Genomic DNA, 263,705 nt, shown 5'->3' with positions numbered 1-263,705 from the left:
CATTTAGTGAATTGACGCAGCATTGCTCGTAGGTCAAGGTCAGCCTCCTGGTGAAAAAGCGGTGGTCACAAACTTTCTATAAATATATAGGCTGGAGGTGGCTGATGGTAAAATGAAAATAATGTGTTATAGCAACCTATTTATAGCTGTCAATCCATTTTCAGTTAAGTTCCAAATTTGAGACGAAACCAGAATGGCCATAATGGACGCAGTTAATTGTAGGGTTTAGTAAATTGCCCCACACTCTGTCGCACTCAGTTCTGACCTTCATTCTCCACAACTGACATGAAATATTCAAATGCAAATTGGCTGGTGAATCACAGCCGCCAAAGCTGCCTTATAAATACCGCCTGGACTCATCCTGCTCTCCTTGCAGGGCTTCCGCAGCCTGCCACAGGTGATCCGAGGAGCTGCAGAGGACGACCAGAGAGCGCAGAAGTTTTTGGGGGGAAAGTATAAAGTCGTAGGATGTCCGTTGTGGGCGCGCAGCCTTTCATCAAACCAATGCAGTCACCAACTACTGTTTCTCCTGGGATTCAAAGGAGACACACGTTGCCCGCGAGCGAGGTCCGGCCGCTCAACACGCAAGATGCCATAAGCGTCTTTGAAATCGAGAGGGAGGGTAAGTTACTCATGCTATCAGTCACCTATTGAAATAGACATAGAGTCTAAAAGTAAAAGTTTTGCTGAGTGGAAATGGCCATTACATCAAGGGATGGCCCAGTGTAAAAACCTATTGGATAGATATTCCCCTTTTTTGCATAGGAATTGTCACCTGTTGAATGTCCTTTTCATTGACTTTTTTAGATCTGTATACCATGGTAAAACCTGCTTAAAAGTAGTGACAAACCAGCTTTGCGCATGGTAATTTCAACCTTTGAGTCTGAGTCTCTCTCTCTCTCTCTCTCTCTCTCTCTCTCTCTCTCTCTCTCTCCCTCCCCAGCCTTTATCTCAGTATCAGGAGAGTGCCCCCTCCACCTGGATGAGGTGCGTCATTTCCTCACACTGTGTCCAGAACTGTCCATGGGCTGGTTTGAGGAGGGCCGGCTGGTGGCATTCATCATCGGCTCTCTGTGGGACCAGGACCGGCTCACCACAGTAAGACACCCTGACGCTGACTCTCCGCGATGCCTTTATCATCCACCATTTTCCTCATCTAATACTGTCTACCTTTGCTCTAGGATGCGCTGACTCTTCACAAGCCCTGCGGCTCCACGGTCCACATCCACGTACTCGCCGTCCATCGCACCTTCAGGCAGCAAGGCAAAGGTCCCATTCTGATGTGGCGCTACCTGCAGTACCTGCGCTGCCTGCCCAACGTGCGCCGGGCTGTGCTGATGTGCGAAGACTTCCTCATCCCCTTCTACCGCAAGTCAGGCTTCAAGGTGCTGGGCCGCTGTGCCATCACCGTGGCCAACCTGACCTTCACGGAGATGTGGTACCCCATCAGCGGCCACGCCTACATGAGGCGCAACAGCGAAGCGATTCGTTTCCCCCAGCATCCCTTGACTTTGCCGACACCAAAGCCTGACGAACACCTCGATGTATGACAGGGTTTCTTTTTTATCATCGAACGAGACGATACATCTGTGCAGCTTATCTTGAATCAAAAAGGAACAAAAAAAATTAGTGTTGTAGTCTTAGTCCATTGTTCACCATTTGGTGAGTATTCAAGGTTCACTGTCAGTTACTTTTTTCCCAATGGCTGCTTCGTCTGGCTCTTCAGACTTTTTCTTCCTCTTATCCTTTGTGACTTCAATCATCAATATAAGAATACCACCACTTTCTCATATTGAAACTTGTGTCTGTCTGTGTGAAATTCTTTTACTGTGAGGTTGTATAATAAGAATGACTATAAGAATGTACTATACTGTAATGTACTGTATCATATGTAATCAAATCCACTTTTGTTAGAGTCTACATTGTGTGTTTCACTCACATGTGAGTGCAAAAGAGTATTGTGCTGACCTGAGGTTAGTTGCATTGATGGAGTATTGTGTTAGACACTTGGATACGTGGGCTGTAAGCTGTCTGCTGCTTAGCACCTTTCTGGGCTTCCCACAACTATGGGCTGACGTCAGTGATCACCAGGCTTTAGCAGCTCAACCGCAGCTCCTCCCGCTCTATTAGGGGGCTTTAGCTATTGTAAACGTCGGAGGATTTAAAAGAGGATCCACTCATCAGTTAGCCAGCGGATCCACTGACCTCACTTAAACCAACATCTATAGGTTTTGGTGAGTTAGAACATAAACAGCTGGGTTTTCAGCCTAATGAAAGTATTGCCATTTTGTGTCAGTTTGTTTCTCTTTGGGGTCCTTTGTCTATTACAGAATCACAACTTCAATAAAATGTTTTATACTGTTTTTTAATCAGATGAAAAACCACTCTGTGCCATTTTTACCAAAAGGTAACATCAGTCAAAATACAAGTCTTGTACAACCATCCAACTGAACTATTTATATCTAATCAAAACATTTCTGCAGATCCCATCCCATGAATACCTGGCCTTTTCATCATCATTACTGAGGCCCCTTAACTTCTCTGGTGTATGTTACTGTGTTTATGCAAATATCTTAAACTCTGAATTGCATTCACTAGAGACATAGGCCAGCAAGCGGGAAGCCTTCCCTCTTGAATGAAGCCTTAATCCATGACACAGTCACCGTCTCAGGTTTAATCCACTAACATGCCAGGGTGAGCAACTCCCACTGCACTGAAGGGCAAACCTGGCACTGAGTGTTCACTTCAAAAATGAGACAGAAGGCCAATCTGGATCAGCACATGGTGAGTAGGGTTCAATTGATATGGGTTGTTGAAATTCAATGCCAATCCTTTTGTATTGAATACGCCAATAGCTAATATTTTGTGCCAATATTCAGTATAAAATTACAAGTCTTCATTGCGTGGCCCAGAAGAAGAAGGCTGTAAAAGCCATCATGGGACACTAAAACTCTCCATTGAAACTCAGATTAATGAAATAGGGTCAGCAGGTCCTGCACCTATTCAATAGAAGGGGAACTCTGGGATACATTACTGAGTTTAAATGAAGAATTAATTTACAAAAACATTTTTGAACAATTAAATGAATAAATAAAATAAGCATAGAAAAGAAAGGCATTGCAGGTTTTACAGACTGTTTTTCTGTAGCTGAGGTCAGAGAGGAACCACCATTATATCAGCAGTGAGCCACATGACTGGTCAAATTATGATATTTAACAAAGGACCATCGGCCTAATAACTCTAATAGCGTATACTGCATTTATTACATCCTAGTTAATTGCTCTTCCACTGGTTCACCCCATGGCTGTGTCCTTTCCCACCTCTTACATATGTTGTAGACCAATGACTGCAGCCATCCTGACAGACACATCCTGGAGTCTGCAGATGATTGTGTCATACTACAGGATGGGAATTTGGGTCATGGACATGTTGTCGATGACTTTGTTCAGTGGTATCACAACCGATTCTTAGAGTTGAATGTAGCCAAAACAAAAGATGTGTGTGGACTTCAGGAAGCAGCCAAAGGGCAGAGTAGGCCTCTTGTAGTGCTGTAAGAACCTAGGCACCATAACTGATAATACGCTGACAGTTGATGACAACATCACTGCTTTTTGGAAGCTGAAGAGGTGTAGAGGGCTCATGACTCTTTTTTTTTTTTACAACTCAATAGTTGCATCAGTTGTCACCTCTTCTATAATTGCATAGTATGGAACCCTTCCTCAGCCAACAGACACAAACTGCAGAATATCATGAAGATGGCTGGCAAGATCATCAGTGTCAAGCTGCAGAAGCTACCTGACATCTCTGACCAGCAGGTTGTCAGCAAAGTCAGAGCTTCACTGGAGTTTCCCCTCCATCCCCTTCATGGGGAATTTGAGTTTCTTCTCTCTGGCAGGAGGTATGGACCGCTGAAGGGCAAGTCTAACAGAGTGAGGAACTCTTCTTTCCTGTGCCAATTACTTAACTCTGGTTAATGTATTTTGTAGGACTTCATCGTTCGTGCTGTTTATTTTAATGCTGTTTTTTGTATGGATGAAGATGTTCTTAATTTCTGACTCTTCTGTCTTGTTTTACATGTTTTTGTGCATTGATGTTGATATGTTTTTATGTTTATATAACAGCTTCACCCATTTTATCAAGGCTCATGATATAGCTGTTTGGTGATGTAACAGGCAAGACAAGCCTCACTGAGTAAGGATCCACTCCCTCTGCTTTAAGTGCAGCTTATGTGGTATTGAAATAATTACAGGGCAGGTGTACTGGAGGCTTTGTCATCCTCATTCAGACAGAGAGAGAGTGAATGAGTGAGTAAGAGACAAATGTTCAAATTGTCAGGGTTTAAAACAAGAGCACTGTGGTCTAGTATTATGGAAATAATCACACAGCAAAACAAAAAGGAGCTGCCAATTACATGACATCACTCATGCAAATGGTCCAATCAGTGCAAATACGCTCCTGTCAGGTTATCCATTTGCAGCATGTGTCTTTGTAGGCACTGTTTCTATGTAGGGGTGTGTGACGCTGTCAAATTCTGGGTTATTTAACAGGTTTTTAGGAAGTCATCATAGCAGAGCACTGTGTGGCAAAACCTTCACTACTTAGGTCACCATTGATAGAAAGTGTACTGATAGAAACATCCCAGAATCTGACCTAAAGGTTGTACACTTTAAGACTTTATTTTATTTTTCTCGCATTGCATGGCTGCAGTTTCGTTGATCTTAACAGGACGATAAGGAATAATAAGGAGTGAGTGACTTTCTTTCCCTTATTATGTACTAGTTTTCTGTGTACTAGTTTATGCACTAATTTTGGGTGTGTCCACTTTCTGCAATTAGTCCTGTTAACATCACTGTCATCAAACAATCCCAGTGGTATGTCAGTGTTGTTCTCTGATATTTACAATTACAATTTACAATGTAGGCATTTAGCAGACGCTCATATCTAGAGCAACTTACAATAAGTGCAACAGTAAAATAAGTGAACATTCCACAAGCATCAACAGGGTAAGTAGCCAGATAAAAGAGTGCCATGAAAACAAAGGTCCTGATATGATATGATATGATATATGATATATGATATGATATGATATATGATATGATATATGATATGATATATGATATGATATATGATATATGATACATGATATGATATGATATGATATGATATGATATGATATGATATGATATGATATGATATATGATATGATATGATATGATATAAAATTATTAGGCCAACAGTACATGCTCCCTGTTGGTTTTATCATTAAAGCATCATGTTAGCCAACTACTTTTACTCGGATGACTCAACCATCAGACGACATCCTTTACCCCCCCTCTAGACATACAAGGGGGCCTCTTCGGCCTCCAGACAGGCTCATGTGCAGTAATCCCACAAAGTCCTTTCAGTAACCAGGTAATCTGCCAGGCAGACATCCCAGCAGAGAGGCTGCATATTCCAATGGGGTCACATGGGGTCTCTCAGACACTCCCAACAACTAGGACCTTTAAACCTTTGCCAGGAAAAAAGGATTTTTAGAGCTTTGCTTACATCTAATGTAAGACATACTATTCATAGTTTGTGTACCCAAGGCAGGCAAAGCAGCTTCCACAGATTGAAATACCGCAAAAATATATGGAAAACTAAAAAACACCAGATAGTTCCTAGGCGTTCTCAGGTCACATATTTATCAGTTAAATTTAAACTGGTGTACCATTTGCTGATGTAATCAACTAGATAAATATGCCTGCTGAGAGGGTCGTGTGTTGTGGAACTACACAGAAGAGAAAATCTAGAGGGTTTCACTCCTAAACAGATTTCAGTCCTCTATGTCTGACTTTGCTTAGGTCCATATCAAGCACAGTCCTCAATCAGACAGGGCCTCTTGTCACATGTGCCCTGATCCCCCAGACCCATGCGTATGTCCTTGTCACCCCTAACGTACCGCATGTTTATGTGAGTCATATATAATCTGTATCCTTAATCCATCATCTCCAAGCATATGACTCACCAGGGTTTACAGGCATTGTATTTTAGACTTCAGCCATTTTGCGTGAGATGCATTTTCCGAAAGGGTTAGAGAAAAACTGTAAAATTGTAACCGCAACATAATCCCAGCCAGGAGTACATGTGATTTTACTCATATCTATGAAAGATGATGGTGATGTTCGCACCTGCAAGATGTGTCCTTTGACACTGTGGAATGATGGTTTCGTGGATTTGCTTGCATGACATGAACTTCAACAACCCTAACCTCAGCATACCTCAGTATAGCCCAAGATGCATTCAGTATCCATTTTATTAGGTACACCTAACTAGTACCATAGGACCCCCTTATACTTCCACAGCAGCCTGGATTCTTCGAGGCATGGATTTAAATTCATTCTGCCAATTTATTTTTTCAATCTTTTATTTTTTCAGTCTATATTAGCATTGGATGTAGTTAAAGGCAATTGATTTACACGCCTATTACACCTTTATTTATTTTCACAACTGAAAGGGGGCAGGATCCAGAATCCCTTATTTGGGTCAGTAAATGATGCCATGCTTGAGAGAACAATTCACTTCAAGCTTTGATGAGTTGTGCATTTTGACATGGCCCTCTGCACATTACTGTTGTAGTGAGCTGTTGCTTACTAGTGGCACACCAGTTAGCTAAGCTTAATATTGTCATCTGACCTGTCAGAGGACAATGAACAATGCTGTGTTTATACCCCATATTAATACTAATGGAACACAGCAGAGGTCAGAATGAACTGAACAGGATATCAGATGCTCATACCCTTTTGTGTGGTACTGTCATCTATAAAGAATGCATTTGTCACTGAATTATTGACATCCAATGGTGTTCTATATAATGAAAACTGTTTTCCTGTGATAAATATTGTGAATACCCCAAATCTCCTTTTGTTTATCTACACATTGATTCACTTCACAAGGTACTAGATACTATATTCTCATGATTAAAAATTCTAACATTTCTAAAAAAATGTGAAAAATGCGCCAAATGTGAAAATTTTAATAACTGATGACAGACAAAAATCAATATAAGGCTTATGTAGTTTAATGAGCACTTATCAAATGGTGTTTATGTTGGATTTAGCTCAAGAATGCTGGAAAACCAATAAACATTCAAAACCATTATCATACAAACATTATCATCCAACGTTTACAGCATTTCCTGAAATAATATTAAAAAAGAACAGATGCACATGTACAGTTTCACCAAAAATGAGAACAATGATGTTCTAAGCATGCTGTAAGCATATGAAAGTACCTTATTTTTTATCAAATATTTTTTATTTCTTGTCATGTATTCATTGCTTATTGTTACCATACACCTAGCACCAGCAGCAGTGGTAAATTAAAGGCTATTTTTTAAACTGCACAGGTTTAGACTTTGCTGTGAGAGGTACTGAACCGATAGTTTGAGTATGATGGGGCATTTGTGGCATCAGTGGAGGATACAGGAAGCAGCAAGAGCCCTGTGCTGATGTCCCTCTTACAGCGATCCATTGCCTGCTTGTATGATATGTTTTCTTTAGTGATGGGGTCCACCAGCTCTTTTTTGTAGGAAGACTCATCTTGCAGGTCTTTAGCTGCTGTGCTGTCAATCACCTTGGTGGCGAGAGCTTCTTGGACACTGAGGCGGCCTACTTTGGTGGGATCCACCAACCCTCCAGTCAGGTACTGTGCTTCCATGTACCTCATGGCACTGTCGTGGGGTATCCAGCCTTTCTCTGCAGCCTGTCCCACTGAGAGACGCTCCTTGGTCACAGGATCCTCCACTCCAGTGAAGGCCTTCTGGGCATTCAGAAGCTTATACATGTGACTTGTGTCAATGAGACCATGCTCAGCTGCCTTGTGAACAGACAGTTTGTCCTTTCTGTTGAGGTCAACAATTCCACCTGTGGCTGACTGTGCCTCCAGGAGCTTTAGAGCTGTGTCGGCATCGATGAGTTTGCGGGTCAGGGCACTTCTCACAGACATGCGGCTTTCAGTGGTGGTGTCAAAAATACCAGAGATGGGGTATAACTCATCACCTACTGAAAGACTCAGGTTGGTCAAACTGCTGCTTCTTTGAGTATTGAGGCTGGGGTAGGAGGACCTTAGTGAAGCTGGCATGGAGTTCAAGGGAGAGGTTGGGGTGGCTTTAATGGGTGATCTTGGGGTTGTGATTGGAGGAAAGTAGGGCTTTTTGGGTTCCCCAGCGACCAGGAGGGCAAATTCAGAGATGGGCATTTTCCCCTCCTTGTAGCGCACAAAGTCATACTGGGTCAAGCGACCATCCTTCAGAGCATCCTTGACAGAGAACTGCTTTCCACTCTTGCGATCCTGCAGAATTGAGGTCTCCCCATCTGGACCCATTGAAGTGATTTCCTCCCAGTCGCACTCCAACTCCTGCAGGTGAATGTACTGGTTGCGGTCAATTAGCCCTTGCAAGTAGGCATCATAGGGAGACATGTCTTTACCGGTCTCTGGATCCAGGATGGTGATCTTAGTGGAGAGGTTTGTCTCCCTGGTGTGAGTTTCAGAGTGGTCCTCTTTCTTCATGTTGTTCTGTAGCTCAATGATGAAGGACTCCTTTTGGTGTATTTTGTCTTTTTCATCCAAGATGCTTTTCTCCAAGCGTTGTACCTCAGACTCCATCTTGAGACTCCTATGTCGGGTCAGCTGATTTCTCTCGCTCATCAATTTAGACTGTTGCTGGAAGGTTAGGCTAATGTTCTGTCTTTCAGACTCTAGCATTTTGAGATCTCTGAGCAAATCTTCCTTCTCTCTCTGCAGAGCATCTCGGTTGCCAGTGATAGTGGTCTCCTCCTGAGAAGTCACAGTCTTAGATGTCTGCAGACGGGTAATTTTAGTGTGGATGTTCTGAATGTTGTCTTCCTGGTCCCGCCTGAGATTTCTCTCTTGCATCACTAGTTCTCTGAAATGGTCCCTCTCAGCCTCCACCGCTGGGTCTTTCTCCACACGAACAACCTCTCTGTAAACAACCTTTTCAATGGACTTCTCCTTTTGCAAAATTTCCAACTTGATCCTCAGGTTGCGGATTTCTCTTTCTAGGCGACTGATATTGGTGCTCTCAGTCTCCATGTTAGAACGTAAATCATCAGTTAGTTTTTCCAACTTGGGGTCCCTCTCCACTTTGAGGATCTCCTCAATGATGATCTTCTCCTCAATGGGTGGTGGGGCACTTTCCAGCTCCAAGATGCGAGATTTGATCTGCCTAAGCTCTATCTCTACTTGAATCTTCTTCTGACGGTCGTCCATCTGTGCCAGAATGTTCTCTTTCTCTTGAACCAGGGTTCTGAGCTGTCTAACCTCTAATTCCAGCTTTCTACGGACTTTAACTTCGTCATCCAGGGTCTTGTTCAACTTATCATGCTCCAGGATCTGTTTGGGGTCCTTCTCAAGACGTACCACTTCCTGCATTAGAATCCTCTCTTCTGGCTTCTGCCTTTCGAGGACAATGTATTTGTGTTGAAGCTCAAAAACAGATTCCTCCACACTGCGCCGTTGCTGAATCTCCTCTCTTACATTTCTCCTAAGTCTGTCTGCCTCTTTCTCCAGCAGAGGGTCATTCTCATATTTGATTATCTCTTTATTTACCAGTTTTGTCTCCACCTTGGATTTTTCAGATTTCCACTCATCTCTCTCTTTACGTAGGCGGAGCAGCAGCTCTAGGGTGGTGTCGTAGTTGAGCTGCAGGCGGGAAACCTGGTTGTTCAGCCTCTGTAATTCCCTGATGACCTCTGGGCTTTTCTCCTCTTTGATCACTTCCTGGGTCACCTCCTTGTACTCGACTTTGGGTTTCTGGGAGCGCAGTGTATTCACATCTGTTGTCACTATGTTGATTTCTTTCTCCAGGTCCGTACGTTTTCGGCCAGAATCTTGCAGCTCTTTCCTCAGCCGTACCAGCTCTACCTCTGTCTCAGGGTCAACTCTGTAAATCTCATTGACGATCTCCTTTATCTCCACTTTAGCCTTGAGCTTACCAACTTCACTGTAACGTAGCTGAAGGGTGGTCAGGTCCTTCTTTAGGATAACATTCTCATCTTTCTCCTCCTCCAAAGATAACCGAAGCTTCTTTGACTCTTCAAGCATTTCTGGATCCTGTTGTACTTTCTTCAGCACCTTGGTGACAACCTTGGGCTGGATGGTGGGAATGGCCCTCTCTAATGTGTTTATTTGGCTCCTTGTGCTAAAAATGTCATCGTTGAGGGACTTACATCGGGATCCTTCCTCTGAAATTTCATTCTGGAATGTGAGGACAGCTTTCAGCATCTCTGGGTCCTTTTCAAGCCTCACCACTTCCTTCTTCACCACCTTCGCCTTGATTTTTGGTTTCTTCTGTGCCAGAACTGTGAGCTCAGTTTTCACATGGACTGCCTCTGAATCTCTTATTTGGAGCTCCTGCCTTATCCTACGCATCTCATCTCTAATCCTGGTGGCTTCTTTGTCAAGCTGGGGGTCTCTCTCGTATTCAGTCAGTACCTTGGTCACCAGTTTGGGTTCAACTCTGGTCAGCTCCGTTTCCAGTTTGATAATCTTCTCATTGATAAGCTCTATCTCGGAACAGGTTCCCGACCTCTTCACAGTCTCATCTCGGATCCTATTCTTCAAGGAATCCAGTTCAACCTCCAGTTTGGGGTCACGGTAGTACTGCACCACTTCCTTCTCCTCTACCCTCTCCACACCTCTCCTACTCTTCAGAGACATAAACCTCTTCCTGAATGTGTCCAGGTCATTTTCAGCATGTGAGCGCCTGGCAATCTCCTCACTTAGTTCTTTCTTCAGACTATCACTCTCCTTCAGGCTCTGCCTCTGGCTCTGTAGCTGCAGCTGCTGATTGACCACTACCTGGCTAACTTTCTCTTCATTCTGCTCAGACATAAAGGGATGGAAGGGAGAGAAGGTAACTTCAGAGGATAACTGGCACTGGTGAAGTATAACCATTTTGATGATTTTATGCATTATCTAAATGCAAATCACTAGAAATTAATTCTTCAGTAATGAAAGAAATGAAGTGTCATTCTTCAACTGATATTATTTCTATTGCATAATATCATACCTTGGCCATGATGTTCTTAGCCATCCCCATCTGGCTGAGTAGCTGGTCATTCTCTGCAGACACCTCAGAGAAAAGGTTCAGAAGATCTCTCTCCTGCAATAGAAGCAGAAGGCAGCACAAACTTAAAAATCAAATCAAGACAGCTGAGTTATAAAATTAAACTAAGGGTGCGATCACACCAAACCATAGTTGAAAAGTATACTTTGTAGAATTTTTGTATTTGTTTAGGTTCACGCTGCCCACTTGCAAGCAAACTAGGCCTTGAAAAGATAAGTCACATGGGCTCACAAGTAGCTTGTTTATGGGACAGTGTTTTGGTAAACTGTCATTCGTGACATTTTGGCAGCCGGAGAGCAAGTCAAACAAATCCAAAACTTTAACAGTGGACTGTAACAGTAACAGTAGTTGGTACAATTATATTCTGACCTCTAACAAACCTACAGTCCTACTACATTACAGTCCACTTGGAAGAGGACCGAGACCCACACTTTCAGGTGGTCTCGGTGCGGTTATTTGATGCCACCCGAGTTCGAATGGCATTGTTCTCACCTGGCCAAACACACTGAACTAAAGGAGTAAATGCTCAATTAATTGTTATCATATGTTCTTAGTTGCTTTAAGGCGGCTTTCACCATACCTTTTTCTGTACAGCATTAGCCATAGTTGAGGTGTGACGTTTCTTGAGCTCTGATTCATCATCATCATCATCATCATTCAGAGTGCCACGATACTTGTTTGACTTAGTCTCATACTCCTGAAAAAATATATACACAAAAATTGAGAGATTCAGCACGGTTTTCTAACAAGGTAATTGGAAGTGAAGTGAATACATCCATTTCAGTTGTAGATGAAATGGCAAATCAAGATAATCATGCTCTCTGAACTCACATTCAGGACATTCTGCAAATCACGGGAAAGATCCTTGACTCGGTCTAAATCATCTGATTTCTTCTTGATGTCCTCCATCACTCTCTAAACAAGGGACATAATTCAGCAAATACATCTAATAAGCCAAAGCAGTATCATATTGCAAAAACAAATTTAGGTTTGTTTGTTGATGCACACTTGCTGAGGTTAATAGGGCATGTAAAGAAATGCTTCCACTCACCTTCTGGGAGTTCTGCTTGGATGTTATCTGGGCCACACCATCAGTGGGTTTGATCTTATTATTTGGCTGATTGACCAAGAAGAAATTCAGTGACTGAATAGCACTCTGGAATCCTTGGTTTTTATTGGATGCCTCTTGGATGAGAGCAGACCTAGAGCAATAGATTAACACTCATCATTATATCGTTTATCATATTATCAAATGAATAAATATTGAGGGCAGAAGAATTACAAACAAAAAGCACATGGGCAAATTTACAATACATTAAAATAATGACATTTACCAATATGTGGAGTTCTCACCTCTCATGGAGTTGATTGTTGACATTAGTGTAACGGTTCTTCAGGTGTTTCACCTCAGTCTCCTGGCGGCGGATGTCAGGACAGTATTCATGGAAGCTCTTCTGCAGGGAGCTGCATGCTTGCTCTGTCAGCTCCAAGTCCCTGCCCAATTTAGTCATCTCATCCTTCTTTGAGGCAACATTCTTACGCATAGCCTGTTTGATGGATTAAGGAGAAAGGAAAGATATAAAGAAAAGGAAAAACAACATGACAGAGGTACTACAATGCTTATGCTGGATCACATTGTAACAGAAATGTTTGACATCTATATTCTACCCCCTCATATGAGTTATTGTTACATCCTTAAATTGTCTAAATGTATTAAATGTGAGTAGTTGCATGGTACAGTACGCCACCTGTAGCTGGTGGCTGCGTGTCTGGAGGGCGTTAGGTGTGTCAGGGATAGCACCATCCTTAGCTAGCTGCTCCTCAAACCCAGAGACAATACCTTCCACGCTCTGGATCTGTTTCTCTAGGAACATGGAGGCTGTAGCCCTAGTAAAGAGGAGAGTTTGTTACCCTCATATATCAAAAAATCCATTAAATATTTTTATGTTTTTCAAGAACCGTCATGAACAAATATGACGCCATGCTGATTCTCATCTTACTTTTTATTGTAAAGCTCAGCAAGGGAGTTGATGTTCTCAAACTTATTGTTGGCAACGCTGAGTTTGACGGGCAGGGTAGAGGCGGTGGGCCCCAGAGGCTTCTTGGCCAGAATGGGCTCCATCTCTCTCTGGACCGCAGCCTTCTCAGCCTCCAGCTTCCTTACAGCCAGAGCAGTTTTCTGGAGGGCACATCACAGAGAGTTACTGATTACAACAGGTTAGCCACTGTTGAACAAGCTGAACACATCATTAAGCACACAAATAAGGTGAAGTCGCATTACTGAAACCATGACCAAGTTATTATTCACCTCATGCTCTTTCAGCCTGTTGGCCAGGTCTTGTGTAGGGTTACGGTGGTCCAGGGGGGCCCTCAGTCGGCCCAGGGTTTCCCGTTCGCTCTGGTCCAGGTCTTTTATGATTTTGTCTAGTTGGCTGCCTAGCACCGCAGCGTTAGGGTCTTCTGGAGCACTTGCTACAGGAGCTGAGGAGGAGAGAAGGCAACAATTATACACAGAAAAATCAGATAAGACCAAGCATAGTCCAACAATGATTCTTTTATGGTGTTTATGTGGGGGGGAAATAAAAATAAAAATAAAAATGTTGATTGATTTTCTCCTCACCTGCTCTCTGTGGGCGAACCACTTCCACACTGGGGCTTTTCAGGGAGGTCATTAGGGCCGACCGACGCCTCTTCAGGTCCGTCAGCTCTCTGTCCAGACTAAACACACAGAGACACTCTGTTTCATCAAAATGCATCAAAGGTGAATTGTCTGTACAGGGTTAGGAGTTGTTTCTTTTGCAACACAGGCTTTATCATATGAATGAAAACATTTGGAAAGAAAACATAGGTGGTAAGTTTGTCTGTCACTCTGTACCTATCCACTTTCTCCAGGGCCTCAGCATCAGGTGGTTGGATCATGAAACAGACCCCAGGGAGGGTCTTGGTCCTCCCGCTGCTGGTCTGAACCTCCCAGTTCTTATTGTCAGAGTTGGACATAAGCCTCAACTTGTCGCCACGGCTCACTGAGTCCTAAAATTGATACGAATCAAACAAACTACAAGCATCTATCTTTATCATCTTTCTATATTTATGGGAGTGAGTCTGTAAATGCGTGAGCAAGAGAGTGAGTGAGTGAGTGAGTCCTGACTGACGGTCTTATTGATTAACTTAACAACGGATCCTTTCCTACCTCTTCATCTGCCCATTCACACAGGGACACGACAGCGGTGGGTTTGGTGGGCGGGATTCGCCGGAGCTTCAGAGGAACAACGGAGCTGCTCAGCTCCTTGAGGTCAGCCAGCCGCTGCTCGTTTCTCTTTACCGCTGGTTCATCTCCCTGACAAAACACAAAAGTAACACAAATTTTCAGTTTCAATTAAATCTCTCCACTAGTTACCAGTTAGATGTAGAACAATCCTCTGGTTGGGTTGAAGGATCAGCCTTATTCAAAACAACTTATCACAATATGTAACATGACAGTGGGTTGATAACTACGTAAAATGTATAGTCATGTATCGGGACTGAGCAAGAATATTTTCTCCAACTTTTCCATACTTTTTGTGCAAAACCTAGAAATTGTCAATTACATTTTCCATACTTTTCAAGACTTTCCAGACCTGCTTATAGGAACCCTGTGAGTAGAAAACATTGTCCTACCTCCAGCGCCATCAGGACCTCAGGGTTGCTCTTGTTGGCCAGAGACTTGGGGTCCAGAGTGGAGTTGAGTCTCCTGAGGGACTCAGACATGGTCTCTGCTTCAAGCTGGAACTGTATTGAACAAACACACGCATAGTTTTTAACAATGAGCCAAACTGAATAAGATATTGCAGCGTCAGAATCAGAAATATTACTATAGTATAGTCAGGGAACCTCTACCTTCTTGTAGTCCTCAATGTTGTCCAGGTGCGTCTCCTGTGCGATACACAGGTTGAGGAAACTTTGCCACTCGCCCTGCACAGCATCTTTGTGAGCCTGACAATGTACAAGTCATATAGAAAAAAGACAGCATGTGAATTCAACTCAACTCAATTCACTTCACTTCACTTCACTTCACTTCACTTCACTTCACTTCAATTCAATTCAATTCAATTCAATTCAATTCAATTCAATTCATTCCACTTCCAACTTATTTAATTGGTTATGTTTACATATTTATCAAAGTATCACAGTTATCATAGCTATGAGAGACGTGTTTCTCATATCTGGTATTATTTACATAGCTGGACATTATATTTGTACCTGAATCGTTAGGCTGCCTGGGTGTTTCGTTTCAATGAGATGATCTCCTTCCTCCTGGAGCTGATTGGTCTCACTTTCATGTGCTAGCAGTCCATTATTTTTGAATTTCTTTGCGGAACCAGCAATAACATGAAAAGGAAAGTGGAAAGCGTAACATAGTATTTAATCTGTATTTAATATCACATACTTCCAACAGCTAAGCAGTTGCTATGCAGTGTACTGGGTACACCAGTTGGGTGGCTAGCTGGTGTAACCGGCTCCAAGAGGATTACGCTTTAAGGCAAGCTGACTAACAACCTTTTAATATTCTTCTTTCAAAAATCTCCCCACCTGGCACTTCCCTCTGATCAGAAGACAATACAATAAGATGTGAAATTAAATCGGCCAATAATGACGTCACCATCTAGGCACATGTATGTGTCTAGATGTCTAGTGTGTGATGTGTCCCGAACAGCTCCTCACCTCATACTCCATGCGCACACTTGGGGGGTCAGTCATGCGGTCACTCCAGTCTCTCTGGAGGATCCTCTCCTGTTGGTCTGACAGGTAGACCAGCTCCTTACTGCAGCTCTGCATGTACTCATACAGAGAGGCCAGGCAGCTGCGCCTCCTCTTGGAGCTCTCCTGCAAAACACACAGGTGTGCATGCAAGATATACACAGATGTAAGCATACATACAAAAGTATGCACCCCCCCCCACACACACACACCCACAAATAGATGCATAGACATCAGGCCAGTCAACGATGAACTATAATTAACTTGGTTGAATTCTCATGCACTGAGAGTACAGACTGTGTACTATGATGCCTTACTTTCATACTTTCAACACATAAAAATAAACTCACCAAAAGTTGTGCATATTTCTCTTTGATGGCAGCATACTGCTCCTAAGAACAAAGAGGACAAAGAAGCATGAAAATGTGCTTAGTCCATTGCCACTTAACAAACCAAAGTGATTGCTGCTGCATCTGTCTAAAGAAAGCAGTTTTGTGGTCCTGCACTACATACTACACAATGCATGTAGTGTGTACTGTTGTGCTGCTACCTGTGAAGTGGAGCTGCTGGGGTCTATTTGGGCATTATAGGCCTCTATCTCCTGGTGCAGGATGTTATGGGCTGCAATCTGCTTCTCCACATCAGACAGGGTAGGGCCATATTCCTCCGCCTTTATCTGTTTCTACAGACATAACACAACAAAAAACAAACATTAAACCCCTGAAGCTTGGTAAGTACAGAGACTTCATGTTGCTTGGCTGCTAAAACCCAAGAATACCACTAAAGTTGTGAGAGCATCAGTGAAAAGCAAACTGTGCCAAAACTTTGGTTTAATCAAACCAAAGCACTAGTGATAGCTATTCCTAGAGGAAGTGTTGTTGCATCAGACTGACCTGTTTTTCATCCAGCAAAGAGGCCCAGCCAATCTTAGGAGTCGGCTCCACCTCCTGGACCTGCTCATACAATTCTCGGTAGGTAGCGCAGTCCTTAGCCCAGCGGTCGTGGAGGTTACTCACACTGAGAACAAGAGAAACCAGAACAGGGAATCAGGGTATGAATTATGGCAGGCAGTGGCTGGTAGAAAGGGTGGAGAGAGGTTAAAAAAAAGAGAAGTAGATATGATTGTTTGTGGTTAGCATGATGGTATTGATGGTATGTGGAGTGTCAGGTGTGTCTGTGTATCTGTGCATGCATGCGTACACTATCAATCAAAAGTTTGGACACACCTGATTGAATGTACTGTGTTTTCCATTCTCTTAAAGCCATTTTGATCTAAAGGCTTATGCTTAAATGCTTGAAATTTGTTTCTTAGACAAATATAAATAGTGAAGGTGATGCCCATGTATGAATTTCTATGAATGAACTCACTCTTTCTCTATCTCGGTGGTCTGTGGGTGCTGCAGCCTCTTGGCCCTGTCCACGTCCAGGAAGAGGTCCTTCAGCAGCCCCTCGGCCTCCGCCAGGTTGTCTGCATTCTGCTTCTGGTGGATCTTTGGCTGCCCCTTCTTCGCATTCTCTGCATCCTGGAATAGACAGGCAATGATTGCTGTTATAAGGAGCATCTATCAGTATGTTTGGTGTTTTTGAAATGACTTTATAGCTTCTATTTTCATAGTAGGAGTACAGTGTATGTGTGTGTGCCTGTGTGTCTGTATGGACTTCTTACCAAAGCCAGCAGCTCCTCTGACTGCAGTATGTTCTTCTCTACCTGGTCTGCATTCTTTTGCATGCGAACAATCAGCATGGCCAGGTCAGTGGCTTGGGTCCTGGGCACAAAGAGAAAGAGAGAAGATCATGGTCAAAAACCTCCTTGCCTAATCTAATTCAGTACAGAACATGGGGCAGAGAAACCTGATTCTTCAAGACTTAATCAGTACGACAAACCTTCGGTAACCAACACCTACCTGAGACCCCCGGAGTGCACAAAGGGAACTAAATTTAGTGCTGGAGATGAATGAAACCCATTGAAAGGATGAACAAAGGAGATTCCTTCACCTGCCCAACACAACTCTGCGCTGGCATGTCAGTCATCTGCAGGTGATAATCGGCACTTCTACAGTCCTGTTTGTCCTCTGGGTGTTTGTTCTGTCAGTCAAGCTCCACTATGATATGAAAGCCAACTATTTATCCAGACACACCCCAGATCAGAAGCCAGGAGACAGATTGTGGGGGAGTGCCCACACCCCCACCCTAGCAGGCAGGAATGCAGTCGGTGTGACACAGACGACTGAAGGTGTCATACCATTCATCTCTTATCGAATGCATGGTGTAATTAATTTCTAGTGGGGCAATGACAGTCGTCAGTCAGGAGGATTAGTATTTGTAGTGCCTCTTCATTGCTCCATGACTCAAATCAGACAAGTTCTTATCTTGCTGCTACATACATACATCCATTCTGCAGTTTGACAAAGTCCAAAATGAGGAAGACATTGCTCACTACTGACAGGGAGAGAGACCATACCACAAAAGGAGCAGTGCTGCATATCTTTCTTGAGAAATACCTGAACTAGCTGAAGTGTTTTATGCCACAACTAACTTGTTTAAATATCATATTGAATGACAAATATCAGAAGCAATCTGACTGCAAAGCACATCATGCATGACAGGCAAACTGTTAACCACACTGTACGCTCAGTTACATTCAGAGTTGATAGATATGAAAGCTAAAGTGTCAATTTATACATTTACATAAACAGACGGAGCTGCAGGGGATCCGGCCCCGCCACTCCCTTAGTCACAATCTCAACCCTTCGGCTCCAAGGCGCACCTGTGTGGGAGCGGTTATGTATGTGTCCCCCTGGGTGACGAGTAATAATAATGAGAGGAATTGAGATAAAGACTTGCTTAGTCGACCTGAGCAGAAAAAGGGTCAATATTGCACAATTCCAGACCTCTTAAGAGGGCCGGCAGCATCGTAATGTATGGGACTTTATGACTCATGACAGCACAAGTCAACCCACTCTTCCACTCAAACATTGTTCTCCCAGCAAAGGTCCTGCACAACCACTAGGTCTACTACATAGCTCTCTACATACTCTCTCTTATATACTTTCTCTGTTGGATTAGAGTGTAAGGGATTAATGTCTATTAAAGCACATTGTTGCCCTATCGACTTAGTCAGAGCACTGGCCTAATGAATGCCGCCAGAAATGGCTTACTGGATCAATAAACTAACATGTCACACCCCTTTGGCAAAGATACAAATAAAAGAGTGTTGTGGTTACAGAAAAGAGTTAGACGAGGTAGACAAGTCATCACTGTATAGCAAAATGAAGTAAAAATGGATTGTGACATTCAATCTGTAAAGATTTCTACTGTTATTATCAGACTACACAAGAGAAAAGACTACGAGACATTTATTATTAGGGCGTGTTCATTCATTTTGCATAGCATCTCCTGTTCTCCTGTGCAGTTTTCACAAAGAATAAATGGAAGACAAATATTTGTATTTAACACATAGAAAGTATTGTTAACAGTCAGATCACCATTCTTTCCATAAGGGTTCGCAGACTTTACCTGCAAGGTTTTGTCCCACCTTGTCCAACCTCTGCTGTATGTTTGAATGACGCGGAAAATAAAACAACTCCGTCCTGTACCAGACATAAATGAGATCACAGTACAAAAATGCCCACATGTGCAGTGAACCAGATTCCGGTCAGCCCTCCAGGGCAAAACAGCATGAGGCAGGACACAGTGAAAGAGAGGAGAAGACAAGGGACAGTAATGTAAGACTTGGAAACATGATACACACACACACACACACACACTCAAGAGACTGGCCAAACTCACTTGCTGATCTTCACAGGACTGTATTCCTTTTTCTTCAACATCCTGGGAGACTGTGCAGGCCTGCTTATGTAATCTAAGTCCCAGTATGAATCTTCCAAATCCTCACTCTCTCTCCTCTCCTTTCCTTCCTCTCACTCCTCGTCTCTATTAGTGTCTCTTCTCAGTTAAGGAGCGTCCACCTGTCTCAGCTCCTCCCAGGCCAGCAGGTGTGTCGTCACTAAAAGCAGCGGAGGAGCAGACCGGGCGGACCTGTTCCACACTCACTGCTCACTGTCACTTTATATGCTCGGCTTATATTTATATGCTTGTTTTTCTTGATGCCTTCATTCCAGCAATTTTACAGGTCTGCTTTAGTAGGAATGTAGTAGGAATGATCAATACCCTAAATGGTCCTTGATATTCCACTCTTAACTCCATAATCATTAGACATTATTGCCTGTATTTAATATAGTTTATCCAAACCATGGAGCTCAACACTTGAAATAAAGTCATGTTTTTCAATTCTCAATGTTTTCTCCCATCTATGTATAAATGCCTTCCTATAGAAAAGGTTTCTGAACCTGATACGGCTAATGCTGTGTTATCAGCTTCATGCAACACAAGACATGGAGGGGCATTATAAAGCAGCCGCTGTAAGTTTCCACATATATGGCGGTGGTGGAATGTAGCAGAACTAGTCACTTGATAGCTGGATTTCAGGGTGTTCATTACGGTGCTCTCTCACATCGCTGTTCATTCAAACGTAACAAGCAGATATCTCATTTTGATTTTTTATAGGTGTAATTATTTGTTGTCAGTGCACGCTTCACTATAATAAAAGCAACATCTGATAATGATTAGTAACAGGAGGGAAAGTGTGAGATCTAAAAAAACAACCCAGTGTCTGGGTTAAAGTAACAGTCGGTTATAGTTAGTGTTAGGTTTGCCTTTGCAAACACATCAGCATATGAAAATACAGTTGTTTTTCAGGTTGAGCGCACACTTCCTTCCACCCAACAAGTAAACACAGAGGAAAGATGACATGGAGTGAGTGCACGATGGTGTGAGACAAAGAACTGCAGGTAGACAATCATCTGTGCTACTGTGACTTACAGCTAAAACAAATGCTTCCCACAAAAAAACATAAAAAAGGAAGAAATAATAGTGAAGAAAGAAAAAGTCTCAAATCAAAGCAACACTTTTTCAGAACAAATTCATTTTGCTTCAGAGATTTGGGCAATGAAGCAAGTCCAAACTTGATGTGTAGCCTACTATTCATTTGTGGCATTTTTTAATTACTCTCCAATCTGTTCAGTGGTTCACCCAAGAGGCCCAGAAGGGCCCAGCAAAGTTTTCCAAGCGAGTATCAGTGGTTATCGGACACACACCCTGTGAAATTACCTCTGTGGCATATGAGGAGTCAAGGTCTAGGGAGAGGAATGCAGACTTCACCTGCTGCCAAAAGAAGGGCTGGGTTTTACGCTGATAACAAAGATAGCATTATAAAAGTATAGTACACATGTTTCTCTAGTGGCTGTATGTGCGTTTGTGTAACCCCAAAACAGAAGTATGAGCTCCAGATAGTAAACTGGGCGGTGGGAGTTTGAGGCACCTGGGTCATTCTGGTATTACCGTCTCACAATGTTAGTCTATGCTTCGCTGGGTAAAAAAAATAGTTCAGCATGCTGCTCCGTCTCATGCTTGCAGTAGGTGTGTCCGACACACACCCAGAACAGTTACTCGTGAGACCAAAAACCTTCATACCTGCGGAGAGAGGGAGGGATTAGGGAGGAGGAGGAAAAAGGTAACAGGAAGCAAGATCACACAGAGGAGTGAATGACAGAGCACTAGAAAGTGACAGCGTGAAAGACACAAGAGGTCAGTGGGGATGACAGAATGTCTCAACTATCTATCAACTACAACATAAACAAATTTAGTTTTTGTACTTGGGTAATCTCACTTGACACAGCAGTACTTAGGTAAATACTATAAATATTTATTTTCTAAGTTACATCTACGAATGCCAACCATTGGCACTGTGCAACTTCTCGCTGTAATTTCAAAGCAAAAGCATCTTAGCTCTGGAGACAGTGTTTGACCTGATGACAAATACTTTTAAAACCTTTGAAAGTACAGGCCTTATGTATGTATAAGGTGTGGGCTAATAGAGGCGTCACATACTTTTGCAATGTCCCATTCACTGGCTACACTATCAAACATAGCCCACCTGTTTAAATTCCACATTGTACAATTCATTTGAGATCGGCATGTTTTGCATTCCAATTATTTACAATTTGTTGCGCACGGTATAAAAGACAGCCAATCTGTTGTATGCTAAACAGAGTCAATTTGTCACTCCACTGTGACACAGAATAAGTGTTTTCTTGCCTATAGAAAAGGTCTATATGACCCTGACATTGTTCATGTTTTTTTTTTGCAAAGGAGGCTGTCAGCAGCAGGGTGAGGCTGTAACAAATCAAGATGAAAAAAGCAATTCTCTGAGTCACTTAAGGAAGAACTCTGCATGGTATTTACACAGCAACGTTCCACACATAGTTGCAGGTCCATGGTTCGGTAAATATGTAGAAAGAAATTTTAACCAGCCGCACCCACAGCACTTTTGAGGACCAGGGACTGTTTATTGACAGCAATAATCTAGAATGGCAGAGCAGGGTCAAAACATTTCTGGTTGTCAATAGGTGCTGATCTGTGACCAGGCTTTTCCCTTTGATGTTAGTGATGGGTAGGGAGACTTAGTGGTTGTAGATCAGCGCTTCTACTGTGAGAAGTTTGATACACATGGGCCCAGATCCCATTAAGCACCTCAACCAATATGATTAGAAAAAAATCATCCAAATGAACACGCTTATCTGAAATACTTGAATGCCACTGCAGGGCCCACAGTCACACATCCATCTTTACCCATGGGCTACCATTGGATAACTGTAAGATGTAAGCCATGTGTTATTCAACAGCTTTTTTTATGCACTGCCACAGGGAACCTGGTTCTCCAAGGCTGAACAGGCACAACTCTCCCTCAAGGTCATTGTCTGTGTTCATCACAGACAACACTGCATACCAATGAGTCTCTACAAAACAGCTAAAAATCATATTATTGAAAACAGTTACATAGTATAACCAGGGAAATATGATTTTAATTTAATCATCAAGCTGTTTATAGTCAAATAATAGTCAATGGAAGCTTTTCAAAACATGTTTTTCGTGAGCTACAACCTGTCATCAAAAGATCAGTAATGTCACTCCACCCATAAAAATCTTGATCCATGCCAGCATGACAGGCAGGAGACTGACAGGGAAAACAAGTTACCAATCCCTTCCAGGGGCTGGAAGACTGTAGGGGAGGAGGGGAGGTTATCTGGATGTCAATTCATTTCCATTTGCTACATGTGTTGTGAAAACAGTGAAATAGTAAGAACCAAAACACTGAAATCATCAGTGCTTCCTACTACACATTCATCTATTTTAATATTGTAATATGATCTGCTAGACACCTGTTCTGACAGAAACAAGATTTGCAGGGCTCACCAGATTTAAACAGTAAGTATCAAATGTTAAAGAGGCAAACATGCTTCAAACATGAGGGAAAGCTGGTGTACTATGGCCAAACACATTCCCATTGATTCAATAGTTTTTAAGTCTGGGAACTCTTTGAAACCCAGGTATCCAGGTAAAACCTGACACCACCTGGCCATATATGGTAGTACAGATTTTTACATTACTTTCTTCTGAAGATGGAAGAAATGTATTAGCTTCTAAGACATCATGTTTCAGAATCAGTGATAGAAGGAATAGAAGTGAAGAAAGGAATATGACAAACTTGTTCCATTTTTTTTTTTTTAAGAGTTTTATTTGAAAGGTCATGCAGTGCACTTCCCAGTTAGGAGCTTAACATCACTTTCAATGATACACGTGAAAAACCAATACATTTGGAATTACCTAGTACAAAAACAACTAAACGTTACTGAGGAATGTAACAAATTAAATAGTAATAGGAAAACAAAAGTGCACCAACACTATTGCTGCACTGCAGACCTCCTTACTCAAGGACTTAGTAGAGGCTGAAGTTTTTAACCCCGTTGTGTAAAAGAAAAAAAAAAAAAAAAAAAAGCAGTACAATTCTGGATCGAGTATAGAACTTAAAACAAGACAAAAAAGCAATAAATTACTTCTTTACTTTAATGTGTGCGTTTACTGGGAGAATTGAGGAGGCATGGGGTAGGGCACCAGGGGCGGAGGATGCTGCTGCGGAGCCTGCGCCTGGGGGAAGGGGAAAGGTGGGTGGCCCGCACCGTTCTGTGCACCACCCTTGCCAGGGCCAAACTGCTGGGCCTGGAAGTTGCTCTGGCCTCCGAAGGATCCTGTCTGGTTGTTACCAAAGTTGGACTGTCCGTTACCATTGTAGCTGCCTCCGTTGAAGCCGTTGCTGCCGCTGTTGCCCCCATAGCCTCCATTCTGGGTATTTGTGCCAAAGACTTTCTTTGGTCCATTGTCAAAACCTCTACTGTTATCCCTGTCCCTAAAATTGCCAAAATCACGCCTACCACCAGAATACCTATCCCGGTGGTCATCTCTATACCCGCCACCTCTGCCTCCCCTTGAACGACCTGGAAAGGAAACAAATAATGTTTTTAAACAAACAATTTATGACAAATTTAAAACATAGAAGAGAAAAAGAGAAAACGGCGTAGCTACAATGTGATGTTACAAAACAAGTTTAACCCATAATTGGTTTGAGATACCTATAACTTCATTGTGGTGAGCCACAATCTTCTCAAAAGAAAGAAAAGACAGCAGCAGAAAAAAAGCAACAAAAAAAAGCGGCTGCAGTTTACACCACAGTTCCTGTATCTCACCAATTGGATTTACCTCCTCTGTCTTCCGCCATTTGGAGGAGCTTGGGGTTGATGGCTTGGTTGGCCTCACGGAGCACGGAGACGAGGTCGCTGGCCTGCCTCATGTTGTTGGGGGTGAAGAAGGTATAGGCTGTGCCGGTCTTTTGGCTACGTGCCGTTCTGCCAATGCGGTGGATATAGTCCTCAGAGTTGTTGGGGTAGTCAAAGTTGATGACAAATTTCACGTCCTCAACATCTGTAAGATTGTGTTGCGGTGTGGCATAAAGGGAGAGGAGGAGAGTGCACAAAGATGCGCACCGGCGCCACCACAACAACCAGATCAAAAACAAAAAGTTAGTACTGCCATGGAATGGGTGCGGCTGGTTAATCCACAAGGCTGCAAAAAATTGCCATTAGACAGAACTCCAGATAAACATTAATCCCGCGGGGAGACTACGGTGGGAAAAGAGAAACGATGCACACTCCATTTGCTTCCAATCCAGTGGGATAAAATAAAAACCCTCCCCTCTTGAACCAGAGCTAAAGCACCCTCAAAAAAAATGGATCAGAAGTCTTACCATTTAGGAGTATGCATTCACTAGTCCATTCCCATTGCAGCACACACCCCACTTACTGTCAAGTGACCCTCAGGTGCTTCTACACAGTAGGGCCACTATGCACAATACTGCCTCCTTGTGCGCCTAAACTAGGACTTTACAGAGTAGATCAAGGTCCCTTTGTCACGCACACTCATGAGAAGCTTACTATTAAGCCCACACTGCAATGTCTCTTGCCAATAAATTGTAGAACCAATTGGAGGGGTGCCTACAAAAGGAGCCAGTCACTCCCTTGCCCCACAATGAAAGACAGTGTATCCCCACTCTCGCCATGGCAAGATATTTCCAGACCCAGTGTTCACTTGATCATAATCTCTCGCTGGCAGGTCTCGACATGACTTTGAAACGCAGGCGAGGGAGGAGTGTGAGCTTGGATTTTGTCCGTGGCCAACTAGCATGTCCCACTGTCACCAAAAGCGCCAGTAGCCATGTCATTACAGAGGTGAAGGCATGATCGATCTGACAAACTGCTCTTCCGACAGAAGTTTAGGAAACTGCGACATTTACGCCACCCATGCTTTGCATTGACTCTACACAAAAGAAAGCACCTTCCACAACTCAAATGACTTGCAGTGCAGTGCCCAAACAGACATGCAAGACAGTAGGAGACAGTGTAGCTGGGCTTTGAGCTGGGATAGATAAGAGCCTGGGTGTGAAGCAGTCCAAACCATTGCCAGAGAACTGACGAGCATATGGGGGAGGAACTGTGGCCAGCCCTCATCTCGACCCCCTTTTTAGGCAGGCCAGCGCGATATGCTGCACTCGGGCCTTGTCACCTCTGTATATCTGCATGACTGGGGGACCCGCGCCTCCCCAGTCCGGACACCTCCAAGAATCCTCCTTCCCCCTCTGGAGACCTGGGCTTGTCATGCCAAGGCCCTGCCATACAGACTGCTCCTTCAGGTACGGGGAGAAACTCAGAAAGAAGCAGAAGAGTTAAAGAAAGCAAATGCACTTTCTTTTTGAAATACAGAAGACTGTAAAACAGATCAGAAAGGATACTAACCTAGACCCCTGGAGGCAACGTCAGTGGCGATGAGGATCGGAGCCTTTCCATACTTGAATTCTAAAAAACACAAAACAGAAGTTAATTGAAACTTGTCCTTCAAGTGGTATAGCTCAAATTAAGTGATGCAAATAAAAAAAAAAAAATTACCATTTAGAACCCAGTCTCTTTCTTGTTGGCTTTTATCTCCATGGATACCCATTGCTGGCCATCTGAGAGATGGAAGGTTTCATTGTTAATTCATTCCAAGTAGCCTCATAACTAAGCAGTTATTACAATAGAACAGTAGTCAAAACAGTAAGTCAGCTGTCAAGTTTCAATACACACCCATCCCTCCTCATCCTCCTGGTAAGGTCATCACACCGCCTCTTTGTCTCTACAAAGATGATGGTCTTGTTCTCCTTTTCACTCATGATTTCCTCAAGTAGGCGGATAAGTCTAAAAGAACAAACAAAACAAATGCCTCAGTAACAAAACTAAAAGTACAATTTATTTCAGGGTCAAGAATTTATGTCCCCAATACTATTGAAGCCACTGTCACATAAAACCTTGCCAGTAATTTCTGCAACAACGCTTCTGGTTAGACAGGCGTAATACTCACTTGTCTTCCTTCTCTCCATCATTGCAGACATCTACTATCTGCAGGATGTTGTGGTTGGCGCTGAGCTGCAGAGCTCCAACATTGATCTGGACATACTCCTTTAGGAAGTCCTCGGCCAACTGACGGACCTCTTTAGGCCAAGTAGCGCTCCACATCAGAGTCTGACGGTCAGGCTGCGGAAATAATAGGATGCAACAATCAGCGACACATTCCCTTTTATGCACCCAGCAATTAAGAATGCCATTTGTAACTTCTGCAAAGAATGCGACAGTACAACTGTCCAATTTTAACAATACGGATAGAAAATTTGCTCAGTCAGTCTAGGAAACACTAGATACTTACTCTGATTTGGTCAACGATTTTCCGGATCTGTGGTTCGAAGCCCATGTCCAGCATTCTGTCGGCCTCATCAAGTACAAGGTAAGTGCACCGACGAAGGTTTGTCTTTCCAGCTTCCAGGAAGTCAATGAGCCTGCCTGGAGTGGCGATGCAGATCTCAACACCTTAAACAGAGGAGACATTGTGAGGGCAAAGCACTTCCACAAAGGGTGATATGGACATGGTAGTCTATGATTAGCGCCGCAGGGATCATTCGTTTCAGGATATGAGAAACAGTTCCCTATGGTCAACACAACTAGGATGTTATGGTCTGAATTTTTGAAGGAGAAAAAAAGTTTTGGGCCAACAAGAGTGACCATACCTCTTTCCAGGTCACGGATCTGGGGTCCCTTGGGTGCTCCTCCGTAGATACAGGTGGACTTAAGGCGAGAAGCTCTGCCATACTCTGCAGCCACCTGCTGCACCTGCTGTGCCAGCTCGCGGGTGGGAGCCAGCACCAAGCACTGCAGAGGAAAAATATGAGGGTAGTCAGTGCATGTCGTAACAACTTGGCACAGTTAACTTCAAGCTTGGGATCAATATTTCTTACTGTGCACCACAAGTGCACTATATAACACTGGAGGCACTGACTACAGATCAAGATAGCTGTCCATGATTTACAGTCCGTGTTGCTAAACAGAAAAACCAGCAAACCACAAAGTCAGTAATCACCATATGGTAAACAACCAATTATGTTCTCACAGCAGTATGTGTTTTTTCTTAGGCAATTTCCATTTGACATTTAAGCAATACTTTGAAATAATGTTCAATAAATTGATCACTAAGATGTACAATGGCATCTCCCAAATGAGTGAATAACCCAATGTTAGGGGGAAGATATTCTTCAAAATATCCATGGTTGTGGCATTTCTAAATGACTTACAATGGGGCCATCTCCGCGTTCCAGGAATGGCTGGTGGTTGATGTGTACGATCGCAGGCAACAGATACTGCAGAGTAAAGAGATATTGAATTACGTTTGCGTGTTAGACAAGCTTGATATTGATCATATAACTGTCAAACGCTGCATTGATCTATGCTTAGTAGGTCAGATTAGTGAAAGGGTGTGAACAATCAATGTGGACAGTGTCAGAGAGAGCATGTGACTTACCGAGAGTGTTTTGCCAGAGCCAGTCTGTGCAATGCCGACCATATCCTTGCCACTCAGAGCTAGAGGCCACCCCTGAGCTTGGATGGGTGTTGGCTCAGTCCAGTTCTGTTTGTTGATCACATCCATCACATAGGCTGAGGGAACAGGGGAAACACAGGTAACTAAAATGCAATTTGGACAAAACTACTATTAAAAAAATTATTCAAACAATCATTTTGAACTTACAAGGGAAGCTGGCCTCATGGAACTTCATGATGGGATTCGGGCATTCTCTCCCCTTTACTGTAACAGTTTTGGTTCTCCTATACTGTTCAACTTCTTGCTGCAAGATAAGAAAACATGAACCGAATGAACTTCTGTCAATTTGCCAGTCCCATGTGCTAGTTGGCAGAGGAGTGGACATAGCTGATTGTGCAACTCCTCAACACGTGCAGTAGGAACACATTCCAGCAGTTACATAACACTTCCACCAAAGCAACAGTGTCTGGGGTAGACCATGTGAGTACATACCGGAGGTCTCCGAGTAACGTCGGGGTGCTGTTGGTAGAAGTTCTTCTCAAACTTTGGTAGTTCGTCAAGGTTCCAGTGCTTCTTGCGCAGCCGCTCACCGGGATTCCCGTACTTTCCACCACCACCTCCTCCTCCGCGACCGCCGCCAAAGCGGGGAGGACCGCCGCCATAACTGTAACATTTTATGTGAACTTGTTATAACAAGTTATGTTAAGATTTACACAAAAAGGTCTGGCCCTTGTCATGAGGTATCGACATTGACCTTAGTTTTTTGGTCGAGAGAAGTCAATTCCTAGCATGATCAACAGATCAATTTATCGGAGGTCACATTTAGACCGTTAAAACATAACCAAATGCACGGAGTAGGCCTACAGCAACAGGAAAAGCTCAACACAACCCATTTTCCACTGCGTCATATTGAGAGATAGCTGCCATATACTTTCCAGCCAGCAGAGGAACAATGGAAACCGGCCGGCATTTTGTATCCGCATTCATACTGCCACATGGCGAAAAGCCGACTAGCCAACTAAGAGCACTACTCCGTGCTGGTGTAATTAACATCACAGCTAAAACTTTACGTGTCCAAAGTATATTATTTTATTTGATAAGTGGAAGAACTAAAGCATGCCAACAGTACCGACAACCAGTATCGGGAATAAGCGTATCTAATGGCGATTAAATTTAACGCTATCCTGAAGCTAACCGCTGGGGCACGAGGCCAGACAAGGCCTTGGGCCAAAGACAACGGTACCGTGCTCCGTTCACCGTCTTGGGTCTCCATGTGGATAAACCAGACCGATAACTGTATCTAAAAGACAGACTGTCTATTGTCGTGTGTTGAACAGTCGCTTACGACCATTTCCAAAAGGCTAAAGCCACAACATTCGACTGGTTCATTTCTTTTCCCCAACCGTTAGAATCTTGTCAGCCATTTCTAGGAGACGACACGAGGGGAAACCTCGTCTAAAACAGATGAGAAAATGCACTTACCCTCTGTCTCTATCCCTGTCTCTGCCACGATCTCTGTCGGAAAATCCGGGCATATTGTAAACAAGTTGTATAAATTAAAAAAGATAAATGTACAACAACGAGGATCGAACGCCGAGTAAAAACCGACCGGCAGTGGTTTTGCTGAAATGCCGGTAATTTAAAAATGAGACCCGGCTTATATGGCAAAAGGAAGTGTACGCCGCAGCACTTCTGGTGTATCCATCCGCCGCTCTATTTTTTCAGCTTCCGCTTCTCGCAGATAGGATTTGTGAGACGATCGGGCGCACCTAGCAGAGTGTCTGTAGACAAACTACACCTTTAACAGTAACTCAGTGTTATGTCGGGGTCCCCCATGGCATATATTTTAATTTAGGGCAACTTTTACAGAGGAAAATTTCTGTCAAACAAAATCTATGTAAATAGATTGATAGTCAAAACAATGACGCGATGACAATTTTGCCGAATAAATAGCTGATACTATATTTTCCATTTTATCTTACAGTTAAAAGGTGACGAATACAGTTAACCTAGGTATTATTTGGTGAGAAAAAAATGTTGGCGGATGTATATGTACGAGACAGAAACTGGTAATCCGGTTACTTCCGATGTTATTACGATAAATGACGTCAATAGAAGAATCAACCCCAAACTCTGGTGGCGATACTTGTAATCTTCCAATCCCACATCACCACTGTACAGACTAGGAAGATACATTTTGATTCTGGGGAATAAATGTACTAGCTCTAGGCCTACTTTTGGTTGACAGTCATGACTTATAACTTTCATAAATCTTTTGAAAGCTCAACTCAGAATTTTTTTTATTGCATATACGGAGTATTACGATAAAAGATTTTATTCCCACTGGGAATATATGCAAGGGCTTCCCAACATTACTTGACAGGTAATCATGTAGATAAAATATCATAATTTAACATTTAAAACTTATGTATTGAATATGTAATATGTATGTCACAGTACAAACAGTTTCATTATTCGATGTGAGTGGACTGATTCATCTACGTTTGATCTTTGATTGTATGTAGGAAGCCGTTTCATGGTTTATTACAAATCCTACCAAATATTATTACAGACCCAATTTTCACGTCTAACACGTCGATCTTTGTGTCAAACCGGCTGCCCATTCCGTCCCAAAAACCTGAGGATCTGACTCAAAACTAAAAATGACAATTGTTGTGATGAAATCTAGCCAGGCAACCTATGGCAACTTGTAGGCTACTTTTGTTTCCGGTTTAGATACATAGAAGCGGGACCCAGTCTGGCTCTCCATCCAGGTTTTAAAAAAAGATGTGCCTTTTAATTTTTGTATAGGAAGATGACTTTTCGGGGTAAGGCAGAACTTTTAGGACCCGATAGACCTCTAAGTGTTACGAGGCGGTTGCGCAGCTCTCCTGAACGACGCATTTGTATACATGTAGTCTAGTAAGATACTTGACACCTTTCTTTCGAAACGCTCTGGTTTTACATTTCGTCTTTGTCTGAGGCGTCCACCCCCTTCCCTGCCCTGCTAAGCCATCTGCTGGACGGTTTAAGGTACAAAGAGCGAGAACACTGTGGGTGGCCGGGCAGATAGCTCGGGACAGGCCAGACTTTCTCATTCAGATGCAAACAACACGTGAATCTGTAACCCCCCACCTGACAATGGCTCTCAACACGGGTGTAACTGATACAGGGTGATACTGATCAGCCTTCATGAACTAAAAGCAACTCTATTACTTCCTTGACCATGTGTAGCAAAACGTTTCCCTTTAGACTGTATATGTTGTTTTGCAATTGCCTTTGATTTGATTGTATTTTTGCACTGTCATATAGTATCATCATTCATCATCATTCATCATTCATCTCTCTTGATATACATTTTTTCTAATCTCAATGACACTACCTGGTTAAGTATAGCTCAAATGTAAGTAATAACAACAATAATGAGGATCGAAAAGCTAGTCTTTTTCTCCATCCCAAAAAATAAAAGAAGATAAGACACATATTTGTACAAGGCCTTACATCGTTAGACAAAGGCAAGTTTAATTAGAACTAATTACACACAAAAATAAAATACTCTTACAAAATGATAGTGTTAACATACATCAAATTGCATCAGTCAGCTATGAGAGATATAGTCCTGCTAGTGGATCATGCTAAAAAAAAAAAAAAGAGGAAAATAAAGAAACCAAGAGCTGCATCTCAACTTTGACTTGTTAATAAAAAGTTCAATTCTTCAATGAGAGGCAGCTATGGGGCAATGCTGAGCGATGTAGTGTAGGAAACAGACAGCAGAGCGATCTGCTTGTGCACAGGACTTGAGGGTAAATGAATATGTTTACATATAAATTTGATCAGTCCATATCTGGTATGCAGGTCACCATCAAATACATATGGAAACCTAGTTCTGTATGTGTGCAATTCCTTTTTTTCATTTTAAGAAAATCTTTTTCTACTTAAGTTAAAGATAAATTACAGGTTGTGTGATCCACATATATGAACAATATCTTATTACTGTACAAAGCACCATCTGAGGACACTTTTCACTTTGCATACACTTCTCTACATAACAAAAGAACAAAATGAACAGTTCATTTTTTTTTTTTTTTAAAGTGTATGCAAACGTTAAGAACAGTCCATGGTCATAGAGATTGCTAGACAGGCAGCATCTTTTGGAAACATTCAAGAATTTTGTTTGAAATCGTAGAAAACACCCCCCACCCCAACCCTTTCTCTAAATAAAAACATTACTGATAGGACTGTGTAGCAGGGTAAAAACAGGAGTTCATCTCATTCATTTCACTGTCAACCAGAAGCCCATATGGAGACATGCAGCAGTTTCATGTTAATTGTCTGCTGCGGGGAACACAATGCAACACTTTGTTTCTTGGCGGTTCCCAAATGACATTACAAACTACACATGACATCTCCTGAGAATGTGGCTAGCTAGTGGTCTAGGTGATACTGTGTTGTGGCCACAAACAGGTATGAGGGTGGGAAGTGTGCTGTGCATTTTAAGCAGTAATAGTGTGTCAAGGAGTAAGGTTGCCAATATCATATAAGACAAATGTGTATGTTATTTAGCACCACATGGCTATAACCATAAGGTAGTCGAGGTTGTTCTTTTCTATGACAATATACAGGCAGCACATACATGGGCTATGTTTGCTCTACATGATGGACTTTGGACTCTTGGATGTTGAACAGAATGCTAGGAAGTAATGGTAAGTTTCATGCTAGTGGCAACAATATAGACCAAGTACAAATGACTGTAAAAAGGACTAATAGACGGGAAACACATCGTACACACGCCACCATATGTAGCTCCAGGATGAAGTCACTAGAATTTAAAGGGTCAGCTTAATATTCATTCATTCAAAACTATTATGGCACTCAGAGGACTTTGTGTGTCTCAGATTATTTGCCCTTAAGACGTACCTCTCCTCATACGGTGTGAGAAAGGCCATGTCAACAATTCAACCACAGCAATCTAAGTGAAATTCAGTCAAGCTTAATTCTGTTTTCACAAATTGTCTTTTTATAATTTAAACAGTAACATTTAACATTTAAAAGCTTTTATTTTATTTTATTTTTTTCTGAAATAATGGAAAAAGGTTTCTGGAATATAAGCAATAAATTATATATATTATATAGAATTTTATTGTTTCTTTTTCCATTTTCCCATTATATAAAAATAACACATTTCAAGCTATTCATTCATTTATTCATTTTCAAACAAAACTAGATGTCAAACTGGTGAAATAGGTTTGTGGGAATGCAGCGCTGGTTGTTGGGCAGCAGCTGAGGAGCCGAGGTCCTGCTGCTGTCTTTGGAGAGGGCTGTAAACAGTAGGGCACTATCTAATTCTGGATACAGTCTCTAGCCTTGCCTTCTGATTTGGATGCAATCCCCATTGTCCAGCCTTGGCTTACTGATAGCCCCAATTTGATCACTGGGAGGCACCAACCAGCCCTCATGCACACTCTGCATCCACAATGAGTGTTTCTGAGCGGTTGTGTCAACCAGCGATAACCCTGTACTCTAGCAAACCAGACTTGTTAATGCGACAATCGTTTCAGAGTGGACTGACTTGACGTTCTGCTCGGTAAGATGGTGCATTGCTACATGGAATACTGTCTATTTTTTAAATGCTAAATTGAACTTACAAAAAAGGGAAGAGCCAGCAATTTTTGCAGGTTCCACAAGTTAGTAAATAGTCCGAGTTATTAGCAGCTGAAAAGATCCTTTTTAATGCTAAAAAAAATAAAAATAAAAATAACGGGGGTGGGGGGTGGGGGGTCTAGGAAATCCCAGACAGTCGGACGACATTTTCTGGTCTTCTCTGCCCACCCTCCCCTGGCCTGGCCTCACGTCCCTGGTAAGTATGGGAGTCACTGGGCGAGGCATCCGGTGATTACCCCCTTCTGAGTGGACTGATTTGTGGGGGGTCTGATCATGGCCAAACTGTTGCTCCTGGTTGTTGCTGACCCCTGCCTGCATCAGTGACTCACTCCACAGCAAAGCCGCATGTCTCCTCGATGGCAGTGAGCAGCTTGTCGTACAGTTTATCGTAGTGCTCATAGGGAGGAATGTCAATCCGATTGAAGCTAGAAAAAGAGAAGGGGGTAACATACATGAATATCAAGGTTTTCCAATGGAAATTTCCTATTGTAAAGCAAACCATAGACTGAAAATGGTGAAACCTTCAATGACTACACTGATGCAAACTGCAGGCCCAAGTAGACATGAACATAAAGATGACATGGTATGATGATATAGCAGGAAATTCAGAAACTCCTTCAGTGGTAAAGTGAAAAACGGATTAAATAAGGTGAAACCTAAAGCATAATACAAGTGCTTTGTCAAGATTCAACATCACTATTCCCCTCTGTCTCTCAAAGGCATGTATTGTGCCCCAGGATTGGAAAGTAGTCTAGTCTAGTATGGACTGCTCACCAGGTGTGGGCTTTGGGCAGGTTGTTGGTGCTGGCATCAATCTGGTGGATGGTAAAGAGCCGTGGGCCTGCAGCACCTGTATAAAAAACAACAGTTACTATAAAGTACAACAGAAGTGCACACACCTGCTCTGTACTGTGAAGCATGGTCAGCATTCAACAGAAGGGGCCAGACATAAAAACTGGGTACACATAAAAATGATAGGTATACATGTTTCCATGCACTTTGAGGTTTACAGGAAGCAGATTTGATTTGAGAATGTGCTTAGCTCTATCTCCACACAGCATCACAACTATGCATCCTGTGTGTGCAGACTTTTTAAGTCAATGAGGTGGTACAAAAATGTGTGCAAAAATGTTGGCTATCATAGTGAAGCCATCTAGACTATATTGCCATTGTAGATCAAGTTGTGTCATTTTTAATGTTTCATTTAAGTTCAGAGGTCATAATATTTATGTTGTTCATTCATCAAGCTTCTAATAGAACTAAACTATCATTTGAGATCCTGTTCTTACACCTGAAGGTGCTAAAAAATATATTTTTTATTGCTTTTACATGGCATTAAACAATTGATGGGTTGACCTACATCTTACAGTAGGTGTTTGTTGTCCAACTATAATCAAGCAATAAATAAGGAAAAGCAGCAAGCAAATGTGAGAGCACTGAAATCACTATCATTATGGTGCATTGTGCTTGTGTGAAATGAAACACCATGACCCTTTTGGCACTTAGAAATGGCATCAGCGACATGTTTACAGATCACACCAAATTTTGTGGCCCTTGCTGTGCTTCCCTCAAAACTGTAAGCACTGTTACTGGTGCCATGACTTCTTGCTGTATGACATATTTTCTATTATTGAAGATAACCCCCTTTTTTTCATGAAATATTCAGATGGCTCTGAGTGCTCCAACAACCAGGCGAAACAGGAATGCAGGGTATTCTTCTCTGGTAATAGCAATAAATTTATTTACCACCAATGCTAAATTAATTAAAGTCATAAGGGCAGCCAAAATTTTAGGACAACAGTTAATTTTAAGGTGATTATGGTTTGTCACATTTGCCCCATGACTACAGGCATGTGCACAGCTATTGGAATCAAAGCAATATTTTACACATCTGGCCCAATGTGTAGTCATTGTGAGTGCATCGAGTTTGTGTATGTTGTTTTTGGGTCCTTTGGCCTCTGGTGATGTTTTGACCAGGGAAGGATGGCTGTGTTATGCAAGGTGTGGAAGGGCGCTGCCTGACTGTCAGACAGGAAGAGCAGTGAATCACGGTGTACTCCACATGCCTAGGTGCTCTGTCTCTGGGCAGGACTGTCTGCCAGCGTGGACCCACTGAACCACTGCACTCAGCTCAGACTCAGGGTTCATCTGAGTCCAGAGAAACCCAGAGACACAGACACTCACAGAGGCAAAGCATCCCATACACACACTCTAGTACAACAAGCAGCACTATCCACACAACCTCCCGATTGTGCCGACAGAGCTGGTGAATGGGGAGGCGAGGAACTGGACAGACTACTCCTCACCTCACCTTCATGCAGTAGAGTCTGATACCCTGTTAGCCTTCTCTACTCTTTCCAACCCCATGACAACGGCAACATTTCAATATGCTGATCCCAGTCCATCCCATGTGAGGCAATTCACACCAAGCCTCATACACGGCAATGTCCCTACCATTCACACCAGACCCTGGACAGTGTTCTTCCTTAATGGGCAATTTTTTCTAATGGGCAGTCACCTTGTGATGTCATCAGAAGCACGTGTTAAACATGGCGCAAAAAATAATGCTCCAGACATTGTTCTGGAGCAACCCTTTTACACTGACAGTTGACCCGTGTATTTCCTGGGTAACAAATACAATGTGAAAAGGGTATTAGTTGACAAATCATACAGCAGGTATTATTACCTTGGAGGGCCTTGAAGCCTTGCAGAGGGACCCTGGAGGAGCCAGTGACAAACTGCAGCAGCCGGGCCCTGCGCTCCTCGTCGTACGACTCCACAGCCTTCCAGAACCATTTGACAATGTTGCTGTCCGGGGTGCAGTGCTTCAGCCGCGTGTTAGACTTCCAGTCGTTGATGTCGATTTTACCCAGGCCACATACAATCAGCTAGAAGTAAAGAAAGGAAGGGGAGGATTTTTTTGGGGGGAGGGTTCATGAAACAATTTTAAAATGTGGAATTTAAATGCACTGGGATGTAATGCAGAATGAGGGAAAATAAAGCAGTCTGACATCTACATGAAATGCAGCAAGTACCTCTAGCTCCTTCTCGTCGAAGGCCTTGAGCAGGTGTTGGGGTATGACCTCATTGAAGCCTTTCTGCAGAGCCAGGAACTGGGCCTCGATGCCCCGCAGGAAACGCCAGTTGACGTAGAGCCGGACGTACTCTTTCTTGGTGTCCTGGGTGACGGGGATGCTCTTACCGTTCGGCTTGAGCTCATGCTGGATGATCTCCCCATAGGCATTGTGCTCCACGCAGAAGGTGTGGTCCAGCACACCTGTGATGTCATTGTCCCTGAAAAGAAATTGGCATTTGGATTTGAAAGGATTACTATTAAAGGGCAACAAGAAGTCACTTTTGAGATATAATACATTTTTACACTACACTACAGCAACTAGGTTCATTGATTAGTTCCTCCTCTCTGGTTGTGCTAACTGGTGAGATCAGCTGGTGTAGTGTTTGCGTGGAATGAAAACCTGCAAACACATGGCTGGATGGCACATGGTTGGAAACCACTGAGGTAAGAAGTATTCAAAGCCCCTGGGGGGCGCTGTCACCATAGTATACAAGTCAGAGGTTTTGATGAGGGCAAAACAATTGATCAGCTGGTAAATAGTGAGATGTATGTTTTATGTTGTGTCGAATTTGCACAATTTTCTTTACCAAGTAAAGAAGGCTACTATTACTAACTTACTAACTTACTTGTAGCTTGTATCGGTGGTGCACAGAAATGGCGAGCATAATGCTGTGTGTGTTATGTTGTGTAGCAAGGACTTTGCACAGCACAGAACCATGAGCTTTGAGACCAGTCACGCCTGCACAGTTTGCATCAAGTCATAAAAAATGCATTGATAGGAACTCACATGGTATAACAGATAATATATATAGCCCTTGCTTTTCTTGGTGTGTAAATCCTCCACTTTCTGATTTCATTCACATGTAAAAGTAAATAAAAGCATTTCTATAAAAAGTTTGATCTTCTACGTACAGGATCCAGACGAGGCTGTTGTGCAGGTCAGGGTCAACAGACTCCATGTCGTCCAGGGTGATGGGTTTACCCAGCAGCTGTTTGTAGAAGGGTAGGGTAAAGCCTCCGTCTATGTAGTGGCCGTGGAACACTGCCATGCCCATGATACGGCCCACAAAGTGGAAGTACGACAAGTGCTCCTAAAGAGGAGAGAGAAACATCTTTAGTTTCTGAATGAACTTTGCTTTTTTGCTGTGTATACATCTGAACTAAATTACCCGCTGCAGGGGCCTCAGTGAGTGAGTGTTTAACTGTGACTTAAGACTCAGTCCTCCTCCAGACTATATTAAACGTCAAGGAATTTATTGCGCTATGCCTCAGATTATTACTCAGAGGTGGACATCAGAATCTAAAACCATTGCAATCATAAAACCGAAATTCCCTTTTGATAGACTGAACCGATCCTACATGATAAAAGCAGTAAATAACTTAACAGTGGAGTCTCAACAGAACAGTTAAACCGTTGCTTCACTCATCTGAGAAGCCTATCCAGGAGAGCATCTCTGCTGGCTTGAGAGCAGTGGTTAAGTGGATGCCGGGCCAAACAAACACAGGGAAGGGTGAAGTTGTGCAAAATAAGAGGAGACGACCTAAGCTGTCTATGTGACCCCTCTGACAGTGAATGCACTGGATGCTCATGGTTGGTTAGTTGGCTGGTTGCGTGACCAGCATGATTGTAACATATGCCTTTTGGTGAATACATTTATGAAAAACCCCTTACAGTCACGAGTGCATACATTTTTTGCATGGCTAGCCCCAGGAGGGAATCAACACCCTAACAGCGGGAGTGTCAATGTCATAAGAGGCCGCTGTCTGTGTGTTGTCAGTAGTGTCTGAAGCCCTGTCTGTGACTCACAGGGTTGACAGCAGAGTCAGGGTTAATCTGCAGTGTGTAGATGTCATCACGGGAGTACTGGAACAGGCCGTAGTACGGGTTCAGCATCTCATGTGACAGCAGATAGAGCCACTCCCTGCACAAAGTACAGAAAGTTCAGCACACAGACGCAGAGGGAAAAACAGCAAATGGTGAGCAAGAAGTGTGCTATGGCAATTCACCACTAGGAGGCAGACCTCAATGTAAAAAGTGATACAGTGTTTACAAAGTCTGATGTGCTCCATGTACTGTGTTCCGCTTTGCTATGGCTTCTTACCTGGCCACTCCTCCATAGTCAAGCCCCTCTTCTCCTCTAAATTTCACCATCAGTCTCTTCCACAAGTCCTTCGGCCTCATCTTCATCACCTGTCGATACGACTCCTGCAACAGAAAAGCACACACACCACGTCAAAGATAATAACAGCATCAGTAGACGGTTGATGACCTCATCTGTTTGGCCTATCTGTTTGTCCCATGGTCTATAAAAGTCCATGCTAGAGAGAGAGAGAAATGTCCTGTAATGTCTATGCGAGCTCAGAGGACGCCGCCAAAGAACATACATTCCTGTGCTCTCAAGTAGAACTGAGTGCCCCAGCTGCTGATGTGCGCCCCCTGCTTACCCATATTAAAGCAACCTGAGTGGGAAGCCCCTTTATCTCCATTGTCAGGGCTTGGAGAGTGGCAAGAGGCTCCCCAAACATTACACAATGTGCTTGGAGGTGCTGTGAGAGAGTGACCAGTACCAGTGCTGCGCTGTGGGAAACATTGACAGTAATGCACAAATCATCAGCTTGAGTATACAACACTTTTACCAAAGGTTGAGGCTGTCCTAAACAGACTGAAGTTAATTACTACGGGACAGGACAAAGTAGTGGAAACTGCTCTGAACCAAGATGTTCTTTACTATAGCGGTTTTCCGACAGATGAGGCAGTTGCAGTGTAGTGTTCCAGCAACAGCAGTCCTTTCCACTTGGTTCTCTGCTGCTGGGCTGAGATCTCTCCACTTCAATCAGTATTCAGCCCACATGCAGACGGCTCGCAGCATCAGGGGGAGGTTCATTTAAAGTGGATTAGGGGCAGTTATAATAAACACAGCCATAAGACTATAATAACACAGCCTCTTCAACAGCCAGGTTCCACTATGCCCTCCAGATACAGTAGACAACTCAGAGGTGCCAAGGGAGAAATGAGAATGTCTTATCTACACCAAAAAGTACACAAAAAGACAGCTCTGACAGTCCACCAGCTAACACTTGCCTATTCAGTCATAATTTAATGCTTCAGCTGGTCTGGAGAAGCTATGAAGTTATGTCTCGCTCAACCTCAAGACCTCCCCGCCCCACTCTCTCACATTGAGATCAGCCAACAAAAATGTCTTCGTTCAGATTAACAGACGTGGCTGTTCCAGCACATTCCACCGCATATTTTACGAGGGTCATGTAGTCTGTTGCAGGTGTTGTTGCTCTGATGAAGGCCCTGCACCTCCTAGATGCAGAAAACTCCCCCACTGAGAAAATGTACTTGAGAAAATCCTTATTTCAAACAAGAGGTCTGCTTTAAATTTTGAACAGATTGCCTTCACACATCATAGAAAACTCTGTGTGTGTGTGTGTGTGTGTGTGTGTGTGCGTGCGTGCGTGCGTGCGTGCGTGCGTGTGCGCGTGAAATAATTCTCACAGCCAAACTGCCATGGGCAATGACCTTTATGGGAGCAGACAAGAAGATGGGAAAATAACTCTTGAACCTTTAGAGAATGTTCAAGAGAACTTGGGTTAGTCTATAAATAACTTGAAAAATTACAAGCAAGCAGCTCCGCAGGTCTGAAAGAATGAGATATTGTGCTGTTTGCTTCACTTGCCGGGCAAGCACTGTCCCGATGTCTGTTGTTTGTAACTGAGGGGAGAACATAGAACTTCTATAGTGTATAGCTCACTGTGCCAAATTGCCAAATGTTTTTTATTTTTTGGGGGGTGGGGTGGGGGGTTATTGTAGTTACTGTGTCATACGCTGATATGTTAATGGATCAGGTGATGTGCAGTGGGGCAAATACAGTGTTGTCATTTTTATTTAGTATATTTTATTAGCTTTATTATACCATTTTGTTATGGATTTTATTTTGTTTCAAGTGCATTGCTGCTGAGACAATTGAATTTCCCTCTGGGATAAATTAAGTACCTATTTACCGCCTGCTACCTATCTTTAATAACTGGCTACCCTTGTGCACCTCTGCGCAGACACAGATCACATTAGGACAAGATTGAGCACGCCTGTCTCAGTCTGTATATTTCCACCCTCACCTCGAAGATCTCCTCGCGGGACACCTCGATGCGGCAGTGGCCGGCCTGGGGCTGCTGTTGGGACAGTTCCTGGCGGAGGATCTTGAGCTTCTGAACAAGGTCCCTCTTGTACTTGGGCACCGTGAGGCACTCTGCCTCCTCTGGGAGCTGACTGGGGGACACCAGAGCCTGCTGGGCCTGATCCTTCAACTGGTTCTGACGGCTGAGGGGCAGACAACAAGAGGAGAAAAAAGGTGAGGGAGGATGGACAGGGAAAAACAGGTGACACAGAGAGAGAGAGAGAGAGAGAGAGAGACAGAGAGAGAGACAGGGACAAATTGGGATGAGAAATAAAAAAGGTGCGTCTTAATGGTGTACCAATAACAAACACAAACAAGCCTACTTGTAGGACAAAAGTAAGCAAGCGCCTGTGCAAAAATAACACAAAGAAAGCCAAGAAACTGAAAGTAAGGCTTTCTGAAAGCAAGAGTTCTTTCTCTGTTCTTTGCTGACTGCAGAGAAGTTGAGGTAAACACACTGAGGTCATCTGGGAAGCACATCAAGTCAAACAGCTGCCTCGGCCCCGCAGAGACAGACAGACATAGGTGGAGGTGGGATTACCGGAGGTAAGACTCACACAATACTCTCACTCACTTACACACACACACACACACACACATACACCCTTCTCTCTCTCTCTCTCTCTCTCTCTCTCTCTCACACACACACACACAAACACAAAACTTTCTCTCTCCTCCTCCCCACCTGGCACAAGCCCCATGGTGGTCTCACACAGAGAGATGGCTCAACTAAAATAGGGCTTTCTACGGGGGAGCAGCAGAATGTGGCCAAGGCAAGAAAGTGTAAATAGATTCTCTGTTGCTTTTGACTCATCATGTACACTTGAGGCAATGTGGGGTCACTGAGGCCGTCCCTCAGAGGCACACTGGGGCATTTTGAAAAGACCAAAAGTTTGGCTTGAGAGAAAGAGAATATTGTAGGCCTTGTCATAGATAAAGTGGGTGTCCTGGTGACTCGGCAGGCTAAGGCACATAACATGTACTTTGAGCATTGTGGGAAGAGCTGCCTTTCAATTCCTCTTTCTCCCAACTTTCCTGTCACTGTCTCTGGCACACTACCAAATAAAGCCAAAATGCCTGAAAATAGACATTAAACAAAACAAAGTATGACAACAAAAAAACTACCTGACTTTTATTTTTATTGGTAAAAACCAAAGAATTTTAAGCGCAGTGTTTTATATAGATTAGATATCAATATCTATAATACAGCAACAAATAAGCGATTAACCACAGTATCAAAAGTGGGGCTGTAAACATTATCTGTGGTTCATGTTGGCAAGTCTTGACTCTGGCACAGACCTCTGGATGGAGAATACGTCTGAACCAGGGGCTGTGTTGGGGAAGAAGCCCTCAGAGGCTGGCACAGTGGGGAGGGGGCACACAACACACACACACAAAATCAAAAGACCCTTTATGGGGCCAGCACTAAAGGATTATTTGCACATTGGCCTTTTGCACTTCAGTGGGGCGTAGCAGGCACGCTCGGCCCTGAGCAGGGTCATAAACACCAGACTCTATAGCCGACCACAGAGGGTGGCGGGAGCATAGACATATCGGTGTGTGTGTATGTATGTTGTACTTACGTATATGTAGGCTATGAGTGTATATTCATAGTATTTGGTTACATGACCACACGGCCATCTTGGTAGGAAAATAACAGGTGATTGTTATAAATTAACAGGTGATTATAATCAAATGAAGGCCACAGCCAATGAGCTGTGTATATGATAAAGCACCATATTGGTAGGAAATGCATGTGACATCATGGGAATACTATGAATTACAGTCTCTAATACTGAGTGATTCTAAGGTTAAAAAATAAATGAATGTTCACACAGTCTGGTTTTATAACCCCGCCAAAAGCACATTAGGAATCCATTTGATCAAACCACTGAGTTTCAGGAAATCGATATTCAAGTTATATCTGGAACCAAAGCAGGCAGCCAATTCACTCCCACACCGACAGAATACAGTCGTCAAAAGTAAATTTAGCTCAAGTTTGGCACTCTCCAGTATCCACCCAATGGCTTGCATTCTTCTCTACCACAATGTGTAGTGAAGGCTTGCTCTAACAAAGTGACTGAATTTGGTTGCTGATCTTTTTGCCTGGTCCCCAGCAGAATCTAGCCTGGCTCCGCAACCACTTCCTGCTATCCCAGAAAGCCACAGGGCCCCATAGGACACTCAAGCCGTCGTCTTGAATCCCTTTATTTCCTGCAGACTAGACTCAGAGGGAGGGGAGGAGAGAGGGAGGGGGGGGCAGGAAGGGCAGCGTCCCGACAGCACCCAAACATCGAAGACAGCTCAGAGGGTGGGGGGTGAGGCACACAGCATCTCTTCCTGCACTTTTACCCATAAATCAAACATTCCTGCATTGTCTCTCTTGCTCTTTCTCTCATAGACATCGCAGGCAAACACGCCACACAGTTCTTTCTTCCCTTTCCAACTCCTTCCTGGTGAGTAGACCTCTGGTGATTGTTACCTGAAGACACTCGATGCAGAGACAGGTCACTAATAAAATCAGCCTTGCTCTTATGCTACAAAACCACCAACTTCTGGGAAATGATACAGAGACTTTCTCATGCAAGAGCACAGAGGGCAGTTCTCCAGCCAGGTCTTAAAGCCAGACAAGGATTTAGTTACCTATTGTACAGTGACCTTGACCAGTCAGGGGGCTTGGATTCAGGAGAAGATTGCAACATCACAGGGGGAGTCTAACCAAAACCGTGCTCTGGCCGCTCAGGCAATGTCTTTAGCAAATAAAAAGGGCAATAAACTAAAGCTTTGACGGACATATATATATCAAACATTTTTGTGGGATGACGGCGCGTGAGGGGTGAAAATTTCTGAAATCCCTGCCTTGATAAAAGGCAGATGTCTTGATGGAAAGCCACGACGACTGATATCTTTTCCAGAGTTTTGTCGCTAGCAAGAAAGTCACTCCAAACCCAGTCCATTTTGCAAGGGTACAGCAGCTTCAGAGCTACTGACTGGTCAGTTAGGCTAGACACTGCAAGAGAAAAGGGAAAATGCCATCTAATACAGCGGTAATGGAATCAGAATGGATCAGGCCAGGCTGGACTTAAACCATAACCATCCACAATTTATAAAGCTGTTAGTTCACAAATCTGAGGCCAAGGTCCTTGAGCCATTGACAAACCGGGACTTAGCACGCTCTACAGCCCAGATCCAACACCTTGCAATGTGTGTTAGATTAACACACACACACACACACACTAAGGGATCCCATAGGTTCATCTATGTCAAGGGTTTCTCACTTCAGAATAAAACGCATAATAAAAGTATGTGATTGGACTTCATGCAAATAGTTTATTTTATTGTAAATTGTTTGTCAAACAGCTATAGACAGAAACAAACTTGTGTAACATGACTATTCCTCTGAAATGAATGAAAAAAAACACCCACTTCCTGGCTTTGATGTGAACTAATTATCTTACCTAACATATTTATAGAACAGAAATTCGATGCACAAGATTTTCACACATCTGGGCATAATTGTGCTTAGGACAAAATTCCTACATTAAAAATGTATGTGGCGTGCCAGGCTAGGTTTTTATAAGACTTTTGAGAGGGCCGCAGATGAAAAAAAGCAAAACGAATACAAAATCCCAAACACGTTCTTTGATCTGTCAGAACAGGAAAAAAAGAAACCTGATCTCTCCATCGATGCATTCCGTCTCCCTCTGCACGGAGGAGGAATGAGGTCAGACGGAGGAGGCCCACCAAGGCACCCGTACTCTGCTCCACCTTCACAGAGCAAGGACCTATGGGTAATTCTGTGGCTATCGCAACATGGAATGTGTTTGAACAGCTGCGTGAGGGAAGAAATTCGAAAACACGTGCATCCACGCACGCAGGCACGCACCGAGCGCAGAGGCATGCACCAACACACATGCACTTGTGTGGGTGCACACACACACACACACAGTTCATTCATTGACTTGGGCATCAAATTTATGCGCCGTTTCCTGGACGTAAGACGCTCCTCAGCCACAGACACAGCAGCCTTGGTTTCCACTCTGCTATCTGATGTCTGGCCAAAGCCAGCTTTGTGACGGATTGTGTGCTAAAACTTCTTCATGATCAAAACCTCTGTGGGGCTGAGGAATTCAAATTTGTGTGTGCGGAGCGGAGACTGTGGGGGAGTGCGCACGGCTGTGTGTGTGTGTGTGTGTCTGTGTGTGTGTGTGGGTGCTCAGCAGAAGGGCTGCTCAGAGTGCTGAACGTCTACAGGTGGTGAACACACCTTGGCACAGGACCCCACTGTAAAACATTCACTGAGGGGGAGGCGGAGTGAATAAGTCTGTGTATGTCTGCGAGTGTGTGTGGGGGTGTGTGTGTGTGCGTGTGTGTGTTCCTGTCTGTGTACAATGAGGACTACTGGCATGGAAAAAAGCCTTACCTGACATTCTGACTTTCGATGCCTCCTCGAGAACCATTGGGGCTTGGACTACAGGCAAAAAACAGAGAAAAGGAAGACAGGAAGACAGAAAATGAGTCGGTTACAGACACACAGCAGTCTGATAATATGCCTTCATTTCTTTGCTTCACTGTCTAATTTATGTCACTGTTAGTTGAGTTTTTCTAGCTCGAGGGTAAGGAGGGACTCACTTGAGGACTAGATGCAGGTTGGCGGAGAGGCGCGGGTCTGTGAACTGCGTGGTTCGATTGTTGTGGTCCACAAAGTAGACCCTGCCGGTGGCAGTGTTCCGGATCTCCCAACCAGGGGGCAGCGGACCCAGCTCCTCACAGTTCACATTACTCAGATCTCTGACAAGTGCAAGAGAAATGCACACAACATACATTAAACTATAGCAGATACTGTGGTGCACAAGAATGTGGGAAAAAATGGCAGATGCAAAGGAAGGAGAGAGAGGGAGAGAGAGAGAGAACACATCAAATTCTAGGTATAAAACATACCAAAGCACTGACTAACTGGGCTCAGGCGGACAGCAAAGATTCCGAGATGTCTGAGAAATCACTTTTATTCTATTTTTCTTCTTCCTCCCATCTAAATTATTTACTGCTGCCCTGCAACCCCGTTCAGCTGGACTCCATGGAGACGAGAAGGTTCAGAAATTACAGCAGCCTCACTATGCTGGCGCTGACTTATCTGTTTTGCAGGGTCAAAGCCAAAAGGGACCAGAGCCTCAAGAGCGATGAGAGCTTGGCAGCTCAGCCATCTGCTAACGCTAGCACTGTCTGAAGAGCACTCAGTAAGGTGTGGCGTGAGCAATAAGCTAGTATCAAAAGCAATAAAAATACCATCCATCATGCATACTGATAGAAAGCAAGAGAGCAGTGGCCAGGTATTATGATATCAGTCATGTTTTATTGATTGTGTCTGGAGTGCACTGAAGCACGTGTGTGTCTGTGTGCAAATGCGTGTGTATGCGTGTGTGCGTGCGTTCCTGGGAGTGTGGTAATCAATAGGACACACATGCCTGAGTGAGCAGGGCCCAAGAGCCTCTGGTTTGACTGATTGAGACCTGTGTGTTGATGGGGTGAGGTCTGTCAGTGCTCGTGCCAGAGGACTCTGGATACCGAATCGCTCTCAGAGCCCCGTGACATGGGTCTTCTCATAGCATGTCAGCCTAGTAATCAGCTGCAGGTTTACTGCAGACTACAAGGGGATCAGGCCCAAGAACCGGCCATGACACAAGCTATGGGTTATGTCAGTAAAGTGGTGCTCTTCCACCAAACTGGGCAGTTGGTAAAGAAGGTCAGAAGGCTATCGGAGTACACTCATCTACTTTACCTGCTTATTCCTTTTCAGGGTCACAGGAAGCCTATCCCAGCATATATTGGGCAGAAGGCACGGAACCACTCTGGGCAGGTTGCTAGTCCATCACAGGGCTAACACAGATAGACACTAACATCTATGGGAAATTTAGAGTCTACAATCCATCTGACTTGTACTGCTTTGGAATGTGGGAGGAAGCTGGAGCACCCAGAGGAAACCCACGCAAACTCCGCACAGAAAGGGCCAGGGCTGGGAATCAAACTGGGTCCTACTTGCTGTGAAGTGACAGTGCGAACTGCAGAGCCACTGTGCGAGTTTCTGGACCTTTATTTAGCATGTCACTGTTTTGGAGGTTTCAGAACCCACACTGGTTGCTCTGGTCAATTTCTGGGTGCAGTGTTCTTTTTATTTTTTGGCATTTTTCACCTTTATTAGACAGTTAAAATTGGAGAGAGACAGCAAAGCTTGGGAGACGATTTGAACCCAGGACATCGCGGTTACATGGTATGCGCCTTTGACCAGCACACCCCAGGAGTGTTCAAATGTTTGTGACGGTAATGGTAATTTCAAGCTAACTGGCTAACCTTGCAATCAAGATTGCCATCACTTGACAATGGTGAAAATAAGGTTTTTCAGACCACCATTTGTCACAGCCCTTACATGTGTGCCGAAGAGATAATTAGCCTAAAGCTGTAGTTGACAATAAGAAGACACTTATCTTCTCACGGTCACAACTGTCATCTGAACAGTTAAAAATTGCCTCTGATACTTTTGCGTTTCATTTTAATAGAACTGGAATGCTCAAACTCTGGAACTCAAATTGCATTTACAAACACACCCATTGTTAAAAAATTACAGATAATATCAGAACGACAAACCATAAGTAGGACTTCTGCTTTGAAGCAGTAGCTACATTTTAGTCTACATCATAGCTTATCACACTATCTGCAATAGCCTTATCTTTTTGAGCGACACTTCATCCTCAGCTGCAGGATATTATTTCCTGTCCCTGATGTGACATGGTCTCAGTATGAGCACAGTGAGACCCAGTGTGGACACCCTAATTCCTAATTTCAATTTTTTGATATGTGGTTCAGATATTTGATGTTTTATATTGTATTTGGACAGAAGTGTTCTGTTGGCGGAGATTGACAGAGGATAGCAATGCAAGGCGAGAGGAGAGAAATACATGTTGTGTTGTACACATGAGTTCTCAGATCCCTGGTGCAGTACCTGGGGACTCTGGGGTCGTGCCACGTGCTGACACCTGTCTGGGTATGGAGAAAGTACACTTGGCCTTGCTGCGTGGTTCGCTGCTCTGTAAGACAGAAAAAGAGACATAAGTGGGTTAAGCATGTTAGGATTTGGAGACACTTGGTTACACAATGGCGTGAACAATTTTAAAGGCGTGAAGTAGTGCATTTTACATCAATCTACACATGGAGTATACGTCAAATACACAAGGTGATGTGTTGAAAATATACGGAAAATGGAATTCGGTTTGATTCATGTGCCGTGTATAGACAGAGCGTGCTTCTAATCTGTCTGCGTAACAGAGATCACACAGATGGAGATAAAAGGACTGCTTGAGTCAGTGGAGATCCCAAAGGCAGCCAGAAAGAGGCAGAGGGAAGGAGGGGGAGGGGGCACTGGAGAGGAAGGGAGAGGATAGGAGAGATGGGGTTGTCTGACTTTGGAGTCGGTGAGCTCATTCATCACAGCTTGACAGAGATATTTCCATGGAGCTGCCTGCCAGAGAGCTCTTCTCTGGCATCCCTTTGGACCTACCGCCCTGCTCTAACATGCGTGTACATAACTCTACCCCCCCACCCCCACCCCACCCCCACCACCAGTTGAGCGCACGCCATACATTCGACACACGGGGGTGACATCTCTTGGCTACTCTGTGCTCACACCAGAGGGATCAGACCTGCTGACAGGGTTTATAGGAACTGCCCAAGAATTAAGGAAGTAAGGACAGAGAGACGGAGAGAGAGAGAGAGACGGAGGCAGGGAGGCAGAGAGAGAGAGAGACAGTCAGAGAAAGAGAGACACAGAGTCAGAGTGAGACAGAGAGAGGGAGAGGGAGAGACAGAGAGAGAAACAGTGAGAGAGAGAGACAGTGAGAGAGAGAGAGAGAGAGAGAGAGAGAGAGAGAGAGAGAGAGAGAGAGAGAGAGAGAGAGAGAGAGAGAGAGAGAGAGAGAGAGAGTTGGAGACAGGCGCAGCGCAGCTAGGAGCCTCCTAATCTGAAGGACCAAGGGCACAACTATGATATGCTTCTGTGGCCCAGGCTCCGAAATCCTCCAGAAGATTTTACTGTGAGGATAAACAAAACTCCCTCAGGCTGTGTGGGGGATTGAAGCTTGTGTGTGTGTGTGTGTGTGTGTCTTCGCGTTTACATGAATGCGTCTGATTGTTTGACTGTGTGCAGAGAGGGAGAACAGGGGCTGAGTGAATGGCTGCCGCCAGCCTTTAACTGCTAGATCAATTCAATTAGACTGTCTAAAATGGAGCCAGTATTTCAGGCTCCTTATGTGGCGCTGCAGTGTCATCAGCGCTGCACTGGACTGAATGAGGACACAGATTAGCTGGGTTATTGAGCCCAGTGTTGAGCAGGGAGGAGGGCAGAGGAGAGGCAATTAACACAGCGGCAATACAATGATGACACGTCTCAAAGAGGAAGAGAGAGACAGCCATCACAGGGGGAAAGACACAGCATACTCTGGTGTGATCAGAATATTAAGTGCTTATCCATCAGCCATGACTACTGGTGGTTCGGCCTGCTGGTTAGAAAGCTGGAGTGACTATATTAGTTCAGCTTGTTTCCGTTTTTTTTTTTTTTTGTAGGTGTGGGGGAGTAAATTTGTTCTGAAACTGAGGTTCACTCCTGAGTGCATTCCATGATCAGTAGGTGTGGCAGTTTAAGAATGGCTATTATTTGGCAATATATATCATGATACATGGACAATTGTGTGTTATTGCAATTGTAGTTATTTTGGTGGGCTGTGCAATAAGGCTAGATGAGGAATTTCCATTGAGTTTATATTGTTCCAGCTGCACGGTGCTACTGCAAAATGTATGTATAAGGCATCACTCTACTAGTCTATTCAAAGAAGTTGTACACATTCAAGCGTTCATGTGTGTCCCTATATACATGATGTGCCCACTCTCTGGGGACTGGCTTCCCACTAACCATATCCCTCAGGCAGGTCCGGGGGCGTGTGCAGGTGGGTTCTGCTCATGTAGTTGCGGTGCCTCTGGGAACGGACCCGTCTCTCCTGGGCTCGCTGGTCGCTGGGCGGAATCGCTGTGGTGGGCGTGGCCCCGTTGGTGCTGATGGGCGTGTTCTCATCCACAATGCAGCTGAGAGGCCGGCCAGGGCTGGAGTACTCTGATGCAGGTCTGAGGGGGACAGAGGGAGGAGAGGAGGCAAGGATGAATAGAAGGAGGGTGATGTGGTATATGAGTGAAGAGTAGGGATCAGAGACAGAGGAAGGGAGGGAGGGAGAGAAGGGAATAGGTAAATGAGTAGAATGGAGAAAGCTAGTCATCTATACAATCACAAATAGCAGCCAATCAATAGGCATTGTTTAGAAAATTTTTATGTGTTAACTAGGAAATCCATACCAGCCAGTACGTGAACAGACAAGCACAAACTACTGAGTAGTTTGAGAGGTGGTCCGAGGTCAGACTTAGTAATAATAGGGCAATAGGAAAGCAACTGATAAAGACAGCAAGGAAAGAAGTATACATGCAAGAGAGAGAGAGCGAGAGACAGACAGAGAGAGGGAGAGGGAGAGGGAGAGGAAGAGATGCCTCTGTCGCCTCCCTTATCAGCTCTGTGACTCTCCTGGCTCTTCCACATCGCTACAACAATACTGTCTGGACCAGCTGACACCAGCGACTCTTTTCAGGAGCCCACTCTGGTTTAACATTGGCCAGAGTCTCTAGTCTGGGGGCAATGAGGTCGCAAATGAGGTCTTCCATAGGCCTGCTGCTGTTTGATTTGAGAGGTCTGGGTTTAAGTTTCTGTGGGCTGCAGTGTGTACTCACCTGGTAGGCCTCTCCCACTGTGTGGTGCGTGTGATGTGGTTCAAGTACTGGATTCGGCCAGACGCGGTCCTCCTCTCCTCCCAGCTGGCAGCAGAAACACACACAGACACAGCAGTGAGCGGACATGGTTAGGCAGCCGCAGAACCATCTAGTAGTGTTCTGTCTCGCTGCTCTGTCTGACCACATGCAAATATCATATTCCGTGTATCTTTACCCCCGCGCTCGAGGGCAGCAGTCATTGTTTAGGATTTGTAATCTCCTCTAAAAAGCTCCTTCTGAGATGATAGGAGATTTCCCCTCGACTGACTCACCCATCTGGAAGATCATTGTCAAACAGCCGACTGCAGTCCACCACGGGGCCTCCCGTGCCTATCCGGTCCCTAGACTGCAGGCTCACTGGATCGACACATGGCAGACAGATGCACACACACAAGGATTACTAGACAGCAGATTACACTCCAGGCACAGATATTATATCGAAGCACAAAATTGAGCTATATAGCTTTATGAGTAACAGGAATAGGGCTACATTTTATCAGTGGGATACTGGAAGGTCAGGTTACTTGAAGGGGCTGTGTGGTGCATGTTATCCTCCCCCTGAAATTTCTCCTTCTGAGGGGCTTGTCTGGTATTATGAGGTCTGACCCTTAAGTCCTGCTTTTTTACATTAGGACTGTGATACAACTTTTGGACAATGCTGATGGGCAACACTGCCCAGGGGCTGCCTTGACATTGTGAAAATAGCATGATATGAACATAGCAATAATACCTGAGAGGGAAGTGTCGGCTTCACCTGGTACCGATTGCTAGTCATTGTATATTAAATACTTTAACATGCCTCTCACTTTGTTGGCTTTTGCTGGAGTGTTGCCCATCTACACTGCCACCAAATTGCCCAGCATACCAGCCCTTGAATATTCAATATATAGTCAATGAATGACATTCACAACATACTGTACATCTGTCCTCATGGTGGAATACAAAGCAGTGGGTCTAGTTCCAGTAATGTGATTTTTAAGGATTTCAGGTTCTTGTAATTATAACCTCCATTTAATTCCAAATAAAAAAAGATGACAATTTTTCTGTGTTTTGGTGCCACTAATCACATCCCTGTAGTTTAGTTTTCTTTGGGGAAAAGGTTTGACACCCCTCTGTACTCACCCACTATCTGGCCTCTGACTGTGTCACTGTCATTGGGACTCAGCTTGTTCAAGTCGAGTCTCTGGTCTGTTGAGGAGAGAGCAGAGAGACAGGGAAGTGAAGAGAGTATAAGCAAAAGACGAAAACAAGTGGGAGAGAGAGAACAGTGTGATACAAACAGGAAATGAGAAGGGAGATGAAAGCGACAGAGTGGAAGAGAGAGACAGAGAGAGAGAGAGAGGAGAGAGGATTTATCGCCGTCAGAGAGACACATGTAAACTAGCATGTGTTGAGATACATTTTTTCCCTCCTTGGACAAGTCCCATTGCTCTGTATCATTTACATCACCCACAGTCAATTCCTCTCTCTCCCTCCCCGGCTCTGTCTCTCATTCTTTCTCTCTCTCTCCGTCTGTAGACCACGACTGGGCTATGCCTTGGAACAGATGGTCTGGTCTGTGGAACAGCCACGGGCCGTAAAAAACTCACTGAGCATCGGTACAGAGCAGGCTGCAGTTCAACTGCAGAGGTCAAACATTTGACAAATTTCAGTACAAAGCCTGCACTATTCCGCTCAGTCTTAACATGGACATGAACTTCTGCCAAAGTCTGGAAACTCTTTGTCTAAAGTTCTTAACCAAGTCTGGGGAGTTTGAGAGTGAGAGAGAGAGAGATCAGGCGGAAAGGAAAAAAAAAAAAAGGAGGACAAAAAAATGTCAGGAATACCAAGTTGCCTGCAGACATGAGAAATGCCACTATCTGTTCTCTGTTGTCTGGGTGTCATGCAGATCAGCTCAGGATGTCTGTCTAGACTAAACAGGGACCAAAACAGGCAACGGTCAAACCGTTACAAGGCTGGCCGGAGGTTAGCAGCCACAGAGAAAACAGAAAACACACAAGACAGAAAAAACACGCACACATGAACAGAGAAGCACACCCGCACTTGGAGATGTAGAGTACATACATTTAAATAAGCGTGCAGTCATACACAAACACAGACACAAACACTCCACAATTATACACAAATGTTAGTCAACCCAATGCCCTCTCTAAGGCCTGTGGAGGGGACAAAACTGCAATGGCTGCTAAATGCACAAAAAACAAAAGAATGACAAACACATACTAAGGGAGAGAAACCACAACAGAGGAACACAACAAATCTATGCTTACACTTAAATAGCTGTACAATTATGCATGTCTGCGTGAAATGACCGGTTGTCTAGATCGGCAGACGGAGATAGAGGGAGGTTAGTCACTGTGGCATTTTGTGTGAGAGAGAGTGTGTGTGTGTGTGTGTGTGTAAGTGAGTGTGTGTGTGTGTGTGTGTGTGTGTGCATGCTGCCAATCTATGAAGGAGACTGAGGGGAAAGGAAGGGGTGAGGAGGAGGCCGGGAGAGAAAGGAAATGCAGAGGCAAACCACTCACAGCTGTGGCACAGGGTTCAGGTTTCCTGTGTCGCTCCAGGAAAACAACAGTGTCAGGGGCTTCTAGGAAAAGCGGTGGGATTCTTTCCCTTTTCTGTCTACAAGACCGCAGGCCCAAAGAGCGGGTACCAACTCGCCATACGAGCAAGTCACTCCAGGACCCTTTGTTGAAGCTGCAACTGTCTGGCACTGGCTTTCACTAGGAGCCATTTACTAAAGCCTCCATCTCATTTATCCTGTTAGCTTCTGACATGAGACATTTTTACTGTAATTGCAGGGTGATGTTGATTGGCTCTTCCTGTTCTGGCAGGGGCACAATGTTGACCCCTCTCACACCCCGGCCTGGGCTCTGTCAGGCCGAGTGAGGGAGACAGGACGCTCAAGGGAACGGCTCTATGTTGTGTCACTTAGTTTTGACAGCAGCGCCGTGTTATTAGCTTCTGGTTCTTATCACAACGCAGGTATAAGGAAGCCTTGGTGAATAAGGCCTCACCCTACCACTAGTGACCAGACAGAAGAGCTCACCAAGTGCTTTGAGACCACAATAAGTACCCATTACATTGGCACATAAAAATGCCATTGCACACATACACATACACAGTGAGCGCATTTACATGCACACTAATAACCAAGTAACTAGGAATAATCAGGTTATGGCAATAATTTGACCGATGCGTTTACATGCATTCTAGTAATGCAGTAATGGGGAAAACCCGGTTTGCATGATTCAGTCACAGCTGGATTCCTCTCCTTAAGGAAGTGACGTATAACTCAAACTACCTGATGGTTGTTTTGGAATTTGAACATGGTGGGGCACATAGCTTATTTTCATATAATCAGGTTTCTGTGTCTCATTACTTTGCACTACTTACGGTTGCAAAACATTTAACAAACACTCTCCTTCAGTCCAAAAGTAAATGTTGCTGGTTGCCATGCTGTTAGATGTTTACCACTTCCGGAGATGCTGTTCCGGTTAGGTTTGCGCTCATGCACAGATGTGAAAAACCAAAGGAAATCAGACTAAGGGTATACATGCGCCGAATAATTCTAAAGATTGGGCAAAAACCTAGCTGTGTCAATCAGGTTTCTCATAATGTGATAATGGCCCATGCTGTCTACATGACCACTTGAATAATTGGGGAATTGCCTTAGTCGGACTATGATGGGTTTATTAGTGTGCATGTAAACGTGTTCATCGAGTCACACTGACACTTACAGCCTGTGTCTTTGAGGCGGTTGATGGCGTTGGACAAAAGGCGGACACAGCCCAGGAACCCGGCCCCTTGCTTCTTGTGGATCTTCTTGTGGTTCCACACACTGATGGTGATGGAATCTGATTTGCCGATGTATCTGTGAGGAGACGAGAGAGGAAGGAGACATCAGTCATAACCAATAATGATAGCCTCCATCATAACACAATGAGAATCATTGTGCGATTGCTTTTAATGGAGTTTGCACAGAGTCTGCATTGCAGTTTCAGTTTTTGCTCTAACTCCCGCTGTGAAACGTTATTGCTTTTTGGAAGGATTATAAAAGCTGAAATTAACTTATGAAACTAAACTAATCTTAGTTGTTGGAAACTTTGAGAGAACTGAGCGTATTGGTAATGACAACACCTCTTTCACTGTTACTGTGTTGGCAAGAGTTACTATGAGTCTCAGTCAGGATGTTCCCTGCATTGCAGGGGAGCCACACATCCGTCAGAGAGGCTACCACCAAGTCCCCACAAGGACACAGCAGGGACAAGGGGGCGGAAGAGGAAGAGGAAGGTGGCTGAGAGGGATTTTCCAGCCAGCGTCTGTGAATGTGCGACTCTGACCCTGAGTGTCTGAGTATGAGACAGAGCACCACAGGCAGACTCTGATCCTGTGAATCATTTATAATCTTCATGGCAGCCCTCCCCACATATCACCACCAGAGAGATAGAGGTGGGGGGTGGGGGGATTTGGAAAGGAGAGATATGGGGGGTAGAAAAAGAAGACATGGAGTTTTAGTTAGTCATGAGGTATGTCGACATGACCACCAACACTACGACCTTAATGCAATTATGGAAAGTGTGACAGCCAGTTAAAGAAATATTTGGGTTTTGAATTTTGGTTATCTTTTCCTGGAACCTGTCACGATAAACATGATATACATTTGTCCTACAAAATATCTCTAAAATGGCTTGATGGCTAGCTTGTAGCTCCTTGGCTTTAATGTTTGCCAACATCACATTTTAGGGAAACCTAAGGACAACAATATTTTTTTCCGAATATGTGACAAGTATCTGGTGAAAAATGACCAACTTTAATGCAAAATGCAAAAGGTATCCCTTTTGCATAAAAGGCACAATCAGAGTATTCATACTGTGAAATGTCGAGGGCTGTCATATTAGTCACATCATTTGAGGGATATTTGCACTAAAGTACACTGTAATCTGAGTAAGTCTGTCCATCTGAAATTTTGGAAAATTTCAACTTTCAATTGCCAAACATACTGTAAGCATATGTGTAACACTACATTGATTACTATCTTCACAGCTCTCTAATCTCTGTAATTGGAGAAGCTGGGGATAAGTTACATGAAGGGAGCAACAGAAGCACCATGGGATATGACTGCACTTATGACTGGCATCATATAATGGGAGGTGGCAACTGACATATTCAAATTAATAATCACAGTATGAAAATTTAGATAAAAACGGGCATATTAAAGGAACATTCTGTTTCCCGCTATGCAAGTAAACAACTTAATCAAATTACTCTCATAATTAGAGTAAGGACAATACTTAGATTACTGTGTGAATGCAGACAGCCAAAAAATGTGAGATGGGAATGAGAGATGGCTAGGTAAAACAGACCGATAGGAGACATATAAAGACAATAGATGAGCCTTTATATGATTTCCTGACTGCCTGTATCAGTCTCCTACAGTACATTCTCTCTCCTCTCCTTTCTCCTTTCCTTCCTGCTTGTCTGTCAGGCGAGCCCAGGGTGTGTTAAACTCACACCATGTGAACCTGTTGTGGCACATCTGCTCGGGTGGGCTGCCTCCTTCAGTCTAAAACTAATCATCCATACAGTTCGCAGAACTGCATCCCACTGTAATTATCATGCTGCTTACCAAAAGGGATATGAAACAATGGGGCTGTGAGTAAGACGTCTGGACATTTTGAGTCAATGCCAAATGCCTGTCTGGGGTGCGATCTGAGAGAGCTGCTATGAGTGCTGCTATGTCAGACAGACGTGAGGGGAGGAAAGTATTGCAATCAAACCCCAGTCATCTGGATCCCTCTCCATGTAATAAAATTCATTAGTCTGGGTAAGATTTTTAATAGCAGTCAAAGGCAATAACACACACACGCAAAACAGACAATGGGAAAATTTCATGAAAAGGGGAAAGCAGCAGAATCATAGACTCAGATGTGCTTTTTAAACATACCCTAAAATCTGACAGATTGTATTCATACATGAGGCATCCTTGACTCAGTTTGTCAGTAGCTTTCTCCCTCACCAAACTGAAGCCTACAACGTATGATCAAAGTAAAAGAAAAACCTTACATTACACCAACATTAAGCTTCAGCACAAGGAAGGATTGTGGTGATTTTGTTCTGGTGTGGGGTGCATTTGCTGGCATAGAATCAATCCAAACATCCCAGAGAGACTCAAAAGTGTAATCATTACACATGTAAAAACTGTTACATAACATGTTGTTCTCATAACATGACATTTCTTTTTTAAATGAAAGCGGTTTCAAACAGCATGATACGATTTACCAATACACAGCATCTGATGCAGCCATCAATTGTGCTGTTTAACTAGAGTCACACAGAAATTCAGCTTGGATGTTACAGGAAAGCAGGTGGATGAGCGCAAGTATTGAGTTTATCAACTGGGCACCACCCATCGCCGATATCTGAAGGACTTCTAATAACCAAATCTGTGATTGAAAACACTGCATCACCATCATCACAACGATGAAAGACCTCTATATGCTCTCAAATCAAAATCATTATGTTAAGTGACATTTAGCATGTCCCTGTCCTCTAGCAGGTGAGCAGACCAATGATGGGATGTCTGATGTCTTTATCGTTATGTTTACGTTTCCTTAATTGCAGCCATACCCTGTAGTTCTTAGTGCCTGTCTGCTTCATAAACTGGGAGCAGGTTGCCAGCTAGACTGTGTCTGCTGTCCTTGGCATGCCGGCAACAATGCAACAATGCTGAGAGGTCAGAGTTCATGGGACAGTCTACTGGCTTGAACTGACCACTGAAACCATGGCCCTGAGCAGACACACACACACACACACACACACACAAACAGGATTTCTACACCCTCACATGAGCACATACAACAAATGGAAACAAAGAGTCACTGCCAGCAGGCTTTAACGCAGTTGGCTGTATTCTGAACACCAGGTGTTACAGGCCCGATTTAATAAGTGTGAGCCAGCCAGCCAGCTAGCTAGGCTGCTCTCAGTCAATTAAGACTTCTCTCCTCTCCAACACGCCACCTGAGAGTCCTTCTGCTGGCCAGGGGAGTAAACACTGACACACAGTGAAGGGGGCACAGGGATGTTTAACTCATCACTGGCATAGACTCATGCAGTTTCCACATAAAGTCCAGTCAGCTAGGATTGCTGGCTCTTGGGACAGATTAGAGCAGGGAAGCTCCAGTGAGACACAGGCCCATGTTCTCCTATTCATCAACCTGAGTCCACTCTACTCCTGCTCTGTCTCTGAGGTATGCCTGAGTGCGTGTGTCTGTTTCCCTCTTGTCAAACGTGACATGAGCAGCTAATTAAACAGCCATGTAGGGAGAGGGTCCCGTATCCTGAGCAACCAAACAAACGGAGACATGTGCTTCCTCTTGCTGTTGGCTACGCATGACGGTTGGATAAACACCGGGCAAATACTGGAAACTTTCACTCTCACTTTTTCACTCGTGCTTTCTTTCCCTCTCTCTATTTTTTTTTCCAGGTTACTTTCACAGGACAAGCCATCTGTGGGAAAGGCAATAAGGGTACAACAAGACATGCACGTGTTTCAGTCAATGGGGGAAAATACTATTGGAAATGCCCCTCCTTCTCTGTGCTTTAAATGCTGTTCCAAGGAACATTTTTAGACTGTGTTTGCTGGCTCTGTAATATTATGTAATTTTGGGTGTCTAGATAAGTGAGAGGCCAGATGTAAACAAGGGTTACTGTTCAGGCCCTTTTAATGGCAAACTCTGACACTTTTCAGTGTGCTCACTTAGCAAAGTTAAATAAAGAAAGAATTAAAGATCGCAAAGACCTTATAATAGCCCAGGCAGGGCACAGAGCAGATAGATGCGGTGTTACAAGCTGCTGTTAGTACTGGGCTAAAGACTTTGAGTAGGTGGGAGGTATTCTCATGAACCAAGAATGAATTTAGTATTTTGTCTGTCAAACAGATGTCAGAAGTGATTGTGTGAGAGGGGTCGTAAAAATGTTCCGGCAGATGAAGGGACTCACAGGTCGTAGTGTTGATTCCACTTGGGGTCGAGTGTGTTCCTCACAGTGTCTGTAGAGTGGCATTGTCCTGAACCGTCCACAACCACCTTGGCAAAGGGATCAGGGAGGCCTGCAGAGAGAGAAGAAGACAGAGCAATAAAACCACACTCAGTTTTAGCCAAACCAACCAAGGCAAAACACAGAACTGCACTTTGATTAATAACAGTTTGAAAGGCCACGAATGACAACATTTGATAGCAGTGTCAGCTTGAGCTTTCTGTGTGACAGGTGGAGATGAGTACAACTGACCCTGATGCCCTGGTCTCTTTAACACTTAACTGGGTTTCCACTACTGGACCAAGCTAGAGTAGCCATAGCTTACTCATGTATTTCATTATATTTTCCCCAAACTTTTAGCATCTTGTTTCCAATAGAGATGCTATGGCTTTAGATAACCAAAGAGTGCATTTAATCATTTGTTAGCAACGTGTTAAATTGGGCCTGGCTTTAGACAGCCCTGATTGGCCCTGCTGTGGAAACGCAGCACCTGATAGGTGGGACCCGTCGGGTAACATTTACCCGGCTGCATATGATGTAAATGTGGTAGAAGAAGGCACGCTAATTGGCACTAACAGAGCAGCATGTGCACTACACAGACACATGAGCACCATACGGATTGTGTGCACAAACAAGGACACACTCAGATGCCTTCTTCTATGGCTTTGGTGCCGCTCTACACCCACTCAATAACTGAATGTTTGCTCAGCTCCTGAGCGCTGGAATGGGAGGAATGGACACCACAGAAACCACCTGAGTGAGCGGAAGACCTCTACATGCTCACTCACCATGACAGCCTGACCCAAACACACCAAAACACTCACAACACTATAGACACCTACCTACGAGTTCCTAGGTCTCTTGAGTTAAAAATGGACTGTCTAGCTTATGCTAAGTAATTATGGAAAAGTTGGCTATGTTTTTTAATGTACAGCCACATACGTCTGGTTGAAGACATTTTTCTTCAAAGAAGAATAGGGAAGCCTCAAGCAAAGGCCTTTAGTTCTCAACTGTCATTACGTTGTAACTGTCATTAAGTGTGACCAGTAATAACAATGTACCAACATTCACTCAACAACATTCATATGACTTCAGTGTGTCTTTTGTGTCATACCCAATGTGCTATTCTCCAAGGGATAGAATTAATGTTATTATAGATTGGTCAGGAATTAAATTGGAATAATTTGTAGTGGACCACATGTATAACGTTTCATGGTGATGGTTATGGTTATGAAAACAATACTCTCCTACCTCCCCAAGGACACATGTGGTAACCCATCCACATCTGTTGCCATGGCTAAATAAGTAGGTTCTAGTGTGTTGTTGAAGGGTAGCAGCAGCTCACAGCGGGCACTTTCTTATCAGCCCAAAACTGGCCCACATTTCTCATCTCTCACGGGGGTCTTCTTATCTCACAGTGCATACTTCAAAGACCCACAAACCAAAAACTGAAACTTATAGCCATTTAGCAAAGTAAACACAGTGCCAAAAGCAATATGGGTTTATCATAGACAGTTTTCATTGGGATTTACTTACGGAAGAAGTCCTTCTTCACCAGGTTTTTGGCGCAGAGGACTGTGAAAGAGAGAAAGAAGAGGGCAAGCGTTAGCTTAAAATCACACACAAAAAACTTGCAAACATCAGGCTTCTACAGTAACATTTTTGCGAAGGAGCAACATGTGCTCTAAAATTTTTAATTTAGCAGCATTGGAATAAAATTTAGGAGTATGATCTGTGAAAATAACTTACAATCTGTAACGCTAATCCATCTCAAATTGCTTGTGTACTCCTTTTTCACTTTCCTCGGAAGCATTAATTTATTTTAGGAGCATATGCTAGCAAAATGGTAGCAATGTAAGTTTAAAATTACTTGTCTGGTCCAGGATTCATGTGGGAAAATACTGTGCAGAGAACATGATGGAACTCTACAATTCAGGCATGAGTCACAAACAGACCAACTTTTGATACAGATTACACAATCCGTCTCGTCCCACAGATTGGATTGCATTTATACAGCATGACATGACCACACTGTTTGCCACGACATACCATCAATTACAGCAGTAGTAGCTATTCCTTGGCTGTAGGCTTACAAGCTAGATAGTGCACTGTTAGATCAGCATGTTCTTTTGGCAAGTGACTGGCATTCTTCAACAACTCAATGTCACTTACAAGCCTTACAGCAATACACAATTGTTGTATCATTAGAATAGAAAAACGAAATTATAATTGCTGAAGGAGGGGATGAATTCTATCCATCTGTCCACCCTCCACACCCTCCCCTCACTCCCACCCCACACCAGCCAGCCTGCAGCAGAGCAGTTGATCCTACAGATCCCCTCTGAGAGCCATGGAGGCGGTTGCTGAGGTGATGAGGCAGAGCCACTTACACCCTCCTCCTCTACTGCTGCCTGTCTGTCTGTGTGGATGGATGAGGAAGCTCAGTCACCACCTGGGTGTCTGGAGTTACAGTTACAGCCAGTGAGTCAGGCACATGGAAATACAGTCTCGGCTTAGCTTCTTTCTGTGGTAAAGTCCTCTGTGAAACAGCCACTAATTGGGGTGAATTCTGAATGCCCTATTTCACTGGTTTGGTTTGAATTTATTAAAACGCTGCATTTTCAGCTCTCTTGGTGCTAACTGGTTATCACGGCAAAGAGGCCTATTTTCCTTTACTTGTAATAAACTTATGTGCCTCCTTGGAAGTTTAATTCCACTCATTTGGTCCTGCAGTAATTCAAATCATTCTCAAAGAAATCAGATTAGATAACTTCAGACTATGCAAATCCAGGAAAGGAGTATTTATTGGCAAAAGCCAATTTGGTCCATCTTATAACTAGACCATTTTGGTCTAGCAGCTAGTCTGGGTTTATTCCCATTATCTGTATTATCTGTATAACTGGACCAGTAATTTTGAGCCATGAAGGTAACCACTATCTCACTAGTTCGTCTTAATAAATTCTTCAACTATCCACAATTCTACCCCCTATTTATACTAGCCCCAGTTTCAATCAAATAATAGCGATCTGGTCTACAGACGACAGCTGCAGTGTGACAGGCATCATGCCGCCATGTGAGCCCATTTCACACCTTTCATGGGCGAAATCTGCCTCATGTCTAGCGGGCCCCGGGGCGGGTTGTATGTGCCTTTTCTCCCTCACTCTATGGGGGCTAGCCTGCATAATGCTCTCACGTGCAGGTGAGAGTGCTCAGACTTTACTTTGCTAACACAAATAGACAAAGGCACACCCATAGTGGCAGACTGCAGCTTAAGCCATTCAATCTGCAGCCGCTGCCTATTCATCTGCCCCTCCATCCCATGCCACACACACTCAGACACACACACCACACAAAATATTACCAGGCTCCTGACTCAATTTAGGTCTGAGCTGAAACAATGCTGCCCACTAGGAACGGGAGGGAAGCGGACGCACCATCTAAGTGCTGTGTCAACAAAATTAAACACACAAATCACCAGCCGCAGTGTGGAACGTACCAACATCTACATATGCATGGTGTTTACAGATACACAAGGCGCACACATAGAGGGTCGAGGGTTTAATGAGAAGAACACCATTAAAAGACGGAGGGAGGAGTGAAAACAGACGACTAAACTGGATCTAAACCCTCTTGGGGGGCGGAGAACATGCTCGACAGACGAGGAAGAATTTCTTTCCGCAAACATCCCTGGGAATGTGTTACGTTCCAGTGAAACCCACCTCATTTCTCAAACATCTGGTATGCATCTCTTTCAGTCGCTCTCTTCCTCAACACACACACACACACACACACACACACACACACACAGACACACACACACACACACACACACCCCCGAGAGACTGTTCAACACCTCGCTCCCCACTCCAACTCCAGTGATCTAATTAATTATTAACAGGCACAGAGAATAGTGTAGGCCTGTGTGTGTGTGTGTGTGCGTGCGCGCTAGGAGGCTTTAAAGCAGGCTAAGGAAGGTGGAGAGTGGTGGAGTAAGGGAACAGGTGACAGCGTTCTTTGTGTTCCCACAATGCTTTATGCCCCCCTGCCAGTGACTTTATTTATATGGCAAGGAGGTGGTCTCTTTTATATCGAACAGTGCTGGCTGTGGGACGTAAAACGTGACAAAAAGCTTGATGTTGTTTCCAGAGAATGAAAGAATCCATCAAGGACTATGTTCCCCAATCTGGAAGTCACAATGCAATAAACCCACATGAGGTGAACAGCTAACTGCTCACTGTATAACTGGGCAATATGACTCTATAGTATGGTAAGGCAGTGGCAAAATCTACAGCCGTATTCCAGAATGGGATGAAGACATGACAATAAAGACGAAACGAGACCCACAGCAGGATATGGCGAGCGTCTGTCTGTCTGACTGAGGTACAGAGAGGACATGGCGAGCACAATGGCAAAACCAAGCAAAGCCTATATAATAACCCTCTGGACTGAGTGAGCAGACCCTCCAGTGAGTACGTACACAGACCTCAACTAGCCACACAGCAGGAAGGCAACACTACAATTATACCTATATAGGCTCCATATGAAAACATACAAGGGGCCGAATTACAGCCGAAAACAGAAAACGGAGACAAAACCGCTGGAATGGTAGAGGCGGGGAGACAATGGCAGCGCAGAAGCCAATTAGGAGTCTGAGACCACAGAGCATGGAGGAGGAGAGCGCAAGGGCAGCAATCAGAACGCAGTGGAATCCAACCATCAGACTGCAGTCCTCATTACACACTGACAGAACTATCAGACAGACAACAGCCTGCTGCTGATCTCTCAAGCTAAACATAAACAGTGATTATAAAACTTGATGGTGACGTACACAGACTTCTAAAGTGGCCTTTATTTTGCAGATGTCTGATTCCATGTGGACAACCGTAAGCCAGTTTATTTTACTAATATTGTGGTTTTACGATTTACAGAAAAAAAAAACCCAATCTGCGGTCCAGTCATTTCCACTCCACCAGTCAAAAAAAAAAAAAAATCAGTTGCTGAGATGACCAGACTGGCCAGACAATGCGAGAGCCAACAAACAGCAGGAACAGGAACTTGGTGGTCTGAAAGGCCCCACGTTAGGTCCCAGCAGGCTTACCCTTCTCATGGACAGACATGTAGATGCAAGCGCACAAGCACACACACACACATACATACACACACCAGCCTGAAAGGAACTTGCCAGACGACAGTCTCACACTCACAGCTATGTGACCGCCCATGAGGCCGCGTGAGTGGAGCAGAGGTGAATTCATCCTTCAAAAAGAAATGATTTATTTGGGGGGTTAGATATGTCGTTCTGTGGTACGCTGTAGACAAACTTTTAAAAATTGTTCACCTGCCTCCTGGTAAACACATGGTGCATTGCTGCCAGTGCCAAGTCACACCACCTTTTCACATCAATAAGAGCCTGTCCATTCAGCTACATGGAAGAAGGGTCCTTCTTTTCTTGAACTACGGCAGTTTCCCAGTGACTGGACAAAATGTGAAATTGCCCAAGTCATACATCAAAAAAGAAAAAAATAAGGATCAATAGTTGAACTGAGCGAGCCACTACTTTTAGTCAGACTAACGGCTTCAATGAGAATCTCAGTGAAGTCTCTCTCTCTCTCTCTCTCTCTGATAGAGTGATTCAGTGCTTGATACTGATGAATTTTTGAGAACCCAAGGAGTTCTCAGATCTCTAACATGAAGGGTGGGCTGGGTTTATGGGACGCTTGATTTGTGTTGTCATGTTACCCTCTGTGACTGGGTTGGCCTCATTTAGGTTTGGCGGAGCTTCTCCGGGGTTTTTGCTTCCTGCATTCTGACTAACCTCTTGGCTCTCCCGTGTGCATAAATCTGAATTTCTAACACACCTCCAGCTTTCAGAAGTCTCCCTAATGATGTTGCTTTAATTTTAACCATGACGCTCCAAATTTACCAAGCAGCTTCTAAAAAAGAGAGGAGTAGAGAGAGGGGCTCTGAATGTAGGGCAGGCAGGGGGGGTGGAAGCTGTAGGGGAGCAAACAAAGAAATAAGAAGCTTAATGATTGCTGATCCAATGATGAGAAAACTACAGGCAGTGGCACAAAAATATTTCTATGCCACCATATTAAGTTCATGACTGGGTAATAGCCACAGTGCGTTTGGCTAGACCTACAAACTTCATCACAGAACCACAGGAACTTTGAAGCTCTTGCAGAGATATATCATCAGCGGCTAAATGATCTAACATACAGAAAGTGCCATTAAATTTTCTTCCCAACGCGACAGCTTTGTATAATGACATTAAGTCAAGTGGCTGTGCCTATTCACTCGCCAGCACACAGAATTTCCCAAAATTTATGCTGTTATGGGAACAGGGGTCCTGATGACAGGAGCCTTCCCCAAGAAAAGGAAGCGGGCGAGCTTGCACCTACAGGGCAGCATTGTAAATCTGTTTTTTTATTGGTCACCCTGGACGTGCTTTCTCATGCTCGCACACTGACAAATATATGCGCTCTCTCTCCTGGTATACACAAATGGAAGAGGGAGGCACATACATAACCACACACACACACACGCAAGCCCACAACGTGATGGACACACATACACACGGCCCTAAAACAAGAAATCCTGGGAAAAGTAGAAATGTAAAACCCCTTATTTCAGACGCCAGCTAAAATCACATCATTTCTTTTCCATGTCTGCGTTAAACAAAATGCTGTTTTCAGGGAGTGGCAATTTTTAGCGCAACCAAATGATGTAGCTGGTTGCCAAAATGAATAAGGGGTGAGGGGGTTAGATAGGAGAACTGGAGAGCCCAGCGGCAGAACTGAGGACCTAGCCTCTATAAAAAGAACGTCTGAGTGACGAACTGAACGGAATCCACTTCTTCATTATTCCTGTACAGGGGGAAAATATCACCCTGTGCCCATGATAAACATGCCATTAAAACCACTGCGGCACAAACTCATTTTCCAAACATTTCTCACTTTGCCTCTCCCTCGGCCCGTCCACAGACCCCGCGCCCCTCCTTTAGAGAGACGGTCGCATACTTTCTCTCTCATTCCCGCTCTCAAAAACACATACACAGACACACACACACTCCGGAAAAACATCACATAACCCCTCTGCATCTCAGCTCATCTAAAATCCTCTGTCGTCATAGCGACGGCAAGTATCGAGGCAAAGCCGAGAGAAGGGTCCCTCTGTGTCGCCTGTGTTTCTCATTCCGGTCGCACTGCCTCCCTGACTGCCTCGCACAGCCAAGGACTGCAGCGCTGACTGATGGCGGTGAGGAGGGGGAGGGGAGAGAGAGACGGAGAGACCAAGACACGGAGAGGATGAGCACTACTGAGTATGGACATTTAAAATGACAATAAACAAAGGGACGGAACTGACTGACATACACAGTCAAAAGAGAGGCATCTTTTCATTTACAGCCAAAGTTTACACCAGTATGGACTTTTGACAGGGTTGATGGTTAGGCCGCAGCGGCATACAGTTTTTCAGTGGCTGCTGCCTCGTACCAGGCAGCACATACAACGCCCTAACATCAGCCACACACTCAGGTATCTGTGCGTGTCAGTGAGTAACGACATGTGCAACAGATGTACATTACAGCTCCGACCATCCGTCTTTCCATCACCAGCTTGTCCACACAACATTTTCAGAGGGGAGGGGGGCAGGGATCACATGCAACTCCCTCCCTCTGATAAATGACCAAAACCTTTTAGGCTGAAGGCCCACTTCACTTACTGAGCACTGTTAAATGGACCATAGGAGACGGGTGAGGAATCAGAAGATGTGATGGTAGGCAGACATGCTCGCCCACACACCTAAGGTTTAAGACACATCGAAGCATTTTCATTTTAATATCCTGTTAAAAAGATGCAGCATTGCCCAACATCCACCTACAGCTTCACTCATTATCACTGGCAGGAACAAGCACATGGCAAATCCTCAATGACTAAGCTGAAACATAACCCGATGGCTCACATAAGGAGCAGGGGAGTCGTGTGTGTGCTCTCGGCGGCTGCTTGGCTGACTGCAGCTTATTAGTCACATAATGGCTTTCCACATTACAGCCCAAACAGGACCACTTCCCCCAGGACAAGCAGGGAGAGCTAAACAAACACCGCACACAACTGATTATCAGCTCGGATTAGCTTAGCTCCCTCTTCTGCCAGCCTCTCTCTTAATAAAAATCAATTCCTCTGAGTGGCAACGACAGCTCCAGGCAGGCAGAGACAGAGGCCTTGGGGTAAAGTTAAAGTTCCACCTGTGGGGAGAGGATGGGCTGACTTTCTCACAGGCTGGCACACAAAGAGCCCCACTGTGCAGGCGAATCAATGAACCCCACCAGACGCAAGCCAAACACCTGGGGAGGGAGCGGTCACGTGACACGCCTGGGGGGGAAGGGGAGGGGGGCGACATCACTACGGTAGCAATCACTGGCCAAGACAAAATGGAAGAACGGCACTTCAGCTGGATCCTGCTTTTTCCCTTGTGAACAGACACATACAGATACTTTTAACAGTCACGCTCTCACACAATACCACAAAGAAGCATGGGAAAAGACAAGAACACTGTGGGGAAAAGAGGTTCACACCGCCTCTAGTCTGCTGCTCTGCGGTTAACCATTACACTGGAGCCCATGAGGAGGAGGAAGTGGGGGTGTGGGAACAGAGAAAACTGCCCGGTAAAACTCCACCATTCCCATCCCATCCAAAGTCAAAACTCTGTCTCGAAATGAAGCCTAACAAAAGGAAGAGGTGGGGGGTATTTCAAAATATCAGCCTTTCTTTTGGTTCCGTGGAATCGTAACTGTGTGTGAACCTAAACAATTCTCTTCAGGCCCACTGGCTCAGGTTGACCCCACTCTGAACCTCCCTTCCTGTCCACCTGGCTCTCCAGTCCGGCGCACTGACCCAATCCCACCAGACAGTCTGACACATCTTCAGGGAACGGCGCTCTCCCGCCTCCTCCCCACCCCCCCCCCACCCTTTCCCCTGCCCGCCTGTCTGACTGGCCCTGTTTTGACTCCAGGCCCAGGACCGCGCGCTCTCATTCGCAGCATTGTTCTTCTGTAAACAAAAGGCTTCCTTTTCCCCTTTCTACTCCTCCCTACTCTCTGTGGGACATAAAACCTAAAGGAAGGGAGACAAATACAGAGAGCGAGAGAGAGAGAGAGAGAGAGAGAGAGAGAGAGAGAGAGAGAGAAGGGTGGGTTGACTGACAAGTGCTGATGGTGGACCAGTTCTTTATCTGTCCTCTTGCTAATCTCTGAGCCATCTTCCTTAAGGCTTGATCAATCTCATAGGACAGGCCAACTCCCAGTCTGTTGGCTCTTGAACACTGCCTCTATAAACCCTCTCATCGGGGGAGCATCAGAGGAGGCTTATCTTAGCTGAAGCTTCCACTTTCACTATAGCAGCCTCACATAGGAACAGTGACATGCTGGCTTTCAGTCAGGCATAGGAAGGAAATGACGACACAGTTAATTGGGAATTAGTCCAACATCATTTTGAATTGAACCAGTGGATGTTCAGGATATTTATCATTTCATCCCTTCCAGATTTTCCTCTAACATCTCACACTGTCCTAGATTGGAGGAACAAGCGTTGGCGGTATGAAACTGAAAATGGTTGAAATCCAGACAAACTGAAAATGATCGATCAATGATTCCATATCCGTTTCCTTGTTCTGATTCATGTACGCTGGAGTGTACGCAAGTGAATGTGCAACGAAAAAGCCTCATCATCACTCCAACGCTGATGCCAGGCAGAAAAAGCCCTGCTTTATGGGACAGCCCAGCGCATTTGCTGCAGGGGCAACCGGACTACCCTTTCCCTGAGTGCACTCAGCTCTGCCCTGTTCCTGACAAAAGTGGGTTACTTTTTAAAGGCCTGGCCACACTACTTAACTGTAGCCCTTGACTGTAGTCAGGCAGAATAGCGTGGGGAAGCAGGGTAGAATTTCAGCGACTCATTCCAACTCCTCATAGGGTGCAGGCTAACTGGAAATGTGGTTAGGGCAAATTGACTTGTAGGCATTGGGAACTATCCCAGCTTTGGCAGGTTTTTATATCTTAGCAAATCCACTTATGTAAATATGCAAATCTGATAAGACTTCTTCTGGTCACATAACACAGATATTAGGAGTCACTGGTAGCCGAGCAATCTGGGAACGACAAACTGCCAGGAAAATCTTCTAATGCCTGTAAACAGACCTGCAATTTCCAAGATTTAGAAAATTAGAATGGAAAAAAGTAACAAAATCTCCCCTTGCATCATTTTATACTGAAAGGAAAACAGAAAGGAACACTTAAAAAAATGAGGGGAAAAAGACCTTGATCCTCACTTTCCAAGTTTCAAAAAATTATAGAGGCACTCAAAGACATGCTCCATCTCCATCTCCCACATGTTCTGTGTGAGGAGGGGAAAGAAGAATCTTGTCAACAACTGGGGATTGGAGAGGAAACCAGCAGTGAAATGTATTAAGAAACTCATAGTCCCTGTGACGTGCATTAAATACCGCAAAGTAAATACAGACAAGTCGGATTCCCAGGACTCCCGTTACACACTTGAGGAAAGGACGTCGGGGGACATCTGTTGCATACAATCACTGTGACCAGAACCGTAAAGACACTGCACAATCAGGGGATAGAGAAAGACGGAAGAGACATAATATATCCCCCACAGGTTCTCTTCGTAAAAGGATACAAGGGCCAAATGTCAGCCATGACTAAGAGAAGCCATACATCATCATACATCACACTCAGCACCTGCACGGAGAAGTGATGAGAGATCTCCTGAACACACTCTGAGGAACCAGAAACCTGTTCAGCCAGGTGGTATTCTGTGTGGATGAGGTACTTTGGTTAGAGAATGATACAGCATCAAATATGTGTGATTCCCATACAATGCTAATATTTAACAGCCAGTCAAGTAAATTCTTGTTTTGGATTAATTTTGGGTGTGCCGGCAAATTGAATGGAGAGACAGGACTGGGTAGGATAGAGGACAGAAGATAATCAGATGGGAGCATAATAGTCAGCTGATGTTGCAATGCCATTGGCATATACTAGATTGAGACTTTAATGTCTGAAAAATCAGAGTTACTGGGCTCATTAATGAAACGTCAATAACAAGTCGTCAATAGCCACCCTCCTGATGCCGCCAAATAAACTGACAACCTGTGGGAAACACTGCAGTCAATAATGTTGCAATCCTGAAAGAGCAGGACCAATATTGTTCTCTAACCAAACCAGCCTTCTAATGAAGACAAAAGGGACAGACACAAAGATGCACAATTGTAACAATTGAGCTAAATAAGGCAGCTGAAGAGCTTATCTTCCATTGCAAAAACCTGTATGACTGCACAGGGGGAACACAACACACACATACACACGTGAAAGGAAAGAGGCTGGCGACATTCTTAGTGTGAGAACATTTCATCCATCTCACGTCACCTTTTCCCTCCATGATACAGCCTACTGTAATTGCATAATAAAGGAGTCCACCCCGGCTATTTTCGGCACCAAATAGAGGGAACCCATGCCACAACGGCAATTTTTAGTGGCATTTCTGTTACCCCTGCATAGTACATCACTCTCTCTTTCCACTCTGTGTGATACAACGTGCCCAATGGAGAGTCATCCAGGCGAGTAAAGTCTTCCACAGCACCATCACCGCTGCCACTAAGTGAGAAGTCAAAACAGTGAGCAGAGCACAGCTCAGGCTTCTGCAAGCTTGCACCGCTGTTGGCTGGGACCTGAGCTGTTTTGAGTGGCTGCATGGCTCTCTAAGCTCCTTGGCTCCTCTGCACTCTCTGATGTAATGGAGGAGAGCAGAGGAGAGGCCTGGGCTGAGCTGCAGAGGAGAGGGTGGATAGTACCAACCTGTTTAACAGAAGTTGAGGACCGCCACTGCCCAGCCTGGAGCTGTGCTGCTGTGTTAATCGCCAGAAATACTGCTTCGCTTTTCCCCCTCGTTTTTTCCCCCTTCCTGGGGAGTTTTGGTTTCTTAGAATGATTTCACAACTTCATCTGAGAGCAGTGTTACATCATTACCACCCGGCCATATTTTTCCTTTTTATTGCCTGCCTTGCCAATCGATGTGTTGGGCTGACTAGACCCTCAGCTGCTTCTAAGGATTAGGATAGTAATCAGATCATAATCATAAAAGTTGTCCAGCTATCTATTAATGTCCTGAGAATATAAGAGCAAAATGTGGAGGATTGAGGCACATTTAGTTCTAGGCTGGGCATATAATGACTAGAGGACCTACAGGTTATCCACATTAACACCACCAAAGAGACTGATCTATCCATTGAATACACACTCACAGGTAGACATATCCACACATGTATCTGTTTTAAAGCTATGCATTCTTGTGGGTGGTGTTCATCACCAGTAATTGTCAACATGACCTAGTCCTGATGTCTCACTGAGATGCAATGGTGGTCCCATGATTAAAAACCATGAGCAAATGCTGCTGTGTGCAGGTGCTTGCCATAAACAGCTTTTACTAGGTGCTGGAAGTCATGTTTAAAGTGGGTGACACGTGTCTACAGGCCATGTGTCATGTCTGTCCCAAATTTAGCCAAGCTTCAATGAAATCATCCCTTAAGACTTCTGTTGAAAGGGTTATTTTTAAGAATGTAGTTGGCCAAATCCTATCAAACCTGTGGAGTGTGACGAGTGCTGTATTAACATGTATTTGGCAGCCTTTCAAAAGTCAAAAGTATAACTTAAGACAAGCTCCCAGTTTCACTCCACAGTTTAGACACCTGTAGAAACCCTATGAGTCAGCTTGTGGCAATCATCACCATTAGCCAAAACCTCAGTACAGTAAATAAGCAGATCAAAGTCTTTCCCCCATAATAAAAGGGTAAGCCTTTACTGCAAGAGTAAACATTAGGCTACATCCTTGAACATTCTCAACATGACTGGCTGGAGTTTCTGTAGCATCTGCTGGAGAGCCGAAACACATGAATCATCAGGCAATTGCAGCAATTCCTCACTTGGCACAGACTCCCAGTCCTGGATGCGGAGGGCAGTTTCATAATGATTTTCCTGCTCAGCAAACCACCACTCTTATCAACCAGACACTTAGCCTACACATCACCAGGGCCAATCTCAAGAGAGACCAACAAAAGACAATGGAGGGTGGCTACCTATGGACCTACATATTTAGGATTCTTCTCCATCGAGGGCCAGAGCATTGGGGAGAAAAGAGCCAGTGTTGAAATATCACCATTTGCTTCTCTGTTCATATGCAGTCAAGAGTTTTTTTTTTTACTACACAGGAATCCTTTGGTGTATTTGTTCAACTTCAGCAGAGATGCCATTTGAAATGTGATCCGGTGTGAATATAAACATCTCTCTTCTGATCCTGTCTCCTCAGAGGACTGAAGGGGCTCAAACGTCAGGCTGAGGCACGGACAGACGCCTACAGTCAGCTGCTGGCGTCTTGCGGCTTTCACACCAAACTCCCACCCCCCACCCAATAACACTGGAGACTTAAGAGACCCCCATCTGCTTGAGGTTAGCGAGAGCTACAGGGTTAATCGTATCAACCCGTGTCCATCCAGGTTTACAGCAGAGCCAGCACATCGAAGAATTAATCTCAGGTTACCCCCCTGCATCAGACAGCCTGGGCCGGAACGTTCTGGCTATCCCCCCCTCCACCTCTGTTTCTAGGAAAACCGAAACAACTCTGCATGTGGATATCTACCAGAGCTAATAAGACTTTGTGCAAACACGCTGAGCTGTCTCACCTGGGCATACTGCTGGCTGCGTGAAAGAAAACAATAATCACAGACATCCCTACAAACAAAAGAAGGGGGAAATGTGCTTAATGCTGCGGCTGCGATCACATATCAAAAGTGGAATGTGACAGGAGATGCCTAGCCTCGCACCGCCGACTGTTCCCATTCCCTCAACCGCAGCACCTTGTAGGCCTCTAGCAGAGTGGAACAATGTCCAGGGTAATGACAGGACAGTGGGGTTCTGTTGTGTACAAGCTAGGGATGTAAACAATTATCCGGGGACTCTGCTAGCTTTTTGAAATTTAAAACTCAGATAATGCAAACGAATAGCGAATTTCCATAAAAGTATAATTCCTGTGAAAATTTTGTATGTTAAAACTATGTAAAGTACCAAAAAGTGTTGTTACACCTCCTGAAGACACGAGGGTGATACTAAAACAAAAAGGAGTAATCGGATACTATTCGGTTAGAAAATGAGTACCTAAATTACTCGTTATTTACATCCCTAGTAGCAGCACTCCACTGTTGCCTGGGGGTGGGGTGTGACAGTGGCTCACCCCACTGATGTCTTTCTGAACCACATAGAGGCCAGAGGTGGTGTGAGACAGCACACGGACAAGCACTTGAACGTGAGACGGTGAGGCTCTCTGGAACAGATCTGATGATTCCTAAACAGCCAGAGATAACTTTAGATATACATTGCAGAAAATAATAATGAATAACGTGATACTTTATTGATCCCCATAGTGAGTCTCTTTTCGCTTTCTGCCCTCCACAAGGGGAAGTCAGAGCACAATGTCAGCTACAGGACAGCGCCTAAGCCGCCCATGGAGCTGGTGGAGATTCGGTGTCTCACTCAAGGACACTTCAGCAGTGCAGATGCTTGCCGGCATGCAGGCTTAAAACTGTGCCCTCTGGTTGAAGGGCAGTCTCCCTCTCTCACCGTGCCACCCTACTGCAAAAAAACTGAAGATGCCAATGAGACAAGACACACTGAAACATTTCTGATGTCAAGTCTACTTTTCGCCAGTATAGACTGTCGGAAGACAACCAAGGGCATCTGAAGTCAAATGCAGTTCCAGACTGACATTGGATATGCATGCATAGCCGCCTCCGATAAAAAAAATACCCCCAAGTGGAGTTTCTAACTTCAAAGGGAGCACTAGCTAGGAAAATGGGCGAGAAATAGAGGGGATAGGGAGGTGGGAGGGACAGAATGGAGAACGGTCAGGCAGGGAATGATAGTAGAAGAGCCTGCGGACACGAGCCAGATTAGTTCTCACTGGAGCTCCCCCCCTCACCGCTAATCCAATTCTGACCCATTAACCACCACAGCCAGGTTAACAGATCAGGCCTTTGAAGAAAGCCTTTCCCCAGCCACCCAGGAGGATTAGCACTTCTCCAAGGCAGAAGAGACACTCTCACTCTCTACACTCATTGTCTTTGACAGTACTACCGAGGCACACGACCAGCACACGCTCGCACTGAGGCACAGCGTAAACAGGTCCTGAATCCAGATGTACAAAGTCATATGACTCATTCTGACTGAACACTCCAAACTAATTGGAATTCTCTGTGAATCGCAATAAATCAAGGCGTTGAGCGTATTGACTGCATCAATTACAAAAATGGAAATAAGTGAGGATGCTTTCTTGGTGTGGGTGGAGGGACAATCTTCCTCGTCTGTCAGGAGGATGAAAAGAGGGAGCAATGATATGTCATAACAGAAACACGTGTGTGTGAGTGTATTAAAAAAAATCAGCCTGAGGATGAATTGCAGCTCAATACAGCTGATGTCTATAGAATACCACACAGGCTTGCGACTAGTGCTGCAGATGTTCTGGCGACTGCAGCTCATTCTCAGCATCCGTTTACCATTGGAGGCCCTCTCTGTGTACAGATAAAAATACCACGTCATGTGGGCTCAGCGGGCAAAGGCACATGCCATGTGCTTGCAATGTCATCAGTTCAAATCAAATTCATCCCAGCTGTCTCTTCTTTCCTCCCTCTCTCTCTCCATTGAACGCCATCTAATAAGAAGGGAGGCAATTACACAAATATTATAAAACTGATGTAAAATAAAGCACCAAAGAGACAACAGACACTGAGGGACAGGTGTAAACAGAGAAGGGGGTGTGCAACTTTCTCTTTCCTTTCAGTTTCCAAATGAAACAGGGTGTGTTAGGACACAGGAAAATCTGTCCATAGTGAATTTTAAGAAGCAGTCCTTCTGATGTGTCTGATACTCTGCTCAGCAGGAAGAGCCAATCTCCCAAAACCACACACGCCGCCCACTAATCAAACACATGGCACGCTGTTATAATACAGTAACAGGATAGAGCTTGTAAGCCGCCCAGCAATATAAGCAACACACACAAGACGCCTACAGTCCTGCTGAGTAACATGACTACAATTCTTCACTTTATTATTACAGGGGAACCTCAAAGGGAGGATTCTAGACCGCTCTGCTCCCCACCTGTCAGGGGTGACGTTTGGACAAGTGTTTGGGTCTGGGGAGCGCTTCCTCTACGATGCTGCCCACTCTCTCCCCCTGCTACATCTGGTCTCCTCCGGGCCGTTGCTGGCGGCGGTTGAGGGCAGGGCAACCGCAGAAGGCTTTGTCCTTAGTGAAGAGCAGCTGAACCAACAGGAAAGCCAGCCCCAGCCAGTCAATTAATTGATGGAACAATTTCAAATTATTGGAGGGCCCTCGGCAGGGGGAAGGAAAATGTTTACAAATGACGTGCAATAATTGCTCATTATGTTCCTTTTTAATTCTCCCCCACCCTCTCTCTTTTTTTCTGTTCCGTCTCTGCTCTTATTTTGTTTTCCTTCGCTTCTTGCTAAGGCTAAAGCAGAATGTGGAAATGTTTGCTCAAAATGCATGTCTGTGATGGGGCAGTAGAATCAACAGTTCCCCACATGTAGCTAATCACTGTGTATTTACAATGTATCCTGTCTGAACACCCAGATGAACCCAAATCACTTCCATACAGCCACTCTGTAAAAATGGCTCTGACTGAGACCACATGAATGTACCATGCGCCTGCTCAGACCACATTAAAACCCTCTCTTGATCATCAGGTCCTGTGCCTCCACAGCCCCATCTGTGCCCAGCTGTGGGGGTTTCTTCCATTATCCGACATCCAAAGACCCCCATCTGTAGACTAAAGACAGAACCAGCAGCAATGAAAAAAGACGGCTCATGCTAAAAAGAAGAGACCTACACCAGTCAATCGAAGCTGTACAGTGGGCCAATGTGTAACCCTAGGCCCTTTGTTATGTCTTTAAAATAAGTCTGCTTCATTCTCCAACAGCATCTGTGTCCATTCAACAGTCCATCATCTTACAAGGGAGGAGAGGAGGGTAAATTAGCAACCATTTCATCAAAAATAACAGTGCTGACACTTCAGTGTGTAGAACCTGCTGCAGCACTGTCAAATCCCTGTCCATTTGCAATGGCAGCTGATCCCGATTAAGAGGAAAGAAAGACACAAGACTGGGAATAGAGAGAGTGCATCAGACAGAAAGAGAAACAGAGAACCAAAAGGCAGCTCAGTTAGTAAGGGTGGGAGTGAAATATGCTTTGGACTTGGTCTGAGGGGGAAGAAGCTTACAGTCGGAAAGAACAGGAGTGACTCAGAGAGGAAGAGGTGGGAATGCGAATGGAGAGTTCTAGGGAATCCCACTGAGATAGCTCTCTTCTCTAGTCTGCACAGGGCCAAAGAATGCAGATGAGCAAACCATATGCTTAAGTCACAAGTAAACTTCTAGCTAAGACAAAGTGGCAAAAGTGGAGACGATCAGGGAGTCGAACAAACATTGGTTCAAATATTACTAACACTTTTCTGTGCAGAAGATTTGTTTGAATGGCAAAGACGTCACACATCAATGACTCTCACAGATTTATACGAGTCTGATTCCACTTGTATGTTACAGACAGCTGAGGGCTCACAGTTTGTGTCAAAATGGAGGGATACATTCTCCTTTCTGCAGAGTCTTTGTTCCAGTCATTTTAGAGGGCACACAGTGATTTGGCTTTCAGCTGTGTGTCAACACATTTACGGTTGCTTGGAAAGTGGTGCAAAACTATGCCATGAGCTATGTCTGCAACAAAATTTAAGACTGATCAGACAAAGCAATGAGCCATGGCTTAATGATGTAATTTATGACTCAGTGGATCATGCGTGTTATGCCATTAGCTGTGTTTGTGTGTCACATAATTTAGGAGTGATCAGCTGTAGAGTATAATGGAAACCTGTCCTGTGTAGTCAAGGGGCAATTCTCACCCCAAGTGTTAGTTTTAGCAGCTTGCTTGCCATATTTTTCCAGTTTAATAGCTGGCAAACATCTGCAACATCTGGTTCAAATGGACAGGGGGGTTGTCAGCAAGGAGAGACGCCTAAAGCACAAACAGCTACAGGACTGTTTGAATGTAGCAACCGTAGCAACTCATCATTCAGAGCCTACCTGAAAAACACATCGACAGCTATGTGTCAAAAATCAACGAGACTACAGATGACAACAAGCTGCTACAATGTCACAATGACACTCTCTGGGCCCATTACTCTCTATGCAGCAATCTAATAGGTCTAGTATACACAGCTGTGCAGTGCTAAACAAAGAAACACATAATGACAGTGTGCGGTGAATGCTTTCCTAAAAGTGAGCACTTGGGCTTTACCACCAGACGACTGCCTTCCTATAGAACTTCCTCTCCTGTTTGAGCTCTGCTTTCCACTGCTCTCCAGGCTGGAGAACGGGAAAAGGGGGAAAAGGGAAAGGGGACGCAGTAAGCTCAGTTATGGGCCAGGACAGAGCATATGGATGACATGGCACAATATTACATAACTCTGAAAGAAACCTTCCCCAGGGAGACGACAGCCAGAGGGATTAAAAAAAAACTTAAACTTGGCTGACAGACAGACATACGGAAAATAGAGAGGCAAACATGAAATAGATCAAGTCATTAACTGAGCAAATGCAAATTCTGTGGAAAGTCATAAATATCTCTAGCTTTCCAACAGGGATGATGTTTGGTCTGGAGGCCTGTACTGTGTCACTCTCCCTGCATCAAGAGCAGAGGAGGTCCGTGAGATCCTTCTCTCGCCATTTTTCACAGTGGACTCACATTCTTAGCATTCCTCCAGGAGATCACTGCAGTCCATCTCAACCTGGAATGACAGACTAATTCACAGTCTAATGGACTAATCTAGACTTCAACATGACCCCCCACCCCCAATCCCGAAAAAAAAGAGAAAGCCGAAAAGAGATGAATTCAAGTATCTATCAATACAGTACATCTGAATCTGAGCTGCAAGGTGTTGCTGGGGTACTTCATCAAATGATGAATGAAGTAACTAAGTAAGACTGACTGGTTGGAAATTTCATGTGGTGCTGGAAATTACTAATCTGCTGCAGTGCTACTGTTACAGGGTTTGAGGAATATCCCTGTAACTTGTTTGTTTTATATATAGCAAGCTGGTGAATAGAAATCAAACTGTCACAACAACTGAAGAGTTTCATTCAATTTTTTTTCCAAAAATTGGTGGGTATCTCATTTTGGTATGAAACTCTTCAAATTTTCTTGTTATGTGGCGAGCCCAGGATGATTTACGGCAACTGTTATAAATGGCTGTAAGAGCTAGATATCCTTGCTATCTTGCATCTCCACCTCATCAAATCAAGTCAGTCTCCAGTCAGTCCTGACAGGAGCCATGCCCCGCTCCCATGTTCTCTCCACTTATTCCTATCAGAAACAGTACTAGCTTCAATATTTAATTTGGCTCTTCCTGATAGAATAGACAGGCCTGGAATTTGCTTCAGCCCTGATCCTGGAGGTACATCAAACAGGGCAGCTGTCATCCCCCTCTCCCAGTCAAAACAATGTGCTCTCATGTAAACCTTTTTGCTGTTTGTGTTGAAATAGTACAAACCAAACAAGGGCAGTTGAGAGGGAGAGGGAGGGAGGGGGGGAGAGGGGGAGAGAGAGAGAGAGAGAGAGAGAGAGAGAGAGAGAGAGAGAGAGATGTGACCATATACCATCACAGCTGCAGTACTGTTCTGAAACTGAGTTTTACTTTGCAACAAATGAGTCTGTCTAATAAGCCCTAACTTTAGAGCTTGTAGTGTGGATCATACTGTAAATGTATGAAACAGTCATTGGGAAAGGCAAACTCTGAACACAGAGCAGAACTGCTCTTAACAGAATGCTGTGATACTGCAGCTGATGTATTTTAACAAGTATAACAAAGCAAGAGGCAGCTGCCTGTCAGTAGGCTGTTATGAGACACTTCACTGTTCAGTGGCAGTTGCAGCCTCTTGTGACCTGTGGAGCTGCCTGCCATCTCAACTGAGGCTTGCTCTGGCATAAAGAGTTGATTATAGCCAACAAGCAGGCTGTCTAGGCTAACGATAGCTAGCCAACTTTATCTGAGCCTGTCTCGCTGTCTGTCAACATGATAGTGTGATAGTTGGGTAGCATGCTTGGATTTAAATTAGTTAAATCTCTACAGTTTTGCAGAATGGGTTAATTAAAAAGATCTAACGTTATATCATTCCAAATATTGATTTCCTCAAGCGACAACTAACTCAATGGTTAATGCAGAGGAACACAATAAACAGCTATCCCGGGACCCGTGTTGTTCCTGCCAGCTAGCAGCAGTAATGCTGGTGGTTACTGGCGACAATCGCAAGGCTCAGACTATTTCCAAGAACAATGATATTCCAAATTTCACGTTGTTTACAGGGGATGCCAGATTAGCGTTTCAATATCAACGGTATTAAAACAATAAACCCATTTCAAATATCTGAAATGCATAGTAACCAGTAACGAAAACGTGAAAATCATAGGAGAAAGAACCGGCGGTTAGCCAACTCCATGGCCCATGGGAACTATTCATTTCCAGCAAATATACCGAGCCTGCTTAGCTAGTGTGTGTGGAAATATATTTGGGGATTTAAAAGCATAGCTACCTGTTAAACGCAGCTTTACCGGACCATTCCGCCGAACTCCTTGGTTAGACATCTCCTCTTGGTTCCAGCCTTGACTACACGTAATAAAAATATCTCATTAACTGTAAAAATAACAAGGTTTATCAACCTCTTCGCCAGTTTTAGACAATAATGGAGTCAAGGCATTGTGGCCCGGATGTGGACTGAACTGCCATAACGATCGCTCACAAATGCAAAGAAGCTCGAGTATAGCGGTGTTGCAAAGTGCATTTAATAGAAACGGCTTCCCCCTAACAGATCGTATAGCTGCTCCCGAGTCAAGGCGCTGTAACACGGGGTTTGTCTTCACATCTTCGGAGAGAGCTTCTGCCTCAGACTGAGTCCTCCTCTCCGCTCGTCGAGAGTTGAACTGTTGAGCCCTCCAGTGCAGATCCCACTTCAGGGAGGCTGGTAGGGAGCTGACCAGTGACGACAACACACTTTGGGGGAGTGAAACATTTCTCTACCATGTGGCACCTAAATGTAAAGCCAGTGTGATTCACAAACTGGGCTCCAGGTCCCAGGGTGTCCTTGAGACGGCTCTATGGAGTCCCCGGCAAAAAATAATTAGTTTAGTTTCATTCTCGAAATAAGCACAATTATAGCACATGTCTATGAGGCAGGGGCGTAACTAGGATTTATGGATGCACAAGGGGCCCCCTTCTACTTTCCTCTCATCCCCACATCACTATTCTTCCATTTATGGCAAAAATCTATGTCTGCGCATCAACAACTCAAACACACCTCCACACACTAGTTTACTGAACAATTATCAGACACATCCCTAATTGAAATGATGGCTTTTGGGCACTACTCTGAAAGCGCAAATCAGCTGTCATAACCTTACCTTTGCCAGTTCAAAATCTGTCTAGAGAGGACAGTTTTGTTTCCGTCTGCACAGCAAGACCCCGGCTTAATTTCATTCCTGCTTGATCCAGTTTGCTTCAGATAATCATATTGAAGTTTTGTAGATTCCAACCCAACCAGAGTAGTGTGAGATGAAGAATGAAATATAAATATACACTTGAGGACCACAAAATACATTTTAGTTCAGACACTTTAGTGGGCCTGTGGAGTCAGTACTCCTACTCCCCCCCTCCACAACCACAGTGCCCCAGATCAGAGGTTTCACTCTCCCCACTGTTATATCCCTGCACACATGAGACAAAAACCTTCTGAAATGAGGGTCCCTGAGACAAAACCTTTATCAAATGAGGGGGTCTGTGGTCTAAAAGCATATCCATCTGGAGGTCCTTGACATTAAATGCTTGGAGACCCTTCTACTACTCTACATTTAAATAGAAAGGATTAGACAATTGTATTCTTTCACAAGTCTACAAATGGATTTCAATAGGTCTACGCTGACAAATTATAAGGCTAGCTAACAATATAGCAACCTGATTGTTCTTATACTTTGTTTGTTAAACCATTTGGATCACCATCAAGCAGAAAAGCAAATCAGTGATATTGAATGAATTAACAATCTGTTGGTACTAATGCTCAATTTAAGAAAGACCTTACAAATCAAAACACACCGAAGGTCTTAGGACTTTATTTACAATCCTGTTAAAAACAGTATGTACATTACATACAAAAGAGAAGAGGTCTACAATCACATGAACAAGGGACAGACAGTGGCAGTGAGTGTACAGTACAGGTCAAAGAGAGAAGAGGTATCTAGAAGTTGAAAGTGCTCTGGTTTTCGCTGATCTGGAATGCAAAGCCATCAGCGCTCGCTTCTGGGGCCACACACTGGACTTCCTCATCCTAAAAACAACCAAAACAATGATCAATCATTTGCTATAATTTGAAACATCAATTTTATTAAATATCTAAAGAAAAATAAACTTTATAAACTTGTCAATAAATGTCATACTCGTAACAGAAATGTTAACACTTACCTCTCCAGAGAAATATTTCTCAATCAGGTTGAGGGAGGCTTTGTAGACCAGCTCATTCTCATGGGACTGCAGAGCCTCGATCCTGTCCAGTCCACCGCATTCTTCAATCATTAGGCACAGCTTGTCTGATTCCCCAATCTTATCCCCAGCCTGATGGGCAAACCAACACGTGTGAATATTTGCACAAACATCTTGCCAACTCCAGGAATAAATACGTCGGCTTGTCAGATCTCACAAAAATGTGATGAGGACTCCCCTCTCAAGGCAGGTGTAATAAATAACTGGACGGAACCTGTCTGTTTGCCACGACGATGTACTCACCAGGAAGATATTGGTAATGGCATCCAAGATGACGAGGATAGTTTTGCTGTCCTTAGTGGAGAGCAGATTGAGAAGAGGCTCCAGCACGTTAGCCTGAACAAGGTACACCACCTGCTCAACAGTGCCCCCACTGGTGAAGTTGGTAATGGCCCACACAGCCTCTTTCTGAGTTTTGTAGTCACCCTGCAGAGAAAATAGAGGAGAGGCCACGTTGAGTTAAGTGATTTCTGCAGTTAAGGGTGCCTGCCATAGTAGTAGTGGTTATACTGTATTTGACCTAAAGTGGAATCTAGGGGTGCAACCAACAATTACTTTTATTATCGACTAATCTTACAGATGATATTTATAATTAATCAAATAATCATTTAGTCAATGAAATGTCAAATATAATGACAAATGCCCATCACAAGTTACCAGAGCCCAAAGTGGTCATAAAGACAGCTCCTGTAGTCTGACAGCAGCCAAAACCCTATTTTATAATTATATGTAATAGAGAAAAGCAAGCAAATGTTGGCTGTAAATGTTTGGCATTTTTAATTGATAAGTGACTAAAACAGTTAATTGATTATCAAAATTATAAAAAGTATAAATCAATTAATTTTCTGTCAACCAACTAATGACTTAAATAATCTACTCGTTTTAGCACTAGTGGAATCATGGAAATGTCTCAGGTATGTATAACTATGTTTTAAAAATCAGTCTGATAATAGTGAACCACTTTGTTCCCAACTGATTAAATCCAATCAGTAAAAACCTACTCGTCTGAGCACTTCGACCAGGTGCTGGACCAGGCCTGCGTTGATGACCTCCTGGATTTGGGAGTCCCGGCCCGCGGTGATGTTGGACAGAGTCCAGGACGCCTCCTTCTGAATGTTGGCCTTGTGGTGGCGCAGCAGCGGCGGGAACATGGCCAGGACCCCGGCGTCCAGTACCGCCTGAGTCTGCTCATCTGTACCAGTCACAATGTTGCCGATGGCACGCAGTGAGGGGGTCTGAGGGGGAGGGGGGGGGGGGGCACAGGGGTTAATTCACAACCTGCGAGTGAGATGCAGATGAATTGCCTCAAGGAGGGACATGGTGCTGGTGCCACACCTTATGACTCACTCAAGAAGACTAACAGAATTGAATACCATCTTACAATTTACATGCGGGGAGCACAACAGGAAAAACACAGGGCAAAACAAGACTTCATACGTACCACGACTGACAGCTCCCCAGAGCCCAGCAGCTGCACCAGGCGTGGCACCAAGCCGGTCTGGACCACACTCTCAATGCGCTCATTGGAGCCGTCCGTCAGGTAGGACACGGCCCAACAGGTGTCAGCCAGCACCTCCTTGTCCTCGTGATGCAGGAGGCGGATGAGGGAGGGCAGGATCTGCTGCACCGCCGTCATAGGAGGGGAGGGGTTCTTGTTGCGGCAGAGGTTTGACAGTGTCCAGGTGACATTTCTCAGGTAGCCAGACTGCAAAAAACAAAACAATCAAGAGAAGAGGCTGGGATCAGTTTGACTGAAGCAGCAATGGGTTGAGTTAGGGCGCTCCCTAGTGGAGAACAAGGGGAATGCAGTTTAAATGACAGCACATGGAGAGCAATTTGACCTCATTTCAAGAAAAAAAATGTTTCAGACAATAGATGGATGAATACAGAACAATTCTGGAAAAAAACAAACAAAAAAACAACAACAACTGAAATTGTGATGCATTACAGCAGTTATGCTGCTTTCATTTTCAAAACTAGTGGAGCAGGGTTCATTATAAAGATTTACACACACTACTTACAGTAAACACAGACAAGTCTGGGACCGCCAGCAGACTGAGCAGAGGGGCCACAGCTCCATGCTTGATGACACGGTCTCGAAGGGGCGATCCATCACCTGGACACGCAAAAAGAAAAAAAGTTGAGTGAACTTTGCTTGTGACCGAGCAGTCATGACCATAGCAAAAAAGGCAAAAGCCATATGAAAACATTTCCTCAACAATTACCAGCAATGTTTCCTAGGGCCCAGACAGCTTGCTCGCTGATGTGCGGGTGGGGGGATGTGACCAGGCTGATGAAAGCAGGAATGGCTCCGCCCTCCACCACAGCAGCTGTCTGATCAGACGTCCCAGAGGCAATATTGGTCAGAGCCCAGGCGGCCTCAAACTGGATGGGAGGGGAGTCGACCAGCCCCAGGAAGGCGACAAACTTAGGGATCAGGCCGGCGCTGATGATGTGGTCGATGGGAGGATGCCTCTCACGTGACAGCAGCTTCCTGCATTCATGGAAAAACAGAAAAGGAATGAGTCATCATAGCAGTATTTAGTTGTTAGATTGTGCAGTACGGCTCAATGTGCAGGAATGCCCAACCACATTTGTAAGAATTCTTTATTATTACCGTGCAGCTTGAGTAGCCTGGAGCTGTGAATCAAGGTTATTGCTGTTCACTCCAGTGAGAATCTCCTCAACTGTCCACTGCCTGGTGGCCTGCAAATTGTCACACACAACCAGCAATGCATTAGAATTGATATTTTATAAGTAGCATTTAATTCACATGGCAGGACATTGATCAAATAGGGTTAACCTTTCCTGAAGTTCAGTAATAGCTCACAGGCCTACCTGACTATTTTGGCACTTCTCTTGAAGAGGAGAAGTGGCCTCGTCAGGAAAAGCAGACACATTTCTCCTTTTGAAGATCTGGTCGTCTTTCTTTGCCTTGCGCAGCTCCACGTTCACTTCCACTCTCCTGCGTCGAAGCTCCTGCATTCATTTCAAGTGCCAAGACGACAATTTAAACGACTAGTTAAATTAGAAAACATTTGTGAATTCCTGTCGCTGAATGGAAGTTGTACGCGTTACTCACATTGGCATCTTTGCCCTTGTTCTTGAACCTGTTCAGACGTGCGGCGTTTTCAGACATTTCCAAGTGATTGGGATGCTCGATAAACAGTGGAAAATGAAAATTTGCTCCTGCAAACAAAGTAAAAAAAAGTCAGCCAAAAGCTTTGAGCTCCCTCGCTACCTATAGCATGACAAACTCCGCACATCAAACAGACCGCTTGATATGTAATAAAAAAACATATTATTGCTAATCCTGGTTAGATATTATGCAACCAACAAACAGAAACAATCGGGAAATGGTAAATTACAAAAGAAAAGAACATTACATTTCATTAGAATAGCAGAAATAGTTGACACGCGCTTACCTCGCTCTCGCGCAGAGATTGTGGTGTCTGAAAATGTTGCACAGACCTTTAAATTTCTGCAACAAAGCCTCCTGATTGGGCTGTTCGAGTAAAAGCATCCAGCGGCTTCCACTCATTGGGCTGTTTCAAAAAATCACAGGGCGCACAGGAAGTGTTGTCAGGCCACGAACTATCGCGAGATCTTAACACCGGAAAAAGGCGCTACGTGGGCACTGATTCTGGATCAGTGTGTTGTTTTTCCACTGGTTGCAATTGAGCTTTTGGAAGAGGCGAACTGATCCTATTACAGCATTACGGCAATACTGTGACGACAGCTCTTCTTTGTATCGGGTTCGTAACTCATTCAAAGGTTACATCCGAGTTTCACATAAACAATGACATTTTCATCTACTACCCTAACACAAACCATACACGCTAAATAGATTACAAGAAACAATGTCAACAAGTTTAATAAAGATACTCTTCTTCGTCTTTGTGCATGTCAGTGTCAAATTGAGGATGCAATTCATTCCACTGCTACAAATAAAGTACAGAGGAAGAAATCAGTCTTTTCCATTTATTATGTTTCATATACATCAATATTTCTTCAGCTGTAATACAAAAAAAGAAAAAGAAAACAAGTCAAAATCTGACAAATTTTTACAAACAGGGCATGATAACCTTCAAATGCACATTGTGTTTTATCCTTCTCAGTCACTACTGCAGAGCAAACCATTTATAATAGCTTATTACTTTCAGTAGGCTATGAAAGCTTAACCAGACAGACTACTGATGTCCAGACATTTAGTATGACATAATGTCTTCCATGCCAATTCAGACAAAACAAGGACTGGAAAGGGGAGGAAAAGGGTGTTTCACTGTGAAATCTGATTTCAGACACAAAAACTTTGATACATTACGCTCAGTAAAACTCAGCCAACGTATGTCGGTATTCAAATTCTTATTTCTCATTGGACATGATGACCATGATGATGGCCTAAGGGCTTTTCAACAGGCAAAGAAAAAAAAAATTAAAAAAAATTGAAGATTCAGATCATAAACAAAGTTAATGGAAATGTGAGAGCTCCTTAAGAGTCTTTTCTCCGAGGTAAACTTTCTTCTGAAATGCCTTAGTTATTCACACTCCTCTTTACAGTCCCACTGTCACAACAGGCCCCAGAGGTCCCTTAGGTTAGAGCTGGGCAGAGGGCCGCTGGGCCTCACAGTTCTGCGGAAGTAGTGCTGCCGGCTGCACTGACAGTCAGAGGAGCGGTTCCAAAACGGGACGAGGCAGAGTCCGTCACAGACTTATTGTTCAGAAAAGCCATATTCCTGGCGAGTGCATTTTGTTTGAGCAATGTGCGACGCTTTCTAAGAGGCTGCAGAGGACTGTAGCTTGTTGTTATGAGACCTACGGAATGCGGAGAGAGGGGAAAGTTGAGAAGCCTTCACATTTATTTTATTGTTACAGGTCATAACAGCAGTGATCGAACAGCACAGTGACAAAAACACGGATGCAAAGGGGTCAGCAGAGGATCCTGCAGCCATGTTGGTGTAATTTACCGGGAATGCCTTTATTACTGAAGAGATCTTTCATGACTACAAACTGAGGTTATTTTGTGAAGTGAGGAATGGGGTGGGGTTTAGGTCCACTGAAAATTCCTCACTTCCACAGACACATTTCCTTGAACTGTAGACTTGTATCCATAAAATAATGCTTTATAAAAAGGACTTCAGTTTCACAATGATTTAAAACATCCAAATAATCAAACATTTAGCGCATTAGATATCTCTTACTATCACTGTACATTATTAAAATTATGTCCATTCAAGAGAACCGCCTGAACAGCCGCCTAAAGAAAAGCCAAGGGGAAGTAACACATAAAACCTTTGATAAATATCTCATGATAAAATATGCAGCTTTATATATCTGGTAGAGGACAACATATCCAATCCAACTCAGAAGTACATCAGAAAAATAAATACAAATTAAGAACTAAAATGCATTTAACATCCCACTGAAACAGCTTAGCTGCTGCAATGGAACAGTTTGACTTGGTGAAATGATCAAAAGGAAAAAAAAAAAAGAAAAAAAAAAAAAAAGCATATCCCTTGATTACTTTACCAACGCATGTCAACATGGCTGCCACTTTGTGATCATCACTGAATTTCAAATTGACTGCATTTACATGGTTTGTTTTTTGAAAGCACATTTGGTGTGTTGTGTGTGTGTGTGTTATTTATTCTTAAATAATCAGACATTTTGGCTGTTTATGAAACAGCAGGTTTCCATTTTTACTACTAGAGACCCCGGCATCCAGCTCAGACTCCAGCTAGATTGGCCGACTTAAGAATCTGACAATCTGTAAGAAAGAGAGAATGGGATGGCATAAATCAAAAGGCATGCAGCAAAAGTGAACAGACACAAATGCAAGGTGATGCATGACACGGATGTAAGCAGGCACAAACTGCCAAGTTATGACATTGGAAAAATGTCTTAACATTTTGTCAGCTCTGTGGGTTTTAGTAAGGCTACACAACCTTAAAACCACAGGCAGGTCTGACAGATAAAAGCCGAGACTAGTCTACAACTAAAGCACATTCTGCAGCAAAATACCACGACCACATACACACTACTGCTACGGACATGCTGCGTAACGTAAAAAGTTAATGATAGATATAAATGCAAAACTGAGGAAAAAAATACACTGACATGTGACAGAATGTTTCAATCAGCCATCAAAGTCTTACAGCGGATAAAGAGAAAAGTGAGAAAGAGGAGAGAGAAACTTGGGGGGGGGGGGGGACCTGGAGGGTCTGCAGTCACAGGAGCCCCGCACCTTACCTGCTCGCTTTGAAACCTTTAAGCTTCTGCACAAAGAAGCCCTCCAGAACCTCGGCACACTGGAAGAAGGGCGAGTCGTTGGGGTTGTAATAGCGGCAGTTGTCGAAGATTTTGGTCACGTCGGCCACAAACTCTGTGAGCTTCTGGTAATGTCGCTTCTGCAATCGGCTGTCCATTGTGGAAAAGTCTACCAGGGATACAGAAATATGTATGAGACGCAGTTATTTTTCTAAAGTATGCACATAACATTTTCTCTGTTGCAAAGTCTAATGGATCAAACAGTATGGAAAGGGAAATTGTTTTTCCACATTTTATAGATGAGCATTATCGGATGTACAAAATAATCTATCATATAGTTCACTTTGTCAAATGTTGCTTACATCACAAAATCAAAAACTGAAGCATTAACAGTGCCCCATCTTTCACTTGTTTCACACCATTGAAACCATTATATACTAATAGCTGGAATTATGCTATTTAACCCCCCTCCCTCCCGCCCCTTTCCCCTTTTCCTCAAGCAAGGTCTGAAAAGCTTAACCAGTCCTTCGTTCTCCATGGCTGATGTAGAGGGAGTGGGAGTGATCATCCGCAATCTGCTCTTACCCATTGGCTCCTTGATCACACGGTAATAATCAGGAGCATCGTTGGGATCCACTGGTTCAAGGAAAGGCCATGCCATTTTGTGAGACTGTTGAAATTACAAGAAATAGTTAGGCAAAGAATCGTAAAAATGAATAAGTGAAAGAGGGTGTAAATAATGTGCTTATGTGGAAATTCAGTATCATCTTAAAAATAAAATCTTACAAGACAAAATTTACTTCATAAAACACGTTTATAGACTAACTTAAGTGATGGTTTTGATTTCACCCATTTTTTTTTGTGTTGTTTCTTACGTTTTTATTTTTCACTGCTTTTCTTTTTAATGTTTAGTGAATTTTATACCTTTAATATATTTTACTGCTCCCTGTTTTTCTGCCTTTTTACAAAGCACTCTGCTTTAAGACAAGCACTATATAAAGTTCATGATTATTATTACTGTGTGAGCAATGAGACTGCAACAGCAGACGATTCCATACCTGTAACGAACGTAATATTCTTTTCAACCCCTCGTAGTCTTTGTCAGTGAGCGGCGTGAGGACTGTCATGGCGTCTTCTGTCGACTGGCACTGTGGGCACACGTACACGTCTATGTGATTGGCCTCACTCTGCAGGATGCCCACACAGCGCCCGTGGTACCAATTCTGGCAGCGGTCGCAGCCAATGTAAAACCTGGGGGTGAGAATTGGGCACAGAGTGAATAAACAGTCTGGTGAGTGCACTGAAAACCCAAATTACTTACTTAGGAAGCCTAGTGTATTCTAAGTTTTTTTAAATTATGTAATGTGTGAGGAGCCGTACTGTGATTCGTCGTATGGCGTGCGGCAGATGCAGTACAGCTCCTCGTTGCTTCCTCCCTCCTGGCCACGTTTACAGTCGTTACACACAAAGTCCTCCAACTTCTTGGCCTCCTTCTCGGTGATGCCGACACACGCGCCGTGGAACCAGTTGGAGCACAGGTCGCAGCCTATGTAGAACCTGAGAGAAAAAGACCATTTTAGTTTGTTGTCTCGCTGAAATCGAGATGATGCGGTTATCACTCGTTGTGTGCTTCACAGTGTAGTCGAGTGTACTGAAATACACCTACTTTGACTCGTCGTAGGGTGTTTTGCAGATGCAGTACAGTTTGGTGTCCTTCTTGTGATCTTTTGAGGTAGTAGAGATAGTCTTCTTCTTCTTGTGTTTTGAAGAGGTGGGATCTCCATCTCTGTCCCTGTCCCTATCTCTGTCCTTCTCTTTGTCCCTGTCCCGATGTCTGTCCCGCTCTCGGTCTCTCTCTCGATCTCGGTCTTTATCTCGGTCTCTATATCTGTCCCTATCCCTGTCCCTGTCCCTGTCCCTGTCCCGTTTCTTGTCCTTGTCACGATGCCTGTCCCGATCTCTGTTTCTATCTTTGTCTCGCTCCTCTTCCCTCTTGCGTTTGTGGGACGAGGAGGGTGAGGTCACTGTGTGGGCGGAGTGGGAGGAATGGGTAGAGTGAGAAGAATGGGAGGAGTGGGAGGACTGGGAGGAGTGGGAGGCTGCCTTGGCGGCGGCTGCAGCGGCGGCTGCCTGGGCAATAGCAGCTCGGGCCTTCTCCTTTTCTTTCTGGAGCCTGGCTATGTCTCGCCTCAGCTCTTCCTGAGAGGGAAACAAACACACACACACACACCAAATGAGTAACACTGAGAAACAACTCTCATATAATACAATAAAATAGTGAAGATGTGGGAGAGAGAATAGGGGACAGAAAAATGCAATTATGTCGCATCAACTACAACGTATGGTATTCCCTTGGCATGTATATTAGACTGCATTCCAAAAGCGGTGTCTGATACAGAATAGTTCATATGGACATGTGCACCTACTCTATATCCATATCCATATCTATATCCATATGCTGACCTGTACTTGCAGCTGCAGCTCTTTGTCCAGCAGGGCCCTCTTCTTCAGGATCTCGGCCTTGAGCTGCTCCTTGTGCTTGTAGAGCAGTGCAGTCAGCTTGGTGGCGTTCTGCTTGGAGCGCTTCTGCTCCACCACCTCCTCCTTCTTCCTCTTCTTAGCTGCCTGCTTCTCGTCCTTCTCAATCTTGTCCAGGATGTACTTCATCACCTGGTTGCACACGATCATCCTGGCCAGAGGACAGCAGAAGGTTAGATTAGTCATAGAACTACTATCAGCGTTTCCTGTAGAACTGTTTGTACATGTGAGTGGCGGAGGTAATTTTGGTTCAGTAGGTGCAGCAAAGATAATATAAAAGAAACACTGCTGCCACCTACGGCAAGTATAATAAAGCTCAATAGTTCTGTGATTACAAAGACCCAAACCTCTGGTTCTCCTCTCGCTCAGCTGCAGCCAAGGTCTTCCTTTGTTTCAGCTGTTCTGCTGTAGCATTCTGTTTCACTGTAGTCTGATAACAAAAAAAACCCATTTCAGTTGATGTGGATGTTCTTCAACCGCTTTTAAATGACACTAATCATCACAGACAGAGGTATGGTAATTTATCAATTATCATGAGTTGCTCTTTTTGAGTCCCACCTGTTTTTGGATGCCATCCCCAGGGCTAGTGGCCTGCAGGTTCTGCTCTTTCTGCTCCCTTTTGGCTTCCTGCTGCTGTTTCTTCTTCTTCGGTTGTTGTTGTTGTTGTTGTTGTTGTTGTTGTTGCTGCTGCTGCTGCTGCTGTTGCTGCTGCTGCTGCTGCTGTTGTTGTTGTTGTTGTTGTTGTTGTTGTTGCTGATGTTGTTGTTGTTGTTGTTGTTGTTGTTGCTGCTGCTGCTGCTGTTGCTGTTGGTCCCGGAGCTGCTGCATCCTCTGGAGCTGCTCCTGGACGCTCGCTGGCGCCTGTATGGCCACCATGTTCTGGATCTGGTGGGTCTGTACCTGGCCCCCTGGCTGCTGGATCTGAATAGGCAGCTGCAGCTTGATCTGCTGGGGAACTGTACCACCCTGCTGTGCCTGTGCCTGGATCTGGGCTTGGATCTGGGCTGCAACGTGGGGCGGGAGGGCTGAGAGCAGCTGGACTGGTTGTTGGAGGCCCGGAACGGTGATCAGCTGATGCCTGATTGGAGACTGGACCTGAATCTGAGGCTGGCCTTGAAGTTGAGATTGATTCTGAGGCTGGAACTGGACTTGGAGTTTGGCTTGGACTTGGGGTTGGGCCTGGACCTGAAGCTGTTGCTGGACCTGCGTCTGTTGCTGGAATTGAACTTGAACCTGGGGCTGGGTTTGGACTTGAGTTTGAACCTTTGACTGAGCATGGACCTGGGGTTGCTGCTGGGCCTGAGGCTGTGGGTGAATCTGGCTCTGTTGCTGGAACTGAACTTGAACCTGGGGATGAAGTTGGGTTTGGATCTGTGGCTGGGGCTGGGGCTGAGTTTGGGCCTGAGACTGAACCTGAGGCTGTGCTTGAACCTGGGGTTGAGGTTGGACCTGGGGCTGTTGCTGAGCCTGAGGCTGGGTTTGCGCCTGTGGTTGAAACTGAACTTGTACGTGTGGGTGGTATTGAGGTTGTACTCTTGATTGGAGTTGGGCCTGGACCTGGGGCTGGGGCAGGGTTTGGTTTTGAGTTTGGGCTTGGGACTGAAACTGCACCTGAGGTTGAATTTGAGCAAGGGGTTGAACTTGGGCTTGGGGCGGTTGCTGAGTTTGTGGCTGAATTTGTGCCCGTGGCTGAAATTGGACTCGGACCTGGGGGTGGATTTGGGCTTGTGCTTGGCCCTGGAGATGGGCTTGGGGTTGAATGTGTGGCATTTGTTGGGCATGACCATGGGGCTGGACCTGTATCTGTGCACAGATTTGGGCTTGAGGCTGGGGTTGAAGTTGAGTGTGGGCCTGGGGCTGCAGTTGAGGCTGGGTGGGTCTTACTGTGGTAACAACAGAAGATACAGGTACAGCCTTCATATGAACCTGCATTGGTGAGACTGGCATTTGAGACACCTGCTGCATGGATACAGCAGCAGTGTGCTGGACTTGTGCTTGAGGTTGAGGGGGAAGAGTAAGGGGTGAATGTGTGGAGACTGATACAGAGGCAAGGGCAGGGGCAGAGGCAGGTAGAGTGGCAAGAGAGGATAGAGGGGCCAGGGCGGGGGGCTGAACAGGAGCTGCAGCCTGTTGGGCTGGCTGGACTGGAGCCTGGGCTTGAGACAAGGCAGGAGTCCAAACATGAGGCTGAGCTGCTCTCTGCGCTGTCAGAGCTACAAGAGGAGTGAGAAATAGAAAGAAGAGAGGAATTATTAAAATTACATTTGAAACAAGTCAAATTGCAATTACAGTACAATAGTTACAGGACTATTGCACTTATAGAACAAATCAGTAAAACAGGGTCATAGTAGTGGTGTGTGTGTGGTGTTTGGGGGCGTTCTTACCTGGCACTGAAGGTGTTGTAGAGGTGGCTGTGACTGGTGTGACAGCGGCATTGGCCATTGTGGCATGGACAGGGACAGGCGATGTGGCTTGGATTTGGACCAGAGCTTTGGCTGGGGAAGGGACAGCAAATTGGGTGGAGGCAGCAGCTATAACAGGAGCAGAGACTGGAGCAAGAGCAGGGGCAGGTGTAGGAACAGATACAGGGCCAGAGACTGGCATTTGGGCCAGGTGTGTAGTGGCTGCTGTGGCAACAACTTGGGCAGGAGCTGTGACTGGGGCTGGAGCTGCAACTTGCATTTGGACATGGGTTGAGGTTAGGGCAGCGGTAGGGGCAAAGGCATGTGTTTGGGCCTGGTTTGGGGGTGCAACTTGTCCTGGGAAAGGTACAGATGTCACAGCTTGGGTTTGTGCAGGGGCTGAGGCGAAGATTTGTGTTTGAGTCATGGTTGGGGCTGCAACTTGTGTTGGGGCAGGCACAGGGGCTATTTGGGTTTGCACAGGGACGGAGGCTGGGGCAGAAACTTGCATTTGGGTCGAGGCCTGGGCTGCTGGGACAGGCAGAGGGGCTGCGACCTGGGTTTGGGCTAGGGCCGAGGCAGTCGTCTGGACTTGTGCAGGGGCTCTGACTTGGGCTGGTGTTGACACAGGGATTTGAGTGGTCTGGGGTGATATGGGTTTTGCGGTGGTAGTAGTGGTGGGTGCTGAGGTTGAGGCTGACGAGGCCGGGGGCATGGGAGTGAAGAGGAAACGCTGGACCTGGCCATTGGGCATGGCTGCCTGCATGAGCTGCTGACCGGGGCCAGGGATGACTGTTACCCCCTGCGGAATGATTTGCAGCTGGCCTTGGGTCTGGCCTTGGCCCTGGATCACCACTGTCAGACCTGGGTTCCCTCCCTGGAGGGTCGCAGACAGAAGAAATCACACCTTCAGCTACTATTACGCAGACACTTTGTTACACTGGAGGTGCAAATATGTTTGTTTATACAGGAGGAAGGGGAAAGAGACGAGACAAGGGGGGGGGGGGGCATAAAGGATGTTCTCCTCACCTGAGCACCCTGCGTTAGCTGTGTGAGCTGGGCCATAGTGAGTTTGACTTGGCCCTGCTGAGGTCTGCTGGTCTGGGAGGCGGGCGGAGGGGCGGCGGGGGACTGTCCAGGTGCCGGGGTGGCTGCACGGGGCGACGGGGCAGCACCTACTACTCTCTGGCCTGCAGTGGTCTGCACAGGACTAGCACCAGACACAGCTGTGGATACAGGCTGGCCACGGCCCATCTGGGTCAAAGCCTGCTGAGGCTGGCCTGGAGGGGGTGGAGGAGGGAGCGAGAACGGCAGAAAGACATGGAAGAACTTAATAAGGCAGCACAGATCAAAACAAGACAGGCAAACAGCAATCAAATAGTTACTGAAGCACATTTCAAATCAAAACCAAATGAACAGTCAAGAATTATCAACTTAGTGTGAAAAAAAAACAAGTGCACATAACATGATCAGCTCATACACAAAAAAGGCTGGAGAGAGAGAATAGAGAGAAATCTATTGATGGACAGAATACCTTGTTGAGCCACCACTGGACTTCTGACCATTGTTGTGCCCACAGTGGCACCCTGGGTAGGTGACTGGATCATAGTCATGCCCGGCCGTATCTGGCCTCCTGCCGTGATGCCCTGGGACAGAGAACCAGCAATCAGATAAGTGAAAATACTACATAGAGATATACTCCCTCACAATAAAAACTAACCAATTAGCCACTGGTTAAGCTTAATATTTTCCCTACCTTGAAGTAAAAAGTGAGGAGAGGGTGAAAGACAAGGAACACAAAGTAAAGAGGCTGACAGTGAAAGGGTTTGAATCTCTACCTGTTGCTGAGTGGTTGAGGCAGAGGTGGTGGCTCTGAGGTTCATGTTGCCAGTGGTGGGATGTAATGTGCTGTATGTTCGTAGATTAGCAGGAGGGCCAGAGGGGAAAATGCCCAGGACTTTCTGCTGGACCACACCTTTTGAGGAGAGCAAATGAATGAGGAGAGCAGCGAACACACCTTGGGCACATGCAGTGATAGAGATCACTGCATTTTTTACAAAAGCTGAAAAGCCTTTGGGTCAGGGACAAAGGAATTTGAAAATCAATTCAAAAAGGCATTTTCACTTTCGAAAAGTTTTTGTACTCAGTACTTGGTAACAGTAGTTTAAAGACAACTCAGAGAATCAAAGTGGTCAAAACAGCTGCTGGAATAAAAATGAACAAAATGACTACGAATCTAATGTGGGCAAAGTAGTCTCTTCTTCCTACTAATTTCCCTTAAAAAAAGAAAAAAGAAAAAAAAAAAACATCAAGGGGCATCATCCATGCACAGTGTATCGCTACTTTATCTCAAGGCAGATTTCTGCATCTCACATGACAGTCCTTGGTCTTCCTCACATTGCTCCAAGGAGCAATTAAGCGCGAACCAACCGAAACGGACGACGACTCTCTTGCTCCCTACCTCCTTGCGTGTTGGGCATGTTGAGCGTGACAATCTTGCTGTTAGCAGGCAGCGGAAGTTTGGCGGTGAGGACTTGGCCAGCCACGGTCACTGGGCCGCCAGCGATCTGGAAGGTTTGCCCTGAGGTGGTGACGTTGCTAGCCATGGTGGCCACCGAGCCCGTGGAGGCTGCAAGACACACCATGCCACCTGCAGTCACGCATACCCAAAGGGCCACCACAACAGCCAGTCTATAGCTGTGGTGTCCACTGGAAGGTTTGGGTCAACAAAGGGGCTGTTGTATTGAAAATCTGGGAGTGGTAATTTATCATGTGATTTAAACTCACAGAAGCTCCCGTGTATTCCTCTAGGATCCAAAGCACTAAAAAAATTGAAAACCTGGTTCACAGGAATGGGAGTGGACACCACGAGCCACAAAGTCGTTTTGGCAAACTGGTCACATTTACCAATATAGGCAACTGACACAAAAAAAATGAAAGGTTGTGGAAAAAAGTCATGCCAGTGATTGACCTTTTACAAAATCTTATATGACGACCAAGAAACGATGAAGAAAAAAAAAGAAAAATGGGAAACAAAAAAAATGGTTCTAACCACAAACTCCTTTGTTTGTGTCTGCCTGTCTAACAGAATATGAAGGATGAAAACCCACGTAACTCACTGGAAAAAAACACTCAATACATGATTTCAGATGGACTTGAGATGAATTTCAAATCCTCCTTGTCATCCATCTGCTTACCTGAGCTGTTGCTGGTCTGACCCTGCTTGACCCAGGAAGCAAAAGACTGTTGGAAGTTCTTGTCCTGCTGGAAGGAAACTGGTGAGCCCAGTTTAGAGGCCAGGACCATCTTGGTTCCAGATGTGACCTGGCCTGTCTTCTGGCCCATGGAGGCTGGGGTGGTGGGGGTGCTGGTGGGGCTGGTGGTGGTGGTGGAGGAAGTGGTGGTGGTCACACCCGTCTTCTGCTGCTCAAGGCGTTTCTAAAACAAAAGGTTACAGTCCCAAAGGGTTTAGACAGAGGTATGCTAGGGTAACAATCAGCCTGTAGTATTACACTATAGCTAGTGGAATCCATCAATGGGCTAAATTAAGTTGGAAGATGCAATTAAATTACACTGTGTAATATATGATCTAAAGATTTGTCTTTGTTTTTGTGCTTATGGTCCCCAAAGCATTGAGCACACAACTAGAAAATGTTTTGAAATTAGAAAAGGAAAATGGGGCAACATACAATATAACACAGCAAAAATAACAAACAACACGCACTTGAGCCATAATCACCAGATATACTAATGAGGCCATTAATTAAGCTAATTAATGCATTTCTATGTCAACACACTGGTCTTCACATAACACATGGGTGGTATTAATATAAACACCATATCTAAAGAATGAATCAGTTATTGTAGTTTCAAGAAGAACTTGTGGAACTGTAAGGTGCGCTAGATAAAGGTGTCGCCCACATGCCATGTTATTTTTTGGCAGCAGGTTGGCCAACCTGCTGGTTAAAGAAGCCATTCTTTAATTGGAAAGCCACAGGTTTGATCTCCACAAGAGGCAATGTGTCTATGTATCAACTGTTGAAGTTTCCTTGAGCAAGACAATAAACCTCTACCTGCTCATTGTAATTGCTCTGGATAAAGCATCAGCTAAATGCCTAAAATACTAAATGTACAGTGCTGTGCAAAAGTTTTAAGCACATGTAAAAAAAAATATGTCAAGCGATGATGATTTCAAAAATAATGAAATATTTTTAAATATCAAAAAATTTACTATAAAGAGCAGTCTACTGACACTATTGCACAAAACAAATAAGTAAACATCTAAGAGAAAATTTATATAAAAAATCTAGGGTGCCTTTTGCACAGTACTGTAAATGTAAAATGTGCAATGTTCCTACCTGCTGAGCAGCCTGTCTGGCCTGTTTTAGCTGAGCCTCCAGGTGGGCCTTGACATCCTCTGCCGTCTTCAGACTACTGCCAATCTTAGAGGGATCTGCGCCCTGGGATTTTTCCCTCTCCACCCTGCAACACAAAGGGAAAAGGTGGTAAACTGTAGCATCCACGCACATACCATGACCCCTCAGCCCCCAAAATAGAAAAGAGACAGAAAAGCCCTCATGACATTTAGTATAAGCAGATAAAGGGGAAAAAAGATCACCAGTAGGAATTCAGTGTTCCATAAAACAGTGTTGTTATGGAGCCCAGGCCAGAGGTTTGTTGTGTCTTTCTCACCTTTCTGCAAAGGCCCTAATCTCCCAAAGCTCCAGCTCCTCCTCAGCCACCCACGTCTCCATGGCAATAGGTCCAGTCAGCTTGGCTGGCTCCTGCTTCTTGGGCCTCAAGGCACTGGAGCGCAGGCCTTTCCTCTGGGGAGTGGGGGTCTCTACTCAAGGAGAGGGAGGAAACAAAATGAGAGAGGAACAAAATGTTCATCACTAAAAAAAATGCCGCAGCAAGTCCTCAGGCCAGGGTCCTTGGTCATTCTTCAAATGTTTTCTTTTTTTTCTTGCATCGTTATTCTATGAACTTTTATCTTTTACCTTTGGGAGTGTCTCTGTTGCCGAGGGGACAGATGATCTTCCTGATGCAGTATTCTGAGCGTATGCCATAAGGCCCCACGTCTCTTCGTTTGATGATCTCTGTTGTAGTGATGTCCGTGTCTGTGGTTTCTGTGGCAAGAATCAAACATTATATCAGTAAAATGGTTTAAAATAGTAATTGTCTGACACTTTGTAGTCATATTACTACTAGCATCCATGGCTGACATTGCAAGCATATTTGATTAGTAATCCAATTTGCAGCCATTTCTGTCTTTATCTTATGAACTGAGCTCGTATATCTGTCAGCAATATGTAATAATAACTAGATCTGTGTAGCACTTTTCTTAACATCTTACGAATTGCTGTAAGATAAGAGGAACAATCATACAAAAGAATCAATAGCTTGTTAAGGCCAAGTGAAAGCAAAAGCAAAATTCAGTCTATTGTACTCCCAACAGACAGATTCATGAAGCTATGGTGGCATAATGAGAGCAATAACAAGCTGTTAAATGCGAGTTTGTCATATAGATAGGAGACAGAGTTTGCTTATCATATTTCCTCTGACAGTTTGCTCTAGTTTTGGGGACCTGAATGCAAATGCTCAATCACCTTTTCTCTTCAATATTTACATTGGACCAGTCAAAAGCTTCATCTTGATCTGATCTAAGACTACGCTTCAATGTAGGGAGATAAAAGCTCTGTAATGTTAACCTGGTGCTGAGACAATTATCACTTTAAAAATAATCAGTATATTAAAAACAGTTTTGAATTGAACTGGAAACCAATTAAGAAAGCACCTTCAGACACTGGCATACAGAGAAGTAGAGTCAAAAGCAAGGGAACGGACAACAAAGGGGAAGAGGAAGAGTTCGGCATTATCTCACCTTTCCGAGTGGTCCCTACAGCAGCAGAGGGCTTGACAGCCATGTCGTCCCACCTCAGGCAGGCCCACAGCAGTCTCAGCATCAGGCTGACCCCTGCCAGTGACCTCACAGTCTGGAGACGGTACCTGAAGGCGACACAGAAGTCAGTGACCAGAACCAGTGCAACGAGTGTGTTTACATGCACATGGTATTCAAGGGAATCATCCATGTACAAATTAAAGGCGTCTTCAGGATATGCAATTAATAAGCTGTTTCTATGTATTTTTAAACACTGGTAACAGATACTGCTGTGTACATGAACCAAAACAAAATTGCCTTGTAAACAGAACAGTGGCAAAGGACATCAGACAGCAACTACCATCAGTAATGGGATATGGTGTTTGCATGCCTCAGTATCCTGGCTAACATCGGTATATCCATCATATTTCATTGAAAGAAGAGCTGGCTATTGTATATGCAATTTACAAGTACCAACTCTTAAACATAATATGTAAGCATCCCAAATAATGGATATAATAAAGGGATATTAATGCATAAAAAGGCCTACTAGGGTAAATATGTTACGAACCTCCATGTGATCCCAAAGGTGGGCCTGGGTGAGGGGTAGGGCCATATGTCCAGGGCTGGCTTGGCGTTGTAGTTGAAGATGGGCACTTCTCTGATGGCTGCTCTTCTCGCCAGCCTCTTCAGGTCATCATTGGGAAGGACAAAGATGCTCTTCTTGCTGCTCTTGGTAACAAACTTGCGGTAGGACGGCAGGGCCGTGCCTGAGCGTGCCTTCTTGGATTTGGAGAACCTGAGCAGGCTGACCCGGTCCCTGGTGGAATACTCTTTACTAACTGTCATGGAGCTAGACATCGCTGAACCGGAGGGGCCCGTCTTGGTGTCTGTAACCGCTGCTGTGATGCCGCTTTTGGTCCCCTGGGAGACGACTGCCCCGGGGGCCGGGGAGCTGAGCTGGGTGGCCGTGGTTTTGGTGGTAGTGTTGGTGGAGACTGCACTGCTTTCTACTGGAGACGTCACAGAAGGCTTAACACTGCTGCTGGATTCCTCAGATGTCTGCGCCACTGTGGTACTAGTAGTGGTGGTGATGGTCCCTTGGGTGACAGCCTTCTGGCCTTCACTACTGCAATTGTCTGTACTGTTGTGGCTCAGGCTAGAAGGGGATGAGGATGGAAGCTTACTGGCCACCATCTCTTCATTGTCCATGGGCACTTCTTGGTTCTTATTTGTTACCATAGCGACACCTAACGAAGAGTCTCCCTTCTCTGCCAGATGGTTCTCTAATTTTGGGACCTTCAAGGGAGGTGGATGATCTATGCTGGACACATCATTCTGGGACAGGCTCCCATTCATCAGAGATTTGACAGGCTCTTTCTGAGGCACAGCTTTGATCTCACCTTGGACTCGATTGGCCAGGTCCGAGTTGACGTTTGAGTCTACAGGAGCAGTGACCACAGCTTTCCCATTCACCTGCACTGGACTGGTTTTGCTTTGGTCCAACTCCATGCTCTCTGTGCCTTTCTGTCCACTGCCTTGCTCAGTTTCCTCATACCCACGCTTCTTAGCATTCTCTCCCGCTCGAGCCACCTCTGGTTTGGGAGGTTTTTCTGTACTTACTATTGCCTCTGATATACAGTCGTTACTGTTGAGCTCAGTGCCTGCTTGGGACGCTCCGTTCACCTCTTTATAGGCTAAGGTCTCCCCACCGTTCCCCTGCACAGCATTTGCCTCTGTCCGTATGCTGTGGTTGGGCCCCGTGGATTCTGTGGAGTCTAATTTGACATCCAATTTGTCTGTCTCAGTCTTTGTCTCTGTCTGCTCTTGGTCAAAGTCAAGCTTTTTAACCACCAGGTCTTTCAGTTGTGGGCCTGCCTGCCTCTCTTCTACTTTAGCACATGGGGTCACTGCAGGCTCCTGTTTGGCTGCTGCGGAGCCCTCAGTCTTGACCCCGGCAGTAGGTTTTGCCATTTTGGACTGCAGGGCCGCCAGTTTCAGCCGCTCCAGCCTCTGCTTCTCCTCCAAGGTGAATTGTTTGACCCGGCGCTCCAACAGCCCATCCAGTTTGGAGGGCTTTACCTTCTTCTTATAAGCTGTGCGCAGCTGGAAGCCCTCACTGACGTTCACAACATCATAGTTGAAGGGTTTCGATGCCAAGTTCTCCTTCTTGGGTTCTTCAACTCCCTGCATGGGTTCTTCCTTCACAGGCTGGCCAGCAGGCGAGGAAGGGCTTCTCTCGTCAACATTATCTAAGACGGAGAGAGTCAGAGGAGTCAGTGGATGACAGGAGCAAAAACGATGACACTTTTAAGAGCAGTTTCTTGGAAGCATAGATTTGTCTTTTTAGTCTTTCTTTCTTTAGACAATTAGTTGGGGTTTAAGTGTGACTGGAAATGGATATGCATTCACAAACAAGCAAAGCAAACAAAATCCAAAGATAAAGAGTGTAATTACAAGAGAAATATAATTTAATTTCAATCATCTACCTTTCTCTTCACTGGAAGAAGCAGTTTCTGGGTGGGGATCAACCTCCATTTTTTCATCAGTCTTCTCTTCCGTATTGTTTTCCTCCTCCTTCTTCATGATTCTTTCCTTCTCTTTTGCAGTCGGCCCCTCCTCTGAGGAAGTGCTCTGAGATGACACATTGCCGGATACTTGCTCCTCGTCCTTATCCACAGTGCTTTGAGTCGTCTGCTTCTCAGTTTCCATCAATTCTTTATGCTTATTTGTGCTAGCCCCTGCATTTTCCTTATTCATTTTAGCTGCTGTGAAGACAGTGAATAAATCAGTAACCATAATATGAGCCCAAACTGCCAGCAGCAAGAGTATAAAGCGAGGAAAACAAAACCAATAACAGTGGAAAACTATGACAGCTCAGCCCTTACCCTCCAGTTCTTTGCGGTAGTTTACATTTGTGTTCCCTGGTAGCTTCGGAACAAAACGTGGCACATGGGTCTTACTGACCCAGCTCCAGCCTCCATACCCAGTCACTCTGTACTCCTCTCCCTTCTGCTTCCACACCTAAATAGATAGAAATAGGAAATAATGAAGCCTTCAGATGAAGAACCACAAAAGTCCACTGAACACCCCCCTCAAGTCAATACAGATATTATTATTACTACTACTATTACTTTCATAGGACAGAATGCGCTGTTATGCGTTCCCAACAGAGCTCAGCAAGACTTTTGACTTTAAGTCAAAAACAATTCAACTTTAAGTAAGAGCACCATGCTTCAAATGGGTTTTAAATACTTAGCAACAACATGAACAGCACCTTAAGCAACTGTTAAGGCTACTAGCTAAAAAAAACAAAAAAACAAAAATGGCACCCAGTGGACAGGAGCTCAATCATGATTTTTTTTCTGAAGCTGTGATGTTGTTCTCTGTATGGAATTCTCTACTGGATTTCGAAGCTTTGATCTATTTGTGCTATATCAGTATGCATGATGTCAAACCCACTCTACGGTCACAGGAGGAGCTGGATGAAAGATGAAAGGTCCTGTTGTCTTACCTGGTGTTTGATGGGGATGGTGTACTTCACCCAGGTGGCCTGCAGCAGTGTCTCCTCATCCTCCAGTTTTTTCTCTCGCTTTTTCACCTTCTCTTTCTCCTCCCGCTCCATGGAGGTCATGCGATGTAGCCTAAAGAAAAAGAAAGAAAAAACAACAAAACAAAGGTATTAAAAAGGAAACTAATAATAATAATAATTTAGGATCAAATCAGCAAAGAAGTGACTTGTTTGGTCAGCTACACTCCACTCCAGCCATTGTGTTGTGTGGGCTACTCTGTGCACACTGAAAACCACAGCAATGTTATCTTTTTAAAGCAGAGGTGATCAACAGGCTGAGGTTATCACTGGTGCAGTGAGGCAGATCATAATTAGCTGAGTCAAGCCTCCAAAGCACAATTTCTGTCAATGTTATGGAAAGCAAACTATGTGCTAATGTGTTAAATTGTATTGGTACCCAACAGCTGCTCATAAAATATGTCCCATTGCCAAACACTCCCTGCAGCTGGTTTCGTTCCCCTATTACCTTGTGTGTCCAAGAGAATCCTTCCATACAGGCAGCATGACCACCGGTTTGATGGCACACTCCAGGATGGCCAGGGCCAAGGCAAATTCCCTGGCTTTGCTGCACATCTGGACTGCTTTGTTCCAGTTGGACCTAGGAAAACGCACAGACATACAAATCAATATGCAACACAGCGGCTGTCTCTTTCTTCCATAGCGCTTCGCCACATTTGAAAACGTTAACGCCGAGTCAAAACACTTCCAAGAGGCAAATAGTGCCTCAAGAATCCTCACATTGTGTATTGAACCTGGAGTATTTAAAGTCTGCATCACAATGACTTCAGTTTTCATCGACTGGCCTACAACTAGAGGGCCCACGTTCATCCCCAATTTCGGCAATCGTCCGCCCTGCTGAAGCATTCTTGAGCAGTGAAAAGTGAATTTCCCTACTGGCATTACAGCAAGAATTGCATCACTGCCTTTTTATTGAAGAGTTTGCTCTGAGCCATACCTGTGCGAGGCCCAGTTAGGGTGCATAAATGGTGCGGGGACGTTGGTCTCCAGCTGGATGATGGTGAGACGCAGGGTGGAGACGGTCAGGACCCTCGAGCCGTGGATAGAGCCGTTCCATTTAAACTCGGAGGCAGTGGTCAGGCTGAACTTGTGGGAGAGGTGGCGTCTCTTGTCGTGGTCCTCACGGTGCTGATGCTTGTTGAGGGCCAGGACGTTGGTACTGTACTGGTTGTGGTAGACTCGGTATTTACCCTCCTGGCCGAGTTTGAACAGGTTGTTCGAATTGGTCTTCATTGTAAGGTCCTTTCTGACAAAGCTGGGACGGGAGGCGTCACCATCAGAGCGTGTGGGAGACGACTGAAGCATGAAGGGAGAAGTAAAGTTATTCAACTGAACTGTCAGAAATAGGAGTCAGAGTTGGATTTTCAAGGGGATTCTCTTCCTAGTGCTTCGATTAATTTTAACCAGAATTCTGTCCATTCGAATTACAATTCTAATTCTACTGGAAGGCCACATTTTTTGTTCTGGTCTGCAACCCCAACAGACACACAGGCACCCCTCACCTCCTTGCTGCTTCTGGGTGTTGGATTATTAGACTCCTGCTGCTGTCCTGCTGCTGTCGGTCTGTCACTCTTGACCCTCTCGTTATACTCATCTGCCAGTCACAAAACAGATGACAATATCAGCACAGCAAATTCAACGTTGACTCAAACAGAGATACAGAGAGACAATCAAACATCTTATTTTTCTTCAGCTCCTTCATTTGCTTTCTGAGCACTAAGCAGCCTGTCTGATGTTTACCTGTCCCATCCTGGCTGGTGAAAGAGGACTGGGAGGACCTGTCGGCCAGGTCAGGCTCCTCCAGTTTCCTGAGGCTCCCAGATCCAGACACCTGGCTGCTGCCGCTGCTCACCTCTGGCCGAGGTGACTGCTGCTGCTGACCTTGGGTCTGGGTCTGGGTCTGGTCAGGGGGCTTCTCCTCACTGCTACACTCTGCTTTCACATCCTTATCTAAAAAAGTACATGGGTAAAACCAAGCATTGGGGGGTGCAGGAATGAAAAGATGTGTCATTAACACTGGCAACAGGCTCTGGGTAAAGATATCAGCTGTTTGAATAACAAAACGTAGGAATCTCACATGATAGTGACACAGAGAAGATGAATGACAAAAATCCAACTACTGCAATTATGCAATTCTGAAAATACTCTGGCCAGATCCTACTGCCCGAATCACCTGCTCCTTGATGATAATGCACAATTAGCATATTACACCAACAAACAGCTTAATCTGTAAATATGTTTAATGGACGAATAAGCAGTTCAGCGGTCCAGGCAGCCTGATAAAACTACACCCCTCCAGCCAGGAAAGGCTATACAATTTGAACACAAGCTGTGCACTTGCTGCAATGCCAAATTAAGACACCAGCTCTGCCTTTGAGTTGTTACGGGAGAGAATCCTGCATATATATGCAGCTCTTTGTAGTCGAGGTAGCAGGTGGGGCTTCCAGGCAGAGAGCCCTTTGTCTGAGCAACAGGAACCCAGCCCAATTTCACATAAATTGGAATGAGAATAAGGAGCTGGTTGTGACAGACTTAGCGTGGTCGTTGCTGCCAGGGACGCTAGCCACCGTAGTGCCAAAAGCAAGCTTTTAAAGAGCATGAGCACAAGAGACAATGCATAACACAAGATAAGAAATTAATGCAACAAAAATGAATGGCGCATTTAACTACCAAAGCAGGTGCTGAGTGCAACAGTTTTAGCACTATGCTTACAGTAGGTCAAGACAAGATGAATGGCACAGAAATGGCTTGCAACAGCTTAAGGTGTCATTGGAACAATTCAATGAGAGAAGAAAATATCTTCTCATTATCTTCTCACTATCCAATTAGATGTGTGCTGAAGATAATGGAGAGATGCTGTAAAAGGTAATATGCAAAGAAACAGGCTAATTGTGGGCACTCTAGTATTGCATGAGGAGCAAGAGCTTAAGTGTTTTTGTAGAGCTAAGCAAAGAAAGGAGGCACTTTTATACAAATTAATTCAGTTTAATGGCCACTGCTAAGAGGAGTTTTGTCTTGTGTCTGTGAAGAGGCTACAAAGTTACACTTGTTATTTATGTCCAAGGGACAAGCAGAAAGACCCACAAAGAGCTCTTTCACAGCACTTGTCACCCATGTAGGCCTATAGAATTAGAAGTGGTTGGAGTAAGGTCAACTGAGGAAGCATTATTCTCAAGAGAAAGTGCAATTACAGGAAATGGATCATCAAAAGGACAGACACAAACAGTGGCCTGCTTAAAGCCAGGTTAAACAAAATGGGGAAACAACAATTTTACACTGATCATCGGCCAGCCAACACAACAAACGCAAACTGGGCAAACAAATGCAAACAGAGACTGACGACAGCCGTGACTAGCATGGCAATGTATGCGCAAAACCACACTGATCCGTCAGAAAACAGACAGAATTTTTGATGAATAGATTTCTGTCCGTTGTGTTGTTTTGGAAAGCGAACGTGTTGGGCGTGGCAGAAGTAGAGTAAGAAGAGAACATAGATGCCAAGAAGGCTTTGTTCATAGTGGTGCTAAGAAGCAATGGACTACAGTATAAATTCAATTTAAAAAAAACGACTTGGCAAACCTACAATCCTCCGTACGTTATGCCAAGCTTTTCTTAATTTTATCTTTGTTCTTGTAATCCTTTGATGATGAGTCGTATAACAACAGGATGGTGTACACTGCATTAATTATAGCCTCCTTATAGGTCTCAGTGTTCATTGCTATTTTTCCCAAAACAAACTGAGGAACGCTTCCTCAATTCTAATTAGCTAAATGGATGGTGACTCTGTCCGGTTATAAAAAGTTCAACTCGATGGAACTTTCTTCTCCGTCAAAATGGATGGAAAGCTGACGGAGACAGACGTATCATCAGCCCTGTCCAGACAATGGACCGCTTTCATTGATAATTAGGTATATGAACAAACACAACGGATCAGTGTGGTCGTCCTCCTACACATTAAAAGGTAAATGTGCTGTGCTGTGAGGGCAGGGTGCGGTTTGAGGCGACCAATGGTTACAAGCAGACAGATGAGGGGGGTGTGATGTGGAGGATGAGTAGAACGGCTAGAGATGCTGCTGATAGCTGGACACCAGAGTGGAGTTGTCGGACTCTTCGGTGTACCTGTTCTGTCCTGCTTCGCCTCTACAGGGGACTCCCCGCTCGCCTGGCTCCCAGAGGGGGCAGGCTGGGTTCCCTCATTAGGTTCAAGGGATTCCGTTTTAGAGACGGCCGAGTCCTGGGTGGCTGAACCAGGCTTAGGATCGGACATGCCGCCCTCCTCTCCAGTAGGGGGAACTTTGGCTGCTGTGGCATGACATACAATCACACAGGGTGTACAGCACCGTCGGAGTCACAATCATTTGTCTTGAAGGATATTGCCGCAGAGACATATCGACATAAAGACATAGCTGACAGTTTCATAGTATGGTATGAGGACAGGACTTCACATGACCTTCACTTTGCTCAAGTGGGAAAACTGCACCTACTGTTATCAATACTGCTGGGGCTTAATGTTTAAGAGTTAAGTTAGGGATAGTGGCATGTGAGAGAGAATTAGAGAGAGAGAAAGAGGGCTAGACAGATAAACAGTTGTTAAAGCGGCCGGTCCACTTTTACCTTGTGAACTAGTATCTTCCTTAGCCTCTGTCTCTTTGTGTTCTCCATTGTCTAGCTGTGAGGCGAGCTCAGCGGGGCCCTCCACTGTCTTGGCAGGGCCAGTTTCTGCTTCCTGCTTTGACTTCTCCACCTCCTCCCCTCGCCTCTTCGCTTCCTGTGCCTCCTGCCTAACCTTCACACGCTCCATGATCTCTTCTACAGATACAAGAAACACAAAAAAATGTTCCGTTAAAAAATAAAAAGCAACAATTACATAACCATGCAACACAGCGGGACTTGGGAGTAGATGACCAACATCTAGTCAAAAAACAAATCTGAATGCGCTGTTCAGAGATGAAGATACATCCGCACCTAGCAACTGCTTTTCCCAAGTGTTAATGAATTGGTCATGAGCCTGAGACCGTGAAAACTTTTGAAAGCATTTTCTCTGTGGACAAGTGATTGAGTTCAAAAACAACATCACAAGGAATGTTTGAGTCACAATAGTAATATTGTACCAACAGGGTTCATATTGCATCATTAGAGACGGCAAAAAACATGAAATTATTGTAAACCAACCACCATCCCGTCCCATATGAAAATCACCCTCTCTCGCACAACAAAATATTTGAAAAAAGAATTCTAAACAAGCAACTGGAGCATAACATAGCCCCACATCTGATAAAATGCTGCCAAGAACTTTTTGGCGCCAGGTTAACCCTTGACTGGTTAATATGCCATGTTATTGACAAATTAAGAAATATAATAGAGAACTTTGTATTCAGCGCTAAAAGCAAATGAACTTGAATTTAGACACTACACAAAATAGTTACGGTCATATATAAGCTACAATCTGAATCTATAACCTAGAAATGAAAAGCCAGAAATGAAGCAAAAAGGTATCCCAAACTACAGAGAGCCAGGAGAGGGCGGATTTTCTTTTCTCCAATGGCCAGTTCTCCGGAGAGCACATGTTCCATAGCTACAGTTTTCACTGGGAGAGAAGCAGCCGTGTCCCCCAGCAGCTCAAATGAACAAAGCAAGGTGTAGGCAGCACTGCACCGCAGCAGCAGTGGGCTTTTAAGAGATGAAAAAATACCAGCATAACCCATAAATCACTTTAGACGGGTAAAGGCAACAGAAAAGATAAAAAGCACTGCAATGGCTTTAGAAAGAATCTACTCTTCCTTTTTGGACGGCAGGATACCTATCCAAACTGCCCCTTTTTGAGGGGATGCTATCGACATTCCCCTCCACTAAAACACAGCAGTTCGCTGACAAGTACATACACAGGAAAACTGTTACAAATAGAGACAGATATGGGAGCCTGTCAACCAGAAACGGATATCGCTGGCATAATAACCACAAAGTCTTCTAACCACTCTGACTCCTTGGAGGAAAGTAGAAAAAAACATAACAAAAAACGGTTGCATGTTGTCTGAGAGAACATGAAGAGAGAAGAAGAGGCAGCATCTGACATTTCTGTGTCAACTGTCATGATAGCAGTGCATTACTGCCTGAGGGGAGTAACACTGCTATCTGGAGCTTGGATAGACTGTACCGGAATGTAACCCCCCAGGACATGCGCGCACACACACACACACACACACACACACAGCTCGAGTCACACATGCCCCGATCATTAACTGTCAGATCAATGGCGATAACCCATTCCCCACGTCACCTTGAAAACATACAGCAGCTCACATGAACTACAGAGTGCATCCCACTAACAAGTACCTGCTCTGTTCTCCAGACTAGGACTATTCCAAGTACCTGATTAAAATGAACAGCAGATCAGTAGATGCTGCTAACAATTATCATTCACCCTGAGTTGGGGCTAACACATGTGAGAAATCTCCCTTTTGGGATGTGAAGAGTAGAAAACATCTGTACCGTTGACAGCAGTGAGGTAGGCCTTATTGTTTCCACAGGCTTTGTTGGTAAGGTCTTCTGTGACGTCCATGTGAGTCTGCACCTCCTCCCTCATCTCCTCCAGCGTGGCATAGAGGTCCATCTCCCAGTACTCCTTATCCAGGGACTCTATGAGCTCCCCCAGCTGCACCTTGGTGCTGTAGTACCAGATCTTTTTCTTCTCGTGATCCCCATCCTCCTCACTGCCGTGTGAGAAAGGGAAAGGTAACAGATTAATTATCGTAATCTGTCACTGCATGCAACATCACAGTATTTACTTCTTCCTCCTCGCTGGAAGTAGATCAAATAATTACTCTACGGGTTACCACATAAAACAATAATTAAAATAAAGATATCACTGTCCAAAACGTCATAAAATTTTGACAATATAAACGCTTACATCACACTAATTTTCGGACTTATCGTTTTAATTATTGCGCAAAGTAACATGTTGCTTTTCAAGCCCCACTCAAAATTATATTATTTGGCCCTGAATGAAAAAGTCCACCAGATACAAATACTGTGAAGGAGGAGGCAGCATGATTTGAAAAAAGAAAAACAGCAACCTTAAGTCTCAGGAGGCTAGAAGTACCACGATAGCACAGGCTGGAAGCTGGAAGCAGGAAGGGGTTTCAATCTCACTAAGGGTGCAGTTACCGTTTATAGCACCCTCACTGTGCTCACTGGAGCATCATAAACTGCTCCTTCTGGGACTCTGTTGAGATGCTTGTGCAGGGTGGGGGGAAATGAGCTTTGCTTAAGCAAAAATGTCAAGGCACAGAATTCAATTTCAAAAGCAAGCTAATGATTTATATAAAATGATACTAGCTACTTGAGTGGCACAATTAATCAGATTGACCATAAAAAAGAGCATCAAGGACAGGTTGAACTGCGAGTCTAGTAGACTACAAATCTACTTCAAGCCTTTCATTGATATTCTGCAGATTCTTTGGTAATTAAGTGTGTTTGGCCAGTAAATACGTTTCAAGGACAAAAAAACATAAAAGGCTCCCACAAAACTAAAATTTATCCTTCAAATGAATTCAGCCTCTTATTTGTAAAGGGTGTCCTCAAACCCAATATGACAGTCAGAGTTGGGGGGGGCAATATTTAGGAAAAGCATCACTGTCAAGATAGCTACTATAATCTATAGACAAACACAAATGAATGAATGCATGGAAGCATAGTCCATTCTATACACCAACCAATGTTAAAGGTTACTTATGGTTTCACATTTTATGAAACTGTTCTCAGCTGGCTGCATTTGTATGTGTTTTGCCATTTGTCCAAATTCAGGCTGTTGTGCAAGGCATATGTATTTCATATTTTGGATAAGTGTACTTTTGCTTTCAAAGTTACAAACCTTAATTGAGACTATGATGTTACATAAGGCTATTATTTAATAGCTGCATGGGTGAACTGGTAATAGATGTGACTCAAACTCAAACAATTTGTCAACCCTATTCTAGTTCTATACTGCAAGTGGGGATACTTTCAGGCAGAAGCCTTGTTCTAGACTAAAGCCTACTGCCTTACGCTATTTTGTTTCAATAGTACTGACTTAAACCCACTGTAACGGTTTCAGCATACAAAAGGGTTGGCACAGAACAGTGGGTAATTCTAAAGGAATGGGTAGAGGGGCAGTAAGGGTCATAACTTACACAATAATCCTTCTGTTGAGGAACCAGTATTTCCTCTGGTGGCGGTCATATCCGATGGGCTCCTGGCGGATGTAGGGCCTGTTCTTCTGCATCTCTGTCACACAGTCTGTGACGCCGGGCACCTTGTGTGCCACGCAGATCTCACACTGCCACTCATCCTCCGGCACTTCCGCCAGCGGTGGTTTCACGCACTCCAGGTGGTACACGGCTGAGCAGGTCTCACAGCACAGCAGGTCGCCCAGGCGATGGCAGACACGGCAGTGGTCGTCATACTGCACCACCCCCTCGGACATCAGCTCCTCGCGGGCGATGTTGGTGGTGAGAAACTGGTCCACCAAGAACTGGAGCACCTTGATCTTACCCCCCAGCGGGCCGTAGGGGTACTCATCCAGCTCCTGGTACGACAGGACGTGCTGGTACTCCCGGTCGCTCTCACAGTACGCCCGCACCACCTCGGGCCACGTCATGCCGTCAATGAAGTATAGAGTGGAGTTGACGCTGTCCTTGAGGTCAGCGGGGCCGAAGGTGGTGTTGGAGGAGTCTTCCTCGCGCAGGATGGCCTTCAGCAGGGCGATGTGGGTCTCCGCTATCAAAGTGCACTGCTCCTGGCCTACCAGTGCTGCGCAGAAGTCCTCAAAGCGGAACGGGGAGAGCCGCAGCACCGTGCTGAAGTTGCGCAGCACCTCGTAGATGGAGCTGACATTGAGAAGCTCCTCGCTGGGCACCAGCAGATCCTCAGAGGCCTCGGGAAGCTCAAGACGAGGAATCTCCTTCTCCTCCAGAATAGGAGAGCGAGGTCGAGGAACCCGTAGTTTTCTCTTCCCTGTTAGATAGAGAATGAAATCAGTGACTCATGACTAGGTAAGTGTCATCCATAACTGAAATGCTTATTAATGTCCCTATCAATCCAGATGAATATACTCTGCATAATTGCCAAATATTACACTTTTAACAGACTTATTTTACATTGTATGTGGACAGTGTGTCAGGACCAATGACATTCAAAGAGCCAAAATATTTCATTTTTTCGCCACATAATGTGAAAGTCATGCCTTGTAAAGTCGGGTTTCAAACTAGTAGCAAACTTCTAAGTTTGCCACCTCATGTGGGCGGCTCAACACATGGCCAGTCTATTATTGGCTAAATGTGACTGCATCCTCCTCCTGCAGCTAGGAAAGCATCAGCCGTCCAGCTGCATAACCACGTAAACATTAGTCAGTCCCAATTAACTAACCTCTCTTGCTGAGTATTGCACCTTATAGAATATAACTGTCTTTACTGTTGAAAAATTTGGGCATGATGGATTAGACGGTTGGGTTAAAAGACAACATTAAAGTGCCAAAATGACAGGTATGCTAGCTAGTTAGCCATATGCTCTCTTCTCTTTCACGGAAGTGTAGTTTGATACATTAATAGTCAGCTTCACTTAATAATTACAATGTATGATGAATGTCACCTACCAAGACACTATAAATAGGTGACGTTAATCTGTTACCTAACATTTTTCAATCTTCGCCTTCGGGATGACAGAAGACAGCATGAGCTAACGTTACTTGCTAACGTTGGCTAGCTAGCTAACGTTAGCAGTTAGCTTTTTGACTTTTATGCCATTGAGTAATGTTACACGCCAGGTGCATTGCGAGGTGCGAGTAATTATGTAAATCAAATCCCCGTAAGAAATGTAACTATTCTCCATTAGATCCCCACTGACAGACGCTGATGCCAACATGGCAATGCTACATGAGTTCAATCCACCTGCAATAGCATATAATGAGTGGACTGCGGCCTGTGTTCATACAGTGTGCATTCTCCATTTTGAACAATACAGCCTCCTGCACTGTTCAAAAATAATAATCAACAGCAGCAGCATTTCGGGATGGATCTCACAACCACTGCAGTGTGTGATAAGATGCTCTAACCACCACCTGGCCGTGGTGTTTATTTACCCGGAGTGCTGGCGTGTGTGCTCTGACTCCGAAAGCTGCTCTCTGTACAGTAGCTGGCATCATCCTCCTCCTCGTCCAGCACATCATCCAGGCAGTCCGAGTCCTCTTTGAGGCCCTCATCCTCTTCGGACACAGGTTCCTCCTCTACAAACTCGTCCTCCTCCGATCTCAAACTGACAGCATCGTCTTCTTCGTCGCTCTCATGGTCGTCGTACACCACCGCTTTGGAGACAGGCGTCCGCCTTCCTCCTCGACCTCCTCTGCCTCCACCGCCACCTCTGCCTCTTCCCCTGCCCCGAGCTGACGTGCCAGGTCCCCCCTTTCTTTTCCCCCTGACCGACTTGGTGGTTTCCCTTTTGGGGCTCTCGATATCCTCGTCCCCGCTGTCCCTCGCCCTGGGCTTCACATTCCTCCTGGGTCTTAAACCACGGGCCGGTGCTGGGGACGGTTCTTCAGATGGTAGCGGTTTGGGCGGCCTGCCCCTTCTCCCTCTCATGATAGGCAAAATCTATTATTTTCAATCTCAATTTTTGCGTTTATTTAGCCTTCACGGATGCGAGCGAAAGCGGTACCCCGAGAAAGGTGGACCGGCGGGGATTCAGAAGATGCAGCGCCCCGCGAAGCCCCGGTGTCGGTTTGGGTGTGAAAGCTCAAAACGTTAGCCCGGCGTCCCGTTTGGGTTCGCACAGAGCCGCCATTTTTCTTCTTCTCTGCCTCTGACTGAACAAACAGGAGGCCCTTACTGGAGGAGTCACGTGGTCACAATTCTTCCAGCTCAGTGGCAACAATGACTGAGACGACAATTACTTTCAATTAGTTTCGTGTAAGTCACATTGTTGCCATATTTTTCATATACGAGTTAGTGTTGGATTACATAATATTAGGTGAAACGCTAATGAGCCCTGTGGAGAAATTGGGTCTTTGCAGTAGCAGCTACAGCAACAGCAGAGAGGAGGATATAGAGAAGAATAGAACAACTACAGAGTATTGAAAAGTATACAATGATTACAAAAAAAATAAAAAAATATTGAAAATAATACATAATACAGCGTCTTCGCTGGCAGGTGTACAGGTTAGAAGCAGATGTGCAAGTGTGCATCGTTAGCTGCTCACATTACCAGGTTTACAGATGGAGGACCGTCAATACAGTAGTGTGTGTGCGTGTGTGTGTACGCGCGTGCGTTAGTATTAAATTAGCCAGGATGATTATTAAGAGAGTTTCTCTTAAGTAACTGTGAAATTGATTGCTACCAGAATAATCACCAATTATTTTGTTGCTACAATGATAGTTAAGTCAGTTGTGATTTTCCGTAGCTTACTGCGGTAGCTGGTTGTTGTGTGCAGAAATGTGTTGGTGTATAAGAAGTGTGGTACAACATGACCTCCAGTCGGTGACCACCATAAGTCAACAAGCACCAACATGAAAAAAATAATAATTATAATTTCAGAAAATCATTCATTTCAGCATTTTCCCCTTAAAACATCATCTCCTCATATATCCTAATTTACGTCAGCTTGATACTATTTACCATAATTTATACTATCAATTTACATCATAAATATTTAAATCAGGCTAAAAGTGGGTAAACTCCTCTGCAAATAAAAAGATCTGAACTGAGTTCAGGTGGGTTTCCCTCCACTACGTCCCTGGCTGGTTAATTGCAGCTGCCATGACAGTTGTTGCCACCATGCAGTACGGAGCCGCACACATGCTTGTTATAACATGTTTATTAATTTAAATATATAATTTCCGTGCATTGACAGTGGATATGATCTTAGTGATATTCGGTTTTGAAGAGTGTAAATGTATAGTTGTCGTGGCCGAGTGGTTAAGGCGATGGACTAGAAATCCATTGGGGTCTCCCCGCGCAGGTTCGAATCCTGCCGACAACGAGACTTCCTTTTAGCCCGGCAGCAGCTGGCAGCTCGCGGTGCTGAGCAGGAAACACGTCGAGGAACTGTCGAGGTGCTGCAGATGTCGACATTTGACCGCACAACACCATGTGCATCTGAAAAGGTACGTCTAGAGATCATTCAGATGGTAAGGACTACGACTGTGCTGGTTTAAAAACGATAAAACAGCGCCTCCCTCTGCTGATGTCATATAACAATAGCAATAACATCTTTTTTAGTCCAGCAAACAAATCAAGGTTATAGTTCAATGAAATTAAAGAGTAGGTCAATTTGCAGCCGATTGGAGACTGACTTTGTAGGATGTTTGATCTTACATCCAAAGGTGTTTCTTTTCTTCGCAGTGGTAAACAGGATGAACCTGAAAATGTGTCCACAGAGATTAGGTCTCCCGTTCAGTGTCAACAACAGAATAAATAACATAAATGTTGTCTTAGAGTGGGCTTTATATCAGGGCTACATGTATTATCATACACGAGTTGAAATTCTCAGGAAGTTGAAACACTATATTTGGTTGATTGTACCGTAGATACAAGAGAGTCTGAAACATTATCAGCCGTGCTACTATCTATTTGGTAGGTAGCCATTTGCCTCCAGTGGGTGGCGGTAATATACCATACATGACCAGACAGAGCCAGAGCGCCTGGGTCACAGGACGCCAAAGCAGCTCGTGTAGACTTGGATGTAACTGAACATGTTGGGGATGGAGGAGCCCCACTTCACACTGAGGCCCTTATACATTTACAATGAGGCAGAAGCCCTGCTCCTCTTGACTCTACATGCTGGACCAACTTCCCCAGTTCACACTAAAGGTCAAGGGTCACTCACTGACAAAAAGTATGATTTCTAACATTGTATGAATTGATAATTGTGATAATTTTGGCTCTATCTCTTTACAGCAACTTGTGCTAGAGAGTGAACTGACTCAACACCAATATGTTAAGTAAATGAAGGTATAGGCTCTTCTCCCATATGCCACATCGCTGCTGTACCTGTGAACATAAAGAGTTTTGTTATGCTTGCTAGGTATTTATGAGACATTTGGCAGTGGCACAGTAATAGAACACCATTCAGAGATCCCGCCGCCTGATAAGTAACAGGATGGCTGCGGTACAAAGAAGCACTTCTGGTTTGCACTTCACGGAATATTTGCATTTAGTGTAGCCGAAGTTCAATAGTGACTTCATTCCTACTAGGATATCATGACAGAATATGCTAAATAATTCCAATGGTTAAGCTCTGGAAAGCTTTGACGAGCCTTGACGATGAACTTTGGATAGCAGATTGCCACCTAACGTGACCCTAAATCTTGGGTCTCTGTGTTTCCCAGTGGGGAGTGGAGAGGAAAATCAAACTTTGCATGTTAGATAATTGCATGAACTCACATGGGTGAGTAACTTGGGTGATATGATAACTGTGTATCACATATCAGCGCCTGTACAGGGCCTATAGATTGTTTCCATGAAGTCATGCTTTATACTCAGTGGTGGAAGAAGTACTGAGATCTTTTACTTAAGTAAAAGTAGCAATACAACAATGTAAAGATACTCCATTACAAGGAAAAGTACTGCATTCAAAATCTTACTTAAGTAAAAGTACATAAGTATTGGCAGCAAAATGTACTTAGAGTGTCAAAGTAAATGTACTCATTATGCAAACTGTCCCCATTTAGAGAATTATATTTTTCATAAATTATTGGAATATTAAAACTGATTTATTGACATACATGTACATGTAAGCAGCATTTTAAAGTTGTCAGCATGAAGCTAATCTTAACTAAATCTTATCTAAATGTAGCTATACTTTTGGGTAGTCTAATCTATAACAATGCTATTTTATAGTTATTTTATAAAGATGATCAAATGTTTTAAATAGAAAATATTAATCTGAAAAGTAACTAGTAACTATAGCTGTGAAATAAATGTAATGGAATAAAAAGTACAATATTTCCCTATAAAATGTAGTGGAGTATAAGTACAAAGTAGCATAAAATGGAAATACTCAAGGAAAGTACAAGTACCTCAAAATTGTACTCAAGTACAGTACTTGAGTAAATGTACTTAGTTACTTTCCACCACTGTTTATACTACTACATGAGGGAGTGAAATCCTCCACAGGTTAAACTCCTTCCTAGTGAACTGCTGCCCATCCATATCATATCATTAGCAGCAATAAACAGGCAGAAATAGATCCAGAGTTCAAACTAAGGAAAGGAGTCAATAGTGTTTGTTGTTTTAGTCTCCAGCTGGAGACAGATTGTGTCACAGATTATGTCCCATGATATAGAACAGAGGGCAAGGCCTTCACTTCACATTTTAATATCTACATTCTACTGGGGCTTTGAGCAGTGTTCAATAAATCTCAGTGTGTGCGCCGCAAATCTCTTTTTCTCTTCTCCAAGCACACAATTACTGTTTCATGTACAGCCTGTACTGCCCCAAAAGAGATTGCATTTCTTAAACCTTCCAAAGCCTGTCTTCTTTCTGATTTACCACAAATGCCATTCACGAACAAACACGTGAATGCATGTGTGTGTGTGTGTGTGTGTGTGACTGCACTATAGACATAATATAATTATGATAGAGGGACTCGCACAAACAGGTCACCAGTTCACACGCTGATAATAATCTTCTCTGCACTTGCAAACCCTAAAAGCTTCTTAAAGTGTGTGGAGCGCTGGGTTTTCAGAGCCATCCTGACTCTGTTGTCAAGCGCTCTGGTGGCACCATATGGCGAATGGCCCAGTCAAACCTGAAAGGGAAAAAACTGTGGCATAGTCTGTGCTTAGGCTTTGGACTTTGTAAAGGCTTCCAAGAATTATGGCAGACTGATTATGGGTATTCATCATTTTTTTAAATGACTGCCAGTGCCACCAGTGCTCAAAGGTGGCCATTGTGCAAATATCTCACTGGGTTACATTGCTGTTAAATGTCAGAAAGAGGATGAAAAGAGGCACTGGGGCAGGCTGATATCTTCTAAAACTACAATAGATTCCTTATGATAGGACTAGGGAGAGGACAGAGGCATTGATTGAACAGCGTCTGCTTAAGGCAGCCTGTGACAAAGACAAAGGCAGAGGGGAGCCAGATTGCAGAGAAGCGCTTAAGTGCTGCACAGGAAACGAACTCAGTATCTGGAGCAGACGGTGCACCAGACCATGGATAATGCAATGTTAAGTTTCTCACTGGGCTGCAGCAGCGGCAGCAAACCGCTGCATGCACACGACCCCGGGGCGCCGCCTCCAGACGTGAAGTGATCAGCTTCCTCTTCACCGCTCCTTCAGATCAGCTGAAGCCTGCAAACCGCTGGCACCTCCAGTCAGGGTCTTTCAACGTGCTTCGTCTTCAAGCGAGGCCCGATGTGTTGTGTCGGGGCAAAGATGCTCTATACACCTAAACCGTCTCTGGTCGGGGTTTACGTCAAACCATAGTCTGACTCACTGCCATGCGCTTAAGTGCTGCAGTCCCTATAAATCACACTCTGTCAAAGGTTGAAGATGTATAGGCTGCAGCATGTAGCCCCCCTGGACATCTTTAGATCAGAGATGAGATGATTTAATGTCTGTTTGAAAACATAAAGCAAGACACAGGAAATTGGCAAGATCACTTAAGATGTCAAACAGGATGAACCCCTTAACTCCCATTCTTGTTAGAAACACCAATGACAGACCGCACAGAATGATTTTCTCATTTTTTAATAATTGCATTTTATTAATTGAAAACAAAACAAAAAACAAATGCAAATAAAAAAAAGAGCAAAAACAAAAAAACAGTATCATTAGGTAAGAGAAGGCGAGAGACACTTAAATAAGAAGAGTTCCATGTTGGTAAGGGCAAAGGTGAAAGAGGGTTGATGTAGAAGGAGGAGGGGGGGGCGGGGGGCGTTGTTTGATGGGACAGGTTGGATTATGTACACTGTTTCTCACTGCAGGACTGGCGCGCCCCGTGAAGGGAGGGGGCTCAAAGCAGCAGGTCGGAGACACTGAAACACCAGAGAGAAAGGCACTATCCAGAGAGAACAAGAAAACAAAACCAGAAACACAAACACGGTAAACAAACACACACACCGGACCAGACCAGAAATCAAAATGTTTAACAAAAAAAAAAGTGCTTGACCACACGCCACATTGGACAAAAAAAAACAACAACAAAACAAAAAAAACTTTTACATCATATAAGCTGATCTCTCAACTTTTAGCATAAAAGACAATCTCTCATTTTTTTTCTGAACTGTTAATCTGTGCCAGCATCAGGGCCGCACTGGTGATTACACAATGTGATTATCGAAACTCCGCCTCTTTGCTACGTGCAGGTATAGCAAGGAGGAGAGCGTTATGCGTGCATGTACTGAATGTTCTGAATATGCATGTTAATTACCTGTACGCATTCTCATATATCTCTCTCTTCACAAATGAATATTTGACACCATTACTAACTCAGCATGTCTTGGAAATCCCTTGCGTGGTTGTGTAGTTCAGTTCTCCGACCTTGCTTCCCTCATGGTAATGTCTGTGGACTCAGTCAGCTACATTCACTGCCCAAGAGTAAAATGGCTGCAATAAATACATTGGCGTGGAAAAGGTGGCTGACCTTTTACGGGGCTTCGTAACACAACAGCTCTTGCAGCATACATGGCTCTACTTGCTGGTCGACATTTAGCTTCCTGACAGGATTGGTTTCTTTTCAGAGAGCAAACTGACTTTCCTTGCGTTACAGACAAGAGAAATCTTTTCAAATGGAATTTATGACGCCTTAAATATCATGCTATATTATCTGAGGGCCCTCAGATAAATTCAGAAAAAAAAAAAAAATCATACTGACAATTCAGCACATTCTAGAGCTACTAGGTCTTATCCAGACTAACAAAAAATTGAACATAATTTACAAATGAAAAAAAAAAAAAAATACAATTTGTGATGAGAGGTAAAACAGACAAACACATACAAATATATAATATATATTCTTAAAAAATGGATTCTCTCTATAGTTGATTTATTTATACAGCCCGGGGCTGATGTACAATGCTCACGTGCCAATGATCTTGGACATGGAAACTTATTGTAGATGGCATCAGTTTTTTTTTCTCTCTTCTTTTTATATTTTTACTTCTATTTTTTTTTTCTTTAAAACAGAGTTAGGATTTATCGGTAGGTATTTCATTTAGGTGATTAAAACAACATGCGGCAAAGGAAAAAAGAAACATAAAAGAAACGGCAGAATGTTAAGAAGTAAAAGAGAGGACAGAAGCAGCTGTGGGAGTTTCTAGCGGTAGAATCATTCAGTTATCTTCACGGTTGGTGCACTACGCTTAGTTTCTCTGCATTTATATTTCCCTCAATGACAGTTCAATCCTGACCGAGGTATTCACTGGGGAGGTGAACGTTCTCAGTACAAGTAAAAGTTGATTTTGCTCAGCTGCCACCCACACAGCGACGCCTCCGACAGCACTACTCCTTTTTTTTCCTCTCTCTTTTAGCGGTTTGCGTTCTTCCTGTCTGCTCCTCTTATCGTGGGATGGCGGGAGAGGGGTGAGTGGGTGGTTGGGGGTTGGATGGGGCTTGATGAGATCAGGGACGATGGTGATGATGGTGGTGGTGGTGGTGATGGTGGTTGTTGTTGTTGTTGTTGTTGTTGTTTACATGGTCTGACTGTTTACATGTTCCGGTTGACAGGTGTGACGTAATTGCGGGGGAACATGCCCGTTTGGCCGTGGCAGCCTCCTTTCCACCAGTTGGGGTCAGAGTTGTCCAGGACTTGGATGAAGTCGCCGCGTCGGAAACCCAGCTCTCCTTCCTCCTGGGGGTCAAAGTCAAAGAGCGCCTGCACATATGTGGGATGCTGTGCAAACAGAGAGAGGGAGAGAGAGAAAGAGAATCCAAGAGAGGTGAGGGGGGTTATAATGTCAAAAGAACAAATAATGTATATGTCTGAAACACAATGATATTGATTTCTGAATCAACTGTGACCTTGCTGAACTCAGCCCATGTAATGTCCTGGGGTTAAGCAGGCAGAAAAATGATTCATTAATTCAGTGGCTAACTGTCAAATGTCAGCAGAGATTCTCCACTGAAAATTCTCCATAGTCTGACTCTCAGAGACTCAATCAGCATAATAGATGTGTCTAGAGATATTTCTGCTGACTATATTACTATGTTTATGTGTGTTAAAGCTGATATATAGTATGCCTTTTTCACTTCTACAGCATTTTGGAGTTGACTGTCAGTGGGTTTTCCCAGTTTCCATCTAGACTCAAGGCAAGCGTCTATGTGACCATTCCTGGTTTGTGTTGCAGTAAGGACTGCTAGTTATATCCCCAAATTAAGAGACTGTAAAATGCTGGTGCACCTCCAAACAGTTTGCATACACAGCAATACAACTAGGTTTTTTGAATACATTAACCAGTTACATGCAAATCATTCCTTGTTGGATAATAAACAAGATCAGCATAAATGTTATAAAATGGCATGTTGCTTTCATCCGTTCTGTGATATGGGTCCGCAGGGTGATCTGATGAAATGAGTCAGTTATTTCAGGGGAGGGAGGCCAGTCTGACGGTTCAGAGGGACCAGGAATGACTCTGCAGTCATCTGCTGCACTGTCCTTAGTGGCTAAACCATCATTAACTTCTCTTCAGGATGCCATTGCTTACCTGGGTGACCTGCTCGATGTCACGGAGGAAGATTTGCTGATTGCGGGATACAGAGGTGGAGCGGTGGTAGTCCACTAGCTCGTTCAGAGAGTTAAACTTTACCACCCACAGGAAATACTTTCCAGCCCCGTCACGAAGGACCTTGAAATGCTGGACGTCATTTCCAAACCTGCAGACAGTAACAAAGAGGAGAACTATGAGGAGCTGACCTCCAGAGAGAGATATGGAGAGATAGTGAAATTAGAATGACAATGGACAAGTTTTCCTTTTGATAGCTAAAGATAGTTGCTATGAAAGCGTCAACTCGGCTCACAGATTTAAATAAAAAGGTACAGTGAGACATTAACCACACTTATCAAACGAATTAGTCATGGCTGTGACAGACTGGCAAGCGTATAATCAAATGAATTAGTCACGCTTGTAACAGACAGATAGACTTATTCATTACTAGCTGGCCAAGTGGAATAAGGACAATCCAGACAATTGTTAAGATCAATATCTGGGCAGCAACTTTGCATATGACCTACAGTGACATGCTGTGTCTTTTGGGAAGGTTGGAACGAAGAAAGACACAGATAAGGGGAAATGAACTCTATATGTGTCAGCTAAAAAATTGCATGAGAGGGAAACACAGTTGAAATACGGGAATACAGCCCCAGTAGTGGAGGAGGAGCTGGTGGCCAACATACAGTACATCAACAGATTATGGATAAACCCTCGTCACCAGAGGGCAGCACTGAGACTTCACAAGAATAAGGAAGTGGCAGTGCTGATGACGCAGGGAAGTACCAAAATATGGAAAATAAGGTACTTCATCCATTTGTCCGATGTAAGGATGATGTTAAGTTGTATTTCTAAAAAACAATGTGTGTCTGAATCATATTTTCCTGTGACTGATGCGCTACTTACTTCACAGAGAGGGAGAAGTCACCCGGCGCACTCTCGCTCTCTCGAATGAGGAAGGCCCCGTCATGCCTCTGTTTGTTCAGCATCTCCTCTGCTTTGGCCCTTGGAATTTTCCCAAAGAACCACCTGGTGGAGATGACACATAGAAGACACATACAGGTTGGAGAGAGATGAGTAAGCCGAGCACAGTCAAGTCAACCCAAAGCCAACCCCATAGGCTTTTGACACGTGTAAATGTGACCCGATACATTTACCCAATACTGCGAACAGTTGCTGAGAGAAGGCGGGGGAAATCACAATATTGCAAAAAAAACAAACCCATCAGATCTACGCATGTGGACGGGCCCAGGCATGGCGGGGCTAGTTTGCTGATTCAGACATGAGGGCCAAACAAACCTCTGCTTTCTCCCTCATCACAAAGCAGGGCATGCCTTGTTTACACGGCTCTGAGATTACATTTCAGATTAAGCCATCTGCACTGATCAAACCTTTAATGCTGCAAGTAGGGAGGGAACATAAACCATGTTGTGTGTGTGTGTGCACCTGTACTCTGCATCCTGTGTGTGTGTGTATGTGTGTCAGGACAGACATCATGGGTGATAAACCGCAAAGTTCACCAGCCTTTCAGTATTTTACCAGTCAATAACATATCATGAATAGTAGGAGTAGTACTATCAAATGATGGTCTGTTACCTGCCAAAGAGGCTGCTAGAACAGAGCAGCATTTGTCTGGTGTTCACTCCCCATTTGTGTGTGTGTGTGTGTGTGTGTGTGTGTGTGTGTGTGTGTTTACTGTGCTGAAAGGATGTAGATTTATGTGACTCTCCCTAGAAGCTTAGCCTGTGACAACAGCTACAGCAGCCAGGGGAAAAGAGACAAGGCTCCATGGTGACATTATGAGGTTCTTGGGGGGAGCACCTCGATAAGAGGCGGGCTCTGCGTGTTTGTTGGTTGGTTGGTTGGTTTGTGTGTAATGCTTTTTGCAATGCGCAGTGCTTAGGAGAATTACTCCATGTGTTCTTTAGGCTGGGCTCAGCCCTAAGAGCCCCATATATGGGAAATACAGTGTGTGCTCGTGCATCGTACACAGATAGTACAGCAGAAGTCAGCGTTTCTTATCCCTGCTTCATCAGATCCGCCCATTAAAGAATTAAATATTTTGTGATTCTCTTAGTTACAGTGTGCTACCAAAGCGCACTTGTTTCTAAGGAGAATCTGTGTTCCAAAAATCTAAAAAATGAGGAGCATTATCTGTGAAAACATTTACCTGTCCCTGCTTTGAATCTCAAGTTTCATCTGTTATTCTTTTTCACTTTTTTTTTTTAGGTGGCATACATTTATTTTTAGGAGCATATATGCCACTAAAATGATAGCACTGTGAGAGAACCCTGACAGAGAGTGAAAGAGATGGAAAGAGAGAGAGAAAGACAAATGGAGGGCAGGGAGACAGAGCGAGTGAAAGCTCTTTACTTCCTTTAATAATTAAAAAGTACAGCCAGCCCAAAGATGACATCTTGGCTCCTTTGCACGTAAGTGAAAATCAATAATAAAATGACCAAGTCGTAATCCGCTTTGCATCTGTGCTTGGCGGCGCAGCAAGCCCGGCAGCTCTGAGCACAGTTCCCTGTCTGATAAAAGTGATAGCAGAGCAATTAATGGAGCCAAGGAAACAACAGGCCCACATGGAGACAGACTGGCAGTACTGAGTCATATCTACTATCACTACAAAAATAGTCTTCACACTCGCACACACACACACACACACACACCCCTGTCTGATGGGGAGTGCTCTTCTCATACTCATAATATGCTCAAATTTGTAAAATTATCACACAGTGCAACTCTAACTACTATGCTAAGCATTAGCCATAAAGCATTAGACAATCCTGACTAAATTCATGTTAAAGGGAAAAGATCCATTTACGAACAAACAGCAGTGAGACTTTGAGCTGAGCCATACTCTATTGTACCCTACTGTATGGCAGAATTGTGTGTATGTCTGTTGGGCAGTGTGTGTGACTGGTGCTGCCTGGTGGCACTTCATTGTCGCCATTACTACCATAGCAGACGGGCCTATGCAGGCCAGGACAAAGGGCAAACTCCAGCCATACCACTGCCTCGTGATCACTGTCGCTGGTCCGTTACTGTACTGGGTGGTTTTCTTCTAGTCTTTATAGTAACTCTATATTCCCCCTCAGAACAACCAGTGGCAAAACTATGGTAGAAGTCAAATGGAACTGTTTGCACGATACTGAATCGCAGGTCTGAATCGAATTGTGTGTAATTGTTGGCTTCTTAGTAGGGATGGGACAATACATCAAAATTCAATATATCACAATACAAAAATGTGATAAAACGTATCGTGGGACAGAAAAATGAATCGTGATATTAGCTCCATTTTATTTTGCTGTAGTAATCACAAATGAGACAGCTTGCCCATCTCAATTTCACAAGCTCTCCGTTGAAATATTATTTGCAACGAAATTTTTAAATCGTTGTTTACATTCTAGCAAGCCAATGCCATGACAATAAACATAATTGTGCACAGTCTTATTTTGTTGTCATTGAATTTTATTTATTATTATATTTATTACATCGTATCGTGGTTGTATTGAACCGCGAATCGTATCGTATGATAAGCATATTGTCTCATCCCGACTTCTTAAAATGTATGTTAGGTGCATTGAATCGTTGATTCCGTATCGACTTGGGTCTCAGAAGGAGAGATACACCCCTAGTGATAATAGTAAGAAATACAGCCTGTTGTTAACTACACCCTTTCACCTAGTAATCAGTATCAACAGTCAACGCTTCTATTCTGTGAAGACTAATCCTGGCTCAGTATTGATGTTGGCACCCTCAACTCCTGTTGCAAGAGGGAGTCTTTAGGCATAAATCAATTCAGTTATATGTGAGAGAGAAAGATGTACATTAAAAATGTCTCCTTCACATTTTGCTGACCATGATAACATCCTATTTGGAATCTCATTTGTTGATAATAAAAAATGAAAATCCGTCAATTCAAAATAGTCCTTTCAAACAGCCCACTGTTTATTTACAGTGCCTTGCTGCTATATTTCCATATGTAATCAATGTTTCCCATGGAGAGCTGCTGGCGAGTGGAGCTTGGAACATTTTGATACCTTTTTCGTCAATAGCGCTACCGTTGGCTGCAGGTGAAGAGGGGCAAACAGGGACTCTCTCTCCCACAGCAAGTCCATGGTGTCTCTTGTAATTGGTTGCCAGATTAGTTCTGCTGCCTGTATATTTCACTGCTACTCAGCAAGTTTTGCATATTGCCACACTTTTATCAAGTTTCCCAACTTCATTATAAAACTCAAAGTAGGTCTACACTTGTGATTTATTGGTGTTTGGTTATTCTCTTTCAGTTGACATTCTGGACAAAACAACAAGCACATTAGGCAGAGAAGCGTAAGGAGGGGGGAAAGTTCTTTTTTTTGTTGTTTTTTGAGCAAAGGGCAGATGGGACACATGATGTGAACCTTCACTGGGCTGACAACACTGGCAGAGACAAACATATGGACTTGAAGGGAGAGAGAGAGACAGAGTAAATGACATTAGGCGCCAACAAAAAGAAAAGTGAAAACTAGCTTAGTGCTAGTTTCAAGCTTGCTACGTGTTTCATCTGTGAAGCTGACCAATATAACAACTTAAAGTAACAAACCCACATCACACAAACGATACAGTATCTGCACCCTATCGAAATGCTTTTCTCTATTAACAATGGTAGTAAGTGCCAAGATACAACAAGGCACCATAAGTTCTTGCGTAGAACAGAAAAGTCCTGTGGATGCACAGCTCCAGCCTGCTAAATGGCACAGCCTTTCCTGTCCTTTGATGTGGTTGGGATGAATGGCAGGCAGGAAAATTAATCCTAAACCCCTGATGAGGAAGTAACAGAGTTGAATTTGAATTTACCTCAAAACAACGAGACAGGCAGTGATAACGGCTAAGCACACCTCTATCTTCACATGGACTCTGTGGTAATTAGAGATATGCCAAAACAATCAGAGTCTTCGAACTGTTTAAGTCTCATGGTCTCCTTATCAAATCTGTCACTTCAAATTGGAATAGTCTAAAATTTTAAAGCACTGTTTACAATTGGTAGGCTAAAAAGGCAGACTAATGCTGCTGTACATGTAGCGCTCCAAGTTTGGACAGTTAATTAAGGTTGGATTAACAACAACAAAGAGGAATGTTTAGATTGATCGTATCAAAATAAATACAACTCCCAAGTGATCTCAGTTGCTGAGCATGCCATAAATGTGCTACCTTAATGTTTACATAGATCCAACTGAAAGCCTCATGTCTTTTATCGGCAAATCAATGAATGTATTCATTTTGTTTCAATGTGCAGTTTAAACCAAGCAATCTGATTAATCAAAGATGAATTACAACCATGCTGATAATTCCCATAAACAACAGCTAACCATGCATTGTTAGGTGCTATGCCAACTCTTGTAGTAACCAGGGTTACCAGCTAGTTAGTGATTTGGTTTACTCCCCATTTATGTTTGTGTATTAATATGAAGAAAACTTTGCACTCAGTACAAATGCGTTGGCAACCATTATATAAAAGCTATAATACCTTTGAGAACATTAATTGCAATGATTATAAGAGGCTCGGCGCTACAGATGGTATGAGTCATAGACGAATATTGAAATCGCCATCATGCCCACAACCATGGTAAAGAACACCCACCTGGGTAGTATTGCTACACTGCCCCCCCCCCCCCCCCCACCCACCCACCCACATAAAATGAATAGTCAACCAGCCCAGTACAATGTCTTACATCGCCCATTCCTTATACACAACTTCACAACTTTCAACTTGAAAGTGAAGGTATGCCCTCCAGTTTTAAATGGTTTGCTGCCGACAGTTTGTATCTGATGCAACAAAGTTGTTGATCATATCTATCCAGGCTACTTGTGTGTACCTGCATACTTCCTGCTTTTAAAGAATGGGGAGGATCAAACTCTCATATTATGCTAAGAGAAAAAGACCACAGACAGTCATTGGGACAGGCAGAGCCAGCCCCCATCCACCTCCAAAATCACATCTGATAGTGACCCAGCGATGTTGCAATAAAGTCAATATTCAATTAAGCCTAAGAGGCCCCGAGCACATTAATAAAGAGAGAGCTAATCTGGCACTGAGCACTGTTCCAGAGGTGGTGCCCTCGAAGGATCCTGTCGTTCTCTAGTGTTTTCTCTCTCTCACACACACACACACACGCACGCAAAATGCTTGACCAGGGTAACACTCAACAAGTACAGTAAAGTCCCCAGAGTTTGGATAGGACAGTTGTACTGGGCCCGCTCTCTTTCAGGTCCTCAGTGAGATGACCACAGAACCAACACTGCTCAGGCTTTACGCCAAAAAAAATGTGAGAGTGAAAAAAAAAATCTTGTTTTAAACCTTATCAAGTATAATCACATTAGTTCTACAAAACCTCTCACTTCACTAGTGGCTACATGGATTTTTGAGATCTAGCTGTCCCCTAAAACTATTTGAACCTGGTTGTCATTTTCTTAAAATGCCCATGTCATTTTTCATAAGAAATGGGCTGTACTCACTGGAAATACTCAAATGCTCAAAAGCTCAGATGCATTAGGGCCGAATCACATGCAGCGCTCTACTACGCTTGGAAAATGCGAGGCGCTGAGTGGACAGTGAACACAGAACATTTATCAAGTGCGCTTGGACAAGCAACCAAACACAAGACAACAACTTCACACGTTTGTTAGTAGTTATCTGAAATAATGGATTACCATCACAGTAAAACTGTCGTAGTAGCTTTACTTCTTGATCTAGATCTTGATGTGGAGCAGAAAGATCTCGCCATGAATACATCCCTCTCTCTTTCGCTTTCAGGCTATGTGACATGCGGTGCGCTTGCAGAGTTCCATAAAGTTGAGATGTTTTTATCTCAGTGTGCCATGGTTGCGGTAAAAAAAAAAAAGGTGCGTCGAAACGTCTGCCACGCGCCACCATTGAAATGAATGGATTTGAGCGCGCAAACGACGCGGCATGTGAACCGGCCCTTAGAGCAGCAGGATGTGACATATTGTCTGGTAAGCTTTCACCAATGTATGAAGACTTCTACTTCCCCAAAAACTTGACATTAGAGAGCCTGGTATGCATAATACTTACGGATGGGCCTTCATCTCTATGTAGTTCTTGGGGATGAAGCCATCTTTCCCGTTAAGCTCTGCCTTGTACCAGTTCTGATCGCACTCCTCGTTTAATACCTGGTGAAGACAACACAGACAGGAAGGTCATTCATGTGTCAGTGCCACGCAGAAAAAATGCTCTAATAACAACGTATCAAAGATATCATTTGGTTTAGACACACAAACAACTTTCTATATTTATATTTGACATTTTAGGCGTTTAGCTGATGTAGTACAAGGGTCAGAGCCATAGTACCCTGACAGTAGATAGGACAAGCTATTCCTATGACCTTAGAAGGAACATGTATGATAGATAACTGCAAGGTAAGTACTAAGAAATTAGGAAACTAAGCAGAGGGGAAAGGCAATCCAATAAACTATAAAGAATACAATTCAAAAAAGCCAAAGATTGGTTGCAATAAGTAAAGAGAAAAATAATGTGACCACCCTTCAGCTACAAAGAGGGGCGAATTCTTGGCAGTCAAGACTTCACTCATTTACTACCAGTACGCCTCAGTGACACAGAGCCAGCTGTGAGGGCGTTCATGTCTGACAAAGCATGGGTCCTCTGCAGGTGTGGTGGGGCAGCGGTGCGGCAATGTGTGTCTAAGCGTGTGTGTATGAATGTGAGTTTAAGTGTGTGTACGTGTGGGTGTGTGTATGAGAGATAGATCCTGCTAAAGACATTAATCTCCACTCTACAGTGGTTGATTTAGTCATAAAGCTGCCCCTGTGTATTCCCCCACTCATGAAAGTGACATTAATTTTTTCCACTTGAGGGGAAAAATTGCCCTTCTCAAATGAATGCCTCTTCACTCAATATGCCTTTTGATTCATTGGAGTTAACAGACTTATGATTTTTATGGTTCTGATCAACCAATTTAGAGCTCATTGTAATATTCACTTCAACAAGACTAACCTAGGTAAAATAAAAACTTAAAAGAACAGATTATTTTAAGCCTATTGGACTCTGGCTAACTCTCATATTTCTTGCCTTTCACACCTTCACATATATATGTCATGGATGGGGCATAACTTCGGTACACACTTGTGATGACTACAGAATACTTCATAGCCCAAGAGCTGTCAAAGTGCTTGCAATTCTGTTGACAGTTTCTAAATGTGTAAAAACAAAAGGCAAAGCTATAAAAAAAAAGAAGAAAAAAGGGACACAAAAGTATTGTGGAGGAAAAGGAGTGCGCAACATCCTTCCTGAGCGCTGTGCGTTGGCACTGGGTAGAGAGGGAGAGAGAAAAAGGAAGAGGGTGGGTTAATGTCACACCAGGGAGTGAGTGGGGAAGAGAAAGATGAAAAGACAGAGTGGGTGTGCGTGTCGCCGCTGATAAACCAGAGGGGTTTCAAATGTAACCTGAAGCAAATAAACATGGGACTCTGCTATTGCGTACAACTTCTAAAACCTAAGCTCATCCCTTGTCAGTCACACAGCGGGCCTCCAGGTGAGAGGCTAAAGATAGGCTGCCACAAACAGAATCAAGCACCTCATGTCGAGCGCCACAGCACTTCATAGTTCATAGTGTTGAATTTTCACACATATTGTGTTGAATTTTCACATGCTGTTGGTGCCTTCAAGAGGTGTGTTTACGAGAAGAGTACAAATCAAGGACCTGCCGATGTATTCACCAGTGGGAAAGTCAATATTTTCTCCGACTTCACGACTTATGACATTAAAGTGGGCGTGTAAGTAGTTTCAACAATGGCGGAACCCATGGACACATTTACTGCTTGCAGTTCGGATTTGACTTCATTAAATTCCTCTGCGAGTACAGACTGATCAAATGAGTGTGGCGATGTCACTTTTCAGAGAAGAGAGAATCTCAGCCTTCATGTCCGCCATATTAGCTTGCTCATCGGTATCAGTCCTGCTAGCGGCTCCTGTGTACTTGTACTTTCGTAATTTACTGGCCATTTACGTGAAGAAAAGTAGCAAAAACTTGCATAAACAAACATTAACAAACAAACGACGTCAGTTAGCAACTTTTTGCGAGAATATCGTACCAATAATATAGTTTTTTGTGCGGATTTCAGCAGAGCTCAAAAAAACACAGCCTACTCCATTGCTTGCTCGCTAGCGCCCCCCCATGGACACATTTTACGGTCTATGGAACACACACACAGCCCACACAACTGGGCTTCTCCCTCTCATACATGATAGCCTACGCACGCATTGCCACACACACATACCTACAGGGCAGCAGTGGCGTGCCTCTCATTCAGTAAGCTAATGTTATGACTCAACTTCAGAAAGCATCAATTTCACACCTAATGTGCATCCTTTCCTGCATTATGCTGCTGGAGTGCAAAATAGTTCTGCATTTCCCTTGATGTGACCAAAGAATAAAAGAGGCACAATCAGAAGTGTCTTTGAGGCGTCCATATTTGTGGTATTCATGACGAAAACCATTTCGACTTCCGAACATGAAGGCAGCATGTGTTTAACACAGAGAGAGAGAGAGAGAGAGAGAGAGAGAGAGAGACAGAGAGAGAGACAGAGAGAGAGAGACAGAGAGACCACATCAGTAGGTGTGACATGGCCTACTCTGGTCCCCACAGCTTTGGGTTCATCTTCCCAGCTCTAATGGGTGACTGCTGGGTTTATCACCCAAAATACGGCCATGTCCCCTCTAGTTTTCTTTAAATGGAGGTATCTCCCCAAATATATATATATAAAAAATGTGAAAACCAGTTGTCTTTTTTTTTCTATTCACCCTGCACTAAAAACATCAGATGCGTGTCACATACAGGGATGCAAACTCATGGAGAGTGAAAAAGGTGACAGATACCAGGGTAGACACAAAACCACTCAGAAATCATTCACTTAAGTGCCCTATTTTGGGATCAAAAAGGTGACTAGTTTGCATCCCTGCACATAGGAGGGAAAAACATAGCTGCAGTGTGAACATAGACCTAGTCTACCTTTGAAAACAAAGAGCTCAGTGATAACCGCAAGGAGGCCTCACTTTCAGCAAACACCAGCAACACCTTAACCACATGTTTTCATGTTTTCCTTAACTGACAAACTTAATTGGCCCAAACTGAAAATTATCCTACTAAAACAAACGCAGACAAACTTTTAGTATTTTTAGTAATAATATTATTGTAATTTGATAAAATACAAATGAGGCACACAAACACAATAATAACCACATTCACTTCTTGAGTAGTACATTGCTTGCGGGTGGGTAACTGAATGCTAAATTTCTACAAACAGAGTTACGGATCCTGATGTCAGGAATGATGTCTTACTGGAAACACTTAATGTATTTGTGGTTCATTCTCTTCAAAATATTAATGGATGGCTGGAGGAAAAAAAACCCTCATGTAATTACATGAGGTTTTTTTTCCGCCAGCCATTGCATTCTAAACAATTTCAAGTGTTGTTTACTGCTAATGAATGGAAGGTCTCAACAAAACCTTAGTGATGGTGGCTACTAGTGATGGGCGATATAGCCAAAATTTTATGTCACCATATTTTTTGAATTTTTTATGGTAACAGTTTACATCACGGTATCTTTTTCTGGTAATTCAATTTCAAAAATTGTTTATGAATGAAAGAACCTTCTGGAAATGCCTATGTTTGGCTGAAAATATAAACAGTCCAGTTAACTGAATATTTGGCAAATAAAGGTATTCTATCATACTAAAAGTATCTTTTTTTTTATATGGAACATTCACACAAACTTCATGATAAAAATAGAAACAAAATAAAAGATTACTAAAAAATTGGAAAACAAATAACTTTAAACAAGTTCTTCCTCATCTTGATGACGTTGTGTGTCAGGGGTTTACAGGACATGCTTCACTCTTCTCCATGTCTCCTTGTGCTTTACGTGCAGATGGTGTGGTGAACGTAAAGCAGCCGTGCCCCGTGATTGATGGTTTTGTGACTAGTAACACCAATTGGCGGCGTATAGTGCGTAGAGGCCCAGTTCCATTTCGTTTTAACACTCAACCGCGGTAGAAACAGTATTGCTAAATCTCTACCAGTATGCAAATTTCTACTGGTGATAGTAAATATCCTAAAAGGTGATGATGTTCTACCAAGGTGAAATATATATATCACTTTAACCCTTCCTCATGACAAGACAAGCTTTTGGCCACAGGAGTTATAAAACCAGCCTTAGAGCTGTCAGACTAGTGGTTAAGGAGTTTGATTTAATAAGATTGACTACTCTTGGTGTAAAACACCCCTCTCCCACTAATAAACATGGCTGGCTGTGCTCTACAGTACAGAACAGGCCCTGACCAGTCCTGATCCACAACACAGCAGCTGAAAGGCTTACACTAACATATTATGGCTTATGTGACAATATATTTAATTTCTTTATGCTCTTCACACATCTAGACATTTGCACATTTCAGAGGAAGACTGAGCAACACCATTGAGTCATGCAGTCCCCATTTGAATCACACATGAAAAAAAAACCAACCTAGGCCCATCCCATGATCTCAGCCAAACTCATAAGCACCACACAGCAGGGTATTAAGCCCAAAAATCAAATAGCAGGAAAAGAAAAGAAAAAGGACTTGATCCAAGTGTCACACAACCAAGCTGTCATGTAGCTGAATCTTTGAACAGCTTGAAGTGAAGCGGGGCTAGAATTAATCTCACCTTTCCCATCCAGTGAGACAGAATCCTGCAATAGGGGATGAGTCAGTTTTACTCAGAAGTTACGTGAGTCAAGTTTATTGAGAAACCTTTCATTTCACTGTCTTTGATCATATTTCATCTGCATAATGCAAAAAGAAAACTAGAAATAACCGCCTCGAGGTTGTATGCCTCTGCCAATAAATTTTGTTTTATCATTGCAAGGACAATCTTTATTTATTGAACATATAATTAATGTGATTATTAGGTAAACTTAGATTTTGGTGTCTGCAAAAGTAAGTGACAGCACTTCCACCGTTTTTGTAGAATGACCCAAGATCGTTTTCTCAGCTACAGTGGTCAGCAAAACATTATGATGTCACAGTGAAGTTGACCTTTGAACTTTTGGATATAAAATGTCATCACTTCATAATTTTATCCTATTAGACATTTGTGTGAAATTTTGTCATAATTAGCGTATGAATTCTTGAGTTATGGCCAAAAACGTCTTTTGTGAGGTCACATTGACCTTGACCTTTGACCACCAAATTCCAAGTGGACGATTGTGCCAGACGTAATGAAATTCCCTCCAGGCGTTCCTGAGATATCGCGTTCATGAGAATGGGACGTACAGACAGACGGACGGACGGACAACCTGAAAACATAATGCCTCCGGCCACGGCTGTCGCCAGCACGGAGGCATAAAAACACTTCTGGCTAAGACGGGCAGGCTGGCGGGAAATCCTTTATGCAGCAACATCACTGGATTTTTTGCCAAAAGACAGCAGTACAAAGATAAACAGAAAACATCAGCGACAAGAAAAGCAAGACTGTTGACAATCCCTGTTGCATGTCTGGCTCAAGAAACATTATTTTTTTCCTCTGTCCCTCTTTTTTCTAGCTCACCATCTTTCTCCTCCTCCTACATCCTTTCCACCAAATTTATAATTTCCCCCTAGCCCAGCCCAGCCCAGCCCAGCTGTCCAATTGGCCCCTGTGCAGTGTGAGTGGCCTGGGTTGATCTGCTCCAGTGAGCCTGCAGCATGCCAGCTGTCACTGGCCTTACCCAGCTGCTCACCCTGCACAAGACCAGCATTACTGGAGGAGGGAGTGGCCTGCGATCAAAAATGTAGGTAGATGGAAATCAGAGATGTAGGGGTAGGGGCGTATGTGTGCGTGCCTGTGTATGCTTGTGTGTACCGCAGTGGAGTTAGAGATATTTAGGTAACTTGTAGATAGATGGGAGGGGCCACAGAGGGGTGTGTGTGTGTTTACGCTTGTCCATGTGGAGCTGCCTGAGCCAAGACTGAAACAAAGGGCATCAGGCAGCCTTGGCCTCTGGGCTGTATGTGCTCAACATGTCTGGCTGACACTCTGAACTCCAAATGACTCCCTGTTCCTTTCTACTGATGCCACATACACACCCACAAGCACACTCACTCTCCATACTGTACATCTCTATCGGAGTTCAGCATGGTGAGTAGTTGACACACTAACTGCTGACTCACAGGAGGGCTCGGTTTTGAGGCTCCAGAACAGTGCCCAGGGCTTACAGGCATGAGCTGCATGTGACGGTGTGACTTCTTTGCATGAACTACGTATGCTGGCGTAAGAGAGATCCAAGGAGTGGGCCACACCGGAGTGTGCCTGCCCTGGGGGTGTCTTGGCAGTGGTGGGTGGAAGGGAGGTGGTGTGTAAGGTGAGTCAAAGGGAACGCAGAAACAGCTACTTAATGAGATGTAACCAACTTAAGACTTCACACCCAGGACAGTCAGAACACTGGAGTTTGAGGTCAGCCAGAGTGCAGCTCAGATGCTTTGAGCCATGACAAAAACAAGCAGTACAAATGTCCTCAGGTGGCTGGATTTCCAAGAGGTCAGAGACACTGTGCTTCGTTCTGAGGACCGGGTTCAAGCCCCCCGTGTTGGTAGGTATCCACCCTGCTGAAGTGTCCTTGAATCCCTACCAGCTCCAGGGGCGCTGTTTAAAAGCTCACCCTGCAGTTTGACCTCCCTCAAGGGAGGCAAACAAAAAGAGAATTTCCTTGGGTGGATGAATAAAATATCACATTATAATTCCAAGTAGTAATTACTGCAACTGTGGAAATTCCTGTCCATCGTGGTCAAACAAAGTGAAATAATCAGCTTCCTGGTTAATATAACTCACCAAACAAACTAGTGTTACATCTGGCACTGTTCACTGTTTAAAAAAAAGAAAAGAAAAAGAAATTACACTATCCCCCTACAATACAGTCTGCCTGACAGACTCTTTGAAGTCCTTTCCAAACATGGTAGACCACTCAAGGTGCTGGCAGTCCAAATCAATGCAAGTAACCTTAAATAAATACCCAGCCTGCAATGCAAGTCGATAATAGAGCAGAAGAGGTGCTGCTATCTACAATACCATATGCTAAAAAGCTTATGTCAATTTCCCAGCAGATTAGAAAACAACAAACTATTTGAACTGGGGATATCTATTTTTTTTTTGCGTCCGATACCGATCCAAGTTATTAAATATCTGCCAGTAGAGTACTGATCCACTATTTTTGTAGGGTGTTTTTTTTCCACTATTGTTAAAAAAATATATTTTTACACTGCACTCTGTAAAAAGCTTGAATCAATCCAGTCCATAGTGAAATGCAGCAGTGACATGAGGCTGAACTCCAAATGTCTGTAGTGAAAGTAATTGCGGTCATATCTTGCAATCATGCAATTCAATCCAAGAGGTGTTCACATACTTTGCTGTACAGATGTAGGAGGGCTGTGTCTGAAAGACAGTGGTAGGAGGAGAAAATACAGTGCAGCTCCTAATGCCCCATTAAACAATGACAGCCCACATTTTCCACTGCTGAGAGGGGCTGGTCATCCAATGCAAGAAACTCAACAGTCCTCTGTTATTTTTTTTTTAGTAGTATTACAATTGGCTCTGCTGCTGCAACCCCTCGAAACATTGCAAACAGTACAATTAACTGCTTTCGGTCTCCAGTTTAAAGTAACTCCAGACATGTCTGCTACGCAGCTGCATTCAAACCATGTGCCGCACAGCTGTGGTGGACAACGCTTGTTTAGGAAAATACTGTTTTACGTCAATTTATATAAATGGATAAATGGATATGAAGGTGATCAGACAACCTATAGCAGATACCATACATCAAAATTCACCGGGAACTGATCCGACCGTGATACTGGATAATGGATCAGCGCATCCCTAGTTTGTACCAACCAATGTTTACTACTCAGTCTGCGGTGATAAAAATCTTGTGATGTCTGTTACTGTGCATTTAGGTAACATACCTAAACGCCCCGAGAGGTTGAAGGAGGGAGTGTGAGGGGAAGAAAAGCCAGACCTCCATCATGGAGCTTCAATTGACAACCGTTTATCAAGATTAGAAAGTGAGAGAACTTAAATCTTTATATCAGGTAATATGAAGCCACATAGGAGACATTTTATACAGCCAAGTCTTCCTTACAGGGCACTGCCTGTGTAACCACATTATACAAGACCTAGCCTTGAAAATGGCTGGCTAAGACAGGCCTTTGGAGTGAGATTTCAATTTTAATGCTTAGAGGTCTATCTGGGGCCTCTCAAACACAACCGAAAGAGCTGCGGTCCATGAGGAAAAAGAGAAATAAAACATTTGCTTGGTTGGCAGTTTTTTTCCTAACATACAGAGAGGACAAAACCGCAGCATTGTGTCCCTGAGTTAGCTCTGCCTCTCTGTGCTCCAAGCCAAGCCTGCATTGTGCTACTGCACTTCTGTGGACGGACTGCATTCCCTCCCTCCCTCCCTCTCTCTCTGTAGAGATTTTTTTGTCTTTTTAATCTGACTGAGGCACAATAGTTGTAGGAGTTTCTATTTGAGAGGCTAAGGTTCAGGCCAGGGATAATCTCCTCCACAGCTGCCACTGCAGACTGCCCCCCCACCCCACCCCCTCCGTGTCTCTCTCTCACACACACACACACTAAAATCTTAGTGATGACCATGCAGAGAGAAGAGTGAACTAATTCCTCTCGCTTTCTTGACCACCTAAAACTAAGACCCTGCCACACGGAAAACCCTGTATACAGCAATCAGTACCTAGATTATAGAAAGTAACATGCTGAGAAAGTCACTACTGCATAGGGCCCGCACAGGGCCCAATTACCAGGTATTGCCTAACAAGGGATGGAGAGAGGGATGGAGGGATATCGGAAGGGGGATGGTGGGGTGGGGGCAGAGATGAGATGCTAAATAAACCACGTGTCCGCACTGCATGCACAATCCACAGGGGATTGGCATGAATCAGGAGCATGGATTACGCTGGAGTGTGAATTAATCTGAGCCCCAGGCAGGCCAGCCAGATAGAAAGACAGACAGTCTAAATCTTCAGCAGAACCTCTGAGGCCAAAGCCTGTTGTGTCTGCCACCACCGTTAATGGACCCACTAGAGCCCCTTCCGCTGTCCATTTGGACAACAAACAACAACAAACACAAAAAACACACATTTGTTTATTTATTCAATTAGACCACAGTGACTGGTCAATTAAAATTGTGCACCTGGTCACCTGCAAAGTGTCAGCCAGCTACTGGCAAGAAGAGCCAATGGACCAAAGCTTAGAGGAAATACAAGTGTCAGAAACCCAAACAGCACACCACAGACCAGGGAGGGGATAAAAACATTCTGTTAAATTTAGTTCAATTCAAATCCTTAACCCACAAGAAGAAATTTGGTTTGCATGCATGGTTAAGATACACAACTTCTACAACGAAGGACAGACACATGACAGTATCAATCATAATACCAGAGTAAAGAGATCAGAAGAGGTTCATGATTCAGTGAGGCAACAAATTCACAGCGCAAATACAAAATCTGGTCTGCAAAAGGCAAACTTGGCCTATCTAATTCTTAGTGATGTGCCAACATTAAGTGAGAAAGATGAGAGGCTATATGTCATCTCAAATTGTGCAAATCCAGTTATTTCATGACCAATCCAAAACTATTTATGGCCAAAGGAATGAAGAAGTCCTTAGATCTCAGTTTGCAGTTTAGACACCCTCGAAAAAGCAGCCTTGGGGCAACAGTTCAAAGTCTTTCTGGAGGGGGATGGCTAGGTCAGTCCTTAACAGCACAGTCATTGCTAGCAGCTTGCTTGCTGCAAATATCCATGGAGGTGGGACTGGCTAACATCCCAAAAAGATACAGAAGACAGAGAGAACAAGAGAAGGCCTGTGATTGTACAAACTACCAAGTGTAGCCTGAGCACATCTAAGTGTCTGTGCGTGTGTGTGTATGTGAGTCAGTGCCAACTGTGTGGAATGTCCCTGTTGGAATGGAATGTCAGGCCTGGTATATTGACACGTTGGCGGCTGTGGTGACCCCTGCAGCAGCACCAGACCTCATACTGCAGACAAACCGATTCAGATCAGGACTCAGTCTAGGGGCTCTTGTGACCCTGAAATCTTTGAATGAAACTGTAGCACAGAAATCGGGGATCAATAAACTTTCATCTTATCTTGTTCTACTTTCGTCAAACTCTTCTTTTTTGTCTTTTTTTGAATGCACCATACTGTACTTTCGGCTGGGTATTGTCAAGGATCAGTATCAATATTATACAGCATATGACTGAAATCTGCAGTGAATTGATAGAAACTAGGCCTATACAGTGTCTCTGTACTATTGCCATAAATGATTATATGCATTACTTATGCATTAGGAGACACAATGAGCCAAAAACTGATTTTAACATTCACATTTTTCTTTAATAGGCAAATTAAATGTAAATAATGCACTCTTTAATGTGCTGTAGTGCACTGAAATAACTTACAATAACATATACACAGTTAAAATCCACATCTCATAGAGAGAGGAGTGAACTGGAGCTAAAATGTAAACATGTACGGACACTAGTAAGCAGGCTCAAATCCATCAGAGGGAGTCTGTGTGTGAAATGCTCTTTATTCCTCTTATTGCGATTCAAATGATGGACTTGATGTTTTTCCAGCTATGTGTGCATATATGCAAGTACATTATATTCTGACTGCATTTTTATGGACAGTTCATTTAATGAACGTAGCATTGTTGTTTGGGTTTCTGCTGCGTCGCACCTTGCTTACGCCACCCCCGATCAGCCTCCAAAAGTGTGATTGGACCGTCCACTTTGTTGATGGATCGGAGTTATTCCTAGCCTCATATCGGGGAGGGAGGCCTGACGTGTCTTGCAGTGCGATCAACTCGCGAGACTCATCTGGCTTGCGAGACTAGAATTACTATTTGCCTCTCCGTTTGTGTGGACACAGACATAGTACAACTTGAAGGAGCACTGACTGTTTGACGAGCAAAAGCGACCGATACCAGGCACTGCATCAAAAGCGCAATGAATTATGGTTGGTGTAGTTCACTAGAAAACAGAACAAAAAAACTAACAAACATAACTCCGATGCAGAGAACGGCTTGCCTATCGAAACGTTGGTGAATAAATACGCCTATTCTCTGTATCTGAGTTATGAGAGTGCAGAATTATTACATGTATTGGTGTACTGATTTTGTATACCCTGCGTACTGTACTTCATGGTATAGTACAAAGATGCAAGGCCTAGGCTGACAGAAATGGACACTGATCTCCATAAATTCACAGCGAGGGCAGGGGTGGGGGGGGGGGGGGGGGGGTGGAGACCCGGGCACTTGTGCTTTTAGCCCCGTTTCTGGGTTGCATGACAAAATGCAAAAAACATAAATAAACACAAAAGCCATTAAATGACTTTGACCTCCTTTGCTCCCAGCAGGGAAGCAGCAGACTTGGATAAGCACAGACCAGAGCCAGGGAGGCTCTGACGATGCGTGCCACCCAGACTCGGAGAGACACGGAGGGAGAGATTACACTGGCTACCAGTAAATGAAGGCTTGTAGCACTCTTGTAATTAACACAATGCTTAAGGCCATTACCACATGGGGAGCCTCCCCGACACCCCACAGCTGCCAGTCTTGAATACACATTACACCTCCGCCCCAAGGGATTCAGTGAATGTTGGTCACTCAGCAGACGAGTCATGTTCGTCACAAAGCCTGACAAAGGCTTCCACTGTGCCTGTAATGCCATAGACTCTTAAATAGCACTGGTTCTCAACCTTTGTGGCTCAGGACCACCAAGAATAAATTGATACCCACAAGCGCCCCCATTGTTTCAAGCGTAAATACACAGAATGGTACATTTCCCATATTCAGGCCATTTTACTTAATTATAGCAAAAAGCCTGAGGCTGAAAATACAACACAACAAATTTGTGTATTAGATTTTTTCAGATTCCATACATAATCTCTGACCCTGCAAAAATATCCCAACCATATCAGTGGCCCAGACCCCAAGTTGGGAGGCACTGGTATACAGCAGAATAAAGTTAGAAGAGACCATGTTAACATGCACGGAGAATTCCATTCTCAAAGTGTTTACTCAAGTAACCTGGTTATGGGTTGACAGATGTAAATGTCATAATGTAATTAGAATAACCCAGTTAAACTCATATTCTGATTATGAAAAATCTGGCTAAAATGCCTGGCTTACTCTGATACTAAACGGGCTATTATGGCATGTAAACATCTTACTCCTGTTCTGGATCACTGTATGCACAAGCTCAGACTCTCGCTCAAAAAAACATGGCAGTGAGCAGTTCTTCTCATTACTATTGGGATCATCAATTCTTTCCCTGTATGAGAAGTAACCTACTATTGCTCAGTCAAACAGGGAGGGGGAACTGGCAGCTGCATCTTTTCATACTTACTTTTTGCTGGCGAACTGCTCTATCTGTGGGCGGGACATCCCAGGTGAACAGGAATATTTCTGTTTATTAGTTTATTCTTGCTAACAAGGATACTTTATTGCAGGGTATCAATGTTGCTTGCAAACCATAACCACTCCATGCATGTTAATGTATTCATTGATTCAAGATGTAATCATCATGGTAATAATGTTGTAATTACGCTGTTAACATACAAATTATTGAGCTATTGTAAAAGGATTAATTAAAATGTACAAATTATGATACCATTTCTATAATGAGCAATAATTTTAGTTAATCTTCAGGCTACATAAGACAAATAATGAGACTGAGCAAATATTGTAGGAGAACTAAAGAAAAAATGGAAAACAAAGGAATCCAGTTATATTAAATATGATCAAAGAGCAAAAAATGAGAGGAAGCATTGTATCAAGTGTCTACCCGTGTTGGGACTGATGTACCAAGGCTAAATTCCTGTCTCTGAGGAAAAACAGTTCCAAATAAAGCTCACTGATGGCAGAGATAGGAGGCAACAGGCAATCCAACAGTTATATTTGACTCTTTATTACGGGAAGACAATCTGACAAACCCGAGCACTGAATCATAATCACTTCCCCACTGAAACGACATACTGAAGATGATGGACCCAACAGCCAAACGTGATGGGTGGTAAACTCTAATTAACAGCGCAACTGTGATAAGTGATACGGAAGGATATTTTTGGCCTTGCCCCAATCCCTCCCTCCTCCTTCATTCCCACTAGGCTACATCAATTTGACAGAGGCGGGTGGCGATCCTCTCCTACGTGATGTTGTTCATTGCAGCTGGAATTCTCATTCCAGTGCTCATCTTGTTTTAATTTGACTCAAGCTCCGGCGAAAAGAGACCAAATCTGTTGTGCGGTAAACAGATGTGACAGCTTAGGCCACGTGCGTATTTAGGGACAACTGTTGTAGTTGTATGGCATTAGGCGTGGGCTTGGAGCTGACCGATGCCTATCGCAGCTGCTCCGTGGGGGAACGGGCCAACCAACCGCCACCGTGGAGAATGCATCTGCCTCTCTGCAGACAAGAGACTGCTCACACTGACGCACAGCGCTTCCCACAAGAAACACAAGCCAAAGACTATGTGAGGCAAAGGGTGATGATCCATCACCTACTCAGTTATGTCACAGAAAGTAGGTCACCATGATCATAATCAGTCATGTGTTTTGCATGTACTAAATATTGGCAAATCAGTGTTGAGAAGAGTCAATTTTTGGGGTACGTTTCCCTCATATACTGGGGGAGACTGGGGAAGAAGAAAAAATCCACCAGAGAGAGAATGGTAACTGGTTTAAATACAGCTGTCACTCTCTTTATGGTACATAAGGAGGGGGTGAGATGTGGAGATGAGAAGGAGAGTCCTAATTACAGCTCTCTGACTCAACGCTCTGGTACAGAAAGGAAAGTAAGAGAGAGAGAGAGAGGGAGAAAAGTGAAAAAGGAAAATGAGAGAAAAAGTGACAAAGAGAAAAGAACAGCAAAAGAGAGACAGAAAGCACAAGAGACAGACAAAGAGACAGAAAAAGAGGGAGAGAGAAAAAGAATGAGACAGGGAACCAGTTCTGAAGAATCACACTCCTTGTGATCAGCTTAGGGAAACTCCTCAAGGGTAAATAACACAAAATGAGGGCATCTCTTTTTCAGAGCAGCCAAGCTAGCTGTGTTTTATTCTGTGGAGTATACAGTCCTTCATCAGTGGTATCCAGCAAGCTAAATTCATTTTTGTGATACTCCACTGATTCCCTGCAAGAGAAATTTGTCTTTCTGCTTGCCCCCCTCCACAGGGAGGTCACCCAGACTTTCTTGCTGAAGCAGGGTCTCCCTAACACTACTCCACTCTGCTGCCAAAATTTTCTTTTTGTGCCCATTATATGCAACATCCGCGTTTAGTGGCATCAAAATATTCTTTCCTTAACACCCCCCTTTATTCCTCCCAAGATATCAGGAAGAATGAAGAGGAGGTGTGTACAGCAAATACAAGTGACAAAACAAAACAAAAAAAGACTTGTTAGAACAATTTGCCCGATGAATAAACATGTGACTGAAATCAGTTGCAGATCAAGACAAACAGATTAATCAGGAAGAGAATAAGAGTGATAGAGAGACAGAGTCTAGTGTGCAGGCCTGCTGGTTTGTGACAATGTGGTTGAGACAACGGGCCTCGTGCAAGAACATTTTCGTATTCTTATCTTAAATTTCTCTTACTTTTTTCGTGAGGTGGACTCGTACGAGTGTGCCACGTCAGATTCACCAAACACTCGTATCTTCAGAAAACAGTCGTAAATGACCTGCGTAAACATGATGAATTCCACCTGTTCTAAATGAACGTACGTTCATGAGCATTGTGAATTTGCATAATTGACGCCCAATAATGCCATATAAGGTTAGGTGTCTGGCCCATATGAGGGGAAGCTTCATTCATAAAACTGACAGAAAGACTAAGGAGAAGTCTACCAGCTCTGAGATTGAAGTCCTCCTATTAGAAATAAGTCACTCAAAGCATATAATATTTAATATAATTCAATAGTGGAATCAAAGGCCCTTCTAAAGCCAAGGATTGGGGAAAAATAACTCTGTGCGTTCCCTTGTGATAAACAACTATACTATTCCTATACATTTTAGATGAACACCAAATAAATATCACAACAACGCTATAATTCCCTATATGAATATTATAGTGATACTACAGAAGACAAAAATACCATGATAAGGTCACTATAAACCCACTATTGAGTACCACAGACACTGTAAGTCCCTATCAGAGTATTATAGGAATATTATAGAACTATAATGACTTGTCGTTAGGGCACCATCACAGAAATAAAAAAAGAAATGGCTTGACATGAAATTAGATGCAAAAAGAAAGGCGATCCATGACTGCAACAGGAGGGGGCCAAGAGGAATTCTCCGTTACACAGACAGATGAAAGAATGGGCCAATACCTGCCATAACTGGCGATATGGTAGTGTCAGGTGTCCAGCGATGTCGCCCTGGACAGCGACCTGCACGTCAACCTGGTAAGACCTAAATTTAGATTCACTTGCACTTACCCACATTAAAGTTATCAACTGGAGTAAAATAGCCTAGAAATCAGATTTATCTCCCTCTATAATTTGTTTCCCCCAATACAATCTAACCTTGCCTTTGTCTCACCTGAGTGTTTGTCAAATAACCTGGCAATTATTAGTGTTTTTTGTTTTGTCTTTGTACTGAGCGCACTTATAAGCGAGATGAGATTTTATGCGGCTCTGGTAAAATAAATTACGCACTACCTTCTTTTGAAAAAGCCATCAGTGCTCCCTTGCTATTTTTCCTGTTGCTGTAAGCACTGTACTGGTTAATCTCAACATGATTATACATTACTTTGCAGTGTCATTTATATATTCAAACTCAGAGAGATAGCAATCCATTAGTCAACAACAAAGTTGTTTTTTTTTGCAGCAGCAGGTTGATTGTACGTGACTCGTACGACAGGTCTGGACCACTCATACATTTTGTTCGTACCTAAGAGAAAATTGTAAACACGAGAAAATTGGTGAATGCGGCAAGTTCTCTTAAATCGCTCGTACGAGTGGTTCTTGCATGAGGCCCAATGTATGTGAGAGAGAGGAAGAAGTCATGGACTGAGTGCAACAGTGACAACATCTACTAGAGATGTTTATGTCCAAAGGTGGTGATCAAAAAGACTCGGGCCGTCCTAATCCCTGCTTTAGAGGGCTGATTTAATGAGCCACACAGCCTGCCCACGTCGGATTACTGAATTACAGAGCATGTCTTTGGTGCCACGGCCTACCTCCTTACTCGCACTCACACACTCACTGTCGCCTCTCTGTGTGTTTGGGTGTCTACTTATCCTATGCACAGCAGTACCATTCTAGTCTCTGGCTAGTGATGAGAGAGAGGGGTAGCTGTAATGAAGGTTGTGATGGTGATATGATGGTAGCATTGATGATAAGCCACAGGCTGAGAGGCCTTCAGTTACTGAGGCAGAGATCTCTTAAGCTCTCTGGTAGAGAGAGAAAGAAAGGGAACAAAACAGAGTAAGCAAGCAAGCAAGCAAGCAAGAAAGAAAGAAAGAAAGAAAGAAAGAAAGAAAGAAAGAAAGAAAGCAAGCCAGCCACCGGAAACGGACACAAGATGTATGTAGTATAACTGCAACTACTGAAGTATAATACATTTGAAGCCAGCTGATGTCGGCTACCTAAAATGGAATCTGGGTGTCAGCCACCAATGTACTTTGATTATTGGTAGAAACGAAGATGGCATACTTTGGCCTTGTGAGAGAGGGTGAAACAGACACACACATCATGTGGCCCCTACAGCTCCAAGCCATCCCACAGCCAGGTGACTGCCTCAGTGCTTTCCTACAAACCCAATCTCCATCTCATAAACAAAATCACAACGTCAAGAATGCTATCAAAACCAGGCAAGAAAACCGTTATCTCCCATTAGAAATGAACTGGAGTTGTAGATTTAAAAAAAAAACTAAGGTGATTATTCAGGGAAAATCAAAAATCAATCAATCAATCAAAAAAAATCATGTCCCTGCTATCTTTCCTTTACCAGGGACACACAGAACCACCATACAATCTTATGCACTTGTCAAGTGCAGTAATGTTCAACTATGGGAACCACCCACGCTGCTCCTACGCCTTGCATAAGGTCTACGCTGACCCTGAGCAGAGAGCATTACAAGCTGTAAGCAAGCAAGGCCAGAAACAGAGAGAGGCAGAGAGAGCGTGAGAGAGGGAGAGAGGGGGAGGGGGAGAGGGAGAGAGTGTCAGTCTAAGAGGGTCGTTTCGGCTACAGCATCAGCAGCAGGCCTGTGTGTTGACACATGAAGCCTTGCCCTGTTGAGCGGCTCTTTGGCCAGAGTGGGTGGTTGCCGGGACAAATCGGTGTCAGGCCGCCCGGCCTGCCGCCGCCTGTTGACAATCTGACTTGGAGCAGATGCCTCAAAGATACACAGACACACACAACAGCACAAATACTAAAAAGGAGAAAGGCAGAAAAGGCTCACATGCAAACACACTTTGCTCCATTACCAAGCTAAGGCAATATTTGCAGTTTCCACATGTCCTTCCTTGGACACCGGTGACAGCGGCACGTTGGTAGTAGTGTCACTCCTCCTGCTAAGGGACATCATAAGACCACACGCTTCCACCTCTTGTCTTATTGGCAATTGCTTGACTAGCCATTTAAACATACATGGTACACAACACACTACAAGGGCTGTAAAGGGAAAGCCAAAGTGTTTAAAGTCCTCACAACAGAACGGAGGAAATATAACACACGTAGTGGACCCTCGGGATGCAACGATGTGAGAATTTGATGGTACAATTATAGGAAAGAAATCATGGTTTTATGATCATTAAGCGGTTATCTATTTTTACAACAGTATGATTGGGGAAAATCAAATCAGCATTTTATAATAAAAGGCTGTTTTTTTCCCCACAACATTTGTAGAGCTGCAACGATTAATCGATTAGTTGTCAACTATTAAATTAATCGGCAACTATTTTGATAATCGATTAATCAGTTTGAGTAATTTTTTAAGAAAAATAAGTCAAAAATCTCTGATTCCAGCTTCTTAAATGTGAATATTTTCTGGTTTCTTTACTCCTCTATGACAGTAAACTGAATATCTTTGGGTTGTGGACAAAACAAGACATTTGAGGACGTCATCTTGGGCTTTGGGAAACACCGATTGACATTTTTCACCATTTTCTGACATTTTATAGACCAAACAACTAATCGATTAATCGACAATGAAAATAATCGTTAGTTGCAGCCCTAAACATTTGTTTTGGTTCTACAAAGAAATTACAGAAGACAAAGTAATAATACAGTACCTGCCTTTTGTAAACAAAAATAATGGATTAGATTTAGTTTAATAGGTTAGTCTTTTACACTTAGCCTATATTTCCTAATACAGATGAGCAAACAGGAAGTAAATGATCACTGAATGAGTTTTCACGACTCACACAGACAGCCCTGCTATGGCTGGAAGACGGCTTGATGAGGAGACACGGAATACTTTAACTTTGTTTTGAGGTTACATGCTGTTTTAGTAAGTTTTTTAAAATGCAAAGTAACTGATGGACGCTGCAGTACTCTCATTCTTGCTTTGTCAGCGTTGGATTACATTACATTGAAAGCCCAACTCTTATCTCAGAGCTACTTCATTCTACGTGACACTTTTAGATTTAAGCCCCTACCAGCTTAACGTTTCATAACTTGTCACCAAGCTAATCATGCTTTGACTTTGTTTTTTCCCCCTTTCTTGACATGAGTATGCAAGAATGGATGGTGATGTTGAAGATGCTGTGCCAAGTTGGACATATTTGACCCAGCAACTATTTTTCATCAGCATGTTTTGCAAATTGTATATTAGTCTTCTTCAACAACCCTCTGGTCATTTTTGAGGTATACAATATGCTCCCACATTACTGATTTGAGGTGCTTTTCTGGTGAATACAAGGCTGGGATGCTATCCCTTACACAAACAATCCACCAGTTAATTGCTGCATCCCAAGCCCTTCTTCATATGGCTAGATATTGCACAGCAAATTTCTGGAAAAGTCCTTTGTTACTTAACAGGGTCACATTGGTTTTAATCAGACACAGGAAAGAAGAGAGAAAAACTGAGTCAGAGAAATTGACTTATCTAAGCTTCCTCTCTGGAGATTCAGCATTTAATTAGAAAATAGTCTACTAGTCATCTCCTGTGCAAATGTGAACTGAACACACACACAAAGAGACGTCTACCAGGCTGCCTCTGGCTGCATAACTGGGGGAAAGTTTCAGCCATATCAAAAACTGCACAATGAGCAACATAGTGGGACTTTAATGACCCTTCTCAGCTCCATGTACTCATTACACTGCTGTTTTACACAGACGGCCCAGAAATCAACAGAAAATTGCTGCTGACGTCAACTCAAAAAGTATATGGAACTCTGCAAAAGGACAGGAAAAATGAAACAGTGGGATCTGGATCTGGAGTTGGGAGAGAAGACCTCGGCAGCAGTAAAGATGCCTGAGGCATTCATCAGTCTTCCTAAGAAGATTTGGGAGAACAAGAGCCAATCAGGCATGTGAGGGCAGCAGAGGCAGTGCTGATACCGCTCTGCTTCCCCTCGGTGGTAAATCGGACAGGGAGGTACAATCAATACCTGCGCAAGGGGATGGAGCACTAATAGGCGATAAGGGAGCGATTAATCGGGGAGGTGGAGGGGGGCTTAAGAGAAAGTGTTGGAGTAACTGGCTAAAAGCTTCATCCTCCTCTGGGGATAAAAGGCCTAGATCAGGTTACAGACAGAAAAGACAGTTGAAAAGACAGGCAATAAAACAGCACCTAAATAGGAACAAAAATAGGGTGAGAGAAAGAGAGAAACAGACTGAGGCAGGGTGACTGGAGAGATCTTGAGCTCTCGCTGACAGCTGATAATTCTACTGTAATTACGTGTGACCATTCAATTCTGTTCTATTCTAACTTAACCATGCGTCTCTATGTCAGAGGGAAAGGTTTGCCAAATGTCATGCTCCCCTATGTAAATTCAGTGCTGCAGTGTTGTAGATGGGGAGTGCAGAATGGAGGGACTTTACTATGTAGAGACAGGAAGCTGCTGGGGGTGGAAGACACACCAAACAGGATGTGAAAGCAGCTAAGCTGTGGCATGCGCATAAGCACACATGCGCGCACACACACACACACACACACACACAGACACACACACAGACACAAGGACACACTGGTGTCTGTGTGAACATCTCCTCCAGCACTCTGAGGCTGAACCAGGAGGAAGAGATTTAACACAACAGTTTAGCAAAGGTTCTGTGAAATGGGAGGCAGTACTACTAGAACTACGAGATTAGCCCAAGTACACAAGGACAACGTAATTAGGCCTAGCCATCATTTAGGGCATACTGTTCTACCCATAAATGCATTTTAATATTGATTCTGCCCCACAGAATGCACAATGACTGCAATGGAGTTTGCGCAACAAATACTTCCCAGTTTGGAGCCAGTGGTTTGCAGAAGGAGTGAAGTGGAGAGGCGGATCTTAGATCATGCTAGACAGGCCGGGTTCAAAGATCTGTTGACGGGAGCTAAATCTGCCAGCCAGCAGGGCTGTTAATCTTTATTTATTTAAGGAGGAAATGAGAGCAAGCGCATAGTGCTCAGGGCAATGGCCAGACTCTGTTGTGGCCGTGGCATGCCTGCTCCTTTGCCTCTAGAGCTGCTTTATGACACAGAAACTGGAGCAAAATGAGACTTGACTTAGCTAGCATAGCATGGCTGGTTCACTAAACCATGAGGATGGACTGATAACTTGCAGCAATCAGAAAGAAAACAGTTGATTTCCCTACAGCACTGATCCAACAACAACATGGTTCATAAGAGGGCCTGTCACCGCTTAGAAATAGCGCTAGGCAATATGGACACAATTCCACAATAATAGCCAGAAATTATTTTGATACTGAGATATTGATAGAGATATATCTGCTGACAAAAAATGTATTATTTATCATCAAATTTATTTTTGTCACACTGAAATGCACAGCAATATAAAGTATGATAGGACTCAAATGATAATATTCCCTAATTTGTTGTAATTTTAAGTAGTACTTGCTTCTCCCTGTCAACACAATATGATTCTGTTGAAAGAGACAATAAACAATCAAATTTAATTATTGTCCAGCCCTACTTAGAAATACTTTTTATTTTATTTATGACAGAAAAGAGACACATTGATATATGTGAGCCCAGTGGAACACTTGACACATGAATAAAGACATATCTCCCTAATCATCCAAGAAATTAAGTGTTTTAGGTGATGGATAAGTGAATGTACAGTAGCCATTAACAAAACATAATTATGTAAACAAATTACTGTGAATCGACAGCATTTCAATTTCACAAAAACAATGTGCGCCTGTAAAATGGATGTATGGATGCAACTGGCTTTATGGCTCATATGACATGGGTTTCTGCTTGAGCTTGAGGCCACTGTAATGATGAAACAGCTACCACAGATGGCCTGCCCTTTGACACTGGGTACCTGATTATAAACATCTAGGGCAAATAAAGCTCATTTGTTGTGTTGCACTGCTCTGTCCAAATGCACTGATGACGGGCCATGTAACCAAGGTTCTCACACATTTTAAACTTGTTATAGTAATGACATGTTCACCATGCTAATTTTAAAAAGAAAATGCAGTGATTTGGCTGCAGTCATGATCGTCAAAACGGATGTAAATATAACCCAATTCAAGAATGGGACGTCAAAGAGCTTTTTTTACCCTCACTGGTGCATCTCAGGAGCACACTCAGTAAACAAGTAACAAACTCAGTAAAAATGCATCAAGTGGCAATGTAAGCAAGCCTCACTGCTTAACAGTATCAACTTCTGATGTTACTCAAAATTGAGACTTGGCCCTTTATTAAAGCAGGCATTAAAAACAACAACAAACAACATCATACATGTGTGCTTAAGACTAGCATAATGGATCCAACAAACAATTTTTAGAAACACTATCTAACCAATAATGGCACCTTCCCCTTTTTTCGTCTACACATGATGGGAAATCACATGACACATTGTGAAACTAAGCTTGTCTGCATTATACACATTTTTTTTTCATTACAGGCCCACACACTGTACATTTGCACTATAAGATATCTACATATAAACCAAAGCCTAAACACTGTCCAGCTTTTTATTCTAAATCCCTAAATGAAGACTGAGGAGTAACGAAGGCTGCTGCGTGTTATCAGATTAACAGAGAAGTTAGAACTGTTAAACAACTTGAACTGTCTGTTAAGATAAAAACAGGAAGGTAGTCGCAACAGCTCTGTGTGCCATTTACTGATAAGCAGCAAAGGCAATGTGTCGTACAGAAGCACACGCACCCAAATATAACAGCAATCATTTTGTTTGTAAGGACATCAAAGGACATTGCCATGCCTTGGGGGCAAACGCACTGTTGCTTAAAACAAGTTAAGTCTTTCACAGGGAAAAAGACTTGGTGAAGGGTTTGAGCCTCTGTCAAAATGTGACCATCTGCTTCACTACATATGAACTGGCAAATGAGAGGGCTAAATGTTGGTGTATGAGTCAGGGACGCAAATTAGAGAGGAGCCTGGTCTGGTCAATCAGCTGTGTGAGTCACAGAGAAGAGGTAGAGCGCTAGCTTACTGGCCGGGAGTTATGGAACACACTGACTGCGTCCCAAATGATCAAAATAATGTGAAAGCATTTGTAGGACTATACTCTAGTTACACAGGTGAGATCAGACAATGGGGTAAGGTCAAAGTATAATGGTCTGTAATAGATTGTGGTTAGCCAAGGTTGACAGATATAGGTTAACAGATTTCTTGTACACATATTGCAAGATGTTTCACATACACACAACCACTAACACTGCTAGCTTAATGTTGTACGATGCAGAGTATCTGTAAATCAATTTTAGGCAGAGACAATAACAACCACAAATGCCCTCTAGCAGGGCAATAATTGCCTTTACAAAAAAAAGTCATGTGTGAATCAGGGACAGCTACTCACACCAGGTCCAGTAGAATGAAAGAACTCCTTAATTATTCAAGACTGGCAATCTAGTGAGAGATCAGTAAGCCAACTATAATCCAAAATGACTGCTGTCAGATTTACACACATCACCTGCTCTCACCGTTCCAGCAGAGGGAATAGAGTGGGGATGCACCATAGTGCTTTTTGACTGCTGATAATGACTCAAAGTAGTAAACTTTGATGGAACCTACAATTGCCAGTACTCAAAGTAGTAAACTTTGAGTACTGGCAATTATAAGATAAGAAACGGATCATTACCTTGGGGTCACTGGACAAAAGTCAAGAACTTGACGTTTATATCTGTTTGATGTTAAACCTAGCTTCTGATAAGAGAAATCAATATTGGAGAAAGAGCAGATCTTGAACAGAGATTACATCATCTCAAAAGATAAAATACTAATTTCTGGATTAACAGAACATTTCCTATTCACGGTCAATCATCATGGGTATAGTGACACTCAACAAAAGCTGACATATACACATTTCACAATGATTAAATGGGTCTACATGCCAGGCTATCATGTCCCAAACCAACCCTTTCATCCCTTCAATGGCAGAGCTTCAGATAAGTGCTTATGCAAAAGGTCTTTTCTGTCATCAGCTTTGGCCATGTGCCTAATATTTTAAGGTGAACTTGGCCTAAGTGTGTATAAAACCTAAAAAGCCTGATTTTGCTGCTCTGAAACCTTAAATCCCCTTTTTAATAACAGATATCTGGACATATGGAGATTAGTGATCATCACCACCATCATCTTCCACATCATCATGAAACTGAACCAGCTAAATCGCCAACATGTGCCTTCACAGTACACATCCTTGACTATCGGCTTTGGTGAGAAAAGACTGCCACCAGTTCTTGTTCAGATGGAGCACAGACATTTCACAGTGGCTGCAGCCCTCACCCACAAACCTGCATTGTGCCTTCATACAGTCCATCGCACATAGGCAGCACATTGTTTGACAAACAAAAGGGAACCTAACAACAGATGCTCCTGTATGACAGACTGCGTGGTTAGGGGTAGCAAAGGAGCCACCATCTCTCAGTGTTGCTGCTTCTGTTGAGATGCTTAAGGTTGCTTTGAATGAACAAAGCCTTAACACAGGCCTGGCCTCTCGTGAGAGGAACCTCTTGTCTGAAGAGCAGAGCTGTTTAGTATTGGTATCAGCAGACAGACAACACTGGTGATGGAAGCAAGGGCAGACAACACTACTCCATCTCAGGAAGGCTTTTTACTACTCCGGCTGCTGGGGTATAGCATGCAAACTAAAACTAGGATAAAGGCCCACTCACATCTAGATAACTAGGCCTACATCTGCATAAAGACCTGCAGTAACCTCAACTACAGCAACACTTGATGCTGCACAGCTAGCTAGGTGCTGTGGGATTGGACAGCATCTGTACTTGTCTGTGTATTTGTTTCCATATGAACAAGTAAAGCAATTCAAAATTAGCCCTCTTTCTGTTTTGGTTGAGGCTCCATCTTTGTGCTATAAGTCAATCGTGCACATATTTTGCATCAAATTTTATCCGGGGACAAATACAACAAACACAGAGAGAGCAACACATATAATTAACCAATTTACACTGTGATGGTCTCATTTTTCTACAGTCATTATGCTATGCTATCAAAATTAATTTGAGATAAATACTCTACATGTAGAGGGGCTTTTGAATTAAGGTAAAACACTCAAATACATAAAACTAAGGAATAAGACTGTAGTACATTTTCTTTCTAGTAACAAACCAAGGTGTATGAATAACTTTCTCCTCCTTTAGCGGCATCCTCCAGCTGCTCCTCAAAGACATGACAACTCAATGAAGCTTTGAATTGTGAACTGCTAGATTCATTTTTCTTTTTGTTATGACAGATGGAACTAAGAAAATAATTGTTAGATTTATCGATTAATTTAAAAAAAACTGTTGCTCGATTAATCAATTACCAAAATGATCGTTAGTTGCTGCCCTAGTTTTAAGTGTGGGGTCCACCTATGTGTGAATATGTCTGAGCAAATGAGTGAGTCAGGGAGAATGAGAGGAGCCTGTTCCATCCTGTCTCTCATAGGTTACCTGGGGGGCAACGTTCAGACATGAGACTGCTCTATGAGCACTGAGTGGAGAAACAGAAAAGAGGAAAACAGAGAATAAAGAAGGCTAAAGAAAAGGAGCGGGGAATGGTATTTGCGACTGTGGCGAACGTCATACCAATTTATTCTGACTCAAAAAGTTAACTGCTCCTGTGGACAAAGCAGCCAACAAATGATTCAGCTGAAATGTGGACAACGCCAGAGGAGGCAACCATCACACAAGCTTTCCTTCCCCATTTAAGATTCTGTCTCTGCCCAGAAATAACCCATAATGCTTTAACATTTTTGGTAGCTCTTGAGGAAGTGCACTTGTGTTCCCCACTGGCATAAGTGTTGCCAAAATGACCGATGATGGTGATTTGTGTCCATTCTAAAACTAGGCCTGTAAGAGAAAGAGGGGCCCCTAAACCGCACCCCTCAACAAGAAAAAAGAACCTGACCATAATCAGCCAATAATTCCGGCACCGCTTTGATTAGTCAACCCTGGACAGAGGTGCTGTGACGCCGTACGTACGGTTTCGAATTTCAGGTAGCGTGCAACTCCAATGCATCCAGTCATTTTCCATGTGAAGCATCAACCAGCTCTTAATATATTACGTGATGTAAAATGAGGCTGTAGGCATATGACTAAGTGCCTGGTGCTGGCGATAGTCCTAATCCAAACAAATGAAAGTGGACCATATTTATATCATGAATATGGCTTGTGTGACATCAATTATTATTAAAACATTGTTATTGTATTCAGATTAACCACTTCATTGTTGAAAATGCATTTAAGGGGTTACCGTGGTGGCTTGTTTTGACAGAATATGAGTAAAGAAGGTGGAAAATGTCTTAACAGAATTCTGCAAAAAAGAAGGAAAAAAAATAATTGAGAGCCAAATATATGGGGTAATGACAAGTTCAATTTAGGATAATAACATATAGCCAAAATAAGTAAGGCTTTAGAAAACAAATATTTTATAGAATTATCACAGGAAAAAATTCAGCCCTTTTTTCTTTAAATTAATAACATATTTTCGCATAATTCTGATAAACGATCTCAGTACAAGAGCAGCTCTGTAACAGTGTTTTGATGTATTTTGTGCAGTAGCAATGAAAGGTGCCCTGTGTAAGGTTTAATCTGTGTTGGTTATGTAGTCCAAAAATGTATTTATTTATTTAAAAATTAAATATTCAGATGCAGAGGGGGACTTTCAACAAAATGATTAGAACAATTATAATCACAGAAAAACATTGTGCCTACGTATAGATGCATTGTTTGTGCAAAATAAAGTTTTTAGTCACTATTTGAGTGCTGTGGATTTGTTGAAATTATGTTTTTATTCTGAAAAACAAATATTGGACCGGAAGTCTTCTAGTTCTGGCTGGTGGAACAAAGGCATTAACATTCCATTATTTCTCAAGGATCATTTGAGCCAATATGGCATGATTCACGGATATAAGGCTGTGCATCTGAAATGCATTCAAGCTGGCTACATGGTGACTCAAGACACAGTCAGACAACTGTCACAGCTAAAATCATTCACGTTCTTAAAATGCCCTTAAGACACTCATAATCCAGCAGTGTGCATGTATCTCTACCGGGATTTATCAAGATCATTATCTCAGAATTATGAGATATTTTCTCAGAATTCCTGTCTCTCTCACACTATCTCTCTGTCAATAAAGCATAAAATGCCAAAAATAAATCTTAAAAAAAAAAAAGATGTCATTAATTAAAAAAAACAAAACACTAGGCACGACTATACACTAATAAAAGCAGAACTGTCACTGGACAATGAAACCAATTTTTTTTAAAAACTAAAATGATGTGGTATTTCCCCATTAACATCTCTCTGAGGTTGAAACTCTGCCATCTGGTAAAAAGTGAAAGTAAGAGATTTCCCAACCAGACAGCTGGCTGTGCAAATTAGGGGGAAACTAGTTTATCTCTTCTGATATGCAAATTTAATAAGAACTCATATTTAGCCCCCTGTTTCCTGAGCTGACACTCTCTCCCGCAAAGCCCCCCTAGTGAGATAAGGACTCTTCTCAAAACTCCATGCCAAACCACTTATTCTGAGAAAAAAACGTGCAAACTGTGCTCATCCACTGCCAGATAATCCAACAAGCACAAGTCAACTCATCCAGGGCTGCTGACAGCTCATTTTAATAATTTTGAATACAATATACAGTATATATGTATATATATATATAAATTAAATATATATATATATATACACACACACAGTATATTCTGAATTGCTCATCCAGATTTGGCTACCACACAATTAGGGTAGAGGGTAAACAAATGAGTGGGTCTCCTAATTCTACCACACAGAATATTTGCACATTTCTTCAACAGATAAAACAAGTAGCACTGTCTGTAGGCAATGACCTACTTAAAAAGTTAGCACTTAAATGAGGGGGATGAATTGATGCTTCTCATAAGGGGGAGGCTTTCTCATGTACATAATTTCTAGACACCCATGCAATCAGAATTCATTTTGACTATTGGCTCAGGCTTACATTCCATTGATTTCACCCTCACTCCCCCTCTCTGATCCCCATCCTGCTGATGGTGGGGAGGCCTTGGCAGGCAGCATGTGGTGGTCCAGCCTAAGGCTTACGCAACTCCTGCAGGAATTTTTGATTTTCAAGTGTATCACTTGGCTGCAGGCCTAAAGCACTGCCATGAAGCTACTTGCCTTGCTCTTGCGCCCTGATTAATATATATGCAAAGCTCTGCCAGTGCTGCTTGCTAGGGTGTTGGACGAGGGCAGTGTCGTTTCACGTAGGCTGAGAACCACACGGCCCTTGAGGTTGAGAATCTACAATGGGAGGAGGATACTGAAACTATGGAGAGGATGGTCCCTTACTACTAGCTACAGATCCCTTTCTAGTAGCTACAGTTGTGCTACGGAGTTTGCCCTTCCTCTTGTATACTTTTACCAAAATTAGTGGTAGGAATAATAGTAGTGGTGAGATAATTCATTTTCTAAATTGGACCTAGGATGAGGAGACAACAAAAATGCAATGAGGTTGACACACAAACTGGGGCTGCTTGCACCATAACACTGCTCCATCTGCCTGCGTGTCAAGGCAATGTAGCTGTTGCCCATGAAAACAATTTACTGTTATGATCAAAACAGGCCGACAGGTTACACTGGAAATACGCAATGTTCAAAATTGAGTGGTCCTTCACATATGTGTCCTTTACAAAAGGGCTATTCACATTGTAGTCAGCCCATAGCTAAGAGCATTCTTTCTGGGAACCATCTTAGCTGCAGGCGGACCTTTTCAGTAAAATGAGGACTGGCTTAAAAGCCAAGGAAAAAAGCGTCAATCCATAACGTCAACCATTATCAAAGGATGTTTTTTTAGGGTTCAGAGTATCCAGCTACAAACATTTCTGAGAAATAGTGAGAAAATATAATGGTTTATCTCCATTTTTCTGCATCACCGCCCCTGCGCCCTCCCCTCCCAGACTCACTCTGACATTAAACAGAGGGATTATGATGATTGCATTTAAATCCCAAAGAGAACACTTGTGTAGGAAAATTGCTGTATGTCCTTTCTAATATCTTGCCATCACATCAAGGTCTGAGAATGACATGAACTCTTTTCAGGCAACAAGAAAGGTTGAGGGTTTGAATAAGCTGCTCATGCTTGAGGACCCACAGAAGCCTGCGGTTTCAGGAGAGCACTTAACAGTTCATAATGGAGAAAAAATCTTCCATCTTTTGCCTTTCATCATTCCATCTTTTGCATTATAGCATGAGCATTGCTCATGTAGAACAGCATATTGTCATACAACTCTACATGCACCACAGCAGCTAAGCAGACCTACATCAAATTTTGTTGTACTGCTGCCAATGTAATTACTATGTTCTTTCAGTGAGCATTTGTAGTGAGTATATACACATCAACTGGAACAATTCTTTCAATAGAAACTAATAGTGATCTCCGCTTGTGTAGATTAAGAATAATTTGTATGTATGTAACACCTACTATGAACTAACATCTGTTGTCCTTACCATTTAATTGCCATTATCTATGAAAAGAAACCTGCTCAAACTACCATACAATGCATCAAAAGAGTCACTTGAGAGATGGAGATCAGAAAGAAACATTGCATAAGGACTTGACAAAAATCGTGTTTTTGGCAAGGTTCTGTTTTTTGCTAAATGTGTGGGGTGACAAAATCTTTGAACTCTATTTGAAGATATTATCAATGGGTTTTTGTAGCAGATGACAGCCTCCAGTATCCTAAGGTAATAGCTGACACTACCTGCAATTTTATTTCAATTAATAGAGTTTTTATTCTATCATTACAACAAATCATCTCTAAATAAAATAAGAAAACATTCTGGTCACTTGTTTGTTGAGTCAGAAAATAGTACTTGACCATGAGAGAACATTGTAGTAGTTTTCACAGAGGGTGGGTTTTGGGAACCAAAAAACAGAGTAAGACTGCTTTGACCCTGCCTGCACCGAGTCCTACGCTGGTTCCACTCACAAGGAAAATATTCTTGATGTGAGATTTGAGCTTTTAACTCCAACTTTATTTGGGGTTGAATTCTCTTTAATCATATAGATCATAAGAGCATTACTGCCTGAAACTAGTTATTTACTGTTGCTGCCATTTTCATATAACACATTGATCCATGAGACGTATGAGTAATTGGAGGGACAGTAAACCCACAGCAAGTAAAACTTCTCACGCATTTGACAATTATGAGTAATGAACACATGCCATAACATCAAATAATCAGATATAAATGTCATTTACCTTAAGGACTTCCCCACGTTTGAAACTAAGCTCATCATCAGCAGTGGCTTTGAAATCGTATTTGGCAATGGCCTCCATGGTTCTCGTAGCTTGCTGAGAACCTGTTTGGCTTTAATTGTGTGTTTCAGGGACTGACTCAAAAAATAAAAACACAGATCCAGGATTCTGTGGTCAGCTGCTTTTCTCCGAGTCTCTCCTCCCGTCTATGACCCGTTCCTTTAGGGCTTAGACCTCACATAAAGGTCACAGTAAGGTACCTGCAAACAAGAGCAAAGATACTCAATCAGGACAAACAAAAACAGTACAAATTACCCAGATAAGCATCTGTTTAATGATCTAGGCTAAGTGTAGAGTAATTGCACAGGGGAGGATCACTGGTTTTCAGTGTGGTCCTTGTTCAGTGCAGACTCTACCCCGAGATGCCCATAAGAACAACACACACACCAAATCACAAAGAAAACTTAGTCAGAGTGTGTGTTGTATCTGCTGTACTCCAGCTTTTTTGGCAGTCAGTGACAGTTGGCAAGTAGTAAATGCAAACAAGTTAGAGGATAAATTGGAACAAACTGTGGGAAGACAACTTAAGTGTGCTACTCAAGCAGAAATGCTGATACTTAGGCAAAATTGTACTCAACGAAGTGAAAATACTTCTCTATGAAGTGATTACAGTATAGAGTAAGTAAGAAATTTCTGAAAAGTACTCTAGTAGTTAATTAAAACATTAAGATTAAGATGGCCCAAATAATCACCACCCACAATATATATTAACTTCGCTGTTTTGGCCTGAAAATATATAATATCTTGAAAATATATGGAAAAATCTGAATCTGATCAGTCACCAATAATACCAATCAAATTACAATGAATAAGCCTGGCTAACACCTTGTCAAAATACTGCCATTGGCCAAGGAAATGAATGTTGGATTAATGACTGGTATACAGTTGAATGTTTACTCAGATAGCGAGAGTATACTATGCCCGAGTAGGTAAAAGTACAGAGTTCAAAAATACTCAGTTACCCACAGATAGTGGAACATATTTGACAGCCAGCCCATCCAGAAGCAAGCTAGTAGTCTACTTAAACAAGCATAGCTCACAGCGATAAATTGGTTAAACCTACCTTACTGATTTAAATGGATAAAGCTGTCTCATTACGTTAGCTAATTAAATGCTGCCGTTCAGTTCTAACGGTTTCAAACTAATCCAACAACAGTGCTCTAGCAAAGCGTTAGATTTGAATTCGCAGGCCAGTGAACAACAAAATGTTGTACAAAATGAACAAATTGATGCCCGTTCATGATTGCAAATGTTTAGCTTCCATGCAATTTCTTCCCATAACAGTCCAGAGGACTTGTATTTCGTAATGGATCAATTTAGAGAACAGAATGAAACCAAATATGCAGGGCATTTCTTCTAGCTAAATTCTTGTTTGTAAAGTGGTTGACATTATAAACCATAACACCTGAATACATTTCGTTCAATCACATATATTTAATGTCCCACGAGGGAGGATTTCGGTTTCATCCAGGGTTTAAAACAACACAATATACACAAAACCACATCAAGCCATGACCACAGTAACGTTACTCAAGACAAACGGACAACAGAACATGTCAGTGATAGAAGCAGCAAAAGCAAAACTTAATGCAAAGGGGAGCTGATGTGCAAAAGGGGCAAGCAGAGTGCAATGTATTTTTCCTTTAGAATCTATAAACTTCTCGTGAAATGGAAAAACATCCCCACAACTATCAAAATGCCATTTGGGCAATAAACCGCTCCTGTTTCGGTGAGTTTACACCGTTTTTACGCCAGTTCGATTGGATCGATTCCATTCCAGCAAACAGACTGCGCCTGTGTTCTAGAACGCTGGAGCTAGCTTTCTGGCTAACGGTCAGTTAGCGGTAACTGCCAGGCAGTATCGCAATCAAACTTAACCTAATCAAATAAGACAGCAGGCAAAAGAAAGATGTCAACACCCAATATGAGGGTATCATTTCAACTGAGCTGTTTATTGGCATGAGAGGCCTACTAGCTAGCTTCACGCTAGCAAATCTGAAAAAGACGAAAACACCTTTTTTCATACCGCAGGCTGTTGCTAGCTTGGCTGCACAGTTAGCCTAGCTACCGAACTTAGCTAGCTTGCGTCGTCAAAGGAAACAGTACGCAACTTTTGTGTAAGCGGAACATGTAAAGCAAACTCACCACTCCAGAAATTCCGTTTAGATACCACCTCTGTGTTAAGTAAAACGTTTTAGCGTTATTATCCACTCCTTGTTTTCTCTTGAGAGGTAAAAAACGATGAACGTCTGTTTTCGCTTACACCCCGAACTGGGAGCCTAAATCTAGCTACTAGCATAAGGTTAGCGACGTTTATTTCCGCTTCCTTCGACAACGCTGGGAGGGGGGCTGCCTGCTGTTGTGACTGGAACTCCTCCCTGTCAGTCTGTGCAGTGTCTGGTAAACCCACTACATTCAGAGGTGTCGACTGTCACCAACTGGCTTGCATAATATTTCTTGTCTCACCAAATAATGTAGGTAAACTTTATCTCTTTGACAGGTGCCCTAAGACATTTCTACCAGCCATGCCATAAAGACACATACATACGTACATACATACATACATAAGTTACATACATACATACGTACATACATACATAGCCTACATACATGTGGATTAACTTCTTCAGTTAGGTGTAAAATTAGAGGGATAAAAACACTAAGCAAAGGTCATATTTTCTACAGGTTGTAGATTTATGGACATAAAAGTGTATTATAAGTGTAGTCAACGGTGAGTGTGCTAGCTGGTAATTGTACAGCAGGGCCCGGGATAGACTTGTTTTTGCCAATAAGGGGGCTATTTGCTCGTCTATTTTTGTTTGCTGTTTTGGACATCTGTTCTTAGTTCTGACCATTTATCTCTGGCAACTGAGACATGCGAATACCTTGAAAAGGGCGACACCTGGTGGAAAAGCTTAACCTTACGAGAAACAGTGATACTAATCTTAAAATACATTTTAGAAGGATACTATACAATTATCACAGCAAATCATAGCAAAAATCCATATCGGAATATTATATTAGGAATGTATAGGGATCGCCTATTATAGAGAGATCTACAGTGATACCAAGCCTATATGAGATAAAAACAAATACCATAAAATACGATTAGGTCACTGTAAACTCAATATTGAGTCCCTGTAAGAATATTTTAATAATACTGTAGAGATTTTTTTTTTAGCGGCTGTTACAGCGGTGTGAAGTGAAATATAAAAGTGCAATAAGTGGCCATCTATTAATGAAGCCTATCTAGCCTATTACTACTCTATTACTTATTTCAGACGGAACAGAGAAGCGCAGAAGTTTGTAGGGCATTTTATTCTTAGCATCAAAACTACCAGCCACACACAAGCAGTAGTCGATTTGAGGGGGGATGCGGGGGATGCCATCCCCCTTGAAATAACAATTGTCAAAAACCATCCCCTTTGTAAAACTGCCATCCCCCATTTCATCCCTCTTCGTGGCACTAAGATATCATTTAGCCTAAGCCATTTATTACTGATATTTAATCATTTTAGAGAATATAGCGCATCTGGAGTTTTCAGCAAATCCGAGGGCGGGGCTCACACGCACCTGCATTCAGGGGTGGACTGGCCATCGGGACATCGGGCCACTCTAACTGTGGACCGGGCAGGAATGTTTTTTGACTAGCCCCGTATCTTTTCACAGAGGAAAAAAGCATCAGAACGGCGTTCCGAGAGTGAATTTGACGAAGGAACGCGCGTTCCAGTTCTGAAAAAATAAACAGAGCGTTTAAACAACTGGTTCATTTCGTTTTAACACCATAGTTTGCCGGCTGGGCGGTGTTTGGACCTTCGGGACAATCACAGTGCTTAAAAACGGAAAACTCCACCCAACCGGGAAGCTAGGTTACATTAAACCAACACACACTCAAATGACAGGTACAGACAGTTCAATTTGAGCCTCGGAGCTGACAGGTTGTGTTGTGAAACTGTCGAGAAAGAATCACCTAGACATTCTGTCTTATTTTAAGCCCAATGTGAGTGAGAAAACAACATGTTCAGGTGAATTTAACTAGTAAACAGACGGAAATATTGTCATTTTCACATGAGCCATCGCTGTAACTGAAATTACTATGGCCTAGTGTAACTATTGCTACCTAGCAGGGCAAGACGAGTGAAGGAATATGTAGGTATCTATTGTTGTTTGAGTAACTGTAACTAAATATTAGCTTTAGCTAAATAATTTGCAGTGGTGCAGCCTATCATATATTATCTTTGAGTTAAAAAGTCTCAGACTCAGTCTAAAGATGTTGTTGATACCATAAAAGTGACGCCCATCTCCTAACTGGCATCCTTGTGATAAGGAGCTATGTCAGAGCCATGTGGTTATCTGAAATGACCATCACCCCTCCAGCCAATCAGAATACAGTATTCAGCCAGGCCATTGTATAATAAATATTATGGATGATATTTTGTACGATCACCTTTTAAAGTTAATGTCCATTCTATCAGCATCATAGTAACAAGAGATTGAGGGAGTCAGGGTCAGGGAGACAGCAAAGAGCAGCCACACCAACCAAACCCCAAATCCAGACCGGACACTGTACCACCCATGGCTTCACTACTGCCTTTTCTTTTCTTTTTTTTTTATGTTTGCAGACGTTAGTGCTCAGTGTGATGGAAACCTTCCATCAAATTATAATAAGTATATAAAAGAATTCCATTCAAACATACAGAGGTAGGCTACGTTATAAAATCTTTAATTATATACATTTAACATTCATGGGTTAAAAACTGTATAGTGATATGTGCAGTACATTACAGGATTCATCGATGTGAAACATCCTGTAATAGCATAGCAATAACGTTAAGTTACGTTAAGTTGTCCTCTGTCTTTGACCCATCCTAACTACTTAGGAGCAGTGGGCAGCCACAATGCAGTGCCCAGGGACCAACTCCAATTCTGAGGCCAGTGCCTTGGTGAAGGGCAATGACAGGAGTATCTGATACCTAACATCCGTAACATGCGTGTCTTTTGAGTGTAGAATTATCTTTGTGCTGTTACAATATAAACAGAAACAGCTGGCCCCCCACCCTCCATGCTATCTTCGCCACTATCAAATTGTTTGTCCCCATAAGACCCCACCATCTCCCCTGAAATTTTTGTACAAATCGACTGCTGCACACAAGTATCAGCAATATTTCTAACTTTCTGGCCGTGTCTATGTTTCTCATGTTATTGTTGGATTTAATCTTACTGCAAATTAAATCAGCCTACATTTTAGAAGGATAGAGGCAAATGTCACAACATTTAAAAAAATATATATATTATGCACCTACTATAGGTCAACTATTTTACCACATAAATCCTATAGTAGGCTCATAGAAGATAGGCCACAATTACTGTAAGATAAGGTCACTATAACTCGAAAAGACACACTATTTATATGAAAGTTAGAGAAAGGCTTGGGCTGAGTCTACAGGTAGGCGATTCCATGAAATCGGTGCCTCCTCCAGAATACATCATTTTAAACAAAAGCTGGAAGAAAAGTATAATTTAAAAAAAAAATGGCTTTCTATAAACTGTGGATAAAAAAGACCTGAATTTTGATAAAAAAAAAAATTGTTTCTGACTATTTTGAAGAATTTTACCTTGGCCTTTGGTCTTCAAACGATTATTGTGCATGGTTGTTATCATCTTTCAAATCATTATAAAGTTTAGAGATTGCCCATCACCCACATATCCTCTCTCTCTCTCTCTCTCTCTCTCTCTCTCTCTCTTTCTCTCTCTCTCTCTCTCTCTCTCTCTCTCTCTCTCTCTCTCTCTCTTATGAAATTATGAAGAAAAAAAAAAATCCAGAGAAGACTGTTACACATTGATCTCCGAAAAGAAATGTAGTTTATCAAGAGGCTTTTACGCACGGTGCGTATTGGGTCTTGTGCGCACATGCTTTAGTAAGGTGGTGCGGTTTCTGGTATCGCCTCAGACCGCTGCGCTTCATGTATGTGTCTGAGTGTGTCAGGGGGACGCAGTAATACGAGGTCTATGGTCTCTGTACGTTGTAGGCTTCATGTACATTGACGATATCTTTTTGGATATCTGTCAAATCCATACATTTTAAGGTACTTAATATGTATAATAGTCTGCAAAGACTGCAGACTATTTTAGAGCAACGCTGCCCAGAGCCCTAAGATTTATGTCAAACTTTGAGATGGACTCGAATTCATCTTTCTCATCCCTCAGTTCGTCCGAGAGTCCAGTAGAAGGTAAGTTATTTGTTTCTTCTCTTTCTTGAATTGTGTATAGCTTGACTTTAAATGAGCGCAATGAGCCATATGTCACAATAATAAAAACATTGTTATAAAAAAGTCACTACGAATAGCCTGGCGTTATCCAGTCCAAATAATATGTACTGCATAGGATTAGGTCAGATATGATAGTCACTATCCACAGTTGAAAATTGATGCATTGTTGTGTTATTAAAGTCTTTCAAATTAGAGATGGGGTTGCGCTATTTTTGAGAAAATGTTGACGAATATTTATCATTCCCAATAGATATTAGTGTGCAGCGCTTGTCTGATATTAAAACGCCTTTATCTTGGACGAGCAGTCAGATGCGACCAGTGGTCAGTGCAAGCTTGTTTCATTTTGATTTCATCAAATGCAGCACCTTAGGCTACAAAGGAAACTAAAAGGCTGGGATATCTATGGAAATAATTACAGGCAATAGAAAATGTGTTACAAGAGTGTGTTATAGCCTATAACTGACAGCAAACATTGTGTCTGTATCTTTTCACCAGAAAATGACCAGTCCTACAACAATGTGCTCATGCCGAGCATCTTTGGTGTCATCTGCTTCTTTGGGATCTTTGGAAACTGCATTGTCATCTACACCATTGTGAAGAAGACCAAGTTCCGTGCCCAGCAAACAGTACCAGACATCTTTATTTTCAGTCTGTCCATTGTGGACCTCCTCTTCCTCCTCGGCATGCCCTTTCTCATCCACCAGCTTGTGGGCAACGGCTCCTGGTGCTTTGGTGGCACCATGTGCACTGTCATCACTGCGCTCGATTCCAACAGTCAGATTGTCAGCACTTACATCCTTACTGTAATGACCTTGGATCGCTACCTGGCCACCGTCCATCCCATCCGGTTCAACCATATTCGGACCCCCTTCATGGCTGGGGCAGCAGTTGCACTGGTGTGGGTATTCTCTCTGGTCTCCATTACCCCGGTCTGGATGTACGCAGGCCTCATGCCTCTTAAGGACGGCTCAGTCGGCTGTGCGCTCCTGCTGCCCAACCCCGCCACAGATACATACTGGTTCACCCTATACCAGTTCTTCTTGGCCTTCGCCCTGCCTCTGGTGGTCATCTGTGTGGTCTTTTTCAAGATTCTCCAAAACATGTCAGCCACAGTGGCTCCTCTGCCCCAGCGCAGCCTGAGGATGCGTACGCGCAAGGTGATCCGCATGGCAGTGGCCATATGCCTGGCATTCTTCATTTGCTGGGCCCCCTACTACATCCTGCAGCTGGCCCACCTGGGGGTACAGCGGCCTACTTTTGCTTTCCTGTACGCCTACAACATCGCTATCAGCATGGGCTATGCCAATAGCTGCATTAACCCATTCCTCTACATCGTGTTGAGTGAAACCTTTAAGAGGCAGTTCATTGTGGCCATTCGGCCAACTCACAGGGCGTTCAGAGTTGCCCCAGCTGTGGCTGATGCCAGTATGACTCTGAGGATGGCACCGGACAGCTCTCATCCATCTCACTCCCAGTCATCCAGGGAACTGCGTCAAAACATGCTGCCTGTCACTGTGGCTGTACACTGAGGTGGGCAGCCAACTGTAGAGCAGCCATACATTTAGTTTTGACAGCCACCATTGCCAAGAAAGAGCCATCAGCTACCACTGCACTTAGGGATTGGCTTAAGCAACATGTTAACATGAAGACAGTATGAAGGAGGAATTTCCACATGATTGTACTGAACTGTATGTGCTCAATAGTGATCTAAAAAATAATGTGGCATTGAATGACATCAATCATTTTGTATGTATTTTACACGGTACTTGAATTTTTTGTGTCAGCAAGGCATAGAAAATGAGAAAACCAAGTCAAACCATATTCAGCAAAGGCCAACAAATAGCACTGGCCAATTCAGAAGAGGACATCATTACTCAAACCAGTGAAAGTACTTTTACTGTGGGTGACTAATTAGATTAATTCATTGGAATCTTCTGAATACATTTGTTTTAATTTATTTTCCCATTAACATTTTAAATTGCCAATAATATGATAGTAATTTTCACAATAAGCTAAAATGTTATGTCATTCCTCATATTCATAGTTACAGGTGCTTACCAGCAGATGATAATAATTTCCCCCTATTTTAACACTGCAGAGCCAGTAGAAAATCCAAACTGCCACCTTGCAAAGGAAAATCAGAGGAGATAACTCTGTGTTAGTAGAGAAATTCTTCTGTGTTAATATGCACAGCAGTTTAATTCACCTTGCTCGCTTTATGCAGATTGCAGAATTTATTGTACATGTCATGACACTTTGACCACTTATGTGATATTAGTCCTGACAGCCATGGCACTACTTGTGAAGTGGATAGCACATCCACAGCTAAAATCTTCAGAGGTAGCTTCGAAGAAGTCTTCCTTTGATCCTGATCTGTCTGGAATCTATCCAACATTTATACTGCAGCAGCCACTGCAGCATATCATCTCTTAAATGTTGTAAAAAGAGTGTAATTTTGACATATTGTAGCTCCTTGTGTCTTTCAAAGAACTGTATGTCAGATCATTCCTTGCAAATTCTGACAGTGTGTTCAGGGGTGGAACACCAGTGCAGCAACAGTACACAGCTGCAGGCTGTGCATGTAGTAAGCAATGGGATTTCCATGATGACTACATCTTTTTTTAATATTGTTTTTGTAGTTTTCACTGCAGAAAATGATGTTCCATGCTTATATTACACTGAATAACTGGTCATCTTCTTTCTAGACATGCAAGGCAATCTCATCTACCTGTATTACCCATACTGACATTGTATCTACAGTATGGGGCCATTTCACTTGTGATGCTGTGATGTAATTATTTGTTGTTGTTTGTTAAACTTGGAGTATTTAATTGGGCATCTTTAATGCTATTAATGTCTATGATGGGGTGCTGCCTGTACAGTTGTAACCTTTGTGGAAAGTTCTTCCTTGACATGTACATTGTCTAATGTATGCTGTAAGTGGCTAATCCTACTCCAGGAGCCACAGTGAGGATTGCAGGCTTTGCTATGTTCAAAACTACAAGACCTGGTTTTATTACTGAGGGGTCAAATTCAGTTTACGCTTAATAAGAAGCTGTGTTGTATGTAAATTTAATGTATTATGGAGATTGGTTGGCAATCCCTCTGTCTTCAGAATGACATGTTTGTGTTGTAAGATCAGTCGAGGATCATCTTAGTTGCATCTGTAAGCTTTCATGTAAACAATACATATGATTATATAATGAGTAAGTGTCAATAAAGTGTTGAATTAAATGCAAAGTTCTCCAGTAAATTGCACACAAGGCTATATATTAAGTAAACAGGGCAACAGTTCAACCAGAAACAACGGCGTCTGTAAGTGAAAATAAGTTTTATGGTTTAAAAGGGCATACATATTGCATACATATTGTACACATACAACTTATTCACAGCATAGCAACAAATAAAGGTAGATTGGAATTGCATTTATAGAATGATAATAGGGCAGTTCATTGTAAGTTATCATCAGCTCAAATAAACTGAATACCAAATGATATTCCCATGTCAGTAGATAGGCTACATACATGTTTTTCTGTCCTTGTATTTCACATTCATAGCTTTGTGTTCAATGTGTGCGACTCTGAGGATTCAAGATTTAAAGTCAGGATTTATGTTCTTAGACAGTTTCACAAGTGGACAGATATGAATAGGAGATGTTACAACATTGAGTACCCAGCTGGCCTGCATCAGGATATTAACTCATTCAAGCAATGTTCCCTTTATGTCCACACACACACACACACTCTGCTCTGCAATAGTCAGAGTTCTAATGTCATAGTCGGTCATTTCGTAATGTTTAGGCTGTTAGTTCTACAGTTAGCTATTTGGCTCCAACACGCTCGTTTGTCTCGATATGTTCCGGAACCTTTTCCCTCCAGACCGACTTGCGGGAACACCGACCACTTGGTGTTCCGGGACCTCATCATTTACAAATTAGGGGCACTGGGCTTACACTATGTGGGCTACTTGCAAAATCATGAGTTAGAAACCAGTGACGATTGTGTTTTCCCACATTATTAGACAGACATGTATGGATTATATTTTTGGGTGGATTTATGTTTATAGTCCAACACGTCAGTTAAGTGTGGAGTCTGCAAAACATGTTGACACTTGGAGGAGGTCTTGCCGCTCTGTATAAATACGCCTTGAAATACTCCAGGGGATCCCCAGAAACCAGGGGATTCATGCTGAGTGATGGCTTCATCAAGACAAACTGCCTGCAGTTACCAGACGCTCAGGTATTGATGTTATTTAGTCCTGTGTGTGTTGTTCTTATCTGTCTGTGCAAAAGTTGATGTTGAAAAGTGGAGACTTCGGCACAGTGGGATTAGGTGAAAAAAGTGATAACATCAACCAACATCTTAGCCGGTACAATTATCAATGGATCTGTAGAGTGGAATGATGGGGTTAGGGGGTGAGGAAAACTCTCGGAAATATATTTCTAGTGTCTTTGCTATAGGACATGTGTAGGAAAAACATGCTGAAATTCAGTGGTGTTTCCCTTTAATTAAGACCATTTCTGTGTCCTTGAGGCTCAGATAATTGGATATTTATGATAAAAGCAAAAAGCTGCACTGGGAATGTAATCGTTTTCAGGCACTGAAAGAAAGAAAGAAAGAAAGAAAGAAAGAAAGAAAGAAAGAAAGAAAGAAAGAAAGAAAGAAAGAAAGAAAGAAAGATAGAAAAAGAAAATATGAGGATTTAGTTTCATTATGGGAGTGTACATGTTGTGTAAAAAATCAGATACCGTGCTGTGTGAATTAGTTGAGAGAGAAGCTTCACTGCAACTCAAGGGAATAGGCTATTCCAGTAGGCTTAACCATAACCTTTAAATCCTCGGGACGCAGGTAAACAGATATGAGTTTTCAAGGGTCTGCATGATGAAATGTTTAGAAATAAGCATGAGCAGTCCCCTGGAACAAACCTGCCTGATTCTGAAAAGAGCTTTCAGGTAAGGGAGATGATGTAAACAATTTATTTGCTGAACAGGAGTTACAATATCAAACTCAGAGGGGTTACTCCCAAATGTGATCAATTTCCTTTCTCTTTTCTACTGACCCCGAGGCATAAAACAATGCCTCGGTACAAGGCCATTGCTGTATCTTTCTGGACATGCAGTTCACTCACATTTCTCCAAATTGATGAATTAGTTGGTGAGAAATGCATAATTCAAACACAGGCTGTAGCTGTCCAGTCAGGCCGTCCAGGAGACGGGAACTGTAATTACAACACCATAATTCATTTTACAAAAAGGGAGTGTTGTAGTCAGAAGAAAATGTTCCTCTTCGCTAACTCGTCTATTTCAAACGCTTCACTGACTCAGCAACTGCAGACAGACTTCCCAGACTTTGCCCAGGGCCAGGCAAACATTTCTAACATCTTCAGAGGTAATCAGACTTTTCGAAGATTTGAGATGATTCTAAAAAAAGAAAATAGGGTTTAAATTAGCAACTAAAAATGAGTGCTTGACTCATAAACATTGTTTGGGACCAGGGATGGAAAAGAGTGTGCTTCAACAATTAATATCTTTGATGAGGAGGGATAAAACACCCAAAGTAGTATACAAGTGCATAGTATTCAAATTGTTTGCCTTGTTTTGGGATGTGCTTTCTTTTTCCAGTTTGAATATTTCTATGGACTAATTTAAAGATTGCATTATTGCCAATCAAATATTGTGATGGATGTATGCACTGTGTGACTAATAACTCTCAAACTGTACTTATTCACCCATGAATGAAATGAGTGGACACAGTAGGGTGTGGGTTGACTCTCGCTCTCCATCTGTAGTGGAATAAGTAGGCACACATGGGATGGGATGACGTTTAAGCTATATATACTCTGCTTCAGTTGTGATGTTTTCATGCTCTGATGAAGGCCCATATAGAGTCAAAACGCAAGCGCTCAATAAATAATTGTTTGTGTTGCAAGAGCAGTGTGTGGGAACTTTTTTCTATGACAAGCCTGGGCCTTTATTCCTACGCACCTGCGCTAAGAGGATTGGATGTGCAGGTTCCTCTACTTATGTGAATGACAGGCCACCATGAGTGTCAGTGTCGATGTCATTGTCATGTCAACCTTGGTCTCCAACAGCAGCTGATAAAAGCAATAGATCACTTAATGCTCCTTTAAACATCTTGTATTGCAACCTTGGTGGTGCATGAAAAGCCATAACAAAACAAAATTTCCCTCTGCAGGCGCGCTCGGGGAGGAGAGCCTCACAAACACTCTCACATATACAATGTATTGAGGAATTCTATCTTTACACTCACATGAGCAGAGTGTGAGTAAGCTGATGTTTTGCAGAAGCCAGCGTACACTGGATGTACAAAATATTATCTATTATTATAATATAATATTATCTTGCTCAGTCCACATCTCGTCTGCTTCTTTTTGTCTAGATCTCTCATCTTTCCCTGTTTGTGATTGGTACAGATTTAATGAGGGAAATCAATAAGGGATAATGGCTTTTATCAGGATTCAACTCATCAGTGTGCTTCATGGAAAGAGTACACTACCAGTCCAAAAGTTTGGATACACTTTTTCTTTATTTTTGACAACAAACGACATTTAAGACATCAAAACTGTAAAATAACACAAATGGAATTATGTGGTGACCAAAAAAGTGTTAAACAAATCAAAACTATCTTATATTTTATATTCTTTAAAGTAGCTGCCTTTTGCCTTGATGGAAAGGCAAAGGCTTTGGAAATAAATTCATACATAGGCATCAACTTCACTATTTATATTTGTCTAAGAAATACATTTCAAGCATTTAAGCATTAGGCTTTAGATCAAAATGGCTTTAAGATAATTAAAAACATAGTACATTCAATCAGGTGTGTCCAAACGTTTAACTGGTAGGGAAGTGTCCCTAATATTTTGCAGACTCAGTGTATATCCTCACACAGATGATGAATGGTTTGTTTCCCTCAAAATTGTCTGGACAATCAATTTCAATCAATCATTTTCATTGTTTTACTTTCCACGGTGAAGGATTCAGGACATTGTTTTCCAGGCCACAGTATATTATATATAAATATGTATAAGTGTGTGTGTGTGTGAGAGTGTATATATATATAATATATGTATATATATATATATATATATACACACGCACACACACACACACACATATATATATATATATATCTATTTAGTATGTTTTTTAATTTCATTGGCTCTGGCTGTGTTGTCTAGTATCGTTTTAGATGCTTGTTTCTCTCAGAGAACCTGGATAAACACTCCGCATGCTAAACAACATTATGTAATGCAGTTGCTCCCTAGGATCTGCAACAATTCTAAACAGACCAGTCAGGCCATGGATTGAATTTGAATTTGACTGGGAATTGCTTCATTGCGGATTTTAAGAAATGAACTTGTAAACTTCATATAAGAACTTTAATCTTCTAAGCATTTGCTTCTGAAGGAAACATTGCCCAATAACAAGATTCCTTGTCCTTTAATAATAAAGATATTCTCTTTCTGCTGGAAAACAATTTTAATGTCAAATTTAATTCAGTAACAGTCCATCTGATCCCACCATTCACACCATTACCTGCACTCTCACTCATCGCCCACCTTCAGTGCTGTCATGTGTTAAAATTACAACATATCAAAGCCTCCGCCACAACAAGAAGCATTTTATTAAAATGTCACAAACTGTTAAAAAAATATTTCCTGATATAATTGTATTCAAATGTATACAACAATTTATGGAACTGATAAGCCTCTTAATACAAACACAAAAAATACCAATTTAGACAGACATGTAGGACATTACTTCAAGGCTCTGGTAACAAAATACAAGTGGGGGTCCTCTTCCCTTCTGCTTCTGAATGATTGCATCCGTTGGGGGTTGTGAAAAACAACAGCAACAGCATGGAGGGCCTCCAGCTTTAATAAAAACACACAGCAGCCGCCTGACCAAACCATCTGCATGGGCAAAGCCAACAAACACATTTATTAGAATGAAGGCACTGATCAGTCTCCAGTCCTCACAAACAGCCCTGTTGGCAGATGATTGGTGAAAAAAAAACATCATTTATACGGCTGTATCATGCTGGAATATTCATAGCTTACACAGTCACAATGATGCATATCTATGTTCATACCATTATGAAATGGAAGCAATTACTTAGTATTGCGTCTAACCCACAAGGTGGATCATCAATATAAACAACAAAACATCAGAATAGTATTAATTTTCTTTCATATAACCTGCATCAGATAAAATGTGTATTTTGTCCCAGCATGCATTAGACAAAAGGCGCTGTGGACAGGTTGCCAGTACATCACAGGGACACACAGATAGGCAGACAATCACTGTTGGATTTAGAGTCTCCAATAAACCTGACTATCTACCATCAATCACTTGCTGGTGAGACTTTGATCCATATGGCTCCAGGTGGGACAAGAGGATGAATTTACACAATTTATAGTAAGAAGTAAATCATCAGGAAAGTATAATAACTTCTGACCTACTAAGCCTGCTGTATTGTGTGTAGTGCATATCATTAGATATGCAGTTAAATGTCAATGTCACTATCCTCTGCTGCTGATCCCTGTCATATTATATAGTTTCCAGTCAAAGCCCTCTGAGGATCTCTTCTGATATCTCATATTCTCATGATTACTCATAGAAATGTATAGAATCCTTTTGCTGTATCTTGTCATTTTTACATGATTTATCTAGCAGTTTGAGAAATCAGTTTTCTCATGAGCTCTGTGAGCAGTGACAGAGAAGGTGGAGAGACTCTCTGAAGATGAGCCACCTGGATTGGTGTGGCTCTGCAGATCTTTTGGAAACTTCTGACACTCCTCACTCATAAATAAGCATATAGTAGCAGCTGAAGCACCGACATAACTGAGTCCACACGAGCCCAACATGTCAGGCTGTTCTCATCTGGAGACTCCATGTTGTCTCCTATTTACTGTAAGTGTGTGACAAAAGCAGCTGCTAAATTACATAATGTAATGTCTCCTGCAGTGATTAGATGGCAAAAAGGAAAAGAAAAAGATGAAAAATGTACTTCACATAAACGTTGATTTAGTACACCCTGGCTTTGTCCTTTGCTTTTGCCAAGATCCAATTTCAGTCTGTAATGATGCTCAAACGTACACATGGTCAGTTTTTGCTTCTGATTGGTGACACGTCACATATTGTTGGAGGAAGAAATGTGCTGCACAAAATGCTGCTTTTACATGCAATGCATCCACCAGGCAGTTAGTGTAGCGGTTCAACGACTCTGAGTCACAGCTTCCAGTCTCACATAAGCTGCCGGGTGTCTGATCCCAACTGGCATGATGTGACATAAAACTGTTTTTCTTATTGCCATCTAGAGTGCAATCCTACACAAAGTACATTTTGTACATTATATGTCATAGATATTTAAAACTCAGGCAAGATGATGAGATATCTTATGCAGCAGCACATGGTAGCATCAAATCATCAATTTTCCTTGATTGTGAATAAAAATTAAACTTAACATATTTAAAAACTGCATATGCATGACGTGCCTGTGTGACTCAGTCGGCAAGAGCACAGCAAGATCATGATTAAGGTTCAGAGATCAATGGCTGCTAGAGGTCAATTAAATATTCCATGTAAGTGAATTCTGTATGAAAGCACTTTATATTCTCCATTAAGTGGTAGGAATTCACTACAAGGAAGTACTATAATATATGCATGTCCCTCAGTAATTGCCATTGTTCTCATTCAATTGAATAATGGCTTGTGTTTTTGTTTTTGTCAAAATAAAGCCAAGCAATAAATAGAAAATTATAAAAAATTTAATTTTTGCTGTCTATCGAGCCTTTTCTCACCCTCCAAAGGTAGCATGAAGTACAATTTCCTCCAAAGACTTTCAGATGAAAAGGATTCTTGACAAGACAATTTATTATACATGCAGCCCTGAAAAACCTTTTCAACAAAAAGGGTTCTTCAGATGGAAATGGTTCCAGGTAAATCCCTTTGGAACCCTGGAACCCTTTTGAAACCCTCATTTCTAAGAGTGTGTCTCACCTACACTGATGTGATTGTCCATGATGCAGTTTGTTTAAATAACTGAGGAGTGTGAATGTGGAGGTAAAGTCTGTGCAGCAAATGGAAAGCTATCTGAATGGAAAGCACACTTATTATTCACCACCATCAAAGAGCACTTTTAGAGAATTCCGTGTCTGCTCATTACAGTAAAAAGAGCATGACATTGACATCAGACAGCCTATTAAGCACAGATATGTGAATTTTTCTCTCCATTCTATCCACGATGGTTAGGCTCAAGAAAAGAAAAGATATTTTACAAAAGTACAGTACAGAGACAAAAGGGAACAGCGCTAGCAGGGAAGAAGGCTGCGCTTTCAGGAATTATGTCAACAAAAATTCAATCAAATACACACTGAAATGATTATAAATGTGATTGTATATATCACATTTTCACACTGTTGAGTGACTGTATGACATCTTTCAAGGTTCTTAGTCAGAAAGTGAATATCACAGATTCAACAGCATCAAATCTATGTTTTCTATGTTGCTTTTTTGCAAACCTGTGACAGAGAGATTTGAAATTTCAACCACACTGCCAAGATATATCAACAGCCTCCCCTTCTGAGATGAAAGAAAGTATATGAGACTGAACTGGTGATGACTATGATGCTCTTTGCAGCATTATCAACTTCCTTTTTTCTTAAAGGTCTTCTGAAAATGTCAGATGATGAAAGCGGTGTTTATTCTACATTCATTCAGCAGCAGCGCCCGCTCTCCTGCTGGGAATCCGGCCCTCCTGCTGGAAAAATGTGGAAATAATAAAAAGCATCATCTATCCTTACCGACCTCTGCAAAACAAAAATGTATTGCGCCAATGGCAAATTTTGATCATGCCATGCCACCATGGTGCATGGTGTTCAGGACAGTATGATGTCATCCCACTGGCATGGTGAACACAATAACTCAAAAGCATGACAGAAACTTCATACTTACACCACAGGTTGAGTATGAAGTAGACAACCTGATTAGATGATGGAGCACCTTGCTGCATAGATTTGCATATTAATGAGGAAAAACTGATTTTACTGAAGCTTTTAAAATATAGAGTTCATATTAATACTGCTGTGTTATGTGAAGACAAGTATGTTGACCTAGAAATATTTGCTAATTAATGCTTTAATGACCTTAATTAATGACCTACTTTGCAGTGGTTTTGTTTATATCATAGTGATTATACAGGCCATTAGGCAGCTCAAGTGCCTCTTGTTTGATTTAGTCCTTATAAGCCCTTTAGCTGTACAAGTTGCTACATTATGTGACAATTTAAAGCTTTCAGTGATTGTTGTTGTAAAAATATTTTTTTTGTGTCCTTCATTTGTAAATTGTTTCTGTTTGTCTGTGTTTCTCCCTGTATGTTTGTTATATTTTATTTTATTTTAATCTTTGTTCTTTTTTACTCTTCCTGATCTATTTTATTATCATTATCATTACTACTATTGTTGTCACATTGTCTTGACTGCTATTACTGTTCTGTCAAGAAAATTAAAAAAGGAAAAAAAGAAGAAAAAAACAATCAATCATAGAACAGAATGATGAAAGACAAACTCAAGGAAGCAAAACAAAGCACAAGACACACAATAGCAAAAGTGACTCAGTCCTCAGGTCCTGGACCAAAATTTTGTTGCCATGCAATACCAACCTTCTGCAATGTCGCTTCAATTTTATTCCTCAACAGCAACACATGCACATTAATAATTCAGTCTTTCAATAATTCGATTATTTTCTGCTGTAGCGTGAAATTGAAGCGCAGACACACTGCCAGGGGAACACACATTTTAGGGGATGCAGATTTACACAGATACACCTGTTGCTGGCAGCCCTGTGCAACTGTGAACAGCAGCTGCCCACCAAGAGGGAGCGCTGGGGCTGCGGATCGCCCCACAGCTACCGCCAAGCACCAATTCCCACAACCCACACGGGACGCCGTGCTCGGACCTGAAGCGTTTCCCCACAGGCCCTGGCAGCGCCCCTGGCCAGACCCAGGTGTTTGGTCCACATCCCTGCATCCCATTCTGATGGGGTGGAGGCAGCACTGGGGGAGTGAGGGAGCGCTGATCAACTGTTTGCCCATCTGTGTTTCTCCTTGTATGTTTGTTATATTTTATTTTATTTTTATCTTTGTTCTTTTTTATGAAATTGTATGCAACACTTTTCTTTCTTTCTTAACTTACTCAATTATTTATTTGTATGGTTCAAAAGGACTTCTAAATCTCTGTGTATCTATTTTAAAATCAATGATGGACTGATTGCACTGCACATATCCAACCAATTACATTAGTAATGCAATCACACCGAATCTCACTGAAGGCTGAATCACTGATGTGATTGTTCATTGTTCATCGACTCAGCCTCATGTAACCTTAGTGGTTTGAGTGGGGTACACTGGATTTAAATGCATGTCATGCTGCATGCTGTAGGAGAGGAGCTGGTCATGTGCAGCTTATCATTTAGATAAATTGCGAGCAACAAGCTACAGATCTTTACTGTAAACAGTAAGTAGTGTTTTGGGAAGAAGACTGAAACAATTAAAACAATCTAACAGACGTATTCTAAGCTGAATAGGCATAGCAGTGCACAAAGACTCAGGCTTGTTAATTATTTTCTCTGCAAAAGCTTCATTCACCTTCATTTTATGTAGAAAGATAACACAACTGCCTAGACTACGTGAGCCGGATAAAGAGAGTGAGTTGGATAAAAAACCATGAAACACCCAGACTGAAGCTCCTCTTATATAAATCTTATATACAATTAACTGCACTGAAATAAATTGTGAGAAAAAGCTGTGTTTAATTTGCAATTCATAAAACTTCCAGCACATTAGGCAGACATTACAGACAGTCCAATGCAGGGACCTCTATGTGTTATGTCCACAGTTCAAGCCCACTTGAAGCCCACTTGTGCATTATCCACACCTTACTCAGTGACCTGAAACAGTTTCTGATGTAATAATCTGATACTTAAATTACATAATTACATATCAGGTACAAAATGTAGACTTTTAAAAAAGTTATAAAATATAATCAAGCCATATTTTCCCCAATAATGTCTTAGAAATATCCTTCATTTATGGTCATTTCTGTTACAAGTGCTCATTTTGGTGAAGTAAACAATGTGGTGAAGTAAACATGTTAAACAATAATGTTAAATAATGACTCGACAACATTGAAATTGACCACAATTACAGTGTAGGCAACCAATTTGTATTCTCCACTCACAGAAAGCGTTGACTATGTCTCTTTTGCATTCCCTAGTGATCAAATGTGCAACGCATAAAGTAACAATACAGCATCTAGCACAAAATGGTTTATTATGAATTGAAAATTCAAACAAACGACCCAAGTGTAAGTGAAAGAAAGTATATTCCTTCACAACAGTCCCTTGTAGTTTTTCTCCTGCTCCTCCAGCAGTAAGAGCAGACATACGGTGCAGATACATATTGTCACATGACTGACTATGATTTAGAGATGCAGCCGAAAGTTCAGCGGCTCATTCTGCCTCTGGTGGCAAGTTTATTGTGCTGTGAGTACAATATCTGACTTTGTGTTTGAACTTCCACATAAAAGAGCTCTTTTAATGCAAGCAAGCCATTACCAATAGATCTGGTCACACCCCTGTGGCTGCAGAGACAGGATAATTGTGTCTGTGAGGACCGTGTGAATGTTCTGCTCACTCGCATGTCAGAGAAAACTGCTTCAAATTGAGCTATTCTTCCACATTTAGTCCGGGCAATTTTGGTGTCTTATAACTAAGAGTGTTTGCAAGGGAAGGGAATGGAAGCCTGACTTCAGTGACACGTAATGTCCACCCACGCACGCACGCACGCACACACATACATACAAACACACACACAGGAGCTTGGAGCTTGGAGCTCAGCAGAAGTGGAAAAGCTGTGGGTCTGTGACCTACAGGTTCTAATAAGTAATTTTTTTGAGTACAATCCCACTGTGCTGTTGACATGTACACTGTCCATACCTTCATGTAAAATTGATCAAATTTGAAAAAAAAAGATAAAAAGAATTTGAAGGGAAAAGGGTTTTTAGATTCTATCTGATCTTGTCCCACTTTCTGGCGTTTTGAATCATTTCACAGATAACCAAACAAACTGCCCGCATGGGTTAAGAGACCCCCCTTACAGATTTCATCAACATCTACAAACCTCTCCTGCAGTATCATACTCGGTCGGTTACAAATTGTATATTAACTGTCTTATTAATCAGATACCTCAAACATAAAACAAACTCCTGCTATTTTGCCAATTTTGGTTTAGATACAATTTAAGTGTTTCTAAATTAGCAAGGTCCAGGACATTTATGAGCTGTGGCCCTGTAGCAAAACATAGAAACTAATTTCTTTAAAAGAAAGTGCATTAATGATATAACATGTAAAGGATGATAAATGACAAATAATGCATGTTGTTATAGCAGCCATTTTACAGTGCAGGTACAGATGTTGGTAGTTTTTTGCCATGGTTAAATCAACCTCCTCTTTTGTAATATCAATTAGAAACTCAAAAATAAAACCATATATGACAGTAGACTGCTTTATATAACAAAATGAAAAAGAAATCATGACAGCAGTATCTCTCCTCAGTAATTCAACTCTGCATAGATGTAGTGTAGTAGAACACACAAAGGTAAGAACTTATATAACAGTACTTCTATGAATGGGAGAGAGAGAATATACTTTTTGCTAAGATTTCCAGCGGCGTTCTTTAAAAAGCAGTCCTGGTGCAGGTCTCTCTGGAAGTTAGACAGCTGCTTGGTGCTTCTCTGGGTGCGATGCGTAGAAATCAGTAGAGAGGTCCTAGTGTTCAACAATCATTCTGGGCTGTCACAGAGGCACTTATAATGAAACAAAAAATACAAAGCCATCAGCCACAAGGTTACCAGTCACTGAGGAAATCACTATGATTACTGGGTAGAAAATGAACAGTAATGACATTGATAATAAAAAACAGGCTTAGAGTTAGACTTTCTGATAATGAGAACTCCTGCAGCTACTATCTTTAAAGCCTTTCAGTCAAACTGTAAGATTTGGATCTCTGACAGTTTAATCTCACCCCACAGTGTCATGTCAATCATTGCTTAACTTATCACAGCAGTAAGGAACGTCTTCCCTATCAAGTTTACATAATGATTATCCCTCTTCAGCAGGGGAGGTTTCTATTCTTGCACCATACTGATGAGCTATACTGGCTGACACCAGGGGCAAAAACTCAACCATAACTTTCTAAAATGTGCTCTAATTTGTTCCAATTCGTGCTTGCTCATAACTCATATAGCCAATGTGACACCAGCCAAATAGATAAAGCCTCAACAGCTCTTACAACTCTACGGCTGTGACAGCAGCCTAGTTTAGGCTCAAAAACAGGACTCAGGGACCGGTCTCTGCCTACCCAGGGAGGTGGTACTGTATCGTGTCCGCTGCAGGGTGGCGTAGCTGGGCTTGTCAGACAGCAGGCTGCGGTGGGCTGCAGGCGGCGCTATTTCACCGTTCCTCTGCAGGGAGGCGCACCTGCGCAGCGTCAGATCCAGCTTGGTCTGGATGTTGCTGGAGCTGTGTGCGCGCTTGATGTCTACCGGGTTGTGATGCACGGCCTTTCCATTGACTAGCTGTGCTTTGCAATTATGGGTGTCACATCGCGGGATGCCGTTTGCCTTCTTGTCTTCTAGAGCTACTGCGGTCAGGGTTCCGTTGGAGAGGGACAATTTGGCCAAATTGCTGCTAGCCAGCTTTCCCAGTTGCCCGTGGCCGTTCATACGCCTATCTTGCCCTTTGCTCGGTGTCCTCTGAATGTCTTTCTTCATGAAACCAGGTTTGAAAAAGGACAAGAGGCTGTCGTGGCTCCTGCCCTCCTCTCCCTTTTGCCCCTTCCTCTCCTCGGGGTGCATGATCATCTGTAACAAATCCCTTTGTGCCCTGGAGGTCATCCCCGTTTGGACCTTGGTTCTTCTCAGTGTGGAGTCCCTGCTCGGAGGCGCACTGTGGCTGATGTGCCCCCCCAGAATGGCCCCTCTCTGCAGCTGGAGGTCCAAGGTCCTGCCCTGGTCCTGCCTGGCCCTCTTGGATGACCTCTGCCCCTGTGAACCATCATCCCTGGCCTTGACACTGCTGCTGTTACTGATGCCCTGGCTGATGCTTCTCTCCACACCCGGTCTGCTCTGGCCCTCTGGTATTTTGGGGGAGTAACAGGTGTCTGAGCTGAGTCTGTCCGTGCAGCTGAGGCTGCTGCCACTAGGGGAGCTGCCCAAGTCCCTCTGTCCCACGTCGAAGGCCCTGCCCTGGGCGCTCCTCTGTGGTGGGGTGGCCACCAGCGTGATAATAGGGTCTTTGGTACAGCGTGGCCGGCGCCCCGACTCCAGGTACTCCACCAGCTCTCCGGGCTTGGTCTGGGCTGAATGTTTGGTGCGGTCCTTGGAGCCAAAGGACCAGCGCAGTGGCAGGACTTTGCTCAGAGTCTCCTTGGGCTTAGTGGGCGACCTCATGCTCACACTCCTGCCTTGGGTCCCACGGATGAACGGCTTGACTTCAAACCCGTCTACAGGGAAAGAGAGCATACATCAGCTGAACCTGCTAAGATGCACTTATGGTACGCTATAAAACTGTGATTATAGTGCAATATTTGTCCAGTACTATGCTAATACAAAGGCATGAAACACTCAGTGAAAAGATTGCTTTGAAGGATAATGTTTCATGTTTTAGCCCATTTACCACAATTCATATATACTTGACATTACTAAGCGTACTGTACATGTTTGGATGTTTGAATATGTTTTTCCTCCCTTCCAGGCAGCCATTCATTTCCATTCATATCAGTACGGTGTGAAAATCCTTCACAGTGAACATCCTGCCCAGGTTTATTTTTGCCAAAGTTACTTTATCGTTGCGTGGTAATTTAGTTTAATGTCCCCATTGATTGAAAGTCTACACATTTTCTGGTGCATTCACATGCGTGAATACATGTGGAAAGCTCTGACATCCAGGACTCTAGGAGTCATCTGCCAAACAGTACTGCATTCATGCGCTATTTGGTCAGAAAATCAAACCCAGAGGACAAATGTAATCAAACATGGAGGTCATGAAAAGGATGAGGTGGATTTGGCTTCTTCTTGCTTTAAAAACCTTATGATAGGTCTGGCTGGCTAACTACCAAGTAGGAACTTTGTTTTTCTGATTTATCAATAGCACATGAATGCACCATTCCTCTCTATCGCACTCGTAAACCCTCACAACACAATGTACGTCTCCACCAGAAAATAGTCCATGAAGAAAAGATTGTTTTCCAAACTAAGTTCAAACGTCCATGACTCCTAAACTCGGGCACAAATGCTAGCTGGAGGAGCAGAGAATTCTAAAGTAAATTTATCACCTGAATGTTTGAATTAAAAAACAAATAGGGAAATCGAGTAAATATTCAAAAATCAAATAAAGTAGGCCTATAGTTTACTTTGGAAAATGGTCAGTAGTAATGTAACGTATGTGTGCAATGTAGTAAATAGGCTAAAACATGCAAAAACACCGGTATGGTCCTTTAAATTCCCAGGAAGAAACAAAACTTCAAAACATACTAAACAAGAATGTTGTTTGCAATTCACTTTGATGCATAAATAAAGAAATTAAGATGACTGCAGTTGTTGAACTCAACATATTGAGATTTAGTGTTTAAAGTGTACATCTGTATGTATGTGGTGTGGTGGTCCTATTTGTTCTCAAAGAAAACAAGTACTTTGCAAGTATATTATCTGTATATCAGTGTAGAAAGGAAAAAGGCTAAACAGGCTGTTCCAGTGGGATGCTCACTTGTGTCTACTTGTTTGGGGGGTTCGTCCCCAAACACGGGCAGCTCAGGAGACTCCGGGGCCAGCGTGGGCCCCGGGGGTCCAGAGATGGATCCTCCGGAGCCCAGGCTTCCCCTCTCACTGCCCCCCGTCAGCCGGACCAGCCAGTGGTCAGAGGTGGAAGAGCTGGTGGAGCCTGCAAAGAGAGGAAAGAAATCAAACCTATTATGGAGATGGAGGAGGAGATGGAATCTGTCTTTTTGCATATCCCTTCTAGTTAAACACATACAGTCACACACACACACACACACACACACACGTACAGAAAGAGCCTCCATATAAGCCTGTCCACAGCAACATCTATAGTGTTCTCGGTGTGAGGAGGGAAAGAATTCTGCAGCCATACTGCCAGTGCTTAATTTGTAAATGATGAGGTCCCGGAACACCGACCACTTGGTGTTCCGGGTGAAAGGAAGAGTCAACTATTGGGATTATTACATGGCAGACAAAAAACCCCCCCAAAAAAACAACTTTCATGCCACCAGAGGTGCCGGGTCCACGCAAATAAGTGCAGATAGTCCAAACTGCGAGGTGCCGGATCCTGTTCCGGCAGGATCCGGCACAAATGAAGCACTGCATACTGCACAATGAAACCCATGTGAAAATATCAAAAGGTATCATAGGTATTTCCTTCAAATATCAACCTCCTCCTCATGCTGAAACCATGGAGATAAAGGCTTCTCTGACTCCAGGAAACAGAGACCGTTGCTTGCAACAGGTCAGGTATTTTTATTTTTTTTACCTCAATGCAATAGGGAGCCTTCATTTATTGAGACCCCTCTGAAAAATGCCCACTGATGAAAGTGAAAAGCCGGCTACACAACCGGCACACAGAAATTCATTACAGACAGACAAATATCTTTTTCGACCATTATAGATTTTTTTTGCCATGTGTAAGTCTTGATACTCCCACACGAGAATTCAGAAGCCTCATTTCCTCCTATACTTCTTCGCAGGAATCTACAGCAGAACGCACCCGTGTAACCTCAACGCTAACGAGGTTTGAAGAGGGCTGACCTGTGACTGAGGAACTGGCAGACCAGGGGGGGATGGTGTTTCGTCTCTGGTAGAAGAGGATGTAGGCTCCGCGCGTGCACACCTCCGCTTCTGGCACTGGCTCGGCACTGCTGTCGTCATAGCTGTACCACTGGCCGTCCACCGAGTTCCTACAGAAGGCTGCAATCACGTGATAGCAACGAAAAGAGATGCAAGCAGGGTAAGAGAAAATATTTAAACATCAATGACCTGCGGCAATGAGGCAAAAATAATGTGACATTTCTCACTAATTAAAATGTTGTATTTCGTTCCTGATTTCCCGATAAGAGTCCTGTCTCAAAGTGTGTTCATTATTCTGACTAGAGCCGAACAATTAATCAAAAATAAATAAATAAATAAATAAAAATCGCAATATGAACTTCTGTTTCTCAAAGCGCAGAGGCTGCAATTAATTGCTTAAGAGAAAGTCCGTCAAAAATGGATTTCTAAATGTGTGTTTTAGAGCTGCGGGACAATGAATCAAGTACAATATTGGTGAAAACTTTTCATCATACTCAAACCTAAAAACTAACATGTTTGTGAACATATTCAACAACATTTCCCTCTTTTAAGACAACAAAGCAGTCCTGGGTCTGTCGTCATTATGCATTTCTATTCTTGGTTTACACTAAAATTAGTATCTTAAAATAAAAGTAGATCCGGTCTTCCAAACAGGAATTAAATGGTATCCCTCCACTATGTTCTATCAATAAAAATGCTATTCGGCGAAATAATGTTCTAAAACGTTGGACCAACAGTCAGTTGAAAATCACAGCAGCAGGATCTGTTGTTGAATCTGTTCACCAACGTGTTAAATGTCAGTTTTCAGGCTTTTTCGTGGCCTCATTCAAATGAATGGAAAATAAGAATCTGAACGCTACAAACTCGTCCAGCTGATCTTGGTGAGTATATTCTGGTTTTCATGGCGGTCAAGTGCCGCATAACCCTAAGTGGAATATTGCTTTGAACAATTTTAAAGTTCTAAAAAACGTATGACAAGAAAAACTTGTGATGATATGAATCGCAACTGCAATACTCTGTCAATTGGATTTTTTGGTGGGTATCTTTCAGCCCTAATTCAGACCTGTGTAGTGTCCGCCGTGCATGCCCCCATGGTGGTTGCACACAGCGTACAGATCGTACAGGAAGTCGGGTGGGGCCACATCGGGCGTGCGGGACTGTTTCCAGCCGGGCTGCGGGTGAGCTTGGGGGGGCGGGGGCTGCCGGCCGCCGTGGCTCCGCTTCACCACGTGGGGCGCCATGTCCAGGCCGGCCAGGGGGAAGTGCACCAGCGTGGTCAGCTTGTTCCTCCGCTCGCCCACCTGCCTGAAGCGCTTCAGGTGCAGGATGAGGATGTCCGGCAGCGTCCACAGGCTCATCTTCACCATGCCCTGCTGCAGCTGCTTGCAGTGCGGGCACTTCCAGGCGTCGTCCGGGGCGAGCTGGTGGGGCGGGAGAGACGGAGGAAAAGAGTGAGAAAGAGAAAGAAAGGCAGTAGACACACGTATGCAGTGGAATCGTTTGTTATCAGTGGAATTGTTTGTCGCTTGTGAACATAATGAGGCATCAATTATAAAATGGTCTTATAATGAAATTCAGGGTGATTTAAAAAAAATATGGTGCTGAAAATCAATGGTTTATATTGTTGGCAATTTTCTGTGATAAATCAGAACCCAATTTGTTGAATCATTTTTTGTATAAATATATTGTATAAATGAACTTTGGGAACAGTCACAGAACACAGTCTTTGTGAATAAGTCCTGACGTGATTGTCTCTAACATTGCCCTCATCTGCCTCATCTGGAACAAAAAGCACATGTTGAGGCTGTTGCTGTGACTACTGCTTTTGTTCATTTTCTCCTTCCCAGTTTGATGCGGACACAACAATAACATAAAGAAGCCAAAAAAAATGAGCGTTGATGTTCAGACAAGGTCAGTCCTTTAAAGCCGTAGCGATTCATCAGTGGGACGGGGCTGGGATGTAGCGTGTGTATGAACGTGTGTGTATGTGTTGTGTGTATGTTTGTGTGTAGGGGACCTGCGGACCCGAATTGAATTAGTCATAACGGAATGGTGAAACTTTGTGGATAAAGGGAAAATGATTACCCTTATGGCATTAAGCATTCATCTTACTTTCATTGCTTATAATTACTTTATAATTCATGTTATATATTTGCAAAGCCTCGGACACATAAATGGTATTTAAGGGGAAACTTCAGAGGCATTGTTGAAATAAGTGGTTACTAAATATTTTACTTAATATTAGGTGATTTATAAATTAATGCACATTCTTATATAATGAACATCTAAACAGCACTGTTCTATGCTTTTGACTTTTCAAAAAAAAAAAAAAAATACAGTGCAATTATTTTGAGTGTATAGCCTAATACACACACACACACACACACACACTGGACGCTCAATCCTAATCAACTGTGAAGTGGTTATTTATTTCATAATGTATAATGCCCTACTTAAATGCCTGTTTCTCTTCCATACGTTCATTCTAAAGGAGCAAACTAATCACAAGCTTCCAGCATCGCCTGCCTCACCCTTACAACTCCACAGGGTGGTGACAAAGGGCTACACCAGCAGCAATACCTACACAGTTATTATTAACATTATTAATATACTCTTGATGATTAGGCTCTTTGTACTTCCTACATTGTTGCTGTCTATGCCATATTAGCAATTATGAAAACTCAGTTTGCACTGTGCATTTAGAACGAGAAACTCATTGTCCCTCATTCATTTTCCCTCATTCCAGCGGCATGTCTAGGATTTGAAATCCACGGTGGCTCAGCCCATCTTAGGGTGATGGTAAATAATTATGTGTAATGGGCCTTTGAGAGGAGGACACAAAGAAGATTTACAACAACAGGAGTGTCTGCTCTGGCACAGTCTTATTTGCATTAAAGTTACTTCACATTCTGAATATCGGTGCAACATATCAAAGAGTTTTAATTAATTCCACAGAGTGAAATCATAAGACAAATGCCCTTGTAGATCCTTTTGACACTGTGCTGAATATTCTATAATATTGTAGGAGATGAAAGAAGTTGTAAAGAACTGACTTGGGATTGTGAGTGGAGAGAGTCAAGAAGATGCTTCATCATTGTGCTTTTACATAAAAACACTTGACCATGAACTCAGAAGCACTTACACCTTAATGGAGGAAAAAGTTTTGATAAAACACCACCGATGAATCCTGTAGGGTTCTTAATGACAGGCTTCACTTGGAAGCACCAACTTAACTTTCATTTAATTTCATCATTCCTCGTTAACATTTTTTAAAGAGACTGGCACAATAAACGAAAGTCCTCCCTGCACAGTTTTTCAAAGCTATTAAGAGAGATAAAACATAAACTATGGACGGCTCATCCTCGTTATTGATTTAGCCAGCGGTCTGTCTGGCTGTCTATTAGCCTTGGAGGTGGGTGGCTGATCAATGTCGATACTCATGTCTATTACAGAATGGCAAAACTCTAGTTACCGACAGTTCTGTCACTATGACAAGTTACAAGGTGCAGGAGAAAGTGAGATAGCGTTCTTGTTTGTGTCATCATGTGTAATGTTAGTCACCATCACCTCCACTAGGACTGACTTAACTATTCTGACCAACATCAATGGTATTATTATATTATTACTATAAAACATTTTAGGCATTTATCTGATTCTCTATGCTTGGATTTACTAGGCTCAGTGTCTTGGTCAAGGATATTTTGACAACATCCATGGCTGTTAATGGACCCATTGGATGAAAACAGACTGACTACTGCACCTGTTCCTCTTTGGTGTAGAGCTGGAAGCACTCATCCAAGGTGCAGCTGTACTGCTGGACGTGCTGCTGCTGCTGGTTCCTCACGCTCTCCGCATCCTTCACCACCTCCTCCTGAATATTACCAAACAGACTGCAGCCCAGGACACAGATATATGTTATATAATGCGTGTAGAAAGTTAATTTTGTTTTTCTCAAGTTAACACAACAAAATGATTAAGAGGACCGTCTGGACTGACCAGTCTTTGATTCTGTGCTCCCACTCGATGATGAGCTTCACGTGCGGAGGGCCTCCTGAGCCACACAGCTTCAGAGCTCTGCAACACATCGAGGTGAAAGGTCATCCAGCGTACAGCGAGGACACACATCTGGTTTAACATTAGATCCTTTGTGTGTGATACTGACTGTTAAATGCGTAAAATGTTACTTTCAAGAGGTTTTTACTTCTGTCATGTGCTAGAGATGTTCTTATAAGCTGAGACATTTTACAGTGTATATAGTGTGCGCTTTTACTGAGTGTTTTCAACCACTAGGTGTCAGCATGACCAAATAAAAAAAAGAACAGTAATGCAAGCAAGACAGTGGAGAATAGTTAGATAGAGAGCTAGATAAACAAAGAGAGAGAGAGAGGTGAACATTTTTTGAATTTTGAATTTTTTTGAATTCTATAGCTACAGTTTTGCCTCTTTGAATTGGATTTGCTTGTAGAGAGAGAGGGAGAGAGAGAGAGAAAGAGAGAGAGTATATATGGCATTGGCATTGGGGATCCTTTAGGTGAACTAATGTATTCTAAGCTTAGAGTGAAAGCTCAACTTAAATCTTACAGGGAGCACTTCAAACAGACTTTCATTACATGGTACTGTGTACGGCTCCAAGCTGCCTCTGAGGAAAAACCCGCTGATCTCAGCTCTGTTGACGCAGAGAGAGAGAGCAGGAATCTCCCCAGAGGCTTCATGCCTCTGTAAGAAACTGGTGTGACCGAACAGTGATGTACGTGACACGATTCAGTGAAAAATAAGCAAACGGTGAAAAGTCAATCAGTGAGACTATTGAAATGATCTGGACACAGCAAGTCCTCTGGTATAAGAAACACAATGATGCTGCCTGACATTAGACATAGAGAGCGCAGCGAGGCCATTAAAAGTTTACAAAGCAGACTGAAAAACACCGGCACTACCAAGTTCTTCTACGACAAAGTTCCTGTTCTGTTCAATGAGGGTTGACTTGGGGACAGAGCATATTTCTGAAACATTAGAGTTTAAACACTATCATTACATTAGCTTCTCGGATACAGTGCTACACATTTGCATTTCAAAAGATTTCAGAGGCATTTGCCCCCATCAGCACCATTCAACGAATGAATGAACTTTTCTTAGCAACTACACGAATGGAAGTTCCTTTTAAGTTCTTGCCAAAATGCCCCTTTGAAATGGCAATTCACTTTCGCAAGTGCAAGCCATTAGACACCCACTTGTGAAAAGGAATAAAATAGCTGCACATTTCCATCGTAGGGGCAAAATGAGTCTAACCTGTACAGTTAGTATGATATAGATTAAAAAACATAAAATCAAGCATTGGTGTAACATCTGTATAGACAGTTCCAATCCTTAAAAGATGGTGGCATTAACAACATCCACACTGCTATATAGCATGTGTGTTGTAATGTAATTTCAAATGTACCAGTAACTGGCTGTTTGTATGTATCTTTTCTAAATAAACACTGTATTAGATTAGATTAGATTAGATTACATTAGATTACATTAGATTACATTAGATTAGATGAAACGTTAATGAACCTGTGGGGAAATTGGGTCATTGCAGCAAGAATAATATAATTAAGAACAAAAAAGTAGAGTATATTGAATATAATACAAGTAATTACAACAAAAGAACACATGGGGAATAATACAACAAATGAATAAAGATGCAGCTCAGTGCTGGCCCTGTAGCTCCCTGGACCTCCCCAAATTTGCATACCAGGCCCACATAGGTGTGGATGATGCCAACATATATCTGCTCCATGGGAGGCATTCCCATCTGGAGAGGCTGGGAAGCATGCTGAGAGTCAGGTTCTTTGTTTTCTCAGGTGACTCCTCTGTTGCAGGATGCATCAGAGGCCAAGGAGGAGGATTACAAGAATCGGGTGGAGAGCTTTGTAGAGCGGTGCAAGGAGAACCATCTGCAGTTCAGCGTCAGTAAGACAAAGGAGCAAGAAGCCACTGACAACTGTCTGTGAGCAGATGGAGATGGTTTAGTCCTACAAATACCTGTGGGTGCATATCGACAACAAACTGTCTCCGCTTTCCTAAAAGAATTTTCAGAGTTGCTGCCTGGACACTATGGAGGCAGTAACAGAGGGCAGAAAGAAGACTGAACTGAACTTCATCTTTAACAACATCTCCCACCCCCCTCAGCTTCCGGCTCACCTCCCCAAGATGCAACACAGAGTCATTTAGGTGCTTTCTTCTGCCGACCGCTATCAGACTTTACAATGCCTCCTGCCCCACCGGCCCCGTCCTCAGCTAGGAGGCTGCTGAGGCAGATACTGTCTACACAAACGATCCTGGGCTGTTATTCACATTCCAATGCTTTGGACTAATCTATAGGTGAGCTTGCACAGTTTGTGACAGTTTCTGTACATTTTTTGCATATGTCAGTGCATATATCTCTGGACACATTTCTGTATGTATGCAACCTATAAATATGCTCTGCACATCTATAAATATGTTCTGATAATGACATTGATATTAGAAAAGACATCAATGCACATGCACTTGCACGATGTCACTTTTTCTGTACACATGCAACCTCCATCTAAAAATATCTTTGGTAATGATGGGTGATGAGAACAGACAACAATGCACTTGAACCTTTTTCTATACATATGGTAGCCCCATGTGGAGTTTTTGATGGGGTGAATAGCTAGTGCCAAAATCTGCATGTTTGTCACGTTATCTACATCGGTAAACTGAATATATTTGATATGGTGAATAGTTTAACAATGCACTTATGCACACCCAGGCACTGTATATATGAATGGCCTTCTACAGACCTGTTAATGTGAGTATGACACACATTTTGCACATCATGAATATAAGCTGTAAATTCACAAATTTGCTTGCTTTTTATTCTCATTCGTTATATATTCCATTTAAACTGATATTTTTACTTTTCAGAATCATTTCATATTGATTGCATATTCCATTTTGGTACATTCTCACATAATACAGATCTTCATTAATTTTTTTGTTATGTGTTTTGCTGTTATTTTAAATGCCCTCATAGTACATCTGTACAGCTGTACATCATTTTTTCCATATATTTCTGTCATACATTTTTGCATTTTATATGTTCTTGACACATTGGAATTTTTGGTTTGCATTATGTTTAATACCCTCATTTGCCATATTTAATTATTCTTTGCTGTATCCCATTACTATTGCTGCTGCAACAACCCATTTTCCCCATGGGAATCATCATGGGAATCATTAGTTTCCTCTTATCCTGTGTTATCTGGACAGATTTACATCTTAGAAGGGGATGCAAGTGTGCATCACTAGCTGTTCTCATTATCAGATATACAGATGGAAAAACATCCTGTATGTAGAAAGATGTGTCCAGATGTGCAAATGTGGATTGTTAACTGTTCTCATTATCAGATCATATTTACAGATGGAAGTGGTATGCATAGAGAGATGTGTCCAAAAATATGACCATATTTCCAATGCCGGCCTCACCTGTCCACAGCCGGGTGGTAGAGCGGCCGCCCGTCCTGAGGTGACAGGTAGCTGTAGGACGCTGATCCTCCCACCACACGGATGTTGAACAGCACTCTGGTGTTCTGAAAGGAGGCCACAACAAAATCATTGTAAAGCCAAGGACAAGATTGCAATAGATTAAATAAAACCAAACATCTGAGTTATTTTGTGCTTTTCATTCACAACTTTGCCGCAATGCTATCTGCTTCCAATACTAGCAATTTTTCCCCTCCTTTACAGTCTAGTCCTTGCTCTGCCCCTGACTTTGTTCCCATAAATATTGGCTTCCGTAATTTCAGATCCCTCTCTGAAAAGTCTTTCATCTGCCTTGATTTTATTATTGCTAACAGTTTGGACTTTTTTATGGCCACAGAAACTTGGCTGGGGAACGGAGACTCTGCACCCTTGATTGAGGCAATACCTCCTGACTTCTCATTTCCACTTCCCCCAGCTCTCTGCTAGAGACCAGAGATTAGCTGCTATACGTAATGCACTTCAGAAGCACCTCAAATGCTATCGCCTCTGAGTGTTGAACCTTACAGAATCATTTAATCGGTCTCTTCTGGGGGCCGTTCATATAAAAGGGCAGACTCTTGATTTGGTGCTTTGTCATGGGTTTGCCCTGTACAATGCTGAACCTTTATATTTCTGACCATAAGGCCATTAGTTTTCATGTCAACTGCCTCCTCCTACCTCTAACCAGTGTATCGCAGCTCGCTCAAACATTCTGAACTCGTTTTCTGAGGCTTTTTAGATCTCAGTGCAGCATTTGATACAGTTGATCATGCAATTTTACTTCAAGGGTAAATCAACACTACTGTAAATCACAAAGGGCAGAAAGCTGCTGCTGCACTGCTCTCTATCAGTGATATCAAAGCAGGTATTCTGCCTTTGACAGCTGATGGAAAACACCTGATTGAGGTGCAGCCAGAAGTGCAACATGTTTGAAAGTTTCAACCCATAGAGAGCAGCACAGCAGCAATGTGCTGCCCTATGTGATTTAGTATTGTTTTACTCTTTCAACACTGGCCTGACATTTCAGACACAGCACTGACTTACAGAACATTCTCCGTCTCAAAAGGTAATAATACATCCTCCTCCTCCCAATTTACAACCTGCATGGTCCCATAGGACTCCATTCTAGGCCTCATCCTATTCTCCTTATACCTGCTCCATCTCGGTCATATATCCACAAACAAAATTTGTCCTTCCATTGTTATGCGGACGACACCCAGCTATACCTTTAAAGTGCAACGACCACAACTGCCTTGGCTGTCTGCATGAATGCCTTTTAGATGACACTTTCGGATGTCCAAGAACTTCCTTCATCTCGATCTCAAATTTAAAATTGTTCTTTTTGGTTTCCCTGACTTTTTGAATATGATGTGAAAACTGTAGATAAGAACCTAGGGAGGTTCTTTGACTATAAAACAAGGTTGTGCAGTCGTGCTTTCTGCAGCTGAGAATTATTTGGAAAATGAAACCACCACTATCCTTGGCTCACTCGGAGAAGGTCGTTCCTTTTATTTAGACTTTTGCAACTCCCTTTGCTCCTGCCTCTCTCCAAAGCCCCTTTCACGCCCGCAGGTTATCCAGAATGCTGACTCGACAGTTCTGTCTGGTGCAAAACATAGAGATCACACCACCAAGTTTAGCCTCTTTCCACTGAGTTCCTCTTATGCCTGCCATGCATTAGAAGACATTTAGTCTGACACACTCTCACATTTAACAACAATCTGTCTCAAGTCATGAGTTTTGAGTCCTAGAGGTCAAATTTTAAGATTCTGTTAAGACTGAGAATCATGCAGCATCACACATTCAAGACTCCAGCAGGATTTTTCAGAGATTTGGTAGTTCCTTGCTTGCCTCACACAGGTTTTCAGTGCATGTGAAGGATTATACAGGCTCAAAACTCTGATGATGGACTATGATGTTTGAGTGTGAATGAAGTTACAACATCCCCCTCCTCCATCATCTACACACACACATACAACACACCTTTTGAGCCAAGGCTAAAGACTTAAGATAATATTAAACATCAAGATGAGAAAAAGACTGCATTAAGACGGGTCCGACTGAGACTTACAACTAACAATTGTGGTGACCGGAGCGCACAGCAACTGCCGTGATTTTATTCCGACTTTGAAAATTTGTCTAAAACTGTGAAATCGCTTCAAATATCGTCTAGTGTAAGGTCAGCATTAGTTTTAGAATTGATTTGGAGATTGATTTGAAGATTTCACTGATTACTGATTTTAAAGGATGGCATGGTGTAGCCCCCAGCTACACTGCCAACCTCCTCAATCCCCACGAGCCTCCTGCCTGTTCCACTGATTGGATTGAGCATTCGTTCTCCATCAGGACCCTTTCAATCTGGAGCAACCTGCCTGAGGAGCTTAGATCAGCTAATTAGCTTGACTAGTGAGACTAAATCAGTTTTAAATCACTTCTTAAAACTCAGTTTTACAAACTTACTTTCTGTAACCATTTGCAATTCTTTGTTTTTATTTTTTGTTTTTGGCATTTTCCCTTTTATTACATAGTTCAAAGTAGAGATAGATTGGGTAGATTGGGAGAGAGAGGGGGAGTGACATGCGACAAAGGTCCTGGGCTGGATTCAAACCCAGGACCCAGTATGCACTTTAGATCACAGAGCCACCAGGACGCCCGACTGATTTATTATTGTTTTTACGTGTTCACTTGTTTTTACGTAATGTCTATTTATGCTCTGTAAAGCACTTTATAAACTTTTCAAAAGCTGCTTACCCGGTGCATAAATAAAATAATAATAATAGTTCTTTAGCTTGGCACTGTTTTGCTCATTTTGGACTGACATTGTGATTTCAATAGCCTCAAGAATACACAAAAAGAGATAAATAAAAACTTTTGTAGTGATGTGCACAGAAACTACTAAAAAACAGATTCCTAATTGGGTTTGAAAAAAGGCCACCAGAGGATTTGCAGCCAAGCATTAAAAGAAATAAATTGGATCCATGAGCAGGATGTAATAACTCCAAACCACATTCTGCACAGGCAAAAGCTTCTGAATTCCTCTTGTGCCTCAACACCAAATTCACAATACAAAGCAAGTAGAGGGAGTTAAGACGTCTCACTGCAAGATCAGTGTTGGTGGCTCTTTTAAATGACTGTCTCTTGTTTACTGGATGATACACAGAAAATTTCCCAATATTAAAAAATGTTGATTTTTCAGTGACAATAACAAATATTGATTGGATTGTTGTTTGTTCACTCATAGAGCTGATATGGCTCTGGGGGTGTTCAAAACTATCAAAGTGTTGAATTAACTCTGATGGGCATAGTGTTAATTTTTACACTGTCAGAGTTGTGTACAGTATAGAGCAACAGAAGGGCCGAGGAGAGAGAAGTGGACCAGCATGCAACAGAGGGCAGACCTGCCAACAGTCTGAGCTCACAGCATGCAGTTCAACTGGAAGCGGCATGCGGCACCTCGCCGCGCAGCGCCCCGCTCCGCTACCTCGGGAAGAAATATGAGAAGTTTTGTTCGGCTTCAAAGTTTCATTTTACAGCGAAAAACATAATAAACCCGAAGATAATCAGGCCGCTCACTCATATCACTCTCAATTGGAGTGGAAAGCCCGAGATGAGAAGAAAGAAAGAACAAATAATAGACTAATATCTTCTGCTCCGCCTTTGAAACATGCTTATATTACTCTGAGATCTGCTTAGATTGGAGGTGCTTTAGGAATGAGGGAGCGCTTTGCGAAAATGAAATTGATTTCCTCTCGGTCAAATGAAATCTAGTGTGTTGCTGCTGGCAGAGCTCCAGTGTCAACAACAACGCTGACTTCTGTGAAGAAAGCCTGGAGCGGCCGTTCTATAGGCCTGATGGCAGGGAGCGCACCGCGGGAGACTACACACTCCTGGAAAATACTGATACGCTGTTCACATGGATCCACCTAACGCATCAGCCTTGTGGGCATCACAATACTTCTAAATTATCATATATCAAAAGTACATCAATCTATTTGTCAATCAGTTGAGAATTAGCATGCTGAATTCAGCAGTTTCTGTTTTTGCTTGCATTCAGTACATTCACGTTACGTAAAACACAGTCATTGTTATCCATACTGAAGCCCAAATAACAAGTAACATTTTATCATATTAATGCCTGGATTGTATTGTTCCAACGGCCACTCATTCAAAAGCAGAAATAAGTCGAACATCCTTGAATTTGAAGCTTACTGAAGAGGAATATTTGCCAGTTAAACTATTTTCAGAATCAATACCATTGTCATACTAATATTCCAGACCTTTAGTACATTGTACAGTGTACACACCTATAAAATGCCTATTTTAACAAGTCATGCATCCAATTTTCAGTGTTAAAACTGTATTTTTCACTTGATTCAAGAAAATTCTTACAATATGTTTGCACAGAAAACATGAAATTATTTCCCCCTATTGGCATATTTGTCACTTCTTTAAATGATATAATATTTGAAAATTCAATAGTAGAGCAAAGGCCAGTATGGACAAAGACAGGACAGAGGGAGTGGAGTCATTTCACAGGACCGTTTGTCCTCATTCTGAGCATGCATGCAGAGCAGAGTAACTGAGACCATATTATCTTCTCTTCAGCGTTTTGCACGAACCTCAACATCATGTTTATGGACACTGCAGGCGGCTAACTGCTTTGTGCTGTCTTGGCGTTGTGTGTCGAGAATACTGTTCCAGAGAACTTTTCCGCGTGCTCAGTGGCAATTTGCTGTAAGAGGACTGAAACGCAAGATGACAAGTGCAAACCTGAAATTAGCATGCTAGACTTGGTTAAAATCCGTCTTTGGGATTAAGTTACCACAGAAGACTTGTGGGTGCATGCAAAGGCCACCCATAGAGTCCTGTGAAAGACGGGGAAACCCTGCCAGTTCCAACTGCTTGGGAGTGGAGGCTGTTCAGAACACTGGTGTTTAGACACTGGGGAACAAGAGTACTGAAAATATGATGCATGCTTGTGCACACATCCCATAAAGTCTTGCATTTGCAGACTTTGTGTGTGTGTGTGTGTGTGTGTGTGTATTTTTGTTTCCCTCCCAATAGGGGCAGATGAAGAAGAATGTGTGAGAATAACACCAGAAACAGGGGTGTGTAAACATGTTAGTATGTGTGTGTGTGAGAGAGGGAAAGAGAGTGAGAATAAGAGTGTGTGAGAAGAAAAATTAACAAATGAGCATCCAAGATCTGGTCTGGCCCAGAGCGATGTCACACCTGCCAGCGTGACTGCCGGGCAGAGAGGGAGAGAAAGTGTGAAAACTCAACGCAGCACCGTGCAGCGGTCCATCCAACCTCTGGGGCCGCTGAGCTGAACTTCAGAGCGAGTGCCAGGCCTCCGCAGGCACTGATGGACACTCAAAGGTCGGTAATGTTCCCCGTGAGAAAATCCTTGCTCTTGTTTTCCACCAATCGGCTTTCAAATGCACCAAGGTTAATTACTATTTGTGTTCAGTGAGGGCAGTGAGAGGCAAGGAATGTTTGCAGCATTGTTTGTGCGTGACAAGGCAAAAGATCTCCAATTACAATCCATGCAAGGAGCACAGTCGTTTTTTTTGTATGTATTGTGAGTTTGAGCACTGTGTGTGATCTACATTTGTGAATGTGAGTGCCAATACTTATATGTTATGTATCACCCTCGATTCTCCATCCTACATTTTAAAATGCTGCATCCCTCTCCTATTAAATCTCGTATCTAATCCCATTAGTTCTGTGTCCCCTCGATACAAGTGTGTCCCTCTTCTGAATCTGCACTGGAATGAGCAACAACACGCAGCCCGGCTAGAAGAGGTGTGCATTCGTGTGTGTGTGTGTGTATGCCTGTGTGTGTGTTAATATAATTACATTAGTGTGGAGGCATCAGTGTGATATGGCGTATTATATTGCTAGGCCTGCTTTAGTCAGCATCAGCCAGCCCACGTAAAAATTAAGATGTCAAGGAATGTCAGCAGCAGGCAAAATGTGCTGTCAGAAAGGCTGTCTTTTTTTTTTTTTTGGAATTGCATCTTCGCTGAAGCTAAAATTAGATAAGAGCGGAAAATCCACTTGTGAACGTAATTCATTGATGCAAGAAACTACAGATTCCGGCTGAGATTAAAGATTTAGAGCAAACATCTGTTTTGAGCATTGCTCTTTTCTTGGCAGAGGTACAGGCTCCAGCAAACTGATTATACTGTACAGGCTGGCTTTTAATTAAATGGCTGGGCACAAAGGAGACAGAGAACTCCAGCAGAGTTACTGAAAGTTTCACACCTTTTCATCCATCCCTTCCGCTGCCTCTCCTCTCCCTCTCTGTCTAAGCAGTAAGCACTTCCCAGAAAACACAGAGTAGTACTCAGCAAGCTGGTCATCTGTTCATTTCCTCATAGGACCCATCCTCTGCATGGCTCCTTACTGCTGCAGCCAGCCGGCCCCACACAGAGGGAGACACTAATTGGAAATCTGTTTGGCTACATGATTAACAGCATGCTTCTGCTACAGACAATCACATGCTGGAACACAGGGCCAACATACACGCAAGCAAACAAGCTGGAACAAGCAAGAAAATGGACTCTTTGGCTTCAGTGAGGTAAATAATTGATTTGACAGTGACAGACGGCTGGGGTGCATCTAAGCAAGCGATGCTGCTTGCATTTGTATCGTTGCGTCCCACATTCCACAGCAGCCACTGACCAGGCTTCTTACGAGCCACTTGAGCATGGAAGACTGACAGGCTCAGCGACTCACCTCCTGACCCGACCGAGTCTCATTAGCACACTCTGCGCTATAGCCTCTCACAGCAATATATATGCAAATACATCATAATGTACATGGGGTGGACAAAATAATGGAAACACCTAAAGATATATGAATATCAAGTACCAAAAAAGGAGATGCCACCCTCTGTCTTCAGAACGGCTTTTTTTCAAGTAGGAAAGCCTCCAGTTTTTCTTAACAGAGGTGTTGATTCAATTCTGTGGTAATGTTTCGTGTCATGTTTCATATTTTGTGGTGTTTAGTAACTTGTCCATCTATGCATCTCAGTGAGCTTTGACTTGTGACCACTGCTTCTCTTTGCCAATGCAGTTTGTCCACGTTTGACATATGGTGTCAACATTTTCAAGAGACATTAAAATAATCATGCTGTTCTTGTGATGTACTGTACCTGCAATTCTGGCACCGACTGTTTGACCTCTTTGAAACGCTGTTAGTTCCCTCAAGTTGCTTTGAAAACTCACATATAAAAGTGGTGACTGTCAAACCTCTTTTAAAGCTGACATGTGATTCCATAATGTGATTCAGTTACTTTGACCTCCTGGGAAAGTCCTATATTCTCTATTAATGTTGTCATCACTAAAGATGGCAGAAGGGTATCACAGGCAGAGACTGGATAAAGTTCCAGTGATAGGCCGATGATATGAAGTACTGTACTGAGATGAGTTGTCAACAGTGACGGTCACTGTGAGCTGTGCACCAATGTGATCGGTGTACAATAAATTGCTTCTGTTGCCCTTGATAAGTCACTACGTGACAGTGGTGTCCAATCATGTGCCATCGAGGTTTCCATTCAAATCACGCACTAACAACAGCCAAATTCACAAATGAATTCCCCCTCTCTGGTTGAAGATGTGATAATTACTGAAATCAGACAGTCTAGTGTTTGGTTGGAATGAAAACCTGCATGCTCTCGCTCCTTGATGACACATAATTGGACACCGCTGCTCGAACCGGTGCGTCCTACAAGTTGTGTTCCATTTTAATTTTTGCTCTCTGACTCGATACAATTGTCCCTCAACCGGAGGGGCAAGTGTTTGAATCCCTAGCAGCTGAAGTATCACATTATTATTAGCAGTAGTTGTCTGGTACCTGTGCCTGAGCTCCATTGATCATCAAGTAGTAAAGCTTGCTGAGGATGCTCTGCTGAAGCTGGTCCCAGGAAATAGACCGGTCCTCCCTCATCAGGAATGGAGGGCCAAACCTGAGACAGGGATGGAAGAGGGATAGGAGACAGTGGTGTACAATTTAAAACAATATATGTATATCACATTACCCTTGCCCGATCACATTCAGTCATATCACACCAGCCCTGACCAGCTAACATCACAGCCAACCTGTCTGCAGGTCCACTTATCCTATTCGAATGTAAATTGCTTCAGCCATTATCAGCATTAGAGCAGAATTCTCATTACAGCATATCTATAGAAGAATAGAGGGAGATAATGGGCAGTCAGAATAGCTGAGGAGAGGGAAAACCCTCCAGTCTGAAATGACGGATCACATGACACATCTATTATACTACACCTCTAATTGAGGGCAGCCCTCCGTTGTGCGCTTCAGATCTATTAATAAGAGAGGTGTGTTCGTTTGAGCATGAATGTGTGCAGAGACACGGACAAAGACACACACACACCCACAGACACACACACACACACACAGAATTGAAGATGAGTTAAAGGGTTTAACCAAACTGTATGTTAATCATCCGTCATTGAGATATATTTCCTCAAAGGAACAGAAGGGTATAAAAAAGATAAAGTAGGCTTTGCTGCATTTGTAAAGGCAACATTTACTTTATTTTACAAATCGAATTTCATGCTTTTTTTTCAGATTCTTGTATAGACCGGAGAAACCAAAAAGGACGCTGGGGTCCTAGACATTTCCTATTAAATCACAGAAACCACAGAGATCCTCAAGGTAGATTAGGTTGAATTATCGTAAACACTGTTCATCACGGTAACCATTAATGTCAGTAGCCTCCATCTGACATACTTTCCATGCCTTGGATGTTAATTTCCAACTGACATTCAGTGGTCGCTAGGAGCAACAGCTGCAGCGACCCAGAGACAACATCCACCAGAGAGAGAGAGCTGGGAGGGGGCTGTACTGGGGAGGGAAAGGACTCGGTCTTGGTATTAAACAATTAATTACACCGGGGACCGCTGAGGAGCAACAGCCAAAACAATCCCATTCTTTTTCTGGAGGTAAACTGGTTCCATTGTGGCAAAAGGCTTTTCATTTGAAGTGTATTAGGTACGTTAAAGCCTTTTATCACAAGGGTTTGGTATGCTGAATGCAAAAGCCCATAGCCCTGTTGTATCCTCTTTCCAAAGCGGCACCAGTTGACTCTCTCACCCCTCTTTCCTTCCCTCTGGGGTAAGCTTTACTCTGGAATGATGCAACATGGCAAATGTGTTCATTTGGCTTACAGCCATGTCTATGTTTTTCTTTCCCATACAGCAAAACCACAAGCTTCTAGACAAATCATGGAGTCTGTGCTTTCTCCAAGGCATCATTGCATGTATTACCATAGGCTGCAAGCAGTCTTAGTCTGTTTACTAGCAATGTAAACAGCCTAAGACTTTTACACTTCCTCCTCAGTGTGTGTGTCGGCCTGTATAGCTAGCCAGTAATGAATAGCTCGGGCTGCAGGTGGATAGCATTCAGAATGGATTAGAAATTGAGCGTGCTGAGATGATCGCACTGCTACTTTTGGATGGAGATGATCCATCTCAAACACAGGGAGCTGTGTGGACCGCAGCGGCACGGCCTGCCAATATCTCGACAAATCAGGAAGAATAGGGGGTGTGCAAGAACAGCTTGTGTGATAAACCACACAGACTGTGGTATAGCAGCCAACCAGCACCGGCTCTTTTAAGAACATGACTTCAGTTCACCTTGATGGTGATGACAAAAATTGCCTCTATTGCATCTCAGTTTGTCATTTGGGCATAAATACCTCAAAATGAGTGCGGCACACAATGCATATGTATAGAACTGCAAATGGTTGTGGTACATTCTTGTCACAAGCCTGGAAAGTCTTGTTTTATTCTCCTCCTCCAGAGCAGCATAAAAAATAAAAAAGTAATTTCATCCAAGAAACTGATGATGCAATCTTCCAATGCATCATCCCTCTGAAACAGAGACTTTTGATGGGATCATGCAGTGAAGTCTATTAACTGCGTCAGACTACCCAATGATCTGCATTTCATTTTTCACCTGCCGTCTGTCTCCACAGAAATCAGCCTCTGCCTCAATCCAGGCTCTGTTTGACTGTTCACTTTGGACTGCAGAGGAGTGAAGACATGAGGATAATATCAGAATGATAATATCTGGTCTAAGGGAGACATTTTTAATAGAATTGCAAATGACTGGAAATCAATATGAACAAGGTGTTTTTTAGATGGATTTTGCATTACAAAGACTCTTTGAGAGAGAGATAGACAGATCTCAGTTCACTTTAATGTTTGCCATGCTCACAGGCAAGGCATGCTGCCTGGAGATAATATGGATCTCACAGCCAATTCTGTACTGCTAATACTATGACAGACTGAGTAAATAGAGTAACCTGGACAGTTTATGTGACCGCAAGCCTTATCCACATTTAGCATGAATTTCAAATTTAAATAAAGCCTATACACAGACTCAAACAACAGTAAAATATTATGATGTCGAAGATCTAATATGGACTGGAGTTAAAATAGTATGTATAAAATCAGATCTTTTGTGAGAGAGGCGACAGTGAATGTTCTGACATGTACTAACAACACTCAAAACTTCATCCATTCCCTTTTGGTTTCACAGTTAAAACGATGATATTGAAACAGAAAGATTTCACACTTTGCTGATTTCTAGAAATCTACCTGTGAACATATTCTACAGAGAACGAGAGAGAGAGAGAAAGAAGTATGCGACTCCAATGTAATTTTCTCTTCGCAGAGAAGTCCTCCAGCCGTCACCTGATGAGACGGAGACAGGTGGGTGGTTTGATCAACGATGGCGAGGCATTTGAAGGAGAAACGGAGAGCCATTGCTCATGGACGGGATTGGACTTTCTCACAGGCGTTGTTGGCGAGTTCACCTCAGTGTGTATTGATCTCTCTGGACTCTGTCAGGGTGACGGCTGTCTGATGGATCTTTCCATCATGCCAGATGTCAAATTCCTCAGCCCCTCGATTTGAAACTCGCCTCATGGTGAGATTTAGCAGAGAGCTCTCTGGAACAGGGAGCTAACACGACCTTGACTTGCTTGAATAGACACGGGAGAGCAGACTGGACGACACTGAACCACATTCACTGAGAAGCTGTTCAAAGTGACACTTCAAGTAAAACCTTAATGATTAGCAAATTAGAAAAAATGTCCACCTTAATAAGTCATTTAGTCTCATATTCAGCCTTCAAATGTTATTTTACTTAAACCAAGAGAAGAAATTCTACCAATGAGGTGAGATAACAAACAGAAACAAGAAACTAGAAACAAGCGTCAGTATGTTGAAACCAGTCAGAATAAGGCAGATCACTGCACTACTATCAAGAAAAGGACATTTGATTCTACAAAATTCTTGAAAAAAATTGATTTGCATTGGAAACAAGTGAAATCATGTCACAGGAGTTGGCAGATCTTTTCACTTATTTTAAGAAAGTTACAATTTTAGGACTCACTAATAGACTAAATGACTTGTTAAGATGGAGATCTTTTGCAGTGACAGAATTGTTTTAACCGGTTACCTGACGGCTTGCTGGCCCGCTCCTGCAGCGTTGCACACCAGCAGCAGGATCTTCAGGGGGACTCCCTGGTTGAGGAACTCCGACGACAACGTCCCAGAAGACGGCAACCTCTGACCCTCCGGACCGGAGGAGTATGGAGAGGATGGCAGGCTGTGGTGGTACCCTGGCAGAGGAGAGAGAAACACAGGAGAGGAGTCAGAGAGGGGGGGGGGGGGGAGAGGAGAGAGAAGAGACATTGAGATAAGGAGTAAGAGGGGAGAAGAGAACAAGAAAGTGGGTAGAGAAGGAGAAAAGAAAGGAGTGAGTTATAGATAGATAAAGGGGTCTAAAGGACAGAGGAAATGAGCTGTCAAAGAGAGGAAATAAGGAGTATGGATGTTTAACAGGGACTTTTTTCAACTGATACAATCATCAATTTCTTGATAAATTTTGCCAATACCGATCGCATACCAATTTCATATTCTTTTGGCAATTTGACCTGAGATCCTTCACTGATAGATGACCGCATGAAGCAGTATCTGCATGGCGACTATCTCCTTGAAAGTGAGATCACCGATTTCATATATAGAACACGTGAATATTGAACTTAGCACCTCTAACGAGGAGCACAGAGGGAAATTGAAATATATATAAAGCGGCGAGACAGCAGCTTTCTATTTGGGGGAGAGTGATTCAGAGGGGAGAACAGATGGAGCGATGGCTGCCTGCGCTCTCAGCAGGAGGCATTATCTGATGCCGCTTCTGCTCCACATCCCGTCCTGGTGGGGTGCCAAGCAGCGGCACTTCTCACCCGTTCCCCCGTGTCACGCTCTCTCTCTCCGGCGACGCAGAGGAGTGTGTGACTGAGCCAAAACCCCCAATTACTAGATCCCCCCCCCCCCCCCCCCCGTGAAACGTGACGTCAGGCGGCGGCGGCGGCGGCGTCAAGGAGCCGTCAAGCTCGAGCACTTCAGAAGTTCAGGGCGATAAATCACGCGGTAAATTAGGCTCGGAGACGCAGGCGGGAAGCTATCGATCGGGCCGCAGCGGTCGCGCCTTCCCGAAACCACAACGTTTCATTAAACACTGTTGTTTACACCTGACACACAATTCATCACTGCCAGCGGCAAATGCCATGCTCGAGCGTCCCGTGGCCGAGATCTCTGCAAAATTTCAAACCCTTGTCTTTGCAAGTCTCACAGAAAGGAGTGGGGTGAGAGGAGGTTGAGCTGTGCGCTGTGCGGAGGGCAAGACCTATTCAAAACCAATCAAAATCTACATGTGAACCTTCAAAGCGTTAACATTAGACCTCTCTGATTGCAGTGCCGTGACCCTGAGAGCGGGGACTAATGAGAAGTATGCCCAGCTTTTCATTTATTAATATCGGCCCAATCAAGCCAGTGATAAAACTTGCTTAAATCATGCGCCGCAATTTACATGAGCGATGACCTCTGTCAGCGCCGGGAATGATTTATGGGGGAAAATCTCCTTTTAAACGGCTAGTGAAACATGTTCATGAAGCAGCAGTAAAATGCAGAGGTCACCTCCCGGCCCGTCCCGCTGTGATTTACGCAGGGACGCTGGGGAGGAGACCTACCTCTCATCGCTCATTAAATCAAACTGGAGTTTTTTATGGCCTGTCGTCAGAAACTGTACTGTTTCTAGACATTTTCCTTCCAAGGTTCCTTTCACTGCTCTCTGAATTACAACCTGCTTTCTACCTTTGGGATGCTTTCAGGTTTGCACAAAGAGTAATGGTAGAGGTGTGATATGTGTGTGTGCGTGTGTGAGAGAGAGAGAGAGTGTGAGAGTGTGTGTGTGTGTGTGTGGATGTGTTGGAACACCTGGGGGCAAATTCCAATACATACACTGAAAAGGGCACAAACAACACAGAGACAACCATGTCGAATTCTGCCATGCTTGTTCGCATGCCTCATACACACACACACACACACACACACACACACACACACACACACACACACAATTTAACTTCCTTTACATACCTGTTGAGCCTAATCTCTTATTACTATCCATAAAGCCTTTAACTAACGCTGAGAAACCACAAAAAGGCTTTGGATTCATCATTCCTCTGCACTCTCAGGCTCAGGCATTTTTTTTTTATTTTCAATTCTCAAACAGCCACACAGGAGTGGATAAGCCAGACTAAACACAGCCAGACTATGTGAAAGCCCATAATTAAACACCTCTGCCCCTAAAGAGATCTCCTCTACCCACAGCCCCAATCCCCAGTTCCCCCGCTCAAGGTCTTTGCACACACACACACATACACACATACAGGCATGTTCTGTTGACTTCAGCTTGTTTTGATTTTTAAATACATGACATTGAATAATCGGTTTCTTTTTTCTTTTTTTTCTTTTTTACACCAAACAGATTGTGTGAGCAATGGCTGAGACTGTGGCTGTAACCGCGGCACAGGACTGCGATGACTGCAGATTGTCAGGTCGGGTGCTGAAATGTTTCCAGATTGCTTTGGGCCGGCAGACGGAGAGATGAGGACAAACACACACACACACATACAGCAGGGAGATAGAGGCGATTTCTCCTCAGCGACTCTCTGCCACCGCTGCCCGCTGACCTAGTTAGAGCATCTGAGGCCAACTGACCGCCTGTGTGTCCGTATAGACGAACTTGCTGACATCACTGGGGCTCATCAATCAAGCGATCCGCATCGGTTGCACCTGACCCGTCCCTGTTTGTGGGAAACTAAACCGAATCACACGTGGAAAAATGCCTCGGCAGGTGGAAAGTCTGAGAGAAAGGTAGATTACCGCGGCTATGCTACAATATACAGTAGCGGCAATGGATAAAACACCTCATGGTAGGAATCGGTGGTTTGGAGGACGCTCAAGTCACTTATTCATTGACCTAAATGTTATTCATCATCTGTAAAATGGTTTAACAGTAAATAGTCAATAAATTGTTAGCAGAACCCAAACAATAAGCCCTCCAGGGATGACGACTGGGGAATATCTGCAATGGAGGATGGACCTGTTCTCTGTTTGTAATGCAACATAAATATATAAACGTATAAAATGTATGAATATAAATAAACAAACTTGAGAGATAACAGAATGTGAAATGGATTCTTCACTGGGAAAAGCTGCTTATCTATTTCCCAATGTTCTTCTGCTAGGTGACCCCATACTGAAGTCCTGCCTCATCTAAAACGAATAACAAATGCTCAGTAACATTGTAGTGAGTCCATTAACATTGTTTTATTCTGCAGTGAGGCATAAATCAAGTTGCTCTTGTGATCTGGTCAATGACAACCTTGTGTAGTCAGGCTGCAGCTGCTGGCTTCCAGAGGGCTTCTTCACTTCAGTCTAAGCTGTTGGTGGTCTTTCATTTGAAAATGGTAATTAGATGTCATTTTAGTTGGCTTAAAAGGCTTTTCAGGGGACTTCACTTTCAAATCAGGTGACCCCACATGAGGTCCCCCCCCCCCCCCCACACACACACACACACACACACACACTCACAGATGCAGACAAATTCACAAATTCACTGAAACTTGCAACCAATGCTGTGAGATTTTCATACATACTGCAGATAGTTAATGTAAACCTCAAATACTCAATCTCCTGACAGGAGCCAAATGAAACTGCTGCAAGCCACAGACAAACACAAGCTGTAAAATAAAGTGTTACCATAATGATAATAATTTTATGTTTTTTTTGTTTTTTTTTTACAGAAAACAAGTGGTATATTAAAAGCAAAATGGACTCTCAGTGAAAAAACAGCCACATTTAGAATAAGTATTGATTATATTGTTAGTAATAGAGGTATAGAAAATGTTAATGACCAACATACAGTATATTTATTAATTCCATTACACTTTCACTGCTTTAGGCTACAGGTTACCCATAACTGCAGGAATAAAGGTGTGTTTTGAAGAAATGCGCAAAGACACTGTAACAGTAGTGTGCAAATAAATGTATTAAAATAAAATGATTCAGTTGTTCAACTGTGTAAAGTGGATAGGAAGATGACAGGAGTTCAGAAGTGGACTGCAGGTGAGAGGGCAGTCAAGCAGGGCTTTGGCTCATCTTCTTCTGTCTGGCAGGTCTGTTGGAGCGGCGTCTCTGCTGTTGCAGCCATGTTGTCAGCAGATTTCTTGTTCTTCCTCCTGAATATGCGGGATAGCCAAGAAAAGAAGCCACACTTCCTCTTCTTTGGTTTTGTCGACAGGCTGTCTTTGGCACTGGAACTCTGAGGTCCTGTAGGTTTGACCAGTTGGACTGGTGAAAGTGTGTTTTCCAGGGTCAGACAGGACAGATCCTTGGTGTCCTTTACAGTTTCAACCACAAGGCTTGGTGGAGCTTTGACCTCAACCTGGACGGCTGGAGCCTGGGACTCCTGAAGCAGGTTGGTTGATCCTTCCTTCAGCAGGTGAATCAGTGTGTTTTCAGCAAGAGAGACGGGGAGAGCCTCCTCTGAGGTGGAGATATTGTCAGGTCCAGCAAAGAGGACAGTGACTTTTGTTCCCTCACAACATTCAGGCTGATGCAGGACGGTGACAGAGCTTTCAGCAGCGGCCTCAGTCTGTGCACAAGAGTCAACCGTTTCTGTCTTGATGATAAAAGGACATTGTTCTTCCTCCTTCTCCAAGTCCTGGAGGAACAGCATCAGTTTAGAATCAGCTTTGATGATTGGCTCCCACTCATCAAGATGATCTTGAGTAGGGGCATGGTGTGCAGAGCAGGCAGCCATAAATGTAGAACTCACTGATGAGGAAGCATTCATGTGCTTTTCACCAAGTTCCTCCTCCTCCAGGAGGACTGAGAGGAACTGCATCAGGTGAGAATCAGTGCTGCTGACAACAGGTTCCCATTTGTCAAGATGATCCAGAGTCGGCCCATGCTGTGGGGAGCGGTCAACTGCAAATCTAGAGAGATGTGATGAAGCACAGAGGAGCTCCTCACCAAATCCCTCCTTCTCCAAGTCAAAGTGGGATTTGATCAGTGGCTCCCACTCATCCAGGCAGCCCAGAGTGGATCCACAGGGTGAGCAGCAGTCAGCCACAAATCCAGATGTGTCACCTGGGGGAGCATAGAGGTATCTCTTTCCAACTGCCTCCGGGTGGTAGTCATCGTCAAAACCAAAGGGGGAGTGCTGAAGCTGCCACAGTCTCTCAATGATTTTGAAGTCATCAGTTTGAGCCTCATGGGAGGGAGCCTCAACAAGGCGGAGCAGGTTGGATTGAGCCTTAACATGCTGAGCTGGGTGGATGGATGCTCCAGCATTACCTAACGCTGTGTCTTTGGTCAGGAGAGGAGACTCTTTCTCTGTGGGAGGAAGGTCTCCTTTGTCCATATCCAAGAGAAGTGCATATGCTGATGAAGCTGTGCTAACTATTGGTTCCCATATATTGAGGCTCTCAAATCCACAAGTAGGTTTGGAGCCGAGACCAACAGCAGACTGAGGTGAAAGGTCACAGTTGAGCTCAGCAGGACCTCCAGAGAAACTAGAGGCTTCAGCATAAAGGTATTGCTCCTTATTCAGGACTTTTGCAAACATGCAGTTGAGGTTTTCATGGCGATCGTCATTAAGGGCATTGAGTCGAGCGACCATTTGCATGGATGCTGAAAGAAATGCAATGGCAACATCTTAATAATCAAATAACCATAAGGCCACCTGATGTAGCTTCATTCAAGGTCAGCATGCTTCATCATAGCTTAATCTTATGCCTTTCATCATAGTTTTGGTTCAACAACGAATCTAACTGTGAATTTACAATGTAAATCAAACTATAGAAGAACTAGACACAAATGCAAATCCTTCAACACAAACAACTAGTCTTTCCTAACTGTCTGTCTCTTGTTTGTCTGTTCAGCAAAATCCTCTGTACTAATCTTTTCCTGCTACATAATACAATTTTAAATGCATGTGGCTTACCAAGATGGAAATCACTCTCCATGGTTTCCTTTCTAAAAGGTAGATATTGTTGATGTTTCTCCAAATGAATGCAGCGTGAGTTTTCTGTCTCAATGTGCAGGTGAACAGCGATCAAAGATGAAACTGTGAGTCTGAGTCTGTGTTCAGGTCAGTCTGTCTTTATGACACTGACATTCTAAATTCTATGAACTCTGCTGCATTCTGTCCAGCTGCATTATGACTCATCAGATGAAGCTCAGGCCCCAAACTTTGATGACAGAGATGTCTCACTTCGTACATGGTTTATAAACTACACATGATTAAAAACACATAACTGAATATTTGGAATTTGTATTGAGATACTGTATTTTTTATACGGAAAACATCCATTTAATTGCTAATTCCTCTTGCACTTTGACTGTTTTAAGCCACAAGTTAGTTCACTCTAATCTTACTACTACCTACTGCTATTACTACTATTACCTATTACTACTACCTACTATCATATCTGAGGGGATACTTTAGGAAAATAAAAAGAAAACTTATTCATCTTCAATTCAGCTTTTCAGGTGTAGAATTTCTTTTTTCCAGAACAACCTGTGCATCAACCCATGTAGTCACTGTAATCGAAATATGGGTAGCACTTTATAAGGCCTTTTTTTTTTACAGCCCGCTAATTACGGGCAGGGAACAAGCACCGATAACATTTGTTTTGTCTAATTACGTTATTGCACCCTGTAATTTTTTATGCAGTAATTACGGAAACAGTTACACCATAACTACCTTACAAATCTCTCATAATTACAAAATTGTTACCCCTTAATTCCCAGACTTCTTGTTTTGTTACCCTGTAACTACAGCATTGGCATTTTATTAGTACCCCATAGTTACAAACTAGTTACACCGTAAACTGTAAAATAAAGTGTTACCGAAAAAACTTCTGCACACATACATAAAGCAACTTTCACATCTAATCCAAGCTTTTAGTACTAAAAATACATAGCAGAAATGTGTTTGTACATTTAGGTATTTTACAGAGAATAAATGCAAATAAAGATTTGATTATCATGAAATACGATATGGAGTAACTTTACTACTTCAGTTCACATGTCTGGCTGTGCACACTGCCTGTGTGAGGTTAACATCATGGTGTCTGGTCAGTGTTAAGCGACCTGTCTGTACTGAGAGACATTTACATTCTATGCATTTAGCTGATGTTCTTATTCTGAGTGACTTACAATGCAACGGTAGAATAAGCTTAAATTCATCATCAACAATTCGAGCGACCAATAGTGAGGAGTGCAAAGGGCCAGGGCCATATTGCTCTGTCAATACACCTGTGACCCTAGAATGATCTGATCATTTAAGAGAGAAGTGCTCGGAAAAGAAATTAAATGAGGACTAAGGAGAGAGATAGAAGAGATTTTTTGAGCAATTAGAGTGTGTAGAGGAGAGGGGATTTATTCAGTGGGGAGAAGGTGAAGTGAGATACTTCTTGAGGAGATTCATTTTCAGCCTACAGCAGAAGATGGGGACTTATGAGTGGGAAGGTCATTCCACCATTAGGGAGCCTTTAGTGTGGGTCAAGGATCTGAACCTGTGTCAGTCCATATACCTCTCCTTCTTAGCAGACACCTGACAGCCCCTGACTGATGGCCTGTCCCTCTCTGTAACAGCTCTTCACATCTGGAGGTTTTAAATTTAAGTTAGGACCGTGAGTGACAACCCCACAGAAATTCTATGAAATGGATGCCAGCGAAGTTCAATCAATCACGCGTGTTACAAGTAACAAGCAGAGGAAAGTGACCACAAATGAAGCACAATAAAACGCTTTCCCCTCAGGTTTCACCACACATTTTTCTATAATAACCCACAAGATGTATTGGCTCTACATCTGCCATGCAGTCAGGGAGCTGGTCTGGTGGGGAGAACTGGTCTCTACACAGACTCCACGCTTAACATGCGGTTTAATTACATGCCTAAGGACATAATCCATGGTGATAACCTTTCCTTAACATTACCACTACAAATGAAAAGGCTAACGAGAACCCTTAGCTCTAATGAGACCCCTGGTGAGAGTTTGGTATTCTGGGGTATTATCTCATATCAAGCCCACAGGATTCAGCTTTTTACTTTCATGTAAGCATTTATGGATAATTGATTAAGGGTCTCGTTGGGATCAAACAAAACCAAAATTGCAGAAGGGACATAAAGATCACATTTCTAAGGCGCCATACAGTCTAATTCTCCTGCGCAGGGATAGAGAAAAGTAATAAAGGCCTGTTTATGCACCAGTGCAATAGTTTCATGGCACACCTTACTCATATGCTAGCTTGATTTAAATAGCATTGATTCTCACAAGCAACAAGGCAGAAATGAGCTCTGTACTGTATTTGTAATTCTGCTCTCACTGAGTAAAATGGAGAATACAATTTTCCATTAAATAAAATAAGAAGATATGTTGCTCATTGGTTCCTAATGACTCTGGGCTGCTAACCTCATGCTTTTCCTTAAAAGAAAGTTATATGCATAAAAAAAAAATAACGGACAGTTATCCCCAATCATATTTAAGGCCTATTTCACTGCTGTGAATATGATGATTTATTAAAACTATGTCACCCATGTACTAGAAATGTGCAAATATTTTTTAAATTGGAGCCCTATGACCAGAGAAAACTGAGAAAACGGCTGTAGATTCCCCATATCGCTCTTAAGGGGGAATCCTACAACAACCAGAATGCATTGCGCACGTCACTGACTGATGGTGCGTTCACCGCCAATGTAGCACCAAAGACAAAGTTAGCAGAGAGAAAGCAGCATTATATCTCTTTACTGAGGCTTATTTTCATTTACAAAACGTTTTTCCTCATCGAGTCTGGATAAATCGCACGCGTTTTCAAAGGATCATAAAACAAACCAGCGCGCTGGAGTCAGTTACGTTCTGTGGATCAACTCACCGAGTGCTGAACGCTGCCGCTGGATGTAGCCGCAAGTTACAGGTACACACAGGTAAACACAGTCGCTGTTCGCTGTTGTTCTGTATTCAGAGTTGGCAAAGTCCGATATAATATTCTGTCGGAAAACAAAGTCAGGTTCACCAAAGCACCGTGAAGTTTGTTGCAGTGCGGAGTTTTCTGTCTGTCCCCCTGATGATCATCACCGGGCGTTCACAGGTGTTCAGCCTCCGCCGGCTGCAGGCGCGTCTCTCTCGGCTGCAGGCGCGTCTCTCTCGGCTGCACGCGCGTCTCTCTCGGCTGCAAGCGCGTCTCTCTCGGCTGCAGGCGCGTCTCTCTCGGCTGCAGGCGTGTCTCTCGGCTGACGGGGCTTTCACACCAGAAGCGGCAATGCGTATATTTTGCGGCAGAGCGCAAGCTGGAATCTCGGTAGGCTACAGAAACATATTTTTTACCTTTCCAGATGCACTAGCGGGTCATCAGCAGTTTATTAAACAATTCCAACAGCCTATGGGTTAGTTTTCTGTAAACAGTCTGTTCAATATAGTTGAACTTTGGCCGCAAAACCTGGCGAAAAATCAAGGTGGTGCGCATCGCTTTTGGCTGCGCAGCTGCTTAGGAGAGCTCTGCCGTGTCCTTCATTGAAAATAATGGTTTTGCACTGCGCAATGCCGCGATTGCGCGTTTGGTGTGAAAGCCCGGTGACGCTGTTACAGCTCCCGTGGTCGCCCTCTCCTCCACACTCTGTTTTGTCTGATTCCACAGCACTATATTCGGCCTCATAAGTTGTAATAGTGGTGCCACAGCTCTGCTCCGACATTATATTGTAAAGGTAGTTGTTTTTTTGTGTTAGATTCAGCTCTTCTGGATGAATCACAGAGAAACTTAGCAGCTTAGCTTACCTTAGCTGCGGCTGAAACGTCGCTCCGGTCCGGTGGTCGCTTCCTCTTCCAGGCTCTGTTGTGTCTGATTCAACAGCGCGATATTCGGCCTCGTATCATGAAACTAGTTTTCTTCCAAATATACTGATATTTTAAAGTATTTAGTAGTATGATATTTTAGTGTCTGCTTTTCCCTATCGCTAGCGTAGCATGGGACAGGAGTGTTTTGGGCGACCCACATTTTACCGTCCTTGAAGGCACCACTACAGAAAATGCGGAAACGTAGTTTGTAGTCTAAGGCCGATCTCCAAAGTCCGCCGGATGATGTGTTTTGCGCCACCCGGCAGACTGTTGCCGGCAAATGAGCGGGGAGATCTGGGTGCAGGCAACATGGAGGGAAGTTAAACATTGTTCATTTGCATATACTACCCATATTGTAATGATACAATGCTGGTTGAACATCGGCGAATTTTCCCTTTAAGCAGTAGAGTGTTTTTGTGGGGAACAGATGAGCTTCACCCTTATTTAATTTATATCATCAAGTGCACACAAAATGTGTGTTTCATCAGCAAATGCTGTTAAAGTTTATGAGTGACATCCGGTTCTGATTTAAAGATGCCAATTACTCACCCAGCCAGGCTCAGAGACCAAGCCCTCAAGCATAGTACAAATCAAAATTTTAAAACTCTTCAGTGGGACCCTACAAAAAGTTCATTATGAGATGATAAACTGTTAATTTTGAGTTCAGGTGACAGTGAATTTCAGCAAATCTCCCAGACCGAATGTACAAATACATGAAAACGAAAAGCAATTCTGCCTTGCAGAGTGAAAGTGGTGAGAGGTGCTGTGGAGTCTCCATATCAACCCCAGTAGGCAGAGCCAGCACGATAAGAACCCCAGGGATTTAGTGTCTGTCTGCATGCAGGCCAGCCAGACTGTCAGGGGGCCCGCCTTCAGGCAGCAGTGCTGTGTGTGGTCATCCACCAACATAAATTAAACCACTAAAAGTCCCATTTTTCAGAAAGCACAGCCATGTGGACACACTGCTGGGACTCCCAGCCTACACTTACAGCCCTGGTCAGACAGGACAACAAAGCAGAACCTATTTGTTTACACCGCTGAGCAAGGAACAAGGGGATACTATACACTGAAATGCTTCTGGGCACAGATTTTACATCATTTGTTGAGAAATACTTCAAATGCAGTGAATGCAGTGAAGACATAAATCTCATGGCTTGTATATCTGCAAATGAAGGTATGTAATTTACTGTTCTCTGTGAAGTTATACTTCTTAATAAGTTCCCCAAGGCCCCCTACAGAGTGCATTCCCCGAGGAGATCATCTAGCAAAGCAAATAACTATAATTTGCTTTGTTTGTTTACAGATCTCTGTGTACATCCACATTAAAGCAGTGAAAGACCATTAATCTGGTACTATAGTGCTGAAAGAAAAAACGGTGTTATGTTTTAATTGAAAAGAGCTTGCCATATTTCTAAAACAAGACAAAATATGACTCCGATGGTACTGCTCATGCTGCCCACCGTGAAGCTGTTGCTACCTGAGATTCGAGTGGAGCCTCCCCTGATGTAGAGGGGCGGAGCCTGGAAGGCATAGATGATGTCATTCTCAGCTATGCAGGTCAGATCCTCCTCGTCAAAGAAGGAGCGCTGAAACCCTGTGGAGTAGATCTCTGTCAGGATGACCTGCAGACACACACACACACACACATACAAAGAGAGCGAGTCAGTTTCCTTTTTGCAGTGCCATTATAAATCTCATAACTCTGTGAACTCCTGAACCCCCTTGATGGAAAACCAACCTTTGTGCTATTATCCCCGCTAAACTCAGATCCAGCTTCATGTGTTTTAGGTAAGTGAGCAAGAGCAAATTCAAGCCGATGGCACGCACAGTAATGTCACATTAAAACTACAAATCACCATTCTCACACTAATGTGTCAAGTGGAGGTGTGCAGGCTGTGCTGCTCTATTGTAGTAGCTTCTGGACCTGGGCAGAATAAGACAAACTGAAGTCAGTGTGGTTGTATTCCTGCTGCATGGTTCATTACCTGGTCGGGAGAGATCTTCCCCTCATCAGCCACCATCCTCCTCAGGCAGGCCAGAGAGCCAAACAGAGGCACAGCCAGGCCGATCCGCAGGTACCTCTGTCCTTTGGTGCTGAACACCAGAGTCACACACAGCGACCTGCCAGAGACCAAGACACACACAGTCAAGAACGGTGGGAGACAGAAAGGCCTCTGCTTTGAGTTCTCTGCCATTTCCCCCGCAGCCTCCTCTATGACCAGGAAGGGACAAAAGAAGAAGCCTTTCATGAATAAATCAATACATTTTAACATTAATAATAGATCATTAGGACTCGGGTTTTATATGTGCGAAATAATGGAATCTCTATTGCATTTTTAAAAGCGGGGAACACTTGGCTCTGACCTCTCCAGAGGCAGTGCTGACATGAGCGGGGTGCTGGGACATAATGGCTTCTTTGAATAACGGTTCGCTGAGGAGATAGGTTCCCCCGTCAGGAACCTGTGGGAGCCTGTGGCTTGGCGGCTGCAGCCAGTAGCAAAGAGAGACATGGCCCAGAGAGGTATGGAGAGTTGTGATGACAGAATACACGAGAGAGGATTTAACTTGCACCAAAGCTCAAATTTGTCCTCAATGGGCTTATAAAAATAAAGTTAAGATAGCTAAACTTCAACCACAAAGAGACGTCCAGGAGTCAAAGATAACTGCAGTGATATCATCCCACCATAAGGTCCTGAGTGATGGAGATGCTGAGCGATAGCGGCGGATGCCAGAGGTGAGTACAGAGGACAACCAGCAGCAGGGACACACACACACTCAGAATAACCTCTACTGTGTACAGTACATCCAGAACAGGTTTCTGTGCAGTGGGCATCCAAGTGTGTGTAATTTAAGTGACAAATATACACACAAGTCTATGAAGGTCATCTTTTTGGAAGTTGGTCTGTCACAGGCACAAACCTCTGTTTGTGTCCACACTGGTTCCGTTTTAGCCGTGCATTCAAAAGCATGAAAAAACAAGGATATAGCCACAAAATACACAAGCATAAATTCAAATACACCACTGACGTGGTTATATATGCCTACCACATAGAGTTGCATAGCCCACCATTCATAAAAGTGACTATTTTATTAAGGGAATTGCTATTTCAGTTATTTTTTATAGTTAGCACTATAATAGGTCAAATGAGATTATAAAAGCTACCACAGGTGATACCACATGTAATTACAAGTTAAAACAGCATAAATAATAGAATCAATAAATAGGAATGTTCACTCATCGGTCCATGATGAATATGTATGATGATTAGAAACCAAACTTAATATGGGGAAAAAAGAAATAATCAGCAGGTGGCCATGGAGAGACGGGATCATTCTCAGCTATTGTCTGGGTAATAGAGAAAATACACCAAAATACAGGTATTTAAATGGGTTTAAAAGTCTATGCAGTGGGTTTTAAATTATGTGTTTACACACAGAAAAAAAGGCTTGAATGACGTGCATGTGACAGACAGCAGTGTCGATTAAACCTGGACTTTGTAGGGAGAAATTTGGCCTCCAGCTCTGTTTATTACTCAACAATGTGGAAGGACAATTTTTGTGTATATTTTTTATTCTTTTGTCCGGTTAAGTCTGCTATTGTTTATATCTGCAGTCTTCCACATAATGTTTCCCACCCTGAGTATTATGTAAATATGGCCGCCATGTGAATAAGGTGAATTGTGCCAGCAGCTGTGCTAGAACAACATTAAACATGGGAAAGAAATCTTTAGAATATCGTTCATTCACCATGGGACCAGAACAGCCCAGCCACCACTAGGCTCCTCGTCTTGTTATATCTTTAGTATGATTTCTCTAACTAAAAAACAACAACTGTGTATTCACCACACATGAACTGACACGTTTACTCCTGTTGCATTGATTGCATGGGAGACATTAAACATCAAAAGAATTACTCATAATTATCACGGCTCTTCGGGAGTCTCTGGAGACCTACAGTGAAGGCAGCAGCAATCAATAAGCCACAGGTCAAGGAGGCATCCCCAATTCATACTAATTACCTTTTACATAATAATCTGGACAAATGAAACATTCCTACTGAGAAACAACAAAAGCAGGGCAGTTACAGCATGTGGGGGCGATGCTGCTGAGGGAGCTCATAGGATTGAACGCTGATCCAAAACTTTCATTTCAATGGTAATTTGAGACAATAATTACTATTTACTTAACTTAATAACAGCCTTTGTGGGTTTGTCTTTCCCATGTCATGACACAGTGTTACATCAATCATAATAATGAGTCCCTTAAACAGTTACACTCCACTGGGACCTCCTATAGATCTTTACAGCCGTAATATGTTGATCAATTATATGCAGTTAATGAGTTTGATTACTGGCTGCAGCTACTGAGGTAGAATATTAATATTGTATATAATCATGTCACAATGACAAAGCAGCCTTGACAATATTGGTTTACATCCTAAAACCATATATAATAAACACAATAATCCAATATGCAAAGAGCGCATGATTGCCAGGAGACAGGTGTTAGTCAAATAAAAAAGAGCGCAGTGTTTAAATTGCAGGCCACAGCAAATGTTGGTTTTGCAACAAACAGTGCATGGGTATAAATGCTTATGGACAAGATCTAGCTGCAACTGAGCCGATCTTTTCACAGGAGGAATATGAAAAACAAGAATCCATCTGTTTTCTCCTCTGTGCGCGCCTTCAAAAGTGTTTTCTCTCACACCATCAGCCACACAGTCAGAAGAAAGGAGAGGATGACTAAGTACTCCCAGCTTGGCAAGCCGCTTGTCAGAACGAGCCTCTTAAAAACAATTTCCCAAATTAGAGAGGATGTTGGCTGAACTTGTATGGACTCTTTCAAAGGCCGATATATCTGAAAGGAGGGGGAAATGACCGGCTCGGGCCGCTTGGCAGGAATCGCGGGCGGAGCCTTAAAGAGTAATCGACACACTGGGAGAGACAGGAGGCTCTTCTCTGCGTCGATCACGTCAGACAGTGAAATATCACGAAGCGAGGCTGCGCTCCTCTCTCAGACCCAGACAGCGTGAAAGAGCAGAAAGCTGAAAAAGATGGAAAACAGATGCTCTGATTTGCGGCTGACTTCAGGCAATTCTGTTTAATCGCACACAATGTTGTGTCCGGTAGAGGTGGAAGATGTGTGTTTCTTTGTGTGTGTGTGTGTGTGTGTGTGTGTGTTAATCAGGCACACCCTGTTGTGTCAGCGGGGGTGTGGGAGGACACAGCTGCTCATCTCTACTGTATGACAGCTCAGCCCAGGCATCTGAGCCAGGAGCTGCGGCACCTCAGTAATTAACAGCAGAACTCCGCCGTCTCCTCTCCTCCACAGGCTGGGACAGGGGGAATCGGCAGGTGGTGGGAGAGGAAAGTAACATTTGATTGAGTTTCAAACGCCATTAGCGGGACCTTTCTACCCATTATGTGGCTAAATTCACCAGAAAAGTGTGCTGTACTGTGAACGTGTGTGAGTATGAAAGCGAAAGCCAATGTTTAGACATACAAATGTAAAGGGCGAGTGTGTGTGTGTGTGTGTTTGAGAAAGCGATAAAGAGCGAGGGAGGCTGGCTGAGAAAGAGAGTCAATGGGGTGTCCCTCCTTGAAAATGTCAGGATTTCCTGAACAGGCAGGCCAAAGCTGACCTGAGACGGAGGTCGAGTGGATATTGTGATGTGAGGTTGAATGTGACATTGTTCCTCGCCGCTGAGAGGGCTTTCCACCAGCTTTTCCTCTGGGACAGCAGCCCCCAGGCTCCGGACTGACTCCTGCTACTGTGTGGCGCTTGAGAAAAAAACTGCTTTCAGCCTGATTTCTTATTGTAACCCATGAATGCTTTTCAAAATGTCTGTAGCTTGAGTATAATAGCATGACTCTTACAAATAGACAGCGTGTTATTCAGGTTACTGAGGAATTACTGTTTGAAATAGATTCAATTGCTTTTCTGGAACAGCGTGAACTTGTCTTCCTGTGAGGAACAAAATGAGATTCCCAGAAACCGTACCTGTCTTGCACTCCAAGTACCTGGGAGGATTTTAAATTCTGGATTAATTCTGGATTAAAAACAACGGCGCTCACCTGGTCTGGCGGAGAGGGATGGGGAGTGAGATGCAGAGGAAAGGGTCAAAGGTGTTGCTCTGTTTCAGGCAGTGGGGACAAGTCAGCGAAGACCTGAGGGGAAACAAAGCAAGTCACATGAGTCTCGATAAAAACCCTCTCTGCAAACTTGACACACGAGTCCTCCAGATTGAGCCTGGCCAGGAAAGACGGCGGCTTAATCTTGTAAGACGAGAGAACAACACAATCAAAATGAACACGTTGTTCCACACATAGAAGCCCTGATCTGACTGTGAGAAAGGAATACATGAGCGATGTGAATGAGAATGAGAGAGTCGAGGAGGGGTTGGGTGGGGGGGGGTGAGGTAAGCGCCCCGGGGCGATCGGTGCCACAAACAGGAACCGGCACAAGTGGTTTCCAGCTTGTTGCATCACTCTCGCCGGTGCTGCTAATGCTTTCTGTGATGCCATTACAGGGGTCCTGAGCACAGGGAGCAGGGAGCTTTCCTCCCTCTGTATCTGAACACACAGGACATGGCTCTCTGAAAAAGCACAAAACAGGAGGCAGTGATCTTCCATTCCGCCATTCAGTTTTCCATTTGGTCCTTTTTGTCCGTGATTACGCTTGTTCCAACAAATCCCTCTCAATTTTACAGGAGGAAGTTGCCTGTTCCAGTTAGCTAACTGCTTGAACAATGAGTCAGAGAGCATTTCCACAGAGGGCTGATTGTTGGAAGTGTTTTTGTAAATTGGAGTCAAATCTTTTGTCTGTGTTTTTTTTTAAGATAACCTGTGAGGGATTTCCTGTGTAGGATTTTCTCTAAGTACATGATAATCAAGTGAATCTTTATTATGTCCTCTGACTCTACATTTGATAGGCCCTGTGAGGTGCCTTCTAGCAGCATATTTAATCAAGCTAGAGTTTATAGAAGTGGGCTTGTGCTTGGAAGGTCGTATGCTCAAATTCCAGATCACCTGGTGGGAAACGGGAATAAGAAAGACTTTCCCCTCCCGCAGCAACTGCCGATATTCTTTTGAGCAAGGCACTTGAGGAAAGCTCTCCCATTTGCTACAATGGAGCTGATCAGTGCCAACACTAGAAGGCCGTGGTTGTTCTTGGCAGCTCTTAGGTATGAACGCGTGTAACTGTATCAAAGTGAAGCATGGCGATGCTGAAAAATAGCATGCATGCTCAGCAAGCCTTCCCTGGATAAGCAAAGTAAAAACGTATTTCTACTGCTTTTGTCAACACTATACCAAATGAAAGCAGAAAGCAGATAATTGAGAAAATGGCAACAGTCATTCATAGTTTGTTTGGTAGCATTAAAATGTCTCACCACAACTCATGTCAGTGACATATCAAGAAGAAAATTCCATGCATAGAATCTTTAGGTCAACAGATCTCCCTATAGCAGCACTTTTTCCTTTCAGAAGTTCGATAATCATCAGCATGACAGAAACAAATCTACTGAGGTGAAGGCCTCAAGAGAGAAATGACTCCCTCCCTATCAATGACAGTTTTGATTCATCAACAGTATGAAATGCACCATGCTGTGTAAGAGATTTTGCAGAGCAGGCAAACTGTTAGTAGAAAAAATAGTAGATGGTCAAAGTGGTTCACTCTGAGTATGAGGGGTTTGGGGTAGAGCCCTGCATTCTGGCCTGAGCCCGACGGGGCCCGAGGCTATGATAGATTCGGGCCGGGCTTCGGGCTGATTTTCACATCACTAACTCGGGCTCAGGCCCGTTTCTTTTTTTTTTAGCTTGGGACTTGAAATCAATAGGCATACCAATCAAAGAAACGCACAGAAGACACAGTCTGCCTGGTGCACGCACACGCCCTCCTTTCGCTTCCAAGCAAGCACTGGCCTCATGGACTAACGTTACTGTTCTGTTCTTGAGAACATGGACTCTACCGATGTTCTTTGGTGAAGCTTTTGATCGTACACAGCATGCGTTCTGTTTGCGTAACGGAGCAGCTCTGTTACGGTTCAGCCTGTGCTCTGCCCGTTCTGTTGCACGTATCTATTATTTTACCTATGGGTAAGTCAACACAGTTATCCAGTTTTTCTTATTGTTCTATTAACAACTCACGTTGTACTGTGAGGAACATTAATATACTATAGAAGAGTACTTATGTCCCTTTTTATGAGTGTAGATGTACTGTTGCCAAACAGAAGCTTCTCAGTGGCTCTCCGTGGATAACTTCATCTCCAGCATGTATTTAAGCGACATTGATTCATGTATCCTCTATTTTCCTAACTGACATGATGATAAATAACTACAATAAGCAAACTATTATTTATATACATTTATATGGCTAAAATATGGAACAGACGGACACGTAGTAGTCCGTCAAAAATAGAAGTCATGCGTATCTCCAGAGTCGTGGCTCCGATCCTGTTAAAAAGCTCAACCTTTTTCTGATAAACATTTGAACTGACACATTTAATACTGGTAATGCTTTGGAAGTGTTTTGGTGTTTTGTATGGTGTTGATTTAATAAGCTATTCGAAATTGATCAAACACATTAGGTTTTTATGTAAAAAAAAAAAAAATCGGGCTCGGGCCTGAATGTCTAGGGCCCAGGGCCTAAATTTGAGGCCCGTGCAGGGCTCTAGTTTGGGGGACTCAAGTCCAATCAAGAGTAAACACTTTTTCTACATCATGATAAACGTATAGAGACAAAAATTGAAAAAAAAAAAAATATTGATCAAAATGGTTGAAAATCCAATTCCAATTTCCCTTTTCCAATCAGAAACTATTTCTAAAAACATTTCCCTCCCTCTTCCTACTTCTCTTTTATCTTTTCCATTGGCTCCATAAGCAATGCTCCATAAGCAATAACTCCCCAAGCCTGTGTGATGGACCTTCGCAACCTTTACAGAGCGTCCTACCATGGGAAATTAAGCCAAAGAGGAGCTGTTCAAATGTGTTTTCCTTATAGGACGGCACCTGACAGACCCTGTGGGGGAAGAGAGGGGAAGTGAATAAAGCTCTATTCAAGCAAACCCAGCTGACACTGGCTCTTAGTGGAGCTCTCCCTCTTGGCAGAGTAGAATGGCTTCCCTACGGATGTCTTATTCTCGCCAGGAAACAGTGAGGGTAACGGCGCTCCATGCATACAAATCACACTCGGGCTCCACTAAAACATAGATGCGCACGGCCCTGCTATGAAACACTTTAAGAGAGAAAAGACGAGGGGAAAGAGGTGATATTCTGGTGATGCTCTAATGGAAGAAGCGTGCAAAGGTTGAGAGGTATCCCCTGTCTGGGTGCAGCCATGCTGAAGAGACCCGGAGCCCGACGCTTTACTCTAACACTAACTGCTGGAGCTGTGAGGAGAGCTACTCAAAAACATTTCTTCAGCAGGGCATCAGCCAGGTACTTTAGTTGCACATCAGAAAGAATTAACTTCTTTCCTAAGAACGCTAACATAAGAAAACTTTTTGATAGGTTAAGATTCGATAGATTGGCAGCTAATTCTTCTCGCTAAGCCTGGTAATACTGAGTTGGCAGCAATCCTCTAGTGGGGCAGAAACGCTAAAGCTCTGAAATTGAAAAGGCCATAAACCTTAATGTGCGACTCCTAATTCACTAATTGAAATTACAGCATTCACATAAAAGAAACGGAACCTTCACTTTACTTTGTGAGCTGACAGAACTGCAGAGCACCCGTTATCCAATCCTCCCCTTCATATCAAAACAAATCAGGAGACATGGCAAAACAAAAAAGCCACCCAGTCAAACCGACTCAGAGAAGAGAGAGAGAGAGAGAGAGAGAGAGAGAGAGAGAGGGAGGCAAGGGGCTCTCGGGGAAAGCGGCATCTTGCGGAGCCACAGCGAGAGGAGCCGGGCTCCCGGTGAAACTGCACCGCGTTTGTAATCTGACACGCTCGGCTGCCCATCACTCGGCTTCACTCTAATGAACAGTGCTCGACGGAAAAGACTGAGGCATTCTCACTGCAGCCTCCACCGACCGGCCGCAGCCACTGAATCACAGACACAGGCACAGATCAGGCTTCTTGATCTTATTTACGATTTGCCTCCTGGATCAAAGCAGTTAATCAGTAACAGATTCATGAATCAATATTGCTAGAATTAATCTTTTGATGGAGACGCAGGTCAGGACTGTGTTTTTAACTGGACTGAAAGTGACGCTGATTTTAACACACAATGGAACTTGAAAGAACATGAATCTGAATTTGATCAATCTGATAAATCAAGATCAAATAACACTTGGGGCTTATATAGGCCTTAGTTTGTCAGCAGTGATTTAACTTGTTTGACCGTGTATAATGGCCATGATGATTGCATAGTGACAAACCAGGCTATTATAGAGATAATTCTCCGGCCTGTCAACTCTAGATGTTGTATTGCATGGGACACTGCATTGCAAAGTGTTGCGTAGGCAGCGGTGGAGGCTCAGGACTCAACTCCTACGCAGGAGAAGAGAGGGACAGGAATAAAGAAAAAAAAAATCAAGAATAGTTTGCTGCAAGTCTTATCTGATTTGCTGCAAGTCTTATCTAATTCCAATAAGTTCGAGATGTATAGAGCATTCATCTCCATTAAGTATCCCATAGCCTGCAGCATGCTGTGCGCAATTTTGCATTGTTGAAATAGCCTCAAATTGTACACTTGTGGTAAAGTTGTATCGTGAAGTTTTCAGAGTATTCAGAGCGCAGCCATGTGTATCTGTTCTGTACCATCTCAGCCGCTCTCCGTCACCCACTCCGCCTGGCTAGCAGTGTCTGAGTGGGTGAGAGGAAAAAATTCTGCCTGCCAGGCTGCTAAGACTGCTGCTTCCTGTCTAGACACACCCAGGGTGTCACAGCAGAAGCATTTGTCAGTAGGGGTAGCAATTAAGAGATGCGCTCTGACAGATGTATTACTGCCATCCACACCAAGCTGCCAATTTTCTGAGGAATTGGCAGATGGGGAAAACACCAACAAACAGGATATTAAGGTAAATGAAAACTTCCAGAGTGTCTTATAATTACATAGTGATGGGCTAAGCAGTGCTTTACAGCATGGGTCCCAAAAGATTGTTGTGAAAAGTTGAATTGATTACAATCTGAATGACAATATGTGCCAGTTCTTCATTTTGTCTCCCTCCTTGTTAAAACTATTTCTTAGAGACAACTAGACCAAATTTCAGCAAACATGTGTTAGTGTCGTCATGAACATGGCACATACATCAGTTGGCCAATACTCTTTAAATCGGCATCTAAATGATGCCCCACTTCCAGTAGCCCACAGCTGTCAGATGCATCTATTATGGAGAAAATGAAGTATCCCTTTATCTGCAGGATGAGTGATAGATGGCAGCCAGAAGGACTCCGGTGTCAGTTACTGCCAACCGGATGAAAATTAGAAAAACAAGGGGATGCAATGACATCCAACTGCATGTGAAATGTAGATAAAGCAGTGTGGTGAAAAAAAGCTTATTTGCCAGATCTTGCCGTAAACCACCAAAGAACAAAAAACAATAATTTGAATAATGAGAAAAAATTATCTTTGTGAACCAAAATCCTGCAGACAAATCCACAGCCTGAGGCGTTTTCAATGACTAACAGTGTTATGACAGTGCAATTAAAACGCATGACCTTTGACATACAGCTAACAACCCCAATTATTTCACCCAGTACAATAAGTAAGTAGTGTAAGTAAGTACTTGTACTGGTGGGTTTTCTGCTTCCTTAAGAGACACGGAGGTTAGAGCACTGGGGCAGTTTGTTGTCAGACCTTTTCAGTATTGATGCTCTTGCCTGCCTGGTAATTACTGCAAGGACTGTGAGGAAGTAATGAGTTTTCTGTTCTTCTAGCCAGGCATCTGTGTCTCTGAGGACACAGACCCCTCTGTAAAAGAAATAATGACATCTCCATTACATCTGCTGTATCTAGCAATTACACTCTAATCCAGTCAATGAAGCCTAAAGATCGGAGGCACCGGTGCACTATGTGATGTGAAGCTGTCCCTACACAGGAGTTTGGACATTATATATATTCATATTTCAGTCATTTACTGTAAGAGACTGACAGTGAGTGAGCAGATAGTGGTTTGGTGTGTTTAGTTGAACAGTAAACAAAACTCACAAGGCTTTTAACTGTGTATTACATGTTGATGTCTTCTGGACAGATAAGCTAATAGCTGGCATCAGCACAGCCTGTCAGTGGATTGTTTTTGGTACATCAGACCCTGATGGAATCCAACACAAAACACACTTACATGGAAAAGGGGAGCAAGTCTTCAGGAATGTAGCGGTAGCATATTTTTCTAAAGCACCACCTACTTCTGAGGAAAACAGATAAATTCAAGACAGTCATTTTTTTTTATTATTTCTCCTGTTGTTACATTATCATCTGAGTAACAGGTTAAGGCATAAACTATACATTTAACAATGGGCTTAGGAAACACAAATCACTCCCTTGTTTTGTACTGAAAAAAATAGATTAGAGAACAATGTTAAAATGACACATAACTACTTACATTTTACCAAGAGAAAAGGCTGTAAGTATACTGTAATACAAAGGGCACATTAATTTCTCCCAGGTCTATCAGATATTGGAATTATTACTCCCCAACATTAGCTGTTGGTGAACTTCCCAATGAATGTATATCTATCCAGCCTTACTGGTCACCATGGCATGTCATACACACAGCCAGCCAGTTCAGACCACGGTCATGGCATGAGTAATGCTGTGGGTTTATGTAGAATTGATGACATTGTACACGAGCCCTGTGGTGCTGTTAATGTCCGTCTGGTGTGGGTGCGATGCTGCAGAGAGGAAACTCACTTGTACTGCGCCTGGAAGTGCTCCTGGACGAAGCTGTGGCGGGCCCGGGGCTGCTGGGACTGCGACTGGGACGGGTCAGGAGACAGCATATCCTCGGCTCCACCGGGGCCCTGCGGCAGAGAGGAGACCACCCATAAATGCAATGTTGTCCCACTGTCACTCAAAGATTCTTCCTCTGAGAAGAGCTCACAAATGTTTACTTTAAGTGTATTTCATTACACTCCCACACAACCGAGGGCGTCAGGTGCACTACACCATTACTGTGAGAGGAAACCCATATATAGTGATAGTGCAACAATCATTTTGGGAGGTTTAGAGAGGCTGTTGTGGAATGCAGCTCAGCACATTCTTGCTTTGCCTGGGCAATAAAGTGATATTCAAAAGCCATGGAAAGTATTACCCAAACGTAACCCTCTGGGAAGCCTCTCTCTTTATTCTTTCATCTACTCACCTACAACAGCGCGGGGTTGGCCTTGGATAAAGATAAAAGAGGGGGGGGGGGGGGGATAAAAAACTAAGAGACTGATCACTGAGAGGCTCGCAAGGTCAAAAAACAAATGCGTGGGATGGCACACAGTGGGAGTGTCTCACAAGCACTGCTGTGCAGTAATGACTGATGCCATACAGCAATACAACAAACTGAATAACCTTCCTTCCTAATTTGAGTCAAATAATCTGCCTCAGTTTTACAGTACATACATTCAATGAGTTGCCTTTATCTCTAGGCTGCAGGCCTATGTACTGCAGTTTAGCACAGTAAAACAACTTACTGATCGCTTGATAATGGTACATGAATATAGTGAGACCTCTTGACCCCCTGTCAAAACCCCAATCACTCTCTCACTGTTGTGTCTGGGTAAATTCGTGTAAGCATCTTACCCTCAGACATGAGCACAAGAGGAGATTTGTAAGTGAGATGGAATAATAGTGCTGATCAGTCATGACTAGGGTTGGGACAACATGCTTATCTCACGATACGATTCGATATGCGATATGGGGTTGACGATTCAATATAACCACGATACGATATAATAAATAAAAGTTCTATGACAAAATAGTATGACTGTGCAGAATTATGTTTATTTCTGAGACACAAATCTTTCTAGCAATTGCATTGGCTCGCTAGAATGTAAAAAATGTCATTACAAAGTGCTAGTTTGATATTCTGTCAATACATTAAGCATCTATGAATCTGACCATTGTATTCATGTGTGAAATGGCTGTGCTGACTAAAATCAGGACTAAAACCACTCATAAGCTACAATGAGCACAGTCATATCAGTGTTTGGGTATCTATACACAGTATCAACTCCTTTTCACATAGTGCCAGTCACCGGACATGTTCCGGTAAAACATTCTTCCAGCTACCGAGTGGCTCTTTCCAAAAGGCCATGTGGCGAACAAGCACCCTGGTTAACTTCTCTCTGCTCGCACACCATCAGTCCCACAGCGTCACGGTGTAAAAGCCAGACCCTTGAGAATGCATTAAGTCATCATATCATTTCAGCTGTGCTTTTAACACCGGGCCGACCGGGGCAAGCGGCACACAGCACTCTCCGAGCCTTCTCTGTTGACACATGCTCTCTCTCTCTCTCTCTGTTTACTATTCCTCCAATTTCTAACACTGCTCCCGGTCCCATACTGGCTGCCACTGTTCCCAGGCTGGCAGCTCGACCATGACCTCCGCTCACAAATGGAGCTGAAAGGAGGTTTAGAATTTCGACAAGGTAGAGGAAAGTGGAGGGCGTGTGTGTGTGTGTGTGAGAGAGAGAGAGAGAGAGAGAGAGAGAGAGAGAGAGAGAGACGGGAGTGTCTTTTACAGTTCACCACCATCTCCAATCTTGAGTCTATTCTTCCAAGAGTATTTGAGCTATGCGAAGACCAAGAGCGGCACAGAAACCTGACCTTCCTCCTGCACTGTGCTTCAGCAGGCACATACAATGACAAACAATATTACCTCCTCTCTCACTCTTTCCTGTTTGCATGTCCCTCTGTGTATATTTTGTCATATTCTCCCACTCTCTCTCATGAAACCTCCTTGCCTTGGCTCAGGTGGAACAAGCAAGGTGAGGTAATGATGGTAGGGAGGTTAAAAGTGCAACTCCCTTGAGACTTAGTCTTTTTTTTATCAAACACACTAACTTCTGACCCCGCATTTCACTCCCTCTTTCATTCCACAGCACCACTAATGCATTCCAGTTCTATCTTTATGTGGAGATAACACAGCAACATTCAGGCCACCGAGTCCAGACACAGTCGGTCTTATCACCTCTCAGAAATCCCTGCCCAGCGTCGTCCCTGCCAATAGACTGCGAGGCGTCAGCTGTGTGTTAACAGTAACTGCTGGCGATGTGGACGTTAAGCACGGTGAGAAACTGGGACGGGTTACACGCCCGCTGACATGCGGCTCTGATAAGGCCCCCGTCATCTAAATGATCACGGCTAGATAGTAATTCCCATGGAGTAAGCCGCGGCTGCCGCTGCTCAAAGAAATGGTTTTACAGGTTGTTCAGCGACCCCTAAAAAGGGATCCATCTCAAGAGGTGCCATGAGCCTGTCAGAAACTCAGATGCTATCTTTGAAATTGGTTGTCAGAAAAATATGCCAACTTCAAACTGATAAAAATGCAGCTAAACAGGCAGGCAACGGGGGTAAAAAAAAACACATCAGAAAAACTATTTTTAGAGCCAGTTGGTCAGACCAGTCGACGGCTATTACTGCTGAAGAGGAAAAAACAGAAAACTGCACTGGGTGTGAAATTGAATTTCTTACACTTAAGCTCCAGTATGTCTCTATTTGCATGGGTAAAACGGCCTATCTAGATAGCTGTCTACATACAGTGGTACATAAAACACATTCAAACTTATTGGTCCTCCTTTGGCTCCATTGGCTCCTCCTAATTATCATCATCACCATTATCATCATCAATCAAAATAATGAACCCAGAGACTACGTGAAGCATGAGAAAGCAAATTGACCTTCCTTAAGTACAGTACAGCGTGTCTCTGATAAACAGATTATCTTGTCCCCTTAAATGCAAATGTGAGTGTGTGTCAAATGTTGGCCCATACTGTAAGTAAACCAGTTGGAGGTGACATTTTACAATCATCACAGTTTTCTCAACACATCATTTGACTTGTTACAATGATATTCCAAGCAGTTAGAGAAACATATTTCTCTATTAAATTAATTTTTAGAGCTGGTCCTTAGAACAGTAAATTGTTGAAGGTCAGGACATGAAGATATCCTTAGCAGGGATAACATAAAACTGATCGATCAGCAGCACTATTGTTGACTACAACCAGAGCCATTCATATCTGAAAAGGTAACATGGATAAATATGAGACAGCAGCTGTTGGTTTCAATGCCAAATACAGAACTCATTCAGTAGCACAAAATGTGCAACTGCTAATATCCAAGATATGTTAAGCCAGAGAATTGTCTACCTCTGCTTAATCCATAAGCCTCAATGCCAGGAGAGGGGCGTGTGCCAGTGCCCCAGGAGGAAGGAGAAAATTAAAACTCAAATCCCTCACCCTGGCACCTAGCGTGCTGTAATTGATTTCTGGGATTTAGATAAATGACAAAGATACAGCATACAACTGAGTGGAGGGCTGGAGCCCGGCCGCTGGCTCAGCACTGTCAGCAGGAGGCCAGAGTTCATTTATTGTGATTTCTAAGCTGACTGAAAGGGGAAGAGCGAGGGCGAGAGAGATGGAGAGGGAGGCAGAGAGAGAGAGAGAGAGCGAGAGAGAGAGAGAGAGAGAGAGAGAGAGAGAGAGATGATAAGCACACTGTTGTTGGGCTGGCTGGTAAAATCAGCGACAGTCGCCTAAAAGGGTAGTTTATTGTTGTATACCCTAATAATGTTTGGTACGTGTTAGTGAATATTCACTATCATCAGTCCCCTAATCTGTGATTGATGTACAGTTCCATAGAGAATAACTTTAAAGATGGTGCTGTGGATTAGGATAATTGATCTAGTTTGGAGCTTCCATATAAATAAATGTCAGACAAATATTGTCCAAAAAGTCTGGAGAATCTTGATTCTGTTTTTTAGCTTTAAGAGACAGTTACTTATATTCACCAATACTGATAATAATAATTTCAGTTTCCCTCCTGATACTTCCCAATAATATCCAAGTCTGAACATTAGTAAGCTGAAAAAAATTATAAAATATAGTTGAATAAGTGTAGTGAAAACAAATGCTGATGCTCCTATCCATCAAGAGATCAATTCTTGAGGCTTTTTCATTTTGCTCAGAGGACTTTCCCACGGTGAGATCGATGTTATTAAAAAAGAGACTTGGCAGCCTTGGAAACAGCTCCGCTGAACCGGTACGGCCATGCCCAGCGCACACAACCCGTTATCCATTTCAGCGGCGAGGACGCAGAGAGCGAGATGAACAACTCGCTGCCAAGTCTCTTTTCGGTGACTGTTGACTCCCGGTCTTCTGTATTGCGGCGCGTCGAGAGAAATGAAATCACACAGGTTAACGGCGTGGCGTGGCCCCGTCCCGTCGGTGAGGTCTTCAATAATTCACCCCAATGTCGCTGGGAGTGATTCATCTCTGCAAGTACGACCCGCTGTGCAGGAACTCGGGCACTCTCACTCCACCGTGGTGAAAAATCCGGGAAAATGTGCCCCCCCACCATCCTCACGGACCACCTGTCTCATCGTGATGGGTTTTCAGAGGTGGGGTGGTGTGTGCGTGTGTGTGTGTGTGTTTGGGGGGGGGGGGGGGGGGTTGTAAAGGGGGGACGAGTGTTCCCAGTAATGGCCCTGATGTAAATAATTTAAATAGCCATGGAAACACAGGGATGGACATGTGCTGGTGGAGAAAGCACTATAGTGGAGTGATTGAGAACAAGGGCCTACAGCACCTAAATCCCCATGCTGAGCCTAACGGAGAGAAAGACGCAGGGAGAGAGACGGCGATAAATGGGGCCGAGGTAAAAAAGTCTAAGTGTGTGAGTGGGGCTGAAAGAGTGATATAGACAGATGGAGATAGAGAGAGAGAAAAGGGAGCGTTATTGAGCAACTGAATGACTGAGAGTAAGAGTAGTACACACGGCCGATATGCAGAGCGTTGATGAATAATGGACCATCTCCCTCAGCACTACCTCCCGTCACGTGTGAGCCTCTCTATAAATAGTCCCAATAATAGTGAAGGTGGATGAGGGAGGAAGCTTTTCTATCCTTACCCTTCACTCCATCATTTCCCATGGGCCATCACTCTGGGTGGGGTGCATTTGTATGGACATACTAAGTGCCCCAACTTTGGTGTATGGGCTCAAATTGACCTCAGGGTTATAACTGGCTGACTGCTGCGTACAGCTCGCTGTACAGAATGTCGGGTTCAGTCTGGTATAGTCTAGTCTGACAGGAGAAGAGGTGAGGCAGACTTTCCCTGAGGCAGACCAGTGCACCTGCCTAGAGAGCTGCCAGTAGGGTCATGAGTGTTACAGAGTAGTAGTTCAACTGACCCCCGGTACCTAGAAGCAGAGTTCATGAAGGTTGTGAGTAATTCCCCAAGCTGTCGGGTCGGATATGGGTTATGACCACAGAACTTGAATGGATGGAACAGTCTTTCCTATTCAAATCAGCATTCCTGGATGGTTCGGAGTGGCGGCCATTTTTATGTGTACCGTTGGGCTAACTTCCATATACACCAATTTACAGCAAGTCAGTGACGCAAAAGGTTTTGCAGCAAGGAACTGGCATTGCAGCTGAATAAGTTATCACTCATGTTACCATAGTTACAAGTTGCTGCTGTCTTTTTAGTAGGTCAAAAGTGCACATTTAGTAGAAGTGTTTATAGTTGAGTTAATCTGTTTCAGCCGATGTCCATTAGCTGTTTAGCAAACGCTAACTTTTCTTCTCCACTAAAGGTAGGCTAAGCTAGTTTTTAGCATTTAAGGGGTTATAGTAAAGGTACCTGTTTGATGATGCTTACAGCTATCTTTGCTAATATGTAGATTTTGACTAGAAGAGCTAGCGAAAGAAGCACAATTTGATAATGCTACATTAACCTTGTCGCTAATGACAGCTTTCAGTTGTGTTTTGACAGTTTTCTAAGCACTCGTGGACCAGACACATCTGCACAGTTCCCAGACTTGTGTTATCACCATAGCAAACCAACCCTTAAAATTCCATCATCACCATTTTATGCTGTACTAGCCAAATTACCATAGCATGGCAAGACCTTTATTCATTCAAGTTCTCATGACAAAGTTTAGAGATTAGGAAATCAAGAAGAATACCAGACACATCAAATCCCCAATTTATGTCCCTGTTAGCTTATCTAAATGTTTGCTAATCAGTGTTTCAGGTGTATTTGTTTTTTAGTATTTAGCATACTTCGGAAAAAAAAGCATGGGAAAAAAGTGCATCTAAAATGTATCTAAAATGCTGTCAAGTCTTCAATTTGAGTTTGCCTTGCCTAATTTCATCACAGCAAAAGCCAATATTTTGCAGTATGGCGGCCTAACTTGGCAGGGCGGTGTAGTGATTAGGAAGATTGGCCTTCTACCATACGAGCAAGCACCTGCCCTACTGAAATGTCTTTGAGCAAGCCATCAGAGTCCCTAGCTCCAAGAACCTGTGCTCTAACCTCCCTGTTGTACATACAGTTCTACTGTATGTACAACACAGCATCACCCACCAGCTCTGAGACAATCCTCATTGATTCCATACCCTGCTCCTGTGCTTTCAAATGACAGGTTGTCAACTTACATCGTCTTGCCATCTTTGCGTGCATCACAGGCATACAACAGTGTATTAGGGCCTTTAAGTGATTTTCTTTTACTGCAGCTGGGGGGAGGGGGTAATATTCCAAGTGAAAACTCCTTCTGAGATTAAAGTCTGAAATTTGCAAGAAAAAAACAGAATCACATTGCTTCACTTTGCAAGGTAGGATCAACCAAGTGGAACACTTCAGTCTCCACACCATAGACACTGCTGAACATGAATGGCACATGTCAGGGAGGAGGTGCAACAACATGGCATTAAATGTACTTATCTAGATAGTGAAATTAATGAAGTTATGGTTAAAGTGGAGTTATGGTTATACATTTCTGACTTTAATCTCAGATATTCAGAGTTTTTCTCAGAATATTACCCTCCCTCAGCTGCGGTAAAAAAGACTCACCTCCATTGACCCTAATATGTCGTCATACACTCAGTCATGTGGAACCAGACTCCATTCAACAATCACACCTTCCACCTTTGATTTTACTGTTTGCATCTTTGTTGGCTCTTAAAAGTTTGACTGAGCGGAAACAATTTCAAAAGAACGGATTAACTCTACAAAAGGACAATTTTCACACAAAGGTTAAAGTTTAATTCCCTTTGAAAAACAGAAGTACACTTTTGGAAATGTTCAACGTGTCAGGTCCTCATTTACAAATAAATGAGAGAAATCAAGAGATCCCAGATGCTAAAAAGCTGCACACATATCAAACATTGAAAACATACATTTGTCAGCCACCAATAAAAATGGGCGATGCCTCTTCATACTGGCTATTGTCATTTGTTGGGAGCATCTCTGGTTCTGACTGCACTAATAGCGCGCCTCAAAATGACATCGGCAGTGGTTGATTGTCTATCATATTAAGCCAGTCACACAGTGGGCCAGATATTGAATCCCACTCTCTGGAGGTGAGAGATCCAAAGAGGAAGCAATCGTGGATGCGTTGTTGTACTGCCTCTGCTAGCCTGAGAGCAAGAAATCATAACCAAGAGAGCACAGGGCTTGAAATGAAATTTCATCATCACCGGATGTTAATGAAAAGGATTTCAACAACAGAATGGAAAGAGGAGAGCGAGAAAAATGAAGATGGATTAGACAGACAGGAACGAGGAAAAGACAAGACGAGGCCAAGATGAGAAGCCTGTCTTGATGCACTGTCACCACACTTTCTGAATGACAGTGTGACACAAACAGCCACACTGAGAAAATAGATAACTAGCAAGTTGCAATAATTTTTTGTTCTTGGCGCTATTCAAATGAGTCACACATTAGAAGATCAGCAAGGATATCAGCTGATCGTGTGAGTGAGGCTGGAGATGGGAAAACACATGATGAGTGTTTTGACATCAACATGACCATAGGCCTTCCTAACCCCCCTCTGGATTCTCTGACCCAAATATGACTCATTCAAGGACACCTGCTGACTGAGGCTGTATAAAGGAGCAGTCGGCCTGTGAGTAAAGATAATGAAGGTGGTGACTTCAGCACATCATCAGTACATTAGTACAAAATGATGAGTCTCGGTCCCTGGTTTCTCCCTCCTTTTGCCTTCTAATTAGCCTGAGAAACTATGAGCTCTCAATGGTTAGCATTGTCGTCCCACAGCGAGAAGGATGAAGAAGGATGATGAGGTTTGATCTCCAGCCCCGGCCTTTTGTGTGTGGGGTTTGCATGCCCCCCCTGTGTTTGCTTGGGTTTCCTTTGGGTGCTCCATTTTCTTCCTACATTCCAAAAACTGCCAAAAAATGTGAGTGTGTTTGTGTGTCTATCTATGTTAGCCCTGTGATGGATTGGTGTCCTGTCCCGAGTGTTTCCATGCCTTTTGCCCATCCCATGCTGGGATAGGCTCCAGCCCCCCATGACCCTGAATAGAAAAAAGGCGGCTAAAGAAAATGATTGAATGAATGAACAATGAGATTGTCATAGTTAAGTACTGATGATGAGGACTCTCTTCTTCACATGAATGATTTTGTAGGACAATAAATGAGCCAAAATACTGCCAAATAGTGACATATTTTCCATTTGTATGTCAGCAACAACAACAAGCAGTTGTACACTACACTATCCCTGCAGTGGAGCAGCAGTGTCTTAAAGTAACAAAAGACATAACATAAGGTTGCAAACATTAGAGCCCAGTAGGCCCAGTAGAGACAATCATCCCTCACTGATGCCATGTTTATCTGCCTCTCGACTCTCGTCCTTCCACTTCTGTTGTTTCTATGGAAATACCAATGGCTCGGGACGAGAGAGAGGACAGAGAACCCAGGCGGCCCTCTTTAGACAGCATTCTCCTCAAAACCAAGAGGAGGCTTGGGAGCAATTTCTTTGAATGCTAGTGTAGCTCTGGCACATTTTGCTGGTGAATATGACTTTGTGAAATGGATCCTTCGTGCCTCCTAAGCGGATTTATCCTACCTTTAAGTGAGCAGCAGGAGAGGCTGAGGGGGAAATTAATTCTAATGAAGGGAGGTCGGCCTCCTGAGCTGATGAGGTTTATTATTACCCTGCTGCTTCTGCGGCTGATGATGATGACTCTGTGGCGACAAGCAGGAGACTGCACCCGCAGATGAGGATTAAATGACATCACACATCAGGAGAGAGAGAGACACACAGCGATTTCTGGTACCAGCCAGTTAGGTAGTGTCTTTATATGTATAAATACTGCAACAAGCAGCGATAAACAATTTATAATAGAATTTATTAAATATATTAAAGGGACAATATTGTGGGAATATAAATGTTGCTATGTTGCTATAGTTATTTGATTCAAGCTCTTTAATGTCTCTCTCTCTCTGGCATTTGTTTGTGCATCTTGATTTATAATTATTGCTTTTTGAAAAATCCATTCACAGGCAGGTTCAAATTAACTCAAGATAACACATTAAAAGTGGACTTTGGCGTGACTGGCAACCCTCCCTGCTTAAATCATTCCAATCAACAACAGTTTAAACCACTCCAGTCAGCGAGGTTTCAAGCAATTGAATTGACACGCTCTCTGGAATGGCTCCACTCAGCAAGTCTGCGTCAGATGAATTGTAGGGGTTTGTACTGTCTGCCAATCAGAGTCCAGGGTTGGGAGTAATTTGTGTGCGAGGGTTTATTCTTTAAATTAATTCAAGGAATACTCTATTATTTAAACTGCATTTGGCTGAAAAACAAGATTAAGCACTTTATTCTTATCCTGGGGCAACGCACGTTTGAAGGCAAATTTATGCAAGGTTCAAAATATGACCCTTTTAAAGCTTTGTGTGCTTCTGATTTAAACTCTTCTAACACTTGTGAAAATGTAACTTTTTAAGGGATTAGGCCCGATTAAACTCTAAAAACTCACAAAAGCACACTCTAAGAAAGCAAATGGTAACCTTCACTCTATTTGAAAAAGCTCTCCACAACTTCATGAAACATTTTTTTTTTTTTTTCAAAAACCCTGCACAGTAGGGTGGCCTCGCTACTGGGCATGAGTGCAGTTTATAGAAATGTCCTTTAACTGTTCTTTAAACCAGGGGTGATGCATTGGGTTGTCTGGAGCAGTCAGACAGTTAGAGCTTAATTGTGTCTGTGCCACAGTGAGCAACCCCACAGCCTACAGAAAGAGCTCCTTTTTTAGGAAGAGAGCTGCTGGCAAAGAGAGGACGGCCTCAAATTCAACCTCCGTGACTTGTTTGAGAACTGATAGATCACATCCCACCCACTACAATAGATACGGATGATGCATAAACATAGAGTATTCTGTAGACACACACCCAGATAACGTGCACACACATAATGTATACAGTCCGTAGTCTCCCTCTCACACACACACACACACCCACACTTCATTTTAGACCGACACCCACACACAGACAACTCCCACTGCTGCCTCTGCGGAGGGGGGGGGTGTTTCGTAGCCAATCAACACTAATCTGGGTCGGAGGTGAAAGAGGAACTCAAACACAGAGTGGTCATATTTGGACCCTTCCCTCCAAGCTGCTTTTCCAGCTGGGCGGCTCCGAGCCGCAGGAAGCCATTTCAGCTTGGCAGGGCAGGCAGAATCAAATGCGGGGAGGGGAGAGGAAACACACACACACACACAAAACACACAGGAATCACAAAGGAACCATCCGCATCCAGTCTTGACAGGAGCGGGGAGCGGTGCTGACCACACATAGACCGCTGAACTGTGAAGTTGTGTGGTTAGAGGTGCTGCTGTGGTCATGTGCTGCTGGATGTGGTGAAGAGAAACCAGGTTTGAGTCCTTGTCACGATGTCTGGGTCGCGGTCTCAGTGTGCGTGTCGTCTCAGCGCACCACTGCCCACATAGTACAAATAAAATCTCCAAGGAGAGACAGAGGATGAACAAGGACAACACAGAGGATAAACAAAGAATAACCACCAAGTGACTGTTGTGCTGTTGTTGTTGTGTAGGTGGATGAGGAGGCGGTACAGGACCGGGCCTATCTACGCCTTGGAAGAAGGTTTTCACAGTGAAGCCAGCATGTAGTATGGACCTACTGACCCCAAGTGCTGCTGTATCTCCTCTTGACTTATGACCGCTTATGATCGCTTCCTTGTCTCTCCGACCTGAACCCTCGACATATCTCTCTCCTTCTGTCATCATCCCTCACCTCTCCATGTCACTCTAGGTTCCTAAGACTCTCTCAAGCATATTAATGCATGTTAATTATATGAATGGCAAGGCCCAGGTCAAATCTTTAAAATGCATTTTTGCTGTAAGCATTTAATCCACAGTCTTCTGATTCCCCCCTTTATTTGACTCTGGTCTGAAAAGACTATCTACTCCAAATCAAACAGTGCTTTCATTTGGATAGACACATTTCACAAATGTGAAAAAGTCACATTCTGCAGCAATTTTTGGCGTGGAGAATCAAAGTAATCAAGTTTCACTCTCTGCTCCTCTATCTGTCTACCTGTCACTACTACTTACTGCTTCGCCACCCATTGCCACACTGTTGCTGGGAACTCAGCATCACCTCTCCCTCTCTGTACTAGCGCTGCACAACAAGTGCCTCTTTCTTCCTCTGACTTACAAAGAGCCACATTCATAAAACAGAGAGAGCGCGTGCGCAAGAGAGAGAGAGAGAGAGAGAGAGAGAGAACTTCACACTTGCGCTGTGTTTCCCAAGTGATAAATGATCAACAAACCAAACGAGAATGTGTGCCACGTGATGCAAAGCCATGGGGAGCCGACGGTAAATGTTAGAATGCGTGTGAACGTGTGTGTGCGTGCCTTCGTATGCGCTGGATTGTGGATTGTCACCCTCCATTAAAATTACAAAATACTTCGGCTCCAACTCGCAAACCACCGTGACACTCAGTGGCTGCTGCAGGCCGCTCAAGGGGATTGCGGGAGAGGGAGATGGGGATTGGGGGGGTGGGGGGGGTGGGGGGATTCCCTCTTCCCTCTTCCCTCCCTTTTCCTTTGGGCTCTGGGTCTCCTGTGCTAAGTGGTGACTAACAAACGCGCGCCGCAAAACAATTAGTGTAGCCCCACAGGGTCCTGAATGAGCAGCAGGGAGGGAGGGAGCTTGCTGACTCCTCGGCTGTGAGTGGGAACGTGCAGGGACTGGTAAGCGGGGCTGACGCCTCCCCTCAGCCTGGCTGTGACCCTGCATGACTCTGCCAGCCAGCAGGGTGGCAGCGCTGGAGCCGAACACTGAACACAGCAACAAACACACAAGCAAACAAAAAAAAAACACAACAATTCAGAATTCACCCCAAATGGCTCTTTCAAGTTGGAGATGAGACATCAACAGAGGCTGCTGACGTTTTGACGTTAAGCGATGTGGCTGCAAGTATATGTTGATGTAATAGATATGTGGGTAGACAGCTTTCTTTCTGTCGCCCCGTCTCCTCCCCTCGGTGAAGCTCCTAAAAGCCCTCTCTGCCCCTCACAGAGCTCCTTTGTGGGTGGCAGACTGATAGCAGACTGCATACCACAGCTTTACTGTACATTCTTACAGAGGTCCGTAAGACCTGTGAAGGGATGAGGCTGGAATAAGGCGAGGAGTAGACAGTGATTCATGGGGAGAAGGGATCATTGGAATTATTTCCCTCCCCTTCCTGATCCTGAGCTGAGGCCTATCAGGCCACATGTTTCCTTGCTGATAAAACGGAGATCCATGACAACGTTGGTGTCTGCAAAGAACCCACACTGGCTGGTGGCAGCAGGCCTGGACAAACATAAGAGACAACTGTCACAAGAGATTTTCTGCTCTGGACAGAGGCCACAGTGCTGCTCTCTCTCTCTCTCTCTCTCTCCCCCTCTTCTCTCTCTCTCTCTCTCTCCCTCTCTCTTTCTCTCTCTGCAAGGGATACTTATTCATATGCAGCATATTCCATAACAACACATTCTTCTTCTGAAATGTTCCCTATTTAAACATGTTACAGGTTTTTCACAGCCCCATAAAACAGCACAAAGAATAACAAGGGAATGGACTAATACTGTAGTTGCATGTATTCACACAAAGTCATATCACCAGCAACTTTAAAGCTACAGCACAATCCTGATACCTGCTGACTTTCCAAGAAATTGTGTGATTGCCAAAGGTACACCATGTTGTGTCAATACACTCTACAGTCCATTAGCTGAACTTCCACAAAGATCACACACTTTGCAAACTTAGCCAAACAACACAAGGTGAGTCAACAGTGTGCAGCAGCTTCTGTGTCCAGCTTGTTAGTTAAACTATCAAGAGCAAGCGTGCTGAACTCCAAGAATTGGTAGAAACTGACCGCAGCATTAAATGTGGCATGTGACAAAATCTGGCCATAGCCTTTGGTTATGAGGCCATAACCAAATAAAGAGACCCGAATAACCAATTAAACACTAGAGCGTTATTTTTGCACTTTCAGAAGTTATTTTAATTTCGACTACTCCATTTTGGAATGGCAGGGTTGTTTGAAAGCGCTTGCATAGTGCATGCTGAGACTTGGAATGACAAGTTGAATAGTCAAGTGAATGTATGTTGAATTAATTTGATTTTTACAGTGCACAGCAGATGTTGGCTATGAATTACCAAGTCTAGGCAGTGGGCCTTAGAGAGTGGGAGAGGAAGAGGGAGTATGGGAGTGTGTTACTTAGCAGTTAGGTCAAAAAGGTCAGCCATTATTGACATTTAAATCAGACTAATGCATACACGATGAAGCAACGACAGCAAAACACAAGAGGGCCTATACTGTTGCCATGGAGAGACAAGATGGGGTTTTGCAGCTGGGCAGTCCTCCAGTCAGGGAGCAGGCACTGCTCAGACAAGCCATAATGAGATAGAGAGTCTATATTTCTCTTTGGGGATAAGGCGAAGGAGATGAGACAAAGGATAGGTAAATAAAACTCTTTGGCAAATCCAAGCTAAGGTTCTGATCTTTATGTAAAACTAATACCAAAACCAGTGGGTTATGCTACATATGAAAAGACAAGACTTATCTTAATCATTGTCCAAGATATGAATACCTTAGATGTATTTTTCATTTTTCCATTTTATTTGATCATAATCTTTCAGAAAAAGCTGTTAAGTCAAATAACATTTTTATAAAGCGAGGCCTCAGGTTTCCGTCCCGCCACGCCTCACCAGCCGCTCGGGTGTTAACAAGCTGTGGCAACGTTCTCCTGCAGGTGCAGCAGACTCATTGTGACAGGCCTTATCAGCGGCTCTCCAGCCCCAGCCTCCTGCCATGCCCTCTGCGGACCCAAGTACACTCAAAGACACAGTCCAGAGCCCCGCCGCCGCACCCTCTCGTCCCAAACTAAAGGGCAACTCGGCTCGCAGATAGATTGAAGCTTTGTTCTTGCGATATCAGATTGCCGCAGCATTCTCTACGGGACCGGACGAACAAGAGGAGTGGAGGAATGATAGGAAATTGGAGGGGGTTGTCAAGTATGATTTTCAGTGATAGACACAGAGGATGAGCATGAGTGAATGAGTGAAGGTGTATAATGCTCATATAGGTAACAAGAAAGAGACATTTCTAATGGCTCAGTAAACTGCGGTCCATACACTCTTTGTTGGGCACACAGACATAGACAGACAGGCACGCACACACATACACACACAGAAATTCCTGTCACCATCTCTCAATTTGTCTCAGTGCCATTGATCTTTGCAAGGGTTAGCCTGGGTTGTGGGATGCTCTTGTTCTAATGGAAGGATACAGTGTCAGCTTCAATAGAAGAGAGGAAGACCAAGCCTTGCTTTACCCAGAAAGGGAGCCAGGCCTACAGCCACAGACTGAATTCAGGCTAAGCACCAAGTTTTCAATATGACCTTGACTTTGTCATGATATGCTTTGCTGACAGTCTGGTACACTGCAGTGTTTATCCTTCTAGAGAACATGCATCTTAGTAATGTTACATTTTTGCAAGCAGCGAATGCAAGAAAAGGTTGCTATTCATGTGTGGACATACAAGTTTGATAAGGGAAAGACATGTTAAGTCTTAAATTGTCTGATGTATGGCCCTGGGAGAGTCAGACTAAGATCTCCTGATCCCGCAACGATGATGATACGCCAGAATAAATCACTGGGATTAGCGCCCCAGGAAACTGGGGACGCTGATGTTGTGTAGATTTATTTGCAATGACTCACCAACAGCAAGTGTAGCGCTTCTTATAAATTATGCCACCAGTTATCACCCTGATAGCACTGCAAAAAGAAAGAGGGGGGTGTATATTTCAAAAGTAAAAATATGTTATTTTAATAATACATGAAAACTCTGCCTTAATGGCTCACAGCGGAGCAGATCAAAGTTCTATCCGAGGGGGATTGGGCTCTGCGGTGCCCACAGGCCCACCTTGAGGAGGAGGAGCCACGCTGAGAGAGAATCAAACAGCAAATCGCCACGCTTCTAATCGCCGTGTCCTCAGGCAATGCGTTAGACACAGAGCAAAGTTGCACGCCTTGGATCACAACACCGGTTTCAGCGGCAAAAAAAAACTGCAGAGCAGAACAAATTTGAGACCTAGAGCTAACCTCTGAAGAGCAGACCTACAACTATGATGATGCTGTCTGTGAAATGAACACCGAGCACCATATCCTCAGCATCACATCTTATCAGCGGCGTTATCCTCGGCCCCAAACCACAGCTTGATAATGAACACAAACATAGAGATATGTAATGTCAACAAATGGAAGAAGCCTCATCTTTTCTATCAGAATTGTGATGCTGGAAAGCGTCTTGGAACATGTATCACAATCTAAGCGCACGGAGAGAAGCAGGAATGTTTCATTTTGTCTAACTAGCTCCTCTTAAACTTTGTGAACATAAGATCCTCCTTTACTGAGCAAAATGCTTACAGTTACAGTATCTAAAGTCTCAAGATTAAATCATTCACAGTGATCACACCAATGAATACAAGTTATGGCAACACTGAGAGCACTAAAGGCATCTACTGCAAAAGCCTTTATAAGAAGACATATTTTTTCCATCGGTTGTGAGAGATTTTAAACATTTACAAGAGTATTGGGAGCCTTCCTCATGAAGCAGTAGGTTGCAGCTGAAACTTTTATATCTACCAAAAGGCTGCAGGGCTCAAAAGATGCAAGAGACAATGATCATGTTGACCGCTTCTACACTGGCCAACAGCCTGGTGGATTCTTACCTTTCCAGGGGCTTTGGTCTTGTTGTTGTTGTTGCTGTAGGAGGACAGGTTGACGTCTTCGTGGACGCGGTCCAGCAGCCACAGGAGGAACTCCAGGGCGTCATGTTGGGAATTACCACGGAACTGGGATCCATACTTGGACACTATAGTCTGGAGAGGGGGAAAGGAGACTTGATGAAACTGTAACTTATGTAGAGCCATGTCATTGTGATTCAAGTTACTTTTGGCATGAGACATTGTTCGGCTATTGTGATATACCCTTATTTATGTTTGAGCGAGTGGCTGTATTTAATGAGCAAGGAAAATGGCTCAGTGCAACAGTACTGCTGATAATTTGGGGCAAAATTTATGCTAATTCAGAGAACAGAACTGTACCCACACAGCACAGAGAAAAACCTTCTGAAATGCATGAATAACTTTAGCCTATCCAGATAATCCCAAATTTTGCTTGAGTGAAAAACAAAAACAGCAATGGATTAATTTGCTCCAAAACCTGACAGCTTGTTAGAATTAAAGTTGCAATAGCTGGAATAGCCAAATTATATTGCCTTGCTAAACTATCCTTTTTTTTAACGTAATTCTCTCATACAGGAATGTGAATCACAAGCCATGCTTGTGATTCACAAGCCACAAGCCATGCTTGTGAATCACAAGCATGGCTTATTTACTGGTTTCGATGACTGGGGTGTGTTTGTTGGTACAAGTGAGGCAAACTGAATGGGCAGCTCTACCCTCGCTTTCTCCACAGAACGCTGATCAGAGGAATTCTAGAATTGCACATTTGCACTAACGCTCTTCACGCTCCCCTCGTCACCAACCCGGCCCACGCTCTGACTGATGTAAAGTCATTTCAGGTTTTGGATAGAAAGTGCTACGTTTCAAACTAAAAACAACGTGCCTATTAGTATAAGTGTCCTCCAAGAGCACTGCCCTTCCCCTTTCCTCTCAAGAAACTAACATTGGGAACAAATTCCATTCTTTGACATCTAAAAAAGTAGTGGATAACACTCTACTAAAAAAGTAGGTTGAGGACTACTTTAGCCCACACATAATGTGAAGACTGTGAATGGCACACAACTCAATTAGGCAGGAATTAACTGCATGAACCGCAGCTGGCAGCCTGGAGAAGCAGAAGCAGTGATGAGAGATTATAGCAGAGGGAACAGCAGACTGTAATCATTGCTTCATAATCCACTAAAATATGTAATGTGCCTCACATAGGTACTGCACCGTAACAAGATGTAGTATGTTTGATGTTATTTAGGGGCAGCAGTGGAGAAGCAGGCCTGTGACTGGAGGGTTGCCAGTTCAAATCCCCAAGCCAGCTGGGGAAATCTGGGCAAAGTGAGTTAAAATGTGCATTCCTCTGCCCATGTGCTCTTGAGCAAGGCATGGAATTCCTCCAGTGCTCTGCGCTCTACTGGGCAACTCCCTTGTGTGAATATGTACAACTGTATGAAGTGTGTGCAGGGCGGTGCTGGAAAAAGAGCACATCTACTCAAGCCAACTTTCCCTTGATAAATAATAAATAAATAAATGTTGACAAAAGAGGGCTGTTCAGCACGACCACAGTGATAACACATCGGAAGTGGAGGAAGTACTGGCTCCAGTGTGGCTCATCTTCAAAGAGGTATCCACTTTGAAGATGAAGCTGAGATGAAGATGAGAAGAGCAAAGAGTGAACATAAAATTCTGGTTGAGTCTTGGTGCCGAGCAATAAGGTTCCCTAAGCTTCTCTTCTGATGTTGCCTTGAAAGTGAAAGTACAAGAAGCCAGAGAAGTTTCCACTTTTGGAAGGCAGAAAGTGATGCGTGTTGTCAACCCACATTGGCTCCTGACATCCAATTTACACAGAGCTGTGATCAGTTTGTCTCAAAATATGAAAGTGTCACGAATACAGAGCTACTATATTTAGCCTGTGCGACTGGACCTTTGTTCCTGTGGTGAACCACAGTCTCTTATTACAGGCAGAAAACGTGAAATAATGGTCACACAGGCACACACACTGCATTTCTACAGTATAAATTGCAATACAGTAGCTTTGCTCTTAGCTCACACACCGCTGTTTCTGGAAATTCATACGTTTCTGTTTCTTAAGTGTCTGGATTTTTGGATAATGTCCTTATAACCTTAAGCACATGTATTCCCTGGAGTGGAACATAACCAGTTGTGGAAGTACATATATATAAAAACACATAGCTTGTATATGACTTATACAATTGGTGTACAAATGGCCTCTGTACTGTAAAATTTAACAATTATCATTATCAACTGTGCAAAAGAATGCACTATGATGTTTCTAATGGATAGTGTGAATGGCTACTCTTGAAACATTTGAAATTGTTGTTCATAAATATAATATTAACCATGAGAACCGTGGACACACACTGTCATAACCTCAAGCTGTTGTGCAGCTAGTCATTACAGCAAAGTAATAACAGTAATTACCATCAGCCTCTTGAAGGTGGCAATTGTCTCAGTGATATAATTGAGGTTGTGGAAAAGGCCCTGTGTTTTTATTGCTCTGTATGAGATAATGGCTGTTCGCCAAGACTTATTCATCTCATTTAGTGATATGTGTTGTGTGGCTGGTATTCTATAGACCACAGATGAAAGGATTTTAAAAAATTACAGTCCTGTAGGAGATGGGCATGCTTGAGCTTTTCACTGTCACAGCAGCATTTTCAAACATTACAAAGCAGTTTAGTAGCTATGCAAAGACACTATATGTGTGGGTACTCAAGTGGCTTGGCTTCTCAAAAGAGTGACTCAATGGTAGTCTCACTGTAAAGCAGGACATTCATCAGAAAGGAGAATGACAAAATACCTTCGCTGATCCATTTAACTTCCTAAAACCAGCAACTAGGATAATCATTAATAATCAGCGGGAGACCGCAAATATTCACACATACCTGTGAGCAAGTGCCACTGTCGCCAAGAGGTCAGCACCAAAACATGTCAATCAAAAGATATCTAGCTTCCCAAATGGGCCCATCAATCCACACTGCAGGACTACATTCCTGCTCAGTCATGAGGCCTGTATCCCCTCCTACTTTGACCCCCTCCTTTCTTAGGCCTCTCATGTTATGGATACCAACAAATTGGCTGTTGAGTAACTGTTTGAGTTTCAGGCTTTGTCCCTATCCAGGCCCCTCTGTGCAAACACACCGTCCTGCCGGGGGGGGGGGGATTCAAAAAATGCATTAGAACCAACTGTGAAGATCAAAAGCACACATCTGCTCCCAGCACAGGTCGAGGAAGCTCGGGCCTTCAGCTGGGACGTCAGAGACACGTCTGTGGGACAATGCAGAATATCACAAAGCTGCAGGGCGATGCTTCACCATTAATTGAACATTTATGAAACCCGCCTCCCTCCCCCCCGCATTTCTTGTCCTGCAAACCAGGTGGTACTGGAATTTGGCAGAGTGCCAGCCATCCGGCAGTACTTCTTTGTTTTGTTTTTCTCCTGTCTGGGACTCTGCAGCCAACTGACCTGTGAGGACAGAGAGCCCACTGCGGATTCATTAACTCCGGGCAACTTTTTCTTTTGATCAACCAAGGATAGCTCCACATTTCTCCAGAGGTGCTGTATATGAACATTGTTATTCATTCAAAACAAAGAGTGCAGTGCAGTCTACATCCTGTGGAAAGGGTAACTGTTAAAAAAGGATCTCTTTTAACACCTCGCCTTTTATCATTTCTTTTCAAAATTCACCTGATGTGAAGACAGGCAGGGTAGTCTTTTTAATCTAGCTGCTTTAACTGCACCGTTTCAATGCCTTCATGGCAAAACGCCTGACAGCCCTTGAAAGGCTGATAATCAACTTAGATAAACGATAAATTAATTGACTCATTTAAATAATGCTTTTCAAATGATTGTTTACGAATGGTTTGTGCTGTCTGCAGTTCCTGCGACTAAGTGCTAAATGTGCCTTTCAGACACAAGCTTTAGAGCCATCTGATTATTTTATAACGCCTCCCTCCAGGCAGCTGTGGTATTACTCAACAGGCAATTTTGGAAGGCCTAGGCGACGTGAACTCGGGACCTCCTACGGTCACAGGGAACCACAGCCAAGAGGCGCAGCCCCGTGTGTGCTCTAACACAGGAAACATCTCATCACACACAAGGGGGTGTGTCGAGTGTTTTTCTTTGAGTCTATCTTGAAATCTTGGCAAGACGTTTCCATGCTGTTCTCTCTGATTGTTGTCCTGAAAACATCTGATATCAGACTCCCAAGAGACAAGAGGGAGCTGACCATGAGGAATGGGGAGTTGGCACAGTGTGAATGCAGGTTCAGAGGCTTTTTTTTTCAGGAGGGGAAGTAGAATTTTTTACAAAGAACACTGGGTCAGAGTGAGAGAAAATAAAAAACCTGTTTGGCTATCAATGTACAAATGACTGTCATTGCATTATAATATGCGCAAAATTAACAACACTTAGTTAACTCCACTCAGGTAAAGCTTTCCCTCCCTTATTACTTGCAGTACATTACACATGAGGATGGGGAGAGCCTAGTATAGTACCTTTCAATTTATACAATGCCTGTAGCTAAACTTATACCCTTTCCTTATGGAGTAATTAGCATTTCCAAGAATAAATCCATTGTGGAGTTTTTTTTTCTTCCCTGCTCCATATTATCTTCTTCTTGCCTTGAACTATATAGCTCAGAGAAATCCAGAGCAAAGAGCTGCAGGCGGATAAAGTGTGATGGTGTTTTTTTTTTTTTTTTCCGTTCAGTCTTGAGCGTGGGCAGAGTGGGAGAGCCTGAGGGTCTCCTGATACGGCTCTGTCACAGCCCCGGATCCACAGGGAGGACAGATCCTGAAGTGGAGACTGTTCCAGTAAATCAGCTCCTTTCTGTGCCAACACACTTTGCATCACAACAGCAACACATCCCACAGGAGCACTGTAATGTACAGTTTAGCAGCCACTTAGTATGGTACAGTGCGCTCTGTGCGTTACTACATCACAACACTGTGAAATTAAAAGCCCCACCATGTATATTCCAGCTGTCATGCAGAGTCTGGTTTATACTGTCGCACTGGAGGGCAATCAAGAGGTGAGGTACATCATTACATGACAGACACCACACACACACACACTGGGTTTGCTCATAAAGCTGTCTGAAGTGCTGCACAGTGAACCTATTGTTTGTTACCAAGGTTTTCGGTGTGGTAACACAGAGCCTGCAGGTGGAGAAATGCCAGCGCAGCACTTCAGTCAGACACCTGGTAACCCCGTGCCCTCAGACTCCTGTGACACTCCTGCACCATGCAGCAACCTCATTATCATCTGCTACACACACTCTGAACTCACAGGGCAAAGTATGCTTGTTATTGCCTTTGGGAAGAGAAGGGTTGCTATAGAATTGGCAATTATTGCAAATGATGCAAGACCTGTGACACCCTTCTTCGTCTGAACATTGTATTAAGGCTGGTCCATGCACTTTTTACAGTCATGTTTATGGCAATGTCTATATAACGTGTCATTACATTTGAGTATACAGTATGCTTCCTCAGCATTTGGATGATGACTATGAGCATAATCTGTTTTTATTACTGTGCAACTAATAATGTAGGTGCAAGTGGTGTTAAAGGTAATCACTGAACCTGTAACACTGCATTTACCTTCCAACTACCTGTATTTTTCTTCACCGAACCTACACTGTGCTATGGGTGTGATTCCCACTATTACTTGTGCAGTGGGTTGTTATCAGGAGTGACCGGGGCAGGGCACAAGCAGGTGTTTATTACATGCACCTGTTCCAGGTGGCAGCCCGACACTAATCTCCACCTCTACAATCTCTGCTGCCAACTAAACTGGATCCGTCTGGGGGTAGATTGTGATTTTACAATAGCCTACTGTACGGTTTTAGCAGCTTAAACTGTGCCTAAACGATGAAGTAGAATAGTTTCATTACTCCGCATTTATCCACATGTAAGCTATCTACATTCCTTGGCCGAGGGCAATAACCAAGAGAATTATGGGTACTGTGTAAACGGGTACCTTGAACTCCACAGACAGCTGCGGGGTGTATTCCAGCGTCCACAGCGCCCTGACAAGTGATGCCAACTGCGCAGTGACTTCTCCCATGGCAAGCTGCGTTTCATCACTTTTCACCATACCGTTTATTCTCGTGTGACTCAAGTCCAACTTGTACCGCTCCAGCCCCAGATACTCTGCGAGCAGGTCCGTGTTGCTCAGGCACTGGACCACGGCGTTCATGAAACAGGTGTTCCCGTGGTTCTTCAACCCCAGAACACCTGGGATTTTGTCGCCGTAGTACCACAAGAGCTTTTCTCTCACGGAGCAGCGAGACGAAGACGTGGTCGAGATCTTTTTAACCATCTGATCCCCGGCCACCTGTACATCCTCTTTGATAATTCCTGAGTTGGCGCTGAGGGTGCAAGGTGCGCCATCCCGAAACCCGCCGTCGTCGTCCTCTGCGTCCCGCGCGTCAGCGTCTCCAAAGTGGGTGAAAGTGCCCAAAGTCTTGATGATTTTGTTCATAAAACTCCCCACCGACTTCAGTGATTTCTTTCGGAAAAGCTTCCCGGGTTTCTGCTTCTTCTCTTTGCGCTTCTCTTCCTTTGCTGTCGGCGTTTCCTCCCTGACTCTGCTCTGCTTCTCCATGGCAGTCTGCCGATTCCCTCGCCCAACTAGTTCGAGATCGCTAATACTGAAAATTCCGACGCCGGTGTGTCACTTTTCTGCCAGTGTCCCCTGTCCGGATAGCAGAGGGAAAAGCGCACAGAGGTGACACCATCGCGGAGCCAGTAAGGCACAACAGCACACTGTTCCATCCAGCGCTGACAGTAGACGTTTCTCATCCATTCCAGCACTTACTGAAGGCTTTCATTATCACTCCGATACCCTCGACCGCTGTCACAAGCTACATCTCGTCATGCCCGACACGACGTGGACATGACCCGACCCGCACTGCCCTCCACTCGCAGCTGCAGCGGTGAGCGGCTGCCCATCGCGTCCAACTTCGCCTAGAAAAGGCTTGTGATTGTGTGAGTGCTCCCTCCCACTTCCCAGCACAGAGCTGTAGATAAGAGCACAGCACAGTTTAGCGGGCTCAGGGTGTAAAGGCTATCACACGAAAAGAGGCGATCCGATAGCCTAAATGAATGTAGGCTTTACTTTCCACAAAACATTATGAAAAAAGATCTAATCATATAATGACTTTTAAATGCATGCCACACAAATAGGCTATCTCAGCAAAACTTTAAGTGCCTATGGGAACATTATAGTGAGATTATAGGAGATAAAAACACCAGGATAGGGTGGCTAAAAACTCACTATTGAGTACCAAAGACACACTATAAGTCCCTATAGGAATATTACAGCGATACCATAGGAGATGGAATATCATAAAATACATTAAAGTCACTATAATCGCACTATCGAGTACCACAGACACATTACAAGTCCCAATATGAATATAGGGATATTACAGCGATGTTAGGGAAATAGGCTGCCTTCCATTCCTTCATCAATGCACTTTCACCAAGAAATGGCATTTAGGCCTATCTTTCTGTTCAACTTGATGTTGCAGCGTTTTGGTAAATTTTTCATTAGCCTATAATCAAATTGAAATCAAATGATAGCCTAGGCTATACAAGCACAGAGGTAAGAGCTGCCTGGAGTGGTTTCTCAATGTTGAAGAGCCCCCTGCTGACACAGGTGTAAGCTGTAATGCTGCTGAAGCCAACTGTGCTGTCAGAGGGCAAATTGGTCAAATTTAACATGGGGATTGCGGGGAAGTCAAGTGTGGCTTCCTCCTACCTTTCTCCTATATAGCTAATAAACCCAGTTCACCTGCACTGTGTTCCGTCAAATCAGAATAAAGTCATTAAAAGTAGGAGAGCATTCCTCATGAAGGCTGAGCACATATGCCTCTGTAACCCAGACAGCCAACAGAGAAAATTCATTAGCCAAGCCCAGGAAGACATTTATCATAAGTTACAGTGTCCTGGCTTATTACTATCATTCCTAGACTATGAAGTATAGGAGAGCGGCACCGCTTATCTCCATAGATAGGTTTAATCACACAGTGCTGTCTCACCAACACTGGAAACTACAGATTTATTGCAGCAGCGATTGAAAGCGTTCTGTGTGGCTCTCCTCCTCCTTGCCATTAATGCAGCCTGGAGAGTGTGAGCCAAGTGTGTGCTCAGAGTGGAACCTGGCTCCCTGTACACAGTACCTGTTGTTGAAGCAGACTGTCAAGCTGATGATGCTGCCACTGTGCCACTTTACCTTCACACCTTCACTAGTTTGTCATAGCTGCCTATTTGTGCAGTGTCATTCATTGTGTGTGTGTGTGTGTCTGTGTGTGTGTGTGTATCTCTTGTGAGTGGCTGCAGAATGTGTCGAACAGACTGTTCCATCTCAAAATGCCTTGATGTGTGACCTGTGAGAACTGACGCCTATGTAGACTAGTGACTGAATAAGCCATACCTGTTAGAAAATGGTCTCCATGAAGTTCAGTTCCAGTTCTCGTGCACTATCATAAGTCTCCCATTAGCAAATCTGAGCAAATCTCAAGAAAAAGTTGCAGTAAGGAAACTTATAAAACGGCTTCATGCGTGGTAAACAGGCTTTACAACATTGTAAAATAACCACAGTCATAAAGAACTCATATTAAACTGCCAGCAACAACAATGTGTACAAGAATCCAAACAAATGCTGGTTATTTGTTAGAACAGGATTATAATATGCAATATGAGGCAATTGCCATTAAGCTTTACAATCAATGCAAATTTAACTCAAAATCTGTCTTTATAAAAGTCACTATGCAGATGTGCAAGTCACCAGCAACGTGATGGCTCTAAAAATTTCTTTTTTTTTATACTGCGCTTCTCTCTTTTTTTTTTTTTTTTACCTTTCCTTTAATGACTCCAGTGCAAACCTGATCCTCTTCCATCTATCAGATGGTGTTTTTCAGTGGTTAACTACATGTTTGAGAGGTTGTGAATAAGCAATAATCATCTCTTGGGTTGGCAGCTGTCTCCTTCCAGCTCTGGCCTGCCCTTGCAATTGTTATTTGAAGTTATTTTTAGAGCAGCAATACCACATTTCCCTTTTAAAACGCAGGTGCCTTTCGGTTTTTCTCTCGCAAAGTTAATTTCCAACACCGCTAAGAGAGATATGCATGTAATCTCATATCCTGCGTAATTGAACTCTCAGCGCACTATGAAAAAAGGAAGCGCACTGATAATGCATAGTTAAGACATAGATGCCTTTTATGCATATGTGGCCTATATTGTATTGTCTTTGATGTGAAGAACTTCTCATACGAAGCTCTACCCTTTGTAGCACCAACTCAAAGCTATGATAATTACATTAAAAAAAAGAGAGAGCAAGGTGCATATCTTTGAGAGCGGTGCAGTACACAGAATTAGACCAGTGTTGCTGCGCCTGCATTGTGTGTGCTCGTGGCCCACTGCATGGTGAAGTAATGTTAAGTCTATAAATGGAGAGGTAATTTGCCCGTGACGCTCTTCTCTGCAAAGAAGGAAGTGTCATCTTCCAAGATGAAGTGGGCAACAGAGACCATCTGGTCGCCTGAGTCATGGCTGTGCCGTCTGCTCCAGGAACAAAAACTCCCTTCGCTGAGAATACAATGCACTATCATTGTCACACTGCCCTGCTATGACATCTGGCTGTAAAATATGACCAGAGGCAAGGAGAGGACACACACATCACACTGTTTGGTATCAAGGATCACTGTGTTTCATTCCAATTCCCGGTTAGAAAATAAAACAGTGAGAAATGCACATTAACCATATCTAAACTCGTATGTAAAACAGTGTGATAGACGTTTTTGTATAAGTCCACTGATAGTTATTGTATATTTTGAACACTGACGTAAGAGTTTTGAGTGCCTGTCTGTTTGTTCCACTGACTGACTGTTCTCATCTGGGACGTATAACAGTGCTGAACAGTGTTCTCCAGGCCCATCTGATTCCTCCCAAAACGCTTACATAGACAGACAGGCAGAGGAAATAACACGCCCCGAGAGGAAATCAATACAGCTTCATGTATTCTTTATAGCCCAACTAAATACAACATTCAATGCCAAAGGTAGAAGATATCGGAGGTTTAAACTGGCGATTGTCTTATCGTTTTCAAAACCAAACTGATTTAGCCATTCCTGTGATGTGAATTAGCTTAGGCGGATAGGAAACAGAAGGGGGTGAGTGGGCGAGATCTGGCTTGCACCAGGTCCCAGATGATGCAGGCCCCATCTGAGCTGGCAATAACACATTCCTTGTCATTGCCCTTAATCTTAATGCAGTTGACGGAGGCCTTATGCTTTCTCATGGATTCCAGGCACTTGTAAGCACTGGGCAGGATCTCCCACACACACACACACACACACACACACACGCACACACACACACACGCACGCACCTGGACAGAGAATAGACAGGCACCGGCTTAACAGTACACACGAGGCAACCAACACAGCACTCCCTCCAGAGACTGTGGAGCCCAGGCTACTGTTCTATTTCTATTCCTGTCCTATTTTATCCACTACCAGTCCTATTTTCACAGTAACTGGATTGTTATCAGTTACAGCATGAAACTAGACACAGGCATGCAGCAAGGAACCAATGCTGTGCAGACTTGTAGCAGAAATGTTCCACCGCATCAGCTAATAACCTAATCCTGAATGTTACATATTGGTATTGATGCGTCCAGGTGGGTTTATCTCTCCTCCCCCCACTCACTATCCTTTCGCCATCTCGGATGGAGGCAACAGCTGTCACTCCCAAGCTGTGGGCGTTATGAACAGGCAGCGTCATCTGTCCCGTTTCAGGAGTAAACACGTTTTCCCATCACCCTAGGCTGCAATAAGGCAGGTGCTAGCTGTTTGCATATGTGCATTTGAATATATGGCACAACAGAAATTTTGAGGAACTTGCAATTATTAATATATGAGCTAGAAAGGGATACAACATGGGTCAAGTGTTTCCATCTATCAGAAACTCTGCAGTGTTGCAGGTCATGTTGGGTACAGTGATGCAAAGGAAGTTTTACTATTTGTCAGCATGTTGTGAAAAGCTCTGATGAAAAGAAGAATAAAGAATGTCTTGCTTTTAGGAATTAAGAAAAAACGATCGCTTATATTTATGAGTATAGGCTACACAAACTCATTATCTATCGCCTCATAACAAATACTGTAGTATAGATGGGCTACAGCTTCACATGAATTGTGTTATGACTCCCTCTACTGGACTCTTCTGAATTTGACATGCCACCATTTCCATTCTAAAGGGAAGAATCAAATGGAACAAAACAAATGGAAATTAAATAGATGATGATGATCAAACAGACAACAAGCCACTGCCTACAGCAAGGAAAGGGCACATTGTTCACATTGACCTGTGCAGGTGAAATGGTAGATTTCTGCTGAGTCCCCACAGCCACCTGGTATCCCTGACCAGGCACTTTGCTCCTCCAGCTGGGCCGTCCTGACAAAGACACAACACACATACACACCGCATCAACCTCAATATGCAAAATACAACAGTCTGCACATCTAGTAGTGTTATAATACTTATTTCCCAAACAGAGCAACGTTTAATAAGAAAATGTTACCATGGAAAGAGAGTTTAATTTCCGATCCAAAAACACTGTACAGGCCAAAAGGCACTGTAATGACTCTGAAATTGCATCCTCAGCTGGGGATTACGAGAATACACACCATCCCACCTCCTGAGCCCGCCAACAGCTCACCAGGCTTCATGGTTGTAACGCGGTGTTAAAACCAGTCCAGTGCCCAGGAAACAGTTAACAGTCCCGGCCCGGCTGTGCTCACACCTGCTCCGACGAAGAAGCTTTCTGTGGTAACAAAAGATTTTCTGGTTTCCTTGTATTCAGAATTTGGCCTTGTTTTATTATGTTTGATATACAATGGTATCACATTCCTTTGTTTTGTAGGCGTTATTGACCGCAGTGGAGGCCTATTTGATTGACAGAGGCTCCTTCCTTTTTGGCCAACAGGCATTGAATTAGCCTTTACTTTTTTCCCCCGATTTTTGTATTAGCCAACTTTACAGCTCAAGGAACTGTCCAGACACTTCAGAGACATTCAGAGAGGTGTGGAAAAGTTTACAAAACAACTTCTGAATTGTGAGTTCACTAGAGCACAGTATGCTTCATGATTATCAGACGGACAAATCGGGGCAGCTAGCTTGGTTTGATGTCAAGCTAAAACAGCTAACAAGCTAGTGTCAGTAACTTTACTGCTAGCTTGCTAGATAGCTTAACTGAATTCATTAAAGGGGCATTAAGTAATGACTAAGTAATGATTTTTATTGACCTCTGTTGGCGACCAGTAGTATTTGCAGCTAATGGTAGCCTGCAACTGACACAAATAATAGTCACTTTTTTTTTTTTTTTATAATATTACACAAAATGCTGTAGTAATAATACATTGCCATTTGCTTTTTTTGGCTTGAGAATTAGGCTTTTTAGCCTTTGAAGCTCAAATGTCTTGCAATGCCTGTCAGTAGCTCATAGCATGGTCCTCCATTGTTCAGTTGAAAATGAGTGGGACTGGTGAATAGGTTGAGGGGAGGGGATTGGGAGTGTCTTGACATGCCAGTGGGCAGGGTGTTTTTGTTCCAAAACAGAGTAGAGGCTGGAAATTGAGTTTTGTAAGTCAGAAGTTTCAGCACCTGGCAAAGTAATCATCAGTAATCAAGTCATGAGTATTGATCTTCAACCCTATCAAACTTCCACAGATATATTATGGTCATTTTGTCCTATGGGCAGTAAAATCTTACTTATTGCACCTTTGCAGTCAGACCATCAAAGAATGCACACAGATTATAAAGAACGGGTATGTATTTCTGTACATTTAACAATTTACAGCTATAATATCTCCTATTCAGTACGGCCTATAGGCTGATAAGAAAGCATGCTAGCTCCTTTGCTGGTTCGCAGTGCATTCATGATTTCCAGCCTCCTTACAGTCTGATTAGTGGTCTATAGTGTTTCTATCAAGGCTGTTCTGAGTGAAGAGGGAAGCCAGATTCCTGAACTGCAGATGAGATTCACTACTTTCCTAACTTCCTTCCAGGCTGGATTGTCAATATAGCCTCGAGGCTGGAAGGAGGATGCAGTACTTACTATGATAGGTAACTTCTGGCATTGAATGAATGTCTGAATTTGTATGCTTTGAATTAATGGCTTGTATACTATGATGATATGGATTAATGCAGTGTTTGGTAGCCTATACGCGGTGTTTTGTGTTTTAGTGGTGTTAATTGACAACCAATAAAATTTTTAAAAAAAGAGCCAAATCTCCTGTCATGCAAATACACAACTCCTGCAGTAAATTCTTAAATGGACCGACTTGTGTTATGTAATAGAAGTAGGGATCACCTCAACTGATGTTGCTGATATTATAAACACAACCCAATAATGTTTCCATCATGTTAAGTAGCACAGAGATGTACTAATGACAAGAGAGCAAATTTTGAGGCGTTATTATTGAGACGACCTATGCATTTTCCTTAAAAAATGGCTCTGTTATCTGCAAGACAAAGTGCATGGTATCGTCCTTTTGAAAGGCACGGTCTCTCTTCCATCTTGATTTCGCAGCTACCTAATTTGTCTCAGTCGTGTGTCGGTCAGATAAAGGATAAAGGACTTTGGATCTTTTATAAGCCAAAGATGATTTTTCTTCTGACATTGTCAGTGCCTCTTTGAGTAAATAGGCTGCACTATATGAATAGAAGAAAAATGGAGAAACATCACTGCCTTTGTTGTTGGCTTGTCAACAGCCAATGTTAGTTTAATCACTTTTGAAGTTAACCAACAAGGAAATGTTATTTAGTATCTTATTGAAAAAAATAAAGAGAAAATAGCCCTACAAAAAAGAAGTGTATCGTAAATTGAATAACACCATACAAATGGCAAAACAGCAAACAGCAAAACTTTAAAATATCATGCATGATGCAACTATAGGCCAAACAATATACCACAGAAAATTACAGTATTATGTTAGGTGACAAAACATATTATAAAGGACGATAAGGTCTCTATGAATTCAGTATAAATCCTTTATATTCCATATAGTGGTACCACAGGAGATAAAAAAAAACAGTCACTAAAGGTCACTACTGTAAACTCGCTATTGAATACCACAGACAGACTGCCTGTAAGTCCCTAGAATATAGTGATTTTTTTCATTAGGGAAAACAATATTTTTCCCACCTCTGCCTACCTAACTCTCACTGACTAACTGAAGTTGGGGAGGGGAAACATTACATATTGTGCCTCTACATGTTTGCCATTTCTTTTACACCTCCTTGTTTCCTCCTTTCAGCTTTCCCATAACTCCCATAGCAGAATATGCCTGTTTTAGATCAACTTGACACACAAATTGGAATGGAAACAATGTTGCTAGTGCTGTCAATATTACCCACTTTTAAAAAAGATATTTCTAGGAAACATATAGGCCTATGTAGCCTAACATATTTGCATTTAAATACATTTAAATTAGAAATGCAACATTATGTCATTTATTACATCTATTTTCATAATTTCAGTTGATTTATTAAGTTATTGTACACATTTAATGTTGAGGAATAACAGATGCCTCTGCGAGGTTATCACTAGTGTAGCGATAAACAAGCAACAAGTAAGTGGAAAGTTGTTGATGATGTGAAACTCCAAAGCAGCCAGGCATTTCACATTTACTTCAGAATATGTTTACACATATGTTTCAAAATATATAAATATTTGTCCAAAAATGTAGTAATAGTAGATATAGTTGGCATTAAATATAATTTGAGTGTCTGAAAATGTATTTGGAATGCGCTTGTAGGGCATATAAGAAGAAAATGTATTTGCAGGGTCCAAAATATATTTTGAATAATGTACAAATACATGTTTGGACAATTTTTGTTCATTTTGAAACATCTTTAAAAACATTCTGAAGTATGCGTGAATTATTTTTTTGCAGAATAGGGTTGGTGTGCCTTCCACTTCCAGCAGGCCCAGGAACTTGCTGTTGAGGAGATTGGGGTGAGTTCAGACACACTTTACATTCTGAGTTCATGTGGAGAGGAAAATCCTGCTGGTTTTATTTGTGTGCTTGTGTATCTATGGAAACAATATCTTTTCTGATGCTGGTGTGTCGAAATTATCACTTCTCAAGGGCTGATCCTTTGACTGCACTCACCCTGTCAGTGGCCAGCTGTGTGTTAGGATAGCTTTGTAGAAAACATGATAAAACTGGAAAAGACATTTTTTTTGATGAGTCATTATCATTGCTAGCCCTCCCCAACCTCTGATAGTCCCATTTATTCTTGAAACAGAAGTTTTACAATACAGAAGTGGAAGTTCACTGATATTTGGGGCAATAGGGAACACAATGTTTTGTAATGGAAATAGACTGATGCAACTTGCAAACCACATCAAATGTGATATGATAATGTTTTTAAAAAGGAAGTGGATTTTGATTGTTTATTATGTAGTTTATATAGATTAAAATTGATGATGCAAAAGGCAAAGGATATTTCCATTTTCGTTGAAAGATCACAGTAAGTGAAATTTAATTTGACGTGATAAAAGTAAGCTGATATCTTTACGATACATTTCAATAGCAAACAGGCCTTCTATTTGCTCCTTTGTGTTTTGCATAATGTGTCGTGAATCAGTGCCCCTTGACACCGCAACAAAAGTGGGGTTCACGCAAGAGCAGCCGCTGTTCAGACTGTTCGGCACAAAGGTCTTTATTGGGGTCACATTCGGCTCGCCAGACCACCCAGTTGTGCGGGTGGACACATATTCATGACTGTGTGACCCAGACCCTAAGCTTTGCCATGATGACAAATGAGGAAAAAATAGTCATAATTCTGTCATAGACATAAATGACCTGTGGCACCTTCGATGAAAGAGGGTCTTCAGTACGATTCTGCAGTTGACCTTTAGACTGGCGTATTCACAGGGGGAAGTATGGCAAACATGAAAGACACAAAACTGCAATTCACGCTGCCTTTAGAGCTGCCTTATGCTTAAGATTAATCTCCTGTGTCTAAGAGGGATGACCAAATAACACTGTCTCTCTTTATGCACAGCACAAAAAAGGCCAATTGTGCTCGTTCTCAAGCCCATGCCACCTCTGGCCTGCAGAGGGCAGTATTTTGAAGGGAATGATGGGAGAACATTAATGCCCATCCAACTCTCTTTTGGAAATGTTTTTCCCTCTGTGAGCTCAGTGTAAGGTCTGAGTGAAACCACAGAGGTGGCCCAGAATCATTATGCCTTGGGCTTTGGCACAGCTGATCCTCTTATTATGAATGACATCAGGCAAATTGTGGTAATTTGTGTTGCTAGCACGTCAGAGTCAGTCCCACACAGTAGTCTCCCTGTGATTGCGTGAGTCTATTTCAATGACCACTGAGTCACATCCTTCTCCATAATAATGTTTGAGTCAAAATATGACGGGCACAACACAGGAACTCTCTCAGACCACTGTGTCCGCTTAGGGAGTTCTTTCATTCAAAACATGAAATGGCATCGATATCACCAAAAGAAGCCTATTGCAGTTTTACCCAACAATATTTGTGTAGCAGATCTTTGAATTGAATCGATCCAAACTTAAGTGAATGTGAATTGACCAAATCTTTTGCATGGAACTCCTCAATTGCACTGGGCCTGCACAGCAGTTTTTTGTAAGTCTGTCTGAGAACCACAGGGAGGCTTAAAGGCACAGTGTGGGGTCTCTCTGAGCAATGGTAATATTATTCACGCTTGACGTATCTAAGCTTTCCCCTCTCTGATACTGGTGTTCAAGATCTATTTGAGAAACAGCATGTTCATTGAAGATTAGTCTGGAAAAAAAAAGAGGACACCCCATTGTAAGACGTTGATGTCCCAGTGTTATAGCCCCCTCGCCTTCCTCTGTGACCCTACTGATCTGTGCCGGCCCGGCGGCACTTCAGTGTGACCGTGCCCTTTAGATGTGCCTGATTGGCTCAGCAGGTCTTAGCACGAGGCTAATTGGATCAGCCTGTAATCTTCACAGCATTGCCACCCTGCTGGATCCTTAGACGGAGGATCGCACAGATACTCTCAGTTTGGAGAATGTTATAAAACAATCATAAGTACCTAGTAGTAAATATCTTGAGCTGTTGCCATTTATGACACTTTGCTGATGATAACCAACAGGTTGCGCATGGCTTGGGTGGCTTGAGGTTTGAAGTTTTTTGAAATGGGGTGTTATGGTACTGCCATTTGGTAAAATCATCAAGAGATGTTTAAGTGTATACACATCATAGTGTATACACATCATGTTTGATGGGCTTTGGATATCAAAAAGGCAGACTTGACTTCATATAAGCTGTGTTTTCAGACAATATTTTTATTGGAAAAGACTATTTTGTTGTTATTGGATTAAGGTATTTGACTTTATGTATTTTCGTTTTGTGGAAGGACATAAAGCAGATATGTGTTGAAGGCTCTGGTATGCACTTGGATCACCTCCGTTTACAAGAATTTCACATGATATAGTAGCAGTGCACAGCTATGTTTTTGCAAAACCACAAAATAAGCTCTTCCTCATTTCACCTCGCTGGCCGAGTATTGCTCTGAGGTGAACATTCACCAGCCATCACTGACGAAGCACAGAGATGTTTATGCAGTAAAACTCATGTATGTAAAACACTGTGATCCATAACTATGATTGTGAAAGTGATCTATTCTGTCTCTGGTATGTTCTGAGAGATGGGCTTGTTATGCTTGCATGCTTCATGCGCTTACTCTCCAAATATTCTGTTAGTCATATCTACAGATTCACTGAGCACAAGAAGTCAGTTCACACACGATATACCTTTCCTTGTATTACCACTCAATGCAAAAGTGTTGAGGGAACATGATATTCTGACATTCTAAAATGTACCAATTACACACAACAGAGAATAAGAATATTGGCCAAGGGATGTCATGCAAACCAGTGTTGACACCAGGTCAAGACCGAGACCAGAGGAAATTGGGTCCTATTCAAGATTGAGATGAAAACAGACAAAAAACATTTCTTTCTCAATGTAACAAGAGTAGTCGTCCCTAGTGATGGCTGGGCCATTGTAGCCACACCTCCAGGCATACACACTTCAAAATGTGAAACTGGCAGTATGTTAAACTCCAAGGCAATGTATCGTGCAGACCAAAAATAATGCTTAAACAGTTTTTTAAGGATCAACAGATCCTTCTTCAGATCCAGATTTTGACTAATTAATGCAGTGAAGCCTGAGGACCATTACATACTATACACAGGTGTAACCCCTTACATTGTTTGTAGTGCTGGGAAGAAAATTAAAGAAGATGGACCAAGTGGAGAAAAACATATCTTTGAAAAATTTTAAATGGGCAAGGAAAAGCTGAGTCAATATCCAATAATAATAATTATATTAATAATTTGACTCGGACCAAGACAAGTCCGAGCCAAATAGGCACAAGACTGAGACAAATCCAAAACATCAGAAAAGTGTTCTCAAGACGGGACTCAAGTACTCCAGTGTGTGTGTGAGGGGGCCGGGGCATACTGTAGGTACAAAAGGTGATATGTGCACATGGTGTATGTGTGGCAGCATGTTTCCATATGTGTGGAAGACTTCTAGGTATTGCAGGAGCATAAACTTATCATCAGTAAACACCAGTGGTGACTGTCGTTCAGGAGACGCCGGCAGCCCAGCGCAGCAGAGCACTGCAAAAGAATGCAAGATGTAAGTCCAAGTTAATCAGCTCCTCCACTGCTTTTCTTGGCATTGCCCAGGCTCACCACAATGCCACAACCCTGGAGGACGGGGTAATTACAAGCTGCTATCTCACTAAATAGGGCTCTCGCCCCTATGTAGAACAGTGATGACATGATTAGTGTTTTCCTGCTCATCTAGGCCTTGTGAATGGAGATGATGACAGCTGTATATGGCTGGGGAAACAGCGCTAGATTGTTCCTCAGTGCCTTTAAGCATAACAACACCTACCACAGTGAATGCTTCTTATGTGAGCTATAGAAATGAATGTTAGTAGAATAACAGCAGTCTGTCTGCATGCCCTCATTATTACGTTGAATTTGTGGTTTTTAGTATCAAAGGGTACATGATATTTGGGGCAAATTGAGACAAATTGTGTTATCTTTGGGAATGATGACAAAAACTAACATTTATTATAACAGACAGAGGGGATTATGTTTTCTTATAGTTTCCTTTTTTCAGCAAGATAAAAATGGGCTGTTCCAGGAATATAACTAAAATACCTGATAATAAAGCTCTAAATTAGATGATAAACAGAAACTTAGAATAGCTAAATACAAAATAAGAAACTGCAGAAACAATCCAAAGATAACTCCAAGATAAACCAAGGGTTAGGGTTAGTGTTACACTGTATTACACTTCATTGAAATAATCATGCTCTTATAATCCTACTTTGCTCTATATCTTAATGTCTCATGTCCTCTAAACAGTAGCTTTTACAGAAAATTTTACAAGTCTGTCCATTAAAAGAAGACCTCTGTGCTACAGCTGTCCTTGCCCCTGGCACCTGTAGAAATACTGAAGGGAACTTTGCACTCCATTAAGCATGAGGCCCAGTAAGGCAACGGGTCCCGTCATCAGAGTAAATCCGCAACCTGCAGGAAGGCCGTCACGCAGAAAGGCCTGACTTGGGATCTGCCAGAGTGTCAGTTACTGGTACGTCCCTGTGTCCTGCAGGTGCTGGTTGTGTAGAGGAGAGCCAGGAGCTGGAGGAGCTGGAGGAGCTGGTCGGAGGAGGCTCTGGTAGGGAGTGAGTGATGTTAGTGGTAGATCTAAACAGCATGTACCAAGAAGTCAGAAGGAAATGGTTTTGGCCTGACCGGTGAGGAAAGAGGCTGTTAACAGTATGCTGCAATAATATTTCCATTAACGGCTTCTCATTAAACCGCCTCTGTTTCCAGCTGCTAAAAGAGACTATAAGCTCCCTGCATTACACTGACTCCATTTCAGCATTTCATTAAAATATAAGGGCCGGGGTCTCATAAAATATAACCCTCTCTATCACATAACTCATCCAATTTTTCTAACTCACACTTTCCTGTGGAGTGGATGAAACGTCTTTCAAGTGGTTTTACAGTATCAGTGCAGTGCAGAGGTATTCCATCCCAGGCGAGATTTGCTCTTGTTATTTTTAAACTCCAGAGGTTACATCGATCCATAAATCACCTGGCCCACGGTGTCTAAACGTTCCGGCTCAGCCTGCCTGTCCGACGGTGGATTTATGATCTGCGGGTGTAGCAGTGAGCGCCAGCACAGTCTCCTCTGGGCTCACTGGCTCTCTCCTGTGCACTTGTGTACATATTTAGAAAAGTGCGGGGTGGCTGAGTGCTGTTCGGTTGTGGGTCAGACCGCCTGAGCTATCTGTTGTGATGCTGCTGTGCCTCTCTGGCTGCGTAATGAGATACAACACTAAAGTGCAGCGCACATCCCCGCAGAAATTCTTTATAGGTGGAAAGAATCAACACGAAGAGACTTGGGTTGGAGCCAGCCAGAAGCACACAGACACTATGCAGGGTTAAAACCTGAGGGAGGGCTGAGTGATTGTAGAGGCAGTGCTGTAGGGTCTTTTTTCAGTTTCACATTCATCTTGTGAAACTATGTGCTTTCGACAAAGTTTGGCAGAGAGGTAAATAGCAATAAAAGGGGATTGGAGTGTACATGTTTCCCTTGCCAAGCTGTGGAAAAAAAGATCTTCCCTACATTGAGTGTCTGGCAACAGAACCTTCGCTGGTGATGTCATCTCCAGGTCCGCAGTTTCTGTTTGTTTCACCTCCATTATATGCGAAGGTTCAACAGACCTGGATCTCTTCTGGCTTCTACCCTGAGACACATTTTCCCTTGTTTGGTGTCCAGTTCTGGCCTACCTCTGCCATTAAAGTAGATGTAAAGAGCAAAAAAAAAAGATCACATAGGCACTTTAACACTTCTCTGCAATGGATTTCTCCAATTCCATCAGCAGTAATGCCTCCTCAGTACGGCTATTGCTCCAGTATGATTTTGGAGAGTTGGCCTAATCCTGACATAAACTAGCCTGACAGATGAAATTACATGCCTCTCTCCGGTGGCAATGATGGCAGGTCATAGCAGGTTGAAGCGTGTGCAGGGACTTTGACTGAGATAGAGCCATTAAGGAAATGGATGATTGGTGATCTAGGCCCACAGTGGCAAGGGTCAGATGTTCCCAAGGGGGAGAGGCATAACTTGAAAAGAGATGGACAGGGAAAGGAGAATTATGGTCCATCTATTATAAAGCGAGACAAAGGGTGGCCTTGTCTTTCTATCGGAGGTAGGTAGGTTCTCTCTGTCCACCAGAACATCTGCTGGGCATCACTGACTCAAAGGGCAATTAAATGCAGGACAATTAAGTTGGCCACTCACCAATACATTGCACACATCCTGTAATCTAACCACCAAAAAATTCTTATATGCTTTTATCTAAAACATTTTCTCTCTAGCAAACAGATAAAGGCCTTGACGTTGCATTGAGTAGCATAAATCAATCATAAAATGTAAATGTAGGATGTAGGGAAACAGTGGTGGCTCTTCAACCTGCCCGCCTGTGATTACCAGTAGCCATTATTAACTCACCCTCACACTGTGTTTGGCAGGGCAGGAGGAGTAGGCTGTGTGCTCTGGGCTGTTTCAGGGAGGGGACAGTGTCTCTGACTGCAGAATGTAAGGAGTGTGTTGCCCGTCTCCTGAGATGCCAGACCAAGCAGTTGTTCCCAGCAGAGACCATTGGGAACCCCTCTATAGCACTACAGAGGGTACAAGACGGTCTAAGAGGGATTAATGCCCTGCAGTTTGAATTGTATATTGTACAACTTATTTAATGTTAATCAATGCACCACAATGCGTAAAGATTTCAACTGCAAACTCTGGCACTGTGAATTTTAATTCTTAACATGGAAGTATAGCACATTTACAACTCCCCCTCCCCATGGTGTCAGGAAGAATTTGTCCTTTACTCTGTCTGTGCAGTGTGTGTGTAAGAGGATGCATGTTTCCTGTCAGTGAAGAGTGGTCTTCTTATTTCCTGTGTGGATGTTTTAAACTCTTCTCTACCCAAACATTTTTATTGGCGCCAGAGCTGATGTTCACCGCAAAAAACTTGGGCCTGCCAGCCGCAGTGTTTCCTCAGCTGGTGGATAACCTCCACTGCCTCACGCATCTCTCCCTCTGCCATCCATTTCCCCCTCTCTGCCTCCTACTGTCCTATCTTTCAACACTTGAACCAACAGTCAACATGACTGACTGTGACATACAGGCGCCTTCTCTGTGCTCAGCTCAAATGGAACTAAATTAAAGTTGGACTCT

General features: G+C 43.2%; 9 protein-coding genes and 1 non-coding gene across 11 annotated transcripts; 3 read left to right on the top strand and 7 right to left on the bottom strand.

Annotated features, from left to right (window-relative positions):
- Window positions 1–468: 468 nt before the first annotated feature.
- LOC139641144 (serotonin N-acetyltransferase-like) lies at window positions 469–1,671 on the top strand. The gene is made up of 3 exons (XM_071515409.1): window positions 469–622; window positions 944–1,098; window positions 1,182–1,671. Exons 1-3 carry the CDS (start codon window positions 469–471, stop codon window positions 1,548–1,550), a joined length of 678 nt encoding a protein of 225 aa, XP_071371510.1. The 3' UTR covers window positions 1,551–1,671.
- Window positions 1,672–6,999: 5,328 nt separating this feature from the next.
- LOC139641141 (envoplakin-like) lies at window positions 7,000–19,793 on the bottom strand. The gene is made up of 22 exons (XM_071515406.1): window positions 19,655–19,793; window positions 17,532–17,631; window positions 17,234–17,388; window positions 16,759–16,882; window positions 16,416–16,547; window positions 16,216–16,257; window positions 15,830–15,991; window positions 15,368–15,475; window positions 15,005–15,100; window positions 14,786–14,896; window positions 14,319–14,465; window positions 14,004–14,158; window positions 13,749–13,846; window positions 13,437–13,609; window positions 13,129–13,307; window positions 12,877–13,015; window positions 12,482–12,675; window positions 12,180–12,330; window positions 11,960–12,043; window positions 11,709–11,825; window positions 11,072–11,164; window positions 7,000–10,881 (listed from the first exon to the last, which is right to left on the bottom strand). Exons 1-22 carry the CDS (start codon window positions 19,693–19,695, stop codon window positions 7,390–7,392), a joined length of 6,093 nt encoding a protein of 2,030 aa, XP_071371507.1. The 5' UTR covers window positions 19,696–19,793; the 3' UTR covers window positions 7,000–7,389.
- A 3,944-nt stretch (window positions 19,794–23,737) lies between these two features.
- Window positions 23,738–29,859, bottom strand: ddx5 (DEAD (Asp-Glu-Ala-Asp) box helicase 5). Of its 2 annotated transcripts, none has more exons than XM_071515407.1 (13): window positions 29,699–29,859; window positions 28,709–28,880; window positions 28,424–28,520; window positions 28,199–28,332; window positions 27,972–28,037; window positions 27,411–27,552; window positions 27,053–27,213; window positions 26,711–26,883; window positions 26,437–26,547; window positions 26,260–26,321; window positions 26,110–26,169; window positions 24,521–24,742; window positions 23,738–24,258 (listed from the first exon to the last, which is right to left on the bottom strand). In XM_071515407.1, exons 1-13 carry the CDS (start codon window positions 29,749–29,751, stop codon window positions 23,843–23,845), a joined length of 1,869 nt encoding a protein of 622 aa, XP_071371508.1. In that variant the 5' UTR covers window positions 29,752–29,859; the 3' UTR covers window positions 23,738–23,842. The 2 variants fall into 2 exon arrangements, with proteins under 2 accessions (XP_071371508.1, XP_071371509.1); XM_071515408.1 differs by having other exon boundaries at window positions 24,086–24,258; window positions 24,508–24,742.
- A 1,866-nt stretch (window positions 29,860–31,725) lies between these two features.
- smurf2 (SMAD specific E3 ubiquitin protein ligase 2) lies at window positions 31,726–80,117 on the bottom strand. Its single transcript, XM_071515393.1, has 19 exons — window positions 79,742–80,117; window positions 60,566–60,604; window positions 58,994–59,102; window positions 54,733–54,866; window positions 52,115–52,180; window positions 51,265–51,349; window positions 50,954–51,037; window positions 50,094–50,302; window positions 48,132–48,216; window positions 45,767–45,925; window positions 45,558–45,605; window positions 41,076–41,277; window positions 39,056–39,159; window positions 38,761–38,875; window positions 37,866–38,044; window positions 36,913–37,171; window positions 36,564–36,765; window positions 34,652–34,727; window positions 31,726–34,302 (listed from the first exon to the last, which is right to left on the bottom strand). Exons 1-19 carry the CDS (start codon window positions 79,791–79,793, stop codon window positions 34,203–34,205), a joined length of 2,307 nt encoding a protein of 768 aa, XP_071371494.1. The 5' UTR covers window positions 79,794–80,117; the 3' UTR covers window positions 31,726–34,202.
- Window positions 80,118–81,295: 1,178 nt separating this feature from the next.
- kpna2 (karyopherin alpha 2 (RAG cohort 1, importin alpha 1)) lies at window positions 81,296–85,181 on the bottom strand. The gene is made up of 11 exons (XM_071515394.1): window positions 85,164–85,181; window positions 84,821–84,927; window positions 84,577–84,717; window positions 84,356–84,444; window positions 83,964–84,232; window positions 83,760–83,854; window positions 83,180–83,443; window positions 82,740–82,973; window positions 81,982–82,164; window positions 81,661–81,810; window positions 81,296–81,526 (listed from the first exon to the last, which is right to left on the bottom strand). The coding sequence occupies exons 2-11, from the start codon at window positions 84,875–84,877 to the stop codon at window positions 81,437–81,439; spliced, it is 1,572 nt and encodes a 523-aa protein (XP_071371495.1). The 5' UTR covers window positions 84,878–84,927; window positions 85,164–85,181; the 3' UTR covers window positions 81,296–81,436.
- A 533-nt stretch (window positions 85,182–85,714) lies between these two features.
- LOC139641133 (nucleosome-remodeling factor subunit BPTF-like) lies at window positions 85,715–113,197 on the bottom strand. Its single transcript, XM_071515395.1, has 32 exons — window positions 112,530–113,197; window positions 110,584–111,406; window positions 108,905–109,125; window positions 107,030–107,224; window positions 106,535–106,717; window positions 104,156–104,365; window positions 103,918–104,009; window positions 103,353–103,711; window positions 102,864–102,995; window positions 102,341–102,470; window positions 101,715–101,850; window positions 101,316–101,594; window positions 99,398–101,078; window positions 98,830–98,954; window positions 97,946–98,074; window positions 97,638–97,788; window positions 97,304–97,427; window positions 96,143–96,383; window positions 95,407–95,574; window positions 94,784–94,920; window positions 94,480–94,591; window positions 93,975–94,225; window positions 92,928–93,822; window positions 91,102–92,756; window positions 90,891–90,973; window positions 90,469–90,694; window positions 89,672–90,204; window positions 89,386–89,562; window positions 89,064–89,256; window positions 88,591–88,675; window positions 87,988–88,174; window positions 85,715–86,553 (listed from the first exon to the last, which is right to left on the bottom strand). The coding sequence occupies exons 1-32, from the start codon at window positions 113,023–113,025 to the stop codon at window positions 86,514–86,516; spliced, it is 10,449 nt and encodes a 3,482-aa protein (XP_071371496.1). The 5' UTR covers window positions 113,026–113,197; the 3' UTR covers window positions 85,715–86,513.
- Window positions 113,198–114,340: 1,143 nt separating this feature from the next.
- Window positions 114,341–114,422, top strand: trnas-aga (transfer RNA serine (anticodon AGA)). The gene has a single exon. It is a non-coding gene; the product is annotated as a tRNA-Ser (tRNA).
- Window positions 114,423–118,146: 3,724 nt separating this feature from the next.
- Window positions 118,147–160,395, bottom strand: grb2b (growth factor receptor-bound protein 2b). The gene is made up of 6 exons (XM_071515396.1): window positions 160,242–160,395; window positions 158,040–158,296; window positions 128,170–128,267; window positions 121,998–122,120; window positions 121,089–121,257; window positions 118,147–120,277 (listed from the first exon to the last, which is right to left on the bottom strand). The coding sequence occupies exons 2-6, from the start codon at window positions 158,115–158,117 to the stop codon at window positions 120,092–120,094; spliced, it is 654 nt and encodes a 217-aa protein (XP_071371497.1). The 5' UTR covers window positions 158,118–158,296; window positions 160,242–160,395; the 3' UTR covers window positions 118,147–120,091.
- Window positions 160,396–164,271: 3,876 nt separating this feature from the next.
- On the top strand, window positions 164,272–165,894 carry mchr1b (melanin-concentrating hormone receptor 1b). Its single transcript, XM_071515422.1, has 2 exons — window positions 164,272–164,326; window positions 164,861–165,894. Exons 1-2 carry the CDS (start codon window positions 164,272–164,274, stop codon window positions 165,892–165,894), a joined length of 1,089 nt encoding a protein of 362 aa, XP_071371523.1.
- Window positions 165,895–177,203: 11,309 nt separating this feature from the next.
- On the bottom strand, window positions 177,204–248,266 carry usp43b (ubiquitin specific peptidase 43b). The gene is made up of 15 exons (XM_071515397.1): window positions 247,333–248,266; window positions 241,326–241,475; window positions 224,981–225,090; window positions 218,201–218,293; window positions 214,112–214,247; window positions 213,604–213,748; window positions 202,331–202,493; window positions 198,692–198,803; window positions 190,796–190,899; window positions 187,298–187,375; window positions 187,062–187,191; window positions 184,365–184,722; window positions 183,263–183,421; window positions 182,208–182,381; window positions 177,204–180,945 (listed from the first exon to the last, which is right to left on the bottom strand). Exons 1-15 carry the CDS (start codon window positions 247,957–247,959, stop codon window positions 179,768–179,770), a joined length of 3,717 nt encoding a protein of 1,238 aa, XP_071371498.1. The 5' UTR covers window positions 247,960–248,266; the 3' UTR covers window positions 177,204–179,767.
- Window positions 248,267–263,705: the final 15,439 nt, after the last annotated feature.

This window comes from Centroberyx affinis, unplaced genomic scaffold (genome assembly GCF_046629955.1).
Source record: "Centroberyx affinis isolate AG114_WGS23_722 - 3 ecotype Tasmania unplaced genomic scaffold, CSIRO-AGI_Caff_v1 ptg000348l_1, whole genome shotgun sequence".
NCBI lineage: Eukaryota > Metazoa > Chordata > Actinopteri > Beryciformes > Berycidae > Centroberyx > Centroberyx affinis.
Note: the sequence above shows the minus strand (reverse complement) of the source record. Positions and strands in the feature narration are given on the sequence as shown.

Excerpts from the sequence above, each read along its gene's own strand:
- smurf2 (XM_071515393.1), bottom strand. The coding sequence starts at position 79,793 with ATGTCTAACCAAGGAGTTCGGCGGAATGGTCCGGTAAAGCTGCGTTTA. Across the intron at positions 59,103-60,565 it reads GGTGAAGAAGGACTTCTTCC|GCCTCCCTGATCCCTTTGCC; the intron begins GTAAGTAAATCC and ends CTCTCTCTGCAG. Across the intron at positions 37,172-37,865 it reads AACAGCCTCGTCTGGATCCT|GGACAATGACATCACAGGTG; the intron begins GTACGTAGAAGA and ends ATTTCTTTTCAG.
- LOC139641144 (XM_071515409.1), top strand. The coding sequence starts at position 469 with ATGTCCGTTGTGGGCGCGCAGCCTTTCATCAAACCAATGCAGTCACCA. Across the intron at positions 623-943 it reads CTTTGAAATCGAGAGGGAGG|CCTTTATCTCAGTATCAGGA; the intron begins GTAAGTTACTCA and ends CTCCCTCCCCAG. Across the intron at positions 1,099-1,181 it reads ACCAGGACCGGCTCACCACA|GATGCGCTGACTCTTCACAA; the intron begins GTAAGACACCCT and ends CCTTTGCTCTAG.
- usp43b (XM_071515397.1), bottom strand. The coding sequence starts at position 247,959 with ATGGAGAAGCAGAGCAGAGTCAGGGAGGAAACGCCGACAGCAAAGGAA. Across the intron at positions 241,476-247,332 it reads AGCTGTCTGTGGAGTTCAAG|ACTATAGTGTCCAAGTATGG; the intron begins GTACCCGTTTAC and ends CCCCCTCTCCAG. Across the intron at positions 190,900-198,691 it reads TCAATGGAGCTCAGGCACAG|AACACCAGAGTGCTGTTCAA; the intron begins GTACCAGACAAC and ends GCCTCCTTTCAG.
- mchr1b (XM_071515422.1), top strand. The coding sequence starts at position 164,272 with ATGGACTCGAATTCATCTTTCTCATCCCTCAGTTCGTCCGAGAGTCCA. Across the intron at positions 164,327-164,860 it reads GTCCGAGAGTCCAGTAGAAG|AAAATGACCAGTCCTACAAC; the intron begins GTAAGTTATTTG and ends TCTTTTCACCAG.
- ddx5 (XM_071515407.1), bottom strand. The coding sequence starts at position 29,751 with ATGCCCGGATTTTCCGACAGAGATCGTGGCAGAGACAGGGATAGAGAC. Across the intron at positions 28,333-28,423 it reads CCATGAGGCCAGCTTCCCTT|CCTATGTGATGGATGTGATC; the intron begins GTAAGTTCAAAA and ends CTGTTCCCTCAG. Across the intron at positions 28,038-28,198 it reads GCTCTGGCAAAACACTCTCG|TATCTGTTGCCTGCGATCGT; the intron begins GTAAGTCACATG and ends TTTACTCTGCAG.
- kpna2 (XM_071515394.1), bottom strand. The coding sequence starts at position 84,877 with ATGTCTGAAAACGCCGCACGTCTGAACAGGTTCAAGAACAAGGGCAAA. Across the intron at positions 84,718-84,820 it reads ACAAGGGCAAAGATGCCAAT|GAGCTTCGACGCAGGAGAGT; the intron begins GTGAGTAACGCG and ends AAATGAATGCAG. Across the intron at positions 81,527-81,660 it reads AGAAATATTTCTCTGGAGAG|GATGAGGAAGTCCAGTGTGT; the intron begins GTAAGTGTTAAC and ends GGTTGTTTTTAG.
- LOC139641133 (XM_071515395.1), bottom strand. The coding sequence starts at position 113,025 with ATGAGAGGGAGAAGGGGCAGGCCGCCCAAACCGCTACCATCTGAAGAA. Across the intron at positions 111,407-112,529 it reads CACACACGCCAGCACTCCGG|GGAAGAGAAAACTACGGGTT; the intron begins GTAAATAAACAC and ends TCTATCTAACAG. Across the intron at positions 88,175-88,590 it reads TGTGATCAAGGAGCCAATGG|ACTTTTCCACAATGGACAGC; the intron begins GTAAGAGCAGAT and ends TATCCCTGGTAG.
- LOC139641141 (XM_071515406.1), bottom strand. The coding sequence starts at position 19,695 with ATGTTGAAGAAAAAGGAATACAGTCCTGTGAAGATCAGCAA. Across the intron at positions 13,308-13,436 it reads ACAGGCTGAAAGAGCATGAG|AAAACTGCTCTGGCTGTAAG; the intron begins GTGAATAATAAC and ends TGTGCCCTCCAG. Across the intron at positions 12,676-12,876 it reads CACGCAGCCACCAGCTACAG|GCTATGCGTAAGAATGTTGC; the intron begins GTGGCGTACTGT and ends TCCATCAAACAG.
- grb2b (XM_071515396.1), bottom strand. The coding sequence starts at position 158,117 with ATGGAGGCCATTGCCAAATACGATTTCAAAGCCACTGCTGATGATGAG. Across the intron at positions 122,121-128,169 it reads ATAGAGATGAAGGCCCATCC|GTGGTTCTTTGGGAAAATTC; the intron begins GTAAGTATTATG and ends CATCTCCACCAG. Across the intron at positions 120,278-121,088 it reads ACATCGAGCAGGTCACCCAG|CATCCCACATATGTGCAGGC; the intron begins GTAAGCAATGGC and ends CTGTTTGCACAG.